At 43.5% G+C, this 288,358-nt stretch overlaps 1 protein-coding gene and 1 long non-coding RNA gene across 4 annotated transcripts; one reads left to right on the top strand and one right to left on the bottom strand.

Annotated features, from left to right (window-relative positions):
- Nucleotides 1-58,714: 58,714 nt before the first annotated feature.
- Nucleotides 58,715-270,339, top strand: EPS8L2 (EPS8 signaling adaptor L2). Of its 3 annotated transcripts, none has more exons than XM_073554386.1 (22): nucleotides 58,715-58,897; nucleotides 186,846-186,900; nucleotides 192,987-193,024; nucleotides 210,881-210,945; nucleotides 232,583-232,744; nucleotides 233,411-233,557; nucleotides 236,390-236,469; nucleotides 238,789-238,901; nucleotides 239,242-239,321; nucleotides 240,913-241,039; nucleotides 241,284-241,372; nucleotides 244,376-244,450; nucleotides 245,014-245,162; nucleotides 245,245-245,395; nucleotides 246,019-246,048; nucleotides 246,148-246,251; nucleotides 246,987-247,095; nucleotides 247,203-247,325; nucleotides 247,646-247,775; nucleotides 248,110-248,287; nucleotides 250,939-251,071; nucleotides 264,903-270,339. In XM_073554386.1, the coding sequence occupies exons 2-22, from the start codon at nucleotides 186,857-186,859 to the stop codon at nucleotides 264,972-264,974; spliced, it is 2,199 nt and encodes a 732-aa protein (XP_073410487.1). In that variant the 5' UTR covers nucleotides 58,715-58,897; nucleotides 186,846-186,856; the 3' UTR covers nucleotides 264,975-270,339. The 3 variants fall into 3 exon arrangements, with proteins under 3 accessions (XP_073410487.1, XP_073410489.1, XP_073410488.1); XM_073554388.1 differs by lacking the exon at nucleotides 58,715-58,897 and adding an exon at nucleotides 104,737-104,840; XM_073554387.1 differs by lacking the exons at nucleotides 58,715-58,897; nucleotides 186,846-186,900; nucleotides 192,987-193,024 and adding an exon at nucleotides 210,519-210,755.
- LOC141058227 (uncharacterized) lies at nucleotides 142,054-144,581 on the bottom strand. Its single transcript, XR_012222125.1, has 2 exons — nucleotides 142,996-144,581; nucleotides 142,054-142,446 (listed from the first exon to the last, which is right to left on the bottom strand). It is a non-coding gene; the product is annotated as an uncharacterized lncRNA (long non-coding RNA).
- Nucleotides 270,340-288,358: the final 18,019 nt, after the last annotated feature.

Genomic DNA, 288,358 nt, shown 5'->3' with positions numbered 1-288,358 from the left:
CCCACAATCCCTCTCTCCTGACCCTGTAGTGTGGCCTATATATTTAGTAGTTCCTAAGGGGAAGCACGCAAGCATCACAGAAGCTAAGCATCAAGAAAACGGCAGTTATCCATGGCAAGGAATCAGGGCAGGAGTCAGGTAACCCACACTTTGCTCTCCCCTTTAACCATGTGCTTTATTTTTATCCTCCTGTGCTCCCTTGCCATCCACATTCACCACCCCATCCCCCCTCCATCACGACTCATACACATTAGCCCCTCTATACGTCCCTCTCCCATGTATAGCTCCCATGCACTCCTCACCTTCCTGAGAAACCTCAGCCCATCTTGCCCAAACACATCACAGAAAAAAAACTACTTACAATTTCAGCAACTATTTGCTCTTTATCTTCCTACTACTGATTTCAGGGGAAATCTCCCCCCACCCTGGTCCATCATCCCCCAACTTCAACCCTTACCCTACCTCATATCGAAACCATAATAATCTTATTAATATTACTTGCACTCCCTCATCTCCATCTTTTAATTGTGCCCTCTGGAATCCACAGTCTATTTGTAACAAGCTTCCTTTCCTGCTGTTAGGGAAGGCAGAATGCACAAATAAATAATAATAAGTGCGTTCGCTGCCCAGGGTCCACCGTGCAGTAGGTGTTACACCGCTGCTAGATAATGGCAGGCGCACAATATGGCGGTATATCTCACACGGGTTGAACGTCACCCGGTGTGCACAGAGCGTACTCTGTTATCTCCACAGAGACGCTTGGAACATAAACGTAAATACTGAGCCTGATGGACTCACAAGTCTCAGAGAACTGCACGCACGGTATATGGTCACAAGAGCTGAACCCAAAGCAGAGGGTCACGGTCTGTCTAGACCTACCGTGTGTGCGGCGTCGCTACCGCGGACGCCCACAGATGCTGCTGATTGCAGCGCGGCAACTGACTCAGCCGCTATACGACAGTGCCCAGAGGAGGCGCACTGTCGGACGCTAGTTAGGTGAAGATATGCACTGTGGCCTGTATCATGTCACTGACTGGCGCTGACTCTAATACTAAGTCCCTATCCACACACGTAATATCAGAGGGAGGGGAGTTTTAATGTTTCATTCGCAGGCACATGCATCCGTCATCATTCACACAGGTAGCAAGTAGAGTCTATAGTAGCGCATGACCGAGCGGCCATGCGGGCCTTTTATAGCCGTGCGCTTCCGGGACCCTCCAGATCTCTGAGATGGACCAATCAGATTAGGAGAAGGACCTGAGCACGTGACTCCCGATCTCCACTGGGAGATCATCTCGTGAGCATGCCCAGTAGCGCGGCGAGAGGACTTAGCCTCTGGAGTGGCTTGCTGCAGAGCAGGCTGCGCTACTATTGCTAGTCCAGAGGTGGCAGCAACAACCAGACCCAGAGAACTGGTCAGAGCAGGGCGTCTGGATCGCCGAGATTGCTGTGCAGGTCCCTGAGAGGTCGGAGGGGAATGGGAGACCACTGGCTGCGTGGCTCTGGATTCCTGCCGTGCAGCTGCAGGAACCCGACGCCTAACACCTGCACAACTACTTTCTGATCAACTCTCTGAATCTGTTGTCCCTCACTGAAACCTGGATTCAGGATTCTGACACTCTCTCCTGCTGCCATTTCCTATGGTGGCTTACAATTCTCTCATTCCCCGAGACCCACAAACACACATGGTGGTGGAGTAGGCATACTCCTGTCTGCACAATGCACTTTCCAGGTCATCCCCCCAGTTCCATCACTCTCATTCCCTTTTTTGAGGTCCACACCATCAGGCTTTTCCGTCCCCTCCCCCTCAGAGTAGCGGTCATATACCGGCCCCCAGGCTCACCCACCCACTTTCTTGACCACTTTTCAGCCTGGCTGCCGCATTTCATGTCCTCAGAACTACCAACTCTTATCCTGGGAGACTTCAACATCCCCATTAACAGCCCTACTTCCACATCTGCATCCCAGCTTCTATCACTAACCACCATAGCTCCCAAGCATCTCGGATTCCGCGGGACAGTCCCAATTTTGCTCCGCCCACCCGAGCCCCGCCTGGTATTCTATTTATCCCGCACTGCAGGGAGATAAGCTGCGCACCCCCCCATGCACCGACCCCATTGTCGCCATCCCACAGACCCAGTGCAGCCCCATACAGCCTGCCCTGCAGTGAGGTCGCTAGGTTGTGTTCTCTTTCTGTGGCACAGGACCTGTGATGAGGTCACAGGAGGGGAGGAGTTAGGTGTCACATGATCAGGGGCATCTGTGTCTGCAAGACTGCTGTGCTGGTTGTCATGGTGCTGGATGAGGTAAAGTTTATGTGTGGGGTCAGGAGGGGTTTACAGTGTGGATGTAGCAGAGCTGTGTGTGTACAAGGTGTACGGAGTGGAGCCGCGTGTGTACGAGGTGTACGGAGCAGAGACGAGTGTGCGAGGTGTACGGAGCGGAGCCGCATGTGTACAGGGTATACAGAGCAGAGCCGCATGTGTATGGAGTGTTCGGAGCGGAGCCACGTGTGTACGGGGTGTACGGAGAGGAGCCGCATGTGTATGGAGCGGAACCGTTTGTGTACGGAGTGGAGCCACAAGTGTACGGGGTGTGCGGAGCCGTATGGGTACGAGGTGTACAGAGCGGAGCTGTGTGTGTACGAGGCATACAAAGCTGAACCGTGTGTGTATGAGGTGTGCGGAGCCATGCGTGTACATGGTGTTTGGTGGGGAGCATTCATACCTCCCAACCGTCCTGAATCCAGCAGGACTGTCCCGATTTGGAGTCTGCCCCGGCCGGGAGATTACTCCTCCCGCGGACACAGGAGTACACGGTGGCGCCCCGAGGAGCACTTTAAAATTCGCAAGAGACGTTACACCAGAAGTGACGTGCTGGAAGCTGACCGGAAATTAGGTAATTTCAGGAGGAGATTGTGACGGAACCATGGAGGCACTTCACGGAATGCTTCAAATTCATCACCGTGTCCTCCTCCGACAGCGAGATTGCCTTGAAATCAGGGATGTCGGCCATATGAGTGGATCATGATATGTCCTGCACCGGGAGGCTCAGGTGGGCACTATAATGGGAGCTGGGCTGCTATAGTATCTTTATAGAATCTTTCTTACTTTCTCTCTCTTCTTTCTTTCTTCCCCTCTTCCTTTCTCTCTCTCTGTTCTTTCTTTTGCTCTCTTCTTTCTTTCATCCCCTCTTTTTCTCTCTCTAATCTTTTTCTCTCTCTGTTCTTTCTTTCTCGCTCTATGTTCTTCCTTTCTCTCTCTGTTCTTTCTTTCTCTCTGTTCTTTCCACTCTTTCATTCTCTCTCTGTTCTTTCTTTCCTCTCTTTCTCTGTTCTTTCTCTGTTCTCTTTCTTTCTCTCTCTGTTCTCTCTCTCTGTTCTTCCTTTCTTTCTCTCTCTGTTCTCTTTCTTTCCCCTCTTTCTTTCTCTGTCTCTCTCTGTTCTCTCTCTTTCTCTCTCTCAGTTCTTTTTTTCAGTCCCCTCTTTCTTTCTCTCTGTTTTTTTTTCTTCCTTCTTTCTCTTTCTCTGTTCTCTCTTTCCCCTCTTTCTTTCTTTGTTTCTTTCTCTCTCTGTTCTTTCTTTCCCATCTTTCTTTCCCTCTCTGTTCCTTCTTTCTTTCTCTCTCTCTGTTCTTTCTTTTCCTCAGTACCTGTCAATATGCCAACAGTACCAGCCACTGTGCCCATAATGCGAGCCACTGTGCCCGTAATGCCAGCCACTGTGCCCTCAGTACCAGTCAATGTGATCAGCAGTGCTAAATGTGTGCGATTGGGGCATGGACATGGATGTAACTAGTTGTGAAATGGGTGTGGTTGGGGGCATGGCCTAAAATTTACCGTGGCGCGCAGCAGCCTTTGTCCCTCTTTCCCTTCTTTCAAAGTTGGGAGGTATGCTAACCACCTCTCTAGGCCTCTCGCAGCTTTCAGCGTCTGAGACACACAAGGACGGTAACACCCTTGATCTGGTATTTGTCCGGCGCTGTTGAATCTCCCACCTAAATAGCTCACCGCTTCCACTCTCTGACCACAACATTCTCTCCTTCATGCTCACAAATCCTCGCCCACCCCAGCTCACTCCTACCCACCACACACTCAGAAATCTACAAGCCATTAACCCTCAGACACTTTCAGACTCCCTACACTCATCACTAGAGTTGAGCGAAACAGGTCGGTCAGATTCAAAAGTCGCCGACTTTCACCAAAGTCGGGTTTCATGAAACGAAACCCGACTACAGTGTGAAGTTGGCCATGCGGTCGGCGACCCAAGCGCCAAAGTCTGGTTTCGCCGAATGCTTGCACGTGACTGTTTTCAGCCAATGAGAGAAGCGGAGCGGGAGCGTAGCTGGAGTGGGAGTGGGAGAGAGAGGGAGAGAGAGAAGAGAGAGATTTCGCCACCTCTAAGGTTAAAATTCATGCCAGGTGTGTTTACAGTCCTCCACTCACTGCCGACTTTTCTCCCCGTTGACTTGCATTGGGTTTTATGTTTCACGACTTTTCCCTATAGTCGGCCGATTTTGTTCGACTAGACTTTTGAGAAAGTCGGGTTTCATGAAACCCGACTCGAAACTAAAAAAGGCAAAGTCGCTCATCTCTACTCATCACTGTCCCCAATCTCCTCTTTTTCCTGTTCTGATCTGGCTGTTCATCACTACAACGACACTCTTAGAAGCACCCTTGACCAAGTAGCTCCCCTCACCCTCAGAATCTCCAAGCACAGAGTAAAACAGCCCTGGCTCACATCACAAACTCAACTTCTCCAGCTATGCTCTAGGAGTGCTGAACGCCTATGGAGAAAAACCCGCACACCAGAAGGCTTCATCCACTTCAAATTTATGTTAAGAACCTATAAAGCTGCCCTTCACCTTGCCAAACAGACCTACTTCACCACCCTGATCTCACTAGCCAACAACCCCAAGAAACTTTTTGACACTTTTCACTCCCTCCTCAGGCCAAAAGCACAAGCCCCTATCACAGACATTTGTGCTGATGACCTGTTCTCCCACTTTACAGAAAAAAACAGATAATATCCATCAGGAAATCTGCTCCCAGCCACCAAGTGCTGTGACTCCCATCCCTTCCTGCATCTCCCCTGGCTCACTTTCCACATTTGATCCCATCACAGAAGAAGAAGTCTCCAGACTCCTCTCGTCCGACTACATGCACTACTGACCCCATTTCCTCACGTCTCCTCCAGTCTCTCCAGTCATCACATCTCACCTAACTGAAATCTTTAATCTCTCCCTCTCCTCGGGCATTTTCCCATCCTCCTTCAAACACGCCATCACTACAACATTACTAAAGAAACCCGCTCTCGACACATCCTGCACAAACAACTACAGACCAGTCTCCAATCTCCCCTTCTTCTCTAAACTATTGGAGCACCTAGTTTACTCTCGTCTACCTCTCCACTCACTTACCTCTCCACTCCCTTCTAGACTCTTCACAGTCCAGCTTCCACCCCCTACATTCGAATGAAACTGCACTCATCAAAGTGACCAATGACCTTCTGACAGTAAAACGTAACGGTGACCACTCTCTGCTCATTGTTCTTGACCTATCTGCAGCTTTCGACACTGTCGACCACCATCTCCTAATCTCTAGGCTCCAGTCAATAGGCATTAAGGACACTGCTCTCTCCTGGTTCTCTTCCTATCTTTCTGACTGCTCCTTCAGTGTTTTGTTCTCTGGCTCCACGTCATCTCCTCTTCCTCTCGCTGTCGGGGTACCTCAGGGCTCAGTCCTTGGCCCCCTTCTCTTCTCTCTCTACACTGCCCCAATTGGACAGACTATCAGCAGATTTGGCTTTCAGTACCATCTTTATGCTGATGATACACAACTATATACGTCATCCCCCGTCCTTACCCCTGCGGTACTACAGAACGCCGGTGACTGTCCGCAGTCTCCAACATCATGTCCGCTCTCTATCTGAAGCTCAACCTCTCCAAAACTGAACTTCTGCCCCCTCCGTCTACTAACCTCCCTAAATCTGACATTTCCCTCTCCGTGGGTGGCACCACAATAACACCCCGGCAGCAGGCGCACTGTCTGGGTGTTATGTTTGACACGAATCTCTCCTTCACATCCCATATACAATCTCTTGCCCGCTCTTGCCGCTTACACCTAAAGAACATCTCTAGAATCCGCCCTTTTCTCACCATGGAAACAACAAAAACCCTCACTGTAGCATTGATCCACTCCCGCCTGGACTACTGCAACGCTCTATTAATTGGCCTCCCCGTTACTCGACCATCGGCTCTCCAGTCCATACTTAATGCAGCAGCCAGGGTCATCTATCTGGCTAATCGGTACTCGGACACGTCCGCTCTTCGCCAGTCCTTACATTGGCTGCCCATTTATTATAGGATGCAATTCAAAGTACTTGTTCTCACCCACAAAGATCTCCACAGTGCAGCACCCCCCTACATCTCCTACCTCATTTCTGCCTATCAGCCTAACCGACCGCTGCGCTCTGCAAACAACTTTCAACTAACCTCCGCACTAATCCGTACCTCCCACTCCCGACTCCAAGACTTCTCACACGCTGCGCCAATCCCCTGGAATGCTCTACCCCAAGAAATTAGGACTATCTACCATTTGCATAGTTTCAGGCGCTCCCTCAAAACACATTTGTCCAGAGCGGCCTATCACGTTCACTAATCAAAGTCACTCTATGTGTAAGTGTGCATGTGTAGCCCATTCACTATCTCCATCCATCCCTCACTCCCTCAAGATGGCTGGATCTTCATTGTAAATACACCATTGTAAATACACACCTGTACTTTGTATCTCCCCCACCTCATTGTAGATTGTAAGCTCTCACGAGCAGGGTTGTCTTATTTTGCTTTATTATTTTGTTAACGTTGTTACTTATGACTTGTGTTTTGAAACTGTTAAACTGTAAAGCGCTGCGGAATATGTTGGCGCTATATAAAGATTATTATTATTATAAACTACAGATGACAAACAATGCAATTTTTTGTAATGAAACCCATTAAAAAAGCAATTTGTAGCCAACAATACATGCATAAAAAACCCTTCTTCCTTCAAAGACTATGAACTATGAAAAAATTGGCAACACAAAGAAATGTAGATGTCACAGGTTTAACATGACCGAGAGGGGCCAGAAGGCCGCAGCATGATTTCACGTACTCCTGCACTGATTAAAAGCACTTCTTCATATTAGAAGGTGCAGGTTTCTGTTAGCAGTGAAGGGGTTACACTGTTCTGCTTAGATTCTCTGTAGCTTTCCTGCTTGGATGATCTCAGCTGTTCAGTGTTGGCCACTACTGTTTCCTATATTCTCTCCTCTGGCAATCTGGATTGTCAGTGTTAGTCTTATACTGCCTGGTGTGGAGTGGAGGTGTTGGTTGTTGGTAGAGTCGTTTGGAGTGTTGTCTGTGTAAATATCCTCATCTTCTCCTATTTGGTTTACCTTCCTTTTCTCCCCAGTGTTCCACTCTGTTGTTAGTGGGTACATATTTGTATGTTTGGTATTTTCATTTATCCCTAAACGTCCTGCTTTGCTAGTCTGTTTTGTGTATATACACACACATACACTATTACTCCCCACTTCCCTGGGTGTTGGGTGGGGTAGGGGGACAGATATACAGCTGATTCAGGAGTTCAACAAGGTACATGGCCCCGGTGTCTTCACCATCAGAAGTAATCCTGGGAGAAGGGTTAGCTAGGGCGCACCTAGCATTAGTGACAAAGAAGAAGCCCCTGGTATTCCGACAGCAGAGTTGGGACAGTAGAATTGCCCAATGTTTGGTGCTTAATAAACATGAATATGCCAAATCTTTGAATGGCTATGTATAGTATATATGATTAATGCACCACTGCATAGCAACTTTAAAGGTAAGATGCAAAGAGCTCCCATTATCTGACTGCCTGGCCTAGCATCCAGCTGAAAAGGACATTTGGGAGGAAGAAGTGTCTGGCTGGGTTGGCAGCGACCCATCAGTAACAGAAATTCAGCTACATGCAAAGATAACCTGACCCTAGTGTACAAATGCATGTTAGCTTCGATGTAATAATAACATGGCTAACTTGTTTAATGAATGATTAGATTATACCTTTTTCTGCAAATTATCAATCAAGTGTAACAGCACTGCTCATTAGTAGTCTCATAGAGGGGCGGCCTACTGGAGCATTCGCCTGTTCTCCTGTGGGCCAGTCCTAGCCTGGGAGAAAGCCTTCATAATCCATCTTTTGTTTTACATCTGTGCCAGACACAGCTTGCAGCCCCCAATCGCTCCCTCTTCACTGTATAATTAGTGGTTTTATCTCTTTGTGCGCATCTTATGGAGACACATCCAGATCGTGAATCCACCTTGTTTTACAGTGTTTAACAGGTTAAATATTGAATGTGTTTAATAAGTGATGATCCGGCTAATGGCTTGTCGATGGTATGTATTACACCCCAGAAGGGAGGTAACTATAATAAACAGAAATATGAGCGCTGTCAGCCAAAACTGTGTCAAAACAAGAATGTTGTTTGTGCAGCGAGTATCAGGATACCGCGTCTTCCCACGCAATGTATCAAAGATAAGCAAGGATTTTGTGCAGAGCTGTTGTATCACAGAATTATTTGGATATAACAGCTTCAATAAGGCAAAAACTTATAGATAGAGGAGAGGGCCGCCAGATCACAGGGGAGAACAAGGTCACTTCCAGGTGCTGTTACCTCCTGTGATGCTGACACCACCCAGGACGTCCTGCTGCCTCCATCCTATTTTCGTAACTGTAGTACATAAATCATTTTCTTGGCTGTATAAAATAAACCTCTATGGCAAATTATTATTGTTTTTTTTATATATAATTGCATGTATTTGGGACTAAAAATAATTTTTGCCATTCAATTTTGCAATATTTGTTAAAAATGCTGCAACGTTTGGCTTTTACAGTCTCTTAGGGGCCGATTCAGCAAAGCTTTTACATCAGAAAATTGTTGGAAAAGCTTTGAAAAGTTAAAAGATTTTTCAACAGCAGGGTGTTGCACAATTCTTTTTTTTTTTTTAAACTTTTGGCGTTTGACTCAGCTCTGCAAAAATGAGCACAACTGGGAAGGGACAATGGTTTGGTAAAGCTCGCCTAGGCTTGGACTGGCCCACAGCAAAACAGGAGAATCCTCCGGTGGGCCACAACACTTTTATATGAGCAGTATTTGGCACTATATACTTGAATCACTATGTACAGACAAATGCAGCATATTATTCATTTATCAATCTGCCCAGTTTATCGTTATATTAATTTATGATTGAGAATAAAGCGACATTTGCATGTAGCTAAAAAGTGGGGCCCTCCAATTGGTTGCTGGTTGGCCCTTGACTCCCCAGTTTGAAACTGAGCCTGTCCATCAAATTAATCAAAAATGACATTACTTTGTACCCCTGAAACGTTACTCCAGTCTCTAACTAAGGCCGGGGTCAGACTTGCGAGAAACTCGGACGAGTCTCGCACGTCAATACCCGGCACTCAGATTGGAGCGTTCAACTGCACAGAAATACATGCAGCTGAACATTCCGATCCGAGTGCCGGCGGCAGTGCCGGGTATTGACGTGCGAGACTCGTCCAAATTTCTCGCAAGTCTGACCCCGGCCTAAAGTATCAAACAAGCAGCAATATGTGGAAAAAGAACCACAAATTTCACGAATAGTAGAAAATCAGCAAATGAGAACACCATAAAACATAACTTTTAATGTTACGAATAAAAAAGCTACCACAAGATGTAGTGAAAGTAAAACACACTAAATCTCCTTTGTCACAGACTATAACGGAGGGTGTCTGCATAAATCTCAAAACAGACCACACAACGTGTATACATGTGACTATTCCAAGCCCCAGAGTTTGAGAGGACTGGACAAAATACAGATGGTCCGAAACATAAAGATTAAGGACCAAAAATATGCCAATGAACAGCTACCTTGCTTTAGAGGTTATACCTTAAACACATTTCAAAAAGAAAAAAATACCTCTACCCTGTTCAGGTTATCAAGGAAAATACCAGTTCATGCATAAATTAAGGAAACGTCATGTGGACATCCATAAACACAATTATCAAAAGAAATGGAATGATCTCACCACATATATATATAGAAGACGTCCCCCATCAGATGTCCGATCAGAGCCATGCATGGTCAGGAATAGAGGGGAGAACATTCACCCTAATCCGCCCTGTCAGAGCTACCATATCCTGACCCCCATGACTCCCACCCTGACTAGGGCAGTCCACATCTGACCCTCAAAATAGAAGCCCTATTATGTCCCTGTCATTCCGACACGTTTCGTCAGTAAGTGACTCCTCAGGGGACCTGTTAGCACTTAATAGGCATACTAATAAAATGACTGTACGGGCTGCCTCCTCAGATGATCGTGGAGTCCTCTCAAACTCTGGGGCTTGGAATAGTCACATGTATATACGTTGTGTGGTCTGTTTTGAGATTTATGCAGACACCCTCCGTTATAGTCTGTGACAAAGGAGATTTAGTGTGTTTTACTTTTACTACATCTTGTGGTAGCTTTTTTATTCGGAACATTAAAAGTTATGTTTTATGGTGTTCTCATTTGCTGATTTTCCCGGCCTAAAGTAACATTTCTGGCTCAGCACATGTAGGCGCACACCATTTAGAAGAGGCGCTAAATTCAATAAGCAGCGTGCACCTCCTAATGAATTCAGCGCCTTCCATTTCAGCCTCACCAGTCCTGATGAATCGGCCTCTTGGCTTCCCTGTAGGTTTAAAGCGTAACCATCATTTTAATTTATATTTCATGAATCAATCATACACATGGAAATAAGAAACTATGGAATATATCTTATCTTTTATTCTCAATTTACAGGTAAAGTCTGTATTCAGTGAAGGCAGATTTGCCCCATTACTGAGAAAGGAGATGACAGCTGGTGCTTTTAGAATCTATGGAGGGAGTAGCTAGATGTAGGCAGACATTCTGCTGCAAGTTCTCCTAAGTCAGGATCACATCAAGATTGGAGTTCTCTGATAGACATTTTTTTGCCATTTCATGGGTAAAATGAAATGAAAATATAAATAAGGGAACCAATCACCCAATGAACGAGCAAAATGCTTTTTAGTCTGGTGAAATTATTTTTAGGCTTGCTTAAAAAGTACAGCTTTCGGCAGCACATCGTCCTGTGTACATAAGACGTGCTGCCGAGAAAAATGACAATCTATGCGCACAGAACAATTTGTAAAAGATCGTTCTGTGTGCATGGGAAGTGCGGTCAGCCTGTGTAAACAGGCTACTAACCGACCGAAGATCAGGTTCTATGCAGCTGATCGGTGGTCGTTTATGTACGTTCCGTATCTTCTGACGCTCTTTTAGCTTCCGACTATTTCTTCCGAATGTGCACACTTAGCGTATTTGTGGGGAACTAAACAAATGACATACATACAGTATACATGTGCTATGTGCAGTCCATCCGTGCATTGGGCATGTGGCAGTATGGATGTAAACACAACATCCAGAATTATGTTCAATAAAAACATATCTTTATTAATGCATAAGACTTAAACTATTAGAAACGGAACAATATAATATGCATAGAGGACAGATCATGCACAGGGAATATCACAGGCAAACGTAATTCCTATTACACTTCCTACTGTTATGAATGAGTCACCGGAGGAGGAAAAAATAAAAATACAAGCTAAGTCCAGAAAACCGGAGAGGTTGGTAGCTAGCGGATTGCAGACCCCTGATCCTATTCACAACAGCTAACAGTAGCCGTGGGGTGTTCCCACGGCGGTCCTAGACACCTCATTCACAGCCGGAGAACTAAATAAACCTAAAGAAAGAAAGGGGAAATCTAAACTGCCCCAGAGCAGACCCCAAAGCAATAGACAGCCCCCAACATGCATTGACGGTGAAAACAGATGAAAGCACAAACACAGACAGAAAGACAGGCTGAGCAAACGATGGGTCCCTCACCAACTAGATAGGACAGGAAAGAAAAGCAACTGTCAGCAATCACGCAAAAACCCTGCCAAAAATAATGTCCAACACGTCTGATAGAAAAGGCCTTGAAGTCACTAGACTTCAAAATCACTATATCAGCACTCAGGTATATTCCGAAAACAGAGCAAAGAGATCAACTGATCAGAGACAAAAAGGAGTTCAGCCAGTCCCAACCAGGGCTGGCTGAACACAAACACTAAGCAAACAAGACAAAATCTCATGGAACAATAGCAGAGCAAAAACTTAGCTTTAGTAGACAGGACTAAACTGGAGGCCAGAGCTCAGAGCAGAGAGGATCACCAGCAACCCAGCAGGGCGTCGGCGGCCTTATATCCACTCAGAGATTCCGGATGTCCAATCACACTCCACCTGTTCAGATGACAGTTTTTTCCCATTCAAATCAATTTCACCACCTCCCTTCAACAGCAGAGGGAGTTCATCGGACATCAAAGGTGAATGAGAAAATGAGCTCATAACAAGGAAGTAGGTAAAATTAAAAAAAAATGTTCAGATCCCAAAATGCACAAATATAAGGAAAAACATATAGCAGCGGCATCTGTGAATATACATATTGCAAAAAAATCCAAGTGGATTGATAATTATAGTATACCGACACTCCAGCAAATATCACAGGATAAACATACCTTATAATAGGGAACAGCACCAAATCACAACACCCCAGGACTCTAGCGTACGTTTCGCCAGGTGGCTTTGGCAAGGAGTTTTTGCTGAACATAATTTCAGATGTTTCTTTACATTTATTTGTATGATTATTGTTATTATACCAGTGACTAGTCACATACTTTGAGGTATGTTTATCAACATTTAAAAGGTTCCTTCCATTTTTTTCTTTTGTGTAGTTACTATGTGGGCAGTATGTGTATACTGGTGTGAAGAATGTGTTTGCAGAGTATTTGTCCTATGTGATGTCTGTATACAGGTGTCTGTATCCACAGATATTTTCCTAGCAACGGTCCTGGTTGCCAGTGGCTGGAGCATTACTCGCCTCACTGGTTCTGATCATTTGATCTAGCTGAGACTTATTTAAAATCTCTACCTGCAAGCACCTTATTTCTGAAGCTTTAGGCTGAGTTCACACTGGGCGTTTTTGCTGCGTTTTTTATGCTAATTTTCAGCTGTGTTTTACAGTACCAGCAAAGCCTATGAGATTTCAGAAATCTCCTGCACACACATTGTTTTTGTTGTCATCAGTATTTTGCGCTTTGCATGGATTTTTGGACATCGAGCATGTCACTTCTTTCAGGATTTTTCACCCAATGACTTGAATGGATAGTGAAAAAACGCTGAAAAAAAAGCACACCAGATAAGTTATTGTGCCAAAACCTCATTCTTTGGAGTAAAACTTTATCGGCATGCACAAGAGACAAATCTAGCATGCCAAAACTGCTGCAAAAAACGCACACAAAATGCCAAGAAAGATCAAGGATAACATGCTTTTTTACTACAGCATCTTTCCTGCTAGGAGGCAAAAAAAAAAAACTCTGAAAAAAGCCTAGTGTGAACTTACCCTTAGTGTCCAAGTCTGACGCTAACCTTGGTTTTTACTCTATGATACAACGGACTGTTGTGAGGTCCATCTGCTTCTCCATTCTGACTTACTTTTTGGTTTTGATTTCTGATTCCATTTCTTCTTAGTTCTAGTCCATCCTTTAGTCCGCCTGATAACGGGTTATCACGTTAACGTGACCATGTGCTATTGTCCCAATCCTCTGTAAATAGCGACTAGTGGACAGGTGGCTTTTCAAGTGACGCGTGTTAGTTTTTGTACTTGAAGTATATGTGATCTGTTACCTTAAAGAGGTTTTCTCATTATCATAAACTGTTAAATTTTCAAAGTTTGGTGGCTCAGTAGTTAGCACTGCAGCCTTGCAATGCTGGGGTCCTGGGTTTAAATCCCACCAAGGACAACATCTGCAAGGAGTTTGTATGTTCTCCTTGTGTTTGCATGGATATTCTCTGGGTCCTCCAATTTCCTCCCACACTCCATAGACATACTGATAGCAAATCTAGATTGTGAGCCCCAATGGGGACAGTGATTATAATGTATGTAAAGTGCTGTGGAATATGATGGCGTTATATAAGCAATGTATAATAAAGTTCCTGTAATAATGAACAACTTTGAAATTTACCTTTTCTTAAAAATCTTCTACATTCTCAAGAACTGAAGGATTTTTTTAACTTTATTTTGCACTGCTCGTTGCCTTAGGTTACCAGGCACTTCTGCAGTCTGTCAGAGGTGGTCGGTCTCCCAGGCAAGGAATGCAGCATTTACAAGCTCTTTATCTATTGGATATATCATAAGAGTCAGACGGATGGGTTTTTTATGTTCTCCCCGTGTTTGCGTGGGTTTCCTTCGGGTTGTCCGGTTTCTTCCCACACTCCAAAGGCATACTGATAGGGAATTTAGATTGTGAGCCCCATCGGGGACAGTGATGATAATGTGTGCCAACTGTAAAGCGCTGCAGAATAAGATAGCGCTATATAAAAATAAAGATTATTATTATCACTCATAGACTACAATTGAGATGGATCCAGGGTTGCCAACCGTCTAGAATTTCTAGGACAGGCTGTAAAAATACAGCACTCTTTTGCCTTGTCCATAAAAAAATATTTAAGGCGTCCGTGATTTCTTTGCAACTGAAAAAAACATATACAGATTATTTTGACTGTAATTATCATTATTTTACCGTGAATGCAGCTGATGTTTTCATATAGAATTATGGGCTGTAGGCAGACCTCACTGATCATAAGGATTTATATAGTTTTACAATGTGTCCATAACATTTTTTGTCTGTCTGCGATTTTTTTTGATAAGCTGCCCAGAAAAAATAAAATATCAAATTGGCAATCCTGGATGGATCCTGCACGTGCTGACACCTGACCTTCAGGAATCAGCCTTTAGGTGGGTGATTTGAATTGGAAAGGGTGACAAAGTTTGGTGGGGAAAAGTGGTGTGTAAATGTCAAATATCATCCGTTTTCCATTTGTTATTACCTTAGTCTGTGTTCACACTGCGTCTTTTTCTGATGAAGGGAAAACACTGGAAAAAGCCACTCCGAAAATGCTCAAAAGAATGGTCCTATTCATTTCCATATAAAAATGATTTGCTTTTGGGCTACTTTTAAACACTTCAGATTTTCAAAAGACGTCAAACAATTGAGAGGAAGGAGCATGTTCATTCTCCTGGTGTCCTTTCCTAGGAAGATGCTCAATACTTTATATTCAAAGTCAGCGGAGAGCTAAAAAGACACCCAGAAGATGTTGAGAGTTTCATCAGTGTTTTTTTTCTCAAGAAACTCCAGCCTCGCCATTGTTTAACGGATTTAAAAAAAAAAAGAAAAAAAAGTGGTAAAAAGACACTAAAAAAAAAAAGGCATAGAAAAACATCAAAAAAGTGCTCAGGTAGCTACTAGTGATGAGAGAACGTACTCAGATAAGGTGTTATCCGCCATGCTCGTCAGCGTGCTCAAAAAATATGTCCGAGTCCCCACAGCTGCATGTCTCGCGGGTGTTCGACTGCCACAACACATGTGTGAACCCTACATGGGTTGCAGACGTTGAGCAGCCGCGAGACATGCAGCCGCGGGGACTCGGACATATTTTTCGAGCACACTGAAGTCACTCGGTTAGTATCCAAGCACGCTCAGGTAACATCTTATCCCAGCACGATCACTTATCACTAGTAGTGACCTAACAATTAACAGAAAGACACTTCAATTTTTCTGTTTTAAAAAGTTGTTTTTGGCTGGCGGAAAAAGACATACTCCTACTTTTACAACTTCATCTGCACAGCTTCCTACGGCCAGGTTGACAGGGGCATATTTCACGGTTTGTACAGACTGATCCCAGGCTCTACACCTGATCTTACAGCCTCGTGGTTACACGCGACTGTAAATTTGAGTCAGGACCGGTCCGTATACAGCCTGTGAAATGTGCCAGTGTGACTCCGGCCCAAGAGTGAAACTTCGATTTAGGCCCTCTACCGAGTTGGCAGTATTTCATGTTTGCTACCCACTATTAGGCTGTTATATCGCCCTTTAGTTTTTGTAACGTCTGGGAGTCCGCGATAAAGGGGTGGAGCAGGCGGGAATGTAATCTTCTGCAATTCAAGAAGCTGGACCGGGCAGCACAGGGTTGAAATATTTAAGAGGGACATATTTGAAGAGGCTTATGTCAAGGCTCAGGTGTTACCTATTGGAGGTAATCGGCTTTCTCTCTGAAGGTGTCCTCTCTGAGTCTGTCATCACGAGCTGATTACAAAAGCTGATACTTCACCCTGAGGAAGGAAGAAACACAACAAGGGCAGTCAGCCATGTAACGCTCTATCTAGGGTTGCCTTCTTGTTTCTGGTTAACCCCTTAAACCTGGCAGGATCTGCAACACCTCAAACCTTTATCTCTTTGCTCTTAGGTTTTTTTTTTCCTGAATCTATTTTGATGACATGCATTTACAGGAATTTGTAGGACGTTTGTTCCTTTTGTGCTTTTTTTTTTTCGCCATGGAACAACGGTGCTTTTATTCTTTCCTCCAGTTCTGCAACATTTTTTCTTGTGACTTCAGCAGAAAAGCTCCAGCACTGTGAAGCATAGAAGTGATGTCTGGCGATTGCAGTAAATCCAATGTAATACCAATTTTATTTTGTGAACTTGGCTTCAGTCTCCAAAATGCGTCACTTTACCTACTTTCACATCAGCCCTATAATCCACATTGGAAATAAATGCATTCATTTGTGCACCAGTTTTCAATTCAGTTGCTTTGAAAGAAACTCAACCAGAATGAAAGGCGAAAAAGCAAATAGCTCTTCACCACTCCCAACTGCACCATCTGAATACATCCAAAAAGTCTGAAAAATTACTGATTGCTTGATTTAGCTGAATCTACAGCAAATTGATCAATGAACCTCCTGGACTATGTTCACACAGCGCAGATTTGCTGCAGTTTTTTAACAGCTTATTTACAACAACAGCTGCATGTATTACATGTGATTATTGCAGCAGTTTTTATTGTCGATTTGCCGCAGATTTCATGCTTTGCATTGCTGAATAAGAAACCTCGTGCATCTAGGGCATTTGGAATTGTCTGTCAGCGTCTCTTTTCAATGTACATTTATAGTTGGGCAATGCCCACTATGCTTGATCATTTTCTTACTTGGAATAAAAGATCAAATGTTATTCATGGTTGTAAAGCTGTTAACACTTTCAGTTTTAATGGTACTGAAGACGAATGCGAGATGCGATATATCAACGATTTAGGGGTTTGTCGAAAATGGTAAATATAAGTTTAAGGGGTTGATTTTCTTGCTTCAGGGTCAAGCAAATATTACTTCATTATAAGGTTGGGGACCGGAGGAGACGGGTCTCCATTTCCCTTCTTGCCGTACACTCACCCCCTTGGAGGTGCTGTCTTGCCATCGAGGCGTACAGCAATTAGCACATACCTCCACCTGGTTTCATGTTGTTAGTGGGTGTGTGCTTAATCACACCCACATTGTTAACCTTGTTAACTTTACCGTTACTTTTTGCTTTTTCTAGTTTCTGACTCTTTGTCTACCTTCTGTGTTTAACCTAACCTCACCCCGCTAGCCTTTCCCCTTCCCACAGCGGGCGCTGGGCGTTGGACCCCGGAACGGACCCATCCTTTTGGAGGAGGCCTGATTCTCTCAACCCTAGACTACAGATAAGATGCCTGGTAAGACTACCATACCAAAGATCACATTGGGCTCCTTAAATGTCAGGGGCTTTAACACGCCACAGAAACGGTCACAAGTTCTGTATGGTATGCACAAGAAAAAAGTTAATGTATTGATATTACAAGAAACACATTTTAAGATCGGACATGTTCCTAATATATCCAACCGCTATTACACATCATGGTTCCACAGCGCCAACCCGGATTCACGATCGCGAGGGGTTTGCATTTCACTACACAAATCCCTCCAACATACTATACTAGACACACTGGTTGATACGGAGGGGAGGTACGTGATCTTGAAGATCCAGATTTTTTCAACAAAGTATACCATAGCGGGATGGTACGCCCCCGGCAGGGACCAAATTCGAGCTGTTAGGTCTTTTTTGAAGACTTTAGCTGATTTTGCTGACGGGGTTGTTATACTTGGGGGGACTTTAATTTGACTCTTAACCCGACACTGGACTCAACGACGGCAAGGTCCTACCTCTCTCTCCGACAGATGGCCTCTTTGAAGAAAGACCTTCATGACCTGCACCTAACCGATGTCTGGAGGCTCCTTAACCCCAATGTGAAGGATTACACGTTCTTCTCCACGCCGCATGACTCGTATGGTAGAATAGATTTTTTTCTTCTTAGCCACTGCGCGTTGTCTTGGCATCCAAAACCGTCTATTGGTAGTTTTCTGTGGTCGGATCATGCCCCAGTCTTTCTGGACATCAGTCCCCCTGATTCAGGGACGAGGCAGTGGACGTGGAGATTGAACGATAATCTTTTAAAAGATCCTACATGTGTAGCTGACGTTAAAGCTACCATATTGACATTCTTACAAGATCACACACATGACGACACCGCTATGCCTATCAAATGGGAAACTCTTAAATGTGTCCTTAGAGGGGTACTTATTAAACATGGTTCCCGTCTGAAGCAAATGAAAAATAAGGAAATTAGGGATCTTACGGGAAAAATACTAATCCTGGAGACGAATCACAAGAATGACTTAAGAGCGGAGACGCAGAGTGACTTGATCAAATGTAGAGACGACCTGAAGTCCCTGTTAAATGAGAAGTCCCGTGTTCATAGAAATCGTTTTAAAAGTCTCTTATATGGCCAAGCTAATAAATGTGGACGTATGCTGGCTAGATTTCTACATCCACGTTGTCAGACCTCATATATTCCATCCCTTCAGAAGCAACATGGTCAGGCGACGTCAAATCCAACCGAAATCCTAGACATAATGAGACGCTATTACCATGCATTGTACAATATAAACGGAGGTGACCCCTCTCAATCACCTCTGGACCCCCAACCACAAATCGAGTCTTATATACATGATACCGCACTTCCGATATTGACTACAGACCTAACGGAACCATTAGAAACTGATTTCACAATGGAGGAGATTGATGAGGTTATTCGGAGCACTCCGGCTGGTAAGAGCCCGGGACCGGACGGCTTTTCCCCTTATTTTTACAAAATGTTTCGTGAACAACTTAGCCCCATTATGACACAGGTCTTTAATTCCATTACAGGCGATGCCCCATTTGTTCCACAATCTTTAGAGGCTTTCATCACAGTGATACCGAAACCGGGTAGGGATCCTACGGTGGTGACCAATTACCGTCCGATATCACTCATTAATGTAGACGTGAAACTTTACGCAAAAATTTTGGCCAACAGACTGGCTCCCCTTCTGCCTTTGGATGTACACTCGGATCAGGTGGGGTTTGTACGGGGAAGGGAGGCGAGAGACGGGATAAACAAGACCCTCATTCTGACTGCACATGCTAAAATAAAGCATAAACCAATGACACTACTGTTGATTGACGCAGAGAAAGCCTTTGACCGGGTACACTGGGGGTTCATGTTCTCGGCCTTACGACAGATAGGTCTGGGGAGCCGCTTCCTACAAAGAATTGCGGCTCTATATTCCAGCCCTTCGGCGAGAGTTAGGGTCAATGGCGCATTGTCAGACCCTATAGTTATCGGAAACGGCACACGACAGGGATGCCCTTTGTCACCCCTCTTATACACGGTCATGGAACATTTGGCAGTAGCAATTAGGAAGAACCCCAGTGTGCACGGTCTATGGGTGGACCGTGTCCATTATAAGGTTTCTCTTTACGCGGATGACCTTCTACTGTATATATCTCAGCCGCACATTTCCCTCCCGTCACTAATGATGTAGTTTAGAAAATATGGTGCAGTCAGTAATTTTAAAATCAATCTTCAGAAAACTGAAGCCCTTAACATATCCTTGGGACAAGCAGAACTTACGAGAACAATGGGGAATTTCCCCTTTAGATGGAAGAATGGAGCTATTCAATATTTGGGCGTTCAAATTCCTACTGACATGGCCGACCTTTATAAATCAATTATTTACCCCTTCTGGAATCGACCCAGAGGCGTTTGAGGGAATACGGACGAAAAAATATCTCATGGTTTGGGAGGATGAACTCTTTCAAGATGGATGTTCTTCCCAGATTTCTGTATTTGTTTCAGGCGGTCCCGATCACTCCGCTGAAGGCATTCTTCCAGACCATCAGATCCGCACTGATCCGATTTGTTTGGCAGGCTTCTAGGCCCCGTTTAAAATACACCAGTCTGACTGCTCCAAAGTCCAGAGGCGGTGCAGGTCTCCCTGACTTCGAACTTTATCATAGGGCATCCACATTAGTGCGCCTGTTTGACTGGCGATACAGCCATCGCTCTAAACAATGGGTCCAATTGGAACAGACATCCTTTGATATTCCCTTAAGACACCTCCCTTGGATCCGATGCTGTGATTTTACGGCAAGCGGCTCTGAAGGATCTACCGTTTTTTTGGCACAGGAGACATTACGACTTTGGAATCGCATAAAAATTAAGAAGGGATTAATTAGTGCCCTGAACCCGTTGACACCAATTTTTGGCAACCCAGACTTTCCTCCAGGATGTTTCAGGGACCCCTTCTTGGGCTGGCATATTAGTTCTGACTTACTCTTGAGACAAGTACTGGTGGGAGGAGATATTCCATCTTTGGGGTCTCTACAAGATCAGTTTCCCACTGAGAGGCTCTCTTGGATGGAATATAATCAGTTGAGGTCGTTTGTTCAGAGACACATAGCTGGTCGTACATCTCGCCTCCCCGAGACAAGACTGGAAAACTTATTACAGCAACAAGAATCCCCTTCCCACTTGATCTCTCTATTATATAGAGAGCTCCTTGTTGAGAACTCGGAGACGATCCCGAGTTATATTCGGGCATGGGAGGAGGAGATGGGATGTAGATTCTCGGTAGAGGATCTTAACAAAGCCTACCTATTCACACACAAAATGTCCCCGGCCGGGGGAGCACAGGAGAAAAATTTTAAGATACTGACCAGATGGTATCTGTCCCCCGTTAGATTAAAGTCTATCTTTCCGTCGGTGGAGGACACTTGTTGGTGTGGAACTGAGAGAGGCACGCTATACCATATATGGTGGCAGTGCTCCGCGATACAACCCTTCTGGAAGAAAGTGTTTCTGGCTTATCAAACAATTACTGGAGATGTTGTTCCCCCTTCCCCACAAGTCGCCATCCTCTCGATCCTCCCAGGCTCCATATCAGCTCAGAAACGGAGCATCCTCAGATTTTGTATCACTGCAGCACGTATGGTAATCCCACGCCATTGGCGGGCAACATCACCGCCAACCATGGCGGAATGGGTGTCAGAATTTGCAGAAATTTTCCAAATGGAAGAGCTGATGGCCGAGATGGAGGGGGACAACTCCCGCTTGATTCGTACTTGGCGTCCCTGGATCTTGTTCAAAGAAACTGCTGGGCTTCCTCGACTGGTTGAGGAGGCTTCTTAGGGGCTGGTTCGGGAGTCTAGCGCCAGATTTCCCTCTTTCTCCCCTTCCTCCCACCTTCTCCCTTCTTTACTACCCCTAAACGTTCCAATTATAATTTTTGTGTTCTTTCTTCCCCCTCTTTTTCTTACTTTTCTTTCCCTCTCCTTCTTTCTATAACGCACCCCCACTGAGAAATGTAAAAGATATTTTGAATGACCACGACCGCTATTGCACTGTTCCTACCCATCTATGTTATTAAGAATTAAGATAATGAGAGGAAGGTTCACTCCCCTGGCTGCACTACTTCATATAAGCAAAATGTTTAATGCAACCCATATAGTGGGGTTAATTAATACTAAGGGCCAATCACTCGGGTGGAACTTGGGTAGCGACAGTGGGTCTGGGTATACTCAACATGCATTCTATTGGGAAGCTGCGAAACTTCACCTTAACCCCTTCATCCCCAAGGGTGGTTTGCACGTTCATGACCGGGCCAATTTTTACAAAACGCTTCCATGGATCCCGGTGATTCTGACATTGTTTTCTCGTGACATATTGTACTTCATGTTAGTGGTAAAATTTCATTCAAATAACTTGCGTTTATTTGTGAGAAAAATGGAAATTTGGCAAAAATTTTGAAAATTTTGCAATTTTCCAACTTTGAATTTTTATGCCCTTAAATCACAGAGATACGGCACACAAAAAACTTGATAACTAACATTTCCCACATGTTTACTTTACATCAGCACAATTTTGGAACCAAAATTTTTTTTTGTTAGGAAGTTATAAGGGTTAAAAGTTGACCAGCGATTTCTCATTTTTACAACACCATTTTATTTTTAGGACCACATCACATTTGAAGCCACTTTGAGGGGTCTATATGATAGAAAATACCCAAAAGTGACACCATTCTAAAAACTGCACCCCTTAAAGTGCTCAAAACCACATTCAAGAAGTTTATTAACCCTTTAGGTGCGTCACAGGAATTTTTTTGAATATTTAAAAAAAAATGAACATCTACCCCCTACAAGTGACCCCATTTTGGAAACTAGACCCCCCCAAGGAACTTATCTAGATATGTGATGAGAACTTTGAACCCACAAGGGCTTTACAGAAGTTTATAACGTACAGCGGTACAATTAAAAAATCATATTTTTTCCACAAAAATGATCTTTTCACCCCAATTTTTATTTTCCCAAGGGTAACAGGACCCTAAAAGTTATTGTGCAATTTGTCCTGAGTACGCTGATACCCCACATGTGGGGGTAAACCACTATTTGGGCGCATGGCAGAGCTCGGAAGGGAAGCAGCGCCATTTGACGTTTTTGGCTGGAATTGAGATCGGACACCATGTCGCGTTTGGAAAACTCCTGATGGACCAAAACAGTGGAAACCCCCCACAAATGACACCATTTTGTAAACTAGACCCCCTAAGGAACTTATCTAGATGTGTGGTGAGCACTTTGACCCCCCCAGTGCTTCACAGAAGTTTATAATGCCCGGGCGTGAAAATAAAAAATTCGTATTTTTTCCACAAACATGATCTTTTAGTCACCATTTTTTTATTTTTCCAAGGGTACCAGGAGAAATTGGACCCCAAAAGTTGTTGTCCAATTTGTCCTGAGTATGCTGATACCCCATATGTGGGAGAAAACTACTGTATGGGCACACGTCGGGGCTCGGAAGGGAAGTAGTGACGTTTTGGAATGCAGACTTTGATGGAATGGTCTGCGGGTGTCATGTTGCCTTTGGAGAGCCCCTAATGTACGTAAACAGTGGAAACCCCCCACAAATGACCCCATTTTGAAAACTAGACCCACTAAGGAACTTATCTAGATGTGAGGTGAGCACTTTGAACCCCCAAGGGCTTCACAGAAGTTTATAATGCCAGGGCATGAAAATAAAAAAATCGTATTTTTTCCAGAAACATGATCAATTAGTCCCCAATTTTTTCATTTTCCCAAGGGTAACAGGAGAAATTGGACCCCCAAAAGTTGTTGTCCAATTTGGCCTGAGTACGCTGACACCCCATATGTGGGAGAAAACTACTGTATGGACACACGTCGGTGCTCGGAAGGGAAGCAGTGACGTTTTGGAATGCAGACTTTGATGGAATGGTCTGCGGGTGTCATGTGCGTTTGGAGAGCCCCTGATGTACCTAAACTATTGAAACTCCCCACAAGTGACCCCATTTTGGACACTAGACCCCCCACAGAACTTATCTAGATGTGTGGTGAGCACTTTGAACCCCCAAGTGCTTCACAGAAGTTTATAACACTCGGACGTGAAAATAAAAAAATCATTTTTTTCCACAAAAATGATATTTTTGCCCCCAATTTTTTATTTTCCTAAGGGTAACAGGAGAAATTGGACCCCAAAAATTGTTTTGCAATTTGTTCTGAGTAGGCTGATACCCTACATGTGGGGGTAAAACACTGTTTGGGCGCATGGCAGAGCTTGGAAGGGAAAGAGCACCATTTGACTTTTTCAACTCAGAATTGGCTGGAATTGAGATCAGACGCCATGTTGCATTTGGAGAGCCCCTGATGTGCCCAAACAGTGGAAACCCCCCAATTATAACTCCAACCCTAACCCCAACACACCCCTAACCCTAATCTGAGCCCTAACCCTAGCCCTAACCCTAGCCCTAACCCTAACCCTAGCCCTAACCCTAACCCTAATGGGAAAATGGAGATAAATACTTTTTTTTTAATTTTATTATTTTTCCCTAACTAAGGGGGTGATAACGGGGGGTTTGATTTACTATTTATGGCGGTTTTTATTTTTGGCAGCTGTCGCACGCTAAAAGACGCTTTTTATTGTAAAAATAGTTTTTGCATTACCACATATTGAGAGCTATAATTTTTCCGTATTTTGACCCACCGAGTCATGTGAGGTCTTATTTTTTGTGGGACGAGTTGACGTTTTTATTGGTACCATTTTTGGGCACGTGACATTTTTTGATCGCTTTTTATTCCTATTTTTGGGACGCAGAATGAACAAAAACCAGCGTTTCATGAATTTCTTTTGGGGGGATGCGTTTACACCGTTTCGCGTGCGGTAAAATTGATAAAGCAGTTTTATTCTTCGGGTCAGTACGGTTACAGCGATACCTCATTTAGGTCTTTTTTTATGTTTTTGTCGGTTTTATGCAATGAAAACTATTTTATATAAAAAATAATTATTTTTGCATCGCTTTATTCTGCGAGCTATAACTTTTTTATTTTTTCGCGGATGATGCTGTGTGGTGGCTCGTTTTTTGCGGGACAAGATGATGTTTTCAGCGGTACCATGGATATTTATATGCGTCTTTTTGATCGCGCGTTATTACACTTTTTGTTTGGCGGTATGATAATAAATCATTATTTTTTGCTTCGTTTTTTATTTTTATTTTTTAAGGGGTTCGCTAAAGGGGTTAACTAATGGGACAGTTTTATAGGGCGGGTCATTACGGACGCGGCAATACCTAATAAGTGTACTTTTATTGTTTTTTTTTATTATTATTTCCAAAAAATGGATTTATTGGGGGAATATTTTTTTTTTTTCTAATTTATTTGGCGATTTTTTTTAAATTATTTTAACACTTTTATTTTTTTTTTTACTTTATTAAATAGTCCCAGGTGGGACATCACTGTCCTGTGACAGATCGCTGATCTGTCACATCACAGATCACTGTGACAGATCAGCGATCTGACACAGGCACTGCAGAAGGCTTCCTCATGCCTGCGCTTTGCAGGCACTGAGGAAGCCAGCTTCCTCAGGCCCCCGTCGCCATCTTGGATTCGGGGGCCTGGAGGAAAGGAGCCCCCCGCAGCAGCGCTGCACATTGCGCTGCCGTGGGGGGCTCAGGGAAGCACGGAGGGAGCCCCCTCCCTGCCGATGCTTCCCTTTAACCCCCGGTACACCGCGATCATGTTTGATCGCGGTGTGCAAGGGGTTAACGTGTCGGGGGCGGTCCGTGACCGCCCCTGACACATTGTGCCGGGTGTCAGCTGTGATAATCAGCTGACACCCGGCCGCGATCAGCGGCGCTCACCACGTGGGCGCCACTGATCGCGCCGACGTACTATCCCGTCCATGGGCATAGGGGCCCAGGTCCCATGGACGGGATAGTACGTCAGATGGCAGAAAGGGGTTAAGCAGACGTGACAGATTTATAAGGGATTGTTATAATGTGATATTGTTCAGATGGTGTATAATCTTTACCATTTTGTATGTTTATGTCTGTCTATTTGGTCTTTCTTTCAATAAAAATAGATTCAACAAAAGATCAAATGTTGCAAATTTTGGGGATTTTTTTAACCTGCAAAATAATGTACAGTCATGGCCGAAAGTGTTGGCACCCTTGAAATTGTTCCAGAAAATAAAATATTTCTCCCAGAAAATCATTGCAATTACACGTTTTGTTATACAACGAAAAAAAAAGGCAAATTGGACATAATTTCACAAAAAACCCTCAAAATAGGCAGGGCAAAATTATTGGCACCCTCAACTTAATATTTGGATGCCCACTGTGTGGAACAACTAACTGCAATCAGTCGTTTCCTATAAACCATAAACCTCTTACACCTCTCAGTTGGAATTTTGGACCGCTCTTCTTTTGCAATCTGCTCCAGACCTCTGATATTTGAAGGCGCCTTCTCCCAACAGCAATTTTAGGATCTCTCTACAGGTGTTCAATGGGATGTAGAAAGAGTTGGTTGTGATCCCGTGCTGTCCTGTCTGTCTACCAGGAGCTGTGGTATGATCAGACCATATTCCTGTACGGTCAGACACAGCCATTACACAGTACACAGCTGGGAGACATTTATAAGATTATCTCAGCACAGGAACATTTTTATTAAACACATCCAATTGTGGAAATTATTATTATTCAAAGATGTATTGATTAAAATTATTTTGTTCATGAGAAAACCCCTGTAACTCCTTTCCGACGTTGGGCGTCGGAAAGGGGTTTCTGATGTGGGCTCTGGCACTGGGCCCACGTCTTTCCCTGTACATGTCAGCTGTTTTGAACAGCTGACATGTTCCTCTAACAGCCATGGGTGGAATCACGATCCACCTGCGGCTGTTAACCTGTTAAATGCCACTGTGGTATTTAATTTGCGTATCCGGTAAGCGCGCCGGAAATCCCTCCCATCGGTGACCCCATCACGTGATTGCGGATTACCAATGGGTTGGCATGACAACCAGAGGTCTCCAGCAGACCTCAATGGTTGTCGTCGCCGGATTGCTATGAGCACCGCCCCGTGGTTGGCGCTCATAGCAAGTGAGCATTTCTGCTACATACAGGCAATCTGCTCATCGCCTGTATGTAGCAGAGATGATCAGATTATGGCAGCTTCTAGTCTCCCATAGAGACTATTCAAGCATGGAAAAAGTAAAATAAAATGTTTTTCAAAATATTAAAAAAAATAACAAAGTTTAAAAGTTCAAATCACCCCCCCTTTGCCCCATTCAAAATAAAACAATAAAGCAAATAAAATACACATATTTGGTATCACCACATTCAGAATTCCCCAATCTATCAATATAAAAAAGAATTAACCCAATCAGTTAAACGATGTAATGAGAAAAAAAATAAAAACACCAGAATTACATTTTTGTGGTCGCCGCTACATTGCAATAAAATCTACACTAAAATGAAACTTCAGCTCGCTGTGCAAAATGTAGGCCCTCACTCTGCCCCAAATCATGAAAAATGGAGACGCTACAGGTCTTGGAAAATTGTGCCATTTTCTTTCTTTTTTTTTTTTTTATATGAAACTTTGGATTTTTTTTTCAACACTTAAATAAAAAAGAACCTAGACATGTTTGGTGCCTATTTCCCCGTTTTCCAGTACACGATATGTTAAAACCAATCGTTCAAAAGTACAACTTTATCGCAAAAAAAACAAGCCCTCACACGGCCATTTTGACAGAAAAATGTAAAAAAAAATTTATGACTTTGGGAAGAAGGGGAGCAAAAAACTAAAACGCAAAAACGGAAATACCTCAGGTTGTTAAGGGGTTCAGCTCTTGTTATCATTGACAGGTCCACAATGATGTTATAGCCTTGAGATATAATTGCATTGTATGATTTTCTTACGTGACATTTACAACATGTTCGTACATAGATGAGTACGTGAGACGGATATATGGATGTGATCGCTGTCACCCTCCCTTAGATTACATTGTGCTTCCTATGCAGTCATTAAATTAGCAAGCTACAATGCAGCTCAGTAATTCCTGATCCCAAGCTTCACACCCCACAAATTTGTCATCCTGATCCTGAAAAAAAAACTCTCTCTATGTTTTTACACGTGTGGCGCACAAGTGATGACTCAGGAGATCAGTGGCTGGAATAACGTAACGTAGTGACATCCATTCCCATTACAGTCTGCACAGAACATGTTACACTTCATAGCTGAGGATTCTCATGCACGTAGCGCCATCATGGCTCCATGCAAAAACCATCCATAGGCTTCTAGAGGACCATATCTGAACATGAAGCAACATATGGCAGCATAATGAGTCCTATAGGTGCGGGAATTCCTTCTGCCACCATATAGCCTTCTACATGAAATTAGCCAAGAACTCATTTGAAACATGGGGGTGTAGCAGGGGGCCGGGCTAGGGGGGTGGACCACTGCTTACCAGACGAGGCAAAGATGAGACGGAGACAGCTTCCACTTGTAACAGTTCCGGATTTATTTGTCGTCCTGACGACCACCAAACACGCACCGCAGCTTCTTTACACCACTGTATCGCCAGACCCGGGTACCTATTCTTCAGCTCCAGTCGCAGTAACGCACCTCGCAGATCTTTCACTGGGGGCTGTCCTGGACCAATCTACCCCCAGCGCTTCACCTGCCTGAGGTCGTCTTCCAATCGGTACCCCCGTGGCCTCGCCTGTCTTGCGGTACGTCGAGTCAGGGTCTCCCCCCTGGCTGCCTCTTCTCCTTGCCTGTCCTGCAGTCCGTCGGGTCAGGGCCACCCCCCTGACTGGCTCTCCTTTGTCCGTCCCCCTGGCCAAGCTCTTCTCACTTTCTCCGTCTTCTTCTGAGCTCCTCCCGGGACTAAAAATCTCCTGGAGCCCCGCCTTCTATTTATCCCCTCTCTCACAGGGGAATTTCCCACCCGGGCTCCTATCTCCCCGCCCCCATGACTAAGCGGATTCCTAAGCCCTAAGCTGATGTTAAGTCCTGTACTACTCTCCCCTGCCATCTTGTGGTCATTTCACGGTACTGCACTGCCTTTTCTGTCTTTCCCTGCTGTTACCTTTCTAACCTGTCAATCTCTGTCACTAGTGCACAAACCGTCACCTCCTTCTACCAGTCACATCTGTCCGTCAAGTCACCTTCCCCACAGAGGCAACAGTGTTCTTTTTGGGGAGCATTGGAACCTATGGATAGGTTATAATTCTTTTTCTTACTGGAATATCCCTTTAGTCTACATTCCCATGAGGAGCTTTTGGTGAGTCTTTGATGTTGCAGATTTTCTGCACCATTTCTGCACCCATTACCCCTTCATGACATTTGACATACCTATATGTCATGATCAGGTAGGGTTTTTGACATTTAAAGTCAAAAGCGATCAGCAAGTCATAGCGATCGTGCGCGGCACAGGAGCTGTGCCCGTGCGATTGCCATCGGAATCAGGAGAGATCTCACGGACCACCCCCAGCTGTTACTAGACTCTAGTTGCAGCAATCAATATTGATTGCAGCTTTTGGGGGCCTTCTTTTATGCTGCATGAAAGAGTGGGTCTTAGCTGGGCATCCTATTTCTTCCTCTACTGGACTACTGGAGCCCTTAAGTTTCTTCTCGGGACCCCCACTAGTCCTATGAAACTTAGGCCTGTTACTTTCGACACTGGAAGCTCAGGATTTCGAGACTCTGAGTCATTTCCAGTGGCCTCTTCCGGAAGGCCACTGTAATTAGTCAGTAACCTCGCTTTCTGGATCTCGCTATCCCTGCTATTAGGTCTCCTCTTGACTATGGATCACCCAAATGGCAGCCCTGCCTGCTTCACTCTCCAAACCTTATCTCACTAATTAAAAGGAAATTCCCCACTGTCTTCCTACATAGCCCACTCCCTATAGGCTAGTCCCAACATTAACTACTTCTGAACTTGATATCTGTTGCTGGGCAGAACTTCCTATATTCAACTATTAATTACGGTACCTATCTTATAACACTATGCATATTAGGCCGGGGTCACACTTGCGAGTGTGATGCGATAAAGTCGCGCGAGTCTCTGGCATCAATACTCGGCACTGCCGCCGGCACTCGGGACTGGAGTGTGCAGCTGCATAGAAATACACGCAGCTGCACACTCTGGTCCCGAGTGCTGGCGGCAGTGCCGGGTATTGATGCGTGAGTTTCTCGCATCACACTCACAAGTGTGACCCCAGCCTTATACTTTAAACCACTACACTGCTATACACTACATGGGAACATATCACATTTCACATAGCAAATTACATTGTGAAATTACATTATTCATGAAACAATATATATACAGAAACGCGGGAAATAATACACACAACATGATTGGTGTCTAGTAACGCAGCTGTCCAGTCCACCACCCTTACGTTACTCCCCTCTTTAATGATGGTTATCTTCTTACCCATGTAGACACCTGGAAAACACCAACGCACATAAAACACAAAAACAACACTCTCTCCCGGATTAAGCAAGGCTCTTTTCCTTGGTGTTTCAGCATGAAGATCTGGGGCGAAAATTTTTTTTGTAAAAAAAGGTAATTATTTTTTCTTCACTGCCCAATGGCATAACATTTCTGTGACCCGCCTGTGGTGTCAATGTGATCACTGCACCTTTAGATTGAATTCATTGAGAGGTGTGGTTTGTAAAATGGGGTCTGCTGTTCTGGCACATCGGGGGCACTGTCAGTGGTCATGGTGCCCACAAACCATAACAGCAAAATCTGCACTATAATATGGCATTCCTTCAATTCTGAGCTTTCCATTGTGCCTGAAAAGAAGTTTGCAATTACATGTTGGGAAATGGCACACTCAGGAGTAATTGCACAACAAACTGTGAGGTTCATTTTTCTTGTTAGCTCTTATAAAAATTAAAAAACTTGGGGCTAAAACAACATTTCAGTGGCAAAAATGTAATTATTAAGTCTTCATCGCCCAATAGTATAAAATGATGTGAGTCATATGTGGTGTCCATATGATGTTAGAGTCTCTTCAAATGTGTCATGGCGTCTTCAATCTATTTCAGCCAAAATTGTGCTCCAGAATTCAACTGGCGCTCCTTCCCTTGCTAGTTCTGCTGTGTCCCCACAGAGTAGCTTTCCACCACATATGGGATATTGGCGTACTCAAGAGAAATTGCACAACGTGTTTTGGAGTTCATTTTATACTGTTACCCTTACGAAAAGGAAAAAATTTGGAGTTAAACAACATTTTTGCAGGAAATATGTATTTTTTCATTTTCACGGCTCAATGTTATAAAATTGTGTGAAGCACCTGTGGGGTGAAGATGCTTACCACTCCTCTAGATAAGTTCCTTCAGGGGTGTAGTTTCCAAAATGGTGTCACTTGTGAGAAGTTTCTACTTTTTAGGCACATCAGGGGCTCTCCAAACACAACATGGTGATCGTACTCGATTGCATCCATTTTTCATTAAAAATGTCAAACTGTGCTCCTTCCTTCCAAGCCCTGCCATGTGCCCAAACAGTAGTTTTTCACCACATGTAGGGTATCGGTGTACTCAAGAGAAATTGCACAACAAATTATGTGGTCCAATTTCTCCTGTTACCCTTATGAAAATGAAAAAATATGGGGCTAAAGCAATATTTTTGTTGGATAAAGTTAAATTTGCCTTTTTTATCTTTCCATATTGCTTTATTTCCTGTAAATCCCCTAAAGGGTTAATAAACTTCTGGAATGTGGTTTTGAGCACTTTGAGGGGTGTAGTTTTTAAAATAGTGTCACTTTTGGGTATTTTCTGTCTCATAGACCCCTCAAAGTCACTTCAAATATGATGTGGTCCCTAAAATAATTAAATTAATTTTGTGGGAAAAAATTAGAAATTGCTGATAAACTTTTAGTCCTTCTAACTTAATTGGTGACTAGAGGTGGATACAGCGTCTATGCCCAAACACTCCTTAATAACCGGACTGATATACTGTCCTCTAGCACTGCATCTGTACCCAGGGGACACTTTGCCCTATGTTTTCAACCAACAGTACATTACTTAGTACATTGATGAAGGTTGTTGTGACCAAAACGTCTACTGTATGTACTGCACCTTTATTAAATAATTTCTCACTGAATTCATATAGTGTGTGTGTGCCAAGTCTGTACATATTGTGATACGGATTGGGATCCTACTTGAGCACCACTGTCTACAGTTTTGCTAACGGCTTTGCGCACAGCTAATATAAAGTAGACATGTGGTAAATGTTATTTATTAACTATTTTGTGGGGTGTAACTCTTTGGTTTAAAGGCATAAAAATTGAAACTTTGAAAACTGCTAAATTTTCACATTTTTTATTAAAATTTTTGATTTTTTTTCATAAATAAATCCAACGCATTTCAACCAAAATTTACTTCTAACATGAAGTACAATGTGTTATAACCTCTTAAAGTGATACTAGCCAGAAGCGAAAAAATGGCTAGGTCAGGAAGGTGAAAACGGGCTGGGGGTGAAGGGGTTATGTAAAATAGGCTACTTGCATGTTTCTGAAAAATTCAAAAAAAAAGTCAAAAACTCAATGTAACCTTAAGGGGAGGGCAATAGTGATCAGTGAACGTGCTCGGATAAGGTGTTATCGGAGCATGCTTGGGTGCTAGTCGAGTGCCTTCGGTGTGCTCGATAAATATGTTCAGGATCCCGCATCTGCATGTCTGCATGTCTCGCGGCTATTTGATAGATGCAACACATGCAGGGATAACGTCTTTGTTAGGCAATCATACAAGTGTTTCGAACAGCCGCGAGACATGCAGCCGCGGGGACTCAAATATATTTTTCTAGCAGGCCAAAGACACTCTGTGCTCGGATGACACCTTATTAGAGCACATTCGCTCATCACTAGAAGGCAACCATTGTCTATTTGTTGGTAAAGGCTAAAAAGCAGAAGACTTGTACCTAGAACAAAAAATGCTGTTATATAACTTTGCATGGTAAAGTCACTACTGTTGTGTGTTATTAGAAATGTCCACATCTCCATGCATACACATCAGAGCCAGACTGACCATCTGGCAATTCTGGCAAGTCCCAGAAGGGCCTCTCTGGTCGTGGGCTGCCTTGTCTGCTACATTGTTAAATGAATCTGTGTTCTCAAGACTCCCATACTGTTAAGGCTGAAGTCACACACATCGTAGAAAAATACGGACCGTATTGTATGGCCGTAATGCGCATAAATGGTCCCTAAATAGTGCTCCTTATGTCATCCGTTGTCAGGGTGTGGCCGCGTATTTTTCTCATGTAAGCATCCATATGTAATCCGTATGGCATCGTATACCGTTTTTTTCTTGTAGGCTTGCAAAACGGACATATCATGGAGTCCAATGACAGGTTTTCAAATCCAAACGAAAGAATAGATCTAGACATATAGAATACATCTATATATATATATATATATATATACACACATGTCATTGAGACACATATATATATATATCTATATTTATATTTCACAGAGTTCTTCATAGCAAAATAGCCGCTAATTCAATTGCCAGCTTCTGTCAAATCATTCCCCAACCCAACATGAAATGACACATGGTTTACATACAGTAAACCATTTCATTTCATGTCTTTTATATGTCCCTGACTAATAATTAGATGAGGGTTTGTGTGCTGACGTCACTGAGGCTGCGGGGAGTCCCCGGCTATCTGTGAATGAACTAATGACCGTGGGAAAAAAGTCAGAAACTTTCCCACGGTAATTAATTAATCTCCAGGCAGCCAGGGAGACTGCGCAGAGCTGAATCAATTCATTTGTAGTAGATTACAGTGAGGCTGGTCGCATTAGCACCGGTCCTCCTGTAAACTATTTAACCCCTTCTGATGGATTGCAGCGTGGGACATGACTGAACGGTGGAGAGGTAAGGATATTGGTGGTTTTTTTATGTTATATTTTTTGCAGGTCATGTTTTTTTTGGGATTGCCAGAGTAATAAAAATTTGTCAAAAACTTGGTGTATTTATTTTATTAAAAGACTTTCTAATTAAAGTCTGTGTGTGGTTTTTAACCCTTTCTTACTATAGGGTTAATAATGGATTGGTGTCTTATTGACACCTCTCCATTATTAATCGGCTTAATGTCACCTTACAATCAAATGGTGACATTAACCCTTTGTTATATTAACCCATTCACCACCACTACAGGGCAATGGGAATAGAGAGGATAAGTGCCAGAATTGGCGCATCTTATAGATGCGCCATTTCTGGGGTGTCTGGGGGCAGATTTTTGTAGCCGGGAGGGGCAAAAACAGTGGTCCCTCTCATGGCTATTAAAATCTGCCCTCACTCACCTGCTTTACCTCTCTGGTTGATAAATTACAGCGGGAGCCCACGCATTTTTTTTTACAAAGAATTAACCCCTTAAATTAACACCTACACCTCCTAAATTTTGCGCACAAACCCTCATCTAATTACTAGTCAGGAACATATAAAAAAAAACATGAAATGAAATGGTTTACTGTATGTAAACCATGTGTCATTTCATGTCGGGCTGGGGAATGATTTGACAGAAGCCGGCAATTGAATTAGCGGCTATTCTGCTATGAAGAACTCTGTGAAATATAAATATATATGTGTCTCAATGACATGTGTGTGTGTGTGTAAATATATATATATGTATATATATATATATATATGTATTCTATGTGTATATATCTATTCTTTCATTTCTTTATTAATCCTGTCAGTGTGATTTTACAGTATAGCGCACTGAATTGCCGGCTATTCTAAAAGACACTGGGTGCGTATTTCTCGCAAGTCACATGTGTGGTCCGTGTGTAATGCGTATTTTTAGCGCACCCATAGACTTGCATTGGCGCACTACGGCCATAGTACGCTGACAATCGCAGCATGCTGCGATTGGCACGGACCGTAAAATATATGCAAGAAAAATACGGCTGATGGGAGCTACCCCATAGAGAATCATTGGTCCGTGTGCAATGCATTTTTTTAACGCCTCTCACTCCTCCGTATTCCTCTCTAGTGTGATGCCGGCCTAAGAGTTGTGACGGAGCACAAAGTCGCTGACTCCGTCACTTACCCCACCAGGCCACGGGAATCATTAATAATATTGGTCTTGTAGTAAATCTTCCTTTCCTCCGTCCAGGGTAATATTAGTAATATATCCCATCTGGTGCTTGGGGGCGGGGACTGCATGGGCCTGTGTGATTGCAAATGCCAGGACTGAATTTCAGCCACAGTCCGTACCGGATACACATCCTACTGCAGCCAGAAACACTTCATACCGGGTTTCTGCCATGCATAGCTAATAGGAATGCCATAATGGATTACTTTTCCTTGAAATGAAAGTGGGGGAAGGGAAGACAAAGCACAGGACCTTCAGCAGGTTGATCATTAATTTCGGCAGAGCACTACTTTTGCTATGGGCTCCCATAAATGCTAAGACGTACACCAGCACCAACACAAAAAATAAGTGTTTTTTTATGAAATTTATAGTGTTTTTTTTACATTTTTATTAAGTGACATTTTGTGCACGTGTTTTTCAAATCCTATAGATAAGCCTATGGGAAAAAAAAAATCTAGTGCATGCTGAGTTTTGAAAACGTGTCGCTGTGCAAAAATAAACACACAGAATATGCCACTATATGCACCTGAAAAAAACACACAGTACCAAAACAACACAAACCTAAACCCATTGTTGTTAGCATGATTTATATTTCACTGTAGATTTGGTAGCAAACATTTTTTTATAGAAAATACACTGTTAGAAAGTAATGAAAAATGCTTTTCTGTGAAACTGACTCCAGGTCCTAAGTTGCACAGAATTTTTAAATGTTTTTTCAATAACTAGTTTTTTTAACTGTTTTTAGAAACATTTTTGATGATTTTTTTGTAACTTATTTCATTTTTTACTTGTTTTCTTATTCTTGTATTTATCAAGTCGTAATAAAAGCCTATGGGTAAACACTAGAAAAAAAATGATAAAAGTTGTCTACAAAATTCTACAAACCAAAATGCTTTGTATGTAATACGTTTTATATTGTAATATAGAATTTAATGGGGCTGTTCTACCCCAAAATAAATATATATATATTTTTACACTGATTTTTTTTTTTATTAAACAAAGGCACATTCATCTTCCAGTGCCCTTGAAGGTCTGCGCCGGCTCTGGAAACAATATCTGTTACATACGCACGTGTTTGGGCCACTGCAGCCTGTGATTGGCTGCAGAGGTCATGTTGACTAGAAAAGTGTTTAATCTGAGAAACATCCAATGATGCAATCCTTTAGTCACCTGACCACTGCAGCCAATCACAGCTTGCAGCAGTGTTGTGACTTCTGAACTGATCAGATATCTGGAGCTGGTGCAGATCTTCAGAGATGAAAGGTGACAATGTCTTTGTTATGTAAGGGTGGTGGACAATGGCTGTAGCGTTCCTACCCCTGAAGACACCAATCATGTTGGCGTGTGTCTTTTGTAAATATTGTGATGTAATGTGCCATGTAAAATGCAATATGTATAATGTAGTATGTGATAATGTAAGGTACTATAATGTACAGTGTATAAGTGTTTTGTATGGAAGTTCTGCCCAGCAACAGACAGCAGGTTAAGTTACTGTTTAGAGTGCAGACTAGCCCATAGTGGGAGGGTCTACGTAGGAAGACTGGGGAACTTCCTTATAGTTGCTGAGATAGGATTCGGAGAATGAAGAGAGCAGAGCTGCATTAAGGGTGAACCATAACGAGAGGACACTAATGGTGAGGGAATAGCGATATCCTACAAGACATAGTGGCCTTCCAGAAATGGTTCCTAGAATAAGACGATAAGTAACGAGAAACCCTGAGCTTGCATATGCGAAGGTAATTGCCCTAAACAGGATTAAGGTTTTGGGACTAGTGGGGGTCCCGAGTGGTAGATCCAGGGTGCCAATAGTGGAAGAAATAGGATGTGGCACCGATGTGCGAGTAGAGAGACTTGCTGATCAGGACTGTGGAAACAAGCTAGTCTCTGACGGACAAGGGCAAAAGAATACTTAACTGGCCCTGGGGTAGACTGCAGAGGAAGGATACTGTGTGAGTGAAAATGCTTTGTACGGCAAAGGAAACGTCCATAAAACTTTGCCCTCGCTACCTCTGGTTTATAACCTTTACCAAGCTACCTATCAGTAAAGACTGTGTTTTTGAACAGTGGTCTCCTTTATTGAACTGCGGAATCCATGGTCCTGGCTGGGCAACACCACCAGCCACTGGTGGCTTGTACGAGTGCAAAGCCATCATAGCACAACTGCAATAAGCCAGCCAGGACCCAGACTTTCATGTAGCGTGCCGAGGTGTAAAAGAAGAAGATGAGTGCATCGCCCGTGACTACCGTCCTGCATTTCAGTTTATTATTTTAAAACCATCAATTCCAAAAATAAAAAAAAATTATTGTTGGATTCTCCTATAAAGTCACTTTGGGCCGCAGTGTATTTAGATCCTAGACATGCTTAGTTACTTAAACACTACTAAAAAACGTAGCATTTTTCACAAAACTCTGCAATCTTGGCATGAAAGTTGTGGGGGTCAACCTACTTCATTGGGTTATTTCACGCTCCCTCATTTCTTTCTTTATTTTAGTTACGAGTCAAGATGAAAGCCAATACAACTTATCAGTAAAACCTCCCTATCTCACCATGTGATAGAAGCCATGTAAGAATACATTCCTGACGAGTCGTCAAACCCATGAAGTAAGGTAGAACATTCCAAGCATGAGTGCCACTTCCCAGATGACTTCTCTCACGTTGTAGACAATGGGCCCATTGTTGGCCTGGCCAAGTGTTGCTCCTGTAGCTGTTGTTTTTCTGCAGCTTCGTCATCAGTGATGAGTTTCCTGGTTCTTCTGATACAAAGATGTAATTATGACATTACATACAAAATATTCCACAACCTTTATTATCAGTGAGGAAGAGGCAACGGGTAGTTACTATCGCATATTTACTTCCAGACCTTATTAATAGCGGTGGAACTGTCCACACAATATCTTACACAGCAATCATAAATGTACCTTACCATTAGGAGCAACATTGGGTGCAGAACTGATTACTCTAGTGCCCTTTACACCAGCCAAGGCAGAACGGCTTGTGGATCTTTCTTGACACTAAGAACCTTGAACTGACATCCTAGTCCTTGTCATCTTGTATCCCACCCTTACCCCATCTCATCTCGGAGCCCTCTTCCTTGTGTATCACCCCCAATCACCACGTTATCTTGATGACCCCTGCTACCTTGTGGTTCCTCTATGCCAAGAGTCCCTGGCATCTTCCCTCCACCACATGGTGCCCCCCTGCTCCCTCTACCTTTCACAAAGCCTCTGTCACCTTCTGTTTCTCCCTATCGTCACCATTTTTATCCCTCTCTGTACGCCACTCACAAACTACCCTACCACAACACATTAACGTTGTATGGTGCCTAAAAGTAGCTAATGATTCCACTGCTAAAAGAGTTGTGTCAAAAAGACATAACCTGTAACCAGGGTTGGACTGGACTACCAGAGAACCGGAGAATCCTCCAGTGGGCCCTGGCTTCTCCTTCAGGGGAATCCATAGTGGCAGACTTTGCAGCTGCTATGGGGTCCTTGAGTAGAGGAGAAGCCAGGGCCACCATCTCGATTTCAACAGTATCTCAGCGATTACATGACAACCAATCGAATCAGCAAGTAGAGTCGAATCCTAACATTGTGTACCTTGTAGCTAAACCGTAAGATACAGTGCCTGCCAAAAATTAGTCCTGGTCTCAAAACCCCCTCTAATGATAACAAATTGGTTTTGTATAGATAAAAGGAGGACCCTCAGAATCATTTCCTCTGGTGGACCCAATGTTGCTCAGTCTGACACTGCCTGTAACTATGTGTTAGGTACCCATAATGCCAAAGAGTGTTTTATATTCTATAGTGAAGGAAAACTTTACTTTTCGGTTATAACGTAGAATGGCTAACAGGTAAGTGGTCAGAGCAGGGACAGACGACATACCATTGGTGCAACCGGTGTAGGGACCCAATCGGTAAGGCGGCCACTACCTCCTCCAAAGCAGTAAGCAGATTGTCACAGACACAAATAGGGGTCCATGTACTATTCTTGGACAGGGGCCTTCTTCTGTCTGTGTCCGTCACTGGGTCAGAGGTAAAATAGGTTTTATGGCAAGAAGCCCCTGTACCTGCAGAGTGGTCCCCAAACTAAATTAACAGTGCAGACAGTGGGCACTCCATTATTAATAATGGCAAAATAGGGCCCCTATTATTAAGGCCGGGTGCCCACGACCCGGAACTAGCAGCGCTTTGGACGCAGCGCATGTCTGCTGCGTCCAAAGCGCTGCCGTCTATTGAATGCAGGTGATTCCGCATGTGTTCACTGAACTGTGAGGATTCACCGCGTCCAATACATTCTATGGGTGACATTTATCTTGCGGAGATTAGTGTCTCCACAAGATAAGACATGCCACATGTCAGTCCCCGTGGGTGAGCCGCGGGCGTCTGTGGATGTATAGTGGGCATGGGATTTCTTCCACTATGCTGGAACATCTGGCCACTGCACAAGTACGGAACGTCCAACCTGCTGTTTACTGCCCGTTTGCAGCTACCCTAAGAATGCAAGAAGATTGTCCTGCATTATTAAAAGTACCTTTCCCCGTGCAACCACAGAAAAAGTCACCAAAAAAGTAAAAGTTATGCTTTCTGCACAGACTGTCCACCAACAGCTCTGTAAACTTTTAGGCCAAACTTCGTCGTTTGCATTTTTTCAAAGTCACTTTTCTTTTTTGACTTGTGATATTCACTGATCGTTTTTTTGCACCAAAGATTCATCAAATGCTGCGCATGATTCATTCATTTTTCGCAAAGCTCAAAATTGTCTTTTTTTTCCCTGTTTCAAATGGTTTTTGCAACTGTTTAGCAGGGAAAAGTTGCATGTTTCGCTAAATTATGCAATAATCCGCCCCCCCCCAAAAAAAAACCAAAAAAAAAACTGGCATACATAAAACCACTCCTGGGAGAGGTCGAAGTAGATTTGTTCCCAATTTTTTTAGATTTTTTTTTTTAAATTGCATTTTATGATTCTACGTAAAAGATCTGGAAAATCTACATCAACGTAAAAATCAGAAAACTAACTTAACCACAAGAGTTGACTTGAAAAAAGGCTTTGATGAATTTATCAAAAATCAAAAAGTCACTTATTGAGAGTTAGTCATGCCCAAAAAAACTGGTGGAAATGCGATAATGAATCACACCCTTTGGATTTTAAAAGGTGAATAAACTTTCATTTATCTTTTTTTAATAATTTTGTCCCTCATAGACTGTAAGCTTGCGAGCAGGGCCCTCATTCCTCTTGGTATCTGTTATGATCTATGTGATTATTGTTATGCTGTAATGTCTATTGTCTGTACAAGTCCCCTCTGAAATGTAAAGTGCTGCGGAATATGTCGGCGTTATAGAAATAAAATTTATTATTATTATTATTATTCAGCATGAAAACTTATGAAACTTTGCAGATCACTTTATTAGGGTATTTATTTAGTTATTGCTGTAAAAGAATTGCATGGCAGTGTCTTCCCTATCTCTGATTTTCTCCAGTCTATTTGCCTGCCTTCCGTTGTATTGATATCAGAACGTACTGGAGTACAGATGATGGCAGTGAAGTGGTCAGCACTGCCAACATCTGTACTCCAAAGGTGTACATTCTGATATCAATGCAGCTGAAGGCAGGAAAATATAAAATAGAACCCGAACACCCCCGGTGAGAATAAAGTTAATTTCCAGAGCACATTCCTCTCTGTAAGAGTAACCATTCTTTTCATTTTTCTTTCATAAATCAATGGTACAGGTGAAAAATTAGAAACTTTGCAATTTATCTTGTTAGAAAAATCTGCTTCTTTCTCCTCCTGGACTGTTTTCAATCTCAAAATTCTCAACTAAAACCTGTCTTGAATGAATAAAGACTATCCCATTACTGAGAACGGAGATGACAGTTGGTGCTCATAAAGTTGTATGGAGAACTGTAAGGCTGGAGTCACACTAACCTGCGCAAAATGCGGTCAGTATTTTACATGCGTAATACGGATGACAGACCCCTAAACAGTGCTCCGTATGTCATTCGTAATCAAGGTGTGGTCGCGTATTTTGCGCATGTCAGCATCCGTATGTAATCCGTATGGTGAGATTTTCTCGCAGGCTTGCAAAATGGACATATAATGGAGCCCTATGACAGTTTTAATAAAGAAATGAAAGAATAGATATACACACATAGAATGCATATATATGTATGTATTCTATGTGTATATATCTATTCTTTCATTTCTTTATTAAACCTGTCAGTGTGAGTTTACTGTATAGCGCACTGAATTGCCGGCTTTGCTAAAAGACACCGGGTGCGTATTTCTCGCAAGTCACACGTGTGGTCCGTGTGTAATCCGTATTTTTTGCGCTCCTATAGACTTGCATTGGCGTATTACGGCTGTAGTACGCTGACAATCGCAGCATGCTGCGAGTGGCACGGAGCGTAGGATACTGAGGAGAAATGTACGGCTGGTGCGAGGGACCCCATAGAGAATCATTGGTCCGTGTCTAATGCATGCATTTTGCGCCTCTCAGGCTAGTTTCACACTTGCTTTTTTTTGCAGCGCGTTTTTCCCGCAAAAAAACGCATTAAAAAAACGCATACAAATGCATACAAACGCTGCGTTTTTTTCCAGCATTTTAATGCGCATGCAGGAAAAAAACGCAGCGTTTTTGCGCGTTTGTATGCGTTTTTTGTGCGTTTGCGTTTTTTTACAGATTTTGTAAAAACCCCACAAAAAAGAAAATACAACCATTCAACAACACACAAGACCAATGGGACTTCATTGTGGGTGTGGTATGTTAATATATATAGACCTTGTCTACAGTATTCTTCACATTTGCTTGATTCTTCTCGTGACCATGGATCTGCGCTGGAAGAGTTTTCATTTCAACTTGGATTTGGACATCGCGATGGCTCAGGCGTATGCAGTTGCTTGCCATGAACAAAGGAAGAGAGAGAGGCAGCGAAGACGGCGGCGTATGTGGATACATCCGATTGTTGAACTCCGGGAGAGCCGTGGGGCATACCACACCCTCTACAGCGAGCTACGTGCAAACCCGGAGAAATTTAATGATTATATCCGGATGTCCCACGAAAGTTTCATGGATTTGCTTGCTCGTGTCCAACAATCCATCCGGAGACAGGACACACAGCTCCGTCGTGCGATTCCTCCTGAGGAACGGCTACTGGTGACATTACGGTATGTTTTAAAAACAAAGGGGTGTGGTCTGATGTTTTTTTTTGGAAATTTAGTATTCAAAACCTTGGGTAATTAGTTTTCGTGAATGTACTAATATCTTATTTTATAGTTTTTAAAAATAATATACATAAATATTAATTTTACTTCTTTGTCTGTTCACAGATTCCTGGCGACTGGAGAAACCCTATCCTCACTACACTTCCAGTACCGTATTGGAATATCTACCTTGTCTGGAATTGTTGCTGACACCTGCCGGGCTCTCTGGAATGTTCTTTGCCCAGAATTTATGCCCCTGCCCACCGCTGAAAAGTGGATGGAAATTGCTGACAAATTCTGGACAGTATGCAATTTTCCCAACTGTTTGGGAGCTGTTGATGGGAAACACATACGGATCATCAAACCCCAAAGAACGGGATCTGAGTACTATAATTACAAAAAGTACTTTTCAATAGTACTCATTGCAATTGCGGATGCCGGATGTATGTTTGTAGCAGTGGACATTGGAGCATTTGGCCGTGGTAATGACTCACAGGCTTTTAAAAACTCAGACATGGGCCGGAGGTTGTATGGCAACCAATTTAATTTCCCTATGCCACGGCCTCTTCCTCACACCGAAGCTCCGCCACTGCCCTTTGTAATGGTTGGCGATGAGGCTTTTCAAATGTGCGGAAACTTACTGAAACCCTACTCCAGCCGGGACTTGGACCACACCAAAAAAATATTTAATTACAGGCTGACCAGGGCCAGAAGAACTGTCGAGTGTGCTTTTGGGATTCTTGTCTCCAGATGGCGAATTCTGGGCACGGCCATTAATCTTAAACTTGAAACAGTCGATGAGGTGGTGAAGGCCTGTGTGGTTCTACATAACTTTGTGATGGCTAAAGAGCACCCGACCTTTGAACTGGACGATGATGCTCCTAACCCATTGCCTGAATTCACTCAGCACACTCTCAGGTCATCCGTTGAAGTTGGCCAAATGAGGGACAAATTTGCGGCCTACTTTATTTCTGATGTAGGACGGGTGCACTGGCAAGATGAAATGGTGTAATGTTGTTGTTTATGGTAATAAAAATCCTTATTTGATACCATTACTGAGTGCACTATATTTTTTAAACTCCAATTAATTAAAAAACTTCCCATGTATAACTGAATTTTTTTATGTTCACACACCTGGGCAGGTAAATACACATATGAGTTAAAATTCAGCATTGCTAGTCTGCGTGAAATATATTGGAATGAGCAAAGCTGCAGGCCATGAATCAGGAAACCATTTTTTTTTCAATAGAAAATTGTGCAACTAGTTTAAAACAAAGTATGTGATTTTCTCAAAACACAACCCTCAAAACCCAACCCCAATGAAAGTCCATGGGGAATACAAGTAAGTTACACTAGGCCTTGGAATGACTATACTAGGCCGTGGTATTTCAAATATGAGTATATTAGGCCTTGTGCCTACTAGTATATTCATATGTGAAATACCACGGCCTAGTATAGTCATAACAAGGCCACAAGGCCTACTCGATTTTGGCAAACTAGTATCTTGTTTCACAAAACTTGACAAGTTTCAACAGTTTGAAAATAGATTCTAGTTGGTAAAACTAGAGTTATTACACTAGGCCTTGTAATGACTATACTAGGCCGTGGTATTTCAAATATGAGTATAGTAGGCCTTGGGGCTAGTAGTATAGTAATATGTGAAATACCACGGCCTAGTATAGTCATACCAAGGCCTACTGTAATAACTCGATTTTTAACAACTAGCATCTTGTTTCACAAAAAACAAACTGGTGAAACTAGAAAGAAACTTATTTTTTAGACAAGTTTCCACAGTTTGTTTTTCATGAAACCAGATTCTATTTGGTAAAAATAGAGTTATTACACTAGGCCTTGGTATGACTATACTAGTCCATGTTATTTCACATATGACTATACTAGCCCTTGGGTTTGTTTTTAACATGTATTTACCCATCAGTGTGTGTGAGCGGCGCAAACAACATTAATGAAACTTATTAATGGTGAACCACAAATGTAAATTTATTTTTTATCACAAAAATAAAACTAAAAATTATTTTTTACGGCGTTTGGGTGCAGATGGTTTCAATTTGGGGGTGTGCAGGGAATATGCAACACTTGCAGTTGAAGACGGTGTTTGAGGGGAAGGGGCAACAAAACTTGTGGGGGAAGGTAGTCCAGTTAAGGGAATTAAAGTAGGAACACTTGTAGGAGAGGAAATCTGTTCAGGTACATTAGTTGTAATGGCATGTCGCCGTAGGCTTGTGTGCCTGGACCGACTTTGGCCCAATGCCCGCCTTGATTGATTTCGCCTTGAACTAGGGGCAAATATGGAATGCAGGTCCCCCGTCTGCTGGTATGGCTGCTGCTGCTGAGGTGGCGGCTGCTGCTGAGGTGGCGGCTGCTGCTGAGGTGGCTGCTGCTGCTGAGGTGGCGGCTGCTGCTGAGGTGGCTGCTGCTGCTGAGGTGGCGGCTGCTGCTGAGGTGGCTGCTGCTGCTGAGGTGGTTGCTGCTGCTGCTGAGGTGGCGGATGCTGCTGAGGTGGCGGCTGCTGCTGAGGTGGCTGCTGCTGCTGAGGTGGCTGCTGCTGCTCTTCGTTGTCAGTGCTCGTCCTTGCAGGAGGACTGGTGGCGGCAGTGATGGTCCAGGTTTGCAGAGTGGTGGTGGCAGGGCTACTACATGTTGTTGTAGCGGCAGGGCTGTTCCATGTTTGCCTAGTGGTGGCTGAGCTCCACGCATGCATGGGATTGGCGGTGGTGCTCCAGACAGGAGCAGCGCTTGCCATGGTGGTGTCGGTGAAGTGACCAGCTGCACTCAGACTTGTGGTGGTGTAACGGTGGGTGTCCTGGCTTTGAAGAGAGGTGTCCGTGCAGTGGTATGCAGCACAAGTCGGTAGTGAGGTGAAGCGAGTCAATGGTGGCACAGGTGGAAAGGACACCACTGACTGCTGACCGTACCGATTATGCTGCATAGCCTGCAAGAAAGCATTGTTGCAGGCCTGCAGCACATTCAGATGTTGATCAGGACTAAGGTGTTCCGCCATGCCCTTTTCAATCTTACTAAAAAAATGGTGTGCTGGTCTGTTGAGGTCGGCCTCCAGACGGTCAAGGCGCTTTTCTACAGAATTGAAGCGGTGTTCAAAGTGGTTAAAACCACGTTCCATCAGTGCAAAACCGCTTTCAACTCTGTCGGACAGTGACTTGAGGCTGGAATTAAATGTCTCGCTCAAATGCATAAACTCGGGCAAGACATTCCTGTCCAAGGCCCTCTGCCGCTGGCGGGTAGTGCCCGCATAACCAGTGGCAGAGACCTGGGACAGGGGAACACCTGATGGCCCAGCTTCCTGGTCACCAGCTGTGTGTGTGGTTGACCTGCAAGGTGCTTCCTGGCTGTCGGATGGCTGGGACGGGTCAGAGGACGTCCGAGGAAGGACCGCTCCAGGGCCAGGTTGCAGGGTGCTGCTCCAGGTGCTGTGGAAGAAAGGAAAATCATTACTACCATGCCTTTACAAGAAGCATCAGCTGTGGATTAGAAAAACACAGATTAATAAAAATAAAAACCCAAAATGTATAATACTTACGATCTTGTGGCAAGGACCGGTCTTAGGAACTGCAACGCGTGATAGTGACGGTATCTAGTTCTGGTCCTTGACGCAGATCCACTGCGAACCTGGCCCTCAGCACGAACATCACTGTTGAAGCGGTCCTTGATCGAACGCCAACGTGTTCAGACTTTGTCCACTGTTGATAAAAAAAAACAGTGCCGTCAAGGACAACAGTCACTGCGTCACAATGTAGCAATACAATACTCAAAGCAGTCACTGTAGACCCCGATGACACTGTTGGGTTTCCTGCTAGAATACACCTAGCACGAAACCCAACAGTGCCGTCAAGGACAACAGTCACTGCGGCACAATGTAGCAATACAATACTCAAAGCAGTCACTGTAGACCCCGATGACACTGTTGGGTTTCCTGCTAGAATACACCTAGCACGAAACCCAACAGTGCCGTCAAGGACAACAGTCACTGCGGCACAATGTAGCAATACAATACTCAAAGCAGTCACTGTAGACCCCGATGACACTGTTGGGTTTCCTGCTAGAATACACCTAGCACGAAACCCAACAGTGCCGTCAAGGACAACAGTCACTGCGTCACAATGTAGCAATACAATACTCAAAGCAGTCACTGTAGACCACGATGACACTGTTGGGTTTCCTGCTAGAATACGCCTAGCACGAAACCCAACAGTGCCGTCAAGGACAACAGTCACTGCGGCACAATGTAGCAATACAATACTCAAAGCAGTCACTGTAGACCCCGATGACACTGTTGGGTTTCCTGCTAGAATACACCTAGCACGAAACCCAACAGTGCCGTCAAGGACAACAGTCACTGCGTCACAATGTAGCAATACAATACTCAAAGCAGTCACTGTAGACCACGATGACACTGTTGGGTTTCCTGCTAGAATACGCCTAGCACGAAACCCAACAGTGCCGTCAAGGACAACAGTCACTGCGGCACAATGTAGCAATACAATACTCAAAGCAGTCACTGTAGACCCCGATGACACTGTTGGGTTTCCTGCTAGAATACACCTAGCACGAAACCCAACAGTGCCGTCAAGGACAACAGTCACTGCGTCACAATGTAGCAATACAATACTCAAAGCAGTCACTGTAGACCACGATGACACTGTTGGGTTTCCTGCTAGAATACGCCTAGCACGAAACACAACAGTGCCGTCAAGGACAACAGTCACTGCGGCACAATGTAGCAATACAATACTCAAAGCAGTCACTGTAGACCCCGATGACACTGTTGGGTTTCCTGCTAGAATACACCTAGCACGAAACCCAACAGTGCCGTCAAGGACAACAGTCACTGCGTCACAATGTAGCAATACAATACTCAAAGCAGTCACTGTAGACCACGATGACACTGTTGGGTTTCCTGCTAGAATACGCCTAGCACGAAACCCAACAGTGCCGTCAAGGACAACAGTCACTGCGGCACAATGTAGCAATACAATACTCAAAGCAGTCACTGTAGACCACGATGACACTGTTGGGTTTCCTGCTAGAATACGCCTAGCACGAAACCCAACAGTGCCGTCAAGGACAACAGTCACTGCGGCACAATGTAGCAATACAATACTCAAAGCAGTCACTGTAGACCCCGATGACACTGTTGGGTTTCCTGCTAGAATACACCTAGCACGAAACCCAACAGTGCCGTCAAGGACAACAGTCACTGCGTCACAATGTAGCAATACAATACTCAAAGCAGTCACTGTAGACCCCGATGACACTGTTGGGTTTCCTGCTAGAATACACCTAGCACGAAACCCAACAGTGCCGTCAAGGACAACAGTCACTGCGGCACAATGTAGCAATACAATACTCAAAGCAGTCACTGTAGACCCCGATGACACTGTTGGGTTTCCTGCTAGAATACACCTAGCACGAAACCCAACAGTGCCGTCAAGGACAACAGTCACTGCGTCACAATGTAGCAATACAATACTCAAAGCAGTCACTGTAGACCACGATGACACTGTTGGGTTTCCTGCTAGAATATGCCTAGCACGAAACCCAACAGTGCCGTCAAGGACAACAGTCACTGCGGCACAATGTAGCAATACAATACTCAAAGCAGTCACTGTAGACCCCGATGACACTGTTGGGTTTCCTGCTAGAATACACCTAGCACGAAACCCAACAGTGCCGTCAAGGACAACAGTCACTGCGTCACAATGTAGCAATACAATACTCAAAGCAGTCACTGTAGACCACGATGACACTGTTGGGTTTCCTGCTAGAATACACCTAGCACGAAACCCAACAGTGCCGTCAAGGACAACAGTCACTGCGTCACAATGTAGCAATACAATACTCAAAGCAGTCACTGTAGACCACGATGACACTGTTGGGTTTCCTGCTAGAATACGCCTAGCACGAAACCCAACAGTGCCGTCAAGGACAACAGTCACTGCGGCACAATGTAGCAATACAATACTCAAAGCAGTCACTGTAGACCCCGATGACACTGTTGGGTTTCCTGCTAGAATACACCTAGCACGAAACCCAACAGTGCCGTCAAGGACAACAGTCACTGCGTCACAATGTAGCAATACAATACTCAAAGCAGTCACTGTAGACCACGATGACACTGTTGGGTTTCCTGCTAGAATACGCCTAGCACGAAACACAACAGTGCCGTCAAGGACAACAGTCACTGCGGCACAATGTAGCAATACAATACTCAAAGCAGTCACTGTAGACCCCGATGACACTGTTGGGTTTCCTGCTAGAATACACCTAGCACGAAACCCAACAGTGCCGTCAAGGACAACAGTCACTGCGTCACAATGTAGCAATACAATACTCAAAGCAGTCACTGTAGACCACGATGACACTGTTGGGTTTCCTGCTAGAATACGCCTAGCACGAAACCCAACAGTGCCGTCAAGGACAACAGTCACTGCGGCACAATGTAGCAATACAATACTCAAAGCAGTCACTGTAGACCCCGATGACACTGTTGGGTTTCCTGCTAGAATACGCCTAGCACGAAACCCAACAGTGCCGTCAAGGACAACAGTCACTGCGGCACAATACAGAGCAGGGAAATACTCACTAAACGCCTTTTTGGCGGATGCTGTGGCGCTGTCCCAGCCATCCATCAACGCTGCGGCCACCTCATTCCATAGCCGCCGGGTCACCACATTGTCCTTGTACAGCCGGTCACGGCTGTCCCACAACGGCGAACGCTCCTGGACCAGGCTGATGAGCTGCTCATTATCCAGGTACACGTCTTCATCTCGTTGTGGAACCTAGACAAAACACATTCATTAGAATAATCCAATTTAAATTGAATAAAAAGTTACAAAAAAAGAAACATAAAAAAGAGTAAAAATAGAAGATAAAAAATAAAGAACATTACAAATCATTTGATACTTACATTCCGTATCACCACCGGGACTTGGCTTCGCTGCTCCTGCTCTTCGCCCTCACTAGTCCCGTCCACAGAAGAGGATGATGACGATGTCTTAAAAAAGTTGAAAAAAACGTAAGAGATTTGGAGAAGCAGCAGATATACTTACCAGATGCACAAAAATAATCACCTCACGGTCTGCTTGCGCCAATTCCTGCCGCGATGGGGAATACTCAGATTCTGAAGACATACTGCATGTAAAAATAATAAAAATCATTAGTACATACATAATTTAAAAGGACAGGCATATAATGTAATATACTCACATTCTTCGCTGATATAATGGGTTCTTGGTTGAATGTCTGCTCTTCAATCTGTCTAGTGTAGTATTGGCAGAGTTTTGGCAGGCACCTCCTTTATATAGACTTTTTTTTTTGACTTTAGAAGATTCTAACTAGGATAAAAAGTGGACACCACCCAAAAAACGCAGCGCTAAAAAATCGCATACCTGCGCATGCCAGTGCGCACGTATGCGCATCCATAGGCTATAATGGCCATTTTTAGCGCAAAACGTGCGCATACGTGCGCATGCGATTTTTTCAAGGACCAAAAAATGCAACATGCAGCGTCTGGAAAATACCAACGCACACCCCAAAAAAACGCAGCGCATGAAAATCGCATACATGCGCTTACAAGCGCGCAGGTATGCGCACCCATGTTAAATATAGGGGAAAAATCGCATGCGCACGTATGCGTTTTTTTCCAGTGCTAAAAAACGCAAATGTGAAACCAGCCTCACTCTCCCGTATTCCTCGCCAGTGAGACCCCGGCCTTACTGTTGTTTCAGGAGAACTTGCAGAAAAATGTCTGTGTCTGTCTCTTGATCCACCTCCTTCTACCCTTCTCCATAGAATTTTAAACGCACCAACTGTCATCTCTGATCTCAGTAATGGAAAAATGTGTCTTCGTTGAATACTGATTTTACAAGTTTTACCCATGAATTGAGAGTGAACAATCAGTCCAGGTGGAGAAAGAAGCAGATTCCTCTGATACAATTTATTATAAATCTTCTGATCTTTTACACAAAAAAAAACGTTTTTGGTTTTTTTCTTTATAAGAAATGAGATGGGACAGGTAAAACTCCAACCCGCTTAAATTGTCATGATCTAGGAATAAAAATATTTATTTATGTCTCAGACGGCATCATAGTGCTGCAAGAAATAAATATTTAACCCTTCTAACATATGACGTATATATCAAAATATAAAATTAATTGATCGGTAAATGGCGTAAAGAGAAAAAAAAATTAAAAGCGCAAAAACACAAAAAAATTGAATAACAAAAATGATATCAATAAAAACATCAGTTCAGGGCGCAAAAAAAATAAGCCCTCACACCACCTCTAGCCCTGAAAATTGATGACGTTACTGGTATTGAAAAATGGCGTAGAGATGAGCGTGAGCAAAAACTTTTTTTTTTTTTTTTTTTTTAAATTTCGAAAAAAAAATTCACCACCAAAAAATATGCATGTTTGGTATCTGCGTACTCATACTGACCTGGAGAATCATATTGTCAGATCACTTTTACCATACATGAACCCTGTAAATAAAAAAAAACTGAAAAAAAAATGGCGGAATTGCTTTTTTTTTTTTTGCTATTTTGCCACACTTGGAGTTTTGTTTCCCACTTTACAATACATTACATGATGAAATGGATGTTGTCATTCAAATATACAACTCGCCTGGCAGAAAGGTGACCCTGACATGTAAAAACACTGCAATGTGAGAACCTCCAGGCCCAGATTCATCGTCACTTTTCTTTCTCGTCCTGTGGTATTCGCTGACGTTTTTATTTCTATTTTTGTTTTTAATCATTTTTTTTGCACCTATTCAGCACCAAAAGTTGCAAATCTAATATATAAAGCTCCAAGTGTGTATGTATGTGTGTGTGTATGTCCGGGATAGACATCAGCACCATCGCAGCTACAGCCACAAAATTTGGCACAGTCGCACGTCTGGACCCCAAGAGCGTCCTAAGCTATGTTGTGAGGCGAAATTTTAACCCTGCGCGTTCCAATTCACCAAACAATTTTGCCCCTATCTACATACTGGGGGAAAAAGTGTGTGCGCGTCAAGCCCCACCCCTCATTGTGATGTCATAATGCCCCTATTTGCATACTGGGGAAGCAGTGTGTGCGTATCAAGCCCCGCCCCTCATTGTGATGTCATAATGCCCCTATTTGCATACTGGGGAAGCAGTGTGTGCGTATCAAGCCCCGCCCCTCATTATGATGTCACAATGGTTGCCATGCTGATGTCATCAAAGGTTGCAAGCCCTGCCGCCGCTCATTATGATGTCATAATGGTTGACTATGGGATGGAGGATATGTATGACGGGTATATGGGCACGGGACTGTGGGATGGAGGATGTGTGATGGGTATATGGGCACAGGACTATGGGATGGAGGATGTGTGATGGGTATATGGGCACAGGACTATGGGATGGAGGATATGTATGATGGGTATATGGGCTCATGGGACTATGGGATGGAGGATGTGTGATGGGTATATGGGCACGGGACTATGGGATGGAGGATATGTATGATGGGTATATGGGCACAGGACTGTGGGATGGAGGATATGTATGATGGGTATATGGGCACCAGGACTATGGGATGGAGGATATGTATGACGGGTATATGGGCACGGGACTATGGGATGGAGGATATGTATGATGGGTATATGGGCACAGGACTGTGGGATGGAGGATATGTATGATGGGTATATGGGCACCAGGACTATGGGATGGAGGATGTGTGATGGGTATATGGGCACGGGACTATGGGATGGAGGATATGTATGATGGGTATATGGGCACGGGACTATGGGATGGAGGATGTGTGATGGGTATATGGGCACGGGACTGTGGGATGGAGGATATGTATGATGGGTATATGGGCACGGGACTGTGGGATGGAGGATATGTATGATGGGTATATGGGCACGGGACTGTGGGATGGAGGATATGTATGATGGGTATATGGGCACCAGGACTATGGGATGGAGGATGTGTGATGGGTATATGGGCACGGGACTATGGGATGGAGGATATGTATGATGGGTATATGGGCACGGGACTATGGGATGGAGAATATGTATGATGGGTATATGGGCACCAGGACTATGGGATGGAGGATGTGTGATGGGTATATGGGCACGGGACTATGGGATGGAGGATATGTATGATGGGTATATGGGCACGGGACTATGGGATGGAGGATGTGTGATGGGTATATGGGCACGGGACTGTGGGATGGAGGATATGTATGATGGGTATATGGGCACGGGACTGTGGGATGGAGGATATGTATGATGGGTATATGGGCACGGGACTGTGGGATGGAGGATATGTATGATGGGTATATGGGCACCAGGACTATGGGATGGAGGATATGTATGACGGGTATATGGGCACGGGACTATGGGATGGAGGATATGTATGATGGGTATATGGGCACAGGACTGTGGGATGAAGGATATGTATGATGGGTATATGGGCACTGGACTATGGGATGGAGAATATGTATGATGGGTATATGGGCACCAGGACTATGGGATGGAGGATATGTATGACGGGTATATGGGCACGGGACTATGGGATGGAGGATATGTATGATGGGTATATGGGCACAGGACTGTGGGATGGAGGATATGTATGATGGGTATATGGGCACTGGACTATGGGATGGAGAATATGTATGATGGGTATATGGGCACCAGGACTATGGGATGGAGGATATGTATGACGGGTATATGGGCACGGGACTATGGGATGGAGGATATGTATGATGGGTATATGGGCACGGGACTGTGGGATGGAGGATATGTATGATGGGTATATGGGCACTGGACTATGGGATGGAGAATATGTATGATGGGTATATGGGCACCAGGACTATGGGATGGAGGATGTGTGATGGGTATATGGGCACGGGACTATGGGATGGAGGATATGTATGATGGGTATATGGGCACAGGACTGTGGGATGGAGGATATGTATGATGGGTATATGGGCACTGGACTATGGGATGGAGAATATGTATGATGGGTATATGGGCACCAGGACTATGGGATGGAGGATATGTATGATGGGTATATGGGCACGGGACTATGGGATGGTGGATATGTATGATGGGTATATGGGCATGGGACTATGGGATGGAGGATGTATGATGGGTATATGGGCACGGGACTATGGGATGGAGAATATGTATGATGGGTATATGGGCACGGGACTATGAGATGAAGGATGTGTGATGGGTATATGGGCACTCAACTATGGGATGGAGGATGTGTGATGGGTATATGGGCATGGGACTATGGGATGGAGGATATGAATGACGGGTATATGGGCACGGGACTATGGGATGGCGGATATGTTAGATGGGTATATGGACACAGGACTATGAGATTGACGGCTGTGTGATGGGTATATGGGCACTCGACTATGGGCACTCGACTATGGGATGGAGGATATGCATGACGGGTATATGGGCACAGGACTATGGGATGGTGGATATGTATGATGGGTATATGGGCACGGGACTATGAGATGAAGGATGTGTGATGGGTATATGGGCACTCGACTATGGGATGGAGGATATGTATGATGGGTATATGGGCACGGGACTATGGGATGGCGGATATGTATGATGGGTATATGGGAACAGGACTATGGGATGGAGGATATGTATGATGGGTATATGGGCATGGGACTATGAGATGAAGGATGTGTGATGGGTATATGGGCATGGGACTATGGGATGGAGGATGTGTGATGGGTATATGGGCACGGGACTATGGGATGGAGGATATGTATGACGGGTATATGGGCATGGGACTATGGGATGGAGGATGTGTATGATGGGTATATGGGCACGGGCCTATGGGATGGTGGCTATGTATGATGGGTATATGGGCACGGGACTATGGGATGGAGGATATGTATGACGGGTATATGGGCATGGGACTATGGGATGGAGGATATGTATGACGGGTATATGGGCATGGGACTATGGGATGGAGGATATGTATGATGGGTATATGGGCACGGGCCTATGGGATGGTGGCTATGTATGATGGGTATATGGGCACGGGACTATGGGATGGAGGATAATTATAATTTGTTGTAACTAACCACAACTCCGCCGCTCATTATGATGTCATAATGGTTGACTATGGGATGGAGGATGTGTGATGGCTATATGGGCACGGGCCTATGGGATGGTGGCTATGTATGATGGGTATATGGGCACGGGACTATGGGATGGAGGATAATTATAATTTGTTGTAACTAACCACAACTCCGCCGCTCATTATGATGTCATAATGGTTGACTATGGGATGGAGGATGTGTGATGGCTATATGGGCACCGGACTATGGGATGGAGGATATGTATGACGGGTATATGGGCACGGGACTATGGGATGGAGGATATGTATATGGGCACGGGACTATGGGATGGAGAATGTGTATGATGGGTATATGGGCACGGGACTATGGGATGGCGGATATGTATATGGGCACGGGACTATGGGATGGAGGATGTGTGATGGGTATATGGGCACTGGACTATGGGATGGAGGATATGTATGACGGGTATATGGGCATGGAACTATGGGATGGCGGATATGTATATGGGCATGGGACTATGGGATGGAGGATGTGTGATGGGTATATGGGCACGGGACTATGGGATGGAGGATGTGTGATGGGTATATGGGCATTCGACTATGGGATGGAGGATATGTATGATGGGTATATGGGCACGGGCCTATTGGATCGTGGATATGTATGATGGGTATATGGGCACGGGACTATAGGATGGAGGATAATTATAATTTTCTATTACTAACCACAGTTAGTTACTATGCCCGGGCAGCGCCGGGCTCTTCAGCTAGTCCTTTTTATAAAAAAAAATCACAAAAATTTATACTTCCTCTAGAAACCCTACAACGGTGGATGAATGGAGTGAGATGCGCCAAAAATGTGACTTTTACCAAATGTAAAAGCAACGATAGCACTGTAGACTTTGATGCTGTTCCTGTATATGTACCTTTGCATCAGTGATCATTCATTGGTCTTGGGGTTATTCCCCTGATGAAGCCGACATACTGGCGAAACGTGTGAGAATTGTATATAGTAGCACTGATTTGTTAGTATGGTGGGTCTCTTTAGTTCCTATTTTATTTAATAAATAACCATGTGGGGGTCATTGGCTTAATTTTTCGGTCAAGATCATTTTTATGTACTTTAGGTGGCATAGTATTGTGCCACATCGTTTTTAAAGGATTGTTCACCTCTGAGGACTTATTTTTTTCCTTAAATGCAAATATTTGGGGGCTGAAAATTTTGCACCATTTTGCTTTTACAGACTCTTTGTTCTCCTGCATATTCAACTTTGATGTGGTCTTTGGACATAAAGCTGCTGATAGAAGCTCAGAAAAAAAAAAAAAGTATTACAAACTCCCTGTTCTATTGTAGGCTCGCTGACAGATTCACAGTTAACTCATTCTGCAGCTAGCAATACAGAGGCTGTAGAGAAGGCAAATGGTGCAAAATTTTCAATTAAAAACCTTGCAAAAATGACTTTTAGCCCCAATTACAAGCATTTAAGAAAAAAAAATAACAAAAATTGTTCCTCAAAGGTGGAAAGCCCTCCAAATAATGTGCTGAGTGCTAGGCACACAGCCAGTTCTCTGCATAATGATCCTTTATTCACTGCAAAGCAACCAATACAAATAAGTTTCTGTCTTTCTTGTCTGGTAAGGAGCAGAGTTTCTGCAGTGGCAAGGAAAGACTCATTCTGGAGGGAAGCATGAAGGTTTTATATTGTCTTCTGCCAGAAGGGGCAGGATACTGATTCCACCCTGATTTGTCCCCCACTGCACGAATTAGCAACAAAAGGAAAGAAAGATGACAATAAGGTGATATATTATGATACAAAGACTATGGTCCTGATTCATCAAAACCAGTGTTAGTCATACCAGTTTTGATGAGGGGCCATGCTCAAGTTAGAGTTGCCTGATTGCTTGATTCAATAATAGCCACATGCCTCCTAATGAATAACGAGTATCTTAAAAGTGGTGTATGCCTCGTCGCAAATCTTGAAGGGGTACTCCATCATCAAGATCCTATCCCATTATGTAGTAGGTGTAATAATAATTTTAGCAAATACCTCCAATTAGAAATATAGCATAGTTCTCCTGATAACCTGTGTCGCTTACCCCATGTGGTGCGCATTGCAGTAGCTTAGGTATCCATGGTTATGACCACTAAGACCTAACTAACTGCCACTATATGAATGGTTGTAACTATGGATACCTAAGCTATTGCAATGCCCTGTACACAGGGTAAGTGACATAGCTAATCAGAAGAACTGTACTATATTTCTAATTGGAGATATTTGGTGATGTTATTATTACACCTACTACAAATTGAGATAGGATCTTGGAGATGGGATATATACAAGTGGGCATCATCACGCTCCTGTCCCACCATAGCTACAGTGAAGGAAATAGTTATTTGATCCATTGCTGATTTTGTAAGTTTGCCCACTGACAAAGACATGAACAGTCTATAATATTAAGGGAAGGTTAATTTTAACTCAGAGATGGAATATCAAAAATAAAATTCAGAAAATCACATTGTATAAATTATATAAATTTATTTGCATTTTGAAGTGAGAAATAAGTATTTGATCCCTCTGGCAAACAAGATTTAATATTTGGTGGCAAAACCCTTGTTGGCAGGCACAGCAGTCAGATGTTTTTTGTAGTTGATGATGAGGTTTGCTCACATGTCAGGGGGAATTTTGCTCCACTCCTTTTTGCAGATCATCTCTAAATTATTAAGATTTTGAGTCTGTCGCTTGGCAACTCGGAGCTTCAACTCTCTCCATAAGATTTCTATGGGATTAAGGTTTGGAGACTGGCTAGGCCACTCCATGACCTTAATGTGCTTCTATTTGAGCCACTCCTTTGTTGCCCTGGCTGTATGTTTTGGGTCATTGTCTTGCTGAAAGACCCAGCCATGACCCATTTTTAATGTTCTGGCGCAGGGAAGGAGGTTGTCACTGAGGATTTTACGGTACATGGCTCCATCCATTCTCCCATTGATGCCGTGAAGTAGTCCTGTGCCCTTAGCAGAGAAACACCCCCAAAACATAATGTTTCCACCTCCATGCTTGACAGTGAGGAAGGTGTTCTGTGGGTCATAGGCAGCATTTCTCTTCCTCCAAACATGGCGAGTTGAGTTAATGCCAAAGAGCTCAATTTTTGTCTCATCTGACCACAGCACCTTCTCCCAATCACTCACAGAATCATCCAGGTGTTCATTGGCAAACTTCAGATGGGCCTGCACATGTGCCTTCTTGAGCAGGGAGACCTTGCCAGCACTGCAGGATTTTAAACCTTCATGGCATAATGTGTTACCAATGGTTTTTTTGGTGACTGTGGTCCCAGCTGCCTTGATATCAATAACACGTTCCCCTGTGTAGTTTTAGGCTGATCTCTCACATTACTTAAGATCAAGGATAGCCCACAAGGAGATTTTGCATAGTGCCCCAGATCAATGTAGATTGACAGTTATTTTGTATTTCTTCTATTTTCTTTCTATTGCACCAACAGTTGTCTCCTTCTCGCCCATCGTCTTATTTATGGTTTTGTAGCCCATTCCAGCTTTGTGCAGTGCTATGATCTTGTCCCTGACATCCGTAGAAAGCTCTTTGGTCTTGCCCATGTTGTAGAGGTTAGAGTCTGACTGATTGAGTCTGTGGACAGGAGTCTTTTATAAAGGTGACTATGTAAGACAGTTGTCTTTAGTGCAGGTAACGAGTTGACTAGGAGCATCTAACTGGTCTGTAGGAGCCAGAACTCTTATTGGTTGGTAGGGGATCAAATACTTATTTCTCACTGCAAAATGCAAATAAATGTATATAATTTATAAAATGTGATTTTCTGGATTTTATTTTTGATATTCTATCTCTCAGAGTTAAAATTAACCTTCCCTTAAATTATAGACTGTTCATGTCTTTGTCAGTGGTCAAACTTACAAAATCAGCAAGGGATCAAATACTTATTTCCTTCGTGCCTGTATGCCCATTTTGGCCGAAACTTATGTGAAAACATCAAAAGTCGCTGCATTTGTTTTGCCCATCCTCGACATTTCAAAGCCTTTGATAAATTAGTGTACCAGCCATTTGGTATGTAAAATTATTGAGGGAATTAACCCTTAAAGATCAAAGGTCGCTGAGGGGTTAATTTCAGGTTGGCTTAATTGATGGTGGATTTAACGAGATTGTGCACGTTATCATCGCGTAAGTCTGCTGCGTTCCTATCACTTCCTTTTCTTTCTTCCCTTTGGTATGGGCGACATGCAGATAAAGCATCGCGTCCTTTTCTGAATCATCGCCGTGACGTACACAACACAACATGTCACTCCCGTGCGATGATTGACGTGAACGGTTCACGTCACCCGAAGAGGACGTAGGATGGAGAGTATCAGATATTCGGCCGTGTTATACAATGTAGCGGCTCTTCTGTAAGGCTAGGTGCTCCTCCGTGTATGGCCGCCCGTACTCTTCATTATACAAACATTGTTTCTAAATGAACAGCGAAGTGGAAACAATGTTTTCATCCTCCCGGCGTCACACACATAGTCTCTTGTCTAGTCACAGGCCCAGGACAGGGCTGACACATGGGCGTCCCCTCCCTGGATCACTAGACCTGTCCTTCTGGTTTAGCTCCACCTCGGTTTGTACACAGTGAAACATTCACCTGCCATCAGACCACGACCAGAGACCGTTTAGTGATACCTACACAAAGTGACAGCAAGAGGGGAGACCTTAACCTTACACCACCGGCGACAACTCTTTTTTGGGGGGCATCTGCTGGAATTTAAAAGAGGGTGCATCAAGGTACAGGAGGCAGCAAAGTTTGGACGGTGAGTACCCATCTAACAACATTATTTAAAGCGGCCCCTTTTATTATAGATATGACGCGTAGAACATTGACAAAATGCAACGCTGCAAAAATAGCACGCTCGAAAGTGTCTACGACTCCACATCTGTGATGTACAGAAATATGTCACACATGTATCTGATGGGACAGAGAATGACAGGACGGCACACAAAAATATTAGTTATCTGACTTCGGTGCAATAAATGGAAGAATCCCATAATTGTATTCATGGTGGGGAAGAGGTTGTCACTTGCTTTATCTGCTCCTTAATGGGCCCCTTGGCAGGACTGCGAGTAACATGAGAGCGAACCTGGCACTACCTGTGCCCCGTGCTGTTTCTGTTGTGTTCATCACTGAAAGCTCTGGCAGGGTGTTTGGTAAAGTGATAGTAAAGACTGGCCTCGGTGTTACAGAATGGTACGATGTAGGTGTAAGCATATAGGGATGGGGGAGATGCAGATGGAGGCGGATAAGGGGGGCACCTGTTCAGCGTAACGTGCTTCATATGAATGGCAACGTTATATGGTTATTAAAGGGGGAACACAAGGATAGGTGATCACTCATTGATCGGTGTGGTCTGTCTGGGTCCAGTATTGATCAGCAGAATTGGAACTTTTATGCCCATTAGAATAGATCCGCAGAGCACAGGCCCGACCACTGCTCACTGGGACTGGCAAGCGCTGTGCTCAACTTTTTTCGGCAGCTCCATAAAGAATGAATGGATCGGAGGTCGGGCATCTGACCTGCTGCTGAATTTTGCAACGAGTATAGCAGGCCCCCCCCCCGTTGGGGATAAAAATTCCCCCATCTGCCGATCGGTGCGGACCCCCACAATCACTAAGGTATCACCTATTCTGTGGACATGTGATAACTTGTTTTCATCGGACAACCCCTTTAACCTAAACCTAAAATAACACTAAAAGAAAATATGCATTATGGGTTGGCAGCACGGTGGCTCAGTGATTAGCACTGTAGTCTTGCAGTGTTTGGGTCCTGGGATCAGATCCTACCAAGGATAACACCAGCAAGGAATTTGTATGGTCTCCCCTTGTTTGCATCACTTTCCTCCAAAACCATACAGATAGGGAATTTAGATTTTGAGCCCCAATGGGGACAGAGATGATGATGTCAGAATATGATGGCGCTATAAAAGCAATGCATAATAAACAAAAAAATAATATGCATTTGTAAAAAGGTCATTTTTGGAAGTAATTTTGCGGCTGTTGTATTCGGCTGCAGTACAATAGGTGCATTGAATGGTCTCATTTGTTACATTATTGAAAACTGCAATTTTGAGATGGATTTTGGAACATAATTTGGAGTTTTGGCCCCAGCGATCGTGCATTTATCCTCTCTCTCCTGTGAATAGATGATATGTGTTGTTTATAGGACAACCCCTTTAAATACGCAGCATGCTCTGAAGCTGTAATGTTTGTTTTAGTTGACTCTTCCCCTCTAAATTCAATACCGAAAAGTCTAAAAAAACAAGTAGGATAGTTTTGCATTGTACATGGCACTTCAGCAGAAGAAATTCTAGTAGTATGTCTCAGGCAGTAAAACAATCGAAAATGCATTTTTATGATGGTAATAGCACGGTTAGGAGCAGGAAAGCCCTCGCACAGTGTGAGCCTGGACTAATAAAGATATCAGCGTCATTAGAGGTTATGGAAGGATCACGTAGATGACCCAATAATCGGGAAATGAGACATCCTGACTATCGGCCTGTCTAAACAAAACGTTCGTTCATCGAGTGCAATGATTTTATGGACTGTAAATATTAGTTTATTTTCATAGGTATAAGTGATCAAAACTGCCTAACAGAAATACGGTTCCATAGTAAGCTGAGACCCTGTAATGAACAAGTCTACTTATTTTCGGGTTTATAGTCTTGTTTTATGCAGGTTTGACATTGTCCCTTTAAGTGGATACCATCCTCACCATTGGAGTTACGTGGAAAAAGTAATTCAGTGTTATTTAGTGATGATACCCATGGCAGAATTACAGGGAGGCCAAATAGGGCATTAAAGCTTGGAGCCTTCTCCACTTTGGGGAGCAGTTTGGTCAAATCAAAACTAGGACTGGTAATCCCAAGTTGGAAAAGCCATGTGTTCTTACCCACATCATGCTGAATTGGGAACGATCACATCTACAGTATATAATAGATATATTTGGGGAGACTTCATTTAAAAGAACATGCACATCCAGGTGACTGTAGGCAAGGATCATATCAGGTCCCAGAAGTAAGATGGGAGCTTCCATCAGATCTTTTGCCCAGTGGCCTCCACCAACATTGATCTGCCCAGTTCTTATCCATCGGAACCACTGAAATTGTGATTTTTATTTTCTATTCTTGAGTGGCAGAAGAAAGGTTGTGGTCTGGTTTATTGTTACAAGTATTTCCGCTATTACGCTAACTTTAGTGAGTGAGATATGACCATTTTCAGCCATACGTGATTGGATTGTGTACCATACTTGTGGTCCTATCACGTGTGGTGCCTCCTTGAGGTTACAAAGGATTAGTACATTCCCGGGGCTCACACAACTAAAATGGTGGCAACAAGGATGTCAGTGGTGAAATATTATGGCTGAGTAGTAGCTCTTCAGAGTTCACGGAGTCACAAATGGATCTTTTTGACCCAGTAGATTGACTACTGCTCCTGTTTGTCAGTTATTCATAGAGAGATAGACATTTAAGCAGCTGTCCAGTGCGACCGACAGACCTCAGGTTCCACAGTTCTTGTTCAAATGGCTTTTGGGATACTGACATCATGGAGTTGTCTCAAAGTAGACTACTATGGCATGTCAATTATCATGAACCCTTTGATTCCAATTGAACCTGTATCATCTGGATCAACAGGGTTTGAGTTTAAAATACAATTACCAGTATTAAGCCTGCTGTCATGTAAAGAACTAGTGAGAATCTAGTAGTTGAAAGGAAAAGGGAAAAGGTATTGAACACACTTCCTGAAATGTATTTAATAGTTCATACAAAAGCCTTCGTTGGTGATTACAGCTTCATGACGCCTCCTGTATGGAGAAACTAGTCGCATGCATTGCTCATGTATGAGTTTTTCCCATACTCCTACACAGTCTTCAAATACTGAAATTTCCAAGAGCTCCTTTTATTAACTCTGAGCTTTAGTTCTTTCCATACATTTTCAATTGGATTCATGTCAGGTGATTGGCTTGGCCATTCTAACAGCTTTCTTGTCTTACTCTGAAACTAATTGAGAGCTTCCTTGGCTGTGTGAAATGTCCACCTTCATTTCAGCTTAATCATCCCGGTAGATGGCAGCACATATTTATTAAGAATGTCTTTGGTACATTTGTCAATTCATCCTTCCTTCACTCATATGAAGTTTGCCAGTGCCTTATGATGAAAACCAGCCCCACATCATGATGTTCCCACATCCAAACTTCACTGTTGGTATGGTGTTAATGGGGTGATATGCAGTGCCTTTTGGCCTCCAAACATGGTGTGTATTATGGCATCTAAAGAGTTATATTTTGGTCTCATCTGAACGGACTATATTCTCCCAGTATTTCACGGGTGTGTGTAAATGTTGTTGAGCAAACTTTAAACGCGCTTGAACATGCATTTTGTTCAGCAATGGAGTCTTGTGTGGTGAGCGTACATACAGGCCATGGAGGTTGCGTGCATTACTTATTATTTTCTTTGAAACACTTGTTCCTGCTGATTCCAGGTCTTTCTATAGCTTTCCTAAGGAGGTTCTTGGCTCTTGGACATCTCTTCTGATAATACTTTTCACTCCTCTGTCTAAAATATTGCTGGGAAAATCTTGTCATGGCTGGTTTATGGTGAAATGATGTTCTTTCCACTTCTGGATTATGGCTCCAACAGTGCTCACTGGACCCTTTAGTAGTTTAGAAATTCTTCTGTAACAAATGCCATCTGTATGTTTTGCAATAATAAGGTTGCAAAGGTCTTGAGACAGCTCATTGGTCTTACCCATCATGAGATGTTTCTTGCGTGGCACTTTGTTAATGAGACACCTTTTTAATGGCCATCAGTTGAACTAGCTGATATTATTTTTCACTAAGTGGCAGGGTTGCTTTCTAATTACTGATAGAATTCAGCTGGTGTCAGGACTTTACATGGCTTTTTGCACCTTCTCATTATTACACATAACTTAATTTATGGACATGTATGGTTTGATTTCTATCTGTGTGGATTGGATGGGTTGTTACCAACATCTGGGGATAATTTCAGGTTAATAGCACCTTTAGAAATATACTTACTTAGAAATTGACGATATGTTCAATACTTATTTCCCTCGCTGAATATATATGTGACATTCCCTCGTGAAGCCCTTTTCATTAACCTCACGCTTCCGATCTCATAGGTTATCATGGTGCAGAGTAAGACAACAATTGAGGCTGGAATGGAGGTCTATCCTCTTCAGCAATGAGTCCTGCTTTTGTCTTAGATGCAAAGATAGTCGGAAATTGGTCTGGAGACCATGTGGGCAATGCCACAAAGAGGCCTTCACAGCGGAACGTCACACTGGTCCTTCTCCGGAGATTATGTTGTGGGGAGGCATAATGTACGGTATCCTGCATCTTTAGTTTTCATTCGAGGTATACCATCAGCTCACAGTTACATTGATTTGGTCATGGAACCAGTGGTACCGCTATTTCTCCAAAGAGTCCCAGAAACCATTTTTCAACAAGGCCCTGCCAGGCCGCATGTTGCCCGTTTTACTGTGAGCAGCGTGCTTGGTCTAAACATGTTACCATGTCCTGCAGCATCTCTGGACTTTTCTCCATCAAGCACAGATGGGACATCATTAGTCAGCAATTGTAAAGGTAGCTGCCAGCAGCGGATATTGATGATTTGCCCAAGTTAATTCACCTTGGCAGAACGTTCCTTAGACAAGCATTAATATCCTCATGGATAGCAGCCAAGGTGTGTAAAGTTAAAACTGAAACCAATGGCATATGTAGAAGAGAGGGACCTAATGGCAAAGATCTAAATAGTTTGATATGATATTGCTATGACCATTGGGTAAGTTCACGATTCCTTTACTTATAATTTTCTGGAGTCCCGTCAGAGTCCATCCACTCCGTAGTAGGGGGAATAAGACTAACCTGTACTGGGCCCCTTCTCTGTAGTGGGCCCATAGTCACTGACCAGTGTCACTGCTTCTATGCATTTTCCAGTCCTGCCTGAAGTTGTGTGATTGTTGTTCCAGGAGATACTTTCGATAGTCCGAAGTTGTCAGGATTCAGTTACAGCGCTTCCCTAATATCAGAACGCACTGCTATTATTGTGCTTGAGCTACTCATCAGGATAATTATATGTGCTTCACTGTCTAACATGTCAGTAGACGCTGCTCCGAACAATGACCATTCATCACAACAATCGAGAAAAATGTACGGAACAAAAAAAAAATGCCGAGAAGCCAAACCTAATTAGAGGTTTAGTCACACAAGGCCTTACACGTGAATAGGTTTAAATTCCTGATCCATTATTGAGAGCTCCTGAACGTGCCGTCAGCGCGGAGGCTGCGGAATGCGAGTGTGGCAATCCTAATGTCACAGCGCTCATTCAGCGGTGCCAGGTAGAGGTTACGTAACCTTCAGGCGACCACTTGTTTAACCCATTCACCCTTTTCTGTGTCGCATCAGTTTTATAACTTTTTTTTGTCCTTACATGAAGACAATCTGAAGGGGCAAATCTCACAAACCTTCTCCTGTTACGGCAGAGTAATATGTGTAGATTACAATACTCTAAGAAAAAAGGATTTAGGGAAAAGCTCTTCACTCATTCAGTTTTCTGAGTGTGATTAGATCATGCATGGCTTCCCCCTGTCTAATCCATAAGAATGTGCCTTTGAGATGCATAGCGGGTTGGGTCCTCTCTGATTTTTTTGACATTTTTGATATTGATCCAACATTGTTATTACTCATTCACAAAGACATAATAATAGACAGAGATCTAGTTGCTGGTTGTCTTGCGGCCATCCTATTATTCTGAAGCTAGCCATGCAGACTTGTTTGGCTGAAAGCTATTCCTACAGTATATATTAATAATGAGCAAAAAGACTTGTGCTACCCTTATGCGGCGTGCCCTTTGGTACTAAACGGCAGTCAGACAAAAGCCCCCTTCACACATAGCGAGATCGCTAAAGCGTCACCAATTTTGTGACGCAACAGTGATATGGCTACATGTGACACGTACCTGCGACCCGGCTCCCCGCTGGATATCGCTGATCGCGCAAGAACGTCCAGGGCCATTTTCTTCTCGCTGGCTTCCCGCTGGCGCCGACGAGCGACACATGGACGCAGGCGGAAGACGTCATCATCGCTGCGTCTGACAGGTAAGTAACGACCGCCGACGGGCTGCTGCGTCGCTGGTGAGATCTGCCTGTTTGGCAGCTCACTAGCGACCATTTAGCGATGCATCAAAAAAAGTCCACAGGACCAGGGAAGAAATAGCGATGCACCAGCGATCCTGACCGGGTCGTATCGTTGTCGGGATCGCTGGTGCATTGCTAAATGTAACGGGACCTTAAGGCAGGGTGGACTTCCTTGGTCAGCACTGGACTGTTGGCACACTGGGAGCATCTTGCAATCACTTACTCCTCTGTGATGTCATGACATGGCCTGGTTCTCACAAGATGAGGTAGGAACCTCAGCACCACAAAAGAAAATTAGACCGTTGGTCTTGCTGTAAGTTAATTTTGATCCGGCAAAAACAGATATGGTTCAACGTTTTGACAGGGAGTGTTCTTTGTCAAGGACATCTGTTGTGGGTGCAGGTAGGCAGAAATCTAGTAGAGCCCTAGTAGACTTCTGCCTACCTGCACCCGCAACTGATGTCCTTGACAAAGAACGCTCCCTGTCGAAACGTTGGACCGTAACTATTTTTGACTCCTTGCCAGAGCAGAATAAACTATAAGGCTATGTGCACACGGTGCGGATTCTGATGCGGATCCGCAGCATTTCAGAAGCTGTGGGTCCGCAGCAGATTTAGATGCATTGTACAGTACCATTGTTTTCAATGGTAAACTGAAAAACGCTGTGCACATGCTGCGGATTTTTCCGCACGGATTTTCTGCGGGTTCAAATCCGCAGCATGTCAATTCTTTGTGCGGATTCCACTGCGATTTCACACCTTCTCCATTGTAGAGGTGTGAAACCGCAGGGCTAAACCACAGGCTAATCCACAGGTAAACCGCAGGTCTTTTGACCTGAGATTTTACCTGTGGATTTTGACAAATCCGTGCGGAAAAATCCGCAGGACCAAAATCTACGTGTGCACATAGCCTAAATGCAACAGGACATACAGTCACATTTTCTTTTGTGGTGCGGAGGTTCCTAGCTCAACAAGTCTGGACAACAAGTCCCTTCCTCAAGCACATAATTTTTTTAAACACTGTGATGATCTTTTTCCTTCTAGTACTCACAAGAGTCAACCAGGATGCCCAGTTTAAAGGCTTTATCCAATGTCATGTCGTCTCGAGGGCCCAAGCAATTGCAAGAGGCACCCTGGATGCCAGAATGCTGTAATTCGAGCGCCGGTCAAGGAAGTTCGTACTGATCTGGTGTAGCTGTCACTGAGTACTAAAGTCAATGCTGGGCCAGGGTATTGCAATTTTTTTTGCTTATTTTTACCCTATATACAGTGGGGCAAAAAAGTATTTAGTCAGTCAGCAATAGTGCAAGTTCCACCACTTAAAAAGATGAGAGGCGTCTGTAATTTACATCATAGGTAGACCTCAACTATGGGAGACAAACTGAGAAAAAAAAATCCAGAAAATCACATTGTCTGTTTTTGTTTCATTTTATTTGCATATTATGGTGGAAAATAAGTATTTGGTCAGAAACAAAATTTCATCTCAATACTTTGTGATATATCCTTTGTTGGCAATGACAGAGGTCAAACGTTTTCTGTAAGTCTTCACAAGGTTGCCACACACTGTTGTTGGTATGTTGGCCTATTCCTCCATGCAGATCTCCTCTAGAGCAGTGATGTTTTTGGCTTTTCGCTTGGCAACACGGACTTTCAACTCCCTCCAAAGGTTTTCTATAGGGTTGAGATCTGGAGACTGGCTAGGCCACTCCAGGACCTTGAAATGCTTCTTACAAACCCACTCCTTCGTTGCCCTGGCGGTGTGCTTTGGATCATTGTCATGTTGAAAGACCCAGCCACGTTTCATATTCAATGCCCTTGCTGATGGAAGGAGGTTTGCACTCAAAATCTCACGATACATGGCCCCATTCATTCTTTCATGTACCCGGATCAGTCGTCCTGGCCCCTTTGCAGAGAAACAGCCCCAAAGCATGATGTTTCCACCACCATGCTTTACAGTAGGTATGGTGTTTGATGGATGCAACTCAGTATTCTTTTTCCTCCAAACACGACAAGTTGTGTTTCTACCAAACAGTTCCAGTTTGGTTTCATCAGACCATAGGACATTCTCCCAAAACTCCTCTGGATCATCCAAATGCTCTCTAGCAAACTTCAGACGGGCCCGGACATATACAGGCTTAAGCAGTGGGACACGTCTGGCACTGCAGGATCTGAGTCCATGGTGGCGTAGTGTGTTTCTTATGGTAGGCCTTGTTACATTGGTCCCAGCTCTCTGCAGTTCATTCACTAGGTCCCCCCGCATGGTTCTGGGATTTTTGCTCACCGTTCTTGTGATCATTCTGACCCCACGGGGTGGGATTTTGCGTGGAGCACCAGATCGAGGGAGATTATCAGTGGTCTTGTATGCCTTCCATTTTCTAATTATTGCTCCCACAGTTGATTTCTTCACTCCAAGCTGGTTGGCTATTGCAGATTCAGTCTTCCCAGCCTGGTGCAGGGCTACAATTTTGTTTCTGGTGTCCTTTGACAGCTCTTTGGTCTTCACCATAGTGGAGTTTGGAGTCAGACTGTTTGAGGGTGTGCACAGGTGTCTTTTTATACTGATAACAAGTTTAAACAGGTGCCATTACTACAGGTAATGAGAGGAGACTCTTAAAGAAGAAGTTACAGGTCTGTGAGAGCCAGAAATCTTGATTGCTTGTTTCTGACCAAATACTTATTTTCCACCATAATATGCAATTAAAATGAAAAAAAAACAGACAATGTGATTTTCTGGATTTTTTTTTCTCAGTTTGTCTCCCATAGTTGAGGTCTACCTATGATGTAAATTACAGACGCCTCTCATCTTTTTAAGTGGTGGAACTTGCACTATTGCTGACTGACTAAATACTTTTTTGCCCCACTGTAGATGCACTCTCAGATTTGCTGAATGTGCTGGTCCTAGTGGTCATACCTCTACCAATCAAAAAGTTATCACCTGTATTAGTGCTCGTACCTCTACCAATCAACAAGTTATCACCCTCCTAGTGGTCGCACCTCTGCCAATCAACGAGTTATCACCTGTCTTAGTGGTCATACCTCTAACAATCAACAAGTTATCATCTTTCTTAGTGATCGTACCTCTAACAATTAACAAGTTATCACTTCTACTAGTGATGATAACGTGATGAGCTATCTTTACCGGACAAGCCCTTAATGCCCTTTCCGATGTTGGGCGTAAATGTATGTCGATGTTAGACTCCCTCCCTTTGATGTAGGCTATAGCGGTGAGCCCACATCTTGCCCGGAATAGCTGCGGTTGGAATCGCGATCCACCTGCAGCTATTAACCCGCTGACAGCGGCATTTAACTGGCGCTTCCGGCCATCGGGCCGGAAACCCACCCACCGATGACCCCCGTTACATGATCACGGGTCACCGGTGGGTTGGCATGACAACCAGAGGTCTCTTGGAGTCCTGTATGGTTATCACTGCAGGCTTGCGGTGAGAGCCACCTGGTGTTCGGTGCTCATAGCAAGTGAGTAATTCTACTACATAGAGGCGATCTGATCATCACCTCTGTGTAGCAGAGCCAGTCGGGTTATGGCAGCTTCTATTCTCCCGTGGAGACTATTGAAGCATGGCTAAAGTAAAAAAAAAAGTTTCTAAAAATATTAAAAAAAAAAAAAAAAAAAAATATGAAAGTTCAAATGACCCCCCTTTCGCCCCATTCAAAATAAAACAGTAAAAATAATATCACACATACACATGTTCGGTATCACCACATTCAGAATCGCCCGATCTATCAATAAATAAAAGGATTAACCTGATCTCTAAATGGAGTAGCGAGAAAAAAAGTAAAAACGCCAGAATCACTTTTTTTGGTTGCCGCGACATTGCATTAAAATGCAATAACGGGCGATCAAAAGATCGTAGCTGCACCAAAATGGTATCATTAAAAACGCTAGCTCGGTGCGGCTCGTAAAAAATAAGCCCTGACCCAACCTGAGATCACGGAAAATGTAGACGCTATGGGTATCGGAAAATGGCGCAAATTTTTTTTTTAAGAAAGTTTGGAATTTTTTTTCACCACTTAGATAAAAAATAACCTAGGCATGTTTGGTGTCTATGAACTCGTAATGACCTGGAGAATCATAATGGCAGGACAGTTTAAGCATTTACTAAACCTAGTAAAAAAGCCAAACAAAAAACAAGTGTGGAATTGCATTTTGCAATTTCCATGGCACTTGGAATTTTTTCCCCTTTTCTAGTACACAATATGGTAAAACCAATGGTATTGATCAAAAGTACAACTTGTTCCGCAAAAACAAGCCCTTGACGGAAAAATAAAAAAGTTATGGCTCTGAGAAGAAGGGGAGTAAAAAATGAAAACGCAAAACCGAAAATACCTCCGGTCATGAAGGGGTTAAGTACATGATTTGTGTGGCTCTATAAGGGTATGTTTCCACGTGGCGTATTTGCTGCGGATTGGATGCTGCATACAGCCGCAGCGTCCAATCCGCAGCAGCCAGATGTTACTGCATAGTGGAGGGGATTTTATGAAATCCCATCTTCACTATGCGTACAAAGACGCAGGCAGCAGACCTGCGTATCCGGACATGCGGCGCATCTTTCCACAACATTAATATCCCAGTCCAATGTATAGGATGCGGTGATTCCTCACGGTTCAATGAACACATGCGGAATCACTGCGTGAACAAAAACCGGCAGCACTTTGGAAGGAGCTGCGTCCAAAGCGCTGCCAATACTGACCATGGAAACATACCCTAACACATGCTGCGCTATCATAACTTGTGCATGATTGTGTGCCCATTACCATACCCATTCTTTTTAGTGCAACTGATAGATATGCAAAGTATATCTGTCTATAAATAGCAAGCTTATTCCTCATGTAATTCCAGATTCAAGCCTAAAACAACAAGACACTACATTTATTTGCAACAGGAGAACCAAGTGGTATCCAAAATTTGACATGCAGGTGATATCAGTATCCGCAGCAGGGGCATTACTATCTTGGCTGCAGTGATTGTCTAACCACATGGGCCCTGGAGTTTAGGTGGGTGGGGGGCCCAAAAGGTCCTTTTGGCCTATAAGGATACATTGAAACTATTATAAGACCCATTACAGTTGGGGTCCCTGTTGGAGATTTTGCATTGGGTCCCATGAACTTCAGGTTCTGCCACTGACCCTCTGACACAAGACACCCTGACGATTCGATCATACTGATTCAAAAGTTCAACACAATGGCAGGTGGGTGCTGATCGGATGATGTGTGAAGAACTAGCTCTCATTTATATATAAAAATGCATAAGTGAAGGTGGGTCGCCCTCCCAGGGCGGTGGGGTACTCGGTACCGGGCCGATGTCAGCGGGATGTGTCACAGCATCGGTGACCCGGTCCGTGGCCCTGGGCGCCCAAAAAATGGGGAAATTGAAATGGTGGAATGTAGTTAATGGAATAGTTTGTGACGCCACCTGTGGTGCTCGGCAAGTGAGATGTTAAGCCGACGCTGCATGCAGATCCACTGGGACTGATGGTATGGTGCAGCCAAGATGTGAAAGCTCCCCACAGGTGAAGCTGTAGTCCCAGGGCAGTGTATATGTGGTTGGCATGGGGATGTAGCAGTGCCGGAAGGGTAGGAAGCAGACAAAGACACAGCAGGGTGCAATTTCTGTACCTTTACTTGATAAATGCAGTCCAGGGTCCTGATTACAGATGGTACTGGAGCAGGCTAGCCTGGAAGCAGCTCAGGGATTCTCTCTCAGCAGATGGGCTGTGCAGTCTCCTTTTTGGCGCCTTTAAGGGTGAAGTACTCCTAGTACTGAGTTACACTGAAGTTCCTCCTAATTCTCTTCTACTAGCACTCCTCGTAAGGCAGACAGCAGTAGCCGCTATTCCACTCTTGGTTCACTTCGTACTGTTGTGCCTCCGAGTCTTAGATGGGAGTAGGGCATTTACAGCCTCCTACTCCTCTGGTGTCTGTTGCAGGACTATTAGTATCCATACAACTGTGGAGACCAGGCTACAGTTCATGCGCTCTCACTGTGAGGGAGCTCTCTTTCCTCAGCTCAACCTCCAACTTCTCTCCACACGTCTGCACACGTGGACCTCCTCACACTAACTGACCACTCCTTCCTCTTGGCCCTCAGAGAGCAATCCTCCCTTCAATTCTGGTTCAGAGTCCCCCTTGCTGGCCTGGAGTGGAACTGTGTTGCATGTATAGGTTAACTGCGAGAGAGACCCTTCACTGCTTCCAAGCCTGGCATTACCCTCCCTGGAGGAAGGCAAAGCCACTGTGGCGGCCATACTCCTGGGGGCGCCACATTCCCCCCTAGTGCAAGACAGCACTCCTGGGCTGAACAAAACATGAAAACATATGAACATATAACAAATATAGTTGTACAAGGTTTTAAAAAAATGAAAAATGTACAAAAACCACAAGCTCCAAAAACAGTCCTATGATGACAAGTCCAAGCATCAATGTCCATGGTCCATTCCTGGGCAAATGGTGAACTATATACAAGTTGGTAACCACACAAGTCCTCTGGTACAATGTCCATAAAACAAACTGGAAAATTCAAAGGAAACTCTTACAGGTTACCTGTAGGCACAAAACTTTAAAACAGTTACATATATACACAATTTCAACATTTACATAAACTTAGCTAGATACGATATCTGATGGATGGTATACCTTGTGTAGTACGGGTAGACCTGCATAATACTGGTGTGGTGTGTAACGTACTGGATACACTACTGGTGGTTCTATGTAACACAGGGATACTAGATTGTCTGTGAACTCTTACTCACCATGGGCATAACAGGTTCACCACTGGCAGGGCGAGGGTTCTCCGGCTCCACTGCTGGTGTGGCATCTGCTGCCTGATTTTCCTGATCTTCAGGATTTACTTGAGTCACTTCTTCCTGTGCTACCAATTTGGGAAAGGTCAACACTGGCACCACTAGTGCATCATTTACTTTAGTCCAATTAGCAGGGAATTCTCCAAGTATGGTGCTGACCTTTTCTTCTTCTATGGGTTGGATGTTATCTTGTTCTTCCATTCTTTCTTTTAGCTAATCAGGGCATAATTTCAAATGATCTCTTGATATTGCTGTTGATGTTTCTCCTCCATCTTTACTAATAAGGCATACCTTGGTATTGTCAAAATTTGAGGGCAGAATGGTATAAGGTTCAGCTTCCCATTGATCATCCAGCTTATGCAGTCTTCTTTTCCTCTTGAGGACTTGTTCTCCTGGTGACAAGGGAACTGCAGGTGCATGCTGATTGTAGTGCCTTTCTTGCTTTCGTCTTGCCTGAGCTAAACTCTTTTCCACACATTCTTGTACTCTTCTGTACTGTTGCTGCCTGTCTGTATCCCTGTCAGCATCTGGTGATGTCACCTCAGGCGTAAGGACTCCCATGTCCAAATCAATAGGCAGTTTACCAGGCCTCGCTCTCATTAGGTATGCTGGAGTACAGTTGGTGGAATTCACAGGAATGTGGTTTTAGAGGTCTACCAGATCAGGCAACTTTTCTGGCCACAGATTCCTCTCCTCCAAAGGCAAGGTCTTCAGTAGGTCAATCACTACCTGGTTCATCTTCTCACACATGCCATTGGTCTGTGGGTGATACGGCGTTGTCCGGATCTTCTTACAACCATACAAGTTACAGAATTCCTGGAACACTTCTGCCTCAAAGGCGGGACCTTGATCTGTAAGCACTCGCTCAGGATATCCATGTGGTCTACAGAAGTGCTGTTGAAAGGCTCTGGCTGCTGTCCTGGCTGTTTGATCTTTGACAGGCACAACTACCAGGAATCTTGAGTAGTGGTCCACAATGGTAAGAGCATAGATGTAGCCTGACTGGCTTGGAACCAGCTTCACATGGTGCAGGGCAACCAACTCGAGTGGCTGCATGGTCACTATTGGCTGCAGAGGAGCTCTCTGGCTGTCTCGATCCTTTCTGCGCAGGTTACATTGTCCACACTCCAGGCACCACCTCTCAATGGCTTTCCTCATACCAGCCCAGTAGAACCTCTCATGGAGCAATGCTTCCAACTTCTTCCATCCGAAGTGTCCAGCTCCATTGTGGTATGCTTCCAAGACCATTGATGCCTCTCTCTTTGGGACTATCACCTGCCAAACCAGGTCATGAGTGCTGGAATTGATACTCCTCCGACACAGCTTTCCTTCATAAATGAACAGCCAACCTCTTTCCTTCCACAACTGCTGGGTTTCTTCAGGAGCATTTGGCTCTGGGCGCGAGTCAGCTTGTGACAGTAGCTCCTTCACCAGGCGGACTGCGGGGTCATTATCCTGAGTGTCAGCCCAGTCATGATGGGGCAATGGATTTAAGGTGACCTCTTTCAAGCCAGACCGTCTGTTTCTCACTCCTTGAGCACGTTGGGCCGCAAGTGGCTGGTGGAAGGGAGGCAACTCTATTTCTTCAAGAGCCTCAGGGTCTTCTCCTGCATCTGGCAGATTAGGCATTCTGGATAGCGCATCAGAATTGGCATTCTTGTGCCCTTGTAACGTCCGTCTGCGGTTCTGGGCTGCAGCCAGGCAACACCCCGAGAAACACTGATACCCTTTACCCCTATACAGGGATCTGGATTTACAACAGAGCCCAGGAGGTAGCTGTCTGAATATGAGCAGCGGCCAGAGCAGGACGGTCGTCAGAGTGAAGTACAAAAACGGCAGGCAATAGCAGAGTCAATTTCAGGCCAAGGTCAGAGTCAAAAACCAGGAGGGCGGCAGAGGTACAGAATCGTTAGGAAGCAGCAGAGTCAGAATATCCAGGCCAAGGTCACAAACCAGGAGAGTAGCAGAAGTACAGAATCGTCAGGCAAAAGAGGGGTCAGAAATCCAGGCTGAGGTCAGAGTCTAACAGAAATCAATCACTAAGTAACACACAGGGGAACCAAGAATATATCCGGCGGCTTGCAAGACCAGTCCCAAGGTATTTGAGGGATCAGGTCATCCCTCACAGGTTCCTGGACTGGTGATGTCATTAGGGCCGCCCCCAGGACCAGGCCAGACGGTGTTGCAGTAACCCCCTGATGACTGACAGAGGGGCGGAGCCTGCGCCCACCAGATGCCTGCGCAGGAGCCACTTCTCTGTCACCACCATAACTCACGGGCGTACCATGGCGCCTCCCAGTGGCCGAGGCAGGAACAGCCGTCCCCGAGTCTGACAGTGAAGTGGCGGTCTGGCGCCTCCTAGTGGCCGTGACCGGAACAGCAGGCCTCGAATCCAACGGTGACGTGACAGACCGGCGCCTCCTAGTGGCTAAAGCTGGGACCATAGGCCCTGAGTCTGACGGCGACGTAATAGAACCACGGCGCCTCCCAGTGGCCGAGGTAGGAACAGCTGTCCCCGAGTCTGACGGCGAAGTGGCGGCCCGGCGCCTCCTAGTGGCTGCGACCGGAACAGCAGGCCCCAAATCTGATGGAGACGTGACAGCCCTGCCCGGTACTTGATGGTAAACTCCTAGTTAGACAGCCGAGCCATCCATCGCTGTTCCAGCGCACCTAGTTTTGCAGTGTCCAAGTGAGTCAACGGGTTGTTGTCCATGAAAATGGTAAACTTGGCTGAAGCTACGTAATGCTTGAACCTTTTCAGTCACAGCCCAGACTATGGCGAGGAAATCCAGCTTGAAGGAACTGTAGTTGCCTGGGTTCCTTTCAGTGGGACGCAGCTTCCTGCTGGTGTAGGAGATCACTCTTTCCTTGTCATTCTATACCTACAACAGTACTGCTCCCAGTCCCACGTTGCTGACATCAGTATACAACACAAATGGTTTGTCATAATCTGGGTAGGCCAGTACTTTATCTCCTGTGAGAGCCATCTTCAGTCTGGTGAAGGACCTCTCCAACTCCCCAGTCCATTCAAATGTGGAACTTTTCTGTTTGGCTTTCTTGGACTGCCCCACCAGGAGATTTTGCATAGGAGTGGCTATTTCAGTGAAGCCTTTGATGAACCTTCAGTAGTAGCCTACCAACCCGTGGAATTGGCGTACTTCATGGAAGTTGCTGGGCTTCGGCCAGTCCCGGATGACTGTGACTTTGTCAGGATCTGGTGCCACACCTTCTGCACTCACTACATGACCGAGGTACTGTACCTTGGGCTTCAGGAGGTGGCATTTGTAAGGCTTTACCTTTAGGCCAAAATTGGACAAGGCTTCAGACACCTCAGCCAGGTGCTCCAGATGGTCTTCATAAGTCTTGGAGAAAACAATGACATCATCAAGGTACAACAGGACTGTCTAAAAGTTAATGTGTCCCAGGCAGCACTCCATCAGCCGTTGAAATGTTCCTGGGGCAGTGCAGAGCCCAAATGGCATATAATTTAACTCAGAGACCCATTGAAGTGGTAAATGCTGTTTTCTCCTTGTCTGCCTCTGCCATGGGAACCTGCCAATACCTACTAGTGAGATTCAAGGTGGAAAAGTAATTAGCAGTTTTAAGTGCAGCTAATGATTCCTCAATTCTAGGTAATGGGTAGGCATCTTTATGTGTAATGCTGTTAATTTTCCTGTAATCAACACACATTCTCATAGTACCATCCTTTTTTTTTTACAAAAACTATTGGAGCTGCCCAGGGGCTACAACTGTCTTTGATGACCCCAGCTTCCTTCATCTCTCTCAACATCCCTTTGGCACATTGGTACTGTGTTGGGGGTATAGGCCGGTACCTTTCTTTAATGGGTGGATGATCTCCAGTGGGGATATGATGTTGAATCACTTTTGCCTGCCCAAAATCTAGTGGGTGTTTACTGAATACCCGCTCATATTCTTGTGTCACTCTGTAAACCCCATTTTTCTGGTATGAAGGTGTAGAGTCAGTTCCCACCTGCAGTTGCTGGCACCATTCCTCTAGCTGCTTTCCAGAGCCATTGTCCTCCACCTGGCCGGATGAGACCAAGGGCTCTGCTGCCTGCAAGGAGTTGTTATTAACAGTGAGCAGCTTAGCATCTGTGGCACACCGAGGTATTGTGGCCTCCTCCTCCCCACAATTCAAAAGGCGTACAGGTACTCTCCCTTTACGTACATCAACCACCCCTCTGGCTGTCAGGACAGTGGGCCTGCTATCAGAATATACTGGTTCTACCAATGCCTGGTAATCCTTCCCTCTGAGGCCTATGCCCGACACCAAATCAACATTTCACATCTGGGGGGTATTGCAATGGGGAAGGGATCACTCACTCTGACGCTGCCAATTTCTCTGCCAGAGAGTTCTACCTGTTGTCTTTGCATCAGGGCTCTGATCTCCTTCTGCAGGACTCGTTGTTCACTGGAACCAGCAGTCTCAGCCACCTGTTGCAACAAGAGAATAACCTCGGAAAGACAATTTTCAATTACATTTGTACCAAGAGTCATCATGGGATTACATTCACGTCAATCAATATCCACAACTATCAGACCTTGAGATTTTAACTCCACCCGACCCACCTTAACAGTAATTTCTTTACATCCTATCTGCGGCAAAGACTGACCATTACTGGCAACTACTGTTAGTTCATCAGTTGGGCCACGGGTGAGTTCAGAATCAGCCCAATACCACTTGTAGAGGATATAGGGCATAGTGGTCACCTGGGAGCCAGTGTCCACAAAAGCGTTCATGGGGATGCCGTCAATCACCACTGGAAGGATCGGTCTCCCTCCAACCTACTTGGCTCGCCAGTTCCTTGGGCCATGTGGTCCTACTCCTTGGGCTTGGCCCTCTGCCCCAGGGGTTGCTCGTTTAAAGGACAAAATCTTGCAAGATCACCGGCCTTGTAGCAGCGACGACAGATGGGACGTCCGTCCTGGTCATAGCGATCGTTGTTCCTTCCTCGAAGTGGCGGGGTTCTCCTCCTCCGGAGCCACGGGACATCCTCTGGACTGGAAGCAAGCTGGATCTTTTCTTTGGAGGATACCTGCAGGGACTGCACGGTTTTGGTAAGTGCAGCCATCCCTTTGGTCAACTCCTGGACCTGAAGACGCAGCTCTTCTGTAGGATCTTTATCCAGAGTCTGTGCGTCAGCCTCCACAGGGATGGAAGGAAAAGATGTTGCTTCCTGATGGTAGGTGATCGCTGGGCGCCTAGGGGGCGCTGGACGGCAGTCAGATGATTCCTGCAGTACCCGAATAGCCCTGTCCTTAAAATCAGCAAAGTCCAGATCAGGGTTTTGCAGGGTTATGATGCACAACTGTCCTCTGTAGGTACTGGATAGGAGTCCTTCCATGAACTGCTCCTTTAACAGTTTATCTTCCTCCTTCACACTGTCAGGATTAACTTGTTTAACTGCTCGCAGCGCCTCCTGCAGGTTAAGAGCATAATCCCTGATACTGTCCTGCGCTCTCTGCTTACATCCAAAGAATCGCATCTTGATTTCAGCTGCAGTGCTAGTGTCAAAGGTGCTTCTCAGCTTGGCTAGAATCTTTTTAACAGTCTCTTTGTCAGTGTCCTGCCAGGCTTTCACCTCTCTCTGTGCTGCACCCGTTAGCTGTCCAATAAGGATGTTCACTTTCTGGCTTTCAGACAGAGGGTATACTTTAACCCCTTAACCCCCAAGGGTGGTTTGCACGTTCATGACCGGGTCAATTTTTACAATTCTGACCACTGTCCCTTTATGAGGTAATAACTCTGGAACGCTTCCATGGATCCTGGTGATTCTGACATGGTTTTCTTGTGACATATTGTACTTCATGCTAGTGGTAAAATTTCATTCATATAACTTGCGTTTATTTGAGAAAAAAATGGAAATTTGGCGAAAATTTAGCAATTTTCCAACTTTGAATTTTTATGCCCTTAAATCACAGAGATACGGCACACAAAAAATTTAATAAGTAACATTTCCCACGTTTACTTTACATCAGCACAATTTTGGAACCAAAATTTTTTTTTCTTAGGAAGTTATAAGGGTTAAAAGTTGACCAGCGATTTCTCATTTTTGCAACACCTTTTTATTTTTACGGACCACATCACATTTGAAGCCACTTTGAGGGGTCTATGTGATAGAAAATACCCAAAAGTGACACCATTCTAAGAACTGCACCCCTTAAGGTGCTCAAAACCACATTCAAGAAGTTTATTAACCCTTTAAGTGCTTCACAGGAATATTTTGAATATTAAAAAAAAAAAATGAACATTTAACTTTTTCACAAAAAAATACTTCAGGTTCAATTTTTTTTATTTTACCAAGGGTATCAGGAGAAGTTGGACTGCAAAAGTTATTGTGCAGTTTGTCCTGAGTACGCTGATACCTGATATGTGGGGGGGAACCGGCGCATGGCAGAGCTCAGAATGGAAGGAGCGCCGTTTGACTTCTTCAATGCAAAATTGGCTAGAATTCAGATCGGACGCCATGTCACGTTTGGAGAGCCCCTGATGTACCTAAACAGTGGAAACCCCCCATAATTGACCTCATTTAGGAAACTAGACCCCCCAAGGAACTTATCTAGATATGTGGTGAGAACTTTGAACCAGCAAGGGCTTCAGAGAAGTTTATAACGTACAGCGGTACAAAAGAATCATATTTTTCCACAAAAATGATCTTTTCACCCCAATTTTTATTTTCCCAAGGGTAACAGGACGCTAAAAGTTATTGTGCAATATGTCCTGAGTACGCTGATACCCTATATGTGGGTGTAAACGACTATTTGGGCGCATGGCAGAGCTCAGAAGGGAAGCAGCGCCATTTGACGTTTTTGGCTGGAATTGAGATCGGACACCATGTCGCGTTTGGAAAGCCCCTGATGTACCAAAACAGTGAAACCCCCCACAAATTACACCATTTTGGAAACTAGACCCCCCAAGGAACTTATCTAGATGTGTGGTGAGCACTTTGAACCCCCCAGTGCTTCACAAAACTTTATAACGCCCGGGCGTGAAAATAAAAAAAATCTTATTTTTTCCACAAACATGATCTTTTAGTCACCAATTTTTTTATTTTCCCAAGGGTACCAGGAGAAATTGGACCCCAAAAGTTGTTGTCCAATTTGTCCTGAGTACACTGATACCTCATATGTGGGAGAAAACTACTGTATGGGCACACGTCGGGGCTCGGAAGGGAAGTAGTGATGTTTTGGAATGCAGACTTTGATGGAATGTTCTGCGGGTGTCATGTGCGTTTGGAGAGCCTCTGATGTACCTAAACTATTGAAACTCCCCACAAGTGACCCCATTTTGGAAACTAGACCCCCTAAGGAACTTATCTAGATTTGTGGTGAGCACTTTGAACCCCCAAGTGCTTCACAGAAGTTTATAACGCCCAGGCGTGAAAATAAAAAAAATCATTTTTTTCCACAAAAATGATATTTTTGCCCCCAATTTTTTATTTTCCTAAGGGTAACAGGAGAAATTGGACCATGTAAGTTGTTTTGCAATTTGTCCTGAGTAGGCTGATACCCTATATGTGGGGGTAAAACACTGTTTGGGCGCATGGCAGAGCTTGGAAGGGAAGGAGCACCATTTGACTTTTTCAACGCAGAATTGGCTGGAATTGAGATCAGACGCCATGTTGCATTTGGAGAGCACCTGATGTCCCCAGACAGTGGAAACCCCCCAATTCTAACTCCAACCCTAACCCCAAAACACCCCTAACCCTAATCTCAGCCCTAACCCTAGCCCTAACCCTAACCCCAGAGGCGTAGCTAGGGTTTCGGTTCAGGGAGGGCGAAACTTGTGAGTGGGCCGATTACAACTCGGTGACGCACCCTAATAGTGGATGTAGGAGATGACTGCACTGTTACTGAAAATAATCCCTATATAAAGACCAACATGGACATTACCGCAATATGGTCAGTGGTAAATACCAGTCCTACAAAACATATGTGATTACTGCACAGGTATAGTTGGTGTCTTACCGCTGACGTTCTTTCTGATGGAATCGCTCACTTTTCACTTCTTTTCCATCTGGCCCAGACCGACATGACAACTCCTCCAGCCAGGACTCGGCTACAGAGAATACAACAACGACACATTTCACTTCTCATATTCCAGCCCCATCACCATGTATCCCCAACCTGCACAAACCCATCATCCTGCTGATACCCCAATGCTGAGCCGCTGCTGCCGTATGTGTCCCTATTACAGCACCTGATACCCCAATGCTGAGCCGCTGCTGCCATATGTGTCCCTATTACTGCACCTGATACCCCAATGCTGAGCCACTGCTGCTGCCGTATGTGTCCCTATTACTGCACCTGATACCCCAATACTGAGCCTCTGCTGCCATATGTGTCCTTATTACTGCACCTGATACCCCAATACTGAGCCACTGCTGCCGTATGTGCCCCTATTACTGCACCTGATACCCCAATACTGAGCCTCTGCTGCCGTATGTGTCCTTATTACTGCACCTGATACCCCAATACTGTGCCGCGGCTGCCGTATGTGTCCATGTTACTGCACCTGATACCCCAATACTGAGCCTCTGCTGCCGTATGTGTCCTTATTACTGCACCTGATACCCCAATACTGAGCCGCTGCTGCCGTATGTGTCCCTATTACTGCACTTGATACCCCAATACTGAGCCTCTGCTGCCGTATGTGTCCCTATTACTGCACCTGATACCCCAATGCTGAGCCGCTGCTGCCGTATGTGTTCCTATTACTGCACTTGATACCCCAATACTGAGCCTCTGCTGCCGTATGTGTCCCTATTACTGCAGTTGAACCCCAATGCTGAGCCGCTGCTGCCATATGTGTCCCTATTACTGCACCTGATACCCCAATACTGAGCCTCTGCTGCGGTATGTGTCCCCATTACTGCACCTGATACCCCAATACTGAGCCTCTGCTGCCGTATGTGTCCCTATTACTGCACCTGATACCCCAATGCTTAGCCACTGCTGCTGCCGTATGTGTCCCTATTACTGCACCTGATGCCCCAATACTGAGCCACTGCTGCCATATGTGTCCCTATTACTGCACCTGATACCCCCTATACACACACGGTTCTGCTCCGTACACGCTGTACACATGCGGCTCCACTCCGTACACCTTGTACACACCTGGCTCCGCTCTGTACACCTTGTACACACACCCCGTACACACGCAGCTCCGCACCATACACCTCGTACACATACGGCTCAAATCCGTACACCTTGCACACACGGCTCCACTCCGTACACGCCGCACGCACTCGGCTCTGCTCTGTACATCCCGTACACACACGGCTCCGCTCTGTACACCTCATACACACACAGCTCTGCTACATCCACCCTGTAAACCCATCCTGACCCCACACAGGAACTTACTTCACCTCATCCAGCACCATGACAACCAGCACAGCAGAGCTCTGTGCTGAAGCCCTGATCATGTGACCCCCTGACTCCGCCCTCATCACAGTGCCTGTGCGCACAGAAAAGCCCATAACGACGTTGCTGGCTGTGAGGTGGGGGGCCCACTGCTGGCACCGGGGCCCCCCACCGCCTTCTCAGGGGCCCATAGCGGCTGGGCGGCAGAGTAGGGAGATCGATTCTCCCTGCTCTGAAGCAGAGTGTAACTGTATGGGCGCGCTGTGCACGCCAATACAGTTACAGTAGCGTAGCTCAGTGGGCCCCTCAGAGCCCGGGGCAACCGCACCCTCTGCCCCCCCGGTAGCTACACTACTGCCTAACCCTAATGGGAAAATGGAAATAAATAAAATAAATTATTTTATTATTTTTCCCTAACTAAGGGGGTGATAACGGGGGGGTTTGATTTTCTATTTGTGGCGGGTTTTTATTTTTGGCAGCTAAAAGACGCTTTTTATTGTAAAAATAGTTTTTGCATCATCACATATTGAGAGCTATAATTTTTCCGTATTTTGACCCACCGAGTCATGTGAGGTCTTATTTTTTGCGGGACGAGTTGATGTTTTTATTGGTATCATGTTCGGGCACGTGACATCTTTTGATCGCTTTTTATTCCGATTTTTGGGACGCAAAATGAACAAAAACCAGCGTTTCATGAATTTCTTTTGGGGGGTGCGTTTACACCGTTCCGCGTGCGGTAAAATTGATAAAACCCTTTTATTCTTCGGGTCAGTACGGTTACAGCGATACCTCATTTCGGGCTTTTTTTTATGTTTTGGCGCTTTTATGCAATGAAAAAATTTTTATATAGAACATAATTATTTTTGCATCGCTTTATTCTGCCAGCTATAACTTTTTTATTTTTTCACTGATGATGCTGTATGGCAGCTCGTTTTTTGCGGGACAAGATGACGTTTTCAGCGGTACCATGCATATTTATATGCGTCTTTTTGATCGCGCGTTATTGCTCTTTTTGTTCGGCGGTATGATAATAAATCATTATTTTTTGCTTTGTTTTTTATTTTTTAAGGGGTTTGCTAAAGGGGTTAACTAATGGGACAGCTTTATAGGGCGGGTCATTACGGACGCGGTGTTACCAAATATGTGTACTTTTATTGTTTGTAAATTATTTTTACACCTTTTTTTTTTTTTACTTTATTACATTGTCCCAGGTGGGACATCACTGTCCTGTGATAGATCGCTGATCTTTCACATCACAGATCACTGTGACAGATCAGCGTTCTGTCACAGGCACTGCACAAGGCTTCCTCCTTGCCTGCGCTTTGCAGGCATGAGGAAGCCAGCTCCCTGCAGGCCCCCGAAGGTCCCCGTCGCCATCTTGGATTCGGGGACTTGCAGGGATGGAGCCCCCCGCAACAGCGCTGCACATTGCGCTGCTGTGGGGGGCTCAGGGAAGTACGAACGGAGCCCCCTCCCTGCCGATGCGTCCCTTTATCCCCCGGTATACCGCGAGGGGTTAACGTGTCGGGGGCAGTCCGTGACCGCCCCTGACACATTGTGCCGGGTGTCAGCTGTGATAATCAGCTGACACCCGGCCTCGATCAGCGGCGCTCACCATGTGGGCGCCGCTGATCTCTGGGACGTACTATCCCGTCCCTGGAAATTAAGTCCCAGGGCACATGGACAGGATAGTACGTCACATGACAGAAAGGGGTTAAACAAACTGCACAGTCTCTCTTTAAATTCACTCAGGGTATGTGACTCACCCGAGTATTGCGGTAGCCAGGCCACTCCCAGGAGGAAGGGCATAGACAGCGGCATTAAGGGGACCGCTGCGGTGGGCACTACTCCTTGCGGTGCTGAGGGGTTGGCGACGGCATCCGCCGCTGCATTGTTGCTTGTCACAGACATTCTCTCCCCCCCCAGTTAACGTTAGCCAGGGCCGGGGGTTGTGTGAGCTCACTGGCGGCCACTTCGCAGGCCCGACGCTCCGGGCTGTAGGCCTCAGCTCCTCCCCTTCTCGCGCGCTGTCCTCTCTTCCCGTGGCACTTCACTTCTTCACGGTCTGTGGTAGGCTCCGCCCACGAAGGCCTGCCCCTTTTTCTTCCCGCGCGCACCAAGAAGCGCAGCAATGGCGGCAATTGGCGCCAACTTCACACACAGTTTTTTTTACACAAACACAGTCTATGGCACACAGGACCTGGGGGGTACCGGGCATCGTAATCCTGTTCGTGACACCAAGTTGGGTCGCCCTCCCAGGGCTGTGGGGTGATCGGTACCGGGCCGGTGTCAGCGGGATGTGTCACAGCAGCGGTGACCCGGTCCGCGGCCCTGGGCGCCCTAGTAATGGGGGAACTGAAATGGTGGAATGTAGTTAATGGAATAGTTCGTGACGCCACCTGTGGTGTTCTGCAAGTGAGATGTTAAGCCGACGCTGCATGCAGATCCACTGGGACTGATGGTATGGTGCAGCCAAGATGTGAAAGCTCCCCACAGGTGAAGCTTTAGTCCCAGGGCAGTGTAGATGTGGTTGGCACGGGGATGTAGCAGTGCCGGAAGGGTAGGAAGCAGACAAAGACACAGCGGGGTGCAATTTCTGTACCTTTCCTTGATAAATGCAGTCCAGGGTCCTGATTTCAGATGGTACTGGAGCAGGCTAGCCTGGAAACAGCTCAGGGATTCTCTCTCAGCAGATGGGCTGTGCAGTCTCCTTCTTGGCGCCTTTAAGGGTGAAGTACTCCTAGTACTGAGTTACACTGAAGTTCCTCCTAATTCTCTTCTACTAGCACTCCTCGTATGGCAGACAGCTGTAGCCGCTAATCCTCTCTTGGCTCACTCCGTACTGTTGTGCCTCTGAGTCTTAGATGGGAGTAGGGCATTTACAGCCTCCTACTCCTCTGGTGTCTGTTGCAGGACCATTAGTATCCATACAACCGTGGAGACCAGGCTCCAGTTCATGCGCTCTCACTGTGAGGGAGCTCTCTTTCCTCAGCTCAACCTCCAGCTTCTCTCCACACGTCTGCACACGTGGACCTCCTCACACTAACTGACCACTCCTTCCTCTTGGCCCTCAGAGAGCAATCCTCCCTTCAATTCTGGTTCAGAGTCCCCCCTGCTGGCCTGGAGTGGAACTGTGTTGCATGTATGTATAGGTTAACTGCGAGAGAGACCCTTCACTGCTTCCAAGCCTGGCATTACCCTCCCTGGAGGAAGGCAAAGCCACTGTGGCGACCATACTCCTGGGGGTGCCACAAAGGCATTAGGGTTTTATAAGTTCACATTATATTTATTCTTAATACAGATTTTAGACTGAACCTCTCTCTGGGTATTAGTTGCATTAGGAATCAGCTGTAGTGATGAGCGAGTATATTCGTTGCTGGGGTTTTTCCGAGCATGCTCGGGTGACCTCAGAGTATTTTGGCGTGCGCAGACATTTAGTTTCCGTCGCCGTAACTGCATGATTTGTGGCTGCTAGACAGCCTGAATACATGTGGAGAATGCCTGTTTGTTAAGAAATCCCCACATATATTCAGGCTGTCTAGCAGCCGCAAATCATGCAGCTACGGTGACAGAAACTAAATCTCCGAGCGCATCCAAATACTCGGAGGACACCCGAGCACGCTCGGGAAAACCCGGGCAATGAGTATACTCGCTCACCACTAGTCAGCGGCCCTAAAACATTTGAAAATCTGCATGTAACAATGCAAATCTGCATATAACTATTGCACACGTGTGTACAAAGTTGCAAATCTGCATGTTACAGTTTCAAAGCCGCATTTAATAGTTGAAAATCTGCATGTAACAATTACCAATCTGCAGCCAAATGTCCTTCAGCGATCTTCACCGTGAGTACATGGCCAAATACATACAATCTGTAGTTCTGACGTCACATGACTGGAGAAATGTGACTGAATTCTGGGAACAGATAATAAGCTCATTTCATAATACAGTTATTACTTAATCACTGCGCCCCCAGAAGATCTTCTCCACCAGGGTCCCTGACGACAATCCAGCTTGTATAGGTGTGTGTGTCATGGAAGCTCCTGATTAGGAGGGGGACTGATCTGGCTCCTTTATGCATTAGATAAGAGTTGGCGGTATCTGCTGTCTATTCTGTATTGGGGTTTCCCGACTGCCTCCAGACAGATGATGTCGGGGGACATAAGGATCAGGCAGTTGGAATTCATTTACCCCATGCTTTTGGTTGGCTGGGTAGATAAGCCGCTGCCAGATGATTACTGTAGCGGATCTGTTCTAGAGGACTCAGGAGCACTCTGCCGAGCTGTCAGGGGGGTCGGAAGTGAGAGAGATGACAGCCATATTTGTATGGACAAAAATACAAGATCAAGTAAATCCCGGCACTGACATATTGGCTTTTCTCTCTATTAATGCAAATAATGGACGCGTTTCAGTCCATCCATCAGCAGACTGATGTCGAAAGGTTTCAATGGGCTCAAACAAGTCAAGTTATTCCTCTGATTATCGAGGATCCTGAGCATCAGACCTCCAACATGCAAACACTGTTGGCCTATATTACAATGTTAAAGGTGTTCTCTGGACTTATGATAGTAATCAATATCAGATCAGTGGGGGTCCACCGCACCTACCGATCAGCTGTTTTCAGCCCCAGTTAGATTTAGACAATGAACAGATACAGAACAGCACAACTCCATACATTGAGTAGCGGTAGCACTTGCCGAGATCTACAGCTCAGCTAATATTAATGGAAGAAGGAGCTTAGGTGCGGTACCTGAAAATGGCCACTACTCAGTTTACGGAGCTGTGCTGCGTCAGTTTACATGTAGATGCCACCAGAGCTGAGACCAGCAGAGCAGTGGGAATGTCAGGGGTCAGACCCCCACCAATTTGATATTGATGACCTATCCTAATACTGGACAACCCCTTTAAATATATGTTGTATGTCTGGCTTAAGTTTTGCCAGTTAATCCACTATTGCATTTCCGTCTGTTTGTTTTATTTAGTCTAGTTTCTGGTATTTTTTATCTTTTTGGCCTGTTTTGCAATTGTGCCTTATTATGCTTTTAATTTTCTCCTTTTTTTAAAAAAAAAAAAAATCTATTTTATGCTTCACCTTTTTGTTTTTTTGTCTTTATATTTACTATTGTGTCGGATTTTAAGGCTTCCACATGTTTTCATTTAATTTATCATTTGCAACTTTTCAGAAAGTTGCAAGACTTGTTGCAAATGTATTCCAGTCTATCCCTGGAGTGATTTTATTTATTCCATAATTTTTTCCTTTTTTCCAAATTTTTTTTTAGAAAAAGTACAACTTTTTTTTTGTGCCAAAAAGTCTCAAAAGATGTTAGAAACAAATAGAAAGAAAAATTTTCACTTTGCAAAAAGAATCATGAACTGAATTTTAAAGTCTCTGGCGCAAAAAAAAGGGCACAGACAAACACAAGGCAAAAAAGAAAAAAAAAAGCAAGCGATGAATCAGAGCCATGGTGCTCATACAGTGAACATAAACTTTTATATCATTATGTGCAGCATGTTTCATGGCCTCGGACAGGACACAGACACTGGACAATTAAGCAATTAAGGCAGCGATGTGTCGTCTTATTATTTGTGTGTGTGTATATATATACTGCTCAAAAAAATAAAGGGAACACTTCCATTTGTAACAAGATGTTTGTGTTCCCTTTATTTCTCTGAGCAGTGTGTATATATATATATATATATACAGTGGGGCAAAAAAGTATTTAGTCAGTCAGCAATAGTGCAAGTTCCACCACTTAAAAAGATGAGAGGCGTCTGTAATTTACATCATAGGTAGACCTCAACTATGGGAGACGAACTGAGAAAAAAAAATCCAGAAAATCACATTGTCTGTTTTTTTTTCATTTTATTTGCATATTATGGTGGAAAATAAGTATTTGGTCAGAAACAAAATTTCATCTCCATACTTTGTGATATATCCTTTGTTGGCAATGACAGAGGTCAAACGTTTTCTGTAAGTCTTCACAAGGTTGCCACACACTGTTGTTGGTATGTTGGCCCATTCCTCCATGCAGATCTCCTCTAGAGCAGTGATGTTTTTGGCTTTTCGCTTGGCAACACGGACTTTCAACTCCCTCCAAAGGTTTTCTATAGGGTTGAGATCTGGAGACTGGCTAGGCCACTCCAGGACCTTGAAATGCTTCTTACGAAGCCACTCCTTCGTTGCCCTGGCAGTGTGCTTTGGATCATTGTCATGTTGAAAGACCCAGCCACGTTTCATCATCAATGCCCTTGCTGATGGAAGGAGGTTTGCACTCAAAATCTCACGATACATGGCCCCATTCATTCTTTCATGTACCCGGATCAGTCGTCCTGGCCCCTTTGCAGAGAAACAGCCCCAAAGCATGATGTTTCCACCACCATGCTTTACAGTAGGTATGGTGTTTGATGGATGTAACTCAGTATTCTTTTTCCTCCAAACACGACAAGTTGTGTTTCTACCAAACAGTTCCAGTTTGGTTTCATCAGACCATAGGACATTCTCCCAAAACTCCTCTGGATCATCCAAATGCTCTCTAGCAAACTTCAGACGGGCCCGGACATGTACAGGCTTAAGCAGTGGGACACGTCTGGCACTGCAGGATCTGAGTCCATAGTGGCGTAGTGTGTTACTTATGGTAGGCCTTGTTACATTGGTCCCAGCTCTCTGCAGTTCATTCACTAGGTCCCCCCGCTTGGTTCTGGGATTTTTGCTCACCGTTCTTGTGATCATTCTGACCCCACGGGGTGGGATTTTGCGTGGAGCACCAGATCAAGGGAGATTATCAGTGGTCTCGTATGTCTTCCATTTTCTAATTATTGCTCCCACAGTTGATTTCTTCACTCCAAGCTGGTTGGCTATTGCAGATTCAGTCTTCCCAGCCTGGTGCAGGGCTACAATTTTGTTTCTGGTGTCCTTTGACAGCTCTTTGGTCTTCACCATAGTGGAGTTTGGAGTCAGACTGTTTGAGGGTGTGCACAGGTGTCTTTTTATACTGATAACAAGTTTAAACAGGTGCCATTACTACAGGTAATGAGTGGAGGAAAGAGGAGACTCTTAAAGAAGAAGTTACAGGTCTGTGAGAGCCAGAAATCTTGATTGCTTGTTTCTGACCAAATACTTATTTTCCACCATAATATGCAAATAAAATGAAAAAAAAACAGACAATGTGATTTTCTGGATTTTTTTTTCTCAGTTTGTCTCCCATAGTTGAGGTCTACCTATGATGTAAATTACAGACGCCTCTAATCTTTTTAAGTGGTGGAACTTGCACTATTGCTGACTGACTAAATACTTTTTTGCCCCACTGTATATATATATATATACCCTTAAGAGAAAAATAGGAAGGAATTGGGAATAATTATCAATAATAAACCAAACTGGAGCGCCAGTCAGCTGCATCAAAAGCTTGCAAAATATTGTAATACTATGTCTCTAGAGAAGCAAGTTTTGTTTTACCCCTTAAAGGGAATCTGTCACCAGGTATTTGCTACCCAATCTGAGTGCAGCATAACGTAGATACAGTGACCCTGATTCCAGTGATGTGTAACTTATTGTGCTGCTTGTTATTTTTTTTTTATAATATCACTGCTTTATCTGCTGCAGATCTCACAGTTCTCTGAATGCTGATCTCTGTATAACCCCGCCCACAACACTGATTGTTAGCTTTTGTGTACACTGGCAGATTTCTGCCTATGCACAATTAGTGGTAGGAGCGGGGGTTATACAGAGGTCATGAATATGGAGGACAACATGGCAGCAGGTTTACTAGTCCTCTAGTGATAATGTCCTGCTGATAAAACAATGATTTTATCAACACTACAGTAAGCAACCCAGTAATTGATACATCACTGGAATCAGGGTCTCTGTCTCTACATTATGCTGCTCTCAGATTAGATAGCGAAAACCTGGCAACAAATTCCTTTTAATAAAGAATCGGGGGCAACCGTGCTTGGAGTATGGAGTTCATTTTTGGGAGTCAAAATAGATATTACTGAGAATGAAATGATAACTACCGTACATTTATAGGAAGAATGAAAGATCTCAGTTATGAAAGGAAGGCTGCGGAATCTAACCCTAAAGAAGAGAAGGAATTAGGATATCATTATAGAGACATATATAAATGGCCCCATTAGAAAGGTGCTCAGGGCCACTGTTCAGGAGATGCAATTTCTTGAGAAATATTTAAGCAAATGTAAAGTTGTGTAACATGTTCTCACTGAATTTGACAATGGCTGTAATGGCAAGGGATGTGGCCGCGCTATAAATGTCTGAGTTAAGAATAACCCTTTAAAGAGAATGTGTCATCAGGAAACGACCTATTATATATAATTTTTTTTAAATGTGGCCAATGGGATTTTTTTCACATCATTATTTTAAAAATATAAATTAGAAGTCTTGCAATTCTCACACTGTTCACTGAGGCTAGTATAGTCTCTAACTTCCTGTTGTTTGAAGAAATGCACACGTACATTAGCAGCAATGGTTAGACCCCGACGTTGGCTATTGTATTGAAGCATCCAATAAGCATGTGCAAAGGTCATTGTGAAGAGAGATGAGGGGGGTCAGCTGTGACATAACCTATTGTGATGGGTGGATCCAGTTTGTTACCTGTGATTGTCTGTAATGATAAGGAGCCTGCTGGAAACTCTTCTTAAAAGTACAGGAGGTAGGAGTCTAAAAAAAGCCCCAGGAGCCAATGTGAAAATTGCCAGATTACAAATTTTGATTTTTAAGTCTGATTTTCATGAAAAAAAACTAAAAATGTGAAAAAAATTTAAATAACAGATAATTTTCTGATGTCAAATTTCCATTAAGGAATGTTTTTTTGACTTCCTACGGATCAACTGGTGTTTGTAAAGCCTCCAAACGCTTTAAATAGCCATCGGCCACACGGCTGCCGAGTTCTCCTGTGTAGCCTATGAGAGAGCTGCTGCCAGGCATCTCTGGCGGTGACCGATCTCTTGGAGATCAATAGGATCGGTAGCCAAAAATTGGACATGCCGGATTGTTTTCTCCCTCAAATTCATCTGTCAGCGGCCACGATGCCCATTAGACTGGTGGGGTAGACTGGGCAAGTTGATGTGTTGGAACCAGGAATAATGGCACAGACCGGTCGCAGTGCCCATAGTGAGATCTGTCTCTCACAGATAACCCCTATATTAGTCACTGATCATCAGATTTGGACCATAGTGCAAGAGGAATACGTGACCCGGTCAAGGGCCAGGTCAAGGGATTTGGATACCCTCAGCAGATGAAGCAAATTGGGCAGTGCTTCCCATCCAAAAAAAGAGAAATGCTTGCGAAGCATAACAATTTTCCTTCCATGTTGTCCTTTTAAGAAGCAGCTTAAAATGTGCATTAAAAATACAGCAAAACTGCAATGTATGAACAGAGCCTTAGGGGTCATCATTAGTAACTCAGCGCTGCACTACATGAGTCTCCGGGAGGAAAAAAAACTGGGGACAAGGAGTAAGTGCAAATGTAGCCTCAAACTTTCACAAAAGCTTGTATTACTCAGCAGGGAGAGGTTTCCTCCCCTCCGGCCGTGCGAATTGTCCTGAGGATATCGTCGCTACATGACTATTTCATTTATCGATGGTTTGTCCTTCCATATAAAGAGATTTTATAAGTGACTTCATGCACAGCTGATGAGGGCAGCACGGTGGCTCAGTGGTTAGCATAGTTACTTTGCAACGCTGGGGTCCTGGGTTCTATGGACATCATCTACAAGGAGTTTGTATGTTCTCCCCGTGTTTGCGTGGGTTTCCTCCGGGTTCTCCGGTTTCCTCCCACACTCCAAAGATATACTGATAGGGAATGTAGATTGTGAGCTCCAATGGGGACAGTGATGATAAATAAGCAGGCATAAAGGAAAAAATAGTGATTTCTGCACTTACAAAACTTGCTTCATTCATCTGAAGCTAGTGGCCTTTGTATATGACTAATAGCAATAAATGTTATTAATTAATATTTGTATTTTATTCTTTGTGGCCCAATCACTGCACCCTATTACCTTTATCTTACTCACAGGGTCCAAGTGTTGTGTGCCACTTACCACGTAGGAAGGCTGTGCAGGCGGCTGGGCACCTGCCAGTGATATCGGGGGTCAATATTGATTTTCTTTCCATGACTAATAAAATGTTCTGTCATAAAGAAGATATTTGGACTCACCTCCACAAAGCCATTATTTTGCTAAACTGGTCATACACATTAGATACCTGTTCAGCCAACAGTTACGTACCCCGGACTCTCCCATACACAGGAGCACGTGGCTCGGCTGACCCCCCTGTGTTCTCAATGAGGGAGCCCCTTCCAGACCCCTCAGGTTTATGTCCCGCTAATCAAAAAGATCAGCCATTAAAATTCTACGAGCGGGTTCCTTCTTCTTCCCGAGATCATCTGTCGGCGTAGAGTCGAGAGGCGCCAGTACACATTAGGTGGTCGAGCAATTCTGCTCAAGTTGTCAGATTTAGGGAATTTTAGTCAGGTGGGAGGCATCCCTGATGGCGCTCATACCCAAATAGACATTTGGTGATAATAATTGAGAATGTGCTGCACGGGATTGATTATCAGTGGTGGACAGCTTTGCAGTGGATGAAAATAACAGCTAGAGCAATGCTGACTCTGCCCCGATCCAGCGATGCCTCTCCGCTGTTCAAAGGCTGCAGAGCAGGGGCGTAACGATCGCGGTCACAGAGGTCGAAACCGCTACCGGCCCGAACTCGTGAGGGGCCCTCCGAAACCAGCGCATACTTCATGCTGGATGTGGTTCTCAGCAGCATATTCAGCAGGCAGTGGAGGGAAAGTAAGTACAGTCAGCCAAACTGAGCGTGCATGTGTGAGAGTGCCAGGAGCTAAGGCTGTTGGCAGAACAAGCTTTTGTGGGCAGCTTTAGAATATTTTCTGTTACTTTGTATCCACTTCATTGCCTGATAGAAACTGAAACTAAATGTTGGCAAAAATAAATGTAACTTTAGCAAAGGTCGAGATAGCCGAGACGCCCAGGTGCTGTGGGCATAAACCTCGATATCTGGAGACGGAGTGTGGTGTGGAGTACAGCGGCTATAAAAATGGTAATGTGAACAGAAGCCAAAGCTACTGATTGCTGTACACAGGTCTGGCCATGACTTCTCTCCATAACAGATTTCATGTTTCCAGCCAAGCTTCACATTTATAATCCTTAAATAAAGGTCATGATTAATTTGTGAGTTTTCCTCTCATCAACCTGAAAGCAAAGTTTTACAGATGACGATTACCAAGTGGCTTTATAGAAGCATGTGCAAATAGTCAGGAGATTATACAACCTGTAGAAACGCAGAGGATAAAAGGCAAAGACAAGCTATTCTCATGTAACAAAGGCTCTCGGAGCAATGTACAGAATAGCACCGGCTCTTCCATCACAGATAGACGGACAGACGGATAGATAGATAGATAGATAGATAGATTACACAGGTCAACGAAAAAAAATTTTTTTTCTGGTGTCCAAAATATTTTAATGAATTTGGGGTATTTTTGGGGTGCTGATTCTGAATATGTCATCAGTTTTGCCAGATTGGCTCAAGTTTTTGAGATTTTTGGTATCTTATTTATAGCACTTGTTGGTAAATGCGACGCATCATCTCATTAATTTCTTTGGATTAGTACTTGAACTGAGCAGTTCTCAATATAGTTTTGTGTTAATTAGTGTTCTAAAAGTTTGTTCATAGCTTGATTTTTGCACTAACTTTATGTTGTTGTCTGTTTTCCAGTGAAAAGCATGAACTCATCATGAAGAAGTTGTCTTAACGATCCAGACTCATTCTGTTACATTTGTGGTGAATATACACTGCCAAAACATAGAAGAAACATAACAGACTTCGTAAAAAAAGTGTATTTTGCCTATTTTGGGGTTATGCTTGGGGACCAAGACAAGTTTTGGGCACCACACATAGTGTGCAAAGCATGTATCGAATTATTACGAAAATGGAGCAAAGGACAAAGAAAAAGCTTCAAATTTGGTGTTCCAATGGTGTGGAGAGAGCCAAAAAATCATCATGATGACTGTTATTTCTGTGCAGTGCAAGTGCAAGGATTCAATAAGCATAAGAAACGAAAATGGGAGTAACATGGAATCTGCAAGAAGGCCTGTCCCTCATTGTGAAGATGTGCCTGTACCTGTGTTTACCATAAATAACAGTCATCATGATGATTTTTTGGCTCTCTCCACACCATTGGAACACCAAATTTGAAGCTTTTTCTTTGTCCTTTGCTCCATTTTCGTAATAATTCGATACATGCTTTGCACACTATGTGTGGTGCCCAAAACTTGTCTTGGTCCCCAAGCATAACCCCAAAATAGGCAAAATACACTTTTTTTACGAAGTCTGTTATGTTTCTTCTATGTTTTGGCAGTGTGTATTCACCACAAATGTAACAGAATGAGTCTGGATCGTTAAGACAACTTCTTCTTGATGAGTTCATGCTTTTCACTGGAAAACAGACAACAACATAAAGTTAGTGCAAAAATCAAGCTATGAACAAACTTTTAGAACACTAATTAACACAAAACTATATTGAGAACTGCTCAGTTCAAGTACTAATCCAAAGAAATTAATGAGATGATGCGTCGCATTTACCAACAAGTGCTATAAATAAGATACCAAAAATCTCAAAAACTTGAGCCAATCTGGCAAAACTGATGACATATTCAGAATCTGCACCCCAAAAATACCCCAAATTCGATGAAATATCTTTGGCACCAAAAATGCTGTTGACCAGTGTTATAGATGATAGATAGATGATAGATCTATAGATAGATAGATACATAGATAGATGGTGCTTGACAAAGCCCGTGCTGTGAGGTCGAAACGTTGCACCACTTGGCGCTGGATTAAAGTCCACATTTTTCCTGTAACTGGAGTGCTGCCTGACTTTTTCCTATTTAGATTTTTGCGTTGGACATCCGCATTATTCAGGACTATTGCACCCAAAATCTGCTCAAGTTTGTGCTGCTGTCTGTTTTTTCTAATAGATAGATAGATAGATAGATAGATAGATTAACCATGCAGTTGTTGAACAGTATGAAAAAAAAAAACACATTTCCCCCCTGATGAATACTAGACTTCACTTGACTGTTCTTTATAGAGACATGGTGACACCGGAGAAAGTACAGAAAAGTGCTGCAAGTGCTCCTCTCTCTGACCACAACCTACTTACATTCTCTTCCCTCTCCTCCTCAGGTCCACAATCCCCGCCTCAAAAACTCGCACACCCTCGCAGAAATCTTCAACACCTCGATCTACATTCACTGTCTGAATCCCTCCACCCTCTTACAGACATAAGTTCCCTACACAATGCGGATGCCGCTGCCGCTCTATATAACACCACAATAGCTGTAGCTTTGGAATCAGTTGCCCTTCTCAAACATACCAAAACTCGCAAAATCAACAGACAGCCCTGGCACACCAATCTGACCAAAGTACTGAGGCGGGCTTCCAGGGCTGCTGAGCGGAGATGGAAAAAATCCCACTCCAATAAGGACTTCATCACATTCAAACAGTCCCTCACTACTTTCAAGGCCACACTCGCTGCAGCAAAACAAACCTACTTCTCATCTATCATATCCTCCCTGTCTCACAACCCTAAACAGTTATTCAACACCTTCAATTCTCACCTCCGCCCCCCAGCACCTCCTCCCTCTCCATTCATCTCAGCTGAAGACTTTGCCTCATCTTTCAAGGAGAAGATTGATAACATCAGAGACAGTTTTGGTCAACAACCCCCCCTGCCCTTCCTCCTACCTGCCCTGCCCTCCTCCCCCAAAACCAACTTCTCCACCATTACAGAAGATCAACTCTCCACTCTACTCTCAAGATCACATCTCACTACCTGTGCACTTGACCCGATTCCATCCCACTTCATCCCAACCCTAACCCATCTCTTCATCCTATCACAAACAACTGGTGTTTTCCCCTCAAGCTTTAAACATGCCTCAATCACACCTATCCTCAAAAAGCTCTCTCTTGACCCATCCTCTGTATCTAGCTATCGCCCTATATCACTTCTCCCCTATGCCTCAAAACTACTGCAATAACACGTCCATCTTGAACTATCCTCCCACCTCTCTTCTTGCTCCCTCCTTGACCACTTGCAATCCGGCTTCCGGCCACACCACTCCAATGAAACTGCCCTAACTAAGGTCACCAATGACCTACTAGCCGCCAAGGCCAAGCGACACTACTCTGTCCTCCTCCTCCTGGACCTGTCCTCTGCCTTTGACACAGTGGCCATTCGCTATTACTACAGACCCTCTCATCTCTTGGTATCACAGACTTGGCCCTATCTTGTATTGCGTCATACCTAGCAGACCAGACATTCAGCGTCTCCCACTCGCACACCACCTCCTCACCGCGCTCCCTATCCGTTGGAGTCCCGCAAGGTTGAGTCCTAGGGCTCCTGCTCTTCTCCGTTTACACCTTCGGCCTTGGACAGCTCATAGAATCTCATGGCTTTCAGTATCATCTCTATGCTGATGACACACAGATCTACATCTCTGGACCAGATATCACCTCCCTACTAAACAGAATCCCTCAATGTCTGTCTGCTATTTCATCCTTCTTCTCCGCTAGATTTCTAAAACTTAATATGGACAAAACAGAATTAATCATCTTTCGCCCATCTCACGTGACCCCCCCAACAGACCTATCCATTAAAGTAAACGGCTGCCCACTCTCTCCAGTCCCACAAGCTCGCTGCCTCGGGGTTATCCTTGACACTGATCTCTCCTTCAAACCACATATCCAAGCCCTTTCCGCTTCCTGCCGACTTCAACTCAAAAATATTTCACGGATCCGTACATTCCTGAACCAAGAATCTGCAAAAACCTTAGTCCATGCCCTCATCATCTCCCGCCTTGACTACTGCAACCTCCTGCTCTGTGGCCTCCCCTCTAACACTCTCGCACCCCTCCAATCTATTAACTCTGCTGCCCGACTAATCCACCTGTCCCCCCGCTATTCCCCAGCTTCTCCCCTCTGTCAATCCCTGCACTGGCTCCCCATTACCCAAAGACTCCAGTTCAAAACCCTAACCATGACATACAAAGCCATCCACAACCTGAGTCCTCCGTACATCTGTGACCTAGTCTCCCGCTACTTACCTGCACGAAACCTCCGATCCTCACAAAATCTCCTTCTGTACTCTCCTCTTATCTCCTCTTCCCACAATCGCATACAAGATTTCTCCCGCGCATCCCCTCTACTCTGGAACTCTCTACCACAACATATCAGACTCTCACCTACCATGGAAACCTTAAAAAAAAACTTGAAGACCTACCTCTTCCGACAAGCCTACAACTTGCAGTAACCGCCGATCCACCAAACCGCTGCACGACCTGCTCTACCCTCGCCTACTGTATCCTAACCCATCCCGTTGTAGATTGTGAGCCCTCGCGGGCAGGGTCCTCTCTCATCCTGTACCAGTCGTGACTTGTATTGTTTAAGATTACTGTACTTGTATGTATTATGTATACCCATCCTCACATGTAAAGCGCCATGGAATAAATGGCGCTATAATAATAAATAATAATAATAATACATTAAGAAGCTTCCAGACCTGAGCAGACTTCTGAGCCTGTGTCTTGCGCTCTGTGCTGAGTACACTATTTGGACTGTTTCTATGATATTGCACATTTTGGCTGTGATTCAACCGCTCCACCTTCATGTTCATCTTGTAGCAGATGCAGTCGTATTCGGTGTAACATGCATTGATCCTCTATAGTGACCCTGCAGCGTGTCTTCATTATTCTTTTTGCTCTCTTGCGCCGTGATGTCACCATCCTTATAGTGAGGTTTTGGACACTGTATATAATTCCGATGCTATGATATCATTGTATCTTTCCCATATTCCACTTTCCTTTGGCTCTGACATACTTGGAGTTGCAGGAATTGTTATGCTCTATGAACTTTTATGGCCGCTATTACAGGTGATTATATAAGAAGAACTTACTTCTGTATATTTAAACAGAGCACAAAGCAACTAGCTCCAGAGCCCGAGCCTCCGCACAACCTCTGGTTACACACAGCCACTAAAATACACTATAGGAAAAAGAGAAGCGCAATAGGGTCTTATCTGATGACAATGTTATGAAGATATATAAAATCCACTCACCCGCTAAAGGAGAGATCAGGCATATGGAGATCGTCAGCTGCTGCACGTCCAAATGGTCAGACAAGCGACCGCCAGTATAATACCTCTAATGGAACTTAGTTTTCTGGACTTTCATGCTATGCTTGACATAATACACAATCCGGTTATATTGAAAGATCAATCTTTTATTCCCATTTACACACAGCCACTAGCAGATCCAGCCATGATCAGAATCTGTTCCGCTATTGTACTGTGCACTAAACCAACAATGGCCGTATATGAGGTTTATTGTGCTACTCATGATGTGAAAGCCGATTTAGTTTGTAAGCTCATAGATTGTAAGCTTGCGAGCAGGACCCTCACTCCTCTTGGTATCTGTTTTGATCTATATGTCTATTGTTATGCTGTAATGTCTATTGTCTGTCCAAGTACCCTCTATAAATTGCTGCAGAATATGTTGGCGCTATAGAAATAAAATTATTATTATTATTTAGTGTGCTTATATAACATGGATGAAAGTGCAACAAATGTAAATTTATCATATACCTTATGCATCAATGAAATAGTATATACTGTGTAATACGCCGCATGAGATGTATGACATTAAAAATGGATACAGTGCCTTGCAAAGTATTCGGCCCTCTGGAACTTTTCAACCTTTTCCCACATATCATGCTTCAAACATAAAGATACCAAATGTAAATTTTTGGCGAAGAATCAACAACAAGTGGGACACAATTGTGAAGTTGAATGAAATTTATTGGTTATTTTAAATTTTTGTGGAAATTCAAAAACTGAAAAGTGGGGCGTGCAATATTATTCGCCCCTTTACTTTCAGTGCAGTAAACTCACTCCAGAAGTTCATCGTGGATCTCTGAATGATCCAATGTTGTGCTAAATGACTAATGATGATAAATATAATCCATCTGTGTGTAATCAAGTCTCCGTATAAATGCACCTGCTCTGTGATAGTCTCAGGGTTCTGTTTGAAGCACAGAGAGGCTTCATGAAGACCAAGGAACACAACAGGCAGGTCCGTGATACTGTTATGGAGAAGTTTAAAGCCGGATTTGCATACAAAATGATTTCCAAAACTTTAAACATCCCAAGGAGCACTGTGCAAGCGGTCATATTGAAATGGAAGGAGTATCATATCACTGCAAATCTACCAAGACCCGTCCGTCCCTCTAAAATGTTTGTCATCCCCTGAGGAAGAAGTAGTTCTTACTTCGAAACGCGTTGGGAAGAAATGATTAATCTTTCACCATAATTGGAATCCTAAAATAAATTCCAGGAGAAAAAAAACAGAGCATGCGATAAAAAAATTAATCAAATTTTATTAAAGTAAAGTACTACAAACAACATGTATCTGATAATGTACATTTGGTGGACAAAAGCAGACAGTATCTACCCACATGACCCCAAACCTCCATGATGGAGGTTTGGGGTCATGTGGGTAGATACTGTCTGCTTTTGTCCACCAAATGTACATTATCAGATACATGTTGTTTGTAGTACTTTACTTTAATAAAATTTGATTAATTTTTTTATCGCATGCTCTGTTTTTTCTCCTGGAATTTATTTAATTGTTTGAGCTTATGCTTTCTTGGCATTGGAGGTCAAAAAAAAATTTTTCTCCCTTCATTAGCCATATGATGACTATAGGGCTTCTAACTTCAATAACTGGAATCCTGTATTTTGTCAAGCAGCGCATGGAAGTCCATAAATTATTTCCATAAGAATTGATCTTCAGTTTCTTGGCAATTTCTCGCATGAAATAGCCTTCATTTCTAAGAACAAGAATAGGCTATCGAGTTTCGCATGAAAGTTCTTTTTTTCTGGCCATTTTTAGAGTGTAATGGAACCAACAAATGTAATGCTCCAGATTCTCAACTAGCTCAAAGGAAGGTCAGGTTTATAGCTTCTCTAATCAGCCAAACTGTTTTCAGCTGTGCTAACATACTTGCACAAGGGTTTTCAAGGGTATTCTAACCATCCATTAGCCTTCTTACACAGTTAGCAAACACAAAGTACCATAAGAACACTGGAGTGATGGTTTTTGGAAATGGGCCTCTATACACCTATGAAGATATTGCATTACATACCAGACGTTTGCAGCTATAAGGCCGGGGTCACACTAAACGACGCAAAATACGGTCCATATTTTACATGCGTAATATGGATGAACGACCTCTAAATAGTGCTCCGTATGTCATCCGTAAGCAAGGTGTGGTTGGGTATTTTGCGCATGTCAGCACCCGTATGTAATCCGTATGGCGAGATTTTCTCGCCGGCTTGCAAAATGGACATATAATGGAGCCCTATGACAGGGTTTCTAACAGAAACCAAAGAATAGATATAGACACATAGATTGCATATATATATGTATTCTATGTGTATATATCTATTCTTTCGTTTCTTTATTAAACCTGTCAGTGTGATTTTACTGTATAGCGCACTGAATTGCCGGCTTTGCTAAAAGACACCTGGTGCGTATTTCTCGCAAGTCACACGTGTGGTCCTTGTGTAATCTGTATTTTTTGCGCACCCATAGACTTGCATTGGCGTATTACGGGCGTAGTACGCTGACAATTGTAGCATGCTGCGATTGGCACGGAGCCTAGAATACGCCTGAGAAATATATGGCTGGTGCGAGGGACCCCATAGAGAATCATTTGTCCGTGTGTAATGCGTGCTTTTAACGCCTCTCACTCGTCCGTATTCCTCGCCAGTGTGACCCCGGCCTTATAGACATTTACCACATTAACAATGTATAGAGTGCATTTCTGAATTATTTAATGTTAGCTTAATTGGAAAAAAACTGTGCTTTTCTTTCAAAAACAAGGAAATTTCTAAGTGACCCTAAACGTTTACACGGTAGTGTAAGTGTTTAAAAAAAGCCGCATTTTCCTTCTTCTAGGAAGCTGCTCACTAGTTAGAATTTAAATTATAGCAAAAAGACGCTGACTGCGCAGCCACCCTAAAACATTGCCAACAAAGCCAATTCAGGCACAAGACCACCAAATTTTTCCTGAAGTGTCTTCACCTAGGAAAACAATGCTGGAATTAAACATTGCGTACACATAGCCTGGTATTGCAAAATTAAAATAAAAATTTAATAAGATTTCCAATTAATTATAATAAATAAAATAAGGTAATAACTAATAATACAGTTATAAAAATAATACAAAATAAAATGCTAAAAAAATAATAATAAAATAATTATAATTTATAAAATTAGAAATTAATAAGATTTTCAAAATAAGTATGACTTGGCACCTCAATAAATCAGCAATGAGTTGTTGTCTATCTGGTGAGTGTTCGTCGATTACTATTTTTGTGTCTTTAAAGGGAAACTGTCACATGAAAAAATGCTATTAACTTGCAAATATGGGGTTAATTCTGCAGGTTAATAGCGCTGTGAACCTGCCTGGCGTCGGCACTTAGACCATTGTTGCTGGAAGAAAAAGACTTTTATTCCCCCGGTAGCGTTTGGGTTCAGTCACTGCTCTGTGTATAGAGGGTGGGGGCTGTAAGTGCACCCCCGGCACTGACTGACAGCAGCTCAGAATTAGGGTCTGCTGTCAGTCAGTGTACTGTGTATAGAGAGCGGCGGCTGTAAGTGCACCCCCGGCACTGACTGACAGCAGCTCAGAATTAGGGTCTGCTGTCAGTCAGTGCACTGTGTATAGAGAGTGGGGCTGTAAGTGCACCCCCGGCACTGACTGACAGCAGCTCAGAATTAGGGTCTCCTGTCAGTCAGTGCACTGTGTATAGAGAGTGGGGCTGTAAGTGCACCCCCGGCACTGACTGACAGCAGCTCAGAATTAGGGTCTCCTGTCAGTCAGTGCACTGTGTATAGAGAATGGGGCTGTAAGCGCACCCCCGGCACTGACTGACAGCAGCTCAGAATTAGGGTCTGCTGTCAGTCAGTGCACTGTGTATAGAGAGTGGGGCTGTAAGTGCACCCCCGGCACTGACTGACAGCAGCTCAGAATTAGGGTCTGCTGTCAGTCAGTGCACTGTGTATAGAGAGTGGGGCTGTAAGTGCACCCCCGGCACTGACTGACAGCAGCTCAGAATTAGGGTCTCCTGTCAGTCAGTGCACTGTGTATAGAGAGTGGGGCTGTAAGTGCACCCCCGACACTGACTGACAGCAGCTCAGAATTAGGGTCTGCTGTCAGTCAGTGCACTGTGTATAGAGAGTGGGGCTGTAAGTGCACCCCCGGCACTGACTGACAGCAGCTCAGAATTAGGGTCTGCTGTCAGTCAGTGCACTGTGTATAGAGAGTGGGGCTGTAAGTGCACCCCCGGCACTGACTGACAGCAGCTCAGAATTAGGGTCTCCTGTCAGTCAGTGCACTGTGTATAGAGAGTGAGGCTGTAAGCGCACCCCCGGCACTGACTGACAGCAGCTCAGAATTAGGGTCTGCTGTCAGTCAGTGTACTGTGTATAGAGAGCGGCGGCTGTAAGCGCACCCCCGGCACTGACTGACAGCAGCTCAGAATTAGGGTCTGCTGTCAGTGTACTGTGTATAGAGAGCGGCGGCTGTAAGCGCACCCCCGGCACTGACTGACAGCAGCTCAGAATTAGGGTCTGCTGTCAGTCAGTGTACTGTGTATAGAGAGCGGCGGCTGTAAGCGCACCCCCGGCACTGACTGACAGCAGCTCAGAATTAGGGTCTCCTGTCAGTCAGTGCACTGTGTATAGAGAGTGGGGCTGTAAGCGCACCCCCGGCACTGACTGACAGCAGCTCAGAATTAGGGTCTGCTGTCAGTGTACTGTGTATAGAGAGCGGGGGCTGTAAGCGCACCCCCGGCACTGACTGACAGCAGCTCAGAATTAGGGTCTGCTGTCAGTCAGTGTACTGTGTATAGAGAGCGGCGGCTGTAAGCGCACCCCCAGCACTGACTGACAGCAGCTCAGAATTAGGGTCTGCTGTCAGTCAGTGCACTGTGTATAGAGAGTGGGGCTGTAAGTGCACCCCCGGCACTGACTGACAGCAGCTCAGAATTAGGGTCTGCTGTCAGTCAGTGTACTGTGTATAGAGAGTGGGGCTGTAAGCGCACCCCCGGCACTGACTGACAGCAGCTCATAATTAACGTTTCCTGTCAGTCAGCGCACTGTATATAGAGAGTGGGGCTGTAAGTGCACCCCCGGCACTGACTGACAGCAGCTCAGAATTAGGGTCTGCTGTCAGTCAGTGTACTGTGTATAGAGAGCGGCGGCTGTAAGTGCACCCCCGGCACTGACTGACAGCAGCTCAGAATTAGGGTCTCCTGTCAGTCAGTGCACTGTGTATAGCGAGTGGGGCTGTAAGCGCACCCCCGGCACTGACTGACAGCAGCTCAGAATTAGGGTCTGCTGTCAGTCAGTGCACTGTGTATAGAGAGTGGGGCTGTAAGCGCACCCCCGGCACTGACTGACAGCAGCTCAGAATTAGGGTCTGCTGTCAGTCAGTGCACTGTGTATAGAGAGTGGGGCTGTAAGTGCACCCCCGGCACTGACTGACAGCAGCTCAGAATTAGGGTCTGCTGTCAGTCAGTGCACTGTGTATAGAGAGTGGGGCTGTAAGTGCACCCCCGGCACTGACTGACAGCAGCTCAGAATTAGGGTCTGCTGTCAGTCAGTGCACTGTGTATAGAGAGTGGGGCTGTAAGTGCACCCCCGGCACTGACTGACAGCAGCTCAGAATTAGGGTCTCCTGTCAGTCAGTGCACTGTATATAGAGAGTGGGGCTGTAAGTGCACCCCCGGCACTGACTGACAGCAGCTCAGAATTAGGGTCTACTGTCAGTCAGTGCACTGTGTATAGAGAGTGGGGCTGTAAGCGCACCCCTGACACTGACAGCAGCTCAGCATTAGAGTCGGCTGTCAGTCAGCACTAGCGGTGCGCTTACAGGCGCCACTTTCTGTGAACAGAGCAGTGACTGTGCCAACCCCGTAACTGAAACTCGAATGCTACAACCGGAAGCAATAAAGTTAATTTCCACCTGGTAGCATGACTCTCAGTGCCAGTGCCGGGCAGGTTCAGAACTTTATTACCCTGCAGATTAACCCAATATCTGCAGGTTAATAACGTTTTTTCACATGACAGCTTCCCTTTAAAGTAAGTATAGAATGGGCAAAGGCCTACATATTCATCTTCAGAATGGAAAGTGACACACAACAGTAGCGGGTGTGAACAATGCCAGTAATCTGCATTAGACAGTGACAGTAATGCATGATGCATACTATACGCCTAGAAACAGGGATTGCTTTACTAACTTATTAAATGTCTTGATGCTAACCCAAAAATATATAACCTCATTATTGGGTGGAATAGTCATATCAGCCAATGCTGAGCAAATAGAAAGTCATCTAAGCCGAGTACAAGCCAAGCTAGCGGCGCTCTGCTCATTACTCGTTTCCTCCATTTATGGATTTATTTGATAACTGCCTGTACTATTGTTGCACAACAGTCATGCACATAACTATCATAGTATCCAGCGGAACAGGGACTTGGTGGTCTAATAACTTACTGATATTAACGTATGTCTCCAATAAGAGGAAAGGTGTAGTTAGCGATCACTGTGATTGATAGACATGGCTACTAAAAAGGGAAATGTGGCTCAATTTTCTACGTAGAATTACTGTAATTATCTTTTTGAAGGGAATCTGTTAGCATATTTTTCCTATTCAATCTAAGAGCAGCATAATGTAGGACAAGTGAGCCTGATTCTAAGGATGTATCACGTATTAGGCTGGGTGCTATAGTTTCAATACAATCAATGTGTCATGATCCATGCGGGATCAGGACAGATAAAAAGCACAGGTAGCCTTTTTTTTTCTCAAGCTGTGCTTAGAGATGTTTTTGCCCCCGGTGGCCATTAGGATTATTGCACTGTGTGTCGTTTGTTCTAAGTTTGCCCCCGGTGGTGGTGAGCGTCATTGCACTCTGTTTCTTTAGTTAAGTGCACATTTATAATGCAGGTGTGATTGCTGGCTCTGCTATAAAAGAGTCACAGGTGTTGCAATCAGTGTTGGTGATAGAATTCATTTCAAACCATCCCTGGTGGAGGAAGGAGCTGGAGAGCGTTCCTTGCAGCACTGTCTTAGCCCTGGTGTGGAAGGAGTCAGAGGGGATTTCCTTGTCGCTCTGACAGAGCTTGGTGGCAGCATTTCAGGAGGAGAGCTGCATTCCGGTGGTGGACTCTGTTACCTGGAGCAAGTGCACAGAGTAAAGCTAAATGGTGTTCCCATGTTGTGTTTTCCCTTTGTGTGTATTAGTACAGCGGTGAGGCCAGTGCCTGCGCCACCCAGCTCCCTAGCAAGGGATAGGTGTAGGGTGTACTAGGGCGACAGGTATCCTGAGCGGCGCCCGGTGCGGAACCGCCACGTTAGGAGCGTTAGGGACACTGACTTAGGGGAGTGCAGGAGGTCTCCACGTCCCCTTTCCCTATCGCAGGGCCCACCGTTGTAACTGTTGTCCCTCCCCCTTGTCTTGTTGTTTAGTTACCGGCCTGCGGGCCGTGTCACACAGGACAGCTTCACGTGCCGCGTCGTGTTGTTTCAGTTATCGGCCTGCGGGTCGCGTCACACAGGACGGGTCCACGTGACATATTGCTTTATAAGTAGGAGATTATCACTGCAGGACTAGAGCTCACGTGCTTGACAGTCAGGCTAATGTATTTAACCATGCCCCCCACCACTGATTGGAAGAATGTTGACAATGCACAGTATGCACAGGAAGTTGCCAATTATGGGTGTGGGAGGAGTTATAAACAGCTCAGCATTTGAGCTCTGCTACATCTACAGCAGAGGAAACAGGGATTCTATCAAATCTGCACCAAAAAACCCTGTATTGACACATAGCTAGAATCAGGGTCTCTGCCCCTACATCATACTGTTTTTGGATTCCATAGCAAAAACCTGCTGATGGATTCCCTTTCATTATTACATTTTTGTGTGTATTATCTCAATACTGTGACATCACTACTGCACGATGGCTATACTGTCAATATAGAAAAAATGGCCTGCACTCAAAATTTAAAGGAGAGAGGCAGGAGGAGTGGGTTGTGGTCCCAGTGCATACCGGAAGGAAAATCCGATGCACTCTCAAAAGTTGATACTTTATAAGGTGATTTTATTGATTTATTGAAACAAGCCTATGTTTCCACACCCAGCATTAAAGTGATTCAGGTACTCTGCGAACTTGACAAAGACCCGGGACAGGCCGAAACAGTCTTTATTTTGTCGCTTATGTACCCCATCTTATTCACCTTATTGTATATATGCTAATCAATAAAATCACTTTGCAAAGTATCAACTTCAGTGCGGTAGATTTTCCTTCCTAAGGCTGTGTGCACACGCTGCGGATTAGGTGCGGATTCATCCGCGCGGATTTTGTAAAATCCGCAGGTGAAACCGCAGGTCAAAATACCTGCGGTTTTACCTGCGGATTGCTCTGCGGTTTTTCATCTCCTCAATGGAGGAGATGGCAAACTGCAGGAGAATCCGCAGAAAGAATTGACATGTCAATTCTTTCTGCAGATTGAAATACGCAGATAATCCGCGCGGAAAATTCCACACCGTCTGCATTGCGGTTTTTGATTCCCATAGGGAATAATGGTACTGTACACCGCAGCAGAAACTGCTGCGGGTCCGCAGCGGCCAAAACCGCTGCGGAACCGCAGCAAAATCCGCAGTGTGTGCACACAGCCTGATAGCTATACTGTGACATTAATGTATCTTTTAGCTCCATGATGTGACAAGACTGTGTGCATTGTCCCTATATTACCATGTATATTATCTATATGGTGTGGCATCACCACGTGCATTATCCCTATACTGTAACATTACTGTATCTATTATCTCCGTGCTATTATGATTGTGTGCATTGTCCTTATATTGGAATATCACCATGTGTACTAGCTATATGGTGTGACATCACCATGTGCATTGTCCCTATGCTGTGACATTACTGTATCTATTATCGCCGTGCTATTATATGACTGTGTGCATTGTCCTTATATTGGAATATCACCATGTGTACTAGCTATATGATATGGTGTGACATCACCATGTGCATTATCCCTGTGACATTACTGTATCTATTATCGCCGTGCTATTATATGACTGTGTGCATTGTCCTTATATTGGAATATCACCATGTGTTCTAGCTATATGGTGTGACATCACCACGTGCATTATCTCTATACTGTGACATTACTGTATCTATTATCTCCGTGCTATTATATGACTGTGTGCATTATCCTTATATTGGAATATCACCATGTGTACTAGCTATATGGTGTGACATCACCATGTGCATTATCCCTATACTGTGACATTACTGTATCTATTATCTCCGTGCTATTATATGACTGTGTGCATTGTCCCTATATTGTAACATCACCATGTGTACTATCTACATGGTGTGCCATCACCATGTGCATTACCCCTATACTGTGACATCCTGTGTCTATTTTCTTTATACTGTTACATCGCTGTGTACAGTAGGGAAAGAAATATGTCAGAGCAATGAGGCCAAAATAACTGGACGTAATGCTGAAGTTGATCACGGTGGAGTCCGGCTTCATTCCAACTCAGGCTCATAGATGGATGTTTTATCAATCAGTTCTAAGACCAGATTCAAAATTTGGTAGAGAAATAATTGAAATTCAATAGTCCGGATGCTTATGTACCCCAACTTCATCTGTTGGGGGAAACTCAGGAGGCCCCCATATATACATCAAACTGTTGGTGGTCTTAAGAAGTAGCTATATAGAAGTGTTGTTGATATTTCTGACCAATCTCTTATCCTTGGTGTTGTAACAATAGTTGTTCACGAGTAGGCCGATTGCTTGAGAATAATGGGTTCTACCTGCCACGATGAAGAAATTGTCACAATAAAGAGGTCAACATGAGAGCTTTATTATTGGTGTAGACATTTCCACTTCAAACAGTAAGGATAAACCACACTAATATTTATTTTACCAGTGTCAGCGAAGGGTTAAGTCCGCCTAATCTGGTGAGGGCGTGGTAAGGCTGGAAAGGACATCCCGCTTGCTCCTTGCTCTTTGCTTTACTAATGTCATCAGAAAACAATGAACTTTGATCTTTCAAACAGAACATTACATTTCTGCTCAATGCATAGCCCCCGTAGTCATCACAGGAGGAACACATTTTTCCTAAAATTAACTGTCCCCATATTTAATAAGCTGCTGAAAGAACACTTTTGAAAGATTAGGAAATATTTTTGTAATTGTATATGTTATTGTGAAGTAACATATCATTAATGACAGGGTTGGAATCAGCATAAGGCCAGATTCACATATCCGCGCTTTATGGTCCGGCCGCAGGTCTCTTGACCCAAACGCGATGATCCATCTACGACTGTCAAGTTCGGATTTGGAGAACCCCGGCTGGTCTGTGCATTGCAGTCTGCACTTGTGGGAATTTGGCCATTGGAAGAAATGGACAGATGCCCGCTCTCCCTGAGCGTATGGGACCTATTTGAGTTAAAACACTGTATTTGTGAAGCTGAGACTAGTTTACTGGGACATGAGAGCGACTCAATAACACATATACAGTTGGAGCCAGTCTTCGTTATAGAAGGCTTCCCCTAAAATCTTTTTACTGCACAGTGACAGTGCGCTCCATCTCTAACTCTAATGAAAAATGATGAGGTGGCAAGAGAGCACATGGGCATTGTACGGTAATAACACGACAAGCAGTGAGAACAGATAACAGGCTTTCCACGTAAGGTCTGTTTCAGAGAGAGGCTGGTCTTTGTTTTCCCTGGTCGCTGAGTTCTCTTGTTTAAAATGTGCATTGACAGTGCACTCTGTTTCCGCCTCGTCACTTCTCATCAGAGCCGGTGAGGGAGCGCAGTGTCACTGTGCATTATAAAAAATTTTGCAAGGTATCAACTTTCTACTGGGCATACTTCAGAATTGATAGCTGATGTATGCTCAGTAGCACACGGACTAGCCCAGAGCCTGGAATCAAACATCACTGATGAGGCTTCATTTCAGGCAAGGGGCAGAGGCTGTGGCAGTGACCGCAGCCTCTGCCCCTGATGACATCTTGTTTGCCAGCTTGTCCTCTCTCATTAGAGCTGGCGAGGGAGTGCACTGTCACTGTGCATTTAAAGTAATATTGCACAGAGACAGGAGAGCTCGTACTGAGCATACATCAGAATTGACAACCAACGCATGCTTAGTAGAACAGGAACTAGCCCAGCCTCGAAACGGACGTCACTGATGATGCTTTGTTTCAGGCTGGGAATAGAGGCTGTGGCAGTGTCCACAGCCTCTGTCCCCTGATGTTGTCTCGCTTTAGTATCCCACCATGCACTGGGGATTATCAAACACAGTGTCATCACAAAGAAAGTTGAATCAATGTTCGTTTTTGACCTCTCCTTTAATGGAAGTCTTTTAATAAGCTATTCAGTAAAAAGGCATGTTCAGACACAAAATGTCTTTTTCTGGATTTTTCATCCAAATTTTTGCATGGAAAATCCAAAGCAGGATACCGTCCTTGCAAAGCGCTTGAGATTCTTCTAATCTCATCCTCACTTTGGTTTTGATTTCCAGGTTCTAAATTTACCTGTTTTGTGGATTTTTCAGTTCATAGCATGTCGTTTTCACCAGTGTAAATAATGACTCGAATTCCCAATACATACACAATCCAGCACTGCAGAGTGTGTCAGCGGGAACAATAAGGCCGAGTTCTCACCAGAAATTCGGTGTTTTTTCTACTGATTTTATTAGCATACATTCTGCAGGTGTCCATACCAAGATAACTATCTAATCTGATTTTTGCATTTCTGATTATTTTTTTTGCGTTTTCCCTTTTATTTGATGAGTCTTTGGTGCAGTTTTGATATAGTTGTTTTAATACGTTTTTCAGTAAGAAAAAGCTTTGATTCTACACTTAAAAATCCAACTCTTTTTTTCATGCTCCCCATGGAAGCCTGGGTAACAATAGAAATCCCATATAAGCTACTAAAAGTACCAGAAGGTGGGAGCAAATAATTTTGCCCACCCCTGGTAAAAGCTACATCAACTCCAACAAACTATGAAGACAGGAGAAGAAAAGGAGCAAACGATGAACTACCAAAATTGTCAATTAATTTTATTTAGTGTCATATAACGTGCACAAAGTCATGGTAATAAAGTGCCAATCAAAATGCAGATGAAACACACCCACAACAACCCACCCCTCCCACCGAGATGGTAAAATCCCAAAATAGGTAGGCCCCATATATATAACTACGGATCGGGAATACATATACCCCCTACAAATACATGATGCCTAGTGGCCACATAGAAAAATAACAAGGTCCCGGAACATGGTCAAAGAAGGGCATCCACAATAAGTCCTAATGGCTATTCAGCCTACACAAGGAAGTGATAATTATCCCATGCAGTCATCCAGAAATTGGGAGCTTACCAGAGGGTGCAGAGGGAGGAGGGGAGCCCGGCAGTGAACCCCCGACGCGCGTTTTGCGGCATGCAGGGCCGCTTTGTCAAGAGGCCCCATGGAAGCCTGTAGTGAAAAATGCACCAAAATAGCATCGTTACACTCACAGTGGGCATGAGTTTTCATGAAATTACATTTACTTTTCTTGGGCAGTTAAATGCAGAAGATATTTTAGCATAATAAGATGCAGCCAAAAAAATGCAGCATCTATGCTACATGGGAACACGGACTAAAATGGAGAGAACATTTAATTAGAAGAAAAAAAGAATATATTCCCCCCCACCAGTGAGTGCTCTGATCTGATACGAGCTTCTATGGTGGCGGTCTCTGCACACTCGCTCCAATCCGAGCAGATCTTCTATGGCCGTCTCTGCACACTCGCTCCGATCCGAGCAGATCTTCTATGGCGGTCTCTGCACACTTGCTCCAATCCTAGCAGATCTTCTATGACAGTCTCAGCAAACTCGCTCCAATCCGAGCAGATCTTCTATGGCCGTCTCTGCACACTCGCTCCAATCCTAGCAGATATTCTATGGCGGTCTCTGCACACTCACTCCAATCCGAGCAGATCTTCTATGGTGGTCTCTGCACACTCGCTCCAATCCGAGCAGATCTTCTATGGTGGTCTCTGTACACCCGCTCCAATCCTAGCAGATCTTCTATGGCGGTCTCTGCACACTCGCTCCAAACCGAGCAGATCTTCTATGGTGGTCTTTGCACACTCGCTCCAATCCAAGCAGATCTTCTATGGCGGTCCTTGCACACTCTCTCCAATCCGAGCAGATCTTCTATGGAGGTCTCTGCACACTCGCTCCAATCCGAGCAGATCTTCTATGGTGGTCTCTGCACACTCTCTCCAATCCGAGCAGATCTTCTATGGCGGTCTCTGCACACTTGCTCCAAACCGAGCAGATCTTCTATGGTGGTCTCTGCACACTCACTCCAATCCTAGCAGATCTTCTATGGTGGTCTCTGCACACTCGCTCCAATCCTAGCAGATCTTCTATGGCCGTCTCTGCACACTTGCACCAAACCGAGCAGATCTTCTATGGCGGTCTCTGCACACTCGCTCCGATCCGAGCAGATCTTCTATGGTGGTCTCTGCACACTCGCTCCAATCCTAGCAGATCTTCTATGGTGGTCTCTGCACACTCGCTCCAATCCGAGCAGATCTTCTATGGCGGTCTCTGCACACTCGCTCCAATCCGAGCAGATCTTCTATGGCGGTCTTTGCACACTCGTTTCAATCCGAGCAGATTTTCTATGGCGGTCTCTGCACACTCGCTCCAATCTGAGCAGATCTTCTATGGCGTCTTTAAACACTCGCTCAAATCCGGGCAGATCTTCTATGGCGGTCTCTGTACACTCGCTCCAATCCGAGCAGATCTTCTATGGTGGTCTCTGCACACTCACTCCAATCCTAGCAGATCTTCTATGGTGGTCTCTGCACACTCGCTCCAATCCTAGCAGATCTTCTATGGCCGTCTCTGCACACTTGCTCCAAACCGAGCAGATCTTCTATGGCGGTCTCTGCACACTCGCTCCGATCCGAGCAGATCTTCTATGGTGGTCTCTGCACACTCGCTCCAATCCTAGCAGATCTTCTATGGTGGTCTCTGCACACTCGCTCCAATCCGAGCAGATCTTCTATGGCGGTCTCTGCACACCCGCTCCAATCCGAGCAGATCTTCTATGGCGGTCTCTGCACACTCGCTCCAATCCGAGCAGATCTTCTATGGCGGTCTTTGCACACTCGTTCCAATCCGAGCAGATTTTCTATGGCGGTCTCTGCACACTCGCTCCAATCTGAGCAGATCTTCTATGGCGTCTTTAAACACTCGCTCCAATCCGGGCAGATCTTCTATGGCGGTCTCTGTACACTCGCTCCAATCCGAGCAGATCTTCTATGGTGGTCTCTGCACACTCGCTCCAATCCGAGCAGATCTTCTATGGCGGTCTCTGCACACTCGCTCAAATCCGAGCAGATCTTCTATGGCGGTCTTTGCACACTCGCTCCAATCCGAGCAGATCTTGTATGGTGGTCTCTGCACACTCGCTCCAATCCGAGCAGATCTTCTATGGCGGTCTCTACACACTCGCTCCAATCTGAGCAGATCTTCTATGGTGGTCTATGCACACTTGCTCCAATCCGAGCAGATCTTCTATAGCGGTCTTTGCACACTCGCTCCAATCCGAGCAGATCTTCTATGGTGGTCTATCCACACTTGCTCCAATCCGAGCAGATCTTCTATGGCGGTCTCTGCACACTCGCTCCAAACCCCGCAGAGCTTCTATGGTGGTCTCTGCACACTCCAGTCCAATTTTTCATATGTTCAATACCATGTGAAAGCTGTGGCCAATCAGAGGCTCCACAGGATGGACCCCTGGCACAGGAAGTCATCCCAAAAATGCAGTCCTAACGCATCTTGCAAATGCAACCTTATTATTGGCAAAAAACACCATTTTGCCTACCCAAGTACTTGGAAATTCCCCATTTCTGAGTAATTTTATGCACGGGGCATTTTTGGATATGCAAAGTTAACAAGATCAATGGGTATGTGTAATAGCACTTGACAATCTTTAAAAAAAATGTTGGAACGATTATGAAATATGAAATCCTGAGGTCGGCACATCCATGAATTGCAAGATTTATTTGAGACAGTAATTTATTGTGTCGGCCTCTAATTAAACAATGGAGCAGTAAGGTAAATATTTTGAGACATTTTCATTAGGAGCCAATTGATTGTCCAGGGCACGAGCCAGACCCATTACCCAGGGAGTGCGTTATTTACTCTGGTACTAAACCTCCTGCATTAACCACATCGTGTACAGGAAACTCAATGTGGGGCATCATCCTGGTCACTAATGACGGAACGAGTTAGGGACATGGGAAAGTTACTTCCAAAGTAGCCTACACCACCCACCTCCCTCTCAGCTGAAAAAAAAAGTTTTAAAATACTTTAAAGGGAGTTTATCATCAGAAAATAACCTACTGTTTAAATCAAGTTTTGTTATATCTATTTAAATATACATATATTTAAAGAGACCACTGCAAAATTTTCAGTTTGTCTGATTTTTCTCTTTATAGGTATATTTTTGAGTAAAATGTAAATTGCTCTTTTATTCTATAAACTACTGACAACATGTCTCCGAATTTCCAAGCACTAAATTTTGTATTTATTTTCAGAAAATGAGAAATGGTCAAAATAACAAAAAAATGCAGTGCTTGCAGACCTCAAATAATGCTAAGAAAACAAGTTCATAATCATTTAGAAACAGCAATACTAATGTTTTAACTCGGGAAGAGTTCAGAAATCAATATTGTGTGGAATAACCATGATTGTTAATCACAGCTTTCATGCGTCTTGTCACGCTTTCCACCAGTCTTTCATACTGCTTTTAGGTGACCTTATGCCACTCCTGATACAAAAATGTAAGCAGTTCTTCTTTGATGGCTTGTTACTGTCCATCTTCCTGTTGATTACATTCCAGAGGTTTTCACTGGGGTTCAGGTCTGGAGATTGGGCTGGCCATGACAGGGATTTCATGTGGTCCTTCATCCACACATTGATTTACCTAGCTGTGTGGCATGGCGCATTGTCCTGCTGGAAAAACCAGTCCTCAGAGTTGGGGAACATTGCCTGAGCAGAAGGAACCAACTGTTTTTCCAGGATAACCTTGTATGTGGCTTGATTCATACGTCCTTCGCAAAAAATAACCTGCCCAATTCCAGCCTTGCTGAAGCATCCCCAGATCATCACTAATGATAAACCAAATTTCACAGTGGATGCAAGACACTGTGGCTTGTACAACTCTCCAGGTCGCCGTCTAACCATTAGAAGACCAGGTGTTGGGCAAAGCTGAAAATTAGACTCCTCAGAGAAGATTACCTTACTCCAGTCATCTATGCTCCAATCCTTATGGTCTTTCGCAAACTTCAGCCTGGCTCTCCTTTGCTTCTCATTGATGAAAGGCTTTTTTTCTAGCTTTACATGACTTGAGCCCTGCCTCTACCGGCCTGTTAGGAACTGTATTTGCCATGCACTTCACCCCAGCTGCCATTTGCCATTCCTTTTGTAGGTCACTGATGTCATCCTGTGGTTGCTGAGTGACATTCGAATAAGATGACGGTCATCTTGGTCAGTGGAAAGTCATTTTCGCCCTCTGCCGGCCAGGAGCTTTGTTGTCTCCAATGTCTGCTGCTTGACCTTGTTGTAATGGACTGCCGTCTTAGAAATTTTAAGGATGGAGGCAACATGATGCTCACTGTATTACTCTGCTAGTAAAGCCAGAATTGAGCCTTTCTTTTCCTCACCAAGACTTTTCTTTTCAACTCCTTTGGCTTGGTTAAAAGTTATTTTTTCATTCCTATTACTTTTGGGATATTACTAGCACTTGTTTTGCCATCCAGCTTGTCCTATTGGAAGAGGATTGTGAAGACCACAGCAGGGTTTTTTATACTTTCCTTCGTTAAATAAGATTTGGTTCAGGTGATCGCCTAATCAGAAGCACATTAAGTAGATGAGGTGTACGCTGGTTGTAATTCAACTGACACTGGAATGGAATGGCTGTCAGACATGTAGAGAAGCTGATTTTTATAAAACTGCGCAGTGGTCTCTTTTTGCCAGAGCTGTAAACATATATATGTTTATATATATATATATATATATATATATGTGTATAATATATATTTTTTTCATATCTTATCCTATATTAAAAAATAAAATTAGTAAATTAGTAATCTTGCAATTTTCACACTGGCCACTGGACCTTTTTTAGACTCATACTTCCTGTCCTTTGAAGAAGAGTTTACAGCAGTTTCCTTATCAGCAGAGGCCAGATTACGATAACAGGTAACACTCTATACGAAGCAGATAACACAGGATCCACCAATCACAATAGGCAATGTCACAGCTGTCCCTGCTCCCCTTCCCTTCACAATGACCTTTGCACATGCTCATTAGACACCTCAATACAAAAGATAGGGTCAGGATCTGACCATTGTGGCTAATGTACATGTGTTATTTACTGAAACAAAAGGAAATATTAGTCCAAAAAGGTCCCAATGGCTAGTGTAAAAATTGCAAAAGTTTTATTTCTTATTTATAATACAGATTGTGATGTATAAAAAAAAGAGAAAAAATTGCCAAAAATTAAAAAAAATATACAATTGACAGAAAAAAATATGATATAATCAATAGGTAATTTTTGGATGATTGCTTCCCTTTAAAGGCTATGGAAACTATTTTTTTTATTGCAATGCATCTAAAATAGAAAACAAAGCAATAGGTCCTAATTACAAATTGACTAGTGTTTATGCAGCTCTTCTGTAGACCTGTATGTCTCCATGGTAACAGACAACAAACAAACCCTGTGACGTCTGATCCTGCAATCATGCTTATTTTTTTTCGGTTTCCGACAGAATAAGAGTTAACATATAGTAGAGGGCAGATGGGAGGAAATACAACCGAATGATCAGACTGCGCAGGGTTTGTTTGCTGTCCCTAGCTCGCAGACACTAAAGGCCCCTTTACATTTAGCGATGCACACCAGTGATCCCAACCACGATACGACCCGGTCAGGATCGCTGGTGCATCGCTAAAAGGTCACTAGTGAGCTGTCACACAGGCAGATCTCACAGCGACGTAGCGACGCAGCAGACGCGGCGATCCTGACGTCCTCCCGCCCGCGTCCACGCGTTGCTCGTCGGTGCCAGCAGGAAGCCCAGCAGGAAGCGCTTGACGAGAAATGGACGTGCACGATCTCGCGGGATCAGCGATAGCCAGCGGGGGAGCCGGTCGGAGGTAAGTATCACACATAGCGATATCGCTAGCAATATTGCTGCTGTGTCACAAAATCGGTGACGCTTTAGCGATATTGCTAGCGATCTCGCTATGTGTAAAGGCCCCTTAAGGCTTGTTCGTGCCACATCTGAACCGCCAGCCACTACACTCTTGAGAACTTGCCACGATGCAAATTATTTTCGGTGGAGAGAATTGTTTACATCCTGACGATCATCAGTCAGTTGAGCTTTTTCCTTTCCCACATCACAAAAAGCGAAGAAGAACAATAGCATGCCCAAGAGAAGTGGGGGGCATCAGTTTTCACATCTGGGACCAGACAGTGGCTATGCTTACAAAGACTAGTCTCCTTGATGTAGGTCAGATGACTAATGATTAGATCTGCTGGGTCTGAACATTTCGATATTTTTGTATCACGAAGATCTGACATTCCGGGTGGGATTGTTCCAATACTCGCTACTGTTCTGCTTCCACGCCCAGCACTCTTGTGACTTGTTTTTTTTAATATATATCTTTACTCTTGCTGGCAGTGCCAGGGCGGAGGTACAGTGTCTGGGTGTGTTTCATTACTCAGATAATACATTCATTTCTTCCGTACTGTGGGGAAAAGGTGCCATCTAAAACCATGGATCCTGGGAGAAGGTATATAAACCGGCAGCAGCCCAGAAATGGGTCTGATTAATAAGTCAGAGGATACAGCAACGCCATGCATTACAGAGCTTTATAGGAGCTGGAAGGTTTCTGGGCGTAGTGTAGACTTCGCTTTAGGCGTTGGACAGTAAGTCACTTTTTCCCTGACTTGCCCTTTGCAGAGAAGATAAACCGGATCCCTCTCACCTGTAGTGCAGACTCAAACCAGAATGACAGCTCTAGCAGAATAATATTAACTCTTTTCTTACACTCATTTACATGAAAATCCAACACAATATCAAGTGTTAAAAAAAAGGAAATGAGACCCTAATCTGATTAAACAACCAAGAAGGAAACCAGTGTACGGACTGGCTGGCGGCTCTCCTGAACTAAACGTGACAGCCTCATAGAAATACATAAAGCTGTCACACTCAGGTCGGGAGAGCCGCCAGCCAGTCCTAGCATTGCGTTCCGATCTCGCTCCGATTTATACAGCTATCTGACTATTATATTGGGCAGTACTAAACAATAGCGGTCAGTCAATAATGGGGTGTAGACATTGTCATATAATCGTTCATATAGACAGAAGACCTGCATAGGTTACCATAGATGAATGCTGAGCCCTTGTGAAGTCACTCACAGAGGACACCATTGGATCCGAGGGATTGGGCACCTCCAATCCCCCATAAAGAGGTTTCACATTTTCAGAAAAAATAATATAAGAGGTAAGAGGATCACATAAAATAAGAGACAACCTATCTACAGCATTAGACTCGTATTTAGCTGTAGTGGCCATAACCGTAGATGGCAGGCCAACATGACGTCGACACATGATGCTTGATCCGGTGTTAGAGCAGAGAGACTCAGGCACCGGGTCCCAGCACTCCCTGTCTTGTAGGCTGCAGGCTGCTGTAGATCTCTGGTCTTACAGGCAGCGGATGATGCAGGTGGCGTAATGACGTCACTGCAATGCACCACCTATTCTGGCTAGCAAAGGTAGAAGAGGACTCGCTGACTTTGGACGTTGAAGAAGATGATTAAATTAGATAATTTTTTAGGGGGGGACTGCTCTTTCTGGCTGCACTATTACTGACGGGATCTCTCGGGGCGTTACTACTGGGAGGATAGAAATGGATCAATATTACCGAAGGGGGCAATCAGGGGTCATTATACTTGGAGGGGGAACGGTAAGGGCATTATTACTGACAGAGGCACTCTTGGGACATCATTTCTGATCAATGGGGCACTCTTGAAAATTTATAACTGAGGCATTATTGCTGTTGGTGTAACTAATGGATCTATTATTACTGGAGGAAACACTATGAGGGCATTATTACTGACAAGGGATCTCTAGGGGCATGATTACTGGGAGAACACTAATGGATCAATATTACTGAAGGGGGCAATCAGGGGTCATTATACTTGGAGGGGGAACTCTAAGTGCATCATTACTGACAGAGGCACTCTTGGAATAATATTACTAATTAATAGGGTACACTTGGAGCTTTATCACTGATGGAGGCATTATTACTGGGGTGCAGAGTGTAAATTAATGAGAAAATAATGAACTTTTTTTTAATTTACCAAATGGCTGCAATGAAACACAGAGTGAAAAATTTAAAGGGGTCTGAATACTTTCTGTACCACTGTAATGCTAATGGCGGCACTGGTGGGTCTATTAATACTGGATGGGACACTCTTGGAGCATTATTACTGCAGAGGACACTCTGGGGCATTATTACTTGATGGGGTATTTGAGCATTAGTACTTAAGCCACAGAGGGATAATAACAACGAACCCAGCTGCATACTAAATGCCAGGGGGGTAACACTTGTAGTGGCCCACCCTACAGAAGCCAACACCAACTCCAAAAGACATGAGACTAAAGAGAAATAAGGAGTAACAGGTGGTAATAAAGTAAAATCAAGTACAAATTTTATTAAATATCATATAAAAACAGAGAATTCATACAGTGCAGTGACAAAAAACTAAGACGATACAGGTATACCAGGGTCACCCATTGAGGGTGAAAGGATCAAATATTATATATATGTACAACAGTGAGGCATGAAGAGGCAAAATCCAAATGGTAAGCTCAGATGGAAACCATCCCGGGATAATAAAAGAACCAGATAACAGCCAGTAATGCTATAAAAACTAGTACCAAGGAGCAGAGCTTACCAGCGGTGTAAAGGTGACCCAGGACAGCATGTCAGGAAAACCCCGACGCGCGTTTGGCGGGTACAAGACGCCGCTTTCTCAAGGGGATGCATTCCTGTGTTGTAAAAATATCCCCGGTAACCAGTCACATGCTCTCACTGTTGTGCATATACATAATATTTGATCCTTTCACCTTCAATGGGTGACCCTGGTATACCTGTATCGTCTTGGTGTTTTGTCACTGCACTGTATGAATTCTCTATTTTTATATGATATTTAATAAAATTTGTACTTGATTTTACTTTATTACCACCTGTTACTCCTTATTTCTCGCTATTCTCTTAAGCCACAGACGGGTAGTAATAGGACATGGAGTTTCTTTAGACAGGTAATAGATGGGGACGTGCTGGAAACAAATGTGTGAAGTGTAATGTGTCTTGTGTTACTAACTCTGCAGACAGAAGTCGTCATGTTGGCCTGGGCCATATGGAAAAGATGAGAAGAGTGAATTATAGTATATAACTGTACTGTAATCACTTCTACGGTTTGCAGAGCTGATATCTGCCACTATATGGTCACAGTATGGGGTAATATCTCTTTCTTTTTTATTGTTTTTTTTCTTTGGGTTATGCTAGGTGCATACTGCCTCTGCATCCATCCTGACTGTGCACACTGCCTCTGCATCCATCCTGACTGTGCACACTGCCTCTGCATCCATCCTGACTGTGCACACTGCCTCTGCATCTATCCTGACTGTGCACACTGCCTCTGCATCTATCCTGACTGTGCACACTGCCTCTGCATCTATCCTGACTGTGCACAATGCCTCTGCATCCATCCTGACTGTGCACAATGACTCTGCATCCATCCTGACTCTGCACAATGCCTCTGCATCCATCCTGACTGTGCACACTGCCTCTGCATCTATCCTGACTGTGCACACTGCCTCTGCATCTATCCTGACTCTGCACAATGCCTCTGCATCCATCCTGACTGTGCACAATAACTCTGCATCCATCCTGACTCTGCACAATGCCTCTGCATCCATCCTCACTGTGCACACTGCCTCTGCATCCGTCCTGACAGTGAACACTGCCTCTGCATCCATCTTGACAGCGCACAATGCCTCTGCATCCATCCTCACTGTGCACACTAACTCTGCATCCATCTTGACAGTGCACACTGCCTCTGCATCCATCTTGACAGTGCACACTGCCTCAGCATCCATCCTGACTGTGCACAATGACTCTGCATCCGTCCTGACAGTGCACACTGCCTCTGCATCCATTCTCACTGTGCACACTGCCTCTGCATCCATCCTGACTGTGCACAAAGCCTCTGCATCCATCCTGACAGTGCACACTGCCTGTGCATCCTTCCTGACTCTGCACAATGCCTCCGCATCAATCTTTACTGTGCACACTGCCTCTGCATCCGTCCTGACAGTGCACACTGCCTCTGCATCCATCTTGACAGTGCACACTGCCTCTGCATCCATCTTGACAGTGCACAATGCCTCTGCATCCATCCTCACTGTGCACAGTGCCTCTGCATCCATCCTGACTGTGCACAATGCCTCTGCATCCATCCTCACTGTGCACACTGCCTCGACATCCATCCTGACTCTGCACAATGCCTCCGCATTCATCCTTACTGTGCACACTGCCTCTGCATCCGTTCTGACAGTGCACACTGCCTCTGCATCCATCTTGACAGTGCACACTGCCTCTGCATCCATCTTGACAGTGCACAATGCCTCTGCATCCATCCTCACTGTGCACAGTGCCTCTGCATCCATCCTGATTGTGCACACTGCCTCGACATCCATCCTGACTGTGCACAATGCCTCTGCATCCAACCTAACTGTGCACACTGCCTCTGCATCCATCCTGACTGTGCACAATGCCTCTGCATCCATCTTCACTGTGCACACTGCCTCTGCATCCATCCTGACTGTGCACAATGCCTCTGCATCCATCCTCACTGTGCACACTGCCTCTGCATCCTTCCTGACTCTGCACAATGCCTCTGCATCCATCTTCACTGTGCACACTGCCTCGGCATCCGCCCTGACTGTGCACACTGCCTCGGCATCCATCCTGACTGTGCACACTGCCTCGGCATCCATCCTGACTGTGCACACTGCCTCGGCATCCATCCTGACTGTGCACGCTGCCTCGGCATCCATCCTGACTGTGCACACTACCTCTGCATCCATCCTGACAGTGCACACTGCCTCGACATCCATCCTGTGCACACTGCCTCTGCATCCATCCTCACTGTGCACACTGCCTCTGCATCCATCCTGACTGTGCACACTGCCTCTGCATCCATCCTCACTGTGCACACTGCCACGGCATCCATCCTGACTGTGCACAATGCCTCTGCATCGGTCCTGACTGTGCACACTGCCTCTGCATCCGTCCTCAATGCCTCGGCATCCATCCTGACTGTGCACAATGACTCTGCATCCATCCTGACTCTGCACAATGCCTCTGCATCCATCCTGACTGTGCACACTGCCTCTGCATCTATCCTGACTGTGCACACTGCCTCTGCATCTATCCTGACTCTGCACAATGCCTCTGCATCCATCCTGACTGTGCACAATGACTCTGCATCCATCCTGACTCTGCACAATGCCTCTGCATCCATCCTCACTGTGCACACTGCCTCTGCATCCGTCCTGACAGTGAACACTGCCTCTGCATCCATCTTGACAGTGCACAATGCCTCTGCATCCATCCTCACTGTGCACACTAACTCTGCATCCATCTTGACAGTGCACACTGCCTCTGCATCCATCTTGACAGTGCACACTGCCTCAGCATCCATCCTGACTGTGCACAATGACTCTGCATCCGTCCTGACAGTGCACACTGCCTCTGCATCCATCCTCACTGTGCACACTGCCTCTGCATCCATCCTGACTGTGCACAAAGCCTCTGCATCCATCCTGACAGTGCACACTGCCTGTGCATCCTTCCTGACTCTGCACAATGCCTCCGCATCCATCTTTACTGTGCACACTGCCTCTGCATCCGTCCTGACAGTGCACACTGCCTCTGCATCCATCTTGACAGTGCACACTGCCTCTGCATCCATCTTGACAGTGCACAATGCCTCTGCATCCATCCTCACTGTGCACAGTGCCTCTGCATCCATCCTGACTGTGCACAATGCCTCTGCATCCATCCTCACTGTGCACACTGCCTCGACATCCATCCTGACTCTGCACAATGCCTCCGCATTCATCCTTACTGTGCACACTGCCTCTGCATCCGTCCTGACAGTGCACACTGCCTCTGCATCCATCTTGACAGTGCACACTGCCTCTGCATCCATCTTGACAGTGCACAATGCCTCTGCATCCATCCTCACTGTGCACAGTGCCTCTGCATCCATCCTGACTTTGCACAATGCCTCTGCATCCAACCTAACTGTGCACACTGCCTCTGCATCCATCCTGACTGTGCACAATGCCTCTGCATCCATCTTCACTGTGCACACTGCCTCTGCATCCATCCTGACTGTGCACAATGCCTCTGCATCCATCCTCACTGTGCACACTGCCTCTGCATCCTTCCTGACTCTGCACAATGCCTCTGCATCCATCTTCACTGTGCACACTGCCTCTGCATCCGCCCTGACTGTGCACACTGCCTCGGCATCCATCCTGACTGTGCACACTGCCTCGGCATCCATCCTGACTGTGCACACTGCCTCGGCATCCATCCTGACTGTGCACGCTGCCTCGGCATCCATCCTGACTGTGCACACTACCTCTGCATCCATCCTGACAGTGCACACTGCCTCGACATCCATCCTGTGCACACTGCCTCTGCATCCATCCTCACTGTGCACACTGCCTCTGCATCCATCCTGACTGTGCACACTGCCTCTGCATCCATCCTCACTGTGCACACTGCCACGGCATCCATCCTGACTGTGCACAATGCCTCTGCATCGGTCCTGACTGTGCACACTGCCTCTGCATCCGTCCTCACTGTGCACACTGCCTCTGCATCCATCCTGACTGTGCACACTGCCTCTGCATCCATGATGACTGTGCACACTGCCTCAGCATCCATCTTGACTGTGCACACTGCCTCTGCATCCATCCTGACTGTGCACATTGCCTGGGCATCCATCCTGACTGTGCACACTACCTCTGCTCCATCCTGAGAGTGCACACAGCCTCGGCATCCATCCTGACTGTGCACAATGCCTCTGCATCCATCCTCACTGTGCACACTGCCTCTGCATCCATCCTCACTGTACACACTGCCTCGGCATCCATCCTCACTGTACACACTGCCTCGGTATCCATCCTCACTGTGCACTATGCCTCTGCATCCATCCTCACTGTGCACACTGCCTCGGCATCCATCCTGACTGTGCACACTGCCTCTGCATCCATCCTGACTGTGCACACTGCCTCTGCATCCATCCTGACTGTGCACACTGCCTCTGCATCTATCCTGACTGTGCACACTGCCTCTGCATCTATCCTGACTGTGCACACTGCCTCTGCATCTATCCTGACTGTGCACAATGCCTCTGCATCCATCCTGACTGTGCACAATGACTCTGCATCCATCCTGACTCTGCACACTGCCTCTGCATCCATCCTGACTGTGCACACTGCCTCTGCATCTATCCTGACTGTGCACACTGCCTCTGCATCTATGCATCTATGTGCACACTGGCTCTGCATCCATCCTCACTGTGCACACTGCCTCCGCATACATCCTGACTGTGCACAATGCCTCTGCATCCAACCTAACTGTGCACACTGCCTCTGCATCCATCCTGACTGTGCACAATGCCTCTGCATCCATCTTCACTGTGCACACTGCCTCTGCATCCATCCTGACTGTGCACAATGCCTCTGCATCCATCCTCACTGTGCACACTGCCTCTGCATCCTTCCTGACTCTGCACAATGCCTCTGCATCCATCTTCACTGTGCACACTGCCTCTGCATCCGTCCTGACTGTGCACACTGCCTCGGCATCCATCCTGAATGTGCACACTGCCTCGGCATCCATCCTGACTGTGCACACTGCCTCGGCATCCATCCTGACTGTGCACGCTGCCTCGGCATCCATCCTGACTGTGCACACTACCTCTGCATCCATCCTGACAGTGCACACTGCCTCGACATCCATCCTGTGCACACTGCCTCTGCATCCATCCTCACTGTGCACACTGCCTCTGCATCCATCCTGACTGTGGACACTGCCTCTGCATCCATCCTCACTGTGCACACTGCCACGGCATCCATCCTGACTGTGCACAATGCCTCTGCATCGGTCCTGACTGTGCACACTGCCTCTGCATCCGTCCTCACTGTGCACACTGCCTCTGCATCCATGATGACTGTGCACACTGCCTCAGCATCCATCTTGACTGTGCACACTGCCTCTGCATCCATCCTGACTGTGCACATTGCCTGGGCATCCATCCTGACTGTGCACACTACCTCTGCTCCATCCTGAGAGTGCACACAGCCTCAGCATCCATCCTGACTGTGCACAATGCCTCTGCATCCATCCTCACTGTGCACACTGCCTCTGCATCCATCCTCACTGTACACACTGCCTCGGCATCCATCCTCACTGTACACACTGCCTCGGTATCCATCCTCACTGTGCACTATGCCTCTGCATCCATCCTCACTGTGCACACTGCCTCGGCATCCATCCTGACTGTGCACACTGCCTCTGCATCCATCCTGACTGTGCACACTGCCTCTGCATCCATCCTGACTGTGCACACTGCCTCAGCATCCATCTTGACTGTGCACACTGCCTCTGCATCCATCCTGACTGTGCACACTGCCTGGGCATCCATCCTGACTGTGCACACTACCTCTGCTCCATCCTGAGAGTGCACACAGCCTCGGCATCCATCCTGACTGTGCACAATGCCTCTGCATCCATCCTCACTGTGCACACTGCCTCTGCATCCATCCTCACTGTACACACTGCCTCGGCATCCATCCTCACTGTACACACTGCCTCGGTATCCATCCTCACTGTGGACAATGCCTCTGCATCCATCCTCACTGTGCACACTGCCTCGGCATCCATCCTGACTGTGCACACTGCCTCTGCATCCATCATGACTGTGCACACTGCCTCTGCATCCATCCTGACTGTGCACAATGACTCTGCATCCATCCTCACTGTGCAAAACTGCCTCTGCATCCATCCTCACTGTGCACACTGCCTCTGCATCCATCCTCACTGTGCACACTGGCTCTGCATCCATCCTCACTGTGCACACTGCCTCCGCATACATCCTGACTGTGCACAATGCCTCCGCATCCATCCTGACTGTGCACACTGCCTCTGCATCTATCCTGACTCTGCACAATGCCTCTGCATCCATCCTGACTGTGCACAATGCCTCTGCATCCATCCTGACTGTGCACAATGCCTCTGCATCCATCTTCACTGTGCACACTGCCTCTGCATCCATCCTGACTGTGCACAATGCCTCTGCATCCATCCTCACTGTGCACACTGCCTCTGCATCCTTCCTGACTCTGCACAATGCCTCTGCATCCATCTTCACTGTGCACACTGCCTCTGCATCCGTCCTGACTGTGCACACTGCCTCGGCATCCATCCTGACTGTGCACACTGCCTCGGCATCCATCCTGACTGTGCACACTGCCTCGGCATCCATCCTGACTGTGCACGCTGCCTCGGCATCCATCCTGACTGTGCACACTACCTCTGCATCCATCCTGACAGTGCACACTGCCTCGACATCCATCCTGTGCACACTGCCTCTGCATCCATCCTCACTGTGCACACTGCCTCTGCATCCATCCTGACTGTGCACACTGCCTCTGCATCCATCCTCACTGTGCACACTGCCACGGCATCCGTCCTGACTGTGCACACTGCCTCGGCATCCATCCTGACTGTGCACACTGCCTCGGCATCCATCCTGACTGTGCACTATGCCTCTGCATCCATCCTCACTGTGCACACTGCCTCGGCATCCATCCTCACTGTACACACTGCCTCGGCATCCATCCTCACTGTACACACTGCCTCGGTATCCATCCTCACTGTGCACTATGCCTCTGCATCCATCCTCACTGTGCACACTGCCTCGGCATCCATCCTGACTGTGCACACTGCCTCTGCATCCATCCTGACTGTGCACACTGCCTCTGCATCCATCCTGACTGTGCACACTGCCTCAGCATCCATCTTGACTGTGCACACTGCCTCTGCATCCATCCTGACTGTGCACACTGCCTGGGCATCCATCCTGACTGTGCACACTACCTCTGCTCCATCCTGAGAGTGCACACAGCCTCGGCATCCATCCTGACTGTGCACAATGCCTCTGCATCCATCCTCACTGTGCACACTGCCTCTGCATCCATCCTCACTGTACACACTGCCTCGGCATCCATCCTCACTGTACACACTGCCTCGGTATCCATCCTCACTGTGGACAATGCCTCTGCATCCATCCTCACTGTGCACACTGCCTCGGCATCCATCCTGACTGTGCACACTGCCTCTGCATCCATCATGACTGTGCACACTGCCTCTGCATCCATCCTGACTGTGCACAATGACTCTGCATCCATCCTCACTGTGCAAAACTGCCTCTGCATCCATCCTCACTGTGCACACTGCCTCTGCATCCATCCTCACTGTGCACACTGGCTCTGCATCCATCCTCACTGTGCACACTGCCTCCGCATACATCCTGACTGTGCACAATGCCTCCGCATCCATCCTGACTGTGCACACTGCCTCTGCATCTATCCTGACTCTGCACAATGCCTCTGCATCCATCCTGACTGTGCACAATGCCTCTGCATCCATCTTCACTGTGCACACTGCCTCTGCATCCATCCTGACTGTGCACAATGCCTCTGCATCCATCCTCACTGTGCACACTGCCTCTGCATCCTTCCTGACTCTGCACAATGCCTCTACATCCATCTTCACTGTGCACACTGCCTCTGCATCCGTCCTGACTGTGCACACTGCCTCGGCATCCATCCTGACTGTGCACACTGCCTCGGCATCCATCCTGACTGTGCACACTGCCTCGGCATCCATCCTGACTGTGCACGCTGCCTCGGCATCCATCCTGACTGTGCACACTACCTCTGCATCCATCCTGACAGTGCACACTGCCTCGACATCCATCCTGTGCACACTGCCTCTGCATCCATCCTCACTGTGCACACTGCCTCTGCATCCATCCTGACTGTGCACACTGCCTCTGCATCCATCCTCACTGTGCACACTGCCACGGCATCCGTCCTGACTGTGCACACTGCCTCGGCATCCATCCTGACTGTGCACACTGCCTCGGCATCCATCCTGACTGTGCACACTGCCTCGGCATCCATCCTGACTGTGCACGCTGCCTCGGCATCCATCCTGACTGTGCACACTACCTCTGCATCCATCCTGACAGTGCACACTGCCTCGACATCCATCCTGTGCACACTGCCTCTGCATCCGTCCTCACTGTGCACACTGCCTCTGCATCCATCCTGACTGTGCACACTGCCTCTGCATCCATGATGACTATGCACACTGCCTCAGCATCCATCTTGACTGTGCACACTGCCTCTGCATCCATCCTGACTGTGCACATTGCCTGGGCATCCATCCTGACTGTGCACACTACCTCTGCTCCATCCTGAGAGTGCACACAGCCTCGGCATCCATCCTGACTGTGCACAATGCCTCTGCATCCATCCTCACTGTGCACACTGCCTCTGCATCCATCCTCACTGTACACACTGCCTCGGCATCCATCCTCACTGTACACACTGCCTCGGTATCCATCCTCACTGTGCACTATGCCTCTGCATCCATCCTCACTGTGCACACTGCCTCGGCATCCATCCTGACTGTGCACACTGCCTCTGCATCCATCCTGACTGTGCACACTGCCTCTGCATCCATCCTGACTGTGCACACTGCCTCTGCATCTATCCTGACTGTGCACACTGCCTCTGCATCTATCCTGACTGTGCACAATGCCTCTGCATCCATCCTGACTGTGCACAATGACTCTGCATCCATCCTGACTCTGCACAATGCCTCTGCATCCATCCTGACTGTGCACACTGCCTCTGCATCTATCCTGACTCTGCACACTGCCTCTGCATCTATCCTGACTCTGCACAATGCCTCTGCATCCATCCTGACTGTGCACAATGACTCTGCATCCATCCTGACTCTGCACAATGCCTCTGCATCCATCCTCACTGTGCACACTGCCTCTGCATCCAACCTGACAGTGAACACTGCCTCTGCATCCATCTTGACAGTGCACAATGCCTCTGCATCCATCTTGACAGTGCACAATGCCTCTGCATCCATCCTCACTGTGCACACTAACTCTGCATCCATCTTGACAGTGCACACTGCCTCTGCATCCATCCTCACTGTGCACACTGGCTCTGCATCCATCCTCACTGTGCACACTGCCTCCGCATACATCCTGACTGTGCACAATGCCTCTGCATCCAACCTAACTGTGCACACTGCCTCTGCATCCATCCTGACTGTGCACAATGCCTCTGCATCCATCTTCACTGTGCACACTGCCTCTGCATCCATCCTGACTGTGCACAATGCCTCTGCATCCATCCTCACTGTGCACACTGCCTCTGCATCCTTCCTGACTCTGCACAATGCCTCTGCATCCATCTTCACTGTGCACACTGCCTCGGCATCCGTCCTGACTGTGCACACTGCCTCGGCATCCATCCTGACTGTGCACACTGCCTCGGCATCCATCCTGACTGTGCACACTGCCTCGGCATCCATCCTGACTGTGCACGCTGCCTCGGCATCCATCCTGACTGTGCACGCTACCTCTGCATCCATCCTGACAGTGCACACTGCCTCGACATCCATCCTGTGCACACTGCCTCTGCATCCATCCTCACTGTGCACACTGCCTCTGCATCCATCCTGACTGTGCACACTGCCTCTGCATCCATCCTCACTGTGCACACTGCCACGGCATCCATCCTGACTGTGCACAATGCCTCTGCATCGGTCCTGACTGTGCACACTGCCTCTGCATCCGTCCTCACTGTGCACACTGCCTCTGCATCCATGATGACTGTGCACACTGCCTCAGCATCCATCTTGACTGTGCACACTGCCTCTGCATCCATCCTGACTGTGCACATTGCCTGGACATCCATCCTTTCTGTGCACACTACCTCTGCTCCATCCTGAGAGTGCACACAGCCTCGTCATCCATCCTGACTGTGCACAATGCCTCTGCATCCATCCTCACTGTGCACACTGCCTCTGCATCCATCCTCACTGTACACACTGCCTCGGCATCCATCCTCACTGTACACACTGCCTCGGTATCCATCCTCACTGTGCACTATGCCTCTGCATCCATCCTCACTGTGCACACTGCCTCTGCATCCATCCTCACTGTACACACTGCCTCGGCATCCATCCTCACTGTACACACTGCCTCGGTATCCATCCTCACTGTGCACTATGCCTCTGCATCCATCCTCACTGTGCACACTGCCTCGGCCTCCATCCTGACTGTGCACACTGCCTCTGCATCCATCCTGACTGTGCACACTGCCTCTGCATCCATCCTGACTGTGCACACTGCCTCCGCATCCATCTTGACTGTGCACACTGCCTCTGCATCCATCCTGACTGTGCACACTGCCTGGGCATCCATCCTGACTGTGCACACTACCTCTGCTCCATCCTGAGAGTGCACACAGCCTCGGCATCCATCCTGACTGTGCACAATGCCTCTGCATCCATCCTCACTGTGCACACTGCCTCTGCATCCATCCTCACTGTACACACTGCCTCGGCATCCATCCTCACTATACACACTGCCTCGGTATCCATCCTCACTGTGGACAATGCCTCTGCATCCATCCTCACTGTGCACACTGCCTCGGCATCCATCCTGACTGTGCACACTGCCTCTGCATCCATCATGACTGTGCACACTGCCTCTGCATCCATCCTGACTGTGCACAATGACTCTGCATCCATCCTCACTGTGGACAACTGCCTCTGCATCCATCCTCACTGTGCACACTGCCTCTGCATCCATCCTCACTGTGCACACTGGCTCTGCATCCATCCTCACTGTGCACACTGCCTCCGCATACATCCTGACTGTGCACAATGCCTCCGCATCCATCCTGACTGTGCACACTGCCTGGGCATCCATCCTGACTGTGCACACAGCCTCGGCATCCATCCTGACTGTGCACAATGCCTCTGCATCCATCCTCACTGTGCACACTGCCTCTGCATCCATCCTCACTGTACACACTGCCTCGGCATCCATCCTCACTGTACACACTGCCTCGGTATCCATCCTCACTGTACACACTGCCTCGGTATCCATCCTCACTGTGCACAATGCCTCTGCATCCATCCTCACTGTGCACACTGCCTCGGCATCCATCCTGACTGTGCACACTGCCTCTGCATCCATCATGACTGTGCACACTGCCTCTGCATCCATCCTGACTGTGCACAATGACTCTGCATCCATCCTCACTGTGCACAACTGTCTCTGCATCCATCCTCACTGTGCACACTGCCTCTGCATCCATCCTCACTGTGCACACTGCCTCTGCATCCATCCTCACTGTGCACACTGCCTCTGCATCCATCCTGACTGTGCACAATGCCTCCGCATCCATCCTGACAGTGCACACTGCCTCTGCATCCGTCCTGACAGTGCACACTGCCTCTGCATCTGTCCTGACTGTGCACACTCCCGGGCACGTACATCCTGAGGGTATACACCTGACACCAGGCAGAAACGAAATATGTACACAGCCAAATAGTTTAGTTGTGCAATATATAGAATATATTGCAGTCTATTATGGTATTTTTAACAATATTGCTCTTTGTATAGTGCGTTTTGTCCCGTAGAATTATTATTTGCTCACTCTGTAGCGGTAATAGCAGTGGTTATGGTGTGGCAGTATTATTTTGACCTAGGTTAGTGGTATTAATGGTAATAAAGGTCTTTGTATAGCTTGTTTTGTTCGGATTAGTATGTGGGTATTATCTAGCCCTGATATAGCAGACACAGCGTTAATGTATGTGTATATAATTGTATATATAGAATTTTATTTTATGTAGCGGGGAGAGAAGTCGCTTGGGGCTTGAACCTTTGATCTTTTAAGACCCTAGCGGTCTCAGTATAGTGCAAATGAAAGGGGTTGCATTGCGCCCTGCAAGATATTGCAACAAACATGTTCCAAAAAAATATCCAACTACCGGTAGTTCCAATTTTTGCCCATTTGCTTGTCATGGTCGTGTTACCTTGCAGGTCACAGCAAGACTCCTTTCACTTGAGATATGATGCAGCATACAGCGATCTTTAGCCTCGCCACCTTACAAGTTTACAGTCTTTGGTTCCTAATATGAATCATTCCAATAACAAAGGTAAATTAGATATTTGCTATTTTTGCAAGGCTCTAAACCACAAGTGTTGGTGTCTCTTTAATAATCACTTGATGGGGGCCTGTACTGAACCTGCGTCACCAAAATGTCAAATTTCAGGAAAAGGTGATAAATGACTAAATGTAGAGCCGACCATAGCACGTTTATCCTGACTACGTGATAGAAGTGGAACACCAACAATGTCCTCTTTTGTCCATCCTGTCACATAATGGTTATCACCCCAGGCTTCCCAGGTCCATGATGCAGCATTATTGATGTCTCTTTTCTCCATAGCAATGAAAACAGACAGGAGTGACCTGTAAAAATGTCACACGCCCATAGACTTTAGCCACGCCGTGCACAATGTCACATTCCAGACTATGTTCACATAAACAGTGACATCCGCCCAAACATCAAGGGCAGTGTCTGGTGGGTCATACACCATCATAGCTAATAAAAGACGCCTCCGAATTACTGCCTGCAATCCCTGCACTCATTTCTCAGATGGCGAAAGTCGAATCTTTAGTGTTTTCCGAAAGCTTTTCTACTTCACATCGTCTCCAGGTTGTCTGCCATTCTGAGCCAAAAACACAAGACAAAACACATCAGACCCCATTATGGTCAACGGAGTCCACCTGATACTGCTGATGTCCCCTATGCTGAGGTCCAGCACTTCTATATATTTGTATCACTCCTGTACCAAAAACGGAACAGAGATAAGAATGCAAGAGTGAACAGAAAAAGGCTTAATGACCTGTCACTTGCCTTAAATATGTATTTTTTTTTACCCGATGTGATTACTGCCGTTCCCTTGAATCCGACGCTGTCTTTCTTTTGTTCCTACGCCTTTCCATGCCTAAGATATGGCCTCCTGTTTCATATGTATAAATCTAGTCTTGTTAGCCAAGTGGGCATCTTCTAGGTGACTACGCCCACTTGGCTAAAAGACTTAAATTTATATACAGGGAAGAGGGGGCCATATCTCAGGAACAGAGAGGCACAGGAACAAAAGAAAGACAGCGTCGGATTCAGGAGAACAGCGGCATTTACACCAGTTAAAGAAATTACAAATGTATGGCAAGTGACAAATATTATTTAAGAGAGGCACTGTGTAATAAATGCTTCAAGCCGAGATGCAGAAGCTTCACCAAGAATGTTTCTGCTTTCCAAATGGGGTTTGGGCAAGTCTCTCCATCATTGCTATTCAGATATGAAAATATTATCTTCTTTGGGATACTTTAGAAGAAGTAATGCTTTGTGTATCTAGATAGCCTCTTATAAATTGACATACTGACCCAGTATATTTTTTGCATATTTGTACAGTGTAAGAATGCACTTGCAGCTCTTACGTGTATCATGTAATGTAGGGGTTTTCTAGTTTCTGCTGGTATTCTTTGAAGCAGTCCGCTTGCAGGCAGACACAGCCTGACAAAATGCCCCTGATGTGAAGCCTTCACCAGAATAAAAATCACCAAAACAAGCTGTGTGCACACAACAATGCAATAGTCATAGCCGGTCGTATTTCCTCTGTCCCTAACCATCTCAGGCTGAGGGAGAATTCTTCAGCGACAGGTGGATTTCATATAAAGTTTTTTTTAGGTTTTGTAGTTTAAACTGAACTTGTCACCAGATCAAAAGTGGTCAGTGTTCACTGTTATTTTATTCCCACTGCTACCCTGAGTATTTAGTATTTTTATTTTCTATATATGCCATTCAATTGTAGAGATATGGGGCTGTTTAAATAGTGCTATTTTTATTTATGGTCTTTCCTAGGGGGCGTGTATTACAGGTTCCTCTGGGGCGTGTCTTTAGACTGCTTTGCATAGTTACCCTCCCCTTTTGGTAAAGTCCATAATGCAGTATTTACATACTGAGCGCACAAAGTAAAAAGACCAATATCTCTGGAACCTTATGGTGGATTTAAAAAAAGAGAAAAAATCTGAAAACTCTAAAGAGCAGCAGGAATAAAAAAAGGAACAAACACTGGTCATTTTTGTCCTGGTTTTCTTTAAGGTTTTCTCATCAAAGCTATCCCATTTGATATAGGAGCTGTTGCGTTTATCTGATCTCAGTCTTTCTGGGAACAGCTGAGCTGCTTCTGCCAAGGGAAGGTATAGGACAGGAACATGCCACACTGTGATGCAGCCGTCTGTGTGTGACCATCAGCATTATATTATTACATGAGTATATTACTATATTGGGTGTTTTTAGTTTTGCCCTTATGCAAAATTCTGCATGTTGTGATTATGCATGTATGAGAAATCATAGAATCAAAGAATGTTAGAGTTGGAAGGGACCTAACGGGTCATCGTGTCCAACCCCCTTTTGCAAATGTGCATAGAGTCCAGGTCATATAACACATTTGCATAATATATATATAATATCAATATAAAATAGATGTCATGATGACACCATGTATATAGCCTGCAGAAAACCCCCACCTAGGCAGGTATATGTCGAAGAAATGTTATACCCCCTCCGCCTCATGTCTCCAGCAGAGGCTCTTTGGCAGAGGAACAGAAGGACACCTGCATGCTATGAAATATTAACAGAGCAGGGGCGTGGGGCACACGGCACAGGGCAAGCACTCCGGTGTACAGTTACCGGCCCATTGTAATCCACACGGGGTTGTCTTGAAATTTGTGTATACCATTAACCATTTCATATTCAGCAACAGCCATGACAGTATGGATGGTTGTCGGAGCCAATCTGTTGCCAGATATGAGGTCTTCAACTTACTACTGCTCCATTATATGTACAATACATCAGGATATTGTCTGTGAGAACCATGGATCCTTCTCGGTAAACGATCATTAGTATTTTTGTGCAAGGTTCTCATAAATGAATGTTAAACAATCTGTTGGGACTGCTGAAGCCATTTTGGAGAAATCCTGAGATCTGAAGATCAAGAACTTACCCCATCAGCTGTGCAAATGACCATGAACTCATCGGTTGCTGTAGGCATCATGCACATGGTCATATTATAACTTTGTACAACCTCCAAGTTCTATGGAGCAGTAATATAGCGCCCAGTGTCGGACTGGGGTGCCAAGGGCCCACCAGTAACATTGACTTTGGGGGGGGGCCCACTTTTCACCTGCATACAAATATTACACTACCCTCGTTCACAAATTTGCCTATATCTCTATTTAACAATAAGTTGGGTTAAAGAATGAAGAGATGCTTGTTTTTTTCTGTACAGAGTGAATCAAGTACTGCCCATATAGTGGGGTTGGGGGCCCAGATCTGCACAGTAGTCCAACAGGGGATTCCCTTGTTCCCCTATGGGCCAGTCCCGGCATGATAGCGCCTGTAGAAAATCTATGATTTTATATGAATTCTGCTGGAAGAATCAGGTGCTGATTTACCAAGCTGTGACTCTAAGGGCTCATGAATGACCTTATTTTCAGTCCAAGCATCATTCGACAAAACATCGGACCGAACTGAGACCAATTATTTCTATGGGGCCGTGCACAAATCCGATTTTTATCACATGCCCGAGTTGGATCCGATATTCGGATAACACCCGGCCTTGCAAGCCATTGAGTCGGTGGAAAACATCGGACTGCACTCGGATGACATTTTCATGGACTAACGGAAAGGAGAAGATGGAGAAATTTCTGTCTCTATTTTCTCCTCTTCCGAGAGAATCGGAGCACACTATAATCACAGTATGCTAAGTCTGATCAGCGTTCAAGCAGCGTGTGATTTGCATAATCAACCTGGTTGTCTCGGATAAGATAATATATGGTCACGTGAGCCTAGCCTTAATAGAATTGCACTATTTGGCGGCATACAGAATGCATATGGTGCCACACTATGGCAGCTTACAGACTCCTATCTCTCGCTCTTGGTCTCTATCTTATTAAAATTCAGTTCTTAAACTTGATGTTTGGAGCAGGAAATACGGCGAATTACTTTGGATCTGAGTGACTATGACAAGGATCTTGGGCGAAACACACATGCACATCGGGAGCATCATGGAGTGGAATAAGTGAGCTGGTACAGTGTCAGTTTCATATAAAAAAACACTTTCATTGTCGTTTATTGGAAGTCAGTTTCCACATTTCATGAGCGCACAACTCTTTTCATCAGAAAACTTTAAAAATTTGGGTACAAATGAAAAAGTAAACAAAACTATGCTAAAAAATTTCACCCCAGTTTTTATGTGTGCCATGCTGTCTTGAACGCATAATCCAACTTTTATAAAACTGAACCCAAGATGTTTTTTATGAAACTTGCGGAGCACTGGATGATTTTTTCCCCTGCATGAGGCGGCAAATGTGCATTTTTTTTGCCACTAAAACCCATTGTTATTGGTGACTAAGGCTGATTACACAAGTTCTACTTCACTTCTTGGTCACAAACCTCAATGTCCTGATTGGCCAGGGAGTCTCATGACCCAAACTCAACTTCCTTATACATGCCTATGAAGCAGTCACAATCGGGTCTGAAAATCTGAGACCGGTTCAAATATTGAAGTCCATATCTGGACCGTAAATGTTGGATGTGTGTAGCTGGTCTAGGGGATATACTCAATTTAGAAACAAGATGTTGGTGCAACCGTGAAACCAGTAGATGAAGAAAGCACACAATTTGGGGCACAACCTCACCAGATGAGCCTCTATCTAAAGGGATTAAATTATTTGATAGGGTATACCTCCTGGTTGGAATTTTACTTACCATAATTGTTTTTTCTCCCTTGCTTTTGTGCTTCCTTTCACAGTTATATAAGATCTCAGTGGAATAACCACTTTGCGTTCAACTCATCCTGCTTATAATAACAGGTTAATCACTGAGGGTATATATGGATCCTGACATGTATCACGCCATGGACAACAATACAATGCTGAGTTTGCAATGATGAGCCATACATTTTTTAAGTGTATGTGTATAATATTGGCGATAATTACAGTCATACGCTAATTGTCAATTATGTCAATCATTATTTTCAGCTGGAATATTATTGCAGCAGTGATCTATAATCATTTGATTAACGTCAAGCAAATAAAATAGTAATTATCACTAGAGTCAAGTGGATGATCTTGTTGGACTAATTCTTATTTGACTTCTTGTCATCACAAATTATTATAATCATTGGAAACCTTCAAGAAGAACCTGAAGACCCACCTGTTCCAACAAGCCTACAGCCTGCAATGATCCTCGGTCTACTGAACCACTGCCCGACCTGCTCTACCCTCTCCTACTGTATCCTCACCCATCCCTGTAGACTGTGAGCCCTCGCGGGCAGGGTCCCCTCTCCTTATGTACTTGTGTGTCCCTTGTCTTACACATGTTTATTATACTTGTCTATATTTCCCCTTTTCACATGTAAAGCGCCATGGAATAAATAGCGCTATATAAATGCATAATAATAATAATGGGTGGAAGATGAAATATATCAGTCGTACCAGTCTGAAAGAATGAACATAATGCACTAAATACCTGTTAGTAACCTCAACTAGTCCAGGATTCTGTTTCTGGGGTAACTTAAATTTGCATGTAAGCTGATTGACAGCCAAGACACACTTACTATTAAGGCTAGATTCTCATATCTGAAATTCACAGTCCAAGTATGGACCATGACGTCTGGATCGGCCGTGGATCTAGTGACCACTGCTCAACATAGGTGTATATGAGACTGTGAAGTTGGGGTCACTGAGGATATCATGGTCCATATCTGGGTCGTGAAATGCAACGAGGCCTGATACTATACCCGGGGGCACACATTGCACCCAATGTACTTAACAGGTTCAGAGATCATCTATGAACCAGGAGAGCTAACTGGGCATATGCCATGTTTTTTAAGTTGTCCTCACGTCCAAGGTTCGACTTGCAACACTTAATTCTCCAGGGTGCCCATCAGCACAATGTCAGTGGGCCATAGGTCCAGCAGAAGATCATAGCATTTGGATCCAATAACTTATCTGTAGGATCTGTGTAGAGACCTCAATGTTGGTCTCCAGTGCTGACTTGATGGTGGACGTTGCGTCATCGGTAGTACTGCACTGCACAATCTGTAGATGGAGCACTGTGGTGGCCATATACCCATGTGTATTTGATGCCTGTGTGGGATGTGAGCACTAATGAGACAGTGACACCCGTAAGACTCAGTGGAGGTCTGGGCCTAATCAGCCATCCAAGAACATGGCAGTAGGCTGAGAGGGAGACAGTGAACCTGAGGCCAGCTTCACACCGCCATGAAACACGAACTGTGCTCGGATCAGAATACCCGACCGCTGGGTCACCTGGTTTCAAGTTTAATGGTGTTTATATAGTTGTTTCATTAATGGTCTTTTATATCAGGTTTATTATCATCAGTTGTCTGTTTTCTTTTTCCTTACTTGTCTTCTCACATTTACTTGTACTGTTTCTAGGTTTCTCAAGCCTATGGTCCACCTCCAATATGGCGCCTGATACTGACTATATTTTATACTTGACTTGCACAGCTGAATTCCTCCACCAATATGGCGCCGTATAATGATCACTTTTGATGCCTAACGTTTCCTGATCTCATGGGTGAAAGCAATCCATGGGTCGACTTTTTGCCTGCACATATTCCAAAATGTTTAGGTGATGCTGTCTTTGACTTGTGACACGCACACTTTGAACTTTTGGTGCATTTTTTGGCACATGTGTATGCATATGGCCATTTATTACCTTCTTTACCGGCTTACTTCAATGCAAATCTCACTAGTGGCACCTGCTTACCTCAACACATTGGCACATGCACTTGACATGTCATCAACGTATTACTATAGTGCGCACATCAGGACGGCATTAACGCATGAACACCATGTATCACATAGAGTGCCAGCAGCCATGCTATCGTCAGCACATCATGTATGTATCATTTCTTAATAATTGTTTATTGATGCTTCTAAGCCCCTCATTGGGTGTTAATGGTGGGTCTTGCTCTTCTTGCCTTCTCCCCTGTCTCCTCTGAGGAAGCCCCTTGTGTAGCAGCCGCATGGGTGGGGTCCTTGTTTTGACTCAGTTTGTATCTCTTCCACCTTTTCCTCTGGGTATATTTGTGATTTGCATATGGATACCACATTATTTGTGTGTTACAAATGTCTTGATCCGTTGTCTACATTGTTTCTCTTGTTTTTCCTTTACTTTGGCTTCAGTTTACTATATTTAATTTTGCGCAGAGGTATATTAAAATATTGGGGTGGAGCAAACCACTTAGCGGTTAACACTGTCAATTCCAGTTCACACTGTCCACATGTGGCTTAAAGAGTATTCCCATCTCCAAGACCCTATTCCGATATGTAGTAGATGCAATAATAATATTAGCAAATACCTCTAATTAGAAATGTAGTATAGTTTTTCTGATTCGCTATGTCCCTTTCCTCATGTGCAGACATTGCAGGACCTTAGTTATCCATGGTTGTGGCCACTGATATAGTGATAGTTACCTAGTTGCTAGGGGTTGTAACCATAGATACCTAAGGTCCTGGAATGACTGCAAATGAGGAAAAAAACATAACGAATCAGGAAAACTGTACTGCATTTCTAAATCTAAGTTTTTGTTGTGTTATGGCTTGAAATAAAATCATCAAATATGTTTAAATAATGGGGTGCACAACATTTTTACATTATTTTGTCTTTAGATTGATACGTCGTAGTTTTTTGCAAGCAAAACTCCCTTTGTATAGGCCTCATTCAGACCTCCGTGTTGCATGTACGTATTCTATCAGTGTTTTTCAGCACGTACCCATTCTAGTCTATGGAACTGTTCACATGTCCCTGTTTTTATTTTTGTGGACTGTGTGTTTGTGTAAAAATTGCGGAGACGTGTCCATTTTGTACTGATATCTCAGATATAAAGGGGGGAGGGATGTGCAGTAGCCTCCACGGCCTCTATAGTATTGACGGAGCTGCTCTGTTCCGGCATCATCAAAGAATTCCGTCTGGCCCCGGTAATAACTGATCAGCGGGGGGTGCAAGGTGTCGATCAATCAGATCATGATAGGCCTTCAATAAAAAAGTATTGGCAAGCCTTTTGAAGCGAAATGGAAAGGAATAAAATACGTTTTTGCACAAATTGAATGTGACATTTCCCACAACATGCGTACGGACTCCTATGAGAACAAGATTCCCCTCTTTATTTCTGTGCGCCGTCATCTTGGTGCTATTGACTCGTGCCTTTCTATCTCACTAGAGGTGTGGATATTTAATTTTCTTTGCTTGCAGCATTATACAAAGAAGGAAACGATAAATGTAACGAGCTGATTGAATAGGAAATGCATTGAAGGTGCTTACTAAGTATCCCGAAGTAGGTTTTCCTTGTGGTAATTCTGTGTTGGATAACACTAGGCAAGATTTATAAGACACAAAGAGAAAGCAAACCATAAGCACCAGATACAAATATTCTTGGGCATTGGATTAAAAGAAGCATTAGGACGACTTGCACAATTGGAGTTTGGCTCAATATCCTTTATCCCCTCCACATCTCACTCACAAAGGTCCAGGGGAATTCTGCGACATGTCATACGGGGAGTTGTAGTTTAACAGTTCTTAGACTGACAGCGATCTAAATGGTAGAATGATTTGTGTAGTATAGGATATTTTTCCCAAATTTTAGAAAGCTGCTAGATATTGTCTATCGCTATGGGAAAAACCAGATGCAGCATTTGTAATTATACATTGCAATGTAATGACACATGGATTGGCTACAGAATCCCAGACACTAGCAGAAGCGTTCTAGTTGGGTGAAATAAGTTTCCAAAATACATAAAAGCACATTAATAATTAATACAGGCTAGAGTTTCCAAAGTTAATTATTGGAGGGATAATATATCTATTTATAACTTGAGTTTATTTTCTGCGTTTTTGTTTAAAACAAAAGAACATCTGTGATCCGCAACAAGGAACTTTTTTATGAATCTATTTTCAGTAGAGATGATAACGAACAGGCTGAGCGTGAGCCCTGAGGGCCAATGTGTCGTGGAAAAGGGCCCGGTGTTTGTTTGATTTTATTATCTTATTCGCTGTGGACAAATATTATCCAGAATTAGAAAAACTTTTTTTTTTCCAAAAAAAACATCACAACTACAGACACAGCCCATGGCCAAGTATGGAACTGTTAAAGGGGTTATCCAGGACTAATTCATTTTTTTTATTATTATGGGCCATGGGTAGTTGCTAACTAACTGACTGTTGTGCCCGGTGCCGATCTCACAGACCGCCTCGCCAGCGATTCAGCTGCTTCCGCTGGAGTCCCATCGACAGAGCTGCGGCTCCTCTTCCGCTCTGCTCTGTTGATGGGGCGTGGCTACCACAATCATGCTGATAGGCAGTGGGAAGCCGGCTGTCAAACTGTGGGGAGCTGTCAATCAGCACGACGCCAGCAGTCACGCCCCATTGACAGAGCAGACCTGAAGAAAAGCTGCTCTGTTGACACTCTGAGCCAGCGCTGGGTAAAGCTGGCAGGTAGTTGCCCTGTTAGCAACTACCTTCCTGTTAGTTTATAAGGTCTATAGTGAAAAAAATAAAATAGTCCTGGACAACCCCTTTAAGGGACAGTGCCTGATACACAGAGGTCAGACCACAAGGACTCCCTGCATTCATGATAAGGGGGTCCCAATGTTCCCTTTGTGAATGGAGCGGTCATTATCAATCATGACCACTGCTCTTTTCACTTCTACAGGTCTACAGGAGCAGTAATATTAGCACTAAATATTGCTACTAAAGACAGTGAATAGAGCTTTGTTCACACTTGTGCAGTCACACAGGATCTGGCCTTCTAATGATTGTTGGGGGGTCTCCCTTGATCCTATATTTATTACCTAGTCTATCTTTAGGTGGACAACACCCTCTAATAACCTTCATATAACATCTTACAGCCTATATATTTTACGTAAAAAGAAGAGTAATTTTGGAAATGCCTTGCATTACTAACTTGTACTTATCCAGTCACACCCTCTATTACAGTCTGGAGCTGTATTCACAGTTCTGCTTTTGGCCATTGGAAACAATCAACAAGCTTGTTGTCTCAGGCATGATACAAAAAGTGACTCTGAGCGCTCTCCAGGAGTGGGCCACTTTATACGGACCCAATTATTATTTGGACAGGGTACTTGTATAGAAATAACTTTAACAGGAACCGTCATCTTCATTTTTATTTCATAAATCAATAGTACATGTGAAATTAAGTAACTTTGTAATATATCTTATCATAGAAATCTGCTTCTTTCTCCTCCCAGACTGATCTTTTATTTTCAAAACTCTCAATTTCTGGGTAAAATCCGTATTCAGTGAAGACAGATCATTACATTACTGAGATATGAGATGACGGTTGGTGCTGATAAGATTCTATGTAGAAGGGAGGAGCTCTGCTTCTTGCTCCTATCTGCTCCTCCTCTGTACATAGAATCTTATCAGCACCAACTGTCATCTCCTAGCTCAGTAATGCAAAAAGTTTGAAAATGAGTGATCAGTCCTGTCCAAGAAAGAAACAGATTACTTTGATTAAAATATATTACAAAATTACCTAATTTAATTTGCACTATTGATTTGCGAAATTAAAATGACGGTTACTCTTTAAAGAGACAGACATGCTACTTGAAACTCATAAATCCCAATGCAGAATCTATGATGGATCCCAAACTAGCATGTGTCTCCCATCTGCCCAAATTAGCAGCTGATGATCCTGACACAGAGGCCAGATAAAGGGATTTTAGGCCAAATTACACCTGCCCCAAGCACAAATCTCACATTCTGGGGGTGCAAAGACATGATTTTTCATATGCAGTCACTTCACGGCAAAATTTATGGGGCTTTACATGGGAATGTCACCATTCAGTTTCATTGTGATCACTATACTCTTTCAATGACTATTGTTAATGCTTGTAGTTATGTACTGTAATCGGCAACAGATGCACAATGGTACACAGCAGACATTTCATTATGTATTGATATCATCATTGGTCACCATTGTATGCCATCAATGATCTAATACAAGAACTTCACCTACACAGCGCTGCCCCCTAGTGGTGGAGAATGTATATAACTGTTTTAATGCAGCAGTGGATGACTAATATCCATCCAAACCATCATACAAAGAAAGACATAGGCAAGGAAATAAAACAGTAGTAAATGATAAAATTCAGACCTGATGACTAACAAATGTTGTCCCTGAGTAAATAGTAAAGCGATGCTCCTTATATGAAAATGTATCAGAAAGCTGCATCTGCACTCGGATCACATTATATTACTGCATCCGCTTCATTTTGTGCCCTCATCTTGATGACAAGAATAGGTGTAAAATCCAGGATGTAAGTGCTCTTCCCTAGAAGAAGAATATAATAAATGACACTTAAAGAGGACCTGTCATTTGCCAATTTTCTTACCTGGTGTAAATGCCGCTGTTCTCCTGAATTTGGCGCTGTTTTTCTTTAGTCCCTGCACCTCTCTATTCCTGAGATGTGGCCCCCTCTTCCTGGTAAATAAATCTAATTTTGTTATACAAAATGGGCCTGCCCACTTGGCTAAAAAGATCAAATTTATATACAGAAGAGGGCCATATCTCAGGAACAGAGAGGCGTAGGCACAAAAGAAAAACTACCGAATTCAGGAGAAAAGCGGCATGTACAACAGATATGAAGAGAATGGAAAAAAGACACATTTATCAAATTCACCTTTTTTGATCAATTATATAATATGTCAGTATATTATTTATAACCCTGAGTAACATTTGTTATGGGGGACCCTTTTTTAATTTATTATTTATATAGCGTTATTAATTCCACAGCACTTTACAGATTTTACAGACATCATCTCTGTCCCCATTGGGACTCACAATCTACAAAAACAGACTTTAATTTCATCTTCAAATTACCTGTTAATTATATAGGTTCACATACTTTTCCCACTCACAGACATGAGGTATAAGATATCGGATCATTTTCTGCAATTAAAAAAAATGACACATTTAATATTTTTGACACATTTGTTTGATTTGGTTCTTTATCTGCTTTTCGGATATCTGTGAAAGTCTGATGTGGGTTTTAGATCAGATTTATGCAGAAATATAGAAAATTCTGAAGGTTGTGTGGCATCACTAAGCAGGGAAATTACATAGGTAAAACCACACCAATGTGTAGTGAAATTATAGTTTGTCCAGAAGCGGTTCACTGATACAGAACATCCAGCGGGGTGTGCCGCAACCCTGCACTCACTGCAACAAAGGCATTCTCAGGATTCTGCAAATCCATAAACTGTGCAACATGAAGGTCAGCGTTCTGTGCAAACAGCTATAAAATGTTTAACTGCTACCAGCGTCATGAGGTCTTTATTGCGCTCAGATGTATTGAGTGATGTTTCTATTGTCTGCTAAGGCTGCAGTTTAACAGGCACAATGAATATATACGTATATTACCCAAGAAGGGTGTCCCTTAATATATATTAATAAAAGTTATATTTTATTCACATAACTATCCCCCCTTACCCCTTTCCTTATTACTCAATACTTCTTTAGTGGTGCACACTTATATAAATACAATGTCTGATGAGATTCAACTATTTTATATGTATCTTCCCTTTGAGGGAGTTGTCCAGGACTTTAACATTTATAGGCCACCAATGCCTGATCAGTGGGCATGCGATACCCTCCAATCAGCTGCTCTCAGTGTTGAAGGTGGCCCAAACTGCTCAGTTACGGAGCTGCACGGCTCCGTCAGCAGTATAGTGGCCGTGGACGGGTGCTGCACATCCACCGCCTATTGATTTGAATAAGGGACAGATGTGCAGTTTCAAGCCCCGGCCACTGTACTGCTGATGGGGCTGTGCAGTTCCGGACGTTGCTAACATCGGTAACAGCTGATTGGTGGGGTGCCGAGTTTTACACCCCCACTGATCAGACATTGATAAATTATCCTAAGGATAGGCCATCAATACTAAAGTCCTGGACAACCCCTTTTCCCATTTTCTCTGTGTGGATCTATAATAAGGAGAACTACAAGATATAAAAAGCCCTATAAAGAATAATCCTAAATCCTTGTGACGACACTTCCTGGCCTCTGCTCTGATGGAACTGTACAGCTTTGTCATATTCAGTCTCTTTAATCAAAACTGAGTAATAGTATCAACCAATCACAGAGGAGCTTTACATTTTCCTAGTAATTTAAATCGATTGTCCATTGCTGGATAACCCCTTATTAGTGGGTTCAGGGAGGTGAAATAATATTAAAATTTGATTCCTCCTGTATCGTCATCACTCCAGATCAATATTAAGTGGGAAAGTAATGTGAGCAGGGCTGCCACTAGGAATTTCGGGGCCCCATACTGGCAAAATTTTCAGGGTCCCCTTGAGACTCCACCCAGGCTCCACACCTCGAACTGTCCACAGTCCCACCGCTCTCTCTTGGAAAAACTCCACTTCTCACCAATCACACATTAACAGTTCCCATCTCCAGATCACACACATAGCCAGCAGCTCTTGTTTTGACCAAAATATTTTTTTAATCTGCCACAACAAGGTAGACTCTTTTGGCCGGGCTCTACTCTACTCTACCCTATTAAATATTTGTTAAAATATACAATACAATTTCAGTATATTTTTAGGTTACAATTTCTCAAATGACCAATAATACCTCACCATGACCAGACACAATATTACCACCACCACATAGTGACCTATAATACCACATACAAGGTACAAATACAGCCACACCATGACCAGACCTCATATTACCACCACAGTGATCGAATAATAGCACATACAAGGGACAAATACCACCACACCATGACCAGACTACATATTACCACCACATGGTGACAATACTACAATACTGATCATTAATAAAAAACACAATACTGTCACCATAAGTGCCATTTTACACAGGAGATCTGTACTTAGTATGCAGTGTCTGTATACCGGTAATAATGATCACTGGTGACATTATACACAGGAGCTCTGTATATAGTGTCAGTGTACAGTTAATACAGTGATCACTGGTGACATTGCATACAGGAACTCTGCATAAAGTGTACAGGATAGTGTCAGTGTATAGGTAACACACAGACTCACCAGTGACGTCTCTAGGTGAAGTCCTTCATCTTCGCTATTCATCTTCATCCAGCACAGACCACCATCATGTCTTCCAGCCAGGGCGCATCTCTGCAGGAAATAGCACAGTTAGCAAGAGCTCTGCTTGCAGAGCACAGTACTTAATTTTTTCCAAACTTCTACACTACACCAGATGAAGAAAAAAAGGTGACAGTGTCGCTCTGCACAGTAACAGGACTGCCCCCCATTTAAAACAATATCCTCAAAAAAATAAAATAAATACATCACTGCAGTAATAATATCTCTTAATTAGCCCCTATGGTAATAATATTCCCCCATCCTGGCCATGTGTATCTCATTTCTGATTCCAGCTATATGTTCTCCCATCCTGCCCTCATGAGTATCCACTTTGCCCCATATGATCTCCCCATCCTGCCCCATCTGTCCTATGATCCTGACCCAGCTGTCTCAAGATCATGACCCATAATCCTGCCCCATCTGTCTCCATCTTGCCCCATACTCCTGCCCCATCTGTCTCCACCCTGCCCCATATTCCTGCCCCGTTTGTCTCCATCCTGCCCCTGTGTCTCCATTCTGCACCATGTGTTTACATCCTGCCCCGTGTCTCCCATCCTGCCCCATTTTCCCTGTGTCTCCATTCTTCACCGTGTCGCCATTCTCCCCGTGTCTCCATTCTCCCTGAGTCTCCATTCTGCCCCATGTGTTTACATCCTGCCCCATGTGTTTACATCCTGTCCCATGTGTTTACATCCTGCCTCATGTGTTTACATCCTGCCCCATGTGTCTCCCATCCTGCCCCTGTGTCCCCATCCTGCCCCTGTGTCTCCATCCTGCCCCTGGTCTCCATCCTGCCCCTGGTCTCCATCCTGCCACTTGTCTCCATTCTGCCCCTTGTCTCCATTCTGCCCCATGTGTTTACATCCTGCCCCAACATCTCCCATCCTGCCCCTGTGTTTCCATTCTGCCCCATGTCTCCATTCTGCACCATGTGTTTACATCCTGCCCCTGTGTCTCCCATCCTGCACCTGTGTCTCCCATCCTGCCCCCCGTGTCTACCATCTTGCCCCCTGTGTCTCCCATCCTGCCGGCAAATCAAAAAAGAAAAAAATAGAATGGCACTAAGAAACAGTCTACTTACTGTTGGAGTGGGTGGACTCTGAGTCAGCAACACTTTGCAGGGTGAAAGCATGGTAGTGAAGGTGATTGCTTGAAGAAGCACACATGAGGCAATCCAAAAAATAAGAAAAAAAGCAGCACACTCCGTTTTACCCTATAATAAAAAACCTAAGTCCTTTATTTTAGAAAAGCATACATGGACAAGGTTTGTGAGGGCAGGATAAATGCAGGCAAGAAACAGGACTACAGTCGTTTCGCGTTAAACACGCTTCCACGGGTCCAGAAACACGCTTCTGGACCCATGGAAGCGTGTTTAACGCAAAACGCCCGTAGTGCTGTTACTTGTCTGTATGCCTGCACTTATCCTGCCCTCACAAACTTTCTCCCATATCCTGCCCCCCTGTGTCTCCCATCCTGCGCCGGGCTTGCCGCTTTAAATAATAAAAAAAAGGGACCCACCTAACTACAATCTTTAATCTCTCCCTCTCCTCGGGCATTTTCCCATCCTCCTTCAAACACGCCATCGTTACTCCACTACTAAAGAAACCTGCTCTCGACCCATCCTGCACAAACAACTACAGACCAGTCTCCAATCTCCCCTTTATCTCTAAACTTTTGGAACGCCTAGTTTACTCCCGCCTTACCCGTTACCTCTCCATTCACTCCCTTCTAGACCCTTCACAGTCCGGCTTCCGCCCCCTACATTCGACTGAAACTGCACTCATCAAAGTGACCAATGACCTTCTGACAGCAAAACGTAACGGTGACCACTCTCTGCTCATTCTTCTTGACCTATCTGCAGCTTTCGATACTGTTGACCACCATCTCCTACTCTCTAGGCTACAGTCACTAGGCATTAAGGACACTGCACTCTCCTGGTTCTCTTCCTATCTCTCTGACCGCTCCTTCAGTGTTTTGTTCTCTGGCTCCACGTCATCTCCTCTTCCTCTTGCTGTCGGAGTACCTCAGGGCTCAGTCCTTGGCCCCCTTCTTTTCTCTCTCTACACGGCCCCAATTGGACAGACCATCAGCAGATTTGGCTTTCAGTACCATCTTTATGCTGATGACACACAACTATATACGTCTTCCCCGACCTTACCCCCGCTGTACTACAGAACGCCAGTGACTGTCTGTCCGCAGTCTCCAATATCATGTCAGCTCTCTATCTGAAACTCAACCTCTCCAAAACTGAACTTCTTCTGCTCCCGCCGTCTACTAACCTCCCTAAATCTGACATTTCCTTCTCCGTGGGTGGTACCACAATAACACCCCGGCAGCAGGTGCGCTGTCTGGGTGTTATGTTTGACACCAATCTCTCCTTTACATCCCATATACAATCCCTTGCCCGCTCTTGCCGCTTACACCTAAAGAACATCTCTAGAATCCGCCCTTTTCTCACTATGGAAACAACAAAAACCCTCACTGTTGCATTGATCCACTCTCGCCTGGATTACTGCAACGCTCTATTAATTGGCCTCCCCGTCACTCGACTATCCCCTCTCCAGTCCATACTCAATGCAGCAGCCAGGATCGTCCATCTGGGTAATCGGTACTCGGACGCGTCCGCTCTTCGCCAGTCCTTACATTGGCTGCCCATTCATTATAGGATCCAATTCAAAGTACTTGTTCTCACCCACAAAGCTCTCCACAGTGCGGCACCTCCTTACATCTCTTCTCTCATTTCTGTCTATCGGCCTAGCCGATCGCTGCGCTCTGCAAACGACTTTCGACTAACCTCTGCACTAATCCGTACCTCCCACTCCCGACTCCAAGACTTCTCCCGTGCTGCTCCTATCCTCTGGAATGCTCTACCCCAAGAAATCAGGACTATCCACAATTTGCATAGTTTTAGGCGCTCCCACAAAACACACCTGTTCAGAGCGGCCTATCACATTCACTAATCAAAGTCATTCTCTGTGTAAGTGTGCGTGCGTAGCCCATTCACTATCTCCATCCATCCTTCACTCCTGCAAGATGGCTGGACCTTCATTGTAAATACACCATTGTAAATACACACCTGTACTCTGTATCTCCCTCACCTCATTGTAGATTGTACGCTCTCACGAGCAGGGTCGTCTTATTTCGTCTTATTTTGCTTTAATTATTGTATGCGTTGTTACTTATGACTTGTGTTTTGAAACTGTTAAACTGTAAAGCGCTGCGGAATATGTTGGCGCTATATAAATAAAGATTATTATTATTATTAAGGGAAGAGCCGACGTCCACCCCAGGTATTTCGCGTGGACTCACTGGCGAATGACAATGACGTCGTACTCCGGCGACGTGCGCGCTGACGTCAGCTGCCAGCCTCCAATTGGCTGGCGGCTTTTAACTACTGCCATGCAGGCCCGCACGGCAATAGAGTGTAACTGAACCTGCGTCTCGGACTCAGGTTCAGTTTCTCCATCGGCAGGACCCTGCCGCTGGGGCCCGATGACCAGAAGAGACGGGGCCCGATGAGAGCCCCCTCTGCTCATTGGGCGTCATACGCTAGTCAGGGTAGTAATGCCCTGATGGTGGCCCTGAATGCGAGTGCTGCAGCCAATCAGTGTCATATTTTTTTTCTCTTTTCTCCTGCTAAGACCCATTAATAAAGGGGTAGTGGACAACTATCTTATTAAATATAAGTTCAGCTTTGTTTGCCTTCCTGCTATAAACGATGCTGTTGTGTGGTTTGTCATTAGTAATTATATTAGGATAAACTTTGCAAAAAAAAGTAGCAAAGAGAATGGTGCAGGAAGTGTTGTCATGGGGTCATAGGAACAGATAAGCTGCATATTGTACCTTGGGCCTGCTCCAACAGTGATAAGAAATAAGCCAGTGCAGTATTTTCCTAATTTGCAATGTACAATAAAGGGTCATATATATTGCACATCTGGTATTTTGCGTAAGACTGAAGTCAAATTGTGCAACATCCAGAAAGAAAAATTCTGTATCGCAAACTTAATTACAGATTGTGATGACGGAAATGGAGGGAGTGCCGTGATCAGGAGCAAAGGGCAGCTTAATATTAGATACTTTGCACACTGATCAGGTGGCACTGAAGCGAATTAATCATATCTGGGACCTGATGTAGAAAGGTGAATAATGGGAGAAAGGAGGCCTGACCACTTCCCGCTACTGTAAAGGGAGCCTGTCAGCACAAAATGACTGTTCAAACCAAGCACAGGCACTCAGTGCACCTTAAGGCCGGGGTCACACTAACCGACGCAAAATGCGGTCAGTATTTTACATGCGTAATACGGATGAATGGCCCCTAAACAGTGCTCCGTATGTCATCCGTAAGCAAGGTGTGGTCGCGTATTTTGCGCATGTAAGCATCCGTATGTAATCCGTATGGCATCCGTATGGCGAGATTTTCTCGTAGGCTTGCAAAATGGACACATAATGGAGCCCTATGACAGGGTTTCTAACAGAAACCAAAGAATAGATATAAACACATAGATTGCATATATATATATGTGTATTCTATGTGTCTATATCTATTCTTTTGTTTCTTTATTAAAACTGTCAGTGTGAGTTTACTGTATAGCGCACTGAATTGCCGGCTTTGCTAAAAGACACCGGGTGCGTATTTCTCGCAAGTCACACGTGTGGTCCGTGTGTAATGCGTATTTTTTGCGCACCCATAGACTTGCATTGGCGTACTACGGCCGTAGTACGCTGACAATCGCAGCCTGCTGCGATTGGCACGGAGCATAGGATACGGATGAGAAATATACGGCTGATGGGAGCTGCCCCATAGAGAATCATTGGTCCGTGTCTAATGCGTGCTTTTAGCGCCTCTCACTCGGCCGTATTCCTCGCCAGTGTGACCCCGGCCTAAGGCTCATTCACACGTCAGTATTTGGTCAATATTTTGCATCAGTATTTGTATGCCAAAGCCAGGAATGGAACTTACCGAGAAAAAAATATAATTGAAAGACTGACTCCTGTTCTTTATTTTGGAGACATTCCTGGTTTTGGCATACAAATACTGATGAAATACTGATCAAAAATACTGATGTGTGAAAGAGGCCTAAGGCTTAGTCGAACAGTTCAGTACACCATCCCTCCTACCCATTTCCCATATATGCCCGACCGCCTCTTCTTTGACTGACAACTCTGGTTTACAGGAGCCAGAGGAGGGTGGAAATAGATGGAAAACTAGTAAGTGGGAAGAGGCAAAGGGCTATTGGCAACTCCAAATGTGCACCAAGTGCCTGTGCTTGGTGTGAACAGTCATTTTGTGCTGACAAACTCCAGTAGACAAAAACTACACAAACTAATAATAATTTTATTTCTATAGCACCAACAAATTCCGCAGCACTTTACAATTAAGAGAGGACATGTACAGACAATAAAGAGGATACAAAGTAACACATAGTTCTCTAATTCCAGGAGGAGTGAGGGTCCTGCTCACAAGATTACAGAAAATGGAGGGGACACAATAAGTAGAAAGTTCTTGTTATGTACAGGCTGGCCATCATTTCAATAAATAAGTGTTTTCATATAAAACTGCATGATGTGGTCACCAGCCAGTACTGTATCTAAGGGCAGTTACCATGTGCTGTTGGGTGCATGGAGGATGTGGAGACAGATGAATGGGAGGGAGCAGATTCTGAAGAATATTTAGTAAGGGGAACAGACAGGGAAGAGTTAGATAAGTGAGGTGATTGGCTGCTGTGTTTTTAAAGCAAACTTAAAAATGTGGGGGCTAGTATTAATCAGATTGTCCGGGGTAGTGCATTCCAGAAAACTGGCACAGGAGGAGAGAAGTCTTGGAAATGGAAGTGAGAGGATCGTATTATGAAGGATGTTAGCCTTAGATCAGTTACAGAATGGAGAGCATGGGTAGGGTGATATACAGAGATGAGGGATGAGATGTATGGAGCTTTGTGGGTGAGAGAGATACATTTATATTGTATTCTGTAGCAGATGGGTAACCATTGTAATGAATGGCACAGGTTGGAGGCATCGGTGTAACTGCTGGACAGAAATACGACCCTGGCTGCTGCATTCAGGATGGATTGGCGAGGAGAAAGTTTGGTTAGAGGGAAATCAAACAGAAAAAGATCACAGTAGACTAGATGAGAATGAATAAGAGCGACAGTAAGCGGTTTTGCAATTTTGCGTGATTGGATAAAGATTACATGATTTGTGTGATTGGATACAGAGAGTGAAGGAAAGTTCTGTGTTATAGTTGAAGGACCCAAGGGAATTGCTTTATTGGGTATAGGTAGGTTACTAGAGTTGGGAAACACAGGAAGTTCAGTTTCAGTTCACAATGGAATATTGTTCTTTATTTTTACCTCTATGTAAAATAGAAACCAACAGGCACCTAGTCTTATGCTCATGCCCATCACTGGACGATACGGATTGATTCTATGATGTAGCAGATCAGGAATCAATTACTAAACCATGCACAAGCAAACGCGACATGACACACACACTTAGGTTCCATTTTTCCTCTGTAACAATGTTTGTAGTAGTGCCAACCCCATAAAATTCTAGAAGCTTTCTTTATAGAGCAAATATAAACAATACATAGAAAATAGATTTATATTAAGGGTGTTCTCACCAAGTTCATTTTCAGTCAATGCCTCATAGTGTTTTCGGTTCACAAGGTGTGAAATAATGTACTAAATAATCTACTTCATTTATAAGATTACAGCATTCTTAATTTTTTTTTTCAAAAGGCAAAAAGCAGGGAGGACCCATATAACAGGAAAAAAAATCCAAATGGCGTGAAATGTTGAAAAAAAAAAAAATAACCCCACTGTTTTTTTTTTTTGGCATGCATTAAAAATGACCTGACAACATGAGTCTCCAGGCCAGTACGATTTTTAATATTTCATTGACTTAAAAAAATCAAAACTTTGTAAAAAAAAAATGTGTTTTTTTATTTTCAGACACTCATAACTTTTATTGGCTATCGATGGAACTGTGTGAGGACTTGTTTTTTACCTGTTGAGCTGTAGTTTTTATTGGTACCATTTTGGCATAAAATGTTCTGATAGCTTTTTGTTTAAGTTTTAAGGGGAGAAGTGGCAATCAAAAAACGTAATTTTGTCATTTAGACTTGATAGATGGGACTTGAATGCATGCAGCGATACTGAATATACAAATCTACCTATTTTTTTTAAATTATTTTTGGATGGGTGATTTGAATTTTGATGTATATATATACATACATACATATGTTACATATTTTTTATTTCAGTATTGCAGTATATAGTGAAAATCATGGTCTACTAAGAAGTCCAGTCTCATCCAAGTCGGCAATAAGGCCGGGGTCACACTGGCGAGGAATACGGCCGAGTGAGAGGCGCTAAAAGCACGCATTAGACACGGACCAATGATTCTCTATGGGGTCCCTCGCACCAGCCGTATATTTCTCATCCGTATTCTACGCTCCGTGCCAATCGCAGCATGCTGTGATTGTCAGCGTACTACGGCCGTAGTACGCCAATGCAAGTCTATGGGTGCGCAAAAAATACGGATTACACACGGACCACACATGTGACTTGCGAGAAATACGCACCAGGTGTCTTTTAGCAAAGCCGGCAATTCAGTGCGCTATGCAGTAAACTCACACTAACAGGTTTAATAAAGAAACAAAAGAATAGATATAGACACATAGAATACATATATATATATATATATATATATATGCATTCTATGTGTCTATATCTATTCTTTCATTTCTTTATTAAAACTGTCATAGGGCTCCATTATATGTCCATTTTGCAAGCCTGCAAGAAAATCTTGCCATACGGATTACATACGGATGCTTACATGCGCAAAATACGCGACCACACCTTGATTACGGATGACATACGGAGCACTGTTTAGGGGCCATTCATCCGTATTATGCATGTAAAATACTGACCGTATTTTGCGTTGGTTAGTGTGACTCCAGCCTAACAGGACATTCAGCAACCCATCAGCGCACTGCAACCATATCCAAAAGGATGAGCACAATGATTGTGCCACTTAAATGTCACTGTTATTGATTGACAACGGCATTTAGGTGGTTAAACAGCAGTGATTGGAGCTCAGCTCCGGTCGCTGCTGTTAGAGGCAGATGCAAACGTTTTTTACGCAAAAAGATTTGCATAAAGCATAAGACCACTCATATGAAGGATAGAAAAATATGGTGGAGATGTAGGAAACTGTCTAAAAGAAAAACGTTCTTGCCCATGACAAGCAAACACAGCACAACTTTTACTTATTAGACTATGTTCCCACCATGAGTATTTGGTGAGTTTTTGATGTTGCAGATTTTCTGCTACTTGAGTTTTTTCTCATTACATTTTCGAAGCGTTTGGCAAGTGAAAAAGCTCATAAAAAGTGGATAATGGATCTGTAAATCAAAAGAAAAAAGTCCAACTAACTCCCCTCCACGGATCACACGGTCTGTGTGTAGCAATGAGAAGAAACAAAGAAAATCCAGCTCCCATGATCCAATAAGATGTAAAATTGGCTTTATTGGGCATTCCACAAAAAAACGGACAAGACACAAGTACAATAATGCAACACATTTTGGATCACTTATGAACTTTCTTCATGATATAGAAGTGCTGTGCTATACTATGAAGAAGGATCATGATCCGAAACGTGTTGCATTACTGTACTTTGTGCCTTGCCCATTTTTTTCGCAGAATATCCAATGATGGATCTGTATGTAGACCTGTAATATGCACCTAAAGCTGCTGTAGGCTCATATTATATTATACTAGAGCCACTTTTTTTCCATTGATTCCGTATATATCTTTGAGAATAAATATGACAGTATGCTCCATGCTGTGATGCATTGAGGTGCTATTGAACCTGGAAGGATTGCTTTATTGGATAGAACATTTATTTCACACCAGCACTATATGGCAGCACATAGAGCACCTTAAATACAGATCCCATGGACAGAAATGCTAAAGGATCCCTGAACAAAGCTTTGTCTTGTACACAAGTCAAAAGAGAACAGAAGCAGTAAAAACGAGGCGTGAGTTTCATTTTTTGGGTGGAGAAGCTCTTCAACTGAATGAAAGCAGTTTTGCAATAACCTGGCTGATAGCAAACAGACGTAACCTTTTAATAAAGGTTCAAAGCCAAAATGAGCGCTTTAAAGTTACATTTCCCTTCTTCTAGTCCTGACTACTTTCTGTGCTACATTTTACAGTTGTGAATCGCTCGGTTTGCAGAGTAGATCTGATGTACTCTGTAATGATTTATAGGCAATACATCTGAAACAGATATTAATTTCCTCTTTTCTTAGTGAAATAGAGCCAACATTTTGTTCTTTCTTTCTTTTTTTCAAATATCTCCTAATTCCCTGCGTAGAAGATACAGTATAAACGTTCGGGTTGCTTGCAGTCACCACTAGAGGGAGTTTAGGAGCTCACTGCATACTGGGTTAATATTGAGCTCAATGTATAAACTGTATGCACTAAGCTACCTCTAGTGGTGACTGCAGGCAGCCAGATTGTTATTACTACATCCTGTTTTATTAAAGAAGTCGTCTGATCTTCTGATGAAAGTCTGCTATGTGTTATGTTATGCGATTTGTATACTTCCAGCCACATTCCAACTAGACATGCTCGGCCTCATCAATTCACTTGTATTGAGAGAGGCTAATCACGTCTAGTCGGCACGTGACCGCATGTATGCAAATCGCCCACTGTGAGACACAAATGGCACGGACCACCGATATTATAGGTTCACCGTGACGTGGTTGGATGACTTTTACGCATGATAAATGTCCACTATCTCTTTATAGGGGATTTACAGTTCTGTTTAATAACAATGAGACACCTAAAATTACTTTAAAAACTCTACGTAAGTCACTATACGATTGTCATAAATTAACCAGTAACACGGGGGGCTATACTAGAAGTCTAGTGGCTTTTTGGTTTGCTTTTTTAAGTAAAACTTGTCCCTTTTAATAATTGTAATCATTCGGTATTATGGAACATGTTATACATTCTTGTGCTTATACAGATAACTTTATTACCTTGTACTTGGAATTTGTGTCTTATCTCTTGATCTTCAGTATTACAACATAGACGTCAAAGAAACATATATACTTTATCAACCACCCAGGTACAAAGGGTTTAGTAATGGAAGACTGCAAAGGTTATTACTTCTCATCAAAGCCGAGAGATTCCATGACCTAAGAATTCAGTTTCAGCTGAGTTACGCATCATTTCTCCATGAGTTAGCTTATCTTTATATCTGGAAAGTTGGGTGACGACTAAATTTGGGGCATTGCTATAGTGGGGTGCAGGGGTAGTGGCACATGGGTGCTCTACGGACCCCTCTGTCACAATACTCTCACCAGTTTTAGAAATAAGACATGGTAGGTCGGGTCCCTTTTATAGATTTTGCATTATGTCTATTATGTATACTGTATATTTGTTAAAGTGGTTATCCTGGACTACTTAATTTTTTTTACTATGGGCCCCAGAACCAACAGGCAGATAGTTACTAACTACCTGCCTATTGTGCACGGCACCAATCTTTGACCTCTTCTGCCGGCGATTCAACGTCTTCCGCTGACGTCACATTGACAGAGCAGCAGCTTCTCTACCACTCTGCTTTGTTGATAGGGTGTGACTGCCGACATTATCCTAATTGACAGCCAGGGAGCTGGCTGTCGATCAGTAGTCACATCCTGTCGACTGAGCAGCCCAGAAGAGGAAGAGCTATTCTGTTGATGTGGAGCAGCTGAATCACTGGCAGGAGCAGTCAGTGACCGCTCTAGCCAGCACCGAGGAAGAGAACAGGCAGGTAGTTGTCTCTCTTTGCAACTACCTTCCCGTTAGTATTTAGCCCCATAGTAAAAAATAAAAATAAAATCATCCTGGACAACCCCTTTAAAGGGGTTGTTCAGTATGAAAAGATGTATTTCATTTTTATTTGTGAAATATTACAAAAGGGCATATTAGAAAAGTAATGTGCCTTGAAGTTTTGTTTTCACCACCCGTCTACCCTACCATCACAGCAGCTCCAGTTTCGCGTTGGATTGGAGTGACTGGAGTGGTGTATGAAGGAGACTGGATAACTGGCTTATCCCAATAGCTAAGCTATACCCATTCTCTCTCAGAACAGATTCACAGACAGAAAAGTGTCTGGCTTAGCTACTAAAATGAACCAGGGAGCCAGCCCCCTTCATTCACATCACTGGCCATGTACTGATGTAGGAAGCTCTCTTCTCTTATCAAACCTAACAAGTGAAGCTGCCCGGGCGGCAAGAGGGCACCTAAACTGGAACATCAGGTCACATATGAAAAATAAAGTATATTAGTAGATACCATTATATAACACTTCAATCTGAATGGAAAAGATATGGTTCTGCTGGACGACACCATTATATTATTATTATTATTATTATTATTATTTATTGTTATAGCGCCATTTATTCCATGGCGCTTTACATGTAAGGAGGGGTATACATAATAAAAACAAGTACAATAATGTTAAACAATGCAAGTCATAACTGGTACAGGAGGAGAGAGGACCCTGCCCGCGAAGGCTCACGATCTACAAGGGATGAGTGAGGATACAGTAGGCGAGGGTAGAGCTGGTCATGCAGCGGTTTGGTGGATCGGTGGTTACTGCAGGTTATAGGCTTGTCGGAAGAGGTGGGTCTTCAGGCTCTTTTTGAAGGTTTCGATGGTAGGTGAGAGTCTGATATGTTGTGGTAGAGAGTTCCAGAGTAGGGGTGATGCGCGAGAGAAATCTTGTATGCGATTGTGGGAAGAGGAGATAAGAGGGGAGTAGAGAAGGAGATCTTGTGAGGATCGGAGGTTGCGTGAAGGAAAGTACCAGGAGACTAGGTCACAGATGTATGGAGGAGACAGGTTGTGGATGGCTTTGTATGTCATGGTTAGGGTTTTGTACTGGAGTCTCTGGGCAATGGGGAGCCAGAGAAGGGATTGACAGAGGGGAGAAGCTGGGGAATAGCGGGGGGACAAGTGGATTAGTCGGGCAGCAGAGTTTAGAATAGATTGGAGGGGTGCGAGAGTGTTCGAGGGGAGGCCACAGAGCAGGAGGTTGCAGTAGTCAAGGCGAGAGATGATGAGGGCATGGACTAGGGTTTTTGCAGATTTTTGGTTGAGGAATGAACGGATTCGTGAAATATTTTTGAGTTGAAGTCGGCAGGAAGTGGAAAGGGCTTGGATATGTGGTTTGAAGGAGAGATCAGCGTCAAGGATTACCCCGAGGCAACGAGCTTGTGGGACTGGGGAGAGCGGGCAGCCATTTACTGTAATGGATAGGTTCGTTGGGGGGGTCACGTGAGATGGGGGAAAGATGATAAATTCTGTTTTGTCCATGTTAAGTTTCAGAAATCTAGCGGAGAAGAAGGATGAAATAGTGGACAGACATTGAGGGATTCTGGTTAGTAGGGAGGTGATATCTGGTCCAGAGATGTAGATCTGTGTGTCATCAGCATAGAGATGATACTGAAAGCCATGAGATTCTATGAGCTGTCCCAGGCCAAAGGTGTAAATGAAGAAGAGCAGGGGCCCTAGGACTGAACCTTGCGGGACTCCGACAGATAGGGGGCGAAGTGAGGAGGTGGTGTGTGAGTGGGAGACGCTGAATGTCCGGTCTGTTAGGTATGATGAGATCCAGGATAGGGCCAAGTCTGTGATGCCAAGGGATCAGAGGGTCTGTAATAATAGGGAATGGTCCACTGTGTCAAAGGCAGCCGACAGGTCCAGGAGGAGGAGGACAGAGTAGTGTCACTTGCTCTTGGCGGTTAAGAGGTCATTGGTGACCTTAGTAAGGGCAGTTTCAGTGGAGTGGTGTGACCGGGAGCCAGATTGTAAGCGGTCGAAGAGGGAGCAAGAAGAGAGATGGGAGGAGAGTTCAAGGTAGACGTGTTGTTCCAGTAGCTTGGAGGCATAGGGGAGAAGTGATATAGGGCGATAGCTAGATACAGAGGATGGGTCAAGAGAGGATGTGTATCTGTTTGTAATATATGTGTATGCCGTGGATGTAACTTCCCATTCTCTAGCATTGTAATATACAGTGGTTGCAGATTTAGCGTAATCTACACCTAAACTATGGAACACAAATACTCCATGTGCAAAACATGACTAAGGAGCCGCATACATAATAAAAAGGAGCTGCAAATGGCGAGTATATGTTTGATCTTGGTTGCATGTGACAGCAAAGATCTGATTAGAATGTAGAAATTGATCCGGTTGCAGATGGTTAAGTGCACTTTATTTTTTTTTTGCTTTGTAGCTCCGATACAGTGAGCGCTTGACAAACATAACAAAAAAGCACAACAGCCAAAGCAAACAGACACCAGACAGGACAACAATATTTAATCTCTGGCCCAATGACTCGCTTATTAACATATAGTACATAGGATGTTTGGATATCATAATGTGTAGGATACATCACACTGTGACTGTATTAGGGTAAGTTCACACTAGGCTTTTTTTCAGCGTTTTTTTTCTGCAGGAAAGAAGCTACAGAAAAAAAGCATGTTTTCGTTGGTTTTTCTTGCATTTTTTGCAGCGTTTTTATGCTATTTTTTGCAGCGATTTTGGCATGCTAGATTTGTCTCTTGTGCATGCAAGTGTATTATTTAAAAATAATCCTATTCCATAGAATCAGGTTTTTTTCACAAAAAAAGCAGCAAAACATGATACCTGTGGTTTTTTTCAGCATTTTTTCACCAACCATTCAAGTCAATGGTTGAAAAAACGCTTGCAAGAAGTGACACACTCGATGTCCAAAAACCCATGCAAAGCGCAAAATACTGATGACAAAAAAACCTTTGTGTGCGTGAGAGTTCTAAAAACTCATAGGTTTTGCTGGTACTGTAAAACGCAGCTGAAAATTCGCATAAAAAAAACCAGCAAAAACGCCTAGCGTAAGCTTAGCCTTAAAGCATTCATGTACATGAAGCAGCAATGCAAAGTTCCAGGAGGAGTTATGTCCCAAAAAATGTATACTGATATGATGAGATCATACCATGTTATTGTATAAATTCTTTAGATAGAACTTTCGATTTTTTCATATAAAGTTTCCTTACTTACTTTGATGTGATAACAGCGACTTGGCATGTCTTATCGCTCAGTTATTTATATATTTGGTTCATATTTATGAAGTAATGGTAATAACAATGAAAGGAGCTGTCTAATATTAATTCTTCAGGAGCACACAGCTCCTCTGTCTCCCAGCTTCCTGTTTCCCAGGGGGGGAGGTGCGCTCCTGAAGACTGACAGTTCAGACCAGCGGCACGCTGCTGTAAGCAGAGGTAGCTTTGCACTGGAGGAGCGCAGGGGCAGTAGAGCTGGTCTGTTTCAAAGCAGCGCTTGCAAACTCTAGCTTGCAAATACTCGCTGATGGCAATAACCCTAGTCAATGAGTAGTAGACTAAAAATTTTAAAATCACACCATTCTTGGAACAGATAGAATTTATAATAGCAGGTGAATGGAAAAGTTACTTGTTTTTCACCAGCACTTTGCACTTTTACCCATTTAAGAAGTTGAGACAACACCTTTAATTATTTGAAATGCATGTCCATTAGGTACTCCGTGTACCTTACAGTCAGTGTAGTGATGGAGCATCAATGTGAATTATATCTTACGGTATATGCAGAAGCTGAAACCAATATTAGACATACTTGTAGCATTAGAAGGCTGTCGTCAGTCTAGTAAGGCCTGTTTCACACTTCCGTTTGTCACCATCAGTCAGAATCCACCGTTTTGCACAAAAAACGGATCCGCCATTTTGGTTGGTGGATCCGTTTTTTTCCCCATTGAGTTGCATTACCGGCGGATCGTGACGGATGGCCATCCGTTGGATCCGTTTTTTTGCGGATCCGCCAAATTTTGGCCGTCCGCTGAGATCATCGAATGGAGCCTGTAACGTTTTTTGCCCTGCGGATCAGCATTTTCCCTTTTTAATCCTGAATCTTTTCTGGCTGCTGGAAGAAAATTTTCTCTCTCTCTCTCTCCTACCCCAGGCGCGGTTCCTTTAAATTTTTACCTTCAGCGGATCCGTACATCCGCCAATCCGCTCACCCCCGTTTCTGTCAGTCCGCCTGCGGATCCGTTTTCCGCTGTTTTGGCGGATTTTGACTTAGAGATAAAACTGAAGTGTGAATCAGGCCTAAGAAAACCACTATACAAGCAATGGGGTAAATAGTGAGTGCAGGGGTTACAGTCTGTGCCCTGGAGTTTAAAGGGGCCCTAAAGGATCCCTTTGGCCCATTGACGAAGACCAATACTATTAAAAAGCTCTGATGGTTGCGGGCAGTGTTGTATTTTTTGCATTGCAGTCCAGAAGCTTCAAGTTAAACCTTTGTATACAAGTATGTGCAACCACTCCATGCTCTGTCCTCCCTCCTCCAGTTTTTTGCTGGCCCAGATGTACATTCAGCTTGTGAGCAACGCAGCCTTATGATCTTTCACTAGCCCACACTATTAAGATTCACGGGGTCTTTTCAAGTGTTTACAGTGCCTGAAGAAGGTCCGGGCAGTGATCGAAACGTTACACATAACAATGTAAACCTTGTGGATTACCTGGCTGTGAATAAAATGATTCATTTTTTTCTGCATTTGGGAGTGCCAGATTATTTTCTATAATTTTCCCCTATGAGATGCGGCCACCGCCATCAGGGGCTTACCTACAGCATTCTGTAATGCTGTAGATAAGCCTCCGATGTAACCTGAAAGATAAAAAAGACAAGTTAGATTATACTCACCCGGGGGTCTGGCGCCTCCCATCTTCTAGCGATAACGTCCTCCTCCTTACTTCTGCAGCAGCTCCTGCGCAGGCGTACTATATGTTCCTTGTTTGAGGGCAGAGTAAAGTACTACAGTGCGCAGGTGCCGGACCTCTCTGACCTTTCCCAGCACATGAAGTACAATGCTCTGCCCTCAACAGGGCAGATATAGCACGCCTGCGCAGGAGCCGTGGCAGAAGTAAGGAGGAGGACGTCATCACTAGAAGATGGGAGGCTCCAGACCGCGACAACCATCGGACCGGACCGCCCCCCCCAAGTGAGTATATTCTAACTCGTTTTTCTTATCTTTCAGGTTATATCGCGGCTTATATACAGCATTACAGAATGCTGTAGATAAGCCCCTGATGGCGGTGGCCGCATCTCATATTGGAAAAATGAGGTGACAGATTCCCTTTAAAGGGGTTATCAGGACTATATTCATTAAGGACTGTGGTTTTAAGAACTAATAGGCAAGTAGTTCCTAACTGCCTGCCTGTTCTGCCCAACGTAGATCTCTACGGGAATATAGCAGTCACAGACCGCTCCTGCCGGTGAATCCGTGGCATCTGCTGATGTCACGCCGACATAGCAGTGGTTTCTCTTCTGCTCTGTTGATGAGGCATGATTGCTGAAGTCATGCTGATTGACAGCCAGCTCCTCGATGCCTAACTGGCGGAGCCGGCTGTCAATCAGCATGACATCAGTAGTCATGCTACCGACATGACATGGAGCAGCTGACTTGCCAGCAGGAGCAGTCAGTGACCCTCTGAGCCGATACTGGATGAGTTGCTTTCTAGTTTTAGTTTTTTGGCTTATAGTAAAAAAATAATTTAGTCATGAACAACCCCTATAAAGGTTCTCTTATTTGCCTTCTTAAGCTGCAATGATTTAGTTATTTTTCTGGCTTTGCAGCCAAATGACGTCTTGTTCTTCATCATGAGTTGTATTATTTAATTGCAGTATTTTAGGGTAGAAATAATGTTTTTTATAACTTTAGGAAATAAACTTTGTAAAAAAAAAATTGTCAATGATTTTGGTCTTATCTTTACCATGTGGTAGAAAAGACATGGTTTAATAAGGTTATAACTAATCTATTTGACTGTCTTACAGTGCCACTTTAAAAAAAGGTATACTGTGGGTCAACACCAAATACAAGTTAAGTTTTTGAAGTTTATAAAAAAAAAATAGGCAATTTTAGATTTTTGTACCAGACAGTATCTCTATGTGGCTTTTATTCCCAGTGGCAGGATTAGGACCTAGCTCATTACAAAAATGGAAGACCTGTGGGTCATCATTTGGTTTGAGGCCGAGGGAACCCCCTTCCTCTGTCTATATGTTTAGGTGGCATTGTCGCTATTGACTGTGCCATCTAAGGGGTTAAAAGACTGTGATCCAAGCTATTCCAATGCCAATCATTGCAGCAGAGTGTCAGCTCCATGTTATTGGTGCCCACGCTGTATCTTGTATGTATGGCACTTGCTGTTTAGACCAACGTTCCATCACTGTAGATACAGGACAGGAAGGGCTACAGATACCCTAGTAGGGCTTTTTTAAAGAGGGGTCTTTTGTTCAGTACCCCCATCAAGTACCCAAAGCAAAGTCTCCTTACTGTCTGCATATCTGTGCATTCCTAAGGCCTGCCCATTTATTGTAAGGAGAGGCATGTAATGCTTTATTTTTTCCTTTGGTGGCGCTGCAGACGAATTTAACCCTTGCTGCAGGGTTACCATATACATTAAAAGGTTGACGGACCTATGTCTTTTTTCAACCTATAAAACTACTGTATATAATAAATTAATTACATATATCCCAATAGATAATTATAGTGTGCCAGACGCTTCAAATAAGATAAAATACAACATTGATAGCAGCTGGACCTTTTGCTGCCAGCAATAAATGAGACCATAATACTGAAAATAGGAACGTTAGCCATAGCCAGAGGATAAAGTGCTAGGTGCTGCCATAAGATGTATTGAATTGGTACATGTAAAAAAAGGTTTCACAATTCTATATGATGAAACACAGGCAGTGCAAGTACAGTATATAATAAAAGAGAGCATGATGCTAAGTAGTCATGGGACTGCCAATGGTTAACCACAGCTGTAATAGCAGAGATACAAATAGCACAGACATAGAAGTCTTAGCAAATAAATCCATAAACATAGGTACATCACCTGAATGACTAAGGCCTCTTTCACACGTCAGGCGAGATCCGGCTTTTTTTTGTAAAACCGGATCCGGCCAAATGCAATGCCGGATCCGTTTTTCCCCATTGACTTGTATTAGCGCCGGATGGCCTTGCGTTTCGTCCGTTTTTTGCCGGATCCGGCTATTTGTCTCATTCCGGCGTCTGGAAAAAACGGCTACTGTAACGTTTTTTGTCTCCGGCGAAAAAGCCGGAAGAGCCGAATCCGACGCGTCCAGCTTTTTGCCACAATCAAGTCTATGGGCGCCGGAATGTGCCGGATCCAGAAAAAGACGGATCCAGCCACCGGATCCGTTTTTTTTAAGTCTGCGCATGCTCAGATCCAATTGGTCAGCCCCCAGGAAACAGTTATAACCTGCTAGACGGATCCAGCAGAAAAACGGATCCGTTTCTACAGTTCTCCAAAATTTACGCCGGATCCGTTTTTTCTAGAAATAGCCGGATCCTGCCTGATGGCAAAAAACTGATGTGTGAAAGTAGGCTAAAAGGGCAGTGGAGTCTGAGGGTAAGTTCAATGCAGCCACACCTTCTGCAGAGTCTGGTGCTACATTTTACATTGTAAATACAAGTACTTACAAAATATACAGGTCGGGAGCAATGACTGACTTCTTGCATTGATGATTATTCAATTTATTCATTGTGAACTCTAAAAGTGGAATTGTGATTTAAGTGCTTTCACTCTCAAAGAAAAGGAATGGCACTAACACAAATCAAAGAGAAATAAAATATGATTGCAATGAAAACAAAAGTGCATTCATCGCCCGGACCTGCCCAGACTCGGTGTGGTGCCACAATGTTGGAACAGCTGGCACTTCAGGAGATTAGCATTTGCATCATGATGTCTGGGTGGTTATGGAAAACGCAGCTTCCTCTGATGTGATCACAATTCAGTCTCCACAGTTTGTAAATGTGAAATTAATATTGTGTCCACAAAGTATCAAATGCAAAAAAAGGGAACTGAGATGATACAATGTGTACAGCTCTGGAATATGTAAAATAATAATAAGATAGATTTAGAAAACCATATGATACATCAGTATTTACTGCTGATAATATATATTAAAGAGGTTGTCCACTACTTTATCACTGATGACCTATCTTTAGGGTAGGTCATCAATGTCTGATCGGCCAGTGTCTGATACCCAGCACCCCTGACGATCAGCTGTTCTCAACGGCAGCAACCACAGGCCGGGAAACACTCAATTGTGGGGCTGCTCTGTCTTCTGATAGTGACCACAGTCGGGTACTGCACATCCACCTCCTATTTAAATCAATAGAAAGCGAATGTATAGTACCCTGACGCAGCCACTATCAATAGACGGAGTAGGTCCGCAATTGAACATATCTGCCCGATGGCCACTGCTGTCGAGAGCAGCTAATCTGCAGGGTTGCCGGGTGTCGGACCCGACTGATCAAACATTGATGACTTATCCTAAGGATAGGTCATCATTGGTAAAGCAGTGGACAACCTCTTTAATATAACATCGGGAAAAGCTGATCGGTGGGTGTCAGACCCCGAATGATCAAGCATTGATGACCTATCCTAAGGCTAGGTCACCAGTGATAAAGTATTGGACATCCTCTTTAATATAACATCGGGAATAGCTTATCGGCGTGGGTGATGGGTGTTGGACCCCGACCGATCAGACATCGATTACCTACCCTATGGATAGGTCATCAGTGATAAAGTAGTGGAAAACATCTTTAAAGCAAATTTTTTGCTTCTGCTGGTTAAAACACCATAACTTTCTTATTCAATATTTAATTAAGGGGTTATTATAAACAAAAATACAAGTTATCCCCTATCAATAGGGTAAGGAATAACATGGTTTGCTGGGGGTCTGACTGTTGAGACGCCCAAAAATAGTTCTTTACAAACTCTTCTTGAATGGAGAGAAGGTGCGTGAGCTCGACCTCCCCTCCATTGTGTATAGGACTGATGAAGAAAGCTGAGTGCTGTACTCAGTTGTTCTCGGCAATCCCATTGACAATGAATGGAGCAGAGGTTGACCAAGTGCATTTCTACAGAGTCCATCCTTTGATTAAGGAAAAAAAAACACTTTTTTTTTCGAGGGGTGGTAATAATATTTTGAACTGGTTTTGTATTTTGCTTTGAATTATAAAATGCTTTGCTTTTTTGTTTTATTTTATTACTTTTTTATTATTATTAAACACTTGGGGCAACTGCCACATACATACGGGTGCTTCTCACAAAATTAGAATATCATCAAAACGTTAATTTATTTCAGTTCTTCGATACAAAAAGTGAATCTCATATATTATATAGTCATTACAAACAGAGTGATTTATTTCAAGTGTTTATTTCTGTTAATGTTGATGATTATGGCTTACAGCCAATGAGAACCCAAAAGTCATTATCTCAGTAAATTAGAAAAATTTATAACACCAGCTTGAAAAATGATTTTAAAATCCAAAATGTTGGCCTACTGAAATATATGTTCAGTAAATGCACTCAATTCCTTGTCGGGCTCCTTTTGCATCAGTTGCTGCATCAATGCAGTGTGGCATGGAGGCGATCAGTCTGTGGCACTGCTGAGGTGTTATGGAAGCCCAGGTTGCTTTGATAGCAGCCTTCAGCTCGTCTGCATTGTTGAGTCTGGTGTCTCTCTTCTTCCTCTTGACAGTATCCCATAGATTTGCTCACCAATCAAGCACAGTGATACTGTTGTGTCTAAACCAGGTATTGGTACTTTTGGCAGTGTGGACAGGTGCCAAGTCCTGCTGGAGAATGAAATTTCCATCTCCAATAAGTTTGTCAGCAGAGGGAAGCATGAAGTGCTCTAAAATTTCCTGGTAGATGACTGCGCTGACTTTGGTCTTGATAAAACACAGTGGACCTAAACCAGCAGATGACATGGCTCCCCAAACCATCACGGAATGTGGAGGCTTCACACTAGACCTCAAGCAGCTTGGATTGTAACCTCTCCACTATTCCTCCAGACTCTGGGACCTTGATTTCCAAATGAAATGCAAAATTTACTTTCATCTGAAAACAACACCTTGGACCACTGAGCAACAGTCCAGTTCTTTTTCTCCTTGGCCCAGGTAAGACGCTTCTGGCGTTGTCTATTGGTCATGAGTGGCTTTACACAAGGAATGCGACACTTGTAGCCCATGTCCTGGATATGTCTGTGTGTGGTGGCTCTTGAAGCAATGACTCCAGCAGCAGTCATATTTCAGCAGCATACTAACGTCATTATATACACAGTTTTGTGTATGTTATTTACTTATTAAGCAGCTAGTGGCTATATTACTATCTTTGATTATGGGGATTACACTTGTTTCAGCCCCTTCAACTGGTTTTAAGTGTTTTTAAACTGTGTGTAGTGTTTCTGTGATTCTGTAAACAATAAACTATTTTGTTATACTGATTGTTACTGTTGTGTGGTGATCCTAAAAGTTTTCCTGCATGTCCTTCTCTACTTATTGATAAGTCTCCAAAACACACTGCTGTCCAACAGGCAAAGACCAAACCCTATCATAAAGGCTACGGATTTTTTTTAGAGCATATAGGGACCAAACTTATTAAAGTTTTAGGATTTAATATAAAAGTACAGTGCTTCTAAGAACATTTCTAAAAATAAAAGACAAAATAAAACGACTTACAAATATGCAAAATAGTTATAAAATAAGGAATAACAGAAAATACATAATGTTTTCAAATCTATAGTTGTTCTTCTGTTTCCTTGAGGATGGGAAAATGAAGGAACACACTCAGACTTGGCTGACCCCCACCATGTGAAGCCCTTTCAATTGTCCAAATACAATGAATATTTAGTAGTTCATTTTCACACAGCCCAGCTATAGAGGATGTGGACTATTAAGTTTGGATAACATATGTCCACCTGCCCATCTTTTGAAGCTTGAACCAACCAGGCTTTGGAGTGAACAATGACACTCCAAGAGATGGCTTCCCTGCACCCGCTCTGATTTCTGCTGACCCAATGGAGGCTATAAATATTGAAAGTTTTATGGACCTTTGTACAAATTAACAGTATGGCTGTCAGACTTTGGTTTTTTATGCAGCACAAAAAAAAAATCATTGGTCTCGGTGCTGCATCCTCCTGTGTAAACAGGACTTGCAGTGTTCAAGAACCACAGCATCACATATCGTTGAATAACCTTTCTTTGGGTCTGCGCTATTAAACAACCAACAATTGGTAAAGGTTTACCGATCGATAGTTGTCTAGTTTCACTGGTGGGTATATGCAACCCTAGTATTGATTTTTTTTTTTATTAAAGTATTTTTTAAACGCAAAAATTCATTTTCAGTTGCAGCAGCTTGTGCTTCAGAGCTGTTATTCATCATCTAATAGGTGGTAACTTGGAAGAAAATGCAAAATAGAGCATTTTCATGGTACAAAACCAAAAGCCACCACAACTCCACTGAAAAGATTCCATAAATAGCTGGGAGTATACAAGAGCAGGACACATCATCCCTTGCACAACGTTGGTACGTGAGGACAATTAAGTCTCCATAAATAAAACCAAATAAATCATATATTGATCGTGTGCCCATAAAAATCAAAACTTATCACCGCGCTCTCAGCAAATAACAGGAAGGGAACACACTGCAATGGATAATGACTTATTTACTACGCTGCGCTATGGGCCAGGACAGAACTTTGAACCCTGAATATGTATCAGACCCACAACAAGCGGCTCCATGGAAGTTTCAGGAGCACTGACAGACAGAAAGTACAACATAAATTCCTACCCCTGACAATTATGCTGTTTATTCTCATTATTAAAATCATCGCAATAGGTGCTTTGTTCTTTCCATAAATTATGCCATTGCTCAGTCTGGCATAAAAACAGAACATGAAAGAGAGAATAATTAGTAAATTGGAAAATAAGAAATAACAGGGGAATCTGCGGATCAAAGAAACATTTAATAAAGGGGGTGGATTTCCATGTAAATTTCCAACCATTGCCTTAATTTAATGTTTGTATGTCAGACTAAAGGTTTGCTTTAAGCAACATAATCTCATAGACCAGGGGTGGGCAATTAATTTTCCCAAGGGGCCACATGAGAAACTGGCACTGCAGTGGAGGGTCGAACCAATCGGCTGAACTTAAAGGGGCGGTCCGAAACCAAAGGTGAATTTCATATTAAATGTATATCTATTCAGTGTAATAATCTAATCTTGTTTTCTAATTATACTTCAATGAAAAATTCCCTAACGTACCCTCTACATTCTGACTTCCTGTGTTTTTTTTTGTTTTTTTTTTAAATGTCCCATGACATTTTGTTTGAGATTCACCAGTGCATGCTGGGATACTCGAATGAGCTGTCATCAGGGGGCAGACACTGCGGACACTGCCACAGTCTCTGCCCCTCTCTGAAATTAGGCGCCATCAGTGATGTCTGTTCTGGAGGCTCGGCTAGTCCTGCTCATCTGATAATGCTTGGGTTGTAAATTCTGATGCATACTCAGTATGAGCTCCCTGTGCTATATTCCTTTGAATGCACAGTGACAGTGGATTTCCTGTGCTATATTCCTTTGAATGCACAGTGACAGTGGACTCCCTGTGCTATATTCCTTTGAATGCACAGTGACAGTGGACTTCCTGTGCTATATTCCTTTGAATGCACAGTGACAGTGGACTTCCTGTGCTATATTCCTTTGAATGTACAGTGACAGTGGACTTCCTGTGCTATATTCCTTTGAATGCACAGTGACAGTGGACTCCCTGTGCTATATTCCTTTGAATGCACAGTGACAGTGGACTCCCTGTGCTATATTCCTTTGAATGCACAGTGACAGTGCATTCCCTGTGCTATATTCCTTTGAAGGCACAGTGACAGTGCGCTCCCTTGCTGGCTCTAAGGAGAAGAGATGACCCATCAGGGACAAGTCCAGTCTCTGAAACAGATGACGATTTATTTCATGATGGGAAAGCAGCTGTGGCAGTGACTGCAGCCTCTGCCCCCTGATGAGGTCCTGTGTGAGTACCCCAAAATGCACTCAGATTCTCAAAAAAAAAAGTCATATTTTTTAACCGAAATATATTAAAAAAGTGGTTAGATTATTGAATTAAATTTAGTATGAAAGTCACCTTTAGTTCGGATCGTCTTTTAATTCTGCATATTAATTTTGTCACTTTATAAAAAGCAGTTGCTTATGTGATGAAGTTTACATGAGGGTATAAAAAAAATCGTTATTTTCATCAAGAAAAAGACGATTTTCCATCTGCATTGTCATCTGTATGGCATCCATTTTTAGACATCAGAAGTGAATAACATTTTAAAGAAGAAATAGTGTCCTGTGTTAGTAATGGAAATGTATTCGTAAAAATCGGATGCTAAACGGATGATTCATATGGGATCCAATTTTTTTATTTTTGTACACCCATAGACTTCAACAGGCAAGTCTGATCCGAAATACAGAAGAGACCGGTGGGTGCTGTGACATTTCTCACACAGACATTTTCAAGCTGTAATCTAAATAGCTCAATTCCATAACATTGCTCCTAGGGCTCTGTCTGAGGTCGGGTTTATTTTTTTTCATAGACAGCACTTAGACAAATATTACAGTTGTGTGAACATAGCCTGACAAAACTTGTTGCAATAAAGCTTATCATAACATGTAATAGCTGTTGATCAAGCAATAAATTGGGAACATTGGAAAAAAGTTTTCTCCCACCTCTATTCCACATGCAGATCCACATCATATATGGGCAGGAGCTGACAGGAGGGGGTGGGAATCCTTATTGCAGACTATAGAGTGGATGTGATAAGCCACAGATCACAGGAGGAGCACTATGGGGGACTTAACCGTTACCTGTCCTGCACAGGACATACAACAGTACAAGCTGGGAGTGAAGAGGGAGGTAAGGGTTAACTCTCACATACAAAGGTAAGGACTCCAGCCCTCTGGCTGTGAGTGTCAGAGGGCCACACAGGAACACTCAAGGGGCCGGATGTGGCCTGTGGGCCTGCAGTTTGCCCAGGCCTGTCATAGACCATGCATCCTGTTCTTTCAGATAGAGTTTTCAGCAGTCTCCTCATCTGCAGAGGCAGGATTACATTGCATTGACAAGTAATACCTCTGTTCACAGCTGATAACACAGGATCCACCAATCACAATAGGCGATGTCACAGCTGACCCTGTTTACCCTCCCTTCACATTGACCTTTCTTTATGCTCATTAGAGGCTTCAATACAAAAGGTAGGGTCATAGTCTGTTCATTTTGTCTATGTACAGCAGGTGAAATAAGTATTCAGCATGTCACCAATTTTGTAAGTATATTTCCAAAGGAGCTATTAACATGAAACTCTTATAAGATGTCGGTAACAACCCATCCAATTCACACAGGCAAATAAATCAAACCATAAATGTCCATAAATTAAGTTATGTGTGATAATGAGAAATGAGACAGGGAAAAACTATTGAATACGTGAAGCAAGAGAGGAGCAAAAAGCCATGTAAAGTCCTGACACCCGCTGAAATCTATCAGTACTTAGAAAGCAACCCTGCCACTTAGTGAAAAATACCAGTTGGTTCAACTAATGGCCTATAAAAAGGTGTCTCATTACCAAGGTGCCACACAAGAAAGATCTCATGATAGGTAAAACCAGTGAGCTGTCTCAAGACCTTGGCAACCTTATTGTTGTAAAGTATACTGATGGCATTGGTTACAGAAGAATTTCTTAACTACTGAAGGTTCTAGTGAGCACTGTTGGAGCCATAATCTGGAAGTGGAAAGAACATCATTTCACCATAAACGATCAGGTGCTCCTTGCAAGAATTCAGACAGAGAAGTGAAAGGAATTATCAAAAGAATTGTCCAAGAGCCAAGGACCACCTGTGGAGAGCTGCAGAAAAACCTGGAAAAGCAAGTACAGTTGTTTAAAAAAAAAACAAAAAGTAATGCACTCAAACTCCATGACCTGTATGGACACTCACCACGCAAGACTCCATTGTTGAGCAAAAAGCATGTACAGTCGCCACAGAGGTACTGCACCTTCTCCTAAGGTGTGGTGCCCCACCATTCAGGTAAGGTGGGAACTCCTGACCACACTCCAACGCTCGCACCCCACACAACAGAGTAGTTCAGCAAAACCACATTGCGGCTCCTTGCTTAGAGAGAAGCAGAGCACCTTTGGTGGTTCCCTGCTCGGAACACTAAACGTGCTGGGAGGTGGGTGGAGTTGAGAATACATAAAAGAGTGGGAAGGTTTAGGATTAGAGGTCAGTCTGAAGGAGAGTCAGTCATAGGAAGTCACTCGGAGAGGAGTGAGGGAAGGAGATCCCTGGAAGAGGGATGGAGGAAGGAGTGCTGCAGCAGGCCTGAGTGACCCAGGTCTGCTGGCACGGGAAAGGAAAGAAAGAGAAAGACATTGAACTGAAGCCTGAGCTTCCATAGGAAAGAAAGACAAGTACGGAACGCAGGAGAAGAGGGAACACAGAGGACGTGGGTTAGGAGAGAACCCTGCCTAGAAGTTCTAAGCACAAGGCCGGGGCCCGGTCCCCGAGGTGTATGGACACTAATGGTTCTGCAGCAGACACCGGTGGAGTAGTGGGCTGTAAATGCACTACTCCCATCTAAGACTTGGGGGCACAACAGCAACACGGATAGAGAGCCGGGACTCAGGAGTAAGGAGTCCCCAAAGCAGGCTACAGCTGTCTGCCGTTCTTGGGAACATCTGATAGGAGGAACTCCAGTGTAACTCAGTACTAGGAGATCTTCACACTTAAAGGCGCTATAGAGGAGACGTTCAGAAAAGGCACATAAATTGGTGGAGTGTTGGAAGGGAGCATTCTATCTTGCTTGGAGGTTGACTGAGTCCCTGACCCGGAGGACACGGCACAGAAGCGGGCACTACAGACTGTGAGTAAAGCTTTGGAACTACATGCCCTGGTGTCCTCCATTCTTTCCTGCGCCCGCCTGCTTGGCACTGCTGCATCCCCTGCGCCGGGACAACAGCCCTGCCTGTGGAGGGCTATAACATCACTGCTGCACCACACCATCTGTCCCAGAGGATCTGTCTGCAGCGTCGGCCTAACATCTCACTTGCCGAACACCAAAGGTGGCGTCACAAACTATTCCATTAACTACATTCCACCATAAGCATTACCCGCCATTACTTGGGCGCCCAGGGCCACGGACCGGGTCACCGCTGCTGTGACACACCACCCGCTGATACCGGCCCGGTACCGAGTAACCCCGCAGCCCTGGGAGGGCGACCCACAAGCACATTTAAAGTTTGCTCAACAACATTTATACAAACCTGTGAAATACTGGAAAAATATAGTCTGTCAGATGAGACCAAAATATAACTCTTTGGATGCCATAATAAACACCATGTTTGGAGGCTAAAAGGCACTGCATATCACCCCTAAACATCATACCAACAGTGAAGTTTGGAGGTGGGAATATCATGGTGTGGGGTTGTTTTTCAGCATACGGCACTTGCAAACCTCATATACTTGAAGGAAGGATAAATGGCCAAATGTATCTAGACATTCTTGATAAAAATCTGTTGCCATCTACAAGGATGATGAAGATGAAATTAGTGTGCACATTTCAGCAAGAAAATGATTTCAAACACACAGCCAAAGAAGCTCTCAATTGGTTTCAGAGAAAGAAAATAAAGCTGCTAGAATGGCCCACCTGTTAGGCGTCGGGTTTCTGCGTCTGCTCTGCAGGAATCCAGAGCCTCACATTCTGCGGTCTCCTGCTGTCTATCTACTGCAGAGGAGATTACTTTGCAGCAGACCGCTCCAGAGACTAAGTCCCTCTGTGCTCCTACTGGGCATGCTCACGAGACTATCTCCCATTGGCGATCGGGAGTCATATGCTCAGGTCCTGTTTCTGATCTCATTGGTATATCTTGGAGATCTGGAAGGTCCCGCATGGCTATAAAAAGCGCGCATGACCGTTCGGCCATGCGCTAGTATAGGCTATACTTGCTAGATGTGTGAATGGTGACGGATGTATGATTCTGGTGACTGACTCATTTGAAACCCCTTCCCTCTGATATTACGGATGTGGATAGGGAATTAGTTCAGCAGTCAGCACCAGTCAGTGGCAAGCCTTAGGCCACTGTGCACATCGCACCTCTACGTTAGCGTCCAATGTTGCGCTTGCTTTCTAGCTTTGTCATCGAGCGGCAGTGTTCTACGCCGCGCTGCAATTGCAGCCCTTCTTGGCGCTCGCAGTAGCGACGCCGCACACACGGTAGGTCCTGTGACCAGATACCGTGTGTGCATTTACCAGAGGCCTGTGACACTAACAGGCTCAGCGTTTTAGTATGTTTATGTTGCGGCGCCTCTGTGAGTGAACAGAGCCCGCTCTGCGCACTTCGGGTGAAGCTGAACCCGTGCGCGTTATACCGCCATATTGCTCGGCTGTCATTACCTAGCAGCGGTGTAACACCTACTGCACGGTGGACCCCGAGCGGCGAATGCACTTTATTATTTATTTTTTAGTGCGTTCCGCCGTTCCTAACACCACCAATGACTGGACCTGAATAACAATAGATTATTTATGGAGGAACTAAAGATCAGAGTTTATAGAAGGAGCCCACAGAAGTTTTAGGAATTGAAGAGTGTTTGCGTGGAAGAATGGGCCAAAATCACACCTGAGCAATGCCTGCGACTAGTTTCTCAATACAGGAGGCGACTTGAAGCTGTCATCACCAACAAAAGCTTTTATATGAAGTATTAAATAAATTTCAGTAAGCGTGCTCGATTCTTTTTTACTGTGACATTTTTCATTATTATACAACACTTAATTTATGGATATATGCAGTTTGATTTCTTTGCCTGTGTGGATTGGATGGGTTGTTACTGACGTCTGGTGAGAATTTCAATAGCACCTTTAGAAATACATTTACTTAGAAAATTGGTGACATGTTCAATACTTTTTTCACCTGCTGTACATGTGTTTTCCTGAAACAACAGCAAGTTAGATTTTAATTAAGCCCTAGTGACCAGTGTGGAAAATAGTAAGTGTGAAAATGGCAGGATTTGTAAATTTTTTAATACAGATTATGATATGAAAATGTAAAAAAAAAAAAATACATTAAACACAATTTAAACAATAAGTTTTGTTTTTTTTTTGCTGACATCTCCCCTTTAGAGGTGGCCAGTGGTAGAGGTGCTCATTGCTGCCCATGAAGACTTTCCAATATTTAGAAGTAATTGTTCCTTTCTATGAAAGTTTGCCTATGTAATTAGTTTCACTATGAACTTCTCTGGTAATTGTGCAGAATAAGAAGGTTTAGTTTGGTCTCTAGTTCCTTGTCTTATATAGTGTTGGATTTCAGTTATTAGCAGATGGAAGGGTAAGGGAGTGGGACCAAACATGTGGGTGAATCAATTCAAAGCAAGTAAGACTGACAAAAATTATTCCTGAGAATTTCCTCCTTGTTATTTTTGTGTAATATCGGGTTTCTTGCTTTACTGTTTTGAATGCATTTAGCTTATAATCTTTTAATGCAGAGTTGCACAATCATTTTGTGACTTTTGGCATTTTCACGCTAGTTTTAACAAGTTTCTCCAAAATATGCGGACCTGTGTTGAGGCAGGGCGTTCCCAATTTATGAAATTAGGGGCATTTCTTGCACCAGAAATGCTACTCTAGTCCCCATTACTGGTGAGGTGCACGCCACTAATACGATGCACTGAAATCATTAAGTGGCGTATGCCTCCTAATAAATTTGGTATGTCTTATTCCTGAATGCATCTCATTAAGACTGATATATGCAACTCCATTCTTAACCCCTTCGTGACATATTGGGCTTCATGTTAGTGGTAAATTTAGGTCGATAATTTTTGCGTTTATTTGTGAAAAAAAATCAGAAATTTGGCAAAAATTTTGAAAATTTCACAATTTTCAAATTTTGAATTTTTATTTTGTAAATCCAGAGTTATGTGACACAAAGTAGTTAATAAATAACATTTCCCACATGTCTACTTTACATCAGCACAATTTTGGAAACAAATTTTTTTTTGTTAGGAAGTTATAAGGGTTAAAAGTTGACCAGTGATTTCTCATTTTTGCAACAAAATTTACAAAACCATTTTTTTTAGGGACCACCTGACATTTGAAGTCACTTTGAGGGGTTTATATGGCAGAAAATACCCAAAAGTGACACCATTCTAAAAACTGCACCCCTCAAGCTACTCAAAACTACATTCTAGAAGATTATTAACCCTTCAGGTGCTTCACAGGAACTAAAGCAACGTGAAAGGGAAAATGGACATTTTAATTTTTCCAACAAAAATTTTCTTTTAGCATCAATTTTTTCATTTTCGTATGGGCAACAGGATAAAATGGATCCTAAAATTTGTTGGCCAATTTCTCATGAGTACATCGATACCTCATATATGGTCATAAACCACTGTTTGGGCACACGGCAGGTCCCGGAAGGGAAGGAGCGCCATTTGACTTTTTGAATGGAGAATTAGCTCCAATCGTTATCGGACACCATGTCACGTTTGTAGAGCCCCTGATGTGCCTAAACAGTGAAAAACCCCTACAAGTGACACCATTTTGGAAACTAGACCCCTTAAGGAAATTATCTAGATGTGTGGTGAGCACCTTGAACCCCCATGTGCTTCACAGAAGTTTATAATTCAAAGCTGTGAAAATAAAAAAAATCATTTTTTCCTCAAAAAATGATTTTTTAGCTCACAATTTTTTATTTTCACAAGGGTAACAGGAGAAATTGGACCCCAAAAGTTGTTGTCCAGTTTGTTCCGAGTACGCTGGTACCCCATATGTGGGGGGGGAACCATTGTTTGGGCACACCTCAGGGCTCGGAATGGAAGTAGTGACGTTTTGAAATGCAGACTTGATGGAATGGTCTGCGGGCATCGCTACGTTTGCAGAGCCCCTGATGTGCCTAAACAGTGGAAACTCCCCACAAGTGACCCCATTTTGGAAACTAGACCTTCCAAGGAACTTATCTAGATGTCTGGTGAGCACTTTGAACCCCCAAGTGCTTCACAGAAGTTTATAACGCAGAGACGTGAAATTAAAAAAATCATTATTTTTCTACAAAAATAATTTTTTAGCCCCCAATTGTTTATTTTCCCAAGGGTAACAGGAGAAATTAGACCCCCAAAGATGTGCAATTTTTCCTGAGTACGCTGATACCCCATATGTTGGGGTAAACCACTGTTTGGGCACATCTCGGGGCTTGGAAGAGAGGGAGCACCGTTTGACTTTTTGAACGCAAAATTGGCTGGAATCAATGGTGGCACCATGTCGCGTTTGGAGACCCCCGTGATGTGCCTAAACAGTGGAAACCCCTCAATTCTAACTCCAACCCTAACCCCAACACATCCCTAACCATAATCCCAACCATAACCCTAACCACAAGCCTACCCTAATCCCAACCCTAACCCCAACACACCCCTAATTCCAACCCTAACCCTAATTCCAACCCTAATTCTAACCCTAATTCCAACCCTAACCATAATTCCACCCTAACCCTAATTGCAACCCTAACCCTAATTCCAACCCTAACCCTAATTCCAACCCTAACCCTAATTCATTTTCCAAGATGGTGGCGCCCATGATCCGGGACCTCAGGACACCGGGAGCGACAGTGGCACTCGGAAGGTACCGGGGGGGTGAGGGGGGGATCGGAGGGAAGGCTGGGGAGCAGATGATGACAGAGGCGGCAGATCATCGCTGTCATTCAGTGGCGGGGGGCAGATCGGCCTCGTTAGCCGGTGTGGGGGGGTTGGATCGGTGTCTACAGCCATGTCCGATGCTACTGCAGCATCGGCCATGGCTGGTTTGTAATATTTCATCAACTTTCATTGATGAAATATTACTATCGCTCTGATTGGCTGTTTCACTTTTAACAGCCAATCGGAGCGATCGTAGCCACGTGGGGAGAAGCCACGCCCCCTGTGGTGAAGTGCAAAGCCACCTGTATCTGCGGGTCAGGTGACCTCTCATTGACCCCGGTCACCCGACCCGCAGGGGGACTTTAAAGTCATGATACAGCATATTCATCATGGGTTGGATTGGCACCGACTTTCATGACGCATACACTGTGTCACAGGTCGGGAAGGGGTTAATGAATCTGAGACATAATTTCTCTTGAGAAATGTTCTCGGATGAGGAGAGAATGAAAAAACAAATTCTCCATCTTCTCCATTCTGTCAGTCTGTGAAAATCGGACTGCACTCAGATGTCATCGGAGTGCAGGTTGATGTTTTCATAGACTAAGACTCATTGACTTGCATGGCTGAGTGCGATATGAATATCGGATTAAACTTTTGCAGGCTGCATTTTTTTGAATTGTACCAAATAAGTCTAAGGCTGGAGTCACACTAACCTGCGCAAAATACGCTCCGTATTTTACATGCGTAATACGGATCAATGACCACTAAATAGTGGTCCGTAGGTCATCCGTAAGCAAGGTGAGGTCGCGTATTTTGCGCATGTGTGTCTCCGTATGCAATCCGTATGCAATCCGTATGGCGAGATTTTCTCGCAGCCTTGCAAAATGGACATTTAACGGTTTTGAGGCCTGCAAAAAATTTAAATCATTAGCCTGCACCCTATTTAGACACTCAGAAACAGGTGGCTGCCTACATTCTGTACATTTCTCACCTTGCTTTCACGAGGTGTGTTGGTGTTCTTTGTGCAGCATGTCAGAGGGTCTGACATTCAATACAACCGAGCAGGTTCTCTTTACCTGGCTTTTGTCACGGCGCTTTGGCCAACCATATCCTGTGATAGTGGATCCGCGGAGGAGGAGACGCATGTGGGTACATCCACTTTTGAGGCAACGACTCACAAGAGGGCATTTTCACCGCCTCTATTCGTCTCTGCGGGAGCATCCGGACAAATTTTACCAGTACTGTCGAATGAGCATTTCCACATTTGATTGCCTCTTGGAGACAGTGCGCCCTGGGATCACATTTCAGGACACTAGGATGCGCCAAGCCATATCTGCAGAGGAGCGACTTCTACTCACAATACGGTATGTACTCCATAACCACATTCTTTATGTTCATAATGTGTGTGTTAATTTATGTTTTTTGGCCTAATTGGACAATGTTTAATACCCTCATCTTACTCAAAATATGTTTCACCTGACACAGCACAATGTTAGATCTAATATGTCCTGCATATCACTTAGTCATTGTGCCACCAAATATGTGTGTGTTGTTCTCTCTCATTTCCTACCAAGTTTGGTCGGCATGTAACTGATTTTTTTTTACTTTAGCCATTCTAACCTGGACTATTTCTGTTGTTCTTCAGCTTCCTGTCCACTGGCCTGTCTTATGCCGCCCTCCACCATGAGTTTCTCATTGGAAAGTCCACCATTTCAGGCATAGTGAGGTCTACATGTGCACAAATCTGGACAAGACTCCATCAGGTGTTCCTACCCGAGCCCAGGATGGAAGACTGGTTAAGGATTTCAAGGGACTTTGAGGAGGACTGCCAGTTTCCAAATTGTATTGGGGCCCTGGATGGCAAACATATCAGGGTGCGCAAGCCGCCGAACTCAGGGTCCCAATTCTTCAATTATAAACAATACTTTTCTGTTGTATTGTTGGCTCTGGTAGACCCTCAATACAAGTTTATAATTGTTGACATTGGGGCCTATGGAAGGACGGGAGACTCTAGAGTCTTCAATACTTCCATAATGGGTCGGCGGCTACGCACCAACCAGTTGGATCTACCACCACCACGCCAGCTACCAGGCTCCCCCGAACAATCAGTCCCTTATGTCCTTGTGGCAGATGAGGCCTTTCAGTTATCACGTAATGTCATGAGGCCATATCCCCGGCGCAACCTTGACCACAGGCGCAGAATTTTTAACTTGCGCCTATCACGTGCTAGGCGACTGGAGGAGTGTTCCTTTGGGATTCTTTGTGCCAAATGGCGGGTACTCCAGTCTGCCATTCAGTTGAGTGAGCAAAATGTGAATGAAGTTGTGAAAGCCTGTGTTGTTCTGCATAACTTCACCAGGATACATGATTGCTCCTCCTCTGATGGTGTTGTGCGTAGGCCGGACAATGTGCGCAGGGTGAGACCACCTATCATCCCTCAACGTAGACCGCTCTCTGGCCTCAAAGTGCGTGATATATTCACTAATTACTTTATCTCACCTGAGGGGGCTACTTCTTGGCAAGAGAATGCTGTGTCTATGTTCTAATTTTTTTTTGGTCAAAGTGTGTCTAAATATATATTACTCAAGCCTTTTTATGATTCTATGAGTGTTTCTTTGCATTGGTTGGTGTCTGTTAGTATGTTGTGAGGGATAGTGAGAAATCACACAGAGACGTTAACTAGAGTAGACAAATTTTTAGTTTTGCCTTTTTTTTTGGGTTTTGCTTAAAGGCAAACATAATTTTGCCATAACACAAATTTGGCAATGGCCAAAATGACCCTTTGGGCCTTCGTTAACTTGATGTAACATTAACATAACAGAAAAAAACTGCAACAAACATTATGCAATAACAACATTGCTGCATGCCTACATTAACCTGGATTAGGCAACAAAGGGTGAGCTCCATCACCAAAATAAAGTCAATAAGATAACACTCACATTTCCTCATAATGTTTTCCAAACATAGAAAGATTCCACCATGACAGGCAAGGCTACCTCACATCTTTCACACAGATATTACCTGTCTGTAGAACAGACAATATTTAAGCATGCTATACTGGAAAGGATGAAAATACAAAACTCACTTGTTAAGACATAGAGAATGCTGGTCGCCTCAAATTGGTTTACTAGAGAATGCTAATAACAAAGTTGACTACTTAACTAAAGGCAAGCACGCCTTTCCTATGCATTAACAAGTGATTAGTGTATTTTCATCCTTTCAGGTAACAGTATAGCGCATTTAAATATTCTCTTTTATACACACATGTAATATCTGTGTGAAAGGCGTGAGGTAGCATTGCCTGTCATGATGGATTGTTTCATATGTTTGGAAAACATTGTTTACAAATGTGAGTGTTAAATTATGTTCTAAATGTTGGTGAAGGAGAACACCTGTTTTTTTGTCTAGATTAGAAGCACCAGTTACATGTCACTGGACATCTCCAAAGTTTTGATTCATAAATCCTCATATGTAGGGGAAGGGGAACGGGGAGGAACAGCCTGTGGGTGCTGCTGGACATTGTGGCCAACATCGCCCTGTGTGGGGCCATACTGTTGCCCATGATGCTGTTGTTGTCCAGCCTCCTGGGCCTGTTGGTGATACTGGCCAGAGTAATAATGATGATGGTGAGGGGCTTCTTGTTGGCTATGGTAGGCCCGTGGCTCATACCCACCAAGATAGCCAGATCGTCCCCAACCAGGTTGGGACCAGCCTCCAACACTGGGTGGGTACAAGTGGCCATATTGGTGGGGTTGGCTTGATGAAGACATTTGGGGCTGCGGAATAGATGGATGGGTAGGGGGAGGAAGGGGTTGAGGTGTTGGCCCACGTATTAGGGGCTGTTCAGACCCTGCTTGAGCAAGCATCTGTGTGGATGGTCTCATGCGCATTAAATTTCTTGGTGACAGCTGCCACCTCTCCAGAAATTCAAACACCTCATATGGGGTATTGGGGGGGTGCTTGCATCAAGCAGGATCTGAATACACCCCCTAATACGGAGCCTGACCTCACGGGTAAGGGCACGGAGATAAAGGGTGAGGCTACGTGCATAGGCCTCCTCACCATCATTTGTAGTGACTCTGGACAAGTAATTCAGCACCCCAGTGTCCACATTGGTCCTGCTCTCTTGAATGGCGACCTGGCGCCTTCTTCTTATTCGCCGTGTTGCTAGAGCAGCCTGTGGGGAGGGCCTGATCTGGGCAGTTGGGCTGCTGCTCAAGTTGCCCATCTCTTCCAGGATGGGTGAGGTTGCAGCTGCAGACCGTCCTGGTGGTGTGTTGTGTCGGGCAGCCATTGTGTGCTCTTGTGATGCCTCCTCTTCAGACATCCTTCTTGTAGGGGGAGAAGATGGGCCAGCCACCTCATCCCCTACAGGATCAATAACGGGCTCTGCCTCTGAGGCCGTTCCTCGATCCGTAAGGTTGGATTGAGTTCTGTTATGAAATAGAACAGAGGCAAAAATACATCAATATTTTTGTCCCTGTAAAGTATTTGTGTAATGTTTTTGTGTCATGTGGTGTGAGGTATGTACTTACGGTCTCAGAGCCAGAATTGGGGCGAGGAAGTTTAGCCGGTCATAGTATATATATTTTCTTTTCACATGTCCAGCATCCCCACTCCTGGACCGCTGCTGGCGTTCCCGGTGGTACTGGTCCCGGATGCTTCTCCACCGTTTCATCACATCTTCCACTGCAATGTGACAGGAAAGATTGTCAAAATCACATATTTGAGAGGTCACATTTTCAAACAGTAGTCTAGGCATTGGGCCTTATGGGGTGTGCGTTCTACCCATGGTGGCATATGTAATTGGGCCGATACCCAGGGTCTCATTAGCTCCCCTGAAACTAATTTTTGTGGCTAGGAGGATGAGGAGCTTGTGGCCTAAACCCCTAAATATGGCTGTGTGAAGCCACGTGTCACATCCTATTGTAACGGCCTCATGAGGCTAAAATTACATGCCCAGGAAGGGGGGGGGGCTGATTGTAGAGTCATTTTATAGCGCGCGCTAACGTTAATTACATTTTTATGGGTGCACTTACGAATTTTCTGCTGCTCATCACGTGGTCTGTCACTGAAGTCATGGTACATCTGGCGACAGATGCGCCTCCATGACGCCTCCTTTCTTGTGCGGTTCGCATAGTTTGCGTCGCGTGGGTCCCATATTTCTGGACGCTCCTGCACCAGCACAATTAGCATCTCCACATTTATGTAAGTGGACGCCATGCTGCTGCTGTACTCCGTGGAGGCTGACTTCCTGGATGTCTGGAGCGCTTTTTGAGCTCATTTGCATGTCTACGCTTCCTGATGATGGATTGGCCCATTTCCTGGTCACCAGCCAAAAGACCTGCGTATTGCTCGCAGGTCACACGTTTGTTCAGTGTGTAATCCGTATTTTTTGCGCACCCATAGACTTGCATTGGCGTGCTACGGGCGTAGTACGCTGACAATCGCAGCATGCTGCGAGTGGCACGGAGCGGAGGATACGGAGGAGAAATATACGCCTGGTGCGAGGGACCCCATAGAGAATCATTGGTCCGTGTCTAATGCGTGCTTTTTGCGCCTCTCACGCACCCGTATTCCTCGCCAGTGTGACTCCGGCCTTAGACTAACACTGGTCCGGGAGTGATCCGATGTATTGTTGGATCATGCTAGGACAGAAAATACGGTCATGTGCATGAGCCCTTAATTGTAAATGAATTCAGGGTCGGACTAACAATTTGCAACATTAGAAAACATTCACGTGTCTTTGTACAACTTGTTGCAGATTTCATTACATAATCAGTACAACATTTCCTCCACTGCAGTGTGAATTCAACACTAAAAATCTGGGGAAAGAAGTGATTTGCAGCGGATTAAAAGTCTGTGCTACATCTCCTTCAAAAATCGCCATCTCCTTCTTTAGCACTATTTTTGTTAGATATACATTCTTTTCCATCCAATGGCAGAGAAATTGCCTCACATATTCTTCTAGCTACAAAGGTAGTGATTACAAGATACTGGAAGTCCCCAGGAATTACTGCCAACGAAAAGATAATACTATTCGATAAATAAAACTTGTGATAGCACACAAAAATAATAAGTTACAAGTTTTCAATGCTTAATTGGAAGGGTTGGTTGAATCATCCAGAAAATATTGTTCTAATTTCATAGTAGTCATTAATGAATGTAATCCTCGAAATTTGTTGAAAACAGCCCTGTATGGTATGTTGTATTTTGTTTTCTGTAGGTCTAATACCTATAAGACAAAAAATAAATAAAAAAACTGGAGTCTGAACTGAGAAAGTAAATTAATGGGTATGCACAATGTAAGTGCATATTAACACATGACCATTAACCAGAGAAAACAAAAAGCAAAAAACACAAATATCCTGAAATAAAAAGTAAACAATAAACTGCAAATAATGCATAAAAGTAATAATAATAAGGGTATTTAGTAAACATAATTTTGATCAAAATTATGTTTACTAAATACCCTTATTATTATTAGTTTTATGCATTATTTGCAGTTTATTGTTTACTTTTTATTTCAGGATATTTGTGTTTTTTGCTTTTTGTTTTCTCAGGTCTAATACCTATGTAGACTTCAATGTTTGTCAGTCTAAAGTATTGTATACACACTGATTGTTGTTATTTTCTTTAAAGCAAATAAAAATATATTGTTTAAAAAAAAAAGTCTGTGCTATATTCCCAATTTAAGTTAGAAAACAAATTGACATTCTTTTTGAAACAACCTTTAGTTTTTGTCCCCTGTGCGCGAGTCTCGCACCTCAATACCCGACACTGCTATTGCTTTCATTGTTATCAAATGGATCTGTCATGTCATAACCTCCTCCAGTTTTTCTGATGGTATGTAAGGAACGTGATCAGTGCCCAAAGGTGAGAACCAGGAATGTTTATGGTTGTAGTAGGAGGGTGCCATTCACACAAACCTCAGCAGATGATGGTTGGTAACAAGGTTAACCTAGTGGCACTAACTCACCTTCTCCCGGTCCACTGTCTATCCTCTCTGACCAGGCACTACTAAATGGGTAGTCTCGGCAGTAGGGCCGGACTGGCCATCTGGCAATTCTGGCAAATGTCAGAAGGGCCTGTCTGGTCGGGGGCCATCTTGTTTGCTACATTGTTAACAGAATTGTTGTTTTCAAGACACAACATTGCGCCAGGCTGGGTAATCATTAGTGCAGCAGATGATGGAAGTTAGGCCTCACTTGCAAGTTTGATGCGAGAAACTCGCATCAATATCCTGCACTGATGCCGGTACTCGGGACCGGAGTGTGTGGCTGCACAGAAATACACGCCGAAGTTTCTCGCATCACACTCGTAAGTGTGACCCCGGCCTTAGGAGGAGGGTCTGTGTGCTCCCGTCTAGCTGCCACTGAATAATGACCTGGACACTGGACACTGGATCGGGCTCCTGCAAATGTATATACTCATTTTAGTTTTTGCCTGTAGCGCCACATGGGGATGTGGAAGGCATCGTACCCTGCCAGGCAACATAAAAAAATCACACAAACAAAAGTCACAGTTTAATAGTAAGACTTACCCTTTTTATAAACATTAAATTATAAACATAAAATATAAAGAATATTTTTTTTATAGAAACATATGTCACTGGGAAAAAAATGGTGACCAGTTTGTTCTCGATGAGGAAATCAAAGCTTTTTATTATATAAGACCTAATTATTTTCTAGTTAAAATCCTGTACACAAATGTATTTATTTCTCCAGTCTGTGCATTAACATCACCAAGGACCTGGATCATGGCTCGTATGGACCTAAAATAGTTGCTTCCACTGTGAACATGACAGTAAATTCACTGGAGCCTCTGTAAAACTGTGTCTTCGTTCCTTACCTGCCTGCACTATAAAGGATATTTTATGATGTTTGCTGAATGTTGAGCTTTGGATGTGATCATATTGACCATATGCCTGCAGGTAAAGAGGCTTCGTAAATAGGGTTTCTACCTAAACATTGATAAACAGAAAATACCGCCTGATACAGCGCCGTCCATTGATTCACGCTAAGCTATAATCCGTGCATCCTATTACTTTCAGGCATTCAAAAAGATTGGCTGGGTAATAAAGACTATCATTTTTATTGGATTTTGCTGCTCTATTTATGGTAGCTATTATTACAGTGGATGTACGTAATGATGGCCAAGTTGTCAATACACACCTCGTACACACCTCCGTTTTAATCGGACGAGTGCTATCTGTGGTTTTGATGAACAGCACGCATATCCTTGTTAGGCTAGGTTCACATTGTGTTAGGGGCATCCGTTAACGGATTCGTTAAACGGATGCACTATCGCTGATGTCATTTTTGCCATCTTTTGTGCCACCAACGCTAACGTATGTGCTAATGCATGGTAGCATACAGGTCAATGCACAGCGAATGCATGCGTTAGGATGCGTTACTATGATGGCGGCCAATGGGTTCATTAACGCATCTGTTACATAGCCTTAGGCTGGAGTCACACACAACCATTAAAAAATCGGTCCCATTTTAACGGTACGAAATCGCACAAAGAATTCTTGGCCAGATATCCGTCTGTCATCCCATTTTCCGGCAAGGAACCAATTTTAATCGCATCTAAGCATCAAATTGACATCCAATGCCAATGCCTGATGCCCTATCCTGTAGACCTGGAGAAGTTGTGCGATTTAATCGCAAGTCACACGTTTGGTGCGTTTTCCATGCATTTTTTTATCGCATCCATAGACTTGCATTGGGGAATCCGATCCAAAAATCGGTGACAATCGCAGCATGCTGCGATTGTCTCGGTCCGAGGATCGGATGCGATAAAAAATCGCATGATGTGAGCTGCCCCATAGAATAACATGGGTTCGAATGCAATGCGATTTTTTATCGCATTGCATTCGACCGTTTTAATCGCCAGTGTGACCCCGGCCTTAGTGCCGCTATGTAACGGACGCGTTAAACGCATGGCCATAACACGATGTGAACCCAGCCTTATTGTATGGGGCTGTGCACAAGTCCATTCTTAAAAATGCTCTATTTGCCTCCAAGAATCGGATGGCACTCGCCCATTCAAGTCTATGGATCCGTGAAAAAAATCAGATAGCGCTCGGATGACATCCAAGTGCAGTCTGATTTTCATGCACTAACAGAATGGAGGAGGTGGAGAAACTATTTTTTTCTCTCCAGCTCAGAGAAAATTGGATAAACCTCAGATCAGAATCTGAGTAGGGTAATCAGACAGATGGAGTGGAGAGAAAACGGTCGTGTGCTCCTAGCCTTACCGTGATTCAGCTCCACGAGATTCAAGTCACCCCTGGGCAACATTAGCAAAGTATTTGTATTTTTTCCTTATGTTCACCAGTGGTATAACGTGATGCTCAGTTGTCCCCCTACCCACCCACAGAAGACGGTCCCTCTGCAAGAACAATATACGGGCCTTTTGCTGTCCAATATCCCATAATAATCCATCAATTTCACCAGCTTTGGAGGTGGTAGTGGCCCCCTTACCTCTTGGGACCCTTGTGCGTCGGCTGGACAGAATGCACGAATGATATGCTACCTTTAAAAATATACCAGCAAGTCATATTGATTTATCTACAGATGCATGAGCCTAAAATAAGAGATTGGACTGTGAGGAAGGCAGGAATTACATTTTCCGTACATAGTTGCAGACTTGTGCACACTGTATGTAAGTGAGTGATATTTCCATCTGGGTATTTAAAATATTCCTAAAGTAGATCTCCAGTTACTACTGTATACACTAAAAATTCAATGTCTTACCTGATTGTCCAAGAATGTGACTTCCATGGTCCCAACGATGGCGCCACAGTGCTAAGCCTAATATGAAGAGGAACAGAAGCAATATATTTTAGGGGGTGTAGTTGGGAAATAAGTGATTTCCAAAATCACTGTAATAAAAAAAAAACATACCCTATAACCATATAAAAAACAATTACATTTAAATGTGACGTCCAACAGCATCAGAGACTTAACATGGCTTCTTCTTTTCTTGCAGCTGATGCAGCGATGAGTCAATCAGGATCTACTGGGAGCAAACATGGATCCTCCAAGTAAGACCAACAATTGCTGTATTCTCATTACTTATTTTATAGATTTATTTATAGATACTTATGGCTGGAAACACGGGACACTAAAATAATGAAGGCAGTCAGAACTTCTTGGAATGTGACTGTTCGTACTTGTTAATTGTCATGGAAACGTCGTGGATAAATCTAATGTTGGTGTCACTGGATATTAGACAATAATCTAATATATAAAGCTCCAAGTGTGTATGTATGTATGTGTGTGTGTGTGTGTATGTCCGGGATAGGCATCCGCACCTTCGCAACTACAGCCACAAAATTTGGCACAGTCGCACGTCTGGACCCCGAGAGCATCCTAGGCTATGTTGTGAGGCGAAATTTCAACCCTGCGCGTTCCAATTCACCAAACAATTTTGCCCCTATCTACATAATGGGGAAAAAGTGTGTGCGCGTCAAGCCCCACCCCTCATTATGATGTCATAATGCCCCTATTTGCATACTGGGGAAGCAGTGTGTGCGTATCAAGCCCCGCCCCTCATTATGATGTCACAATGGTTGCCATGGCGACGCTGATGTCATCATAGGTTGCAAGCCCTGCCGCCGCTCATTATGATGTCATAACGGTTGACTATGGGATGGAGGATATGTATGACGGGTATATGGGCACGGGACTATGAGACGGCGGATATGTATGATGGGTATATGGGCATGGGACTATGGGATGGAGGATATGTATGATGGGTATATGGGCACGGGACTATGGGATGGAGGATATGTATGATGGGTATATGGGCACGGGACTATGGGATGGAGGATATGTATGATGGGTATATGGGCATGGGACTATGAGATGAAGGATGTGTGATGGGTATATGGGCACTCGACTATGGGATGGCGAATATGTATGATGGGTATATGGGCACTTGACTATGGGATGGAGAATATGTATGATGGGTATATGGGCATGGGACTATGGGATGGAGAATATGTATGATGGGTATATGGGCATGGGACTATGGGATGGAGGATGTGTGATGGGTATATGGGCACTGGACTATGGGATGGCGAATATGTATGATGGGTATATGGGCACTTGACTATGGGATGGAGAATATGTATGATGGGTATATGGGCATGGGACTATGGGATGGAGAATATGTATGATGGGTATATGGGCATGGGACTATGGGATGGAGGATGTGTGATGGGTATATGGGCACTCGACTATGGGATGGCGAATATGTATGATGGGTATATGGGCACTTGACTATGGGATGGAGAATATGTATGATGGGTATATGGGCATGGGACTATGGGATGGAGAATATGTATGATGGGTATATGGGCATGGGACTATGGGATGGAGGATGTGTGATGGGTATATGGGCACTCGACTATGGGATGGAGGATATGTATGATGGGTATATGGGCATGGGACTATGGGATGGAGGATGTGTGATGGGTATATGGGCACTCGACTATGGGATGGAGGATATGTATGATGGGTATATGGGCATGGGACTATGGGATGGAGAATATGTATGATGGGTATATGGGCATGGGACTATGGGATGGAGAATATGTATGATGGGTATATGGGCATGGGACTATGAGATGAAGGATGTGTGATGGGTATATGGGCACTCGACTATGGGATGGCGAATATGTATGATGGGTATATGGGCATGGGACTATGGGATGGAGGATATGTATGATGGGTATATGGGCATGGGACTATGGGATGGAGGATATGTATGATGGGTATATGGGCACGGGACTATGGGATGGAGGATATGTATGATGGGTATATGGGCATGGGACTATGGGATGGAGGATATGTATGATGGGTATATGGGCATGGGACTATGAGATGAAGGATGTGTGATGGGTATATGGGCACTCGACTATGGGATGGCGAATATGTATGATGGGTATATGGGCACTTGACTATGGGATGGAGAATATGTATGATGGGTATATGGGCATGGGACTATGGGATGGAGAATATGTATGATGGGTATATGGGCATGGGACTATGGGATGGAGGATGTGTGATGGGTATATGGGCACTCGACTATGGGATGGCGAATATGTATGATGGGTATATGGGCACTTGACTATGGGATGGAGAATATGTATGATGGGTATATGGGCATGGGACTATGGGATGGAGAATATGTATGATGGGTATATGGGCATGGGACTATGGGATGGAGGATGTGTGATGGGTATATGGGCACTCGACTATGGGATGGAGGATATGTATGATGGGTATATGGGCATGGGACTATGGGATGGAGGATGTGTGATGGGTATATGGGCACTCGACTATGGGATGGAGGATATGTATGATGGGTATATGGGCATGGGACTATGGGATGGAGAATATGTATGATGGGTATATGGGCATGGGACTATGGGATGGAGAATATGTATGATGGGTATATGGGCATGGGACTATGAGATGAAGGATGTGTGATGGGTATATGGGCACTCGACTATGGGATGGCGAATATGTATGATGGGTATATGGGCATGGGACTATGGGATGGAGGATATGTATGATGGGTATATGGGCATGGGACTATGGGATGGAGGATATGTATGATGGGTATATGGGCACGGGACTATGAGACGGCGGATATGTATGATGGGTATATGGGCATGGGACTATGGGATGGAGGATATGTATGATGGGTATATGGGCACGGGACTATGGGATGGAGGATATGTATGATGGCTATATGGGCACGGGACTATGGGATGGAGGATATGTATGATGGGTATATGGGCACGGGACTATGGGATGGAGGATATGTATGATGGGTATATGGGCACGGGACTATGGGATGGCGGATATGTATGATGGGTATATGGGCACGGGACTATGGGATGGAGGATATGTATGATGGGTATATGGGCACGGGACTATGGGATGGAGGATATGTATGATGGGTATATGGGCATGGGACTATGGGATGGCGAATATGTATGATGGGTATATGGGCATGGGACTATGGGATGGAGGATATGTATGATGGGTATATGGGCACGGGACTATGAGACGGCGGATATGTATGATGGGTATATGGGCATGGGACTATGGGATGGAGGATATGTATGATGGGTATATGGGCACGGGACTATGGGATGGAGGATATGTATGATGGGTATATGGGCACGGGACTATGGGATGGAGGATATGTATGATGGGTATATGGGCATGGGACTATGAGATGAAGGATGTGTGATGGGTATATGGGCACTCGACTATGGGATGGCGAATATGTATGATGGGTATATGGGCACTTGACTATGGGATGGAGAATATGTATGATGGGTATATGGGCATGGGACTATGGGATGGAGAATATGTATGATGGGTATATGGGCATGGGACTATGGGATGGAGGATGTGTGATGGGTATATGGGCACTCGACTATGGGATGGCGAATATGTATGATGGGTATATGGGCACTTGACTATGGGATGGAGAATATGTATGATGGGTATATGGGCATGGGACTATGGGATGGAGAATATGTATGATGGGTATATGGGCATGGGACTATGGGATGGAGGATGTGTGATGGGTATATGGGCACTCGACTATGGGATGGAGGATATGTATGATGGGTATATGGGCATGGGACTATGGGATGGAGGATGTGTGATGGGTATATGGGCACTCGACTATGGGATGGAGGATATGTATGATGGGTATATGGGCATGGGACTATGGGATGGAGAATATGTATGATGGGTATATGGGCATGGGACTATGGGATGGAGAATATGTATGATGGGTATATGGGCATGGGACTATGAGATGAAGGATGTGTGATGGGTATATGGGCACTCGACTATGGGATGGCGAATATGTATGATGGGTATATGGGCACTTGACTATGGGATGGAGAATATGTATGATGGGTATATGGGCATGGGACTATGGGATGGAGAATATGTATGATGGGTATATGGGCATGGGACTATGGGATGGAGGATGTGTGATGGGTATATGGGCACTCGACTATGGGATGGCGAATATGTATGATGGGTATATGGGCACTTGACTATGGGATGGAGAATATGTATGATGGGTATATGGGCATGGGACTATGGGATGGAGAATATGTATGATGGGTATATGGGCATGGGACTATGGGATGGAGGATGTGTGATGGGTATATGGGCACTCGACTATGGGATGGAGGATATGTATGATGGGTATATGGGCATGGGACTATGGGATGGAGGATGTGTGATGGGTATATGGGCACTCGACTATGGGATGGAGGATATGTATGATGGGTATATGGGCATGGGACTATGGGATGGAGAATATGTATGATGGGTATATGGGCATGGGACTATGGGATGGAGAATATGTATGATGGGTATATGGGCATGGGACTATGAGATGAAGGATGTGTGATGGGTATATGGGCACTCGACTATGGGATGGCGAATATGTATGATGGGTATATGGGCATGGGACTATGGGATGGAGGATATGTATGACGGGTATATGGGCATTGGACTATGGGATGGAGGATATGTATGACGGGTGTATGGGCACGGGACTATGAGACGGCGGATATGTATGATGGGTATATGGGCACGGGACTATGGGATGGAGGATATGTATGATGGGTATATGGGCACGGGACTATGGGATGGAGGATATGTATGATGGGTATATGGGCACGGGACTATGGGATGGAGGATATGTATGGGTATTTGGGCATGGGACTATGAGATGAAGGATGTGTGATGGGTATATGGGCACTCGACTATGGGATGGCAAATATGTATGATGGGTATATGGGCATGGGACTATGGGATGGCGAATATGTATGATGGGTATATGGGCACCAGGACTATGGGATGGAGGATGTGCGATGGGTATATGGGCACTTGACTATGGGATGGAGGATATGTATGATGGGTATATGGGCATGGGACTATGGGATGGAGAATATGTATGATGGGTATATGGGCATGGGACTATGGGATGGAGAATATGTATGATGGGTATATGGGCATGGGACTATGGGATGGAGGATGTGTGATGGGTATATGGGCACTCGACTATGGGATGGAGGATATGTATGATGGGTATATGGGCATGGGACTATGGGATGGAGGATGTGCGATGGGTATATGGGCACTTGACTATGGGATGGAGGATATGTATGATGGGTATATGGGCATGGGACTATGGGATGGAGAATATGTATGATGGGTATATGGGCATGGGACTATGGGATGGAGAATATGTATGATGGGTATATGGGCATGGGACTATGGGATGGAGGATGTGTGATGGGTATATGGGCACTCGACTATGGGATGGAGGATATGTATGATGGGTATATGGGCATGGGACTATGGGATGGAGAATATGTATGATGGGTATATGGGCATGGGACTATGGGATGGAGAATATGTATGATGGGTATATGGGCATGGGACTATGAGATGAAGGATGTGTGATGGGTATATGGGCACTCGACTATGGGATGGCGAATATGTATGATGAGTATATGGGCATGGGACTATGGGATGGAGAATATGTATGATGGGTATATGGGCATGGGACTATGGGATGGAGGATGTGTGATGGGTATATGGGCACGGGACTATGGGATGGTGGATATGTATGATGGGTATATGGGCATGGGACTATGGGATGGAGGATAATTATAATTTGCTATAACTAACCACAGTTAGTTACTATGCCCGGGCAGCGCCGGGCTCTTCAGCTAGTTCCAAATAAATGCTCCATGGCTGCAGCGGATAACCTCCACAGCTATACTGATCAGTACATATAGACCTCATTCTCAGGGAACATTCAAAGCTGGGTCATATTCACAACATGCTGTGGTCATCCAGTCCTAATACCGTCACTGTCTGTTCTCTTCCATTAATTATCATCACATAAAAAAAAAAAATACAAATAATTTATACACATAAACCATAATGATATCTTGCTTATTATTACCATTACTACGACCAGGAGGTACCGTATATCTGTTCTATTATCTGGGAAGGAGAAATTCTAAAATGTGTACATTCTGCTAAAAGTATCATTATTTTTGCTTTTCAGTGGAGGACCAAGCAAAATGAGTGCAAAAGATTTATTTGGTGAGTTCAGAATTGATTTTCTATATGTATAATTACAGTTTTTGGCCGTGTTTTCATCTTGTAATCACTAAATAGCACTGGTATCTACTCCATATAACTTTTCTCACTTTATTCGAAGACTATAGACACCTATGAAATAGAAAAAAATATGTTTACACATATTAGTGGTTAATGTTTATATAAAAAAACACATACTAAGTCTCAGTCTGCAATGTTTATTCCTACATTCATTTTCTGAACCCTTGATATGCAATTTGCAGCATGATCCAGAGTTCAGATTTTTTCATGTTGGAGTTTCCATCCCTGAAATACAGGCTGGATGTGAGATCTGTGTGTATCACGGTGCTGATGTCTTGCTTTCATTTATCATCTCTGTCCACTTACATTTCCCCTTGTCTATAGCCTTTTTTCTCTTCACTTTCTCTTGCCTCCACTACAAATCTGTTTACAAGATCTCCCTGCTGCTATCTCTCACTCAGAGAAGGAATGGGCAGTAGAAAAAATCCTTTTGTAAAAAAAACATACTAAGTTTTAATCTGCAATGTTTATTCCTACAACAATTTAATTTTCTGAACCCTTGATATGTAATTTGCAGTATGATCCAGAGTTCAGATTTTTCTCTTGTGGGAGTTTCCATCCCTGTAATACAGGCTGGATGTGAGATCTGTGTGTATCAGGGTGCTGCTGTCTTGCTTTCATTTCTCAGCACTCTCCACTTACATTTCTCCTTGTCTATAGCCTGTTTTCTCTTCCCTCCAGAGATACTTTCTCCAGTCTCCACTACAAATCTGTTTACAACTCCTCCCTGCTGCGACCTCTAACACCTCGACTCTTGTTGTTGAGAAATCATCTTTTATCACTTTATATAAATGATGTCTTCCAGGATGCGGGGCAGATGGGGCAAGGAGAATTACACTCACTGGCCACTTTATTAGGTACACCATGCTAGTAAGGGGTTGGACCCCCTTTTGCCTTCAGAACTGCCTCAATTCTTCGTGGCAGAGATTCAACAAGGTGCTGGAAGCATTCCTCAGAGATTTTGGACCATATTGACATGATGGCATCACACAGTTGGCGCAGATTTGTCGGCTGCACATCCCTGATGCGAATCTCCCGTTCCACCACATCCCAAAGATGCTCTATTGGATTGAGATCTGGTGACTGAGGAGGCCATTTGAGTACAGTAAACTCATTGTCATGTTCAAGAAACCAATCTGAGATGATTCGAGCTTTATGACATGGCGCATTATCCTGCTGAAAGTAGCCATCAGATGTTGGGTACATTGTGGTCATAAAGGGATGGACATGGTCAGCAACAATACTCAGGTAGGCTGTGGCGTTGCAACGATGCTCAATTGGTACCAAGGGGCCCAAAGAGTGCCCAGAAAAAATTCCCCACACCATGACACCACCACCACCAGCCTGAACCGTTGATACAAGGCAGGATGGATCCATGCTTTCATGTTGTTTACGCCAAATTCTGACCCTACCATCCGAATGTCGCAGCAGAAATCGAGACTCATCAGACCAGGCAACGTTTTTCCAATCTTCTACTGTCCAATTTCGATGAGCTTGTGCAAATTGTAGCCTCAGTTTCCTGTTCTTAGCTGAGAGGAGTGGTACCCGGTGTGGTCTTCTGCTGCTGTAGCCCATCTGCCTCAAAGTTCGACGCACTGTGCGTTCAGAGATGCTCTTCTGCCTACCTTGGTTGTAACGGGTGGCAATTTGAGTCACTGTTGCCTTTCTATCAGCTCGAACCAGTCTGCCCATTCTCCTCTGACCTCTGGCATCAACATGGCATTTCCGGCCACAGAACTGCCGCTCACTGGATTTTTTTTCTTTTTCGGACCATTCTCTGTAAACCCTAGAGATGGTTGTGCGTGAAAATCCCAGTAGATCAGCAGTTTCTGAAATTCTCAGACCAGCCCTTCTGGCACCAACAATCATGCCACGTTCAAAGGCACTCAAATCACCTTTCTTCCCCATACTGATGCTCGGTTTGAACTGCAGGAGATTGTCTTGACCATGTCTACATGCCTAAATGCACTGAGTTGCCGCCATGTGATTGGCTGATTAGAAATTAAGTCTTAACACACAGTTGGACAGGTGTACCTAATAAAGTGGCCAGTGAGTGTAGATGCTGCAGTCAATTTCCTGACCAGAGCTGTATAGTCAGTGTCAGTTTTAGGTGAAGTCAGAATCAGGGTTCGCTCCCACTGGCACATATTCTCTCATACGAGACAAATGTGCCTATTATGCCAATGACACTCGGCTCAAATTCTGTCAGAATTTGAGCTGAGTGGCATCTGAGTTTGATCTGATTGCAGCACAGGTGCAGGGTAGACGGAGAACGTAATTTCTCCATCTTCTCCATTGTCTCTGTGTGCGCACATCGAACTGTACTCGAATGACATCTGAGTGCAGTCCAATATTTCACACGCACCCATAGACTTGCACAGATGCACTCTCAACTTGCTGCGATTGTTTTCTCATGCGCTATAGAAATAAAAATTATTATTATTACTATTATTATTATTATTATTAAGTCTTCAATCACTTTATGTGACTACAGACTTGTGAATCCTCACTTTGTGCTCAATGTGCACTGTGAGGATTCTGTTGGTGCAGGAGTGACTGCAGATTTGTAGTTTAAGGCCGGAGTCACACTGGCGAGGAATACGGGTGCGTGAGAGGCGCAAAAAGCACGCATTAGACACGGACCAATGATTCTCTATGGGGTCCCTCGCACCAGCCGTATATTTCTCCTCCGTATCCTACGCTCCGTGCCACTCGCAGCATGCTGCAATTGTCAGCGTACTACGCCCGTAATACGCCAATGCAAGTCTATGGGTGCGCAAAAAATACGGATTACACACGGACCACACATGTGACCTGCGAGAAATACGCACCCGGTGTCTTTTAGCAAAGCCGGCAATTCAGTGCACGATACAGTAAACTCACACTGACTTTTTTAATAAAGAAATGAAAGAATAGATATAGACACATAGAATACATATATATATATATATATATATATATATATATATATATATATATATATATATATATATATATGTATTCTATGTGTCTATATCTATTCTTTCATTTCTTTATTAAAACTGTCATAGGGCTCCATTATATGTCCATTTTGCAAGCCTGCGAGAAAATCTCACCATACGGATGCTTACATGCGCAAAATACGCGACCACACCTTGATTACGGATGACATACGGAGCACTGTTTAGGGGTCTGTCATCCGTATTACGCATGTAAAATACTGACCGTATTTTGCGCAGGTTAGTGTGACTCCAGCCTTACAAAGGTCTCCAGGAAAACCATTATTGAAACTGACTTACATAAAACATTATAGAACAAAGTTTTTGCACTATATCATAGACTTCATTGCCAGATTAAGTCAACAAGTCTAGCGGAAACAAACCAAAAAGTGAAATAAAGATTATCAGCGGAAAAAAAAATCTAAAGCTAAAACAATGCAACTTTTTCCTAATAAATGTGCTTTGATTGTATAAAATTAGCAAAAAAAAAAACAAATAAAATGATGCACGTACAACACTGGAGTGAATATGTGAGCCCCTCGGATTGCTGCTGCACCAACCGCAGGCTGCCACTGCTGAAAGCACAGAGCTGAATGAAGGATGTCTCCTTGCATCGCCCAGTAGATGCCGCTTTCATCTTTTTCTTCCTTCATTAGGCTAAGTTCGCACTAGGTGTATTTGTTGCGTTTTTTTAATGCATTTTTTATGCTAATTTTCATCTGCTTTTTACAGTACCAGCAAAGCTTATGAGTTTTCAGGAAACTCATGCACACACATTTTTTTTTGTCATCAGTATTTTGTGCTTTGCATGTTATGTTTTCCTGCATTTTTTGTGCCAAAACCTGATTCTAAGAAATAGGACTTTTTTTCAACATTAAACTTTGTCAGCATGCACAAGAGACAAATCTAGCATGCCAAAACCGCTGCAAAAAACCCCATAAAAAACGCCACAAAAATACAAGAAAAACCTGCTTTTTTCCTGCCAAGAGATCAGGTTTTGCTGCAGAAAAAGAGCTGATAAACGCCCAGTGTGATCTTACCCTTATACAGATATGACGCACATAAAAAAAGTTATCACTCTTGGAATACAAAAAAAAAAAAATCAGCTGTGCCTTTAAAGTCCAAAATGTACAATTTCCTTTAGGGATTAAAGATTTTTTTTTAGTGACATAAGTAATATTATTTGTAGGCAGAGTCTGGAAATCTAGACAGTCCTACGGGTATAGTCAAATTTATGTGGATGAAGTCGATTTAATGCATGTAAATGTGATTCCTCCAGCAGAGAGGACATGGATTTCTGCAGGTGCCATCTACATGTGTGTGTGACTATACCCAAATATTCCTGTTTTCTAATGCAAGCAGTTTTAGACTATGTGCACACGTTGCACATTTTGATGCGGATCTGCAGCTTTTTTGGACGCATGAATTTGCATCAAATCTGCAGTGTATTGCACAACCAATGTAAGTCAATGGGAAATTCAGAATTGGTGTGCACATGCTGCGGAAAAATACTCACGGATTTGCAGCGTTTTATTTTCCACAGAATGTCAATTCTTTTTGCGGATCTGCAGTGTTTCTGCACCCATTGACTTCCAATGAGTCAGTCAAATCTGCAGCAAAACCGCAGGTGTAAAAAGATCTACGGTTTTGCTGTGGAGTTGCGTGCAAGAAACGCTGCAGATTGGGAGGAGGAAGAGTGTGTGGGCGGAGACTGTGTGTGCTGTGTGTATCTGTGTGTGTGTGCAGGTGTCTGCGGGGCTGTGTGTGTGGGTCTGTGTGTAGGCAGGCATCGTCCGATGGGACTACTAGTCCCATCCTGCTATGTTTACTACCTTGACAGCATTAGCCAATGATGAGACAGTAGTAGTCCCATCATCCGGCTACTGTGTTGAATAGTAAAAAAAAAACACATACACACATAGAGTACATACTCACCATACAGCTAATCCCCAACACCTTCAATCACCTGCAAAAAAAAAAAAAATAAAGCAACAGTATACTCCCTGTTCTAATATAATCCATGCAATAACGATTGTCCCACGACGATCTCCCATGTAGAGCTGTCACATCAGGAGATGTGAGCGCTCTACAGGGGCTCCAGGTGTGCAGTGACCGGATATAATCCTCCCGATGTGGATCACTCCGCCGCCTAGAGGTCACTTAAGTTCATACTGTCACTTGCGGCACCGCTGTGTGAGAAAATTCTCACACAGCAGTGGTGCCTTAAAGTGAGAGCAGGATCTCCAATGAACTACACTGTGGGAGTATTATCTCCGGTCAGTGTGTCATCGGAGGCCCTGTACAGCAGTCACATCTCCTGATGTGACTGCTCTATAGGGGAGATCATCATGCGACACTCATTATTAAATGGATTTCGTTGGAACAGGGAGTATTTGTGTTGGTCTATTATTTTATTTTTTTTGCAGGTCATCGAGGGCAGCTCAGGAATTAGGCGTATAATAAATATGGCAAACTGTTTAGTGTTTTATTTCATTAAAACACTTTATTCTGGCTGTGTCTTTATTTAACCCCTTAACAACTATAGGATTAGTAATGGATAGGTATCTTATTGACGCCTATCCATTGCTAAGCCAGGTTTGATGTCACCTTGCTATACAAAGGTAACATCAACCCCACAACTATTACCCCATATGTCGCCTCTACAGGGCAGTGGGAAAAGAGAGGCTAAGTGCTGGAATTGGTGCATCTTAGAGATGCGCCAATTCTGGGGCAGCTGAGAGCTGGTGTTTGTACTAGGGGGCCACTATCCATGGCCCCTTTCTAGGCTATGAATATCAGCCTGCAGCTGTCTGCATAGTCGTTTCTGGCTATTAAATATAGGGGGACCCCACGCCATTTTTTGGGGGGGGCTCCCCTATTTTAATAGCCAATAAAGGCTAATTACACAGCTTTGAGCTGATATTAAGTCTGGGAAGATCCATGTGTATTACCCCCTTCCCAGGCTATAAACATCGGCCCCCAGTCGCCGGCTTTCCCTGTTCTGGTTTTGAAAATTGCGCAGGAGCCCACACAATTTTTTCCCCTTTTTTTTAATTAAACAGATACTGCATTTAATGCAGATTTTGTGTGTGTGTGTGTGTGTGTGTGTGTGTGTCTTTATTTAACTCTTTATGTACCATTTTATTATGTTCATTACTAAAAATCGGCCTTGGTATTATATATCTCCAGTATCTATCCATATATATATATATATATATATATATCTATTTATAGATATATCTATAGATAGATACAGATACATATATCTATAGATTGATACATATATCTTTAGATAGATAGATACATAGATAGATAGATAGATAGATAGATGGATTTATCGGTATATAGTTATATCTATAGATACCATATATCTATCGATATTCACTAATATTTGTTTTGTGTGTGTAAACATTATATGTGAACATGGTATGTAATGATATTATGGTCTTCAATGGAATATGTAAAATAAGAGGTTGGACAAAGAAATGACATCACAATCCTTTTTTTTTTGTTAAATAATAGATCTTTATTTAGCTTACAAAAACGCATACAAAGCCGCATGAAAATGCGCATCCGCAACGAGCGGATTTTTACCTGCGTTTTCTACCAAGAGAAGAATAATTATTTCGTCTTATTTTGCTTTAATTATTGTATTGTTAGCGTTGTTACTTATGACTTGTGTTTTGAAACTGTTAAACTGTAAAGCGCTGCGGAATATGTTGGCGCTATATAAATAAAGATTATTATTATTTATTATTATAATCTATACAGAAAATTCCACAGGCAAATCTGCAACGTGTGCACATACCCTTTGTGAACTAAACAATTTCTGGCACAGTTCTAATAATTTGCAACACTGCTTTTAGTGCAGATATCATGTATCTAGATTGTTAAGTCCAGTGATATTTGTCTAGGCTGGATACAATTGTAACAAATGCTCAGCATTCAGAAGTGTTAGATCTGTGCTGGTTTTCAACCTTTGGATGGAAAGAAAAGTGTTTTCATTCATGTGAAATACACCACGAGAGCTTTATTCACATAAAACCAGAAAATCCATTTAAGTGTCATTTTATGACCATTTATTTTGTCTGGTTCTATACAACTTTCACTGTCCTGTCAGCACTGTAAAGATAAATGTACATATACACATAATCTATTAGATAAACTCAATACACAATTAGTTAGAAAGTCATTAAAGGGAACCTGTCAGCAGGATTGTGCACAGTAACCTACACACAGTGTCAGGTGGGCGCCGTTATATGATTACAATTACACTCACTGGCCACTTTATTAGGTACACCTGTCCAACTGTGTGTTAAGACTTAATTTCTAATCAGCCAATCACATGGCGGCAACTCAGTGCATTTAGGCATGTAGACATGGTCAAGACAATCTCCTGCAGTTCAAACCGAGCATCAGTATGGGGAAGAAAGGTGATTTGAGTGCCTTTGAACGTGGCATGATTGTTGGTGCCAGAAGGGCTGGTCTGAGTATTTCAGAAACTGCTGATCTACTGGGATTTTCACGCACAACCATCTCTAGGGTTTACAGAGAATGGTCCGAAAAAGATAAAAAATCCAGTGAGCGGCAGTTCTGTGGCCGGAAATGCCTTGTTGATGCCAGAGGTCAGAGGAGAATGGGCAGACTGGTTCGAGCTGATAGAAAGGCAACAGTGACTCAAATTGCCACCCGTTACAACCAAGGTAGGCAGAAGAGCATCTCTGAACGCACAGTGCGTCGAACTTTGAGGCAGATGGGCTACAGCAGCAGAAGACCACACCGGGTACCACTCCTCTCAGCTAAGAACAGGAAACTGAGGCTACAATTTGCACAAGCTCATCGAAATTGGACAGTAGAAGATTGGAAAAACGTTGCCTGGTCTGATGAGTCTCGATTTCTGCTGCGACATTCGGATGGTAGGGTCAGAATTTGGCGTAAACAACATGAAAGCATGGATCCATCCTGCCTTGTATCAACGGTTCAGGCTGGTGGTGGTGGTGTCATGGTGTGTGGAATTTTTTCTTGGCACTCTTTGGGCCCCTTGGTACCAATTGAGCATCGTTGCAACGCCACAGCCTACCTGAGTATTGTTGCTGACCATGTCCATCCCTTTATGACCACAATGTACCCAACATCTGATGGCTACTTTCAGCAGGATAATGCGCCATGTCATAAAGCTCGAATCATCTCAGATTGGTTTCTTGAACATGACAATGAGTTCACTGTACTCAAATGGCCTCCTCAGTCACCAGATCTCAATCCAATAGAGCATCTTTGGGATGTGGTGGAACGGGAGATTCGCATCAGGGATGTGCAGCCGACAAATCTGCGCCAACTGTGTGATGCCATCATGTCAATATGGTCCAAAATCTCTGAGGAATGCTTCCAGCACCTTGTTGAATCTCTGCCACGAAGAATTGAGGCAGTTCTGAAGGCAAAAGGGGGTCCAACCCCTTACTAGCATGGTGTACCTAATAAAGTGGCCAGTGAGTGTATATCTGGTGATGAAATCCGTCTTGTTGTTGTTGTTTAACCTTTATTTTCAGTTAATGGGGCGCGTGGCCTGAGCTGGCGATGGTGTAACATGCACGGCTCAGGATCTCTGAGGAGGCATCTCCTAAAGCGACAAATAAAGCAAAAGAAAATCGCTCTCTTCGATAACCCACGGAAGGATTGTTTTCTCGTTACTCAGAGGTACATTCTGATACCCCTTGTCTGAGCTTTGGACATTAAAAAAGACATTTTTGAAATCTGAGGCCTTTTCCTGCCATTTTACTGCAAGGTGACACCATTTTGAACCGTGAGTGAAAAAATCCTTTCCCTGTTCCCTCCATTACCCACCGGCTGTCCTTGTCCTCAGAAAAAGTATCTCCACGCTTGTCTACCACATTTTAAAGATTTTTATTGTCTTTTAGGGATATTTTTTTACAAAAATCCTGTCATATACCAGCTGATTGGCGGAAGGATACAAAATAGTCCCCACCCTGTGCCTAATCTGACAGGATTTCTCTCGTTGCATAATTAAAAGACATTGACTTTTTTTTTGGAATCTCCTCTTGTCTGTTTTAGACCCTTTGGAAGTCCCAGGATGTCCTAATTTAGCTATATTCCCCTGCTTTGTGCGAGGCTGCGGGAGCTATAACGGCTGCGGAGGGATCTCATTCATTTCAACGTCCTATCTCAAGTACGCCATTTTCCTGTCATAACAGATCTGTGAGGCGGAAGGACACAAAATAGTCCGTGATTTGTGCCTATTTCTATGTTACCTCCGCTCCCCACCGCTCCTGTGCGGCTCCACTGGGGTGATCTGCCTTTCTTCAGCGGTGCCGTGTATCAGCGGCCGCTCCCCTGTTTCATATTTTATGAGCAGGGACTGACATCACTGAGCCCTGTGTGAAGACTAGCCGCCTGTCACAGCTGCATTTAAGTCACAGGGAGCGCGTCTATATCGGCGCGCAGTTAATAAAGGATTTTACTGTATGCATCACCCAATATTAAAAGTGCCATCTGATTCTGTGGTGTATCTCATTCCTCACGGTCCCTTTTATAAAAAGGCATAGGAAGACACAAGAATTTTCTATATTTTTAACGTTTTTTCAGTATAAACATCACCAATAATATCAATTCTCTCTAATATAATCCCTGCAAGGCAGGATTCAAGAAAGGGCACAAGATGAGTCACAAGGCTACTCCAGTGTCCAAATCAACGAAAGTGTCTAATACGACTCCTCAAAAAGCACAATAATTTCAGGATTCTTACAATTCTCACTTTAAAGATCAAGTGGATATCGTTAACCCATTTAAGGCCAGATCTCCTCATAAGGAGGTCATGGATACATCTCTCTCATCAAAAAGGAAAAATCCTGGTAAAACTTCTGAAAAATTCACATCGCCAGCCGACGCTTCAAGTCCTGCGTCTGAAGATAATTCACCAAACTTTTCGCCGGAAAGGTCAAAATTTAAGATGGATAACACCAATCCTTCTTCTTCCCAAAATCTGGATGTTATATCCATACACTCTTACATGGATACTCTCACCCAGAAAATCACGTCCAGTATGTCTCAATCATATGAAAACCAAAATAAAATTTTACAGTCCACCTTGAACAAATTTAGCAGCAGGTTAGACAACCACGAAAAATGGCTAACTGTAGTGGAAGAACACACTGATGATTTATCAAAAGACACCCATGACCTCAAATCTGAATTTCACAGACTTAAAATTAAAGTTGCGGGTATAGAAGACAGGAACAGACGAAACAACTTGAAAATAAGAGCAATACAAGAATCTATCTCACCCGATAAACTAGAAGACTTCGTCAAGACAATTTTCAAAAAATTACTACTGGCACTTACAGACCAGGATCTCATCATAGATAGGATCCACAGACTTCCCAAACCACGGAATATCGATAAAGATCTACCTAGAGATACCATCTTAAGGGTACACTTCTTCAAGATCAAGGAAAAAATTCAAAAATCGGTTAAAGATCTAGGAGGTTTTCCAGAACCCTATGCTCACCTTCAGCTATTCACGGATCTTTCAAAGGAAACGATTGAAGGAAGAAAGTCTTTTAAGCCAGTCACCTCCACCTTGAGGGAAAATAATATCCCCTATAAATGGGGCTTCCCACTTAAACTTTTGGTATTCTACAAAGGAAAGATGACCGTCCTATTCTCACCTAAGTAAGGAAGAGATTTCCTGTTCTACTGCAGGATACCCGATCGCCATAGAAACTCTAACTCTCAAGACCCCAGGCCCTCTTCAGAGACGGGATGATCCAACGGAAAGACCCTGCCTACATATTTTCTCTCCTGGTTAAAAGGCCTCTCTACACTTTTTGATTATTTGCTCAGTGTATTACTCTGGTTATTCTTCTTTCCACAGGTTTTCTTACTTCTGTACTTCTTTATGGACTCATTTATCACATGAGATTATTTTCCTTCTAGGAACAGTGCAGTTACAATTGACAGCTAAAGGATGCCTCTAATGGGATCCTTACACAAACTTTCCCCACTAAGGAATTAGAGCCTACCGGCTAGGCTCTTTCTGAAGGACAATTTTGTTCTTACTGTTTTGTGTTTTTCTGTTTTCGGTTTTAAACAGGTCTTCAGTTTTAGGTGGTTTTTTTTGTTAACTAAGTTCTTCAAAGGTAGGTGCCCTCTGGTTTCCTTATTTCATCTACCCCACTTCATACGGTCCTTGCCACTCTTGTAACGTGAAAATAAAAGTTGTGTCTTATAATGTCAGGGGGCTAAATAGCTCTTGGAAGAGATTTTCCATTGGTAAAGAAATTAACGGGTTACATCCTGAGGTTGTATGCCTCCAAGAAACTAAGTTCAAAAAAGACAACCACCCTTCTATAAATCTCAAAAATTTCCCAATTGTATTTGAGTCTTGCGGCCCACGAGAGAAAGCTGGGGTTTTAACCCTGATTGGTAATTCAATTTCCTTTGAATTTCTCTCTGAAGTCAAGGACGTAAAAGGTCACTATCATATTCTCCTATGCAAATTGAATGGCCACACCTTCACAATAGTTAATACTTATGTTCCCACCATCAGACAACTTAGCTTCCTAAATAAGCTAATGAAAAAAATCGACAGCTTACGCTCAGGAACTCTACTTTTATTAGGTGACTTTAATATGGTGCCAGATAATACACTAGACTCCACCTCCCCCAGCAGACAAAGATCGCAATCCTTGAACAGCTGGATTTATAATCACGAGCTATTCGACTCATTCCGCTGTTTGAACACCACATCTAGAGCATTTACTCATTTTTCTGATGGCCATCAGTCGGCCTCTAGAATAGACTTGATACTCACAGATGTCTTCTCCTTGCCAAGGTTCTCATCCGTCTCCATACTTAATAAATCTAATTCAGATCATTCTCCGGTAACTGCAGAATTGACAATATGGCCTCCAACTCACCCCCAATTAATGTGGAAATTCAACTCCTCTTTGCTTCATAACCCTTCCACCAAATCTGAAATCAGCTCAGCCTTACAGAATTATTTGTGAAAACGACACCGTCCTCCTAAATCCATTTTCCTGTTGGAACGCTCACAAGGGGAGTTTTGATCCAAATTTCCTCCAGACAAAAAAAAGTTAACAGAGATAAAATCCTTACCCTACAACAGTCAATTAAATCTAAAGAAGAGGAACTTTGTCGATCCTCTGTTTCCTCTAGCAAACAAGCTGTATTATCAGAACTTACCGATCTTAGAATGCAATTAAGGAAACTCCTATTCAATTTTTACGACTCAGCTATTAGATCGGCAAAATGCAAGCATTACTTATCTATAAATCGCCCTTCAAAATACATGTCAAACAGAATTAAGAATATACGGAAATGGAATAGAATTGACACTATAACTTCCTCTAATGGTACATCTCTGGTCCACCCCAAAGATATTGTAAAGGCTTTTGCCGATTATTACAAAAATCTGTATAATATTAATCAGGATAACCCTAATTTGCAGCCAACTACCTCAGAGATTGGATCATTCCTTTCCAGCATGAACCTTCCAAAACTCAACTCTGAAGACTTATCTTTTTTGTCTTCTCCCTTCACTGAACAAGAAGTCCTGGAAACTATAAAAAAACTTAAAACATTTAAATCACCCAGACCAGACGGGTTTAGTAATGATTATTTCAAGTCTTTTAGTAATTTATTGGCCCCTCACCTTGGAAAAGTATTTAATTCAGCTTTCCAATCAGGTCAATTTCCCAAAGAGATGCTGGAAGCGACCATTGTCGTAATCCCTAAACCAAATTCTAACACTAGCCAAGTTTTTAATTATAGACCTATATCCCTCATCAACACAGACGTAAAAATTTACGCAAAAATCTTGGCTAATAGACTAAATCAATTTCTCCCGACACTAATTTCCAACGATCAGATAGAAAAATATTCAGGATTGAGAGTCCTCAGTAGTTGATACCTTTTAATGGCTAACTGAAAAGATGGTAATACATTGCAAGCTTTGCATTACCATCTTTTCAGTTAGCCATTAAAAGGTACCAACTACTGAGGACTCTCAATCCTGAATATTTTTCTATCCACTGGCTAACACGGTACAAAGATATACATCTTTCCTGTATCAACGATCAGATAGGCTTCATTAAAGAAAGACAATCCATAGATGGTATGAGAAGCCTCATTAACATAATTAAGCTCATTTCCTCGAAAAATCTCAAAGCCACTGTTATCTCTCTTGATACTGAGAAAGCATTTGACCGCCTTAATTGGTCTTATCTCCAAGCGACTCTCAAAAAATTTGGAATGAATTCTCGACTCACGGAAGGTATTATGGCTTTGTACTCTGGCCCTGGGGCGAGGGTATATTCCAACAATCATCTTTCCCCTACGTTTAATATAGCTAATGGGACTAGACAGGGCTGCCCCTTGTCACCATTGCTTTTCGCATTGGCCATTGAACCTCTGGCCCAATTAATCAGGAATAGTACAAAGATCTCAGGAATTAAAACCTTGCATAGAGATTTTAAAATAGCGTTATATGCAGATGATATAATTTTTACCCTTACCGATCCAAGCAACTCTATCACTACCTTACAAACTCTAATCCAGACTTTTTACAAGGTCTCTTATATTAAAATAAACGCCTCTAAATCCAAAATACTTGACTTTAACCTGGGAATAGACCAAGAAAAAATTGAGGGCCTCTCGCCTTGGGGTTGAGCTACTGATGGGCTGACATATCTAGGCCTAAAATTTGTCAAAAATATAAACGCTCTTATAAAATTAAACTTAGAGATTCTTACCAAAAAGCTTTTTAATGAATTTTGTATATCTAGAGATGATGGACTCTCTTGATGGAGAAGAATCATGATGGTTAAATCATACATCTTCCCAAAAAATCCTATATCTACTCTTCGCTCTCTTCCTTTAAAAGTTCCCACTTCTTCTCTTACAAATCTCTAAGCCTCATTGAATTCCTTATTACACTTATTACACTGCAAATTTAGTCAAACAAAGCGCATTCTGGTGGCCACATGATAAGACACCAACTTGGCATGAACTAGAATTGTCTTTTAACAATTATAAATCTCTTCACCTACTAATTCTGAACCAACTCCTTCATAAAAAAATAATTGAAAACTCTCATCCAATTTTTCAAGCTATTTCTGAAGCTTGGAAAAAAATTTCTGTTCCAAAAAGAGGCTCTAACAAAGAAGTCACATTAAAAAATTTGACCTTATCAGTTATTTTTCAAGCATCCAGTCAGACTATTGACCCCGTTTGGTCTGCACTTGGTCTCAAAAGACTCAAAGATTTATACGATGGTGCTCTTTGTACACCTTATAACAAACTCAAGAATAGATTTCAATCTACTACTCCTGCTTTCTTACAATATGTCATCCTTAAAGACAAACTCCATGAGTTCCTTGCTATTTCACCAAGAATTTCTGAACCAGCAGTTAATCTTATTTGTAATATAGACCATAATATTTTCTGGAGTTTTGAGTATACTTACAAGTGGTGTAATAATAGCTTTGCAGTGGTCAAGACTCAAAATATTATCAAATGGGAAAACGAATTACATACAATAATTGACCCTCCTGTCCTTGAACAGGCATGCTCCCTCTCGTACACCTCCACCATTTCCTTATCACTACAAGAGAGCCACTTCAAACTTTTAACGAGATGGTATTATACCCCTGTAAGACTCCAAAGAATCAACCCTGACAATTCTCCGCTCTGTTGGAGGGGTTGTGGAAGGCCAGGAAATATTATGCATATATTTTGTCAATGTCCCAAAATTGTTCCCTTTTGGAGAAAGGTTTCAAATCTTATCGATTTTATCTTAGGAACGCGACTGATTTTGTCTCCTCGTCTGGCCCTTCTTTCTCTAGACGCTGACAAAATTGACCCTACTAACAGGCTGTTGATTATGCACATTTTACTAGTTTCCAAACACAATATCGCTTTCCTTTGGAAAAATCCAAAACCTCCACAAATTAACGATATTATAGACAAAATTAGCCTTCATCATTCCTTTGAACTAAAATTTGCACATATGCATGATCAATTTGCCAAACCTGCTAGGTCTAGATGGCTGGAGCTGTTCTCTTAAGGTCTTCAACCAGAGTGCGCCTGCCTAGGCCCCTTTGGGGTTAGGTCTTTGGCTTGGAACAAATTTAATATATTAAATGCTTAAATACTTACCTTTGTAATAGTTCATTGTATAATATGCTTCTGCATTAACATGTTACATTTTATGTATTCTTTACATTTGGACATTGTTGTCCTTCCTCTTTTCCTTTTCATCTTCCCTTCCCTCCCCTACATCTTCTTCCCCATTTATTAAAACTCCAATAAAACGTTTGGAAAACAGTTTTCAGTTAATGATATGCTCGTGATCCGGAGTGGTCCTGTGAAAAGGTCTTCATGTGGTGCTCTGATTAGATATTCACCATTATGGCTTCTGACAGGTCACTGTCACTGTCAAGGTATCATTGTAATCAGTATAATGGTGCAGACCTGACACTGTCTGTAGGTTACTGTGCACAATCCTTTCACTTTAGGGAAACATCAATTGGAAAGTTTGTGTTTCTGATTTTCATGAAAAGTATAAAGTAAATTGTTACATTTTAATCTGAAGAATTTTCCTATTGGAATATTATCCTTTTATAATTAATTTATAGTCCTGTAATATTGGGCAATAGATATTTTTCATTCCACTTTTCCTGGCTCAATAGAACAACAGTACAAAATCTGGTAATTTATCAAAAAATGTAAAAACCTCACGTTTTATTAAAAGCTGATTAAAATGGGTTTATGATTAATAAGGCATTCCCTTCCAAATACATTTTATATGCCATTGACCAATAATCAAGGTACATTTTAACTCCAGCAATTTATACAGCAATATTTATTTTATTAGCTAAAAAAAAAACAAGCACCTTATAATGGCCAATATAATGTCATTTATACCATCTAATTCCGAGCGTAATGTATAATTTGTACAAGATTTGTTAAAGAGAACCTGCTACTTACCATCAAATGTCATTTTTGCCTGGTATAGATGCTGCTGATCTGAATCTGGCACTGTTTTTCTTGTCTTTCTTTGCCTCTCCATTCCTTGCATATGGCATAAATCTATTCTTTTCAATCAAAGGGGTGTGGTTAACAAGAATACCCCTATAGAGAAGAGCTGAGGGCCAAACCTACTTGGCTAACTAGACTAGATTTACATATAGAGAAGAAGTGGCATATTTTAAGAATGGAGAAGTGCAAGAACAAAAAATAAACCATGTCATATTCATGACAACACTGACATTGACACCAGGTAAGCCACTGGTCTTATTTAAAGGTTTTCTTCTTGGGTCCTCCAACCAGAACATGGCATTATTTCATTTTAAATCCAAACCAATCATACAATATTGCTCAACTTCATAAGAATAAGTTAAAAAGGAGTCAATCATGTTGCTTAACTACAGATTGATGCCTGAGAACGACCTATGATTGCTTACCCAACAACCTCAGTAACAACTGTGTTAAGGCCCCTTTACATTTAGCGATGCACCAGCGATCCCGACAACGATACGACCCGGTCAGGATCGCTGGTGCATCGCTAAATGGTCGCTAGTGAGCTGCCACACAGGCAGATCTCACAGCGATGTAGCAGCGATACAGCGGTCGTTATTTCAGACGCGGCAATCCTGACGTCCTCCCATCCGTGTCCACGCGTCGCTCGTCGGCGCCAGCAGGAAACCCAGCAGGAAGCGCCCGACGAGAAATGGAGCTGCACGATCTCGCGTGATCAACGACAGACAGCGGGGGAGCCGGTTGGAGGTAAGTATCACACATAGAGATATCGCTAGCGATATCACTGTTGCGTCACCAAATCGGTGATGCTTTAGTGATATTGCTAGCGATATCGCTATGTGTAAAACCCCCTTTAGTACGGCGCTCCACAGATTGAGACCTACACAATCCTACCCACATCCAAAGTAACATACAGCGCAGACCACCAATCTGAGATCTCTGTTATTTAAAGGGAATCTATAATCAGGTTTTTGCCACCTAATTGGAAAGCAGCATAATGTAGAGACAGAAACCCTGATTCCAGCAATTACTTGTCTGCTTGCTTTAGTTTTCATAAAATCACTGTTTTATCAGCTGTAGATTATCACAAGAGGACTATTTATGGCAAGTGACACAGGTTCCCTTTAATTCGCTAATAACAGGTACAACATATAATATATGTGACGGGAGAGCTCAGATGTTTCATCAACTAAAGAAAATAATCACTATCACTTCACAGCAAAATTGTCCTACCAACATACTGGTCTCATCAAGTCCAATCCTACAGTCTTAACCTGTGACAAACAATCATAAAACATCATAAAGTGAAAGGCAGAGCAACAAAGTGGTTACTTAACGCCTGCCAGGAACCCAAGAGGGTGTAGCCCGTAGTCGGGGGTTAAACTGCACCAAGGAGGGTTGATTGGTAGACGAAGGTGTGTTCCGAAGTGATCGGGATGTTACTTCCTGCAGAGAAGGCAGTAGACTGAGCAGCTGTCCTGTTTGGTAGCACGTATTACAATTCCACATACAACAGGTGAATTAAGATTTCACCGGTAGATTTCAGGCGGGATCAATGAGTCAATTACAAAATGCACCATGGGGAAACTCACCAATCCAAGGTACGTCTGCGTCACTTATTCCGTGTCTGAGAACTGTCGTGACTAACCTTTAAACTGTACAATGTATGTGATAGGATTATACTAATATTGTGCTAGAATTATATGTTTTATGTTTTACCTTACAGAACAGAGGAAAAAATATTCCAACTCAAACGTCATCATGCACGAAACTTCTCATTACAATGTCGAGGTAAGCGAGCGAATACGCGTGTGCTGGCAAAAGCCTGGTTTATTTTACAGAAAGACGTCGTATGTGGGTGTATACATATATATTTAATTTTCTGTTAGTACGTTTATTGTTGTGTCACTTAAGAGTTTCTTTAAGTATGTTCTTCTGCATGTTTCAATGACTTTATCAATTTGTATAGGCTATAAGATCTGACGCCCTATATAAGGACTGGTGATCTACTGTACGTATATAATGATCTATACGTACGTTTATAAGACATGGTGATCTGTATGTACAGACATAGGATCTGTCAATCTGTACGTACTAATATAATATGTTGCTATTTATATGTACATGTATGAGATTGGGCAATCTATACATATGTAGAGAGATTTAATAGGAAGATCACTAGATAGTCCTATATATGTGTGTGTGTGTATATATATACATATTTAGAGAGATATAATAGAAAGATCATTAGATAGTGCTATATATGTATGTGCATATATAAACACACACATATACAGTATATATATATATATATAGAGAGAGAGAGATGTAATAGCAAGATCACTAGATAGTGCTATAGATATATATATATGGTGTGTGTGTATATATATATATATATATATATATACCGGTATATATATAAACTATTTTTTTTACAGTATGGTTGTATTATATAACTATGGTATGATAGCTCCTATAAATTACTACATTATACTCACGATCCCCGAACATGACCTAGATTACTGGAATGGACTGTGTTTAGCTATGGTGTCGTGATATAAGCTGGCTTAGTGTCTTCTACATTTGCTCATTAATATTCTGATACATACAATCTAGAATAAATGTAAAAAAAAATTGACTCAGCATTGCATAACTAGTGCACAGGAAATAGTAGGCAAATATATGCGTAAAGATATGGAATACCAATGAAATGGTCATAGATGGTCGGAATGCACCTTCGGATGAAATGCAGGTAGCTCCATGTCACAGGCGAGAGTACGCCGGTGACATGTTAGCTTAGCAGCTCTGCAGAGCAGGGTGTGCTTCCCATACCCCTGTGCACGTTCAGCTCAAAGGTTGATTCCTGCAATGTGAGGCCACTCCTTTCAATGGCGCTGGATTGTCCAAAGGTGATGAATAGAGATGACCAAAAAAAAAAAAATTAATTCACTGATAGAATGACAGGGGCTTGGCCGAGGGCTCTTTCCCTCACTTATCAGAGTCAACAGAAGAACATTTCCTAACAACTCAATCATCTACCTGAGCTGTAATAAATCACAAGTGGCTAATTGCTTCACCAGTTCATTTGCCATAACCAATAAACCAGTGCTGGTCCACAGGATTACATGTATTTTAGTGTATATTTATGGAGAGTAATGATGTGTAATTCCATGTTTGCACAATTGTCATGTGCAGTCCAGAGACTTGCAGCTAATTATCTGTACATCTAAAGTCACACTAATTAACTGTAATGTCTATACCATATTTCCTACTTTTATGACTTTCCGTCCTATCCCCCAGGACTGGTTCTACCTTTTGATTGGAATTTATGAATAACAGATCTAAGTACATACAAAAAGCATAATTGTCAATGAAAGATGCTCACTTGTTTAAATGTTAAAAAATATAAATAAAATACTATGTGTTTTAGGCTTCAATGACACATCAAAACCTTCATGGAGCATTTACACAGTCACATGGAGTCCCCATAGCTATATAACCGGGATACTGTACGCACATCGTATAGCATAGATGGTGCTGATGTATGATGAAGTATTAGGTAATAAAATAAAGGCAGAACTAAAAAAAAAAATGCCAAAAAAAAGACTTTATTGGCTCCAAAAAATCCCAGGTTTTAGAGGCTGAAATGTCAGATTTTGCCCAATAAAATTCTCACTTTTTTGCATTTTTTTAAGAGCATTTCCTTTTTTAATTTTTTTAGCATTATAAACTTGTGGATTGTAAAAACAAGGCACCCATAGTGAATATGTCACAGTACTATTTCCAAGAGCACATGCCAAACCTAACCATTGGGTCTAATTTATCGGAAGAACGCCACAATATAACTTTTATAACTTTTTAGCCCATGGGTCTTTATCCATAGAAATTTTCTTCTAATGTGTACATCAAAAATACTCCTGATGTATTTACGGTACAATCAAAGGTAAATATGAAGAATCTGGGTTAGATAACCAATCAAGATGAAAAATGTATATACATCATCGGGGAGGAAGACAAAGGCACCACTATAATCAATAACAAAATTATCTGTGTGTGTACAATGATTGTCATATGGCCAAGTAACAACATAACTTACAAGCAGGGTGGATACGAACAAGTTGTTACTTACAGATTCATTTACAAAATAATGTGACATTTTTCATTGCATGTTCAATTATGAGGTAATCTCTCCTCCAAGCATTGCTTCCAGGGAGAAAATTGTGCCTTGCGGAATCACCATATAGTAGACAATGCAGTATGGACCTGTAGAGACAACATGTACCACATTAATCACAGTGATTTTGACTGCAAAACAGGTCAGGTGGCCAAGGTACGAGTATGCTACTGCTACATGGCAAGTGAATAGTGTGTCAACTGTGACACACAAATCATAAAAAGCCTTAATAAGTTGGATTTTTGGGGATTTTCTTCTTGTAGTCGCGGTACCTTATGGGTCTCAATCCAACCCCATTCACTTACAGTATGCTGCGAGTTAGCAGCGGTGTACAGCAATCTTTAGGCTGTGTTCACACACAGCGTTTTTTTTAGCAGTTTTTACAGCGGTTTTCACTATAAAACCGCTAAAAATAAGCTGCACAGTCATTTCTATGCATTTTGCACTTTGTGTGCACATTGATGCGTTTTTTACCGCGAAAAAAACGCATCGCGGTAAAAACCACAGCATGCACATTAATTTTGCGTTTTTTTCCCGCGGTTTAGGCTTCTCCCATGCTTTTAGAAACCGCTGCGGTAAAAAACGCATCAAAAACCGCCGCGGAAAAATAGGTGCGGTTTCTGGGAAGGGATTCAGGTTTTTGTGCAGAAATTTTCTGCAACGTGTGCACATACCCTAAGACGCACAACCAGTGTCGCAGCCCTAGCCTAGAAGTAATATTTTTAATGATATACATAAACAAGTTAACTATTCACCATTATGTTTAATTGATGTCATCACAAATGACATTCTATTATACGTGGGAACGCCATCTGCATATAACAGTATGAAACTAAACAGAAAACATGTCAACTACACAACACGTGGACAATTATATCTCATGTACGAAGAATGCGTCACAAGTGAGCTCACGTATGGAAAATATTTGCTGTTAGATTTTTTTCTAGCTTCTTTCCATTTCAATGCAAATAGCCTCTTCTATGAAGAAGAGGACAGGATCTCTAGTGCCCCTTATTGGAGATAGAAAACCTAACAGTCAATATTGATCCTTTGATGAGCCTTGCCACATGGCTTACCGTAGGTTAAAAAGCAAAACCAGAAACTCCATTTGCAGACACATGCAAAGCAGGAGTTCTGACACATGCAGACACATGCAAAGCAGGAGGGATTCTTTACAGTAAGAGGAGGCAAAATATGAAATGCCCTATTAAAAAAGGTAGAAAGAGATATATTATGCAATAAAGAAAATCATAAAAGGGCTTATTCAATATTAATAAAACATAGGTATAATAAAATGAACTTCTGCTTTTATTTTTGCTATATTTACTTAACAATTTCAAGATCTTATATGATGATAAATGGGAAAGATACAACCAAGCCGTCAGGAAGAACAGAATTCTGATAATAAAAATAATAACCTGAGGCTGAAAAGAGCTTTTTTTGATATGCTTGATTATTTTATTGAAAATAACAGTCACACAAATCACCCAACGTTTCGGCTTTACTAGCCTTTTTCAAGGGTATCTTATCTAGGTAAAACAAAAAATAAACACCAAATCACAAAATATGAATTATTATACAAAATAAATGAATTGCTGACTGATACATATTTATAGAAATATTAAATCTATGATATTGTAGACATATCACTCAAATAGCAAAGTTATAGATAGTTCTGATATCCATCATTGGAGGCAGTTCACATTGAGCAGAAAAAAATATATATATTGACAAAAAGGTAAAAAAATTCACTAGAACCTAAGGCAGTTTCTGGTATCTCACCAGTGTGGTATAGAAAGTATGGCCTCAAATTTATTACAAAAGTCCATCTTGTCAGAAAAGAGGGTAGGCCTGAGAGAAACTCGAAGGCCTCTAGGTATCCTCTTTACCCGATGATATTCAGCCAATGTAGCATAGTGAAGTTGATGTGCCGTCTTCTTTTTACACATCCTTTCGAAGTCACAAGATCGTAATTGGTCAGAGGGTGTATGGAGAAACTGACCAGGTATGTCCACCTGACCAATGATGGTGTTCGCCTCAGACTCATTGTAAGATAATGTGGGCTTATTCAATATTAATAAAACATAGGTATAATAAAATGAACTTCTGCTTTTATTTTTGCTATATTTACTTAACAATTTCAAGATCTTGGTAAGCCGTTTGTGAGGCTAAGTTCACATTTTTATTTGCACGTTTCACCTGTCTGTTGCGATTAGATCAGGGGTGGGGAAACTTTTTTCTGTCAAGGGCCATTTAAATATTGATACCATCCGTCTGGGCCATACAAAATGATCAACTTGAAAATTACCCTCCTATATGCGGTTAATCATTTAATTAATTCACCCCTAACATGATGGCTGGAGCTGCTTCTCTTTGGTGCAACATGTGATGTTAGGTGGTATGGATGATGTTGCTTCTCATAAAGATTTTTCATGGAGCTACAATAAATACATCACTGGAGACACTGGGCTGGGCATATAGATTACTGGAGACACTGGGCTGGGGATATACACTGCTGGAGACACTGGGCTGGGCATATACATCATTGGAGACACTGGGCTGGGCATATACATTACTGGAGACACTGGGCTGGGCATATACATCATTGGAGACACTGGGCTGGGCATATACATCACTGGAGACACCAGGTTGGGGATATACATCACTGGAGACACTAGGTTGGGCATCTACATCACTAGAGACACTAGGCTGGGCATATATGTCACTGAAGACACAGGGCTGGGCATATACGTCACTGGATACACTGAGCTGGGCATACACATCACTGGAGACACTAGGCTGGGCATATACATCACTGAAGACACTGGGCTGGGCATATACATCACTGGAGACACTGGGCTGGAGCGTATACATCACTGGAGACACTGAGCTGGGGCATTCTTACCACAGGTGATGCTGCTGTCTTTTTTGGGACAGGAGTGCATTGCGCACTACCTCCACCCACAGAGTACGTCCTGACGTAATCTTCCATTGCACATGCACATCACTGGAGAAATTGGGTTGGATCATATACATCACTGGAGACAATGGGCTAGGGCATATTTATCACTGGAGACACTGGACTGGGCATATACATTACTGGAGACACTGGGCTGGGCATATACATCATTGGAGACACTGGGCTGGGCATATACATCACTGGAGACACCAGGTTGGGGATATACATCACTGGAGACACTAGGTTGGGCATCTACATCACTAGAGACACTAGGCTGGGCATATACATCACTGGATACACTGAGCTGGGCATACACATCACTGGAGACACTAGGCTGGGCATATACATCACTGAAGACACTGGGCTGGGCATATACATCACTGGAGACACTGGGCTGGGCATATGCATCACTGAAGACACTGGGCTGGAGTGTATACATCACTGGAGACACTGAGCTGGGGCATTCTTACCACAGGTGATGCTGCTGTGTTTTTTGGGACAGGAGTGCATTGCGCACTACCTCCACCCACAGAGTACGTCCTGACGTAATCTTCCATTGCACATGCACATCACTGGAGAAATTGGGTTGGATCATATACATCACTGGAGACAATGGGCTAGGGCATATTTATCACTGGAGACACTGGGCTGGGGCATATACATCACTGGGGACACTGGGCTGGTGCATATAAATCACTGCAAACACTGGGCTGGAGCATTTACATCACTGGAGACACTGTGCTGGGGAATATACATCACTGGAGAAACTGGGCTGACATATACATCACTGAAGACACTGGGCTGGGCATATAGATCACTGGAGACACTGGGTTGGGCATATACATCACTGGAAACACTGGGTTGGGCATATACATCACTAGAGACACTGAGCTGGGGAATATATGGAGACACTGATTTGGGGCATATACATCACTGGAAACACTGGGCTGGTATCATGATCTCCACTCTGTTCCTATCCTGACTGATGTTACTTTGTGTAGGGGTTGTGCTGGGTTTGTGCTGCATCATCTGTGTTTACTTTCCTTGATTAGTCTTTTACTTAAGCATGCTAGCTCCTTCACTCTGTGTCAATCGTACACTTGCTGTTGCCTGTGTAAGTCTAATCACTCTGTACTCTGCGCCTGACCCAGCCTGACTTTATTCCCTTCCTGGACTTAGACTATTTGCTTGTGACCTGACTTCTCTTTTGCCTGCTCCCTTTAAACTATATTGCCTTGCTGGTTTTCCTGACTCCGGCTCGTGAATTGGATTTTGTCTCTGACTACCCCTTGTTGTACTGCGCCATTTTCTGGACCTGACCTCGGATCATTTGATCTCCCTTTACTTATCCAATAAGTAGTATTACATTACTATCTGTTATAGTAGTCTTTCTCTCCATTGTTGGGACTTACTATTTCTATATTAACCCGCATCACAGCTGGGCATATATCTCACTGGAGACATTGGGCTGGGGCATATACATCCCTGGAGACACTGGGCTAGATATATACATCACTAGAGTCACTGGGCTGGGGCATATACATCACTGGAGACACTGGGCTAGACATATACATCACTAGAGTCACTGGGCTGGGGCATATACATTACTAGAGACACTGGGCTGCGGCACATACATCACTGGAGACACTGGGGTGGGGCATATACATTACTAGAGACACTGGGCTGGGGCATATATACAGGGTGGTCCAAAAGTAGGTGGACAGTATGTGTAATAGGGTTATGAAGGGGGATATTTATCAAACATGGTGTAAAGTGAAACTGACTCATTTGCCCTTAGCAAGCAATCAAATTCCACTTTTAATTCTTCACAGACTCTTTGGAAAATGAAAGGTGGAATCTGTTTGGTTGCTAAGGGCAACTGAGTCAGTTTCACAGATTCAGTTTTCATAGATAAATCTCCCCCAAATCTGTTTTCTTTTCAGATAACCCATAATGGCAAATAATTTAAATACAGATCAAAGAAAATGGATTTTAAAATAGTATTGGAAATCTCAAAATGCTGAAACAGTTAGAGCAAATTGGGTTGAGACATTTGGTACTCAAGCCCAAAGAGACAAACCATTTACCGCATTCATGACAAATTCAATGCCACTTGCTCAATCCTTAATGCTCCAAAAATTGGTCGACCCAAAACAGCCTGTACAGAAAATAATAAACAACTTGTTGCTGAAACATTTGTTCAGAGTCCAAAAAAGTCCACCAGAAGAGTCTCGTTAGAATTGATACAGGAAAGATATATATCTTTGTACCGTGTTAGCCAGTAGATAGAAAAATATTCAAAATTGAGAGTCCTCAGTGGTTGATACCTTTTAATGGCTAACTGAAAAGATGGTAACACATTGCAAGCTTTCGAGACTACTCAGGTCTCTTCATCAGGTATTGACTAATACAAAATCAAAACCGTGCTGTGAGGTCGAAACATTGCACCACTTGGCGCTGGATAAAAGTCCACAATTTTCCCTTTAACTGGAGTGCTGCCTGTTTTTTTCTATATATATATATATATATATAGTATATATATATATATATACATATAAATATCACTGGAGACACTGGGCTGGGCATAAACATCACTGGAGACAATGGACTTTGGCTTATACATCACTAGAGATGCTGGGCTGGGGCATATATATCACTGGAGATGCTGGGCTGAGGCATATATGTCACCAGAGACACTGGCCTGGGGCATATATATATATATATATATATATACATCACTGGAGACACTGGGCTGTGGAATATACATCACTGGAAACACTGGGCTGGGCATATAGATCACTAGAGACACTGAGCGGGGGCATATATATATATATATACTAGCTGAAGAGCCCGGCGTTGCCTGGGCATAGTAACCAACTGTGGTTAATTATAATGATTATATTGCACATAAAAACCGTGCATCTAATTCTATCCTGTGTGATACTGACTGCTGAGCCGTGTATCTAATCCTATTCTGTGTGATACTGTCTGCTGAGCCGTGTATCTAATTCTATTCTGTGTGATACTGTCTGCTGAGCCGTGTATCTAATACTATTCTGTGTGATACTGACCGCTGAGCTGTGTATCTTGTCCTATCCTGTGTCATACTGACTGCTGAGCCGTGTATCTAATACTATCCTGTGTGATACTGACTGCTGAGACATATATCTAACCCTATTCTGTGTGATACTGTCTGCTGAGCCGTGTATCTAATACTATTTTGTGTGATACTGTGTGCTGAGCTGTGTATCTAGTCCTATCCTGTGTGATACTGACTGCTGAGCTGTGTATCTAATCCTCTCCTGTGTGATACTGACTGCTGAGCTGTGTATCTAATCCTATCCTGTGTGATACTGACTGCTGAGCCGTGTATCTAATACTATCCTGTGTGATACTGACTGCTGAGACATGTATCTAACCCTATTCTGTGTGATACTGTCTGCTGAGCCGTGTATCTAATACTATTTTGTGTGATACTGTGTGCTGAGCTGTGTATCTAGTCCTATCCTGTGTGACACTGACTGCTGAGCTGTGTATCTAATCCTCTCCTGTGTGATACTGACTGCTGAGCTGTGTATCTAATCCTATCCTGTGTGATACTGACTGCTGAGCCGTGTATCTAATCCTATCCTGTGTGATACTAGGCTCCCCCTGCTGTCTGTGTCAGAGGGTGATCTGTGTTGGCACGGTAATAAATTGTGTTATTTCCAGCTTTACAGAAGGACGATAACACCATAGAAATGATAAGAATAATAGGCCTCAGTTACCACAACTGTCTACAAAGAAAACTGTTGCTGATAGCAACCAATCACAGCTCATTTTTCATCTTTTAAACAGCTCTGGGACAGCGTGGCGAGTTCTGAGTGGCGACTTTTGTGTTTCGACTTTTATGTGGTAAGGTTGGTGTATGTGTGGTGAAATGTGTGCTGAGGGTCGTATATGTGTTGAAGCACGTGGTAGTGTGTGGCGCATTTTGTGTGTGTGTTCATATCCCCGTGTGTGGTGAGTATCCCATGTCAGGGCCCCACCTTAGCAACTGTACGGTATATACTCTTTGGCACCATCGCTCTCATTCTTTCAGTCCCCCTTGTTCACATCTGGCAGCTGTCAATTTGCCTCCAACACTTTTCCTTTTACTTTTTCCCCATTATGTAGATAGGGGCAAAATTGTTTGGTGAATTAGAATGCTCGGGGTTAACATTTCACCTCAAAACATAGCCTATGACGCTCTCGGGGTCCAGACGTGTGACTGTGCAAAATTTTGTGGCTGTAGCTGCGACGGTGCAGATGCCAATACATACATATACTTTTGCCCCATTAAGTAGATAGGGGCAAAATTGTTTGGTGAATTGGAACACGCGGGGTTAAAATTTAGCCTAACAACATAGCCTATGACGCTCTCGGGGTCCAGACATGTGACTGTGCCAAATTTTGTGGCTGTAGCTGCGACGGTGCGGATGCCAATCCCGGACATACACACATACATACATACATACACACCCACATTGAGCTTTCTATATTAGATTACAACTGTCTGTTTCTCTAACTGTAATGTCGGAATGGAAATGTGAGCACAGTCTTGGGTCGAGGTCAGGGGAGCGACTGAAAAATGTTCTGATTTTCATCCTGAAATCATACACTCGTCTGGACGAGCCCTTACAAGTATATCAATTTTGGGATTCTCTGTCTCTCATGTACTGGATTCTGGGTTAAAGATTTTTTTATTTATACACTGTAACAAAACCTAGCGACTATGTAAGCAGAACCAGACAGGTCAGAACAGTTTTTTTGACTTTAGATGTAAAACAGTTACGGTATTTCGTATTGGAAACATGGAAAAATTTAGGAAATCATCAGGGATTAAAACACAAAAGTTTCAGAGTTTTTACTTGAAAGGGGTGCCTCAAAAGAAAAGAAGCACTCAAATCAAATGAAAATGGTTTCCCAGTGACATAATCTTAAGACAAAACTGCGGGGAACAAGATGAATCCAGTTAGCTGCCATGTTTTTCACACAGTCTATTGTGAATGCCGAAATGTTGGATTCAACTTCAGGTTTTCAAATGGGAAGGTGTGTGACCATCACACCAATGATCTGTTTCATGTTAAAGTAACGTTCCCATGTGATTTCTCTTCTGTACAGGCGACCTGAATGATGGCGTCATCCCCAGCAGAACATGTTTTGAACGTCGTCATCAGCACACGGGTCATCACACAACAGTTCAAGCAAAGACACCCAAATAGGACTCCCACTACTGGCGCACTTGCCAAACATCTTGCCAAATCCCAAGAACCACATTTTGTCTACAATAACCCAAAAAATAGCAATCGCTGTTCTGTCCTCATTCAGCAGGTAGTAATGTAGCTCTTGTCGTCTGTCTGGAATGTGGGGATGGCTGCAACTAAATTCAGCAAGACTATACATAAATGACACCCTTAGAAAATTCACATGTTGCAACAACCTGATTGAGGACAATGCAGACCAATGGGTAATGAAGCAGCTTCGGTTAAAGGGGTTGTTGCCTTTCAGAATATCCTGGTTGCAGCCAATCAGTGAGTGAGCTCAGCGAGTCTGCGTGGGGTATTCCATCTATAATGGCAAACCAATGAGCTTTGTAATTAGCTGTCATGACGTCATTGTTGCAGCGGTGGACCTGGAGACAGTGAGTAGAGTGCAGTTTGATTTTTTTCAGAACAAAACTACGCCAAAGGCCAAGGAATTTCTGAAAGGTCATAACCCCTTTAAACCTAATTTTCATTATCAGGTGCTGTTCAGTTATGGCAAGAATTTTGGTAATGGGTGACCAGTGTGGGAGTCGTTGGTTGAAAGTTTCTATGATGGCCATCATTCACTAGAAATGAGGATGATCAATCCCAGCACATTCTGCTTGGGATAATGGCATTCTTCATTTCACATGTGCAGACGAAAAATCACTGTTTGAACTTAACAAGAAAGCGCCCCATTGCTTTTCTGGTGAAATTCTCTACCAGTCTGATGGGTCACACATCTGCCTTCCCATTTGAAAATCTGATTTGGAATACAAGTTGGCAGAGATGGCCAGGACCTTGAGAAGATGGCGTGATAGGAATCCCCCTTCTCCCAAAGCTTGTTTTTATCATTACTTTTTTCAAAAATATTTTCCTTTTATGGTTTCCTTATTTTTGAGTTTAATGCTCTAACATTACACAAATTCATAAAATCCCTTTAAAATGTGATTTTTTTTTCCAGAAAATACAAGCATATTTCTGAATTATCCTATACAAATAATTTTGCAATCTCCATTTCCCACTAATTTATTATATACTATTCCAAGCTTTAAATTTGCAGTGTCCATTGTCCTTGAAGCCTGAGTTGTATCTGTAGATACATGTGTGATGTAGGCAGAGCTAGCCACCCTGGGGTGGTCATACATTGTTCTGTCCCAATTCAGAAAACTGAGGGGACCTAAAGGTGCCACGTAAGAAGACATCAATAATATAAGTCGGTAACTTTGCGTAACGGCTTAAGATGAGCTTATACCTTCAATAGCTAATTCGCGGTCTCCCATACATGTGCATTCAGGATATCATGAAAATGTTTCATAGGAGAAGGGAGAATGAGACAGCCAGACACCACTATCCACAATTCAACTGCTCTGAAAACAGACGGATAGGGCACTAAAATCCAACATGCCCAAGCTTTCTTTCACTTGACATCAGCTGTTGTGGAGAGTTTAGAGACCCCCTAGACCTAAGATAGTTATTCCTGCTGAAATTAGTGGCTTTGGCTCACTTAGCTCTAATGTGTATGGGGAGATTTAAGGCATGAGCAATCTGAGACATAACAGTGACATCAGACAAAACTATTGAAAAGACAGGAGTTAAGTAGCGTAACTAAAAGGATTTTTCAGACCAGGGCTAATTTTCATCAGGCAGTGTATGATACAGAATCCAAACAGTGGGTAATATATACACTGTTAGGATACCGCTCTGCTTGCCAGTTCAAGCGGTCAGCAAATGACCACTTTTATGAAATTGGCATATTTGTGGTCAAATGCTTCACCTCCTGCTTCTCTCAATTTGCGGTACGCACTTGAAACACATTATCTCTTAACAAAAAGCTAGACACTTTGTACTTGCATGTGTAAAGTGACCCCTGGTGGAAGCCATGGCCAAGCTGCTATTTCATAAAGTCCTGGCACTTTACAGGAAAAGATGGGTGTTGGCAGGATCTTGGTAACGTGAGGGGCCTTGTGCTCGTGCAGGCCATCTTTAACCATCTTTAGCCGATGGTATTGGCTGGCCAGGACCACAAATTCCACAAATTAATAAAGGAGACTTCAATTCAAACATGGGAACTTTACTGAACTCGATTAGGGTTCTGTACAATGTAGAGCGGGTACTCAGTCTTAAGCATGTTTCCTTCACAGTAAGAAGCCTTTCCATTCCCACTGTATCCTTCCTCTGTAGGCTACTCCAGGGCCCTGCAACTTATCTGTTTTGTCCTATGTCATCACAACCAAGCTTCTAGGCCACAGTCCTGTTCAACGAGTTTTCTCTCTACTGGCTCAGCCATTCCATGTCCTATCACAATGGACACCCTAGATCTACTGCTCGGGACCCTCACTAGTTCCACGCACTCAGTCCTTTTTAAGTCCATTACTTTCTGCACAATAAAACGTTCAGGTTTCGAGTGACTCTGCGTCTTGTCCGCTAATGCCTCATGGAAGATCACTCTGTCACGTCAGTAATTCTTGACAGGATCTCACTATTTCTTCCCATACGTCCCTTTCTACTGTGGAGCACACCTTGGCAGCACTGCACACTTGTTACTTCTTCACACTCTAACTCCTATCCCACTTTAACCAGGAAACACAGTCCTTTCCCAACCACTAAGCCCTCCCCCTGTGGGCTAGTCCCAACACTTACCCTCCCCCTGTGGGGTAGTCCCAACACTTAACTACCTCTGACCCTACTGTCTGTTGCTGGGCAAAACTTCCTTACACTACACACTATGCACTAACAATACTTATACTATACCTTACTCTATCACATCGTGCATTACTATATACCAAGTGTCACGGTCACTGTGCGTCTGGGCGCAGATGTTACCGCAAGGCGGACCCATAACACACGTGACCCTGGATACACCGCCTCCAGTGGGGCGCATTTAAATAATAAAACGTGCAGGTGGATACGCCGCCTCCACCTGGCGAATTTAGGTATTAAACGTTATACATACAATAATCAAATAATAAAGGGGGAACCTGGGAAACTTTAACAATGGTGGGCCCTGCGATAGGGAATGGGGACATGGAGACCTCCTAAGCTCCCCTGAGCCAGTGTCCCTGCACTCCTTACATTCCCTATACAGGCTCCGCACCTGTCGCCGCACGCGTACCTTAACGCCCTTGCTCACCCTGACCCTAAACCCTCACTAGGAAATGGGTCGGTGCGGAGACTAATCCCACCACTGCACTAATAACACACATGAGGAAAGAGACAATACAGGGGAAACACCACTTAGCTTTGCTCTGCTGCGTGCGCTCCCAGCAACAGAGCCCACCACCTGCGTGCGTCTTCTCCTCCACCCGGATCCATCACCATAACAGGATCCTTCACCTTAGTGCAGCCTTGGAGCAGAGTCCACCACCAGTTGCAGCTGCTTAGAACCAGAGTCCCAAGGATGAGCTCAGCTTCTGACACGAAGTCGAGCATGCTTGAGTCCAGTTCAGCAGCCAAGTCCCACATGGTGAGTGCCACTCTCCATAGTCGCCACTCCACCAGCCCATGCAGACACTTCCCGCTGACACCATCACTGCGACTCCACCACGCCATGCCAGCCCTTCGTCCAGACACCATAGCTGAAACACGTCCCCCCTGGCTAAGCTGTGCAGGACTCCTCACCAGCTCCATCCTTCCTCCAGGCTCTCCAACTCAGAGTGAATACAAACTCACAATATCACAGGCAGTGATTGCACACCTCTAGCACACCTTTATAGGGTGTCACACCTGATACATGATTAAGTGCACAAAAACCTAAAGTGCAATATCAAAAACCACCACCGGGGACAGTCAAGACACCTTGGAACTTTCCAAAGTAAAAAAAGTTCACCCAGTGCAATTTAAAACTGTCAGATCATGACAGTACCCCCTCCTTAATGAGGGGCCTCTGGACCCTCAAGACCACCCCTCATTAGGGAAACACCCACAGCGGGGACGCCCAGACCCTGAGTTCACCCCACCATTACCTGACACTTCAGGTTTATGACAAACGCACCGCTGGTATTGGCAATAAAGTTCATTTTGGAGGCACCACTCATCTCCACAGCGCCGACCTGGGGAACGAGTTTATGTATGTGTATGTTTGTTATGAGCTGATCAGGCTCCACAACACACTTCCACAAGATGTTTTTTTGGTGGCACCCATACACGCTCGTTCACACACAGGTCCGGACCTGAACGTTTATTACACACATTCGTTTGTCAAAAAATTGGTGAACTCATTCAGGACCTGATCACAGAGGCGTCCCCCTGTGTCACCACACTCACACCCCCGCTATTCACCAAGGGATCACCACCCTCCAACCCTCTTCACCATGAGGTCTGCGCCTCCCAGGGTTGGTTTAATGGCGAGGGTTGAGATTTGTCCCTACTCCCCCGCAGCACACCTGCTGCTCACACCAGGAGGAGAGGGAACGCATATGGAGGAAATATACACTCACTGGCCGCCTCCACACGGCCAGGAGGGGCGGCTTCTACGGTGGTATTTGAAGATTTGGCGTAAACCCCTGCGGACTCTACATCAGTCTGCTCATCACTGGAACGCACCCCTTCACCTCGGGGAACACCAAGCAGCTCCGTGGGGCACCATTCCTCCCACCTGCCTGGGTACGCCCACGTGCATGAGCAAGTCCCGCTCCCCAGCAGCGACTCCAGGGGCTTTTGCCAGACCCGCAATTTGCCAAAGCCGCCATTTTAATTTCCTGGTTACCTGAGCAGAGGCCCCAGACCGTGATAACTGCTGCTGCAGCGGCTCTAAACACCTTGCCGCTCCCCACTCACCTCAGTGAGGCCCGGCAGCAATTACTAACAGGTCTCCACATGGCCAAGGCTCACCAGAAAAAAAAACTGTAAGGCCTGTGATAATGTCACGGTCACTGTGCGTCTGGGCGCAGATGTTACCGCAAGGCGGACCCATAACACACGTGACCCTGGATACACTGCCTCCAGTGGGGCGCATTTAAATAATAAAACGTGCAGGTGGATACGCCGCCTCCACCTGGCGAATTTAGGTATTAAACGTTATACATACAATAATCAAATAATAAAGGGGGAACCTGGGAAACTTTAACAATGGTGGGCCCTGCGATAGGGAATGGGGACATGGAGACCTCCTAAGCTCCCCTGAGCCAGTGTCCCTGCACTCCTTACATTCCCTATACAGGCTCCGCACCTGTCGCCGCACGCGTACCTTAACGCCCTTGCTCACCCTGACCCTAAACCCTCACTAGGGAATGGGTCGGTGCGGAGACTAATCCCACCCCTGCACTAATAACACACATGAGGAAAGAGACAATACAGGGGAAACACCACTTAGCTTTGCTCTGCTGCGTGCGCTCCCAGCAACAGAGCCCACCACCTGCGTGCGTCTTCTCCTCCACCCGGATCCATCACCATAACAGGATCCTTCACCTTAGTGCAGCCTTGGAGCAGAGTCCACCACCAGTTGCAGCTGCTTAGAACCAGAGTCCCAAGGATGAGTTCAGCTTCTGACACGAAGTCGAGCATGCTTGAGTCCAGTTCAGCAGCCAAGTCCCACATGGTGAGTGCCACTCTCCATAGTCGCCACTCCACCAGCCCATGCAGACACTTCCCGCTGACACCATCACTGCGACTCCACCACGCCATGCCAGCCCTTCGTCCAGACACCATAGCTGAAACACGTCCCCCCTGGCTAAGCTGCGCAGGACTCCTCACCAGCTCCATCCTTCCGCCAGGCTCTCCAACTCAGAGTGAATACAAACTCACAATATCACAGGCAGTGATTGCACACCCCTAGCACACCTTTATAGGGTGTCACACCTGATACATGATTAAGTGCACAAAAACCTAAAGTGCAATATCAAAAACCACCACCGGGGACAGTCAAGACACCTTGGAACTTTCCAAAGTAAAAAAAGTTCACCCAGTGCAATTTAAAACTGTCAGATCATGACACCAAGGGTCCCAAACCTGTAGCTCAGGAGCCACATGTGGCTTGTCGTCCCATCAATTGTGGCTCGCGGCTGTCTACCAGCTTGCTGTATTAGGTCCAGGTCTAGCAAACAGGTTTGAAGAGCAAATCTCAAAATGGTGAATTTTGTGAGTAGCCCTGCACAGAAGTGCAGATGTGGATGCACATATACTGATCTTAGGGGTTTAGAGATGTTTTAGGTATGGTACGCTGGCGGATGGTACTACCTGTTAGAGGAGGTTCTTGAATCTGGATGTGACAGTGTGCTGGGAGTCCTTGATGGGAGAATACTGAATGGAGGTATTGTGGGAACTCCTGGATCTCAGTGTACTGCTTTGGAGTGCTTTCTGTGGAAAAGCTTTGGTTATCATTATACCTGTAATGGGAGCTTTGGTTGACACTACTTTGAAGGGGGTGGGAGCTTGATGTGGTTCGCGACCCTCTATCAGTGCTGAATGTGGCTTGCGACCCTCTCTCAGTGCTGAATGTGGCTCTCAAGGTCAGAAAGGTTGGGGACCACTGTTATTCACTATGCATATTACACTTTCAATTCTTATCACACTTTATACATTACATAGGAACATTTTATATTTCATATGATACAGTATATATACATATATATATATATATATATATATATATATCGCAATACTGTTCATATAACACAATTGGTGTCTTCAGGGGTAGAGACGTGACAGCACAGTCCACCACTGAGATTGTAATGAAATGTCAATGTTGCCAATAAGACTTGCCACTGCATACATAAAAGTAATGTACCGTGTTGTGCAAATGCAGAAAAAAAATGGCAATGTCATGTCAGCAGTGAGAGGGCAGCTCTATGGGCATGGAGTAGGACACTTAATCTCTCAACCAGATTCGGGAAGTTCAATTGTGGTAATTATGCCCTAGAATTTATTTTTCCCTTTAAAAAATAGCTGACAAAGTAAATAAAGAAGCTTGATTGTATCATGAAAGTCTGAATCTTGGAAGGCAATGAAGTCATGGAACATGACAACCCTTCTGAAACTGAATAAAAAATATAGAAGGGTTCAATTTCAGAGCATCATAAAACATTTTTAATTACAAAGCAATAAGGATAAGATTTCAGGTTTAGCAGGTTCAATGAAATAAACAGCCTTAGATAAGATTAAGAGGATTGTAGCCTAGGGGTAATTACACAGTCCAAAGCAGATGGTCTTATCGAATTGTTCTGGTCCTGAAGCCAAATGCATTGACTATTGCCAAAATCCCTTATTGAATAAGGCCATGAAAAGAAACTTACACATTTTTTTTAAAAAGAGGAACTGTTTCTTGCTCAAAACAATTGAGTCAAATACCTTGTAAAAATCCTTGAGCTTCCCTGATTCTCTTATTTTCCTTTTTGTTCTGTGTCACTCTATTTCAGAGATATTCTCATTTGTTTCTTTTGGAGGGTAGTATGTGGAATCTCTAATTGCAGTCCAACTGAATGTTTCTGGGTCTCCCTCACCCCAGGGCCGTGGGGTACTCGGTACCAGGCCGGTGTCAGGGGGATGGTGTGTCACAGCAGTGGTGACCCGGTCCGTGGGCCTGGACGCCCAAGTAATGGCGGGGAAATGTGACTGGTGGAATGTAGTTAATGGAATAGTTCGTGACGCCACCTGTGGTGCTCGGCAAGTGAGATGTTAGGCCGACGCTGCATGCAGATCCTCTGGGACAGATGGTGTGGTGCAGCAATGATGTTATAGCCCTCCACAGGCAGGGCTGTTGTCCCAGGGCAGAATAGGTGAAGTGACACTTAGATGGTGCAGTGTCCGGTACAGGGGATGTAGCAGTGCCAGGCAGGCGGACGCGGGAAGGAATGGAGGACACCAGGGCATGTAGTTCCAAAGCTTTACTCACAGTCTGTAGTGCCCGCTTCCGTGCCGTGTCCTCCGGGTCAGGGACTCAGTCAACCTCCAGGCAAGATGGAATGCTCCCTTCCAACACTCCGCCAACTTATGTGCCTTTTCTGAACGTCTCCTCTATAGCGCCTTTAAGTGTGAAGATCTCCTAGTACTGAGTTACACTGGAGTTCCTCCTGACAGATGTTCCCAAGAACTCTACTTGTACGGCAGACAGCTGTAGCCTGCTTCGGGGACTCTCTACTCCTGAGTCCCGGCTCTTTATCCAAATTGCTGTTGTGCCCCCAAGTCTTATATGGGAGTAGTGCATTTACAGCCCACTACTCCACCGGTGTCTGCTGCAGAACCATAAGTGTCCATACAACCTCGGGGACCAGGCCCCGGCCTTGCACTTAGAACTTCTAGGCAGGGTTCTCTCCTAACCCACGTCCTCTCTGTTCCCTTTTACTCCTTCGTTCCGTACTTGTCTTTCTTTCCTATGGAAGCTCAGGCTTCAGTTCAATGTCTTTCCCCTTCTTTGCTTTCCCGTGCCAGCTGGCTCAGATCACTGAGGCAGCCGCAGCACCCCTTCCTCCAACCCTCTTCCAGGGATCTCCACTCCTCTCCGAGTGGCTTCCTTACTCACTGACCTCCTGTCAGACTGACTTATAATCCTAAACCTTCCCACTCTTTTATGTATTCTCAACTCCACCCACCTCTCAGCACGTTTAGTGTTCCAAGCAGGGAACCACCAAAGGTGCTCTGCTTCTCTCTAAGCAAGGACCCGCAATGTAGTTTTGCTGAACTACTCTGTTGTGTGGGGTGCGAGTGTTGGAGCGTGGTCAGGAGCCTCCAACTTACCTGGATGGTGGGGCACCACACCTTAGGAGAAGGTGCAGTACCTCTGTGGCGACTGAGCCTCAGGGGCGCCACATTTCCTAATAGTCTTCTCAGGGGACGTACGCATTCACGCCTCCCTCCCAGATGCTGCCAATCACAGCTCAGCGGCCGATCTAGAAGTCTCCAACGCTACCGAGCTGTGATTGACAGTGTGTGTGTGAGGGAGGAGTGAAAGCACACCACCCCAGAGAAAACTCTGAAGAAATGCCCAGTAGGACTGCAAGCACATGGTGCTTTCTAGAAGAATGTGAATATCTCTGCAATAGCATGATGCAGTGCAAAACGGAAAATAGCAACAGAATCAGGGGAGCTCAGGAATTTTTACAAAGTATTTACCTCAATTTGATGCACAAGCAACAGGTCGTCTATAAAGGAAGCCCCAGAGTCAAAAAGCTTGGGCAGAGAATAGTTGAAATAATGGACGCTTTTTATTTTTTTTTAAATCTTTAAGAGTGAGATTTTGATTCCCACATGAAATATACATTGACTTGGATGATCTCATCTATAGAGTCAGGAAAAGGTGAATAATGTGAGCTACAACAGCTCAGTATCATTTAAACCTGCAGTCAATTTGCCATTTTTTTTAACCTCTTTTGAATGTTTATGTTAAAGATGTTGTCTACTTTGGACAATGCCTGTTTGTGCCTAACTGTTAGAATATTCCCAACTATCAGCTGCTATCTGCAGGGAAACCTGACATTTACTGTTTTGCTTCCTTGCAGTCCCTATTTTATTGTGTAATGCAGAACCAGACCCCAGATGCTTATATTCACTTTTTAATTCATAAGCAAAGGAGGCATTAAGTGCTTTGGGCATGACAGAGCACTTCCTGAGCCTCTGCCTGCCCAGGTTGTTCCTCCTCCCAGCCTCTTTTGATTACTTGTTTGATTTCCTTGCCTGGCACCTGACGTCACAAAGATGGGGCGGTATCAATCAAGTCAAAGAGGCTAATGATAAGTGTAGAAACAACCTTGGGAGGTAGAGGCTTGGGAAGTGCTCTGTCACACCCAAAGCACTTAATGTCTCATTTATATAGTATATGAATAAAAATGCTAATCACTTGGGAATGGAGCATCAGATGCACACGAGCGTATACATTGGACCAGTGCTAGCCAATGTTTTATTGGCTAACACTCGAACCAATGTTATTACTTCATATGGGGCTTTTCTGATTAGCAATTTCTTTCTCATGCCAATTCAGCGTGAGTTCAAAATGGATTGCATTCAGGTGAATGAAAGTGTGGAAAACATCAGACTGCACTCGGATGATATCCGAGTGCAGTCCAATTTCTCACACAATGGAGAAGATGGATAAATCTTGTTCTCCATCTTCTCCGCACCTGTGATTCGATTCTCTTGTCCGAAATCAGATCCATACTTTGCTGGCACAGGTATCAAACTTGGATTAGAGATTGATCTAGGTGTCATTAACATAATCAATCCGATTCTCTTTCATGAGAAAATCTACGCTCGTGTGACCCCAGCTGAAAAATGACTGTAGCAAAGGACTTTGTCATATAATCATTTTTTTAGACTACTCTATTAAAGTTTTTTGCTTTTACTCGTAGAACGGACCGACCAAGTTCTGTGGTCTGCAATAAATTAATCAGCGTCCTGCCTGTAGGCTACCATCTTCAATGCGGAAGCGATTTTCATAGGATCCTACAGTGCTTGTTCACACACTGAAAATGGTAGCAAAAAAGTGATGAACATGAATAGAGTGATTTCAAAAAATGATTATATTCAGCCCAGCATTATAATTATTTTTATAAATGGAAAGAGAAAATGCGGACGGCACCGCTGTTACCATGTGAATTCAGGTGGTGTGCGGTATTCAGAGCTCTGATGCCTGGCAGGTGTAGGTGCTGGTCCAAGGGAATCCACAATGCTGAATCGTTCCACGAAGAAGCAGAAAGATCGCACTCAACAGACTTTCACTCCATGACCCGTTGAAGCGCTGTTACAGCGCGAAACGGCCATTTTCAGCTCAATTTCCACTCCTGCTGTCACTCCCTCGGCCGACATGAATTACATGTGCCAATAAACGGGTGATTTTCTCCATCAGTCTGTTGAGTGCAGTCTTTATGCTTCTTCGTGGAATAATTATTTTTAGGTTTAACATGGGAACTTTAAGTCTAAATTGCTCCAACATTAAGTACTAGTTAGACTTGCGAAATAATGAGACATAAAATGAAACGTAGCCGTCTTACACACGTGGCTAAGAAAAAAAATTGTAGCTAAATTTCTTTTCTGTGTAAATTCTCCATACTATGTATTAATGATAGAAATATCAGCAATTATTACTTTTTGTTTTTACAGCACCTGGCAACATTTTTGATGGATAAGAATGATTCCCTCGGCACTGAGGAGGATGCTATAAAACGATTATTTCAGTTGGAAACAAAGGACAAGATCTGGGCCCAAGAAATGGTTCTTCAAGTAATGAGCACATCAATCAGCCTTCTAGACTGTGCCACACAGGTATCGTTTTTAGCGAGGAAGAAGTTGACAGCTGATTTCACTCATCCAACATTCACAATTGAAGTACGGACTAAATGTTCGGACAGGCTGCGGGTTTTGTGACCCGAATTTAATCGTCTCATTTATGCCTATGAGGTTATTGATCCTGGATCACCAGACCCGCGTCCAGTCCAGAATTCCATGAGCCGTGTGAAATGGGCCTAACGATATGTGTTTTAACTCATCTTCATAAGTGGGATTTTGTCAAACAGTTTCTTCTTTTTTTGCCGTTCTTAAGATATTAGCATTTTTTCTTTCTGTTATTTACAGTTCATTGTCTTGGAGATCGACCACTTCTGCAAGACAGCAGAATATGCACAGTGCTTAAAAGCTCTTTTCTATTGAGCTTGTAAGCACTGTCTTAAAGATGGCAGGATCACTGGTGCATGCTGTTATCTCCTAATCCAAGCCAGCTTTAGCTCAGGGCTTACAACCTAGACAGCAATGGTAGTTGGTCTCCTAGGCAAAGAGCTGGAAAATTTTGCTAATATCTTAAGAATGGATGCAAATTTTAATAAGCAGTAAAATGCAAAAGAGCTTGTCCATACAAGCGCTATGCAGCATTATCCATCTAAGACTATGGGAATAACCCTTTAAGTGACATTGTTCTTTCTTTTTTTATGACAGGAAGAACTAGAAAACTTCCCCCTCTCCATAGTCCACAAGTGCCGCAGCATCCAAGGTCCTCATCGATACCCTCACCTCCTGCTTATAGTGTGTCAGGAGGTTGACCAAAGCAAACCTGACATACATTTTTTCAACTGTGAGATAGAGGTAATCGGTAAAAAATGTCAAAAATAGTTTACAGTAATTGTAGATTGCATCCGTTTTTGCCGCTACGTTTTTCCTGCCAATAGGTGCTGAAATGAAAAAATATCTGCACCAAATACGTAGCGTGTGCCCGTAACCTTGGCATCCAATGTTATTTTACTATTTCTTAGAGAAAGTAGCAGCATTTCTACAGCTTTATTTCTTAAACAATTTCTAACCTTTTGATATACATCTAGATAAAGCATGTTGCCCATTGCTCTTTCTAACCAGCAGGCATTATGAAAATTTAAGCCAAAGAAAAATATCCTTAAAAAGAGAAGTACAGTATGATTTTAGAAATGCAATATTTCAATTCTGACAGAGCTGTATATAATAACAGCAGTTATATGGCATCATTCCACAATTAGCAGGCAATAAATGTATGCTTTCTATTATTAGAGCAATGCAATAGGCTTTTAGCTGTAATCATAGTACCATATATTGGTGCAACATTGTTGTTTTTGGATTTGCGTGTAACTCCGTGACATGTTGACGAGCATCAACAGATATGTTATAGACTGATGGGAAACACTTTCTCATGTGAATACTTCTGGATAAAGAAGGGCGAATCTGAACAGAAAAGTTTGGGGTCCCGTACCAAATACCTACTGTTCGGGCACAGACCCTGAACACAGACTACTCCAGGAAGTCTGTTACGGTTCGGGTTCCGTGCCCCGAACACTGGGTGTTTCTCGCGCTGTCATCTGCATGAGAGCACGAGAAACATGGGTGGCTCTGATCGGTGGTTAGATCAATACCACCGGTTATCAAGAATAAAGGGGTCCCTGTGTTTTTTTTTAATTATTTAAATAATTTAAAAAAAAACGGCATGGGGTCCCCCCATTTTTGACAACCAGCCAAGCTAAACCAGACAGCTGAGGGCTGGTATTCTCAGGCTGGTAAGGGGCCATGGATATTGTCACCCCAGCCTAAAAATAGCTGCCAGCAGCCGTCCAGAAAAGGCACATCTGTTAGATGCGCCAATTCTGGCACTTTGCCTGGCTCTTCTCTCTTTCCCTGTGGCGGTGGCAAGTAGGGATAATATTTGTGGGGTTTACGTCACCTTTGTATTGTCTGGTGACATCAAGCCCAAGGGTTAGTAATGGAGAGGCTTCTATAAGACAGCTATCCATTACTGATCCTAAGGTCATATTGTAAATAAGTATACAGCAAGAATAAAGTCTTTTATTTGAAAAAAAAGACACCCAGCTTTACTTTTTTCTTTAAACACAGTTATATTCACCTAAAGCTCATATAGGGGAAACCACGTCATTTTTTTAAAAAGTTATTTATTTATTTATAGAACAGACGCCGTCTTTCATCAGCGACACCAGGCGTAGACTGATAGGAGTAGTAGTCCCATCAGCCGATGCCTGTGTCCGGTGGTAAACTTTTTACTTCTTGCCACAGCTGCGGGCTCATGCTGACAGCGTGAGAACTGTAGCACTCTGAACGGCGGGAATAATCTAACCACCGATCAAAGGCAATGTTTGCCACACTGTCATGCACATGACAGCGTGGCAAACAATGTATGTTTGGGCCCACTATTCAGGTAAATGAACATTTTATAACTATTAGGCTGAACCTGCTGGACCCGAACATCCAGAGGTACGCCCATCACTACTTATGGAAGCTTTGTGAAGAAGATATCTTCTGGAAATGTCCACACTGTAAATACAATAAAGAATTCGTATTGACCAGAAGTGATGGTGGGATCTGCGATACCAATATTTTTTTTCAGAAAATTAAGCTTCTTATTGGTCCATGTTGGTAGATATTATTTTAAGCCAGTTTCATACATTCTAAATTCATTGCAGACCGCCATGCTTGGACTGGCCGTTGGTCTTTTGACCAAAACTCAACAGCTTCATAAAAATCTATGAACTCTCATATTTTGGTCAGGAGATCCCCGGCCAGTCCAATCATCACAGTGTGCACATGGACAGTGAACAGGGTTGGACTGGCCAACCAGAGAACCGGAGAATCCTCTGGTGGGCCCTGACTTCTTCTTCACCAGAGTTTATAGTACAAACCTTACAGCAACTATGGGGCTCTTGAACAGGGGAGAACCTGCTTCCACCATCTGGAATTCCACAGTATCTGAACAATCATGTGAAAATCGATCGAATCAGCAAGCAGAAACGAATCCTAACATTGTGTATGTTATGCCTACACCACTTGTTACAGTGCCTGGTAAAAATTAGTCTAGGTCCAAAAAACACTTTAATGATAATGCACTGATTTATTATACATGAAAGGTGGGCCTCAGAATCAAGTCCTCTGATGGGCCCAATGTTCTTCATTATGACACTGACTGAATGTCAGATATGTGAAATCATCTGTAATAGAAACCAGTATTTATCAAGGTCCCAAAGGTCCCTGTTCAGCTCTTGCTGGAGAAGAGGACCTTAATCTGTAATCCGTCAGCATGATTACATCCGCCAAACTATTTATATACACATGAAGTTCTTTGAAAGACAAGCCCAGCCATACCTTTACATGTCCAATCTGTTCTTCCATTACTGAGAAACTAGCGATGGAATTGATAGACAAATGAGGATGAAGATTTGAAGCCCCTGTCACTCTAGCTCTATTCCCCCTCCCAACACGCCTCCTCCTTTTTGACTGACAGCCTCTATGTTGTATGACTTTAAACAAAGGAGTCAAGCAGGAGGAGGCGGCACTGTCTGGGAAATAGAGTTGTAATGGACTCCTCAGGTTTTGTACAGATGATTTTGAACATTTTGCTGAACAACTTGTATCGATTAAATAACACCTAATATTTTATTTTTAAAGGCTGAAATGGTTCATGACGATATAGAAAGTGCACTCGCGGACATTAAACTTGGAAATAAAATGCGACCACAGACTCTCAAGTGAGTACTTCATCCAATGTTAATGAGTTATCCATCACTGTGAAAGTATGGGCAATATCAAGCATAACACCACATATGGAAATTTCACATTTTGCTTTCAGGATTGTTTAAAATTCCCAATTTTAAAAACTCCAGAGGTTGCAATTTTACACCAAATTTGTATTTGCTACACCAAATTTACACTGCATTTTAATCACTTTTTAAGAGTTTCCCGAAGGGACTTTTTGCCGCTCTATAAAGGTGCATGACTTATCGGAAAAGGGTGTGATCTAAAGTGCAACACAATACACCAAACTTTTGATGCATGTTCCTGGCACAAAGTAATACAACCAACAGTTGGTTGAAACTTTTGTTGATATCAACAAACAGTTTACAACAGTTATATGTCATAAAACTGCCTGAACTTTAGCAAGTTTTGCAACTTTGAGCTGTGCAAAAAATTTGAGACTTTTGGCGTTTTTATGCCCAGGGACAGCCAAGGGGCGAAGAGCGCCACATAAATTCCTTATGTCAGATGCATGTCAGTCTCTGAATGTGGTAGCATGTGGCTGCTGAAAGATTTACCAAATTAACAGGCTTAATGAATTGCCGGTCTTAAAATTAGACCAGATTATCCAACAGAGGGAATAAACAATCTCCTTTCTTCTTATGCCACTGAAGTTTTTAAATTTCTTTTTAACTTTTTAATTCATCACTATATCCACATCTGAAAGCGTCATCTGCCAATTTCATTGTCATTACGATTTTTAAGATAAATATTAAAATTATTAGTCTCTGTAAAATCTTTAAGGATCTCTCTAAAAGTAATATTTTGTGTGGGCAGAAATAGCCACATTGGCTGCTATGTCAGTACTCTCGCCCCCGCTTGTGTATCGCCTGCACGTAAGGACTTTAGCACAGAAGAAAGCTGTAAAATCAGGCACAGTGGTAAATATGTGACACATAGCACAAGGTCGAAATTTATTACACACTGTTATAAACACAGAAAATATCATGAAATGAAGAGTCTACAAGGTAAAATGCTGATGTCTGATTTTCAGGGAGCACATTTTGAAAATTTACAAATACAATTTTTGCGCCCTGGAATTTTCTGTTTGTATTCTTGTCTTCCATTTTATATGTTTATGGAAAATTGCAAATATCTTTAAGCTGTAAGCTGTGGTGTAAGAAAAAAAAAATACTAGAGAAAATGCATACTTATAAACTGCTTCAAACTGATGGACTGGAAGGGATGGAAGTTTATATAAAATGTATATGTCGTAGCATACCTAGGATCAAAGTTGGGGTAGGATTTTGATTACCATACTCAAAATCAGCGATTTTCACACCAGTCTTGATGAGGGGGTGTGCTGGAGTCAGACGATCTGGATTCATAAAGAAGCACATACCTCATTTATTAAGAGATGGTATGGGAGCTCAATAGGGGCACGACATCACAGCTTGTCTAATTCGTAATTAGCGGTGGCCTTCCTTACACGTGAAATTTTACTCCATTCTCTGACTGGAGTAAGATATGTGGGGATACGCATGGAGTTGCATGCCACTCGTCAGACGCTCCTGATTCAAAAAGAGTCTGCCCGGCTCCTCCAATTTTGTTGGCGCTGGGCAAAACTGGAGTAAAAAGTTTCAAAAAGTAGCAAAACTTTTGCCCAACTACACTTTCCACAAAAATTTAGCAATTTTATTGTGCAGAAATTTAGAATATGTTCACACAGCAAACATAATATTTTGGACAAGAGAGGACCTCTATCAAGTAAAACTGTGTATGACCTTTATCAATTAAAACTGTGTATGGTGTAGTACAATTGTTTCCGGAGGAGTTTCTCAGGCAGTGACTGTCCTGCCCCACACATATAGAGCCCGATTCATTATTTGCAATATATTGAAGTCACGTTTTTCTTTATTTTCTTTTCTTTTTGTGGTATTCGCTGATGTTTTTTGCAAAATGACCCATGCGATTCATTAATTCGGCAAAAATTCCAAAAATCCTTTTTTTATTTCTTCAACAAGTTTTTGAGACTTTTGAGCACCAAAAGTTGCAAATCCTTTGAAAATGCATAGAATTGTAAACTCCTCCAAAATCCCTATTCCATGGGGGACTGGAGTGAGATGTGTCCAAAACAAAGTGACATTTGGTACAAGTTGCATTTCATGGAATCGATCTAAAACATCTTAAAAACCAAAGTTGTCGAAGAAAAGTAAAAAGAGGAACAAAAAACAACTTAAAAAGATGCAAATAAAAGTCACAATAAAAGGTGGAAATTGCTCCAGAAAAGTAGAGAAACAGAATAAACATGTTTATGTTAACTTATTCTACAGAGCTAATCAGGAAAGAATCAGGCAAAGAGAATCAATCCTCCCTCCTACCACTGCGCCCAAGTCAGTCATGCGAGATAAAAAGAACCGCGTCATCCCTCCAAATTCAGAAATTGGTAAGTTCTCATCCTCAGGATGGTCCGCACTTTATGCCACAGAAGAAATGATACTAACTAAACCTTGTGTTGTTCATTATTATGTTGTGTTTGCAAATCTGCAAATCATACCATTGGAGCCACTTGTGCAGCCATACGGGGGCCCAAGAGGTAAGGGGGCCACTTCTACCTCCAAAGCAGGAGGAATTGTACATTATGATGAGTTATTGGACTGCAAAGGGACCACATATTGCTCTGATTCTTAGACAACCTTTTAAGCATCCGTAATCCACCTCTTAGTTCTTGCTTTCTTTTTTCTTCATTTTCTATGTAAAAAATATATGTTTAATAATTTTTTTAGAATTTGACCGAAGAAGTAACATGTCTCAAGAAGCAGAAGAATCACGAGAGGCTCTGGCAAAGAGGATTGAGAGAGACACAGTAAGCTGATTTTTTAGACTTTATTCAGTCAATTATTTCCTACCCTAAGTTTTATGAGCAGTGACCTCTCCCTTCCACCCTATGTGATTCCGACTATAATGGGGGCAAGGGTGCCCATACATATTAGAGATTTTGTGAGGACCAGAGATTATGTGTGGGGAGGTGGCAGGAGATTACAGGGGGGGGCATTTATATGGCTACACCTAGGTGGGCCATTTATATGGATACACCTAAATAAAATTGGAATGGTTGTGTTATCAACTTCCTCTTTGTGGCACATTAGTGTATGGGAGGTATAAACTATGGCAGCCCAAGGAGAGCCTCAAGTTCAGTTTAAGCTTGTCCTGGTTGGTGATGGTGGTACAGGCAAAACAACCTTTGTAAAACGTCACTTGACTGGTGAATTTGAAAAGAAATATGTGGCCACACTTGGTGTCCACCCACTGGTGTTCCATACCAACAGAGGTCCTACTGTATTAAATTTAACGTATGGGATACTGCTGGTCAGGAGAAGTTTGGTGGTCTTCGTGATGGTTAGGAAACTGTTCATGTAGGAATGCTCGGACCTGACACCCATAATTGATGGTATGGTGTGGTATATGGGGTACAAAGATAGAGGGGCTATTCTTCATCAATGGAAACCTCAATGCCACTGGATATCTGAAATTGCTACATAATGATGTGTTGCCCTCTTTATGCACTGAAGATGGCACGTTCCCTGAGTTTTTCCAGCGAGATGGTGCACCACCACATTATGGGCGTCAGGTCTGAGCATTCAAACAAGGAATCTGACCCCCCTTAGACTAGCATTTCTTCTGTGGTGTTGCTATCAGTGTGTCAAGAGTGGGAGAAGAGGGTTGCATTGACAATCCAACACAATGGGCAGCACTTTGAACACATTTTATAAGTGGTCATAAACTTGTAAATAACTCATGAAAGAATAAAGTTACGTTAAAACCAAGCACACCATTGTTTTTCTTGTGAAATATTCAATAAGTGTGATGTGTCACATGACCCTCTTCCCATTAAAAAAAATAAAGTTGGATCCAAAATGGCCGACTTCAAAATGGCCGCCATGGTCACCAGCCATCTTGAAAAGTTTCCCCCTTCCCATATATTAATATGCCACAAACAGGAAGTTGTTGTCACAAACCATTCCCATTTTGTTTAGGTGTATCCAAATAAATGGCCTATCCTATAGATAGGAGATGTATGGATGGGACAGGTTATGGACAGGCTTGTAACAAGTCATTATTAGCACTGGAACTTGGGCTGTGGGCAGCCAAATAGGGGACTGGTAAATGGGAAAGGAAGGAAGAGTTGGATTATTGGGGCAGCAAAGTTTACGATAGGTTGGAGTGGTACAAGATGGAAGGCTGCAGAAAAGGATGATAAAATAACATTTTACAGAAAAGGATGCTACAGATTGCACTAGCATTTTTGTTGCTTATAAAGTTGAGAAAAGAGGATCAAGATTTTTTTTAAAAATGGAAGACAGCAGGAGGTACTGCAGTAAGGGTCAGAAGTGGTGTTCAAAGTGCAGATAGTACACAATATTAATTATTATTTTATATACCTATTTCTAATCTAGCAATGTTTAAACTGCACACTGGATGACATAGAGTATTTTGTGGCAAAGCTAAAAAAAGCAGCACAAGCTTTCCAGCAACTGGACCAGAGAAAGAAAGGCAAAAAGAACAAAAAGAAAGGACCTGCAGGTAAATCCGCCACATACATGTACTGCTTAGGTGCTTCTGAATGACACTTTCTACAGATACACCTTTATACTCTATAAGTACTTGGGACAGTACTGTCATTGGTTTCTACCTTGTATTCTAAATATATATACGGTATATAATAATATATATGAGTGGACTCATATTAGATATTAAAAATATATTAATATCCTTATAAGGCAAACGTTGTTTCATCCAATATGGGTTTATTTTTCCAACCCCACAGAGGGAGTCCTGACACTGCGATCTAAACCACCCACTGAGAAGGAGTTCATAGACTGCTATCAGAAGATGAAGCTGGCCTTTAACCTGTTGGTAAGGAACCACATTTAACGATTTGGTAGTTCATTATCACACTTTGACCACTTCTTATGACATTCAGGGGTCGATACAGCAAAGTGTTTACACTAGAAAACTGTCGTAAAACTCTTTGAATAGTCTCAAATGTTTTGCGCTAACGTGTAGTTGCGCTATAAATTCCATCTTTTGGAGTTTTCATGCCAGTTTCAACCAGCTCCGCCAAAATGCCTGTGGTGTGTGGCTATGCCTCCCCCCCATCAAATTCTTCAAAAGTGGCAGCGTTTCTTATACCAGAAATGTTACTCCAGTCTTAGACCGGAGTAATGTTTCTGGTGCAGTGCACATGGAGGTGCACGTCACTGATAAGATGCACTAAATTTATCGATGTGGCTTGCATCTCTTAAATTCAGAACATTATTCCTGCTCGACCCTCATTAAGATTGGTACTCACTTAATGGATTGCAGCCTTAGTATACAGATCTCATACATAAAGAACTGCAAAAGTTGCCCCAAGTGTCCTAACCACGGACTAATGTAGACAGTCCAAAACAGAAAGGTGTCGAAAGGTAAAAGTTGCAACTGGATCCAAAGTCCCCGGCTTCAAGATACCAGTATTACAAAGAGAATTAGAAAAATACAGGGTGCTCCATAGTGTAGACATGTAAACACAACAGTGTGTCACACATACGTAGACATACGTGCTGGAGATAATGATCACTTATATGAGATGTGCGTCTACCCGCACAACATCTTGGGATATAGAAGTATGAGCTCCAGCTCTTGGCGTATACCTGGTCATGCTTGGTCATTTTTAAACACAGAATGAACGTTGCAAAAACAAAACCCAAAAAGCAATGTCGGAAGGTTGCGGGTTTTTTTTCTCTATTTCACCACTTTTACCAATTTCCAATAAATTGTATGGTACAATGAATGGCGTCATTCAAAACGACAACTAGTCCTGCAAATAAGGCCGGTTTCACATTGGCGTTTCATGCAGCAGCGTCGGCCTGTGCACGGCCACCGCTAAGCCCCGCCCGCTGACGGTGCACCGACCTTCGCCAAACGCACCGTGTTTGCATTTTGGTGCACTCGGCGCACCGTCAAAAGGACGCATGCGCCAGAAAACGCATATCTGCGCACGGCCTGCGTTCCCAATGCTAAAGATAGGGGACGCAGGTCACATGCAGCGTCATGCGCCCATAGGTGGAGCTACCGGAGGAGGCGCGGCAGGGGCGGGGCTTAGCGGAGGTCGTGCGCAGGCCGACGCTGCTGCATGAAACGCCAATGTGAAACCGGCCTAACAAGCCCTCATATGGCCATGTCGAAGGAGCATTAAAAAATATATATAGCGATTGGAAGAAGGGTAGAAAACCAAAGTAGGAAAAATGGAAAATCAATGGTCGTGAAGTTGGTTAAGAGAAAGTTTTATCATGTTAAGATATTTACTGTAAGGAACGTATCTCTGAATGTAGGTAGAGAAAAATAATGCACACAGAAAGCCTCTGAAACCTTCTGCTCACTAACACATTGCCCCTTTGGGGCTGCTGGCACACTGTCCGAAGTGGGGACTATGAGTAAGACGTAATGGAACTTCATTAAGGAAACATAGATGTTAAGGATAAAGAGATACAGACCTCTTTATTAATGACAGATCATTTTACTCTCTGTTAGGTTATGAAATATAGATTAACATGTAATATTGATTATCTGGAAACATGTGTGGGGTATTAACTTTATAAGCACTGTGTTAGGGCAGGCGGAATGCACAAAATAATAAAATGATAGTAAGATGCGTCTGCAGCCCGGGGTCCACCATGCAGAGGTTGTAAACTGCTGCTTAGTAATGGCGGATGTATATAGCGATATACAAAAGGTCACACACGGGTTAACGCTACCCGGTGTGAACAGGAGCGGACTCTGATACGTCACAGAGCCGCAGTACTGCAGAACATAAATGCTGGAGCCTGCTAAAACACGCAGCACTCAGCAAGAGAGCGCTCGGTATATGGTCACAGAACTCAGCCCCAAGGACACGAGGTCTGAGTCCCTCTAGACCTACTGAGCGTGCGGCGTTGCACCTGCGGACGCCTCTAATGACGCTAACCACCGAGGAGTGCAGACTAAGTGAACCGTGGCGTACAGACAAAGCCACCGGTGGATGCTGATGCCAGTCTCTGACTCTGCCTCTACCTGGACCTCAGCCTGGGCACTAGCAGGCTAGGCTACACAACACATGCGTACCAAGGGTAGGGGTTTCATAATGAGACATTCATACATGCATACAACACTCACTCCACATGGTCTAATCTTCTTCTATATTAGCGCACGGACGTGCGGTCGTGTGATCCTTTTATAGACGCAGCCTTCCGGGACCTTCCTGATGGCCCAATCCGAGCTGCAATAGGACCTGAGCATGTGACCTCCGACCTCCAATGAGAGGTCGTCCCACGGGCATGCTCAGTAGGAGAAAAGCAGCACTTAGTCCCAGGAGCGTCTGCTCGCCGCTGACTCATGCATGGTACAGTAGCTGAGCCTAGAGTAGCAACCAGATGCCTAACATTGGCCTGGGCAAGATGCTGGGACCAATGTTTCTGCTAAGCAGGAACCTCTGTGGCCGTAGAGGAATGAGAGACCACAGAGGACATGACTTGAGATTCCCCCTGTGCAGTGAGAGAATCTTGGCGCCTAACACACTGGCACTTTATTCTATTTGCTGCATTCCATTAATCCTTCCCCATGAATGACTTTTCTATGGACACTGTGCTTTACACCCGTGTCGTCAAAAAAGTCTGACATATTGTGTGCACAAGATAAACAGAGATGCCCCCCTTTGCATTGGCAGGAATACCCCTCGCACATTCAACACATATATTGTCAATTTAAAGGAGTCATACCGCCTTCTTAAAGGGCTTCTCCACATTACACAAACCTTTACAATTGTAAACTGGAAAATCTTCATATTTGTATCATTTTGCTGCTCAATACAACTTACGTTAAGAAAAACTTATTTCTTTTCAGGCCAAGTTACAGAAACATATTCAGAACCCAAGTTCAGCTGAACTGGTCCACTTTCTCTTTAACCCACTGGAAATGGTAATTGCTTTTATCACTGACTTATAATAACTCCATGACTTTTATATATAGACCTTTCAATACTGTTTGTTCATGGCTGTACATTTTCATGGCATTTAAGTCCAGGGCTAAATTATATGTGCATTGTTCACCTAGCTATTGATGGTAAAAAAAATTGGTGGGCAGTATCACACATTGGTTTTTATGAAAAAATGCACATTTTTTCAGTGTTTTTACCGAAAAAAAAAAGGAATTGAAAAAATAGCTGACAATAGAAGTTTGTAATAAAACATGTGCTATCTTTTGCAAGCCAACAAAACTAAATGAAATTGGGAAGGATGGCTTTTTTATGAATTGACAAAATGAGTCAAATATTGCACATCAGAATAATTTTTGGTTCAACGAATCAAGAGTAGAAGCTAAATAATAGTCAGAAGCTAGCCAAGCTACATGGACCACCAAAGCTTTCAGCCCACAAACAAAAAAGCTACAGAATGTATACATAGATCTGAGCGTAAGGATCAAACAACCAGATCTAAGAGATGTGTGTCGTCTTAACATCTTCTTGATGTGGTGTCTTGTAGATAGTAGAAAGCTCTGGAGGACCTGATTTAGGAAGAGCTATTACATGTCCCCTCCTGTCCAAAGAAGCTACGGACTTCTTGAGGGGTCATCTAACTCCAAAAGAAATGAAACTCTGGGAGTCCATGGGAGAGAGATGGACTAAGCCAAGGTAAATAAGCATCATTTTAATATTTCTGACATTAATTTCTGTTTTCAGTGAGGGTAACTAATTTTGCTGTTTAACTTTTCAGGTCAGAATGGCCAAGGGAACCTATAATTCCACAATACATACCCAAATTCAATAGTGGATGGCTACCGCCAATAGAAATCTTCCTAGGAGCACCTTGGGAGCTAGACATAATACACCCATCAGAGCCTAACAAACTCCTCATACTAGACGAGGTATGTGAATTATTTATTCTTCAAAATAATTTTTCGTGCTTTTTAGTAAAAAAGTCTGCTCACATCTTAGTCAACGGACCAGATTTGCTGCTACGACTAGGAAAGAATTATGTTGTTGGTATTACCACCACTAAAATAGTGATAGGTGCTCTCAGATTTTCAACACTACAACTTCATGTGATTGAGAAATTAATTCTAACCAAAGGTAAGATTAACACTGAAACGTCTAGAAAGTGATTTAGAAAAATAGTTAGTTGCTTAGTCCTACTTATTGCCATCCTTCCTAGTGTTCTCCTCACCAATCATATAGACAAAGCAGAAGTTTGACTTCAGGGCTAAAGACTCAAAACGTATTGTTGTTCTCTAACATCAACTAGACTATTTTTGTGAAGGCACATATCTCCTTGACAAGGGAAATGGCATAGGAAGTTGTATATTGCTAGGTGGAATAAAGAGGAAAACATATCAGCTTTGTGCTTTCATAAAAAAAACACAAAAGCTAACTATAAGAGACAAGTCAGGAAAGCAAAAAGGTCTCCAGCTACATAACTCACCATTTCCAATGCCATTGTTTTGGCAGACCATTATAATTAATAATTTCCTTTTTTTTGCACCCACCAAAGCCAATGGAAAATCTTGGACCAAGGAACAATGTAAGATATATTTTTTTTCTATTTCATTATGTTGCCATCTCAATTGTTAAAACCCCCCCAGATATGATGATGCTGTCATGTCTTCATATTGTCTTTCAGTTTCCTCCTCCTAACGGTAATCCTTACAGGACACCATCATTCAAACAGCAGACCATTCCTACAGAAATAAAATCAGACTACAGCACAAGCCCGAAAATCACAACGTGAGTGGTGATAATTTGTTGTGTTTGCCAACCAGTCTTAGACATGGATCCATAAATAAATACTGACAGTGGCGTAGCGTGGGTTGTCAGGCACCGGAGGCAAAGTAAATGTTTTGTGCCCACCAACTTGTGGACCCTTAGCTCTCCTCAAGTCCCTTCCTCCAGTCCAGTATTGAATCCCCTATCCCCCAAGCACATGTATTGCATTTTAAGAAAAAATTGTGATTTAATTATAGTTTCCCCTTTGATTCTCTAGTTTTGTTTTTTGCTAAAATCCAACATAAAATGTCAAAAGTAAATATTTACGGTATATATCATATTTTATACAGTTTTATGTTATTACATTCCTTATGTTATATTTATTTATATTTTATCACAAACTATTACAACAGAACTATTGGACTGCAAAAAGCCCGTATACTGTGCTTGCACAGAGGCCCTTTCCTGTCTGAGTCCGTCATTGCATTAACTGTCATCTTTATCAATGCTTATGCAGACGATGAAAAACTCATTGCAAATGTTTTGATCTGCATAGACAGCACAGGATGGGTGCTCAATGTGCTGTTCTAAGGAGAAGCACAGCTTCATGGCATCACTTGACAGTGGGGGAAAAGGTGGTCCAAATTTTGCACTCCCATAGACTCTGTGACCTCCCTTCCATCCCATAAAAATGTATAAATCGTTACAAATGCAGCAAACAATAAGTGTATACCTTATGTATTTCTCAATAAACAGTTATGATGCACCAGTTCCGGCACAGCCACAGAAATGCGCCAAAATTCGCTATGATTTCACCGCTCGAAATGCCACTGAGCTTTCAGTGCTGAGAGATGAAGTCCTGGAGGTAAGCATTCCCTATAATCAAAAGTTTCAATAAAAAAATAATAAACATATTAAAATTAATTCCATCAAGAATCCACATTTCTAAGGATGTGAATTCTTATTTTGTAGATTCTGGAGGACAATAAGCAGTGGTGGAAGTTAAGAAACAGGATTGGGCAGGAGGGGTATGTCCCATATAATATCCTAGATGTTGTGTCTACTGATGAAACCGATCAATTGGACGGTCACAGTGTAAGTGCACCACTGAAAATACATTCATTAATCATGAATCATTTACCAAAACACTTTTACAGCCTTTTAGAAATCTAAATTAAGATGCCTATCCAACAAGGACTGGCTACCAAATAATACCGAACTGTGCTGAGGAAGGTGAAAGCTCATAATTGTTATTTTGTCGTTGAAGACTTACCTTATTTTTCAAAACATACCGTATATTTTTTTCTTTTTTTACAAAATGTGTAAATTTCTATAAAAAATAACATTTAAATACATTAAATCAAATTAGTGTAAACTTATTTGCCCTTTTAAATATTTATCTGTTTTATGTTCAGGCTGGGCCCAAGTACAAAGGAGATACAAGCTCCAGAGGTCCCATTAGCCCAGTATATAAGATTCCCGGTAGTTATGCTGGTGATAAATGGGGGAGTGAGACGTCTGGATGGTCAAACAACAAGAAGGAGCGTAAGTTTCCCTGAAATCTTGTATGTATGCATTTAATATGGTGAATTTAGTCTTCGTCATCTCGCTTCCTAGGAATTAAGAAGTAAGGAAAACCCAGAGCTAATATAGAGCAGATCTACAGCAACCAAATGTGCAAATAATCACAGCCAATTCCATGTGTATTCTTCTTGAGTTGTTGGATTCTCGGAATTGTATAACTGTGCACGGACACTCATTGTTTTACATAGTTGTTATCCGTGTAATTTCAGCCTTTGCATTAATGGGCTGTCATATCCTAGTTTATAATGAAGGGTGAAGGTGTCGACGGAGGATAACAGGTCTGTTATTCTTACAGAGATAATTCACAATATGGATGAACTGAACGATGAACTCCTGAAGAAGCTGACAACACAGCAGGCACCTAAAAGGAATTTTGCTGTACCAAAACCTCAACAAGTGCATGTACCATTAACTTTCGATTCAGAGCCAGAGGAAGTCAAAGCTTGGCTTGAAGCCAAGGGCTTTAGTCAAGGGTAAGTAACAAAAATCACATTTATGGTCATCGGCAAATATGCCAGTGATGTATAACTGTAAACAAGGCAGTCTACTCTCCCCTTGTCATGGTCCTCGCTATTATATCCCGTACTTCCATAAATTAATGTTGGACAGCAGGGTGTCACTCATAAAGTGCAGCCCTCATTAACCACGTTTGTCTATGTATTGCACAGTGGGACATTCATTTGAAAGGCCAGCATGTAATACTAAACTTCACCCACAGAGGCCGCCAGCACTCTCTGACAATAACAACATGGAACAGTAAAGTGACTGTATCTTCCTCATGTATAGTCACCATACCTGGTACACACTTTAAAATGGATTTGTCACCAGGTTTTTGCTATGAAATCTGAAAGCAGCATGATGTAGGGGCTGAGATCCTGATTCCAGCGATGTGTCACTTGCTGGTCTGCATGCTGTCATTTTAATACAATCACTGTTTTATCTGTTGCAGGTCTAGCAGTGCTCAGAATGCTGAGCTCTGTATAATCCTGCCCACAGCACTGATTGCCAGCTTTGTCTACACTTTATACTAACAGAAACCTGCTAATCAGTGCTGGAGGCAGGGTTATACATAGCAGTTGACTACAAGACACCTAGTCCTGTAATAATCTCCTGCTGATAAAACATTTATTTTATTAAAACAGCAACACACATCCGTGTAAGTAACAAATCACTGGAATCAGAGTCTCAGCCCCTACATAGTGCTGCTTTCAGATTGCATAGAAAATAAATGCTGACAGATTCCCTTTAACTCAAGTAGCTTGTGCAAAGCCTTGCATAAAAGCTCTATTAAAGGTTACCAGAAATGCAACTACAATTCCTTTACACCCCGGTTGACCTATCTATAGCTGATCAAATCGAGATAACATTTTCTGGATAGAATAGTGTAACGCAAGTGACAATGACATGCTTGACAATGTGAACACTACACTACCGTTCAAAAGATTAGGGTCACTTATAAATTTCCTTATTTTTGAACGAAAACCACAGTTTGTTCCAATGAAGCTAACATTAAATGATTCAGAAATACACTGTATACATTGTTAATGTGGTAAATGACTATTCTAGCTGCAAACGTCTGGTTTGTAATGCAATATCTTCATAGGTGTATAGAGGCCCATTTCCAACAACCATCACTCCAGTGTTCTTATGGTACTTTGTGTTTGCTAACTGTGTAAGAAGGCTAATGGTTGGTTAGAATCCCTTGAAAACCCTTGTGGAAGTATGCTAGCACAGTTGAAAACAGTTTGGCTGATTAGAGAAGCTATAAACCTGACCTTTCTTTGAACTAGTTGAGAATCTGGAGCATTACATTTGTTGGTTCCATTAAACTCTCAAAATGGCCAGAAAAAAAGAACTTTCATGCGAAACTCGACAGTCTATTCTTGTTCTTAGAAATGAAGGCTATTCCATGTGAGAAATTGCCAAGAAACTGAAAATTTCCTACAACAGTGTGTACAACTCCCTTCAGAGGAGAGCACAAACAGGCTTTAACCAGAGTAGAAAGAGAAGTGGGAGGCCCCACTGCACAACTGAGCAACAAGACAAGTACACTAAAGTCTGTAGTTTGAGAAATCAGCGCCTCACAGGTCCTCAACTGGCAGCTTCATTAAAAAGTACACGCAAAACGCCAGTGTCAACGTCTGCAGTGAAGAGGCGACTCCGGGATGCTGGCCTTCAGGGCAGAGTGGAAAAGAAAAATCCATATCTGAGACTGGCTAATAAAAGGAAAAGATTAATATGGGCAAAAGAACACAGACATTGGACAGAGGAAGATTGGAAAAAAGTGTTTTGGACAGACCAATCCAAGTTTGAGGTGTTTGGGTCACACAGAAGAACATTTGTGAGACGCAGAACAACTGAAAAGATGCTGGAAGAGTGCCTGACGCCATCTGTCAAGCATGGTGGAGGTAATGTGATGGTTTGGGGTTGCTTTGGTGCTGGTAAATTGGGAGATTTGTACAAGGTAAAAGGGATTTTGAATAAGGAAGGCTATCACTCCATTTTGCACCGCCATGCCATACCCTGTGGACAGCGCTTGATTGGAGCCAATTTCATCCTTGAGCAGGACAATGACCCAAAGCACACCTCCAAATTATGCAAGAACTATTTAGGGAAGAAGCAGGCAGCTGGTATTCTATCTGTAATGGAGTGGCCAGCGCAGTCACCAGATCTCAACCCCATTGAGCTGTTGTGGGAGCAGCTTGACCGTATGGTACACAAAAAGTGCCCATCAAGCCAAACCAACTTGTGGGAGGGGCTTCTGGAAGCATGGGGTGAAATTCCTCCAGATTACCTCAGCAAATTAACTGCTAGAATGCCAAAGGTCTGCAATGCTGGAATTGCTGCAAAGGGAGCATTCTTTGACGAAAGCAAAGTTTGAAGGAGAAAATTATTATTTCAAATAAAAATCTTTTTTTCGAACCTTGTCAATGTCTGGACTGGATTTTCAATTCATTTGGCAACTCATTTGATTAATAAAAGTATGAGTTTTCATGGTAAAAAACACCAAATTGTTTGGGTGACCCCAAAATTTTGAACGGTAGTGTATATATACAGTATGAGCCAGTAAGGGTCATTCTATAGTGGTCATGCAACTTTAATGGATATTGTCCCTTCTCTACAGAACCTCAGGACAGTTGGGAATATTAAATGGTGTACAACTTTTCTCTCTTAATAAAGAAGAGCTGAAGAAAGTCTGTGGAGAAGAAGGTGCAAGGGTCTATAGTCAGCTGGCTGTGCAAAAGTCTCAATTAGAGGTAAATGCAGTTACTATTAAACATTTACATCCATTGTGGTGACTGTGAGTCAGGTACCTTAGATAAGGTGAACACACAATATATCCAATTTCTAATGTCCTCCTCTGCAGAAGGATGGCGACACATGGCAACATAATTATAGACCCCCTCCTTCCTGCAATGAGGAGAAAATCACAGCAATGTCACAGTACAGGGATAATAAACACAAAGATTTCACAGTACAGGGATAACAAACACAATGACGTCACAGTACAGAAATAATAAGCTTCACAGTACAGGGTCACTAAACACATTGATGTCACCATACAGGCATAATACACACCGTAATGTCACAGTAAAGGGATAATAAGCAGTGATGTCATAGTACAGAGATAATAAACACAGTGATGTCACAGTACATGGATAATAAGCACAGTGATGTCATAGTGCAGACATAATAACATAGTGATGTCACAGTGCATGGATAACAAACAGTTATGTCACAGTACAGAGATAATAAACACAGCAATATCACACTACAGGGATAATAAAAACAGTGATGTCACAGTACAGGAAGAATAAACACGGTGATGTCACAGTACAGAGATAAACACAGTAATGTCACAGTAAAGGGATAATAAGCAGTGATGTCACAGTACAGTGATAAACACAGTGATGTCACAGTACAGGGATAATAAACACAGTGATGTCACAGTACAGGGATAATAAACACAGTGATGTCACAGTACAGGGATAATAAGCACAGTGATGTCACAGTACATGGATAATAAAAACAATGATATCACAGTACAGGGATAATAAACACAATGACGTCACAGTACAGAAATAATAAACACAATGACTTCACAGTACAGGGTTACTAAACACATTGATGTCACCATACAGGCATAATACACACCGTAATGTCACAGTAAAGGGATAATAAGCAGTGATGTCATAGTATAGAGATAATAAACACAGTGATGTCACAGTACAGGGATAATAAGCACAGTGATGTCATAGTGCAGACATAATAACATAGTGATGTCACAGTGCATGGATAACAAACAGTTATGTCACAGTACAGAGATAATAAACACAGCAATGTCACAGTACAGGGATAATAAACACAGTGATGTCACAGTACAGGAAGAATAAACACGGTGATGTCACAGTACAGAGATAAACACAGTAATGTCACAGTAAAGGGATAATAAGCAGTGATGTCACAGTACAGTGATAAACACAGTGATGTCACAGTACAGGGATAATAAACACAGTGATGTCACAGTACAGGGATAATAAACACAGTGATGTCACAGCACAGGGATAAAAAACACGGTGATGTCACAGTAGAGGGATAAAAACAGTGTATCACAGTACAGAGATATTAAACACAGTGATGTCACAGTACAGGGATAATAAACACAGTGATGTCTCAGTAAAGGGATACTAAGGGGGCGGGGTCTGCGTGCTGAAGATGGAGGGAGTGTGATTCCAGAGCTCCAGTGACTCCAGACTTACATCGGCTCATATCGGCATTCAGCAGCTTCCTCGACTGCCATGCAGTGCACCGCCGGCTTCCTAACACCCCCGGGCACATGATGACCCGTGGTAGAACACAGAGAAAGGCTTCTCCTCCGCGCCTGCCTGACTTCTTTCTGAGGACTCAGACTGCACATGCAGCAGGGAAAATGGCAGCAGCTTCCCCTCCCACAGGATCATCTCGTTCCTCCCACAGCTCTCAGTGCTCAGAGAGAGGTGAGACCTCAGCAGATTCACATCACAGTAACTCTGCACCTATAGGGCATGTCACACTAAGAGATATCGCTAGCAATATCGCTATAACTAGTGACGTTATAGCGATATTGCTAGCGATATCTCTGTGTCTGATACTTACAGTACCTACGACCGGCTCCCCCGCTGGTTATCGCTGATCGCGCGAGAACGTTCAGGACTGTTTCTCGTCGTCAGCTTCCTGTGGCGCTTCCTGCTGTGAGGACGAGCGACGCGTGGAGCCGGGCGGGAGGACGCAGGATCGCCTGGTGTGACAGGTAAGTAGCGATCCCCGTCCCCAGCGATGTCGCTAGTGAGATCTGCCTGTGTGGCAGCTCACTAGCGACCACTTAGCGATGTACCAGCGATCCTGACCGCGTCATATCGCTGGTCGGGATCGCTGGTACATCGCTAAGTGTGACAGTACCATATGACTAGGGGGGACATGAGGGATTTCCTGGCATCTATACGCACTTCTTTAAGGGAGGACATGCAGGACATGTTAAAGGAGATAAGAGAAGTTAACTCTTTAGGAGTACGTACAGACCACTTAGAAAACAAGATGTCTGAGTATGTTTTCTGTTATCAACGCTCTTGTGGATGAGAATCAAGCCATGAAAGGTAGATTGGCAGGGGTATTTGATAAAATACATGATCTGGAGGACAGATCTAGAAGAAATAATCTTCGTATAAAGGGCATGTCACACTAAGAGATATCGCTAGCAATATCGCTATAACTAGTGACGTTATAGCGATATTGCTAGCGACATCGCTGTGTGTGATACTTACCTACAACCCGCTCCCCCGCTGGTTATCGCTGATCGCGCGAGAACGTTCAGGACTGTTTCTCGTCGTCAGCTTCCTGTGGCGCTTCCTGCTGTGAAGACGAGCGACGCGTGGAGCCGGGCGGGAGGACGCAGGATCGCCTGGTGTGACAGGTAAGTAGCGATCCCCGTCCCCAGCGATGTCGCTAGTGAGATCTGCCTATGTGGCAGCTCACTAGCGACTACTTAGCGATGCACCAGCGATCCTGACCGCGTCATATCGCTGGTCGGGATCGCTGGTACATCGCTAAGTGTGACAGTACCTTAAGAGGCATCCCAGAGACTATAGGAGATAAAGATCTGGACCCCTTCCTCCAAAACTATATGCAAGCTGTCCTGCCATCGCTCTCCCCAAGGGACCTGTTGGTTGACAGGGTCCACAGGACGCCCAAACCCAAGCACTTGGATTCGTCTCTCCCCAGGGACACTCTTGCAAGGATACACCTGTATACTACTAAAGAGACCTTTCTGAGACAAATAAGAAATCCTCCTGAGCTTCCTTCTGAGTTTCAGGCACTGCAAGTTTTCCCAGATCTGTCGGCTGCTACGCTGTCTAAGAGGTGGGAATATGCCCACGTCTGCAGAGCCTTAAGGGAGGTCTCCGTGAAATATCGGTGGGGTTTCAATCCTGTGAGGCTTTTCATTACTCATGACGGAAATACAGTCGTCTGTTCCTCTCCTAAGCAAGCGGAGAAGCTCACGAGCTGGAAGATCCTTTTTTCACCGAGACAAGCTGACACGGGTCGGAAGGTGGCTTCGGAGTGGTCTATGGCTTGACTGTACTGAATGGTATGAGTCTGGATAACTGGACTCTCCTGCTACGCTTCCTAGTGGGCCTTGGTTCGTGAAATTTTCACTTCCACCCCCCTCGTAGATCCTTGATCTGCGGATCGTCCGAACTGTTCTGGATGTTTATACATGTGGCTCTCGTATATTTGACTATGTTTTGGTTTCTTATCTTTTCTTTTTTACTTTTCCTTTCTTTTTTTGTCTGTTCTCTTTTTTATTTTCTTTTTGGCATCCTTTCGGGTCAATACTCTGGCCCGTCTGTAAGTATATCTGCTCCCATTTTTTCTTCCAGGTTTTTTCCTCCCAAATACCCAGGCATCTATGTGCTACAATGGACTCTCAGTGTATTTGTAGACGTGTTGGTTCTAGCATGCTATATGTGACTATATTAAGTGTGCAGTTCCATTCTGCCGGCAGCACTGTGAACTTCTCGTATCAGTATTATGAGTATACAAATCTTATCCTTGAATGTTAGGGGCCTAAATTCCCCTGAAAAACGCTCTATGATGTGGAGGGAGGTGGGGAGGTCACGGGCGGAAGTTGTCTGCCTTCAAGAAACACATCTATTGGAAGCCGATAATTTCAGGCTTCGACACCCTCACTTCCCCCACATGTTTTTTGCTAATGGTCAGACCAAAAAGGCTGGTGTGTGCATTATGGTGAAACGTACAATAGCATTTCAATTGTTATCACACTATGCTGACTCCGTAGGTAGATGCTTGACAGTCACTTGCCTGCTAAATGGAGAGGTGCACACGTTGACAAATGTATATGCTCCCAATGAAGGCCAACACAAATTTTTGAGAACTACCTTTAATGATATCTCTTTAAAAGCGAAGGGTAGCAATATCATATGTGGTGATTTCAATCTCCCCATGAATGCGGACCTTGACTGCTCTTCAGGAAGGAAGAGAACTAGGAGGGGTTTGAACCTCCTATCCCATGAATTTCACCTACATGATTTTTGGAGATACTCACACGCATCGGAAAGAGATTATAATTTTTATTCTCCAAGGCACTCCACATACTCCCGTATCGACTATTTCTTAATAGATAGTGCGACCCTAAGCAGGTGTCTAAATGCCACTATTGGCCTAATCGCCTGGTCTGACCACGCTCCTGTCTCTCTGACCCTTGCTCTTGCCCACCATGCTGACCCTGCGTTCAGGTGGCGTCTTCATGACTCATTGCTGCTGAGGGGAGAGGTGGTTGATAAGGTTTCCTCGGAGCTGGAGGGCTATTTTCAAATAAACGATAATGGGGAGGTCTCTGATGAGACCCTTTGGTCTGCTCACAAAGTGGTGGTTAGGGGGGTTCTCCTACAACAAGCTTCATATTTAAAGAAGAAAAGAGAAGCCAGTAGAGAGGCTCTGCTCTCCCGTTTACATTATTTAGATGCTATTAATAAGGCTGCACATACACCCTCCGTCTCTGAGGAGATCTCCCAAATTAGATTTAAATTAAGGGAAAATTTCCTATACAAATATGCATACAATATGAGGAAACTTAAAACTAACTTATATGCTACCCGGGACAGGGCGGGAGCGCTTCTAGCTCGCAGAGTTCGTAAACGGGAGGTCATGTCACGAATTGACCACATATTGGATGAGCAAGGTAGAGCCCTTAGGAACCCATGGGACATAGTGAAAGCCTTTGCTCAATATTACACTGCCCTCTATAATTTAAAAGATGATGCCTCCACCCCTCAACCTGACCAAGCATCTATTGATGCATACTTAGATTCTGTTCATTTGCCATGTATTACCATTGACCAATTAAATTATTTAAACGCCCCCTTCGCGGCTGCAGAAATTCAGCAGGCGATTAAACAGACTAAACTTCATAAAGCCCCAGGCCCGGATGGCTTAACGAATGATTATTATAGGACCTTTTCTCAGCAATTAACACCATATCTACAACGTCTGTTCACACACTGGAGAGACGCTGGTACTGTGATGGCCCCTAATTTAGAGGCCACTATTTCCACTATACCAAAACCGGGGAAATCACTCACACATCCCGGAGATTTCAGACCCATTGCTTTGTTAAATTCAGATGTCAAACTGTTTACTAAAATCATAGCATCTAGACTGAAACTAATTATACCGACTATAGTGTCACCAGATCAGGTGGGCTTTGTTGCAGGACGGGAGACGAAGGATGGCATACGACGTATGTTGAATTTGATTAAAATATCTGAGCTGTCTGGCCAACTCAGTGCATTCCTGTCACTTGATGCTGAAAAAGCTTTTGACAGGGTGCACTGGGGATATTTAAGAGCAGTCCTGAAGAAATTTGGACTGTCGGGCCCTATATTATCCGCAATCTGTGCCATGTACTCGACCCCCTGCGCCAGGGTTTTGACGTCTAGCTTCTTGTCCGGCCCGTTCCAGATCACGAACGGTACGAGACAGGGGTGCCCGCTCTCGCCTGTTATTTTTGAGCTGTGCATGGAGCCGCTTGTCGAGCGCATTAGAATGTCGGCGGGCATTTCTGGGATTAGGGTTGGACAGGTGGAGCACAAAGTCGGTCTATACGCCGATGATGTCATTCTATCCTGTGTAAATTTAGAATCTTCGTTTTCTGCGATTATTTGTGAACTTGGGGAATTTAGCAAGGTCTCATACTATAAACTGAACCCCACAAAATCCCTGTTGTTTCCGGTGGCGGTTCCTTGTGCGGCAAAGACAAGGCTGGAGGCCATTTTTCCCTTTAAGTGGATGAGAGAGGGTATTCCATATTTGGGCATTACACTGACGGGTTCTGAGCAGATTGTGGATAGGAACTTTACTAATTTGGAAATACAGCTTAAGAAACAATTGGAGCAGCTTCATGCTGTCCAGACCTCCTGGATTGCAAGGATTAATGCCTTTAAGATGATTGTCCTACCTAAAATATTGTACCTACTCCGGTGCATACCAATGATAATCCCTAAAAAAAGAATTCTAAGATTACAAACTATGGCATATAGTTATATTTGGTCATATAAAAAGTCTAGGATCTCCAGGGCCCTAATGTATTTCCCGTATAAAAAAGGGGGACTGGGGGTACCAAACTTGTTAAAGTATCATAAAGCCGCTATAATGACGGGACTGAGAGACTGGTGGCAAGCGGACAGAGACCATAAATGGCTTCAAATAAAAAACTATTATGCTACCGCCAGGTCTACCCGATATATTTTGGAGGCTGAAGCTATTAAAACTACTAAATATTCCCCACTTTTGCCAACTATGAAAGCTGCGCTACATCATTGAAGGACAGTGGTCCCATCTCTTATTAAACTATCACGCCACTCCATATCGTTAAAGGCCCTTGAGATGCATATTCCATACCTTAATCTTCAGTCATGGGTTGCTGCCGGAATTGTGAGTCTGGGAGACCTAGTGGGGAGTGGTGGGTTAATCCCGTTTGACCAACTGGCTGCTGAGTTTCCGGCCACCCGGAGGTGTTTTTACCAATACCTACAAATACGTCATATGTTGCATAATTCACCGGACTCGGTTTTTTTCAATTCACAACTAAATAACACAGTTAACAGTTATTTTCTGCTGCCTGATTCTGGCCCGAGAGGTATCTCATTATTATATAGAGCCCTGAATGACCCGCCGGATAATACAAAACTGCCCTATATGATCAGGTGGGAGCGGGATCTGGGTTTTCTCTCCGAACCTGTTGACTGGGAGGAAGGATTGTGTGAAGTTGTACGGGTCTCTTCATGTGTGAACCATCTGGAGCAGTTGAAAAAGACGCACCTGAGATGGTACCAGTTCCCAGTCCGAACGGCCCATTTCGGAGCTGGTGGGTCTGGTGAATGCTGGAGAGGGTGTGGGATGAGGGGTACTCTTGAGCATACTTGGTGGTCCTGTCCGGTGCTCCAGCCTTGGTGGAGGGGTATTGATTTATTGATCTCACAAGTCTTGGGTATCCAGATGACTCTGACCCCAAGCCAGGCCATTTTACACATTGGCCTGAACGAAATTCCTCATATTCTTAGAGGTACGCTGTCACATATTTTGATAGCTGCTAAGGTGTTGACAGCGGCTAGATGGAAAGATCCCACCCCCCCAGAGGTTGCAGGACTAATTGATAGAATTAACACTCACTGCCAGCTTGAACTAGCACTAGCTCACTCGATGACCGCCATAATAAAAAGACAGAACATTTGGCACCCCTGGATACATAGTAGACACTCCACAGTTGCCCCGCTCCAGCCTGCTTAGCCGTATATAATTAAGATGCCGGATATTAGATATTGGATATTGGATGTTGTTTGTTTTCTTTCCTTTTTGGAATATATTACTGTACTGCAGAACACTGAGACTTATTATGTGTACTTGCTGTTACACATAGTTCTATCGATGCCACTAATGCCTGTTCCTCCCCTCACCCCTTCCCCTCCCCCCCCCTTCCTTTCCTGTTTTTCATTTGTCGGTCCCCACTTTCTGCTCCTTATTTTCTTCTCTCGTTCCCCTAGTTTCATATATATGGTGGTTGTAACTATGGTTGTCATTGTTTTGACTTGTTTTCTTGTTCAACCTCAATAAAAATAATTGAGGAAAAAAAAAATAAATAAATAAAGGGATAATAAGCAGTGATGTTACATTAATGGGATAAAACAGTGATGTCACAGTACAGAGGTAATAAACACAGTAATGTCAAAGCACAGGGATAGTAAACCTGATTTCACAGTACAGAAGTAATGAACACAGTGATGTCACCGTAAAGGGACAATAAATAGTGATGTCACAGTAAAGAATTAATAAAAAGTGATGTCACAATGCAGGGATAATACACACAGATGTCACAGTAGAGGGATAAACACAGTGATGTCATAGTATGTGAATAATAAACATAGTTATGTCTTAATGCAAGAGCGATATCACCCCTGGCTCTTTGCAAATCTCTGCCACCCTGGCAATGCGCAGCAAAGTAAATTGGTGTACTGAGCATGCCTAGGCAAACAGCAGTGGCTCAGCCAGGCGAAAGAAAGACGATGAGCTGGCGGTAACAGCTGTCTGAGTCACTGCTGTCTCATTGGGCATGAGCAGTATGCCAATGAAGCCAGAGAGAATACACCTGGCTTCACTGCGCATTGCCAGTAAGGCTCAGATTTGCAAAGAGGAACGGGCTGCACTGCTCTTGCAAATCATGTCACTCACACCCTTAGGTGCATAATAACACGATTAGTGGGATGATTAGTCTAGGTAAAACAATGTCCTCCAAGACTAGTCACTTTCCTATTAGCATATGGCAAGGTCAGCTGTAAAATTGTAAAATTGAATTTAGGCATATTCAGAAATCAGGAAACAGTGAACACACTCAGTTGTTTGAGCATGGTCCACATCTGTCAAATCGGCTATATCTCAGATAACTCTCTTCTTGACCCTCTACAATCTGGTTTCCGCTCTTTACGCTATAGTGAAACTGCCCTTACTAAAGTCTCTACTAATCTACGAAGAGCTAAATCTAATGGTCACTACTCCCTGCTGATTCTCCTGGATCTCTCTGCTGTCAGGGCTGCCACTAGGAATTTCAGGACCCCATACTGGCAAAATTTTTGGGGCCCCCTTGAGACTCCACCCAGGCCCTCCCTCAGCCCCGCCTCCACCCCTCAAACTATCCACAGTACCACCGCTCTCTTGGAAAAACTCCACTTCTCACCAATCACACATTAACAGTTCCCATCACCAGATCACACATATAGCCGACAGCTTTTGTTTTGGCCAAAAGATTTTTTAAGCCGCCACCACAACAGGGTAGACACTTTTGGCGGAGCACTACTCTACGCTAACCTAGTAAATATTTGTTAAAATATGCAATACGATTTAGGTACATTTTAATTTATTTTTCAATTTTTAAAATGACCAATACTATCACATACAAGGGACAAATACCACCGCACCATGACCAGACACAATATTACCACCACATAGTGACCTATAATACCACATACAAGGAACAAATACCACCACACCATGTCCAGACCACATTTTACCACAACAGTGACTGAATAATATCACATACAAGGAACAAATACTGCCACACCATGACCAGACCACATATTACTTCCACAGTGACCGAATAATATCACATACAAAGAACAAATACCACCGCACCATGACCAGACCACATATTACCACCACAAAGTGACCAAATAATAGCACATACAAGGGACAAATGCCGCAACACCATGTCCAGACCACATATTACCACCATATAATGACTGAATACTACAATACTGATCAGTAATAAAAAAACACAATACTATCACCATAAGTGCCATTATACACAGGGGATCTGTACTTTGTATACAGTGTCTGTGTACGGGTAATACAGTGATCAATGACATTATACACAGGAGCTCTGTATATAATGTACAGGTAATACAGTGATCACTGGTGACATTATACACAGGACCTCTGTATATAGTATACAGTGTACAGTGTCAGTATATATGTAACACACTAACTCACCAGTGATGTCTCAAGGTGAAGTCCTTCATCCTTGCTTTTCATCTTTCATCCAACACAGATCGCCATCACTTCTTCCAGCTAGGGCTCGTCTCTGCAGGAAATAACACAGTTATCTAGAGCTCCGCTTGCAGAACACATTACTTATTTATTTCCCAACTTCCACATTATATCACATGAAGAAAACAAGGCAACATAGTATCACTCTACACAGTAACAGGACCGCTCCCCCATTTAATACAGTATACTCACAAAATAAAATAAATACATCACTGCAGTAGTAATATCCCTTAATTAGCCCCTATGGTAATAATATTCCCCATCCTGACCCCCGCGTGTCTCATTCCTGGCTTCAGCCATATATTCTCCCATCCTGCCTTCATGAGTATCCATTGTGCCCCATATGATCTCCCCATCTGTCTCGATCGTATCCATCCTGCCCCATCTGTCTCCAATCCTGCCCCATCTGTCTCCAATCCTGTCCCATCTGTCTCCAATCCTGCCCCATCTGTCTCCAACCCTGCCCCATCTGTCTCCAACCCTGCCCTGTGTCTGCAATCCTGCCATTTCTTTCATCCGGCCCCCTGTGTCACCAATCATGCCCCCATGTCTTTCATTCTGCCCCCTGTGTCTTTAATCATGCCCCCAGTGTCTCCAATCATGCCCCCAGTGTCTCCAATCATGCCCCCTGTCTTTCATCCTGCCCCCAGTGTCTTTCATCCTGCCCCCTGTGTCTCCAATCATGCCCCCATGTCTCCAATCTTGCCCCCTGTATCTCTAATCATGCCCCCTGTATCCAATCCTGCTCCCAGTGTCTCCAATCCTGCTCCCAGTGTCTCCAATCCTGCCCTCAGTGTCTCCAATCCTGCCCTGTCTCCATCCTGCCCCATCTCCATCCTGCCACCAATCCTGACCCGTCTCCATCCTGCCCCCAATGTCTCCAATCCTGCCCGCTCCATCCTGCTCCCATCTCCATCCTGCCCCCGTCTCCATCCTGCCCCGTCTCAATCCTGCTGGCCCCGGTTTGCCGTTTGCAATACTAATTAAAAAAAAATATTTCCTCTTACCTTGCAGCGCTCCAGCAGCGAGCGATCTTCACCCCAGCCTGACGTCAGACGCCAGCGACGTGCGTGCTGACGTCAGCTGCCAGGCTCCGATTGGCTGGCAGCTTTAACTATTACTGTGCGGGTCCGCACGGCAATAGAGTAACTGAACCTACGTCCTGGACGCAGGTTCAGTTACTTGACCGGCAGAATCCTGCCACTGAGGATGGGGCAGTGGGGCCTGATGGGTAAAGGTGACGGTGCCCGATGCGGGCCCCCTCTGCTGGTCGGGCCCCATACGTAATGCCCTGATGGCGGCCCTGTCTACTGTATTCGACACTGTGGATCATCAGCTCCTCCTCACTATGCTCCGCTCTATCGGTCTCAAGGACACCGTTCTCTCCTGGTTCTCCTCCTACTGCTGGAGATTCCTCAAGGATCAGTCGTAGGCCTCCTCCTCTTCTTGTATACTGCCCCTATTGGACAAATAATCAGTAGATATGGTTTTCAGTACCATCTCTATGCCGATGACACCCAATTATACACATCTCCTCTTGACATCACGCCTGCATTATTACAAGGCACCAGTGATTGCCTTTCCGCTGTCGATAACAATATGTCCTCCCTCTATCTGAAACTGAATCTGTCAAAAACTGAACTCCTTTTGTTTCCTCCCTCCAATAACCTATGCCCAATATGGCCATTTCCGTGTGTGGTTCTACCCCCTAGCAAAATGCCCACTCTCTTGGGATCATACTTGATTCAGATCTTTCCTTCACTCCCCACATCAGATCACTCACCCGCTCATAAGATCTACACCTCCAAAACTTTTATGGAATTCAACCTTTTCTTACCTATGACTCTGAAAAAACTCTTACTGTTGCTCTTATTCATTCTTGACTGGACTACTTATCGGTCTCCCACTTACTAAACTCTCCCCTCTCCAATCCGTCCTAAATGCATCAGCCAGAATCATATTTTTTGACAGCCGCTACACCGATGCCTCTAACCTGTACTAGTCATTGCACTGGTTACCCATCCGATATAGAGTTCAATATAAACTCCTCACTTTCACCCACAAAGCGCTCCATGGTTCAGCACCACCCTACATCTCCTCCCTCATCTTGGTCTACCACCCTACCCGTGCCCTCAATTCTGCTAATGATTTAAGAGTAACATCTCCAATAATCCAAACCTCCCACTTCTGTCTCCAAGACTTCTTGTGAGCTGCGCAAATTCTTTGGAACGCAATACCCAAGACACTTTGATTAATCCCCAAAACTCAGTTTTAAGCGTGCCCTAAAAACGCATTTCTGTAGACAGGCCTACCACCTCAATATACTTATCTAACTATGATCCCAGCAAAGAGCAAACAGATGAACGGCATACTAGGGCACACAAATCACCACATTACCAGATGGAGCTCTTTATCTGAAGTATTGTGGCATATGATTCAGACAAGAAATGGAGGTGCTTGCATGAAAAAACATGAATATTTCAATGTGAAGCAAAAAAAGAAGAAATATGCAGCACTCACCAATGTAGCTGAAAAACTGTGAGTCTTTATTTCACATATTTTCCATCAAATGTGTGGACATGCAGGACGTGGAGGAATGCTAGGGGAGGGAGGTGCCGGACAACGGCCGTTTCGCGATTAGTCGCTTCTACGGGTCCAGGTCAAGGACCCGTAGAAGCGACTAATCGTGAAACGGCCGTTTTTCAGCTACATTGGTGAGTGCTGCATATTTCTTCTTTTTTTACTTATCTAACTATCCCTATAAAATTTTCTTCAAAATCAAGACCCTTGTACCATCTGTTCACACACCTTACATGCATTTAATAGCCCTCTGTGTCTGTACACATACTGGTTGGTGACTGGTTCATGCAGCATTATGTGAACACCCTATTTATTATATTGGTGGGTCGATCATACAATACAAGCAACTGTTACCATGCACCTTTCGTGTCTCCCCTATTTCCTCATAGGTTGCATCTTGCTAGCAGGGCCCTCACTCCTCTCAGTATCTGTTAATTTATGTGATTATTGCTATTCTGTGTTTCTTTATTGTCTGAACAAGTCTCCTCCAAAATGTATAGTGCTACCAAATATGTTGGCACTATAGAAATAAAATTATTATTATTAATTATTAATTATTGGTTGTTTCTGCATCTGCAGTTCATTATCATGGAGGGAAATAGAGCATGGTTGGCCACCTCTTTGCTACAAATGTGGAACCCTTTCTTGGGATTAATGATAATCAGCAAATGTACTCCCAGCAATGTAACCATATATGAGTATATTCACAGGAAAGCCTAGCAAACACTTAGAACTGTGTACAGTACGGAGATGGAAAAGTGAATTCCCCCTCCAACCAGGCGACTAGTTACCCACAACTGGTCCATTGGCTTTTTACTCTTGAGTATAAACTGGTGCTGGTATAAAAAAATTGAAACATTATGTTTTATTTGCAGATACTTAGGGCTCATTCAAACTACCATTTTTCTCGGACGAGTTCTATCCGTGGTTTTCACAGATAGAACTCATAAGGATTATAGTCTATGGAACTGTTCACATGTCTGGGTATTTTTACAGCCTAAGTAGTCCATACAAAATCATTGAGACATGTCCGATTTTGATCCTAGTATCGAGTCAAACTTGCCAATTCAAGTCAAAGGTTCATGGCAAAATTGGGTCAGCACCCGAAGGCTATCTGTGTGCTGTCCATTTTTCACACACAATTTGATACGAGAAGAGCTCCAACAGTTCCTTTTTGTCTTCTGAGAAAAAAATAATAAAACTCAGGTCAAACTTTAATGGTAAAAACTGACATTGACCAAACTGAGGAAACCCTGATAAAACGCAGATATCTTATTTTTGCACATGAGAATAATCACTGATTTCTGAATGAACCCTTATTGATCCCTTTTCTGATTTTTTTTTCTCTTGCAGAGAAGTCAGGGTGAATCAGAACTTCAGGAAATCATGAAACGACGTCAAGAGAGGGTTGAAAGCACCAACTAGCAGAAGATCTCCCCTTTCTGATTCTCTACCCACGTAGCCTTGCAAAATTACTCGCTGCAGATATTTATGCCTCTGGCTGTATAAGGTCTATGGTTTGACATTCATAACTTGTGAAAGAACGAGAGAGAAAAAAATGGAACTCAGCAAGAAACATATATAAATGTATACATAGATGCGCAGCAAGTTTTATCATGCCCTCTAGTGGAGAATGTGGTGGATTGCAGAATATCCGCCACCAAACATCATTGCCTGTAAGCATTTGTCAGTAGCAGAATCTGCTAGAGGATATCTGCATGTATGTATAGATATATATAAAATGCATATATTTATATTTGTATATCTCACGGATATATATCATCGCTATAACACTTTGCTTTCTTTGCTGCCTATGAGGCCAACTGTCCTGCTAGGAGTTAAAGGGTGAATAGGGAAGAGAGCTATAAGTATTGCATGAAAGTATTATTTTTATATGTATGTACTTTTATTTTTTAAACTATTTTTTTTTTTTGCCGAGGCATTAGAGACAGTCTTACCAAGGGTCTTTTGCAAGGCATGCAGAAAAATCTCCATTCCACTGGAAATGAAGGGCATATGGTTGGTCATATCATTCAGCAGATTAATAAGTAATATTCCTTTCTGCTGCTACAGAGGAGGGTTCTGCTTGGACTAGGCAGAACTAATGAAATCTAACAATGGAAATAAAAAAGGAATATTGTAATATAAAATAAATAATGCAATAAGAAATTCAACATTTGTGTTCCAAATATATTACAAAAAAATATTTTTTCAAAAATATTTTTCCTAATAATGGCTCTAGCTCAACTAAGAGGACCTTTTCTAGTCAACAGTTCAATAATACTAATCTGATGTCTCTTTATTTTATATTAATCAGTGATGGTTTTGATCTGTATTCAGTTCAGTTTGATCATATAAACTGTATGCAATGAGTTCCTTAGCACCCTCTAGTGGTGGCTCCAGCTTCAGGTAACTTTTCAGATTAGGGTTTCAGGTGTACATGAGGAATAGCACAATTTCTATACATAATGACTTGTATCCTGCATGTTGCATTGGTTTTCTCCTCTGTAGGCTCTATGTCTAAGTTTCAGTTGTCACTGAGCTAGTGTGTGGAGACTAGCTGCTAAGATGTCTACCATACACACAGAGAGACAGATTTCTGCTTCTCTTTCCTTGTTGCACACAGACAGAAACTACAGCGGCATAAAAGATATTAGAAAACAATACTGTGCTGTGTGGCTGTGAATCCAGCACTGAAGTGAAATAAAATCCATAAAAGCTGCAGCCTGTGCCTGCTTCTGGTTTCTCACTGTGTTGAGTGCTCCACAGTCCTCCTTCCCCCTCTCCACTAAATACACTTTTATATGCTTGTTACCTGACACATCCCTGTGCTAGAAGTCCGTCTTGCCAATATGGATCTCAGCTGTGTTTTTTAAGTGTGGAATGAGAAGAGGCAGAGGAGAGGGAAAGAAGTGGCTCATAAGTGGAGATAGAAACTGAATTCTCTGAGACGATGTACTACAAAGTTTCTTATATGCACTTTTACCATTGATTTATGCAAAGTTTGTGAGCATTACAAGTGAAATAAATAAACAGCACTATACCAATCGATATTATATTAATACTTTAAGACCTTGTTAGCAAGATAAGCAGTTATCTGTTATTTTTATTATAGCCTACACTGCTCTTCTGTTTCTCCGACTAAAGTACACAACTACTTTAACAAAAAGTTAAAAAAAATACTAAAGAAAATAAAGTAAAAGCTACAAAAAATAAGAGAAGCTATCTAAATAGTGACTTAAGCTCTTTATCCAATATTATTTCCAAAAATATTGGAAATCCCCTTCTAAATGACTTGGAGCTGGATGATCAATGAATAGTTTCTCTTGATAATAAACAATACTTGCCTATAACGTGAATATTTTATGTGTGTGAGTGTGTATACCAGGTATAACGTGTATGTGAAATAATAAAAAAAAATGTATATTATTTGTTAGACATGGAGAGGGTTTCATGAAAATGATTCACTTACCGTAGTTTTGTTTAATGCTTTCATTAAATTATCCACCAGCTTCTGTCACTCTCATTTCCAGATAGATCATTCCTTTGGAGAAAAAGTAAACTACGGTAATAAATTTCTTGACATTTTATGTGACTGATGTAAAAATTAAATGATACATTAAAGAAGCAAGTTCCCTCATTAAAAACATTTCCAGCTATTTTGTTCAGCATGTCACCAGGTTGTAAATAATCATATTTTTCTGCTAAAGAAGCACCTCCATCAACAATTTGTCCTCTTAATATATTGAAATCATCATGTTATACAGCACTGTGAACTTATAATTGCTCATTTCTCTATCTTACCCCGTTAATTCTTCTTTTTTCTTTTCTCCTTGTAGAAATAAGAAGTATTTTTCCCTGCAGGAGTCATCATTAGAACTACAATTCTACATCACTTCAAAGTTCCTGGCAGTCCAGCTCCACCCTCTTTTCAACTCCTGTCCCAGATTTTCAGTACCTTCCCTTGCCAGTGACTTTGCATCACTGAAATTCTATTGATGACTCATGCAGGGAAAAGAGACCTCCTGTTTCTACACAGAGCTTAGAAGGATTCAGCTGGTCTGTTTTAATCACATCATGTCTTAGACCTAATGTAAAAGAGAAGAATTAACTGGGTCGAAGGGGAAAATGAGCAATTGTAAGTACACAGAGCGCTATAATATGATGACTGCAATATATTTAGATGAAAACTTTGCAGGGAAGAGTGCTTCTTTAAAGAAGTCCCGACAAAATCATTATCACATAATCCATCCTAATTGCCTATGTAAAGCTGTGTATTGTATTAAAATACTTTCCAATCACTTTCTTCCAAGGTTTACAGCGACACTCTGGTCCTCTTCTGGCCCATGTGACCTGCAAGCGGAATAACTGGATCATTCTGGGGGTTATGTGTGAACAGGAAGTCACTTTCTCAATATAAGTCTATGGAACCTTGTTCTGAGGCTCCATAGCCTTACATTGAAGGAAGTGGATCCATGCCAAGCAACAGTCCCTATATGAGCAGGGCTACGAAGAGGAGCGGTCAAATGAGACCAGAACGACTCTGCAACACAAGACGACAAAAACCGGAAAATATTTTAATGCACTGACACATCATTAGATAGGTAATTAGGAGAGATTGTTAAATAAAAATGTTGTCGGGACTCCTTTAATTTATTCCTGCTGCTCCCACATGCTGTTGTGCTTTTGTTTGGTTTTTTTTCAATCCATCATACAGTTCTAGAAATGTGGGACATTTTATTTAGTGCTAGTTTGTCTGGTCTTTACAAACAAGGCGGTGCTTACAGGGTAATTATACAGAACATCCTAAAGACATGCCCCAGAGGATCCTGGAAACATCGATCCCTTGGTAAAGGCCATAGATAATAACACTAAAAATATATAATCGTATCTCTGGAACCATATGGTGAATTTACACATTTAAAAAATAATCTGAACACTCAGGTGAGCAGTAGGAATAAAATAAGAGCAAATCTGATCACTTTACACCTGGTGACAGGTCCCCTTTAAGATACCGGATATTAAAGGGGTTATCCAGGACTTAGATATTGATGACTCACCCTTACACTAGGTCATTAATATCAGAATGGTGGGGACCAAGGTCATTGTCAGGTACTGTACCACAACTACTATTGGAGTGAGTGGTATATCGGAGAGAATTCAGTGCACAGTGTAAGGAGCTGTGCTGAACTGCACGTCCAGCGTTCATTCACAGCAGGAGATGCTGCTCGGTGGAGGGGCTGGAAGTCAGACTGCTAAGGATAGTCCATTATTATCTAAGTAATGGACAACCCCTTTAAGGAAGTTCAATTAGAAGACTACATTACTATTTATAATATGTATGTTCGTATTTATAAACGTATTCTATCATGCCGTGCATTGCAATGAATGGTAAATAAGAGTTTTCATCTCTAACCCCCAGGGCATGTGGTGAATATTCCTATTAGTGTAGGGGTACCAAGTAAGCACGCAAGGTGAAGAGGTGGGCAGACATGGAGAGAGACCATTGCCGTAAAGAAGGACTGAGCAGGATATGTATACTAGTATACAGGCAGGTTGACGGCCTACAGCTTTTACATTGGACAAGTAAAGTTGGAACTTACTGTATGCCGTTATGGTGGCAGGAAAGTCTCTGAGGCATAAACTAATGATTTAAAACGGAACATTCATTTGTTATATATGTAATTTCTTATTACGTTGCGTAAATGCCGCTGTTCTTCTGAATCCCGGCGCTGTTTTTCTCTTGTTCCTGAGATATGGTCCTTTCATCCTTGTATATAAAGGTAGCCTTTTTAGCAAAGTGGCCATTGTCTTCAATTTTTCTGGTAGTCTTTGAGAGGATCACACCTATAGGGCTAAAAAGACTGGACTTATAGAGGGTTGAAAAGGCCATAACTCAGGAATATAGAGGAGCGGGAACAAAAGAAAAGTAACACCAGATTCAGGGGAAAATTGACAATCACAACAGGTGAAAAAAGGTCCTTTAAAGGTCCATTTAAACATACCAAGTTTTCAAAATAACAATATACAGTACTTACGATCTGTGGTTTAGAAAATGGCACATTTCCATCAGTATGATCTTTGTGCACATGATGCCATTGTCGAAAACACGTACCATCAGAATAGCAAAAGTGACATTATTTATTATAATTTTTTTTATATACTAGTTTCATTACTTAGTAAACCTCATTTTTACACCAGCTTTAATATATATTCACATAATGTATGCCCCAATATATGTAATTATATACTATGCATTCTACTTTTTCTCACCATTTAAAAAAAAAAAAAATATTGTGTCTTGTGTGGTATATATTTATTCCCAGAGCCCTATTATAGAAAAGCACTAATGACTACGCTTTTTACAAAGTGATGAAGAAAATGGTATGTGGATGCATAGCACCGATTGATGAACATAGCTTTGTATCACATTTTTCTTGCAGGATTGTTGCACTATACGCGTATTAGTATTTCTAATGTGCAGCGTGTAGCTTTACAGTCTTTTCTACCGATGGATACACCCTGGCATAGCAAATATATTTTTATAGAAAGCATGTAGAAACAAGTTATCGCTGGTGGTGTTGGCAAGCTCTTAGGCTGCCTTCTTATCGACACTCCTTCTGCCGAGCATTCAGAAAACTGTTATACGTCCATGTTAAATAAAATGGTTTGCAATGTCACAAAGAGGCCTTCTCCAGTCTATCTCTATCTGTTTCTTATTCATGTGTAAAAGCAATATACTGTAATTATTCCATGTAAAGTGCAACAACTAATAAACATGTAAATGACACATTTGTACAGTGTGTATAATCAGGTGTTAAGAATTTTTGTCTCTTATTATTAATATTTATTTATATAGCGCCATTGATTCCTTGGTGCTGTACATGAGAAGGGGTTACATACAAATTACAGATATCAATTACAGTAAACTAACAATCACAGACTGATACAGAGGGGAGAGGACCCTGCCCTTTCGGGCTTACATGCTACAGGATGGTGGGGAAGGAGACAGTAGGTTGGGGGGCTGCAGCAGCACCAGTGATGGTGAGGCGGTGGCTCCAGTAGTGGTGAGGGGACAGCGGGGATCATTGCAGGCTGTAAGCTTTCCTGAAGAAGTGGGTTTTCAGGTTCCGTCTGAAAGATGTGGTTGATAGCCGGACGTGTTGGGGCAAAGAATTCCAAAAAATGGGGGATATTCAGGAGAAGTATTGGAAGCGGTTGGGTGAGGAGCGAATAAGTGTGGAGGAGAGAAGGAAGTCTTGGGAGGATCGGAGATTACGTGAGGGAAGGTAACGGGAGATTAATTCAGAGATATATGGAGGAGACAGTTTACTAGGAGACAGGTTACTATGGAGGAGACAGTTACTACTCTTACTATAGATATCAGCTGCGTCGATAAGCCTACAGGGGTTGGAAAGGTGGCAATCATTGGGATGATAGGTCACCATTCACATAAAATAAAGGTACAATGACTTTCTATAAACACACAACTATGTAAACATGCCTGATGAAGGGATATAAGTATAGAAATTCATATATTTTATGACTATAGATCCTACATACAGTACAGACCAAAAGTTTGGACACACCTTCTCATTCAAAGAATTTTCTTTATTTTCAGGACTATGAAAATTGTAGATTCACTTTGAAGGCATCAAAACTATGAATTAACACATGTGGAATTATATAATTAACAAAAAAGTGTGAAACAACTGAAAATATGTCTTATACTCTAGGTTCTTCAAAGTAACCACCTTTTGCTTTGATTACTGCTTTGCACTCTTGGCATTCTCTTGATGAGTTTCAAGAGGTAGTCACTGGAAATGGTCTTCCAACAGTCTTGAAGGAGTTCCGAGATGCTTAGCACTTGTTGGCCCTTTCGCCTTCACTCTGCGGTCCAGCTCACTCCAAACCATCTCGATTGGGTTCAGGTCTGGTGACTGTGGAGGCCAGGTCATCTGGCGTAGCACCCCATCACTCCCCTTCTTGGTCAAATAGCCCTTACACAGCCTGGAGGTGTGTTTGGGGTCATTGTCCTGTTGAAAAATAAATGATGGTCCAACTAAACACAAACCGGATGGAATAGCATGCCGCTGAAAGATGCTGTGGTAGCCATGCTGGTTCAGTATGCCTTCAATTTTGAATAAATCCCCAACAGTGTCACCAGCAAAGCACCCCCACACCATCACATCTCCTCCTCCATGCTTCACGGTGGGAACCAGGCATGTAGAGTCCATCCATTCACCTTTTCTGCTTCGCACAAAGACACGGTGGTTGGAACCAAAGATCTCAAATTTAGACTCATCAGACCAAAGCACAGATTTCCACTGGTCTAATGTCCATTCCTTGTGTTCTTTAGCCCAAACAAATCTCTTCTGCTTGTGGCCTGTCCTTAGCAGTGGTTTCCTAGCAGCTATTTTACCATGAAGGCCTGCTGCACAAAGTCTCCTCTTAACAGTTGTTGTAGAGATGTGTCTGCTGCTAGAACTCTGTGTGGCATTGACCTGGTCTCTAATCTGAGCTGCTGTTAACCTGCGATTTCTGAGGCTGGTGACTCGGATGAACTTATCCTCCGCTGCAGAGGTGACTCTTGGTCTTCCTTTCCTGGGGCGGTCCTCATGTGAGCCAGTTTCTTTGTAGCGCTTGATGGTTTTTGCCACTGCACTTGGGGACACTTTCAAAGTTTTCCCAATTTTTCGGACTGACTGACCTTCATTTCATAAAGTAATGATGGCCACTCGTTTTTCTTTACTTAGCTGCTTTTTTCTTGCCATAATACAAATTCTAACAGTCTATTCAGAAGGACTATCAGCTGTGTATCCACCAGACTTCTGCACAACACAACTGATGGTCCCAACCCCATTTAGAAGGCAAGAAATCCCACTTATTAAACCTGACAGGGCACACCTGTGAAGTGAAAACCATTTCCGGTGACTACTTCTTGAAGCTCATCAAGAGAATGCAAAGAGTGTGCAAAGCAGTAATGAAAGCAAAAGGTGGCTACTTTGAAGAACCTAGAATATAAGACATACAGTATTTTCAGTTGTTTCACACTTTTTTGTTAATTATATAATTCCACATGTGTTAATTCATAGTTTTGATGCCTTCAGAGTGAATCTATAATTTTCATAGTCATGGAAATAAAGAAAGCTCTTTGAATGAGAAGGTGTGTCCAAACTTTTGGTCTGTACTGTATATTTGCCAACTCTCTCGATATCTAACAAAAAAAAAGGGGCGCTCTCCCTGAATGGTGCCAAAAATGGAAAATCTCCTGGCATGTCCTGGAACATTTCTAAAGCTTCCCCAAAACAGCACTTCTACGAGGTTTTAGTTGTGCATAATACCATGATACTATGTCATTAAAGGGAGCCATGGCATCCAAATACCAATTCGGGGAGGAAACTAAACACATAGAAGGTCCACTGAGTGGGCATGACTTAAAAATGATGATTGCTAGGTGAAAAAGATTCTTAGACCTATTGGAGTGCTAACACTGAAAGGTTGCATACAGCAAGTCATCAGTCGATATAGCGACATTTTAAATCTTTGAAGAGTAGAGGAAACCATCGGGTATGAAAACAATGGTATACCTGTTATACCGCTAAAATTGGCAGACCACACAGCGGCTATGCGGTCCTTGAGTTGGGAAGACACGGTACTGAATGGCATCACACCGTCCCCCCTTATCTGACATCTCAATTTCTACAGCTTCTACATTTACATGATGCATATACAGTTGAATACAGTGTTGGAGCAGGGAGCCATAATCTCCCTGCTCCACTATTCAGTCTGTGCGTCAGAGTCTCGTTGCAGTATGTACGATAACATCACTGGATCTCACCTGTTGCAAAATGTATACCTTTCATAATTTATGCAAAAGCTGTATAAAACATATATATGTGTATAACAAGATCTGAGGGTAGATGGACACATATTCAGCAGGGCTGTGCAGTTGGTAAGCCAAACCTGCGACTCCGACTCCTCAATTTCCCTTACAACGACTCCGACTCCAACTCCGACTCCCACATATATTGCTTATATTTAAGTGAACAACTTATTGTAGTACAATGTGAACACCAGACATTTGAGCATTTCTATGATCCAATAATCAAGATATTTAGGTAGAACATAATATCTATTTATTGGAATACAACTTTAGAACACAAAAAACTGTAATAAATTGTAAATATGTAATACACTGTATAATATCGATTACATATATACAGTACAGACCAAAAGTTTGGACACACCTTCTCATTCAAAAAGTTTTCTTTATTTTCATGACTATGAAAATTGTAGATTCACTCTGAAGGCATCAAAACTATGAATTACATGTGGAATTATATAATTAACAAAAAAGTGTGAAACAACTGAAAACATGTCTTATATTCTAGTTTCTTCAAAGTAGCCACCGTTTGCTTTGATTACTGCTTTGCACACTCTTGGCATTCTCTTGATGAGCTTCAAGAGGTGGTCACCGGAAATGGTCTTCCAATAGTCTTGAAGGAGTTTCCAGAGATGCTTAGCACTTGTTGGCCCTTTTGCCTTCACTCTGCGGTCCAGCTCACCCCAAGCCATCTCGATTGGGTTCAGGTCTGGTGACTGTGGAGGCCAGGTCATCTGGTGTAGCACCCCATCACTCTCCTTCTTGGTCAAATAGCCCTTACACAGCCTGGAGGTGTGTTTGGGGTCATTGTTCTGTTAAAAAATAAATGATGGTCCAACTAAACACAAACCGGATGGAATAGTTTGCCGCTGCAAGATGCTGTGGTAGCCATGCTGGTTCAGTATGCCTTCAATTTTGAATAAATCCCCAACAGTGTCACCAGAAAAGCACCCCCACACTATCACACCTCCTCCTTCATGCTTCACGGTGGGAACCAGGCCTGTAGAGTCCATCCGTTCACCTTTTCTGTGTCGCACAAAGACACGGTGGTTGAAACCAAAGATCTCAAATTTGGACTCATCAGACCAAAGCACAGATTTTCATTGGTCTAATGTCCATTCCTTGTGTTCTTTAGCCTGTGATACAACAGTCCGGGATCACCTTTGCTGGGGTCAAAGGTCACGTGCGTTCAGCATGGGTGTAACTGACACTGGGTCAGGTTTATTAAAGGTGAAAGCAATGCATAAAAGAAATAAAACATAAAACAAATCCTTGCCTGTCCGGCACTAACTAAACAAGGTACAACCTAACTACCAACTGGCGGGCTTCTCTCGTCCAGCCAAACCACAGTTGCAGTGGGCACTGCTTTCACTCACTTGTGTCTCTCACACAGACAGGCTCTCTGTGTTTCCAGGCTGAGACACTCACACAACCACCTGGCATCCTTTTATATCCGCCCTCCCATTATTCATCAGCAACCAGGTGAGATACTGACCAGACTAGGCCACATAGGAAAGGTATCTGGGCGAGATATACCTGCCCTCATCCACTATTCCCACATGATTCTCACATATCCCCCCCCTCTGCTCAGACCACTCCGATTGAGCAATGACACCCGCCAAACAATGCACTCGGGACAGGGCATCTGCATTCCCCATCTGTGCCCCTGGGCGGTGCTCCACCGTAAAAGTGTAGGCCTGCAGGGCAAGGAACCACCGGGTCACCCGGCTATTCCGTTCCTTGTGTAAGTGCATCCACTTGAGAGGGGCATGGTCAGTGATCAGCCTGAACTTTTGGCCCACCAGGTAATATTTGAGGGCCTCTAGAGCCCACTTAATGGCTAGGCACTCTTTTTCTACGACTGCATACCTTTGCTCATGTTTATTCAGCTTCCTGCTGAGATAGAGGACTGGGTGTTCCACTCCGTCCCTCACTTGTGAGAGTACGGCCCCGATACCGGTATCAGAGGCATCCGTTTGTACCACAAACTCGCTGCAGAAGTCCGGAGTCACCAGTACGGGTTGAGAGCAAAGTGCCCGTTTTAGGCTATGGAAGGCTTCTTCAGCCGCTAAACTCCATTTAATCATGACGGAGTCTTTCCCTTTTGTAAGATCCATCAGGGGGGTAGTGATGGCTGCAAAATTGGGTATGAACCGGCGATAATAGCCGGCGATCCCCAGGAAGGCTTGCACCTGCTTCTTGTTGACAGGTTGCGGCCAGTCCAGAACCGCCTGAATCTTATCGAGCTGGGGTTTAACAATAACCCTCCCAATTACATACCCCAAATACCGGGCTTCTTCTAGCCCGATGTGACATTTCTTGGGGTTCGCGGTTAGACCTGCATCCCACAGGTCGTCAATCACAGCTTGTACCTTCTGGAGATGAGTCTCCCAGTCCAAGCTGTAAATGACAATGTCATCCAAATAGGCCGAAACGTACTGCCTATGTGGCCTCAGGACTCGATCCATCAGTCTCTGGAAGGTCGCCGGTGCTCCGTGCAGTCCAAATGGCATATACACATACTGAAATAGACCTTCCGGCGTAGCAAATGCCGTCTTTTCTCTGGCAGCCTCCGCCAGAGGGATCTGCCAATACCCATTTGTTAGGTCTAGGGTCGTAATATACCGGGCTTTTCCTAACCGATCTATTAACTCGTCGACCCGGGGCATAGGGTAGGCATCAAATTTTGAGACCGCATTCAGTTTCCTGAAGTCATTGCAGAACCGGATGTTGCCGTCCGGTTTAGGAATTAGCACAATCGGGCTGGACCAAGCACTGTGCAATTCCTCAATGACTCCTAACTCTAACATTGCCTTCACTTCTCGGGAAACGGTTTCACGGCGTGCTTCCGGGATTCGGTAGGGTTTTACGTGAACTGTGACACCAGGTTCCGTTATGATGTCATGTTTCATTAGCGTAGTCTGACCGGGTTTTTCTGAGAAAAACTTTTGGTTGTGAAGTAGAAACTGCCTGACCTCAGTCTTTTGCCGCTCCGATAGAGTCTCGGCAACCCGTACCTCCGGAACGGTATGCGAGCAGACGGGACGGGCTAGCTCCGCTGACCAGGCAGACCGATCTTTCCAGGGTTTTATCAGATTTACATGATAAATCTGTTCAGGTTTCCGTTTACCTGCCTGGTATACTCTGTAGTTTACTTCACCAACTCTTTCCTTAATCTCAAAGGGGCCCTGCCACTTGGCTAGGAACTTACTGTCCACCGTGGGAACCAGGATCAACACCCTATCTCCGGGTGCAAACGTACGGATCTTGGCGCCCCTATCATAGATTATTTTTTGGGCTCCTTGAGCCTGCATCATGTGTTCTTTGACAATAGGCATAACAGCCGCAATACGGTCCTGCATTTGGGATACGTGATCTATCACCGTTTTAAACGGAGTGACCTGACCCTCCTAGGTTTCTTTGGCGACGTCTAACAGTCCGCGAGGACGTCGGGTGTACAATAACTCGAAAGGCGAGAATCCCATGGAAGACTGGGGCACTTCCCTGATGGCAAAAAGCAAATACGGAAGAAAATAGTCCCAGTTCTTCCCATCCTTGTCTATCGCCTTTCTCAGCATCTGCTTCAGAGTTTTATTGAACCGTTCGACCAACCCGTCTGTTTGAGGGTGATACACGGATGTGCGTAACGGTTCGATTTGTAACAACCTGCACAGCTCCTTCATTATCCTGGACATAAAGGGGGTCCCCTGGTCGGTGAGTATCTGTTTTGGTATACCGACCCGACTAAACACATGCACCAGTTCCCTGGCAATCGTCTTGGTAGCCGTGTTACGCAAAGGGATGGCCTCCGGGTAACGAGTGGCATAATCCAAGATGACCAGGATATGTTGGTGTCCACATGCAGACCGTGGGAGGGGCCCAACTAAATCCATCCCAATCCTCTCAAACGGGACCTCAATAATAGGTAGGGGTACCAAAGGGCTACAGAACCGGGGCTTAGGCGCAGAGGCTTGGCAGTCAGGATAAGACTCACAATATACACGAATATTGTGATGCATGCCTGGCCAAACAAAACAGTGTAATATCCTTTCGGTGGTTTTCTGGACTCCCAGGTGACCTCCCATCATATGTCCTTGGCCAGGTCCAGCACCTGCCGCCGGTAGGGTTTTGGCACGACTAATAGTTGCACCGTGTCTTCCCCCTTTTTCTCTATTTGATAGAGTAAATCATTCTCCAGGACCATGTAAAGATATGCCAGCCTAGAGCCAGGTTCTACGGGTACCCCATTTATCACTTTTGCATTTGTCCTAGCCTGAGAAAGGGTAGGATCCTTTATTTGCTCGCTTTGGAAGTCATCTTTCTGAACTTCCAAATCCAGCAAACGGGGAGGTGGACGGCTGTCGGCCTCCTCCTCTTCCCCGATCTCCTACGTATCACCCGCCATGACTGAAAATGGGAACTGCAGGTCATTTCCCGCAGACTCTTCCCCCGAGGCTTCCGGGGAGACCTCTTCCAGGGGTTCGGGACCCACACGCACCCTGGGAGAAGAATCATGTACCCTATTACCCAGGGGTATCAACTGAGTCTCCCACAATTGCCAGAAGTGGGGAAAATCCCGGCCCAAGATAACATCATGCAATAACGCAGGGACGAGTCCCACTTTATGTTGCACAGACCCATAGGAAGTAGTAATGCATATGACCGTGGTGAGGTACGAACAGGTGTCTCCATGCACACACATTACAGAAAATTTGTCTGATGGTCCAGTCGGGGCTGACACCAGACTGGCCTTCACCAGAGTCACCACACTTCCCGAGTCTAACAATGCCACCACATTTTTTCCATCAACAGTTAAATCACACAAGTGTTTCTCCACATCCTTTTGACCGGCATTCACTCTCACTACCCGTGCAACCATAGACATGTGGTTTTTAGAGTCTGTGACGTCGCACTGCATGGGTTCAGTAGTGACCGGACAGTTCGCAGCAATGTGTCCCATCTCTTGGCAGCGGAAACACCTAACGGGCCCCTTGCTTAGACCAAAGTTCGTTACTCTCGGCCTCGCTGTGCGGGCAGTCCCGTTTTCCTCCCCCACTGTTTTAGGGATTTTTCCTTCTCCCTACTCCCTGGAACAGTCTTACCGGTTCCACGTGGAGATGATGAAGAACGAGGTGGGGTAGCGTTGTCTCGGAGTCCTTCCGCCACGGAGTAACGTTCAACCAGATCCACAAGTTGATCTGCCGTCGTAGGATTTCCATGGCTTACCCACTTCCTCAGGGCTGGCGGTAGAGCTCTCAGGTACTTGTCCATGACGACTCTCTGGATTATCTCTGGCGCTGTCAACACCTCGGGTTGTAGCCACTTCTTCGTCACGTGGATCAGGTTGAACATCTGTGACCGCGGTGGTTTATCCGGCTGATAAGTCCATTGATGCACTCTCTGTGCACGGACAGCAGTCGTCACTCCCAGCCGGGCCAAGATCTCGGCTTTCAGTTTGTCAAAGTCCTGCGCGGCTTCAGGCTCTAAGTCATAATATGCCTTTTGGGCCTCACCGGAAAGAAACGGGGCAATCAGGCCGGCCCATCGTGCCTTCGGCCATTTTTCTCGCACCGCCGTCCGTTCAAACGTGGTCAGGTACGCCTCGACGTTATCTTCGGTCGTCATCTTCTGCCAGTACCGACTCACGTGAATCACTCTCGACTCGGCTTCCAGGTTAACCTCTGGTAAGCTTGCCAGGCGCTGCGCCACCTGCTGGAGAAGCGAACGATCGGTAGCTGTCATGTCCACCAACTCCTTCAGCTGGGCCATCATCACCCGATTAGCTTCTTGCTGGACGGCGGTGGACTGTACCAGCACTTTCACCACGTCCTCCATGCTCATGCTTCCAACGTGATGCCCGCATTCTCCACCACAATGTGATAAAACACTCCGGGATCACCTTTGCTGGGGTCTAAGGTCACGTGCGTTCAGCATGAAACTCAGGCGCACGGCCGAGATCCGGGTGTAACTGACACTGGGTCAGGTTTATTAAAGGTGAAAGCAATGCATAAAAGAAATAAAACATAAAACAAATCCTTGCCTGTCCGGCACTAACTAATCAAGGTACAACCTAACTACCAACTGGCGGGCTTCTCCCGTCCAGCCAAACCACAGTTGCAGTGGGCACTGCTTTCACTCACTTGTGTCTCTCACACAGACAGGCTCTCTGTGTTCCCAGGCTGAGACACTCACACAACCACCTGGCATCCTTTTATATCCGCCCTCCCATTATTCATCAGCAACCAGGTGAGATACTGTTAAATATTAATAATTCGTTAAATATTTCTTATTACACCCAGTTCTGTAGATTGCTTTAGCTTATATGACATAGGCTATTTTTAAGCTTGGCTCATGGTAGAAATGTCAGCTCACTACATATTTAAGTTTAGCCTTGAGGTAAATGTCAAACTCCATATATACCGAGATCACGTGCTTCAAGAGACGTATATAATTCATGGCTAACTGTAGAGGTCGCTGTCTTCTTCCCTCACCATCATGAGAGACAGACACGAAGATGTCGCCTGTGTTGGGCCATGACATGACATAACAGCTGGTATATTACTTGACGGCGATGTGAGAAGCCGAACTGAGAGACAGCAGCCATTTGCTATTCAGGATCTCGGAGAGAAGAAGAATACATGTTGCTTTGCTATGAATAATGGACAATCTCTCTTTCACCTATTTTTATTCACCTGTTTTTCTGTAATAACCTTTCTTTGATGGAAGAATCCAAATAAACCACTATATTTTTATCTGGTAACTAGTCCTGAGTATTTTACAGGATAAGCATTATTTTACATTGGAGAGCCAGCCAGATCTGCATTTTTGTACTTTTTTGTGGATTTCCCTCCACTTGCCCATAAGGGGGATTGGACTTTGCTAACGTCATATGTGCAAGTTATCAGGAAATCTACTACTTACAAGAATCAGACAGAACCTAGAAGTAAGAATTGCCAGATAGATTGAGAAGTACTACAAGTGCCAAAGTGCCAGACGTGCTGAAGCCAAGACGTGTGAAGACAAGAGCCCAGCGTTGTCCATCAAAGGAACAAGCTGAGACATTTCAAGGTAAGATAAAATGGATGTCATTAATTGTCTTGCTAAGCAGAGTAAATTGAAATTTAAGTCTGTAGACAATTCTAATTCAGAAGTTTTATGGTTAAGTTTATATGCCGAGTGTGAACTCGAGAATCAAAGGTTAGATTCTAAGTTTTTCAATAGAGAAAGAGAGAGATTAAAAAATATTCTACAGATGGTAGATATATTTCATAGATCTGTGTCAGAGAAATCCAAAAATGATTGTGTAGAGGATAGTGATATTCCCGAGATTCACTGTAATGTGGAGAAACAGTTACAAGTAGCAGCAGCTATTGAAGGTGACCTTGCAGACGTGGAACAAGATGGAGAAGTAGGAGGAGACTTCAGAACTGACGTAGAGGACGTACAAGGGAAAGACGTACCACTAAAAATAGACGACTCACAGGCCCAAATCCGAAGGAAAATAAGGAAAAGTTTGCTAGAGATATGTAAAATAATACCTGCATATGACAACAAAATGCATGTTTGTAGAAACTCTGAGGTTTTTGAAAGTTGTGTTGATAAATTTGATTTATCTAACGAGGAGAAGAATCAGTTGTTCAAAATGTGGATCCCTGTAAATTTTGCTAGGAGATTGTCTTTAAAGTTATCTGGTGAAATACATGAGAATTTAACTGATAAGGACAGATTAAAAATTCTCATTTTTTGTTCATCAAATGAAAATCATCCAGATATTGATATTCTTCAAAAATTAAGGATTGGTCGGAAGGAATGTATTTTTACGTTCATGTCCATATATGAACGTTTGTATAGAATGCTGAGTGAGAATGTCAAAACACCATCCTTCATAAGGAGTTTTGTAAGCAAATTTTGGTTATTAAATCCTGCATCTCGTGTTATTGCGTCACAAAAAGATTCTTTGTTTGAATGTGCGCAATCCCTTGATTTTGCCAGAAAACATGAGAATCGTGAGAGGAAAGTAAATTGTGCTAATTTTGTGAAGACAGGCAGAGTAAAATCTTATCAGAAGCCTGTATTAGCAAAACCTTCTAAAATGAGTTTTCCCCAAAATCAAATATATGAAGAACAAAGGAAATCACATGTTTGTTTTAAGCCCTACGGAATGATGCAAAGTATCACTGAAAAGACACAGATTGAATTAAGAAAAATGATGAGTTTTGATCTTCTTTCTGTAACAAAGATGGCCGAATCTGACAGACAGAAACAGGTGGTGAGTGACATCATGGCCTGTAAACTGAATACTCTGCTCCAAGAATCTATCAGCTTTAAAATGGCAAGAACCTTTCAGGATATTTTTTTCAGAGAAATAAGTATGGGTTTAGGAATTGGCTAGAAAAAGTAATATATATATATATTTTGTGTAACAGTGTTATACAATTAGTGAGTTATATGTAATTATTTTATAGAGTATAATCCTGTAGTTCAATGGTTTGTGGATATATACATAGTCATACAGTATATATAGAGTGTTTGTAGAAGTAGAAATAGTAGAACTGTATTTTTTAATGAAAATTAAAATCTACATCAGTAATAATATTTAGAATTCTGAATATGATATTAACCTTATTTTTTATGTTTCCTTAGAATTTTCATTTCAAAGCAGGACTTAATCGGGAAAAATTCTCTTACAAGGATTTATGCCTTTATTTACACAGGAAGTTGCAATAATTGCATGAATTTATATATTTAACACTGAAATAATATGCATATAACTAACTGCATTTTAAAATATGTTCTGTGTGTGTGCCTTCACTGCATGGTTTGAATGACAACCATAGCATGTGGAATTTGAACCTTGTTCTAATAATACAAGTATACCAGTATACTATGTCCCTGTTCCATAGGGAAAGAATTTTTAAGGGGTCTCAGCTTTTGCAAAGCAATGGAATTTTTTTTCCAGGCCTAAATGTCAAGTATAGCTATACATATATTTATGTCATGTGTATTTGGGGAATATTCAAAGAAATATTAAGAGACTAAATTGAAATAGTTTAAAATGCATTGATAATTAGGATAATTTGGGTTAAAATACGTGTATTCATCACACCTTCGTATGTGAGGTATTTGGTTTAAAGTTAATATGTGACACAGTCTGAGTGACAGTGACTGAGTGTATGAGCAGCTGCTGAGCGAGTAATGTGATACGTTTGTATGAGGCCTCAGGATTCTGAATGAGGAAAAAAAACAAAAAACCCCAAAGCTTTTATCTTTAGGAGAAATATGCAGATCAGATAAATTATTAGAATATTAGGATATATAATGAAATATTATCTATACAACATATATTTCTATATTTCTATAGTAATTATTATTTCTTGATTTAGTTAGTGGATAAGTACAAAGTGCAATCACACATCAAAATGGTTTATGAAGAAAGTCTACATTTAAATTAATTTTTCCAAAGGATAATTTTATGATATTCAAATTAATTTTAATGGTCACACATCTTCAGACAAAAATGGTATAAGCAAGTATAAATTCACATAATTTATACATTAATTATTTTTAATTTTGGTTTTGATAAATGAATTATTTCATAGAACAATATTTTTTGGTATTAAGGGGGAAAATATGTTTTTGATCCTGACTACATCATCACATTTGATTAATACCCTCTTCTTCACACATTTTAATAGGAAAAAATATTAATAAGGTACAATGGTATAAGTATTGGGTATAATAACAAGTATTATAAAGAGTCATTTCTTTACACTAAGAGGAATTACATGCAAAGTTGCATAATTTGAATATTTTGGTAACACAAGTTTATGACAATTATGAAATAATCCAGATCATGGAAATATTAAGGGTATATGTTACTGAAGACATAACTACTCTGCATCAACATAAAGGCCTTATTCTTATTCTTATTTTTATTCTTATTTTTCATTATTTTTAATTCTTTCACCAATATTTAGTAAAGTAATATCTACTGAGAATATTGCTTCATTAAATATAGCAATTATATGGTTCTATTACTAAGGAAATGTTTCACTTCTGAGTTATATGCAACAATTCTTTTATTCATTCATTCGCTCACTCATATATTCTTATTTTGGTTCATGGCTATACATTCCTACATATTATTAGTATAATAAATATATTCCTTATTAATAAAGATGAAAACACTGGTTACATAAAACACAGTGACACCTATGGGTTGAAAAAGGTAATTTACACCTATGACATAAAAATGTTCTATCACATGAAAAAATGGATAATAATGTATTATCACTTATTATTGGTTTATTATTTCAAATATTGAAATCCATATATGGTACAAATTCTGATAATAATTATATGGATATTACTGATTGCTATGGTACGCTGTGATATTATAGGATAGGAAAATTACCAGATTTGGTATAGACTAGGGAATGAAGACTTCAAGCAAGATACTGAAATTATGTTAATAAAGACTTTTCACATTTCTAAACTTCATTGATTCTTATCAGTTGCAAGAAGAAGAATGCCGCGATCCAGAAGTCCCAGAAGGTAACAAAGCTATGATTACTGAGTAATAGACTGTGTTAATTACAAGTGCAGTATCCACCACTGACAGTCACAATTAAAGTGTCTAACCTGACAACCAGAGGATGATGATCCTATGATGCTGAGATGAACTGTGTTATCACGTTCTTATCAAGTTCCAGAGGTTTTCAATCACCTGAAAAGCTTCGATGAAAGCTGGTGAACAATGAAGGTAATTAACCCTGACATATGTCCTGTGCATTAGGACAAGGACTGGTTATGGTGCTATGTTTAGCAAGGAAGAGTCATTTTAACCCTTGCTTTGCTGACCAAAGACGTCACACCTGTTCAAAGACCAGTACCGATGGAGGATTCCAGAATATCCAAGGCGAGCCAATGTAAGCCCAGGTTTTTAAAGATGACACTGCACAGATATTAAAGCTGCATTTCATCTATAGACTTTGTTTCTTATCAACATTTGAATTTATGGACTTTGATTTGATACACAACACAATTTCTACAACATCTATATGCTAGAGAAAAACTGTGGTTTTAAAAGAACCAAGAAGAAGACAGAAGACACCAAAATGAAGACCAGATGACACCAGATGATGACTGGACCTGAGATGCTTCAATTTAGACTTAGGGAAGTATAATTATACATATTTTATATGAATATTGTTCACGGCTTACCATAACATGAATTCACATCAATTATGTCATTGAGTACTTATAACGGTAATCTGATATTATTATTATTATTATTATTATTATTATTATTATTGATATTAAATTATTTTGTCAGAAAAGAAGAAAAAAGATCTCATTATATTTTGAGGGTTCCAATTAATGTCTGTCTCCCTCAAAAGGGGGAATTGTTAAATATTAATAATTCGTTAAATATTTCTTATTACACCCAGTTCTGTAGATTGATTTAGCTTATATGACATAGGCTATTTTTAAGCTTGGCTCATGGTAGAAATGTCAGCTCACTACATATTTAAGTTTAGCCTTGAGGTAAATGTCAAACTCCATATATACCGAGATCACGTGCTTCAAGAGACGTATATAATTCATGGCTAACTGTACAGGTCGCTGTCTTCTTCCCTCACCATCATGAGAGACAGACACGAAGATGTCGCCTGTGTTGGGCCATGACATGACATAACAGCTGGTATATTACTTGACGGCGATGTGAGAAGCCGAACTGAGAGACAGCAGCCATTTGCTATTCAGGATCTCGGAGAGAAGAAGAATACATGTTGCTTTGCTATGAATAATGGACAATCTCTCTTTCACCTATTTTTATTCACCTGTTTTTCTGTAATAACCTTTCTTTGATGGAAGAATCCAAATAAACCACTATATTTTTATCTGGTAACTAGTCCTGAGTATTTTACAGGATAAGCATTATTTTACAGATACTGACCAGACTAGGCCACATAGGAAAGGTATCTGGGCGAGATATACCTGCCCTCATCCACTATTCCCACATGATTCTCACAAGCCCAAAAAAGTCTCTTCTGCTTGTTGCCTGTCCTTAGCAGTGGTTTCCTAGCAGCTATTTTACCATGAAGGCCTGCTGTACAAAGTCTCCTCTTAACAGTTGATGTAGAGATGTGTCTGCTGCTAGAACTCTGTGTGGCATTGACCTGGTCTCTAATCTGAGCTGCTGTTAACCTGCGATTTCTGAGGCTGGTGCCTAGGATGAACTTATCCTCCGCAGCAGAGGTGACTCTTGGTCCTTTCCTGGGGCGGTCCTCCTGAGAGCCAGTTTCTTTGTAGCGCTTGATGGTTTTTGCCACTGCACTTGGGGACACTTTCAAAGTTTTCCCAATTTTTCGAACTGACTGACCTTCATTTCTTAAAGTAATGATGGGCACTCGTTTTTCTTTACTTAGCTGCTTTTTTCTTGCCATAATACAAATTCTAACAGTCTATTCAGTAGTGTATCCACCAGACTTCAGCACAACACAACTGATGGTCCCAACCCCATTTATAAGGCAAAAAATTCCACTTATTAAACCTGACAGGGCACACCTGTGAAGTGAAAACCATTTCCGGTGACTACCTCTTGAAGCTCATCAAGAGAATGCCAAGAGTGTGCAAAGCAGTAATCAAAGCAAAAGGTGGCTACTTTGAAGAACCTAGAATATAAGACATATTTTCAGTTGTTTCACACTTTTTTGCTAATTATATAATTCCACATGTGTTAATTCAGTCTTGATGCCTTCAGAGTGAATCTACAATTTTCATAGTCATGAAAATAAAGAAAACTCTTTGAATGAGGTGTGTCCAAACTTTTCGTCTGTACTGTGTATATATATATATATATATATACATATACATACACACACACACACACACACACACTATGACTTATCTCAGCTAAGACAAAGCCTAGATCCTCAGGCTACATTCACACTATGGGCGTAGCCAGGATCAAACCTAGGGGGGGGCAGAACCTCATGCTGTTCCGCAGAATTTCATACTGCACACCTCAGCTGCTGCAGAACCTCATACTGCACACCCCTACACTTGAAAATAAAGCCTGCACCTTAAGAAGATGTGGTGATGAATGCAGTCTATTTATTCCAACTATCAATTGATGTTGATGTGTTACTGAATACGAGCAATGCCTGTCCTGAGTGTCCTTTTGGGCAGCTATGAGGTGTCCCTGACTGGTGCTAATAAAAAGGAGTGTTAGTCTGTGTGCTATCTGGCTTTCATTCTTTTTGGTACAGATATGATATGGATACAGATATGGATAAATGGATATATAGATAGAGCAGATTTCTAATCTGCTTTTGCTATTGAAAACATTATCTATGAGCTCAAAAACCTTTCAGGTGATGCGGTTTTTTCAAAAGCTGATCAGCTTTTGCAACTGAAAAAATATTCTCAAAAAACGCAGGAAAAATGCTGTGTGTGAATGTAGCCTTAGATCAGGAATAGAACAGTCATTTATAGGACATTTCATAACTTTCCCAAATTCCTATGAAAAAATATTCAGCACATTCTGCATTGAACTACTGTACCCAATTTATTATAGATTTTAGGAGTCAGAGTCGGTCCATTTTATACCGACTCCAACTCCACCAAAATGAGCACCGACTCTGACTCCACAGCCCTGATATTCAGACACTGAAGTTATTCTCACCAAACTCCCAAGCCATGCCTTTATAGAGCTTGCTTTGTGGACTGGGACACAGTGATTCTGAAACAGTAAAGGTCCTTTCCCAAGCTGTTGCCACAAAGATGGAAGCTACAATTGTCCAAAATGTCTTGATATACTTGTTACGCAGCCGTCTCGGTCCCTTTCTTCTATGGTTAACACCCTTTGTTGTGCTCCAAGTCAGGTTTTACAAGTTGCCCAGCATGTCTCAGTGGCATCATTTCCCAAGTCATCTTAAAACCCAGGTGTACAAAGATAGATCCAGCGCAAATGGAAATAAAGTCTTGAACTTCTATTAGCAGATTATAAATTATGTGGCTGCTTTACACCACTACATCTGACACTAGGCATTGTGCTTGGTCCTGTAAGGCTGCGTGCAGCTACTCAGCTATGGAAACCCATCCTATAAAGCTGTGGGTGCACAGTTGTGTGCTAGTATTACACGTGGAGCTCTCCAGTGCATTATGCACCATGCGGTTCAATACTCTGAGACCCCACTCTATAACTTTACTTCGTCTCCACTTTGTGATTGAACTGCTGTGGTTCCTAAATGTTTACACTTTTCAATAATACTACTCATAGTTGATGGTGGAATATTTAGGAGGGAAGAAATTTCATGAACTGACTTGCAATAATGGTGGATCCTATTACTTTACCACACTGGAATCCAGTGATCTTTTTAGAAGGAGCCAGTCTTTCAAAAAAGTTCATAAAATATAATGTCTATCAGAGACTGTCACCTAAGAAAGCTACTTCTGACAATGTTGGCACTAGCCATTATGTTTCGCAAGTACCAGAGGAACCCCAGTCTTCAACCTTTAATCCTCACACGGGAATTGAACTTCCAATGGGGCCCCCTGGAATGCGTCCACGAAATAGCTGCAGCTTGGAGGAGCGAGCCTGAGGCAAAAGTAATGAAACTAACCAGGTCAATAAGTAAAGGAGAATAACCAGGCAAAGCAATTGGGAGACAAAACCATAGTCAGGAATATAGCTGAGGTCAGGTAATAGGAAGATTCGGATCAGGGGGAGTAGAAAAGAAAGACTAAGTTGGGGTCACAAATCAGGTCATGATCAGGAACAGAATACCACCAAAGCACCCCAGCAGTATAGAGAAAACTAAATATAATGACTGAGAACCCCCAACAGACTGCTAGTAGTTTAAATAGTGTGGCACTGCTCGATAGGCTGCAGGCCAGCTGGACAGCATACAGCTCC

The sequence above is a fragment of the Dendrobates tinctorius genome, unplaced genomic scaffold, assembly GCF_039654945.1.
Source record: "Dendrobates tinctorius isolate UK_male_01 unplaced genomic scaffold, ASM3965494v1 ptg000211l, whole genome shotgun sequence".
Taxonomy (NCBI): domain Eukaryota; kingdom Metazoa; phylum Chordata; class Amphibia; order Anura; family Dendrobatidae; genus Dendrobates; species Dendrobates tinctorius.
The sequence above is the reverse complement of the archived record's forward strand: the minus strand, read 5'-3'. Positions and strand labels throughout refer to the sequence as shown.

Bases quoted from the DNA above. Each gene is read 5' to 3' on its own strand.
- EPS8L2 (XM_073554386.1), top strand. From the start codon at position 186,857: ATGAGTCAATCAGGATCTACTGGGAGCAAACATGGATCCTCCAA. The intron at 210,946-232,582 runs GTAAGCGAGCGA...TTGTTTTTACAG, and splicing joins CTTCTCATTACAATGTCGAG to CACCTGGCAACATTTTTGAT. The intron at 232,745-233,410 runs GTATCGTTTTTA...TTTTTATGACAG, and splicing joins TTCTAGACTGTGCCACACAG to GAAGAACTAGAAAACTTCCC.